General features: G+C 40.2%; 8 protein-coding genes across 14 annotated transcripts in view; 2 read left to right on the top strand and 6 right to left on the bottom strand.

The window, feature by feature from the left end:
• The window catches only part of piezo1 (piezo type mechanosensitive ion channel component 1 (Er blood group)), a 65204-nt gene extending 20693 nt beyond the window's left edge, over window positions 1–44511 (bottom strand). The window contains exons 1-30 of one of the 2 annotated variants that reach the window (XM_084561922.1): window positions 43773–44511; window positions 31322–31417; window positions 24767–24932; window positions 22787–22928; window positions 22131–22362; window positions 20480–20693; window positions 18448–18619; window positions 17489–17596; window positions 15961–16033; window positions 14611–14714; window positions 14360–14439; window positions 13943–14123; window positions 13531–13636; window positions 12845–13023; window positions 12549–12697; window positions 10751–10909; window positions 9901–10007; window positions 9089–9255; window positions 8708–8884; window positions 7534–7659; window positions 7017–7217; window positions 6558–6762; window positions 5552–5656; window positions 4769–4925; window positions 4028–4271; window positions 2648–2744; window positions 2175–2340; window positions 1655–1744; window positions 1179–1261; window positions 272–340 (exon numbers count right to left, since the gene is read on the bottom strand). In XM_084561922.1, the coding sequence (XP_084418048.1) occupies window positions 272–340; window positions 1179–1261; window positions 1655–1744; window positions 2175–2340; window positions 2648–2744; window positions 4028–4271; window positions 4769–4925; window positions 5552–5656; window positions 6558–6762; window positions 7017–7217; window positions 7534–7659; window positions 8708–8884; window positions 9089–9255; window positions 9901–10007; window positions 10751–10909; window positions 12549–12697; window positions 12845–13023; window positions 13531–13636; window positions 13943–14123; window positions 14360–14439; window positions 14611–14714; window positions 15961–16033; window positions 17489–17596; window positions 18448–18619; window positions 20480–20693; window positions 22131–22362; window positions 22787–22928; window positions 24767–24932; window positions 31322–31417; window positions 43773–43836 (4219 nt within the window). In that variant the 5' untranslated portion in view covers window positions 43837–44511. The remainder of the gene's footprint in view (window positions 1–271; window positions 341–1178; window positions 1262–1654; window positions 1745–2174; window positions 2341–2647; window positions 2745–4027; window positions 4272–4768; window positions 4926–5551; window positions 5657–6557; window positions 6763–7016; window positions 7218–7533; window positions 7660–8707; window positions 8885–9088; window positions 9256–9900; window positions 10008–10750; window positions 10910–12548; window positions 12698–12844; window positions 13024–13530; window positions 13637–13942; window positions 14124–14359; window positions 14440–14610; window positions 14715–15960; window positions 16034–17488; window positions 17597–18447; window positions 18620–20479; window positions 20694–22130; window positions 22363–22786; window positions 22929–24766; window positions 24933–31321; window positions 31418–43772) is intronic. The other variant, XM_084561923.1, reaches the window with a different exon arrangement.
• An 877-nt stretch (window positions 44512–45388) lies between these two features.
• cdt1 (chromatin licensing and DNA replication factor 1) lies at window positions 45389–52181 on the top strand. Its single transcript, XM_084562308.1, has 9 exons — window positions 45389–45974; window positions 46382–46641; window positions 46739–46933; window positions 47489–47634; window positions 47804–47904; window positions 48965–49153; window positions 49266–49439; window positions 49717–49918; window positions 51277–52181. Exons 1-9 carry the CDS (start codon window positions 45516–45518, stop codon window positions 51438–51440), a joined length of 1890 nt encoding a protein of 629 aa, XP_084418434.1. The 5' UTR covers window positions 45389–45515; the 3' UTR covers window positions 51441–52181.
• A 1812-nt stretch (window positions 52182–53993) lies between these two features.
• On the bottom strand, window positions 53994–61696 carry aprt (adenine phosphoribosyltransferase). The gene is made up of 5 exons (XM_084562042.1): window positions 61317–61696; window positions 57950–58053; window positions 57614–57747; window positions 57415–57493; window positions 53994–55532 (listed from the first exon to the last, which is right to left on the bottom strand). The coding sequence occupies exons 1-5, from the start codon at window positions 61631–61633 to the stop codon at window positions 55393–55395; spliced, it is 774 nt and encodes a 257-aa protein (XP_084418168.1). The 5' UTR covers window positions 61634–61696; the 3' UTR covers window positions 53994–55392.
• Window positions 61697–62210: 514 nt separating this feature from the next.
• pcca (propionyl-CoA carboxylase subunit alpha) lies at window positions 62211–78314 on the bottom strand. The gene is made up of 23 exons (XM_084562041.1): window positions 78231–78314; window positions 76184–76261; window positions 75948–75995; window positions 75393–75461; window positions 73881–73994; window positions 73574–73627; window positions 72546–72677; window positions 72029–72065; window positions 70849–70927; window positions 70157–70259; window positions 69544–69638; window positions 69228–69378; window positions 67607–67750; window positions 67050–67124; window positions 66833–66901; window positions 66610–66685; window positions 66292–66505; window positions 64607–64709; window positions 64260–64358; window positions 64120–64173; window positions 63408–63548; window positions 62611–62688; window positions 62211–62350 (listed from the first exon to the last, which is right to left on the bottom strand). Exons 1-23 carry the CDS (start codon window positions 78282–78284, stop codon window positions 62282–62284), a joined length of 2136 nt encoding a protein of 711 aa, XP_084418167.1. The 5' UTR covers window positions 78285–78314; the 3' UTR covers window positions 62211–62281.
• Window positions 78315–83177: 4863 nt separating this feature from the next.
• Window positions 83178–90581, bottom strand: LOC311500120 (uncharacterized protein). Its single transcript, XM_084561327.1, has 2 exons — window positions 89768–90581; window positions 83178–87259 (listed from the first exon to the last, which is right to left on the bottom strand). Exons 1-2 carry the CDS (start codon window positions 90288–90290, stop codon window positions 86628–86630), a joined length of 1155 nt encoding a protein of 384 aa, XP_084417453.1. The 5' UTR covers window positions 90291–90581; the 3' UTR covers window positions 83178–86627.
• Window positions 90582–99491: 8910 nt separating this feature from the next.
• On the top strand, window positions 99492–149636 carry vps8 (VPS8 subunit of CORVET complex). 3 transcript variants are annotated; one of them, XM_084561853.1, is made up of 46 exons: window positions 99492–100975; window positions 103235–103303; window positions 105347–105477; window positions 105653–105749; window positions 106748–106780; window positions 107241–107295; window positions 115113–115237; window positions 116496–116582; window positions 117977–118044; window positions 119808–119961; window positions 120051–120110; window positions 121261–121368; window positions 121475–121555; window positions 122445–122615; window positions 123240–123314; window positions 124088–124123; window positions 124422–124512; window positions 125446–125492; window positions 125602–125691; window positions 128342–128388; window positions 129230–129452; window positions 129625–129714; window positions 132958–133009; window positions 133105–133147; window positions 133303–133375; window positions 134441–134560; window positions 134998–135069; window positions 135650–135769; window positions 136326–136382; window positions 137219–137301; window positions 137415–137499; window positions 137621–137719; window positions 139905–139994; window positions 140536–140582; window positions 140683–140827; window positions 141750–141839; window positions 141932–142117; window positions 142195–142276; window positions 142679–142761; window positions 143334–143414; window positions 144778–144947; window positions 145386–145554; window positions 146585–146638; window positions 146999–147079; window positions 148114–148172; window positions 149144–149636. In XM_084561853.1, the coding sequence occupies exons 1-46, from the start codon at window positions 100697–100699 to the stop codon at window positions 149172–149174; spliced, it is 4389 nt and encodes a 1462-aa protein (XP_084417979.1). In that variant the 5' UTR covers window positions 99492–100696; the 3' UTR covers window positions 149175–149636. The 3 variants fall into 3 exon arrangements, with proteins under 3 accessions (XP_084417979.1, XP_084417980.1, XP_084417978.1); XM_084561854.1 differs by having other exon boundaries at window positions 122445–122546; window positions 148114–149636; XM_084561852.1 differs by having other exon boundaries at window positions 148114–149636.
• Window positions 149637–150315: 679 nt separating this feature from the next.
• Window positions 150316–178679, bottom strand: prkg2l (protein kinase cGMP-dependent 2, like; the record flags this gene model as incomplete). Its single annotated transcript, XM_084561616.1, has 19 exons — window positions 178070–178679; window positions 176834–177199; window positions 175322–175488; window positions 174354–174467; window positions 171918–172023; window positions 170992–171055; window positions 169301–169378; window positions 168704–168798; window positions 168479–168547; window positions 167323–167421; window positions 167063–167210; window positions 165119–165255; window positions 164270–164359; window positions 162194–162335; window positions 161943–162106; window positions 161299–161421; window positions 160997–161059; window positions 160613–160679; window positions 150316–150411 (listed from the first exon to the last, which is right to left on the bottom strand). The coding sequence occupies exons 1-19, from the start codon at window positions 178189–178191 to the stop codon at window positions 150316–150318; spliced, it is 2310 nt and encodes a 769-aa protein (XP_084417742.1). The 5' UTR covers window positions 178192–178679.
• Window positions 178680–183032: 4353 nt separating this feature from the next.
• On the bottom strand, window positions 183033–229027 carry col13a1 (collagen, type XIII, alpha 1). Of its 4 annotated transcripts, XM_084562306.1 has the most exons (37): window positions 228986–229006; window positions 225525–225560; window positions 223683–223709; window positions 219148–219198; window positions 217857–217892; window positions 216723–216749; window positions 216384–216410; window positions 215406–215432; window positions 215268–215294; window positions 214952–214978; window positions 212873–212914; window positions 212316–212378; window positions 210508–210600; window positions 209707–209748; window positions 209592–209609; window positions 208997–209023; window positions 208524–208568; window positions 200739–200825; window positions 200587–200613; window positions 200444–200470; window positions 200276–200332; window positions 200165–200188; window positions 200029–200082; window positions 199200–199244; window positions 198888–199022; window positions 197563–197634; window positions 197330–197371; window positions 197148–197198; window positions 196577–196603; window positions 196343–196429; window positions 195396–195431; window positions 193663–193716; window positions 193511–193564; window positions 192161–192196; window positions 189102–189188; window positions 186141–186179; window positions 183033–186017 (listed from the first exon to the last, which is right to left on the bottom strand). In XM_084562306.1, the coding sequence occupies exons 2-37, from the start codon at window positions 225543–225545 to the stop codon at window positions 186015–186017; spliced, it is 1644 nt and encodes a 547-aa protein (XP_084418432.1). In that variant the 5' UTR covers window positions 225546–225560; window positions 228986–229006; the 3' UTR covers window positions 183033–186014. The 4 variants fall into 4 exon arrangements, with proteins under 4 accessions (XP_084418432.1, XP_084418433.1, XP_084418431.1 ...); XM_084562307.1 differs by having other exon boundaries at window positions 183033–186179; window positions 228986–229027; XM_084562305.1 differs by lacking the exon at window positions 197563–197634 and having other exon boundaries at window positions 183033–186179.
• Window positions 229028–288358: the final 59331 nt, after the last annotated feature.

Raw genomic sequence — 288358 nt, 5'->3', positions numbered from 1 at the left:
CAGATCAAAGGCAGGCTTTGATGACCATTGCTCTTTGATGACATCAAAGAATCTGACTCTGTGATGTCACCTTCTCTGATGACATCACATTCCATCAAAGAATCTGACTTGGTGATGTCAGATTGGATGGAAGGCAACATTCCATCAGCTCAGTGTGGACATGTGAGAGGTGATCTCAATCAACCAACCAACCAACCAACCAACCAATCAATAATCAATCAACCAATACACTGGTGATATGTCAGTGATATGTCATAACAGTGTGTCATACCTGTAGCATGGTCCAACCATGGCTGGTACCACTTCTTCTTTTTGGATCTCTTCTTCTCTTTCTGGGTTTCTGGAAGGAAACAAAAAAAAGGTTTAGAAGAAGTGCTGTGCAGCATATTTTAGTATCAATGGTCATAAAAATCTAGACAGTGGATTGTACAAGAGTAAAGGTCACAGATTCAGTGAAATTGAACTGGGATATTCAATTTCAATTCAATTCAATATTGTTTATATAGCGCCAATGACATTTTGTTTCAAGACGCTTTACAGGACCTAGATCCTGTAATCCCCAGAGCAAGCACTAAGATGTGGCAAAGGAAAAACTCCCAATTAACAAGAAGAATCCTTGAGTACAGCCCAGCTCATATGGAGGGAACCATCTGTTTGGGGCCGGCCAAGTAGAGACAGAAAAGAGAGAGAAGAGAACAGCAGGAGGAACATGATAAACATCCATCTGTCATAGATACCTACATCTGACTAAAGCGCACATGTAAAATCTGATGGTGATACAAACAAGAATACAAGATATAGCGGATGATGTTACATTACCAGGATATCCTATAGTTGATGGAATAACAAAGACAGTAGAGAAGGAACCAATGAAAAAAGAAAGAGGAAGAATGGGCACAAAGAAAATACATTAGTTATTTTATGAGCTCATGTATATTATATTATTATACTATTATTCTGTTTATTAATTGTGATAAACAGATTAATTAAAGCTGTAAATAGACCAAAGGACAGATATCACCATTTTACATCTCAATGGCTCAACAAAGAAGACACACAAACAGATGAAACCTGACAAAAGATGATCTCCACAGTTGGAATTCAGTGTGTACAGTGTTTACAGTGTTGGTTTCTGACTGCAGTTATATTGACCAGTAAATGAGTATTATCCGTCCTACCAGCAGTCTGGCTTTTGTTGGGACTTTCACTTGTTTTGTATCCATCTCTGTACTTCTGCTGCTTGGAGCGAATTCTCTGCATCCTGACAGAAGAGGACAAGATTAATAAGGAGGAGAACGGGTACAAATGTTTTATAATTGTATAAAGTGTCCACACTCCTACTGACAATATACTACTTTTACTACTACTACTTTTACTACTTGAAAAGTAAAAAAATCTAAAGAGCCAGGAAGCCGCACAAAGAGTCCTAATGACTTCAAGTTTGCTTGTGCATTACGTAACAATCTTGTGCATAATAAATGGCACCATCAAGGATTTTTAGTTAATTTAAAATGTGAAATACAGAGGAGAATTTCAAATGTATACCACTTGTTATACAACATTGCTACATTGAGCTACACAGTTTTACTACAAATGGGCAAAGATCAGTCCAAACAAAGGCTTCCATCACACTTGCTGTACGATGAACACTTACGATCTCTTAAGTTGTGACAGAGATTTCTTCTCGGCTTGTTGGTGGAACTTAATGTTTTTCACGATACTGGCTCGGAACAGCTCAAACCCTCTGGAACAAAGAACCAGGTGTCATTACATTCAAAAATCACAGGAAGTGTGTCAGTTTAATTATAGGTGACTGATCTACTGATATCTACTAACACATCTCTATCAAAGGGGCCACTATGTTATTTTTGAAATGTTAAGAGCATTTTCAATTAATTTTCACCATGTACCTGATATGACTATGGCAAAAATCTTTTCTTTACTTATCCTGAAATATTAAACATCCCCAGAGTGACAGAATAAGCTCATATACTACATCCTATTGTAAATATTGAAGGTTAAGTAAAGTAAAGTGCTTTATTTGTCATTATACAACGAAATTACATGTTCGATAGAGGGTTAGTCCTGAGCTGCTGCGACCGAGCACACTGCCACTGTGGGCCAACCTGACCTGACTAAGCTGTCAGTCATCTAAACATCTGTGGGTGGTGTACCTGGAGGCCTGTTTGGCAGACGCCTGCAGCTCTGCTGTCACATGCAGGAAGTAAAAACTGAGGAAGACCCTCCTCTGCAGCAACAGGCAGAGAAAACAGATACTGTCCCAGATGATCCCGGCCTCTTCTACTGGGAGGCTGCATGTTTTGTCACTCACAGCTTTCGCTGTTAGAAAAAAAATAGCAATCAAAAAAGTAAATCAGCAGAGCATAAACGTATGACACTGCTTATGTCAGGAGGTAAAGTAACATCACTCACTCAGCACACAGACAACCATTTACACTCACATGCACACCTACAGCCAATTTAGAATCACCAATGAACCTTACGAGCATGTCTTTGGACAGTGGGAGAAAGCCGGAGTATGGCCGGAGAGAACCCATGCAGACACAGCAAAGCTCAAGCTAATCCAAATAATTAACAATGGCATTATTATTATTAATATATTATCTATATTATAACTGGCACTTACGATCATAGTATCCTTTGACTGTGCAAACCAAGCTGAAGAGTTGAATTACCCAGCAGAAGCCTTTCTGCATCTCAAACACAAACACACATGCTAGGATCTGCAACACAAAGAAAGAGAGAGAGAGAGAGAGAGAAAATACAAGAAGTCAAGGTAAATTGACAATTCACAGATATTCTACCAGCTTTGAATGGTTGTATTGTTACTGTTTATATGTAATCAGTCTTCAATGAGAGATTATAAGCAACATCAGTGTGTGCTCACTTACGAAGCACATAGCAGGAATAGAGGAGCAAACAGGAGGGAGGTTAATTCAAAAGAGGAAGCACAAAGTCAGCTGTTGGTTTTTTGATAGGAACGATCACAATCATATCTGTTTCTGATACAATGTCAGTCTGCCCTCAGCAAATACACGGCAATGATGGAATAATTATTAAAAATTAAAATTAAATTAAATTACAGATACATTAACCAAAACAGCAGGTGTGCTTACGTACCTAACGCACTGAGCCTTTTGTTGTGCTTGCCCATATTACAAAGAACACTAGAATCCATTACCTCCCAGTATCTAAGATGGAAGAACCAGTGCTTGAAGAGGAAGTTCAAATGTGCCAGGACTCACCTTATACACATGTTGGTGTGTATAAGGTTAATTATTAAGAATCATATCCTGAATTTCTACTGTGAATGAAATCTATTAGAAGATATTACTAATGTTCACAACATAAACTGATTTTTAGAGAGACAGCCATGTTTGTTAGTAAAAGTATAAGTAAAGAATAATTGACTTTGTACATTAGCCTGTGTGTATTAGTGTGTCCAATGAAATTATAAGGGTGGGAAGTTCTTTGAATTCCCAGAAAAACCCCTTGGAGCATTCTCTATTTTAAGTGTATCACAGAAACAAAGCAGCTCTGCACCATGCTGTACTGTTTGTGCAAGTATCCCTCAGGCTACCTACGCCAGATTTGATGAGTGGTGTGTTGAAGGTTCAAAGCTCTGTTGAGTCTTTGGCTGTCTTATCTGTCTGTGTTTATGTTCTCATTTTGCCCAGATACTTCTATTACTGAGACTAGGCAGTAGGCACCAACGGAGGAATAAATGGCAGACGTGAATGGTAATGCCCTGTTCTCTGGGTAATGCTATTTATTTAGGGTTAGTCTGAATGACTCAGACAACGTGATATGGAAAGGCCATATGAAAAAGTGCCAATACTGCATTCCATTGCATCCCAGGTTGCTCTAGTTCTCGGTAGCTATCACCATACAGTATGTAAAATGCATTTTTAACAACAACTTTTACTGATTGTGAATGCAGAAAGCAGAAGAACCACAAAGGTACAAAAGGATCAAGCTAGGTCCAGATGATGAGCTCTATACTCACTGATAACAGATTTTTAGATATAATGACTGCCACGGTATAGATGATGAGACAGTCCCACAAGGTGAGGCGGATCTTGGATGGTTTGACCAATAGCTGGGTTCCAAACAACAGAAAAAAGAAACAGGCAAGCAAGTATCCCAGTCCAAACACAGAGATCCTAGTGGCTCCTGTGACGAAGACCACTGACAGGACGAACCAGAAGAAGTAACGAAACACCATAACTTTAGCCATATCCAGGTAAGTCCTGGAAAAGGACAGAGAGAATAACAAGAATTAGATAACTCATGTCTAGATTTAAACAACAAAAGCGTTGCTAGAGACGTGAGAAGGGAGAGTGAGACAAACTGTGAGGTACAATCGCTTCTGTTTCAATTTTATATCTAGATCTGAACATAACACCACAAGTACAGCAATACAATATGACACTGAGTACACAGTTTATCTAGGATCACTAAGACATTCAAATTGAGTTTCTTGATGAGTATCATACTTCATGTAAATAATCCTGTATTTTCAGTTCTCATCAAAAATATTACAACATTCTCTATTGTTTGCTTCTCTTCTATTCTCTGGTTTCACAAATAGTGTATTTTAAGTCTAGAGAATTCACATATTTTTCTGTTTTTGTCAGAGCTTATAAAGCTTATAGCTTAGTCCACACCTCAGAAAAAAAAAAACAGAAAGACTACAAAGGCCAGGAAGCAGTTTTGTCAGTGGCTAGCTGACAGTTGCTGCGCTTACCTGCAGTTGATAAAGTTAGATACAGGATTAAACAGTCGGCCTTCCATTGGATCAGGTTCATCTCTATTCTCTCCCGCCAGAACCATCCACTCCTCCACTTGTTCACACTCAAACACCCTCCACTGCTGGGACACGCACATCAACAGCACAAAGTCCGCTGTGGACACGCAACAACACAATGCACCATCACGATCATCATCATCATCGCTGATATGACCAGGGAATATTTGTTTTTGTCTCATAGTATCCACATTGGTCATGAGACAGAATGATGAATTAAACTCATCAGACACTGGAATAACTAGGGAATTAATAACTGTGCTGAAGTTTCAGAAGGTCCTGATAATTAAACAGAAGGGATTGGTTAAGCTGATTTACACATATCTGCGTAACACGTTTCTGAAACATGTTTTCTTATGTCTTATATAGGTATATTACAACACAGGAAGAATCCTGTCACTTGAAAGTTTTAATCTGATGTAACTGGGTTTTACTGAAAGTACCAAAGTATCATTGAGTCAAACTGGCAAAATGGAAATACACACTGTTATAATGACCGTATACTATGCAGATGATATTAAGACAACAGTCAGAGCAGAAGCAGAAGGGTACCCATACCCAGTAATAAGGCTAGAGCTATTTTTTCTAAAAATATAAATGAATGCATAAATGAATATATAGATGACTGAATATATCAATGAATGAATGAATGAATGAATGTCATTTAGTGACACAGCGTGTATATATATACAAAGACACAGACATGTACACACAAAAACTGACCTATAAGGTTTTTTGAGTTTGGTATTGTGTGGAAGTCAGGCAGATAGATCCATTTAATGAGAGATGAGTTCATCAGCAATGGAGTGTTCCAACGCCACGGGTAGTCTACAGTACGAGAGACACACAGATATACAGAAAGGGTTAAGTAGACAGGTAGAAATGGGTTAATCATTTACAGACTGGCACCATGACCACTGCAGACTACTCAGCTTTTTCAAATATGTCTAATCCTTAAGTCTACAAAGAATAGATAAGTGGACAGGACATGGTGAGGTGTTTCTGCTACTCTGTACACACCATGCCTGTATTGGGTTGGACATTTGTCAATACTATACCGTCCAATAAAACATCTACATTGTGACATTGTGACACGCTGCTCCTATTTTTACAAAGCAAAAGTACGATGTGACTGGATTTTTACTAGTCTTCATTCGTTGTGAATTAAGGTAAATTACAAATCAGTTCAATCACATTTTATGTATACCTCATCAGTAACAGTTCAAATTGTTACTGGTTTACAGAACCCAAAGCCTAGGGGAACCTATCAGCTTGCTCTGGTCTAGTTTTTTAAATATTTATAATATATAAATATGTAAAAATACAGGCTTATTTATGTGGTCATTGTGAGAACTTGGTATCCAAGTCGAGTAATTTGGTTCTGATATGCTGTAGGTGCAGTGTTGTTTTCAAAGGTGACAACACAAGCTCATTTATTTAGCAACAGCTGTAGTGAGGCCGTTGTAGGAAACACAAGGGCTACCCAGAACAATCTGGAATGTGTATATGCGTCATATGGCCAGGAAATGCTTTGGGATTCCAGAGGAAAAACAAGGGAGACGGAAATCTGGACTACCTCTCTTAATCTGCTGCTATTGTGACCCAAATCAGGATAAGCAGCAATAAATGGATTGACAAGAAGGAACATGTTCTTCTACTTATCCTAAGTAGCATTCCCCGGTGGGTTACAAGTGCTCTCCATGCATTTGAACTTTTTATCAGAACTCACCTATGCAGAGACTTGGTGGTATGCCAACACAAAGAACATACTGGTAGATCATGAAGATGGACAGGAAGAGACAATATCTGGGCCAAATCCTGGCAATAGCTGCCCGCCGCCGCCTCACCAAGACTGCGACCAACCAACAGCCATGGATTATAACTAAAAAATTCATCCGTTGGCCGATCACATTCACAGTCATCAGGAAGCAAATCTTTTTTAAAACAGAAAAGGTTTTTTTAAAATGAAAAATGAACACAAATGGGAAAGGATTAAGTGCAGTCAAAACACTGATGTTCTGGAATGTCTACTAGATGATATCACATTTGAATAACAAAAGACATTTTAAATCGAAAACTGTTCTTGTTAAAGATCTCTTGTTAAATGTTTTATTATTATTATTTTTTTTTTTTTAACTTTATTTCTGGCTTTGGACGTTCATGCAAGGATGGGATCTCTTTCAGCTACCTCTAATCCAAACTTGTAGAAGGTGTAGTTGAGCAGGTACTTGAAGCAGGGTATGAGGCCCTGGTCTAAAGTGTCCCTCGTGGCGTCGGGAAAGAGAGCAGGGACGGAGGGAGGGGATCGCTGGAGCTGACGGTAATGGTGAGCCTGGTGACGATACACTGTTGCCTCAAACACCAACAACATCAGCACCATTAAATGGTTCTGCAAAAAAGCATCCAGGACATGAATTAAATAATGGATTAATTGTCCCTAATTATATGGAGCCAAAGCAATTTACTGGATCAGTTTTGCAAATGTATTATTAAATATTATGCTCAGCAATTTCATTTAATCTGATTGCGTAAGTCTCAAGCTTTGCAGCTTAGTTTTATACCCTTGATGTGATCCACTGTCATGTGAAAACTACTTTAAATCATTTTTAAAGAATGGCCAAGCTACAGAGCTAAGGCAACTTCTATAATCTCTCTTTAGAACAGCTGCATTTTGGCATCAACTAGGAATTGTGAACTGACTATACCTTGCTGTATCCCAGTGCTGTGGCATCTTTCCTGATGCCAAACCATTTGGCTGGATCCACTGGCTCCTTATACAGAGTTGAATTCATAATTTCCTCAGGCGACAAGTTGGTTGCATTTGCTAGAGGCTGTAAAGGTAAGAGGAAATTTAGAAATCAGTAAGTTGAACAGATATTTATTGTTCCCATTACTGTTCCATAGCATAGGAGACTGCTAATGTCTAGATCTGTTGCCTTGTAATTTATGGAGGAGATTAATGCAATCTGGTTGTGCGACTGCAGAAAAAAGAGTTATGAGATACAAATGTTTGCTGTATACCGCTGAAATAAGCTAACCAACTTCTGCAACTGTGTTATTTGAGTACAAAGAGCTCATTGGCAACAATCTTCCAGTCTTCTGTTGTCCAATTTTGGTGAGACCTTGAAAAATGTAGCCTCATTTTCTTGTTCTTAACTGATAAGAGTGGCACTCTGCTTCAAGATCTGACGTGTTGTCCATTCAAAGATTCTATTCTGCATACCTCAGTTGTAACAAGTGCTCAGTCTAGTTACTGCTGCCTCTCTGTCATCTCAAATCAGTCTGGACATTCTCCTCTGATATCTGGCAATAATAATGCATTTTTGCCTGGAAAACTGCTGCTCACTGGTGGTTTTCTCTTTTTCAGACAATTCTATGAAAACCCTAGAGATGGTTGCGCGTAAAAACCCCAGCAGATAAGCAGATACCCAGACGAGTTTGTCTGGAACCAACACCCATGACACGTTCAAAGTCATTTAAATGATCTTTCTTCTCCATTCTGATGCACGACTTCATCAGATTGTGTTTACATCCCTAAATGCAAGTAGTTGCTGCCATGTGATTGGCTTATTAAATATTTGTGCTGATGAGCATGTCAACAGATATACCTACTAAGGTGGTCTATGATTTGTGTATATCATCAAACTGTATATTACACTATATAATACAATATATAAAATACGGTAAAAATAACTAAATACCCAACTGAATAGCCAACAACTATACATTGCTACAACCTAGTTGGTGATGTTGTGGTTTGTTATCCTAGTCTTTCTTTTCACCTTCATCTTCAGCACTGAAGGTTGATATTAATAACAAAATGAACATTGTATCAGGCCTGCGTTAATGCAGCAGATACTGAATGTGTAAGTGTCTTACCATGGTACAGTTACGGGAGTACTCATCAGGGTTGACAACACTGAGCTGGTACAGCATCTTGCACACAATGATGACACACACCCAGACTGTAGACAGACAAGATGCCATGGGCCTGAATCGACCATAGGGCATCGCCAGAGACCACAATATCACCAAGACCAGATTCATCACAGATGGCTAGAGACAAACCCAGAAAGAGGACAAGATTTAATGTATGCACAAATATGAACGATGACATTATGACAAATAACAAATATGTGCAGCTCATTCATCTCATAGGTATAAAAAGCCGTACTTAATATGGCTGTATTATTGGATACAGTGGTCCAAATGTCCAAAATCCAAAAATATGCATAAAACCCTCATTCCCCCTGCCCTTACCTCTTGAAGTGCAACCCATATAGAGAAGAAGGCCACCATCTTGAGAATGTGAAGCTCCATAAGCCTCCAGAGAAATTCTTGAACTGTGGTGAGAATGTCTGAGAACTTTGTGGACAGAACCAGCAACCTGTCCATTACCAGACCCCATTTACTGGGCACCAACTCGGCTGCACAAGGGAAGAACAAGGACGAATGAATGAAAAGAGCAAGAGAATGAGGGATAGACGAGGGAAACAGACTAGCCAACTGAGAAGAAATAGGTCTAAAAGGCTCAGGTTCCCTCCATGTCCATTGCTGAGGTGACTTGGGCAATCACCTGAACCCCCAAATTGCTCCCCTGATGCTACACAAGTAGCAGCCTACTGCTCTGAGTGTACACGCTACCATGTGAACGAATGGATGGGTCAAATGCAACAGAAAGAATTTGCACATATGGAATCAGTCCATATACATTTATTATTATTTATTTATTTATCAATTTATTACATTATATGGCAATAAGGCATTGTTTTCTTTCATAATGTCAATGCGGCTAGATTTTTTAACATTATTCTCTGTATGGAGTGATCCATACAGTGAGGCAGTATTTGCTTTATAAAGGTGATGATTATAAAGGTAAAATGATTACTTAGATACTTTAGATAAGTTACACAGTGTGAGTACAAGATTAAAGCTGATGAATATTCTGATGACCAGGTGAATGCATTGCACACAGAAAATATTTTTCCCATTTACAGAGGGTAATTTGAAATAACACACCATAGCACAATATAATTACTAAATTATATGAATGTATAGTGTCTTTTCTTTACCTTCATCTTCAGATTCCTCATCAGTGTTTGCCACCAGGTCTTCCTCTCCAGTGCTCAACCCCTCGTTACCAGGGCCAGTTGGCTCAGTCCTCGCACTGTTCTTCTTTCTGAAGGCAGATTTTGGTATTAATTCTTGCAAATGCAAAAATAAAGAATGTCTGCAAGATATGTGATGATGGGAAACACCACCGCAAAATAATACATCCACTATCCTGTGACCCACATTCCCGAAATGTTTTCCCCTGTGTGTATGTAATGTAGTGTGGTTTTAATTATGGAATTTCAAGTTCCTGTTCTGAAAAATAACTTCAAACTAATTTCTAGGAAGACTGTGTCCAATTTGCAGCATAATCGGCTATTCTTTTTTCTGCATATTTGCCTAGATGCCAAAAACATCTTGGAAAAAGTATTTATTTGCCAAGATCCCACTCTTTTCTCTTCCTGTAAAACAAATATGATGACAAATATGGACTCAGGAGCATGTACATAAATGTGTCCTGTCCAATGTATGGCAGGGCCCGTAGCTAACCCCACACATGATGTCGGACCATTTATTACTAAAACAGCTTGTGGGTTGCAGTAGCTAGAAAAGTGATCATATAGGAGAGGGAGTGTGTTTGGTATGTAGATGGTAAAAAATGTGTTCTAATGTGAACATGTGGCGTGTGGACTTCTAAGTTATTATTAGAATTAGAATTATTATTATTTCTCATTTGTTTTTCCGATTTACCAACACAAACAGAGATGTACTTCACTCGGATATACAGTACGTGGTAAAATGAAAAAACTAACAAATGAAGAAATAAAAATGTATAAAACGTTTTTTGTGACATGAATGGGTTTATATTACCTGTGTATAGGTGTAACTTGCTCCAGGTCAGTGATTCTCATGAAGGGCTTGTGGAAGTAGTGCAACTGCAAAATGCAGGCCAGTAGGAAGAAGCCGGGGATCAGAATACTGGTAAAGAGTTCAGACAGGGCAAACGTCTCCAGACCAATCGCTGACAACCTGAGGACAACATTCAATTTGTTAAATTCAGTTTTATTTATTGCAAAATAATAACATATGAAAAATTGTTTCTTGCATTATCTATCTATCTATCTATCTATCTATCTATCTATCTATCTATCTATCTATCTATCTATCTATCTATCTACCAGTCTCCGACAACTTTTCAAAGTGCAGACTGGCAGGATAGGACCTACACCTGGATCAGTAGAATAATTAATCTCATTCCTGAATTCTCAAGATCCTGTTCTGCAGACTGTGTTTCACCATCACAATACGGCCAACATAAAAATCACCCAGGAAACTCTGGACACTATAAAATAAAAAAGACATTAAATAAGATAATCAGAGTTATCTTATCATGCACATTTTCTTATTGTCTATTATTTAATATTCAGAGTAAGTAGTCTGGTTTTGTTATCTTTTAAATTAATTGACCTGTATTGTTACCTTTTGCTGCAATCACATGAAATGCTTTAATTGCCTGAACACACAAGACCCTGACGCCAGTGCACCGCTCTGACCCACTCGTCTAGCCATCAAACATTGGCCCACTATTTCCACTCTGACGAAATAATGTTGACTTGCTGCCAAATATGTCATGATAATGAGATTATGATCAGTGCTATTGTCTACTGCCTGTCAGTGGTACGGTTATGGCTGATCTGTGGGTAACTGTGTCATAGCTTGATGATTATGGATAACTTTAAATCTGCATGAATGTACGCAAAACCGCAAAGGGAGAAAATACATTCTAAAGTGATTTCTTCTTTATCCAATAATGGATCGTGCCACTGTGCACTGCCAAACCGTAAAGCAAACTACTGGTTAAAGCCTGATTAAACAAATCTACTGGCTTCTTTTCTGCTTGTTGTCTGGTGAAGCTTGAAAATATGCTTGGGTGCTTGCCTGTTGGGACATGTACTGTAGACCATGTTATAACTACTTGTAAATCTTATCTTTGCTTTTCCCTTATGCTTTTTCTATTACTCTTTCTTTGTCCCTTACAGAAAACACAAATATAATTTTAAAACTATAATATATATATATATATATATATATATCACATTTGGTATTAATTCTGCTGTGGCTCAGTAGGTAGAGCGGGTTGTCCACGAACCAGAGGGTTAGCGGTTCGATCCCCAGAATGTGCCACGTGCCGAAGTGTCCTTGAGCAAGACACTGAACCCCCAGTTGCTCCCAGTGCAGTGGCACTGGTGTGTGAATGTGTGTGTGCTTGTGTGAACGAATGGGTAGATGCGTCCATGACTGTAAAGCGCTTTGAGTGCCAACTGGTAGAAAAGCGCTATATAAAAGCAAGGCCATTTACCATTTACATTAATAAATGTAAAAATACAAATACATATAAATGATTCTTTCATACTTTGGTATATGTCTTTTTCATATTTATTAATTTATTTTATATAACTTTATAATTGCCCATTTTTGTTTTATTCCTTTATTTATTCCTCTTTATACGTCCACATTAAAAAAAATTGTATACTTTCAGATTGTTTTTCCCACTCCCATACAATACTTTAGGTGTATTCCCAATTATTTCCCATTCCTTAATTAACCTGATGATTTAATCCTGAATAATAATCAGCAAAGTTAGTAGCAAGCTTTAAAAACTACATACTGTTCTTCTGTGAAGCCAGTGAAGTTTCTCCAGTATCCAGGAAAGTCTTCAAATTGGTAAGTGTAGATGGAGATCAGCACCAGCATGGTGTAGGCCACAACAAGCCACCAGAAGAGCTTTAACAGACGCCTCCATAGAGAATAGTAGACCTGAGAAATAATAACAAGACATGATTGGAAAAAGCCTAAAAAGACTCCACTAAACCAGTAAATATTACGGTAGACATGAACCTCAACCCATCTTTAAAAAAGACTGACTGACAGAAACTGAATCAGGAGTCTGACGTCTGTTCTTACCTGATAGAGACATAGGCAGAGCAGGAACAGCAGCATATAGATGATCTTATAAGCAACAAGTTTTCCAGCAAAGGAGACCATGATGAACATCCCTCCACAAACGTAAATCCAGTATTTGGCGTAGCAGCTCATGACCATGCCTCCCAGAACCTTCAGCACTGATTCATTATCTGTCTCTTCTTTTGACAAAAGATAAGAGGGAGGGAAGGATGTCAGTGTTAACATGGCAGGAATATAAGGCACAAAATTAGTCTGTAAAACAGGGATAGACAAATATGTGTAATTTAATGGACATCACTCATGTGGAAGATGTGACTGTGTACATAGTTTGGCAATTCAACCCAAATGTAGCAGTAGATGGAGCTGTAACAAGGACAACAGGACTTTTTGGGTTTCTGTAAGACATTTCACCACTCATCCAAGTAGCTACTACAGTTCTAAATGACTGGTGGGGAGTTGGGGGTTTTGCTGCGGAGATGATGTTCAGTTTTTAAACAATAACAAAGAATCTGGCAAGTGCCATTTTTACAAAACATAATAATATAATATTTTCATGTTTTTTTCATGGTTAGGGTAAGGGGCTAGGGAATGCATTATGTCAGTAAATGTTCTCACAACGATAGTCATACAAATGATGTGTGTGTGTGCATGTGTGTGGTTGGGTGGGTGGATGAGTGTGTTCTGACCCCCTGTAGTAACTTCCTGCAGTGGTGTGGTCATTTTCCTCTTCCTGCTGAAGTTTTCCTTCACGGAATGACGTACCAACAACCAGAAGGTTAAGGTAAATAAAAGCTGGAGAGACAGAGATAAAAAAAGAGAGAGAGGATTTAATAATAATAGCAATAGTAACCTTCTTCTTTTATGTTAACTATAACAATATCAGTCCTAACAGTGGACTCTTAAACACATATTTTGTGCATGTCTGAGGAGGAATAAAGTGTAAATAAAGTGTTTTCTGCTAATGAACTTTTCATATTGTTAACTTTTGAGGGTATGAAGGGTTATTATTATAAGCACCATGTACAATATCACAGTAGGTCTTACATTTAAGTTATAAATCATTAACAAGCTGCCTGAGTATCTATGCTCTCGTCTTACCATAGCCCCCAGTCTTAGACAGGGGTACTGTGCTCTGTCTAGTCCCAGTTGTCTGAGGCTCATGCTTCCCACAGTGGTGGGCAGTTCAGGCTGGAGCTCCATGGCCCAGATGTACTGCAGACAGCACAGAGCCAGGCCATAGAGCAGGATGAATGGAGAGCACAATGAGGCTGCATGTCGTCTGAAAAAAGGGACAACTAACTGAAAGCAGGACCGTGTCGTTGAACAACTGGTTAGTATGGGTTGCTAACCGTTAATCAATCAATTAACTGTTCTTATTGTGATGTTTTATTCCGAATGTGTTAACAATTTCAAAACTGGCACAAACTGTCTCGATCAGAATTAGATTCAACAAGCATCAGTTTAAACATTTGTTTGTCTGACTTGTTCCATCACAGCTACAGGTGGTAACTGTACCTGGCACGCAGCATCCAGATGAGACAAGCCCACAGCAGAAGCACAAACGTTAGCCAGCTGTGGTATGTGATGCTCCAGACCTGAACAAGATAGAAACATGATGTAAGAAAAGGAAAGAATACTGTAGACAATACATAACAATACACAACTAATTTAATGTCACATGTTCATTGAATGGATGAATTAAGAAAAGTATACACTATTGGTCTTGGCATGTTATTGTATAAATGTATAAAATTAGTCATGGTTACCATCATTGCTATCAGAGCACAGACGTAACTCTGCTGCATGACCACCTTTCCCAGGAGGAAAAATGGACTTTCAGTCTGTTGGCCTTTAGGGGCCCCACTTAAACCTGAAAAAAATATATATATTAGTATTTAAGCACGCCCCACTGGTGTAATTTTTCACAAAGGAAACTGTGTTTTCAGCTTTTGTACAAATGGTTTCAAATTATCTTCTAGCACTCTTCCATATGGTGCAGAATTCATAGTTGAATCCATGTCTCCAAGCGGCCCAATCCTTCAGTCCTTAAACCAGAACTAATGTGAGGCTCTTGTCCTGAAAAGCTGTGTCTATCTGCACCAAACACGTCTACTTTCACTCTAGCCAAACACTGCTGTCTTTGAGTCATCCTTGAGTCATTTGTTCAGACTAAATTATTCCAATAGGACTGGTTCTGGGTTATGTGTCCATTGGCAGACTGCAGTTTTAACTACTCACTATTTTTGGACAGTGAATGCTTTTTCTCTTTTTCACCATATCTCCCATTCAGGTCAAATCTGTGCAATGTCTTTCTGATTAACGGACATAAGTTTTTTTGCCAAATTTACTGGCGCAGACAAATTGGAAATCCACACTATTTTCCTTATGATGGAATGATCACATTCTAAGTAATTTGGGGATCTTTAGAAATTCCCAGCAAGAACCACAGGCATCCACAACTACTACTTCTTTTGAAAAACTCGAATCATCTCCAAGTTCTGAAGACCCTAACATTCTGACACCAAACATGTAGATAGACTCAAGTCTTTCAGAATAAGAGTTTGTTAACACACTTGGATTTCATTATGGGCCGTGTTTCAATCAATCCAGAGGAAAAAAACTACTCTACACCCAGTCAGATACAACCAATCAGAGCCATTTTGTTGTAAACTCAATTAACACAATGGCACTCAGATGAACTGTATGACTATGTCACTCTTATTCATCACCACATAAAGCATATCCAAAAGATGTGATTGGCCCAATCAGTTCCCAGCAGAGCAGATTCTTTCCCTTTCCCACAAACGTTTAGTGGGTTGGGGAAGTTCAGACTGTCTTCCTGGCTACCCTTTATCTGTTGACTCTGTTTCAAAGGTGATCAACTAGTTGTTTGTCTAAATAGTAAAATCCATTAGACGCACTTGTTTGTTTTTTACATATAACATGTACGTCACAAATGATATTCAGTCATGATTGTCTGATTGTACTTTTATGTGAATCTCCAAATATCTAAATAGATTTTCCATTGCACAAGAGTTGATTCCTTTCAATATTTTTTGATATCACCAGTCTATACACTTTTTTTTGTTCCATAAGAAAAGGTTAGCATTTAGTACCCAGATCTGGAGGACTCTCTTCAGCCACAGTTGTTTCCCTGCTACTTTCTGTTGTCTCAGACAGGGGCATGAGCTGAAAAAAACAGCAAACATAAACACATATTGAGATACAGACATTAAATTGTAGCTGTGGTTATAGTGAAGTTATAAAAGTTCATGTTTTCCAACGCAGCATTAAGATCAAGCAGGACCCATACTGAACATTCACCTGAATTAGTTTTCACATTTAAAATGGCAGTATCCAGCTGAGGACAAGCTAAGTCAGCCATAGCGGTGCCAGATTAATCTTCTATATAATATCCTTGATCTCATTAATTAAAAATGGTAAAAAAAACTTTTACTGTCTTTATTACAGAAAATAGCAACAACAGGAGAACAAGTGTTGACTTAACAATCTATAGTATTGATTGAGAATCTAGTTTGGCTTGAGGGCTACTTTTATATACCCTAAGTCATATTAATTGTTGCAGAGCACCTTTAGAGAAATGTCAGATGTGGGCTGCTGAACTAAGAGCATGTTGCAATAAAAAGTAAAGAAGATGAAAGTTTGTCTTGCTGTTCGTTCTGGAGGTGCAACAGATAAAGGACAGACCAGCATCTAAAACATTTTTTCAATGGCGATCTACATGCGACACGTTGTCCATATTTATACAGTCTATGGTCGATCACACTCAACCCCTGATCTACTGTAGGGAAATTAGCTCAATCTAGGGAAAAATAGAGTTAGTCAGAATTATTAAGCAAAATTATAATATTGATCAATGTTATGATCTTAGAGTCAGTTTAACAATCCCAATAAATGTTCCTGAACATTTCTCAGTCAGGAGAAAAGAAAGTTTCTATAAAACACACATTAACAGATAAGGAATTAGACTTAGAGCAAGTAATGATCAGATAAAAACTGATCTGTAAACCTTAATGTTTTTCCTTTTTTATTCCGTGGATTTTTATATGTGAGCTTTACTACCATTATGTCCTAGTGGGACTGTTTTTTGTTGATATTCTGGTTTTATAATCATAAAGCTACACACTTCCCTGTCATGAACTATCAGCCCTGTACCCAAGCACCATGGACCACACTGGTACAAGCAGCATGTAAGAATGGGCTGCCTCATCCACTGTAATCACAACCCCACACCAAGCAACCCAATAACATGTATCCATGCCTGTATATAACATTTTAAGCTACAAAAATAGGTATGGAATTGGGTGGATACAACAGGAAGCAATTGATCAGTGCTGTTAATATTGTCTGACCAGTCGGGCAGAGACCATTTGTCTGACTGACTTCTGGCACAATGGCCATCCAAGATTGCCACACAGACAAGAGTGTGCTAAGGTTTGCCCTACATAACAAAACCAGTCAATTATATTGTGGGTCAGGCTTTTATTGAACACAATGAAAACACTGGTTTGAGGACGAGGAGAGAAAGAATTCATATCTCCATCTCAGTCTTGTGCACTGGGCTATGGAAGTGTAGATAAAGTGAGCCCTAATGAATAGCTGAGATAACATGTGAATATCTACCTGTGTGTCATCTTCATAGTTATTTTGCTGTTGATTCCTTGATCTTAACTCCACCAACTCTTCCTGCAAATCTTCCCCTCTCTCCTGCTGCTGCTCTCTCTCAGCCTTCTGAAAAAGAAGCAAATATCAAAGAAGAAATCATTCAGCAATGGTGATGATACATTCATTCATTCATTCATTCATCTTCTGTAACTGCTTAGTCCCGTTAAGGGTCGCGGGGTCTGCTGGAGCCTATTACAGCTGTTGGTGATGATACAATAAATATTATTTTTTGCATATATTAAACTTGTATTATTATTATTTGCTATTAAATACAGATTACCTGTGTTCCATTCTAAATCCTTGCTTTGCCACTGACCAATTGTGATAAGCCAGACGTTTGCATAATTATTTAATACTTGTTCAGACGTAGCTCCTACACTGACCTGAACACCTGTGAGCCACACTGGACAGAATCAGCTTAATGCTCATGTTTCATCCGCATAAGGAGGTTGATTTGAAGTGACAAAGTATTTTTTATTTGCTTATTATTTGTTCTATATTAAGGCCACCATGAAGTGTGAGCTATGATTCCAGGGCCAAAACAGAATCATTTTCCATTACCTTACTTTACCTTGTCAATAATTTGATAACTGCTGAGTGGGCTAGTGTTCTATCAGAGTTGCCCAGTTGCTCAGCAGGTTGAATTCAGGCCAGGCCATATCATGATCATAATATATTAAAATTGCTCAAAAGATATCATTCATTTATTTATATTTTGGCCTTGATTTGTAGTAATGTTCTACCTGTTCTTTGCCTAGTTAGTAGTCTACATTGTGATATACTGTAGTCCCACTTAGAGCAATGTTAATCTTGAAAAGCATCTGGATCAGGTAGATTCAATCCAGTATTGGATTCTTCTTCAATGCTCTCTGCTGGACACATTCAGTCCCAAAAAAATCAAAAGAACTAGTAAATACCTGGTTAGCCGTTCCATGACGTCCTGTTTTGAGAACAGTTGCGATGGTAATATAGAGAAGGAACAATATTCCTGGGTTGACATAAACTGGCCAATCGTGACTGGTATTTAGGCCGAGGACATAGGGCTGGGAGCAGTTTCCTGGTATGATGATGTCCTTCAGCCCAAAGAGTCTAAACAGAGAAAAAACATAGGGAGAGAATTTGGTGAATACAACTGGAGGCTATCGATCAATGCATTAAAATTGTCAGAACAGTCGTATCTGGGGCATGTGGGTCGAAGTTGGAAGAAATGGACAGCCGTCCAAGATTGCCACATTGTGTCTGCAGGGGTTTACCATACACAGCCAGTAATGAAAATTATATGGTGGGTCAGGTTTTCATTAAGACACAGCGAAAACATTGCTTTGACATAGAACTCGAAGTGAACATCTGCCTGAGGAAGCTGAGGTAAAATTGTGTCTGATGGAAAGTTGACCAGATTAAGTGATCAAGGCATCCAAAACATCCTTGGGAACTTTAAAAAAGACATGAAAGTAGTAAACACAGAAAAGTCCCTGAATGGGACATGAGAAACTAAATCCCAGAAACAGATATTTCCAAACTGGAGGATGTTGGATGGGTTTTTATGGTACCAGGATGTTTGCATTGCAGGTCTGAAACAAAGGTTAGAGATCGAGAATTTGGGTGGTTTAATTAAAACTTTGCTTAGTGAAGAGGGTCTGGACATTAACACTTATGATTAGTAGCCACCAAAAGTGCAGAGTGGGAGTTAAATATGCAACTATATAAACAACTGTGCAAAGCAAGCACGGCAACAGTGAAAACCCCCCACTGGCAGTAGGTGATAGTCAGACAAAGGTCAAGCAAGGCAGGGGTGAGGCTGGTTCTATCAAGTGTTGTCTTGTAGAAGTTGTTTCCTTAGCTCTTAGTAACACCATAGGATATTATAATTTGTTGGGGACCAATTTCTGACCTTGTTAACAAGTCCTGAGAGTTCAGGTTGGGGTGTGGATTGTTACCAAAAAAAAATGTAGGTTGGTGATCAGGTGTTTTGCAACTTGCTGATGATGAAACTTGGTTTATAGTCACATTGTTCATTGACATTTAATGATGCACAAGTATAAATGCAAGACTTTATGCTGTGATGGACAGAAAAGTAACACCAATGTAGTCATGCACACCATCTGGGTGCTACAATATTAAATTTGTGTTTGCAAAATTGCTCTGATTAGTTATAGGACTACCCAATAGGATGCAGAGGTATTTTTTTCTCTGTATCAGTTGAAACACCCCCAAAATTAAGTTATGCTCATATTTGGAAGTGATTCTGGCTACAGGTGGTTACAATGTTGATAGACACACTCAGTTTGCTGACATTATGAGATCCTCCTGTTATAAACTTCAGGCATGGTAACTGATAAACAGATGGTTAAATGATACTGACACAGATACTTTTCAGAAGCCTGCAATGACGTAACAGATGAGAGAGAGAAACTAGCATAAGTCTCAGTGTAATGCTCCACACATACCTCCACACATTCCACACATACCTGTCCAGAGAACGCACGCTCTGCACACTTCTCTGCTCTGATTCACATCTGCCTCTTTTTTTTATTGGTCTCCAAACTCACATATTGCTTAATATTAATGGTTACCACAGAGATCAAATTACATGTTGGCTATAGTATAGTATAGTATAGTATAATAGCAACTGCAGGGTTCCTGAGAGAAAATAAAATGTTGTGAAGTAAATAAGTAGTGATTTCAAGCTCCTCAAATTAGATCGGCTTGGGATTTGACACAGTAAAGAGTGCTTTTTTCAGATTTTTAAATCTTTTTTGAAGTGTCTTCCAGTAGTGTTACTTGTGTCATTGAGACACTGTTTCACACATTTCTGTTTCGTCATTACCACATGTGAAGAGCAGTGAATTAATATGAAGCAATCACTTTGATTTTTTCAGGCTCAACCAGTGGTGACTCATTTGAACTGAAATAATTCATGGCTTCATGTAATGTGCACTGCAGTCTTACCTGGCCCACAGATAATGTGGGGGGAAGATGGTCTGAGCCAGGATACTCTGGTACAAGTAAAGACATATCATGTGACCAGCAGTGAAGAAGCCCACCATCACACATAACGCATTGAAACCCAGGTGGCTGAGGGGAAGATGGCACGCCCACCATGTGCACACTCCAATGAAGAGCAGGAAGTAGATGGCTGAGAAAGCAGAGGGCAGTATGATGCCTGGGGAGAAATGATCAGAGACATATATTCAATACTAACAGACAGACATTCAGAAAAACAACCTGAACTTAAATGCTTGCATCATAATCTTTAGAATTACAACTCTTAAACCTAGCTAAGAAATGAGACTGTAAGCTTGGAAATATTTCCTCTTACAGTTGAAACCAGATGTTTACATACACTGTGTTAAAAGACACATAAACCTTTTTTCCTCACTGTCTGAAGTTAAATCAGACTAAACCTCTCCTGTTTTAGGTCAGTTATGATTACCAAAAACCACCACAATAATGAGAGAGAGAATTTCTCAGAGAATTTTTTATTACTTTCTTCAAAGTCAGAAGTTTACATACACAAAGATTACTATGTCTTTAAACAATGAAGGAAAGTCCTGATGATGATGTCATGTCTTTGGAAGCTTCTGATAACAACAACATCTGAGTTAATTGGAGGCACACCTGTGGATGTATTTTAAGGCTACACCTCAAACACACTGCCTCCTTGTTTGACATCATGGGAAAATCAAAAGAAATCAGCCAAGATATCAGGAAGAGAATTGTGGAGCTCCACAAGACTGGTTCATCCTTGGATACAATTTCCAGATGCTTGAAGGTGCCACGTTCATCTGTTCAAACAATTATACGCAAGTATAGACACCATGGGAATGTCCAGCCATCATACCGCTCAGGAAGGAGACGGGTTCTATGTCCCAGAGGTGAATGTGTTTTGGTCTGAAACGTGCGAATCAACCCCAGAACAGAAGCTAAAGACCTTGTCAAGATGATGGCTGAAGCTGGTAAGAGACTGTCATTCTCCACAGTGAAACCAGTCCTGTACCGACATGGACTGAAAGGCCACTCAGCGAGGAAGAAGCCATTACTCCAAAAGCAACATAAAAAAGCCAGATTACAGTTTGCAAATGCACACAGGGACAAAGACCTTTATTTTTGGAGACATATCCTGTGATCTGATGAAACTAAAGTGGAACCGTTTGGCCATAGACGGCATCATGAGGAAAGAACATTATGTGGAAATATTGAAGCAACATCTCAAGACATCAGCCAGGAAGTTAAAGCTTGGGCGCAAATGGGTCTTCCAAATGGAAGCATACTGCCAAAGTAGTTAGAAAGTGGCTTAAGGACAACAAAATCAATGTTTTGGAGTGGCCATCACAAAGCCCTGATCTCAATCCCATAGAAAATTTGTGGGCAGATTTGAAAAGGCGTGTGCGAGCGAGGCAGCGGACAGTGGGAGGAAGATGGCGTACCAGGGGAGAACCCACGCAGACACAGGGAGAACATGCAAACGCCACACAGAAAGGCCCAGTCGGCCTGGATTCGAACCCGGGACCTTCTTGCTGTGAGGCATCAGTGCTTTTAAATAGTGTATAGCCTCAGCAATATGACATAGAAATACTAAATGTTGTTACACAGAACTTACCTGCCAAAGCCAGCAGGCTGATGGCCAACACCCTCCCCAGGTCCTGTAGAACCTTCCGGGCTGAGGCCTTCAGACGCTCAGCCAGCTGCTTGGCTCTGGTTGCTGTGGAAACCGTCTCATCGAGGTCACCAGGTAACGACATCTCTTCTTCTTCATCTTCATCTACCGATGCCTCTTCCGCTTCATCTTCATCTTCCAATACCTGCTCTTCGTCATCTTCATCATCATCTAACTAGAGTGGGCAAGGAAAAAAATAATTTTGCAGTTACTAAATTGGCACTGAGTGGGTTCCTCTTCAGGCAGTGCAGCTGCAGTGACTGCAGAAGAATTTCCATGTGATCATGATCACATCTTAGAACTATTAGGAGCTCCAAACTGGTAGAACTAGTTTTCACCCTTTTAACGGTAAACGGGTAAGGGGTTACGACCTTCAGTGGTATTGTAATAGAAAGATGAACAGTGAACTACACTTGGACAGGAAAGGAAGGTGGGGAGGGAGGAGATAAATCAGACAAACGTGAGTTAAAAAACTCTGCTAAGCATTACACTGGAGCGAAATAAAGAAACTAAAAGTAAATCCAGTTTTTGGACAACTACTGCCCAGCAACACAAATATACCTCCTCTCACCCACACAGACGCACACATAGCAACTCACAGATGTAATGTTGGCAGCAGCAACCATTTCTCTGTTCCTGACCAATTTGCTACAGAGGACGACCGTCACCAAGGAAACCACACATACACCTAGGTCAGGACACAGAAGGCGTAACACATTCCAAGGATCATCCAAGGGAAGCCTACGACACAGAAGCAAGTATGGTCAAGTAAGGTTATGGCATATATAAAGTATGCATATACAGAGGCATTTAAAAGTGTTTGAACCCATCATCAGTGGATATTCACACTCCTGACAGTAGACAAAAAGAACCAAGTCAAACAAATGAAAAAGAAATATTATGCTTTGGCATTAGTTTATTCCAGAAAACGAGCCAGTATTACATATCTGGGAGGTGCAAAAGTAAGAGCATCTCCAGGATTATGAGTTAGTCTCAAGGTCAAATTAGAGTCCATTTGTTCAGAAGTGTTTCCAATCAATGTAATGAGAGTCAGGTGTCATTCAGTTCCCTGTCTTGTTTTAAAAAATGGGGATTTGTCACAGTCCAATCTTTGCAACACGTATTTGTGGATGTGTATTTGTGCTTTCTGAGGAGCTCAGAAAAAGAGTTGTTGTTTGTCCATCATGCTGAAAAAGGTCACAAAACCATCTCTAAAGAGTTTGGAATCCACAGATCAATAATAAGGCAACTGTTACCCTTCACATGAGTGGTCAACCAGCTAAGATTTCTAGAAAAGCAAGACACATAATAGTCTGAGAGGTCGCAAAGGAACCCAGGTGAACTTCTAAGCAGGTAAAGGCCTCTCTCACATTGGCTTATGCTAATGTTGATGAAATTCACCATCAGGAGAACACTGAACAACCATGGTGAGATGGCAGAGTGGCAAGACAAAAGCACTGCTCTTGAAAAAGAACATGTCTGCCCATCTGCAGTTAGCTAAACATCATGTGAACAAGTCAGAAGACTACTGGGAAAATGTTTTGTGGACAGATGAGACCAAAGTTCAATTGTCTGGTTCAAATGAGAGGCGGGTGTCTGGAGATGAAACAACACTGCATTCCAGCATCAGAACCTCACCCCGTCAATGAAACCTGGGAGGGGTAATGTCCTTGTTTGGACCTGTTTTTCTTAGAATCCCTCCTAGTCGCTGTAGACGAATGATCAGAAGTTACAGGAAACTTTTAGCTGCTGTTATTCCTGCATAAGGACGTCACACCTGATACTAAAAAGAAGGGTACACTTAGTTTGGCAACTCACAGGTGTGTACTAATGATTAATTTTCAAGTGGAATATTTCTGTTTCATTTGTTAGATTGTCTACTTTCAAGACGTGAAAATGTTTGGTATCATTTTTTGCAGATATACAGTTAAAAGTATTTGCTCTCAGAATTTTCTACATGCATAAAAACGACTCCAAACATCAGTTTTCAACACTTCCCCACACTACAGGGGTTCACTGGCTTGGGTTTTGGACAGCTACTGATATTTCTTTCATTGAAAAAGTTACCACTGGCTACATAAGGAGAAGTGGCAAGGAGGAGATAGCGTTATTGCCTGTGTGACCACATTTACTCAATGAACTAAGATTGTTAGAGCTAATCTGGGGCAGCACTTATGCAAATGCAATGTGAGATTAGGTCATAACTCGTGAACACAAAGAAGCACTGAGTCATTCATCATGCAACCATTCAGGAGAAATTTATTATGCAGCATGACAATGACAACAGACTGACAATACCTCTTCTTGCACTTACAGAACCCTGACCTCAACCTCAAGTCAAATAAACTGAGATTACACAAAAAGACAGAAGACAATGAGATAGTCTGAATTCACGGAAGAACTGTGGCAAGTTCCAAATTTGGTCTGAAACAAGCTCCTTCATAGTATGTTAAACAGTATTCAACAAATTTGCCTGGCTAAACAAACAGATATTTTTTATTTAAATCTTCTCCTCAGTTCTCCTACCATCAACGACAGTGATAGAAATAACAAGTACAACACAAAGACTAGTTACATACCTGGACAGTCCAGTATATATGGTGACGTTGTCCCATTTTGAACAGTTATCGCCTATGGCGATGTCAAGAGGAGGGTATGTGTATAGTACCGTCTGGAAAGTGATATGAGCCAGTACAAACAGTAGACTGGTGCAGAATACCGTTTTGATAAACCAACCTGTGCGACCTGGAAGACAAACAAACAAGAAAGAGAGAACAATGTTAAATTTAAATATATACAACATCTTAAATAAAACACACATTAATTACATAAATCCTCATTTATTCATCTTCTGTAACCGCTTGTCCTGTAAAGGGTCGCGGGGGGCCGGAGCCTATCCCAGCTTTCATCGGGCGAGAGGCGGGGGTACACCCTGGACAGGTCCCCAGTCTATCACAGGGCTAACACTGAGAGACAGACAAACATTCACATGTACACCTACGGCCAATTTAGAATCTCCAATTAACCTAACCAGCATGTCTTTGGACAGTGGGAGGAAGCCGGAGTACCCAGAGATAACCCACGCAGACACAGGGAGAACATGCAAACTCCACACAGAAAGGCCCCATTCGGCCTGGATTCGAACCCGGAACCTTCTTGCTGTGAGGCATCAGTGCTAACCACCACTCCACTGTGCCGCCTATTAGATAAATACAAAGAAAAAACATCCTCATGCTTATGTCTCTGTGAAAAATACTGAATAGACTGACAACTGCCATCTGAAGCAGCCAAAGGATGTGATGTAAATGAAATCGGAGGTGGGGGCAGTTTCAAATTACCACCCAATACCCTACAGCTCCCTTCAGAGTTCTCACAGAAGAATATGTGGTGACACGAATGAGGTAGGCCATGCAATACAGAGACTCCAAGGGCACAAAAATTACTGAAGCCGGAATCGAGGTCTGCACTGGCAGGAAGTGGAGTGCTTCCAGAGACCTGCATGTGGCAGAGTCATGGTTATAAGACAAAGGAATCTTTTTGGAACCGTTGCAACAGGAAGAGCAGTCCTAGACCACATTCCAACAGCAAAGGAGAGGCAACATCTTCAGGAAGAGGTCCGTGCAGAAGCTGCACGTGCCAGCAGGATGGCTGGAACTGGATAAGGTGAGAGAACTTGGACAACATGAGATAACCTGGTCAGACTTTTGGCAGTCTGACGTCCATTGTATGAGATTCCTGGTCCAGGCAGTTTATGACACCTTGCCAAGCCCCATTAATATGGTCCAAGGCTGAATCTCCCTCCTGGCCCAAGTGTAATGGGAGAGGAACCCAGGAGCACCTTCACAACAGCTGTCTTAAAGCCCTGCTACCGTTGGCACCACAACCAGGTGATCAAAGCATATGTGGAAGTGGTCAACAAAGCCATCAGATCCAGCAAACTGCACCAAATCCCCCACCACTAAAGGCAAGTCCGTGGCTGCTTTCTATAGGCCCAGGCTGGCAGCTGATCACATCACTCTCACCTCACCTGATACAGTTATCTATTTAGACTCCACCAATATGTGATCATGTCAGAACTCACGGTGCCTTGGGAAGAAAATATGAAGGAAGCCGAGGAGAGGAAACCGAGCAAATATTAGAACTCATGAAGGAGTGCAGAAGCCAAGGCTCGCTGTAATGCTGTCGGGGTAGGCTACAGCTGCAAGGTTCGCCTCTGATGGTGCTGGGAGTGATGGCAACAGAAAAAAATCGGGGCCATATGTTTCATCACTGAAAACCATTGATGGATCCTAAATAAGTACATGGCCCACGCCAACCATAATGTGAAATACATAACCATAATAGAGGCTCGATACAATTCAATGCAGTGTTATTTACAGGCCAGTTTTTCTCCATAACAATGACTTTAAACATCAGTGGAATTTCTGATGTCTTAAAAGTAGATGAAGAGGATCCAATCAAATGGATTTACTTATGCAAGAAAATGAATCATTTGTACGTATCTGTGAGTTACCTTGTTTTCAGTACAGCTACAGCTAAACATTGAGATGTTGGTTGGTTTCCTCACGTGAACTGCTTAGTTCAGGTGCTTCCAAAAAATTTCTATTGGATTAAGGCCAGGACTTTGCCAGCCTAAAACATTATATCACTATTATTTTATTTTTTTTGTTCCTTTTTTGTAGAACGACTTGTGTGCTTGGGCTTGTTGTCTTGCTGCATGACCCAGTTTCTCTTAAGATTCAGCTCTCATACAGATGTCGTAACATTTCCTTTAGAAGTTACCCTGGGTTCTTCTCTGTGACCTCTCGGACTATTATGTGTCTTGTTTTGGAGGGACATTTGTGCTGATTTGTGTTGAATCCACAAATCCACGTGATTTTGTGTCCTTTTCTAGAAGTGACGGCTAACTATTCTTTTTCAGAAGTCCCCTGAAAGCTCCTTTTCACATGTCATCACAGACTTCCATAAACATGTGGACACTAAACAGCACCTGACTCTTATTATCTTGATTGGAAGCACTTCTGAAGAGATACTCTTCAGAAGTGAGAGACTCTAATTGGCTGTGAAATTAATTTAGTAACTGCTGCAGCTAACATATATGTACTATAATAAACAAATACACAAGTATAATATTTCTGTTTCATTCATTTGATTGGGTTCTCTTTGTCTACTTTCAGGACTTGTGTGAAAATCCAATGATGTTTTGAATAGTTTTTATGCAGGAATGTAGAAAATTCTGAGGGTTGCAAAATCATTTAAGCAGCACTGTCATCAACGGCAATCAGGATTGTCTCGTGATTTCTTTACAGAACCCAGAGCTTGAAATCCCCAGAGCAAGCACTTAGGTGACAGTGGCAAGACAAAGCTCCCTATTAACAAGGAGAAACCCTGAGCAGAATCCCACTCATGTGAGGGGGAGGAGGGCATCTGCTTGAGCCTGGCCAGATAGAGACAGAAAAAGAGAGAGGAGAGGAGAGAGAAGAAGAGAAGAGAGCAGCAGACAAAAGCAGATTCATATATGCATCTGGATAAAGCACACATGTACCGTATAACATGATACAAACCAGAGTACTTGCCACTACAGTAGCTGATACATATAAGACGGGAGATTTATAATGAATAGTTTGTTCATTTGATATTTCACTGAGAATACAAACTTAAAAAATAGAAATGTATAATTCTTTTATGCATGATACAGAAAAACACTGTGGAAACTTTTGAGTTACTCTTCATATTTTTTTCTTATTTTTTTTTTCAGAAGATCTTTAAAGACAAAGGGAGTAGGGAAAATTTAGTTGTTTTACATTTAAATCTGTGGTAGATTTTTATGAGTTCAGCTTTTGGGACCCAGATACCCTATAGGCCAGCTCCGAAGTTGCAGCATGGACTTAATGCATCTGGACTAGCACGATGGCGCTGTTCATGGATATCCTGAACAATATATACTATTTATTCAGCTGAATTTGATGTCACTGATGTGAATTGTTAACATTTACCAGAATAAAATGTTTCTCTAACATCTGAGTTGTTTGGCTAGGTGCGCATTGTGTTTGAGAAATTTTAAATTAATTTTATTGTTTGATACAGAGCGTGACAACTTTTTACAAGCCAGTTGGCTGGCATAATGTACGAATATATGAAGTATGACACAGCTTGGAGAATAAAGCATAACGTTCTGGTAGGAATAATGTATCTCAAGCTTGAGCTCTGATCTTAGTTGTGTGCTAAGTATTCAGATAAACTCTGACATCATTTGAGGTGCAGTAGAGTATTGAGCAAACAGTTGCTTTATCAACACAATAGATCTCCACCTACCGCTGTTTCAGAACCATGAGCAACAGTTTGCTGGGTGTACATCCCGACATGGGGACATGATACACATTCTGTAACATAGTGAGCTGTGGAGTTTCTCACTCACTGAAAGCACACAGTTATGTTATGAATTTATATATTATCTGCGGACTGAGGTTAGTTATGTTAAGTGTCCACTTACACTCCCCCAGCCTGTGGGGGCTGAGAGAGTTGTCAATGCAGTGCCCATTCAGCGCAGGCAAAAGGAATATAAACACTAATGGTGTTTGGGCGATGAGGCGTTAGTGAATGCACCTTACAAAAATAGGGCATTCACAACCAATTCACAAAAATACGGAATTTTTCTGTAATTCTTTTGACCTTTTTGAACTTTATAAAATTTGCGAAATGCTGCTTATCACAAATTCGGTATCCCCACTAGCATATTATGCATACTGTATATATAAAGTTATTCTTTTCTTTGAATACAAACCACACAGTCACATGAATAACATGCTCTAAATCAGTATGGATTCGAACAAATGAATGTTGGAAATGTTTGGTCAACTTTTGTTGCGTTGGTGTTTATGCTTGAAAGTGATTGTGTGTTGTAGCCAGAAACCACTTTAAACCACTTCTCTAATCACTGCTCCTCTTCATGGCTAGATAAAGCACTGTAACACACACTGTATAAGAGGCGTTACCAGTCAGGGCTGTATTTTACTACATCCTGTGAAGGAAATCTTTCCAGGCAATAATTTAATAATAATTTTACTTTGTATTGATCCCTCATGGGTAAATTATTTCTCTGCATTTAACCATCTCAAAGCTGCTTCTCTAGCCACTGTCACAGACCAGCCTGCAATTAAGTAGTACTTAGACTGAACAACTTAGCTGTAATTCACCATGTTACGTTTACTTTTTTGTTTTTGAGGCAATGAGTTAGCATACTTTTTTAAGTAAGTCAATTTATTAGATTCTACAGTGTAGCATATCTCTGTATGCTGAGTATCAAGCTCAAGAAAGTAAATAATACATATGATTAGGCTTCAGCAAAGAGTAACTAAGAGGTTAAGATCAAATGGGCCTGCCTTTAAGACAGTTTTTTTTTTGTTTAAGTTTCAAAGCAGAGCAGTTAAAATGTGAAAAACGAGATCAAATGCTGCTAATGGCGAAAACATTACACAACCTTCAGATATGGTTTTAGTCTTGCAACATGCAGCTTTCAAACACAGAGTTTCAAATTGAACACATACAACATAAGCTCTGCAATATGTGCATATTGTGTGTACTATTAGTGTCTACTGTGTCTACAAAGGCTTGGCTGTACAGTAATCAGGAAAGAAATGTTTGGGGAAAAAATAAGAATAAGAACAAAAAGGCTGCAGCTCTCTAACTAGAGGATTCTGGCCACAGCACTTCAATAGCACCATAGGTAATATCTTCCTGGCTAAACATCAGGGGAGGAAGTGCCTGGAGCGTCATATCCACGCCTGGATATGACACACAACAATATCATCACGCACCTTTTCCATTGCCTACAGGAAAAGGATCAGAAAAGAGCCAATGACGAGGCAAACACGTCTAGGTGAAAAAGCATTACAGATTTTTAGACTAAAACAGGGTGAGCAGGATTTCCTAAATTCTAAATATAGGGTTGCTAAAATGCCAGAATTGTGTCAACGCTAGGGATAAATATCACCAAACTTATCATGCCAAAACATATCAGTGTGGATGGGATGTAGCCTGTGTTTATAAGCTCACTGTATACACTGAAGCCATTAGAGCAAACTTAGGGAAAAGATTCTGTGTGATTAACTCCACAGTGGACAACAAACCGGTTGTAGACAAAAGCTGGTCTATGGTGAGAACAATATGAGGTTGGCATGGGAGTGAAGAACTGATGTTGGGAGCTGCAGTTATTGTGCAGTTAGTTATCCATTCCTACCTGAATGCATAGTTCTCCAACCTGCTTATGAAACCTCTTATAGTCATACATTATAGCAGCTAACTCACCTGTAATGGAACTACTATTGTCACCAACAGTTTTATGCCCCAGTGCTCTTGTTTATCTTTATAACAGTAACTTTATAAGCACTCTGTATACCAGCTAAACCTTTCCACAATGAATATTTTGAAGGCTAGCCGAATCTACTCTTTGGTATTCATTATCATGTAACATGCATCAGGTATATCCTGTACTCTTCTTTGTATCATGTTAAGATGCTGCATGCATGCTTTAGTCAGATGACATGTATGCATCATCTTGTTCCTCCTGCCGCTCCTTTCTCCACTTTGCCCTCTCTCCTCTTCTCAAGAGAGGCCTCAAGCAGATGCCCCCCCGCCCATATGAGCTCAGTTTATTTGGTTGAGGGGGTTTTTCCACTATCACTGTCCCTTTAGTGCTTGCTCTGGGAGTTTCAAGTTCTGGGTCCTATAAAGCGTCTTGAAAGATACTGAATTGTTATTGTTGCTCTATAAATAAATTGAATTGAATTGAATGGCCTCCATGTGTGTCATAATGACTGAGTGAGTGCCTTTCTACACTATTGCTCGGAAATGACGACTCCTCATTTGAGGAAATCATCCAGATCAGTTCATTCGCCTAAAAGTTTTGTACTTTTCATTGGAGGCTCAGGTGGTAGAGTGAGCTGTCTACTAATTGTTGAATTAGCGGTTCAAACACTGGCCAACATAAGATTGATTGAAATGTCCTGAACCAAGGGTAGGCGATCTTAGTGCATGGCAGCGTGTGTGTGCGTGTGGTCTGATGTTACACTGATGAAAACATATGAGGAAAAATGTACAACAGGGATTGGACCCACAAAAATAGATGGCCTTACCTCTGATTGTGTGTTTGTTGGGACTCAGGAACCATGGCAGCAACAGCAGGTAGAGGAAGTAGACCAGTGACAGGAGGTTGTAGCGAAAAAGGCAAGCTACAAAGACAGAAACACTGCATTCAGAAAACAGCCACGCATTTTGAGTTGCAAGTTAAACTGTACAATTTTACAAAAATATAAAACGAATTAGTCATTAGCATTTGTCCTCGGTCTATGTCTACAGTTTGTCAATTCCCACTCGGGTAACACATATACCTGCATGTACAGCTTCTTCTTTTTACCTGAGTTACACTGATCTTTGAACCACTAGATTTTAAGTAACTTGTTGGGAATGTCTTACCGCACACTGTCAGCACTGTGAACTCACTATGAGCAACAACAAAAAAATAATACAAAGGGAGGCTTAATAAAGAGACTCTGTCAACAGTTTAATGTTTTTGTTTGTTTTTGCCACACCCAGGAGATTTTCTGTGACAGAAGACTTGTATGACTAATGGGAATAACTACCGACAGCATTTTATTGCACTGCATGTAGAATTTGATGCACTACACTGTGCAGAACATTTTGGCACTGTGAACATTCAGTGTCTTGTCTCTTACGCAGTACCATCATGAACAATAGTATCATCCCAAACACATTCGACAGCAGGAGAATTAGTCCAAACATTCAGCCAGATTCATAAAGGACTACGTTCAGCCAGAAGGAGATAAAGGTTTGGTCGGCACTGAGCCCTTATCTCTTTGTCATAGTCTGGGACTGATGAAGAGGCAGATGACTTTGAGACAGCCTAAATCCACAGTACAACACTAAATGCTTGGAACAACCTGCCAACCAAGGTCTTGGTTTTGACCACCCCCTCTGTCCTCCTTACAAGCAGTAAGTACAGTGAGTTGGTCAGTATCTGATCTGTATGCATCTGGGATAAAAACTAAAGCATTTATCTGTGTCTCTGTGATGTGACTTTTAGTGTGTTCAGTGGCTGCAGTGGCATTACGTCTGGCGTGGATGTAAACCAGGATAAAAAAGGAACTGTAGGAACTGCCAGGGCAAATAACAGGGGTGTTCAGAAGAACCAGAAGTTCAATAGGAGTGCTGAACAGCTTCTCCCTAATGACAACGGTGGAGCTATAGCATTTGTTTGCAAACAAGCAACAAGCATTGCCATGTTGCTCGTGAGATGTGTATCTGACTAGTGTGAGGCGGGTCCCGAAGCCGTCTGTGTGAGGAGTGTTGTCACTGTCATTCCCATTCAGCCACGTTTCAGTAAATGCCAGGATGGATGCAGTCCTGTATTCACATGTGATTGACGTTGGCTTGGAGTTCATCTGTTTTGTTGTGCAGTGAGTGCACATTAGCCAGTGGGATAGAAAGGAGCACTCTTTGTATAGTCTGCTTCTGATTTCCCCCTTTTTCTTTCCTCTTCGAGTCACTTTCTTAATGTTGAGGAACCTGCATGCATCACAGAATGCTTGTGTAATAACCTCTCTGTAGCACGGGGTTGACACATGAAAAGTTGTTGTTGCTGCAGGAAGTCTCTGGAGCAGAGGTGGCAAAAGTATTCCCATTCTGTACTTAAGTAAAAGTACGGATACTTGTGTAAAAAAAATACTCTGGTAAAAGTAAAAGTACTGATTCAACTCCTTTACTCAAGTAAAAGTAAGAAAGTACAGGCTCTGAAATGTACTTAGGTAAAAAGTAAAAATGATTTTGCCATTAATGAAACAAGTCATCCGTGGAAAAGGTTCTAGCAGAATAATCTAGACTGAACTGACCAGAGGTCCTGCATGGGCATCTGGATCATTTTTAATAATAAACTGAGGGTTACTGGGTTGTTGTTTTTAAACCAAGAGCTAACAAGCGTTAGCTATAATATCAAAACGATGTGTTCCTAGCATTGCTAACGTTGTAAACTGACTTCCAAAAAAATCCTCAAAAAGCTAATGATAGCAATTAGCAACAGAAACCACACCATACATGAATTTGTTTTTTGTTTTTGTTTTTTTCAGATTATACCAGTACTTCTCAAAGAGTGGTGTCAGGGGGGCGTGAGCGGCAGCGGGGACTTCAAGTATTAGTGTCTTTATTGACGCTTGAACGATAAACAAGCCTCCAGTCACTAGGTGGCAGCAGAGCTCAAACTAATCAACAGCCTGCCTGTTCAACCCAGTAGAAGAAGTACACAGGAACACCAGTGTGTATAGTGCCTACTCCATAGGCCTAGTCAATGTATAGCGCTGACAGAGGGTATTTTTCTTTATAACTGTAGGCATGTGCATAGATCGCCTTTTTACTAAATATGACGCGACTGGTCTAATTCTAGCCTCAGTTTGTCACGCCCTTATGAATTTGATAACAGGCACCTTCAACATCAGGTCAACAGGTATCACCAGCAGGCCGGTCATTTTATGAGCGCATCATCGACTTTCCCGCTCTAGTCCGTTGCTCTAGTCATGTCCAATCATGTCACGTCTTTTACGTCTTGTCATCCATGGAGGTTAGAAAAGTAACAAGCCTGTTTTTACAATGTTAAGGAGTAGAAAGTACAGATATCTGTGTACAAATGTAGGGAGTAAAAGTAAAAAGTCGTCAGAAAATGAAATACTCAAGAAAAAAAAATTAAGTACAGATACATGAAAAATCTACTTAAGTACAGTAACAAAGTATTTGTACTTTGTTACTTCCCACCTCTGCTCTGGAGTATGTGACCCGCTGTATTTTGGGATTATTTTGTTCATTAGTTAAGAAGACAGATGCATACCAGAAAGTGCAAAAACTGCAAAAGTGCGAGTTAAAAGATCCAGCTGCGTATGCCTGCCGGCAGCAAACAGAGAGACAGAGATTAAGCACGTAAAATTCCTCCAAAAAGAGAGCTACGACTTACACAAACCACCCACATCAAATCCAATATCCAAATAAATATAATACAGTGATGATGATTTACACAGTATACTGCATAACAGCTTGAAACACAAATTACTCAACCAGCGAACTGATAAATCACTCTAATACCAGACAGGTGAATCACATGAGCGTGGCCTACCTGTCCTTTCTGTCTGTCTTACAATGCTAACCCCATCGCAGGGAAAGGCATGGGGTAGACAGGCCTATTTCTCAATATCCCTAGTCTCCCACTGACAGGATACCACAGAGTGGGTGTGCCTTTTGCAGCCGCCTTCCCTACTTGGCTAGACAAGATGCAGGGAGGGGATTTATCATTATTGTGACCAGTTGAACACTGCACTTTCCCCAAATATGTGAAGACAGTGGCGAGTCTGCTCAGACAGAGAGAAAAGTGAGAGAAGTGAAGATCTTGACCTACATAAAGATCAAGAGTCTTATTATGGCAGATGGAAAGTTCTCAGTGTTGCCTTGTGCATTTGTTAAGCTGCCCAGAATATGACTGACACACTAACCGGCACACACGTCCCAACCTCTACCCTAAACCTCCACCCACCTTATGACCCATTAATTTGACTCTTCATCTTCGCAGGTCCACTCACAAGGTAGAGAACCCCCTCTTTGAAACATCGCCCGTAATCTAATCAGGTTCTATGGGTACCTGGGTTCTTTCTCATGATTAATGGCTTGTAAAGGGTGGAAGGAGACCACAAGTGGAATGAAATATGCAATCTGGGTATTTCTATAGATTTGATATAGAACTAAAAAATAAGGATAATAAACAAATTGGAGCAATGTAACTTTTTGTAAACCAGGGTGAATTGTGTTACTTGTGTTACTAGAAATACATTAAAAAGAAATCACTGCAGGACCACAATTCAGCCAGTTTGGATAAGTTGCATGAGGAGTGCACATATGGTGAAATTTGGAAATGGATCTATTTTTAAACCGTGCATTTAGACCAATTTATATATGAAATCACTGACGGATCCCTGATGTGTTATTCCACAAAAGACATTCCCCTATATCCCTTATTTTAGTAGCCCCATAGTTTACATGTTTTGTCTAAAATGGTGAAGTCTCCTCTTCACCATTTTAGACTTTATCTTCAAAGAAACTTTCACCTTTGCACTGCCTGCATAGTCTTCCAATGAAAACATTATGTTGTGAAGCCTAATTAACATCCAAAGAATAAAGTAGGGTTCCAGTACTGCTGGTGCTTGAACTTCTAACACATATTTCCAACCTGTTTGTAGGTGTTTGGATACCTAAAATTAAAAAGTACAAATAAACAATTAATTTCTAACACTATTAGTGCTTGGGACTCTTATATGAAGAGCAAGTGAAGGACTGGAATAGGAATGCTTTTTGTATAACACATTCTGCCATCAAGAATGTCTGGATCAATCCGAATACTTATTCAGCAGATGAATGATTCTCAGAAAAGAACATAACTAGAATCAGTTTCCATATACAAAGAAAGTGCAGACGAGTTCCTCCCTGCTGTCCAGTTAATCATCAAACACACCCAAAAAGATGTCTATGGACGGACGTGATAACAAGCCACAGGACCTATCTCCTACCAGCACTCTGTCCTCTGTGCCTGTTATGTTTTCTTTGAATGTTTATATTCCTTCCTTTTTGTGTAGTTCCCAATGGAACAGCAGTTATGGCTTGATGTGTCTCTCGTTATTGGAGAGTTTATGGTGCTGAAACTCGTCGTTCCAGTTCTCGGGTCATGTTCTCTGAGCACACTAACTTTGTTTTGAGGAAAAAAAATTAAAAAGAAATAATAGTCCGGAGGTGATTGATGCAATCTCCTGAGTTGTAAGTGTCGCGTATTTTTGTCCTGACAAAATGACTAACATAGCACTTACAGAGGTTTATCTGTTATTTGTTTCAGAGTCTCCTTTTCTAACTAACAAGAACAATGCTACTATGATAATTGGTCTGGTGCTAAATGGAACATTAAAATGAGCAACAAACAGTTTCAGATAAAAGAAAACCGTCAGTAAAATGTATCTTTTGTGCGTGTGTCTTCTATGTGTTGCTGATGTTTCCGAGTCTCACGTTGCGGTATTATACCCGCACTTAAATACAGGTCTTAAAAACTCTTAAATTTTGGTTCCTGAATAGAGCAGAGAAGATTAGAGAGAGGTGAAGCCAGGATATGCTGTGAAGCTGCTGGAAAGTGTGGGTTTCACATTCTTCTTCTCCTTTCTTTCCTTTTATGATGATCTTCAGGGCAGTGCCCAGGCATGTCGAAATCTACTTTGAACCAATTTCTCCATGGCTGGCAAAATGACAATAATCATATCAGAGACTCTATCATATCCAACAAGTGCTAACAGCAGCTATTTTACATTACAGTCAGTTCTTTTCGTGTATTCACGTAAAAAGAGGGGAAACCAAATAGCCTGCTGCGGAACTCATCAAAACTGAGGGCAGCAAAGCTATATATGATGAAGGGAAGGTGTTGCCCAATGCCTTTTTGGAACATTCTCTCTCTCTCTCTGTCTCTCTCTCTCTCTCTTTCTGTGTGTGTGTGTGTAGCTGAATCCTGGCTGACCAACTTTCCTGTTTTTGTGGAAAGAACACAGACACACACACACACATACAATTGGACGCTATGTTTTAGTGGTGCTTAAGGTAAATAATGGACAGATGGTGTTAAATTTTTTTGGCCCTGTGCGTAGCTATGCTCCACAGCATGTACATGTTAACAGGGTTCCTATTATGACTTACTTGACATTAACATAGTGGATATACCACATAACAGAAGCATTAGCCTATTGGCAGCGATCAGACAGAAACCTGACACCAAGAAAGCAAACTCTCAGTGCATAAAGGAAAAAGTTAGCTTTGCAGCAAGCTGTCACCATAGGACTGAATATATACATTTGGTGTTCTTATTTGTCTTATTTATGTGGTTGTTTATTTGTAAGGGACAACTACAGAAAAACACTGTTGCAGAAGCAGTGTCTGATTCCTGTACATGAGTGTATAGATGTAGTCATTTTCCAACACATGCCTATTTCAATTTGACATATACATTGAAGTCACGGAAACATTTACCAGAAACTTCAATTGGTTTGTTAATACCTAAACCTACTGTAAGAATCATAATTGCTGATAAAAAGGACTACAAGACAGATAAGTCCCTTCTCTATCTAGTGGAACAGATTGCCTGGTTCAGCAAACTAATTCTGAATTCCCTACACACAGGCATGATCCCATACCTCTGTGACTGAGTAAGGTAAATGTTTTATAGTTTTTGAATATATTTTTATTACACAGGTGTTTTTGACTTATCAGTGAATACTGCAGCCTGGGACCACTCAATGGACCAGTAGTGTTTGATGACCTAGACTGTAGAGCAATGGATCCTGAGGGTTTTGTTTTTTTCTTGGAGCACTTCTTACATATTTGTATCTAACAAAGGTTGAGCCCCACTCAGACCACCCACCTGTACACACACATAAACACAATAAGAAGCAATCAGAGGCTTAAAGGAAATGCTGCCCACAGAGTGTATAGAAAGGTGGAGAGGACTGTTACGAACGAAGTAACAAAAAACAGCATTCAGGAATTTCTGACTCGGTTCTACAAAGTCAATGAAAAGCTACTAACAGATTCATTCAGTCATCTTCTGTAACTGCTTGTCCTGTGAAGGGTCGCGGGGGGTGCTGGAGCCTATCCCAGCTGCTTGCTGTGAGGCATCAGTACTAACCACCACACCACCATGCCGCCCCGCTATTAACAGATTAGTAAATAAAATACTTGGTGTAGACAAATGAAGTTCAGCACATGTTCACTCAGACTATCTTTATCCTCATTCATTTAGGACTCTCGCTCTCTTCTCTCTTCACCCGTCTTCTTATCAGCTGACTATAGAAGTTGCCAGCCTGCTATCAGCTGTCATTTCAGTTTGTGTTGTTTTATACATGTGCATCCACTGTGTGTTTTCTTTGGTCCATTATCCTTGGGATTTTATCTGTACAAAAAACCTCTACTCTGTAACCTGGCATGCTTGATCTTGATCTGTTTTGGAGTAAACACTAAGAGTCAGTGTTTTTTTATGAACATATAAATCAATTTCCTTTAAAGTCTGGGTTATTAAAACGTCACGCCGGGTGGGTTTTAGAAACACGGAAACTTGTCAAAACTGGAATTAGACTGTTTTAAATTTTAGAGGAGCCTCCGCTCAAATTTCCTGACGGTTTCCAGATAAAAGCCAAACTTCAGACTGATGATGAGGTCTCTGTTTTCATTCCTCCTCTCTCTCCCTCTCTCTCTCCCTCCCTCCCTCCTTCCTACACACCCCACAGCTCACACACCTTCTGAGTATTTCTCACTGAGTCATGAAGATTGTCCAGTAAACATATGACTCCCTTGTTTTGGAACACTCCTGCACAACGCCACACAGGTTTGTATTTGGGCTCAGTTTGTGTGAAGTGAGAGACGGAGATCTTTTCAAAGTCTGACGCAAACCTACAAAACCCAGGTTATATGCCAGCAGTATTGCTTATATTTGATTGAGATCATTTTACAGGAAATATCAGGTATACGGTCAACTGAAGACGTACAATAACTACACTTCTTAACTACCAGCAGAGATGTTCACATTCTAACAGTCTCCTAAAGCTTGTGTAATCTGGGTGTGTTTTAATTAGGTTCTTCTACACACCTCATTTAAGTACTAAACAAAGACTAAATGTTAATGAAAGGCAGCAGGATTTGCTTGACCTCTCATCTGAGAGCCCAATGAAGCATTTATAATCTAGTGGTGACATTAGCATGTGGAGAGCTGTTGAGGTTCAGTCGGCTCTCCTCTCCTATGCCGTGTGCTTGTGAAGGAGGTGCTGTGTTTCTTCAGTGTTTCGGTCTCTGCATTGAACTGTACGGTTTTGCTTATGTCTGGATGTTTTGTCCTCAGGGTGAACCAACTTCTGCTCAGTGGATTACTGAGTTTCAAGGGTCGGTTGACAATATTCCTGAGTTCGTACAATATACAGCAATGTACAAAATATCAATGTTGCTTTTTCCCCTCCCTGTTCAAATTGCAAATATTGTTGCATGTGTGGGGGTTATCTCTATGCCTGAATGTTGCCACCACTGTAATGATGTTTTCGGTGAAGGCCTCTCTGCTTTCTTTGTCATTCACACACCTAGACCAGTGGGTGGAAGCAGTTACTGCAAAGTAGATCAGGGCTCTGCTCTCTACACCTGTTATATGGGGATTTGCTACTATCAGTGACACTGATGAGCCAGTGGCCTAGCCGTTCTGTAGAAACCATCACCATAATGGGAACTGGTAGTTAGACAGAGCTTTGGATCCTTATAGTCCTTGCTACTTCTGTTGAAATATACCATACATTCATGTGAGAATGAGAAGAATTTGGCAGCGCTAGGCAGCTACAAATATTCCACCTGCACGGACCAGTGTTATTTTCTTTTTGGCGGTGTGCTACAGAAGAGGCAACGCAACTTGTGCTACCAACACACAGAACAAACTGGAGAGGAAGACCCACTTTGTCGCTTTGTAGCGGTAATGCAACTGCAGTGTGGAGGCAGTGACAGGGTAGAGGACTAGAGGGAAGCTGAAAGCTATCACAAACAACCCCTCTGATCCTCTCCATGTGGTGCTGATACAGCTCAGGAGCATGTCCAGCCACAAACACGTCCAGCCGTGAGCCTCAGAGTCGGCCTTTTCTTGCCGGCAGCCATCAGAATGTATGATGCCACATCATCTAGCAATTCCAGCCTCAATTAAGGGAGACAAACTGGCAGGTGTTGTCAAGAAAGCAGCTCTCTTTCTCGCTGTGTCTCTGGCCCTGTTCAGGCCTCGCTTTACACGTGGCCTGTGCAAACATATCGCAAGTGGCCAGCTTTTAGTACTTGTGTTCGCAACTGGCATCCAACCAGCTCTCCAGATCCGATCTCATTTTAATGCTCTGTATGTAAATAAACACAGACATCATCTGGGGCACAGTGGAATATTCTCTGTCTCTAATGCATATATACCGCCGTTTCAGAACAGCGCTGTTTTTTTTGTGTGTGCATCACGACTTAGACAAACACGCTATGTTATTATTTATTGATCTCCGCCCTGAGGTTAGTTAGACCTGCACAAAACTAGGACTAGAACTCCAAGCCTGGAAGCTTCAACAAGCATCGTAATCTCTGGTAATAAAAGTAAAGAAAGTTACTTTACACCCCGCGTACACCACAGACTCATATTAAATACTTTCTATGTTACTTTTACTTTTATATTTATTCATTATTTAGTTACCTATAACAGCTACAAGGACCGTAAATTTCAAAAAAGCTCTTATGAGTAATGAACAGACATCACTTGCGGTGCTTTTCCCTTTTCCCTTTTTTTTTTTTTTTTTTTTTTTTACGAATGAGGCAAAACTGACCCGAGAGCACTCCTGCTGTGTAGTCATTGTGTGTTCACGTGTTCACACTACCACACAAAGGATGTAGTGATGACGAATCCGACCCAAACCAACTCCAAATGTGGTCAGAGATCGTATCTCTCAAATTCATTCTCACTGCGTCGTCACTTGTGATCGGATTCGCCAGGACGGCTGTTACTGTAAGGTCTGAACGTGTCCTCTCTTTCTATAACCACCCCTAATATGCTCCCTACTGTAAGATTGTGCGTGTATGTGTGTAATTATCCACTCCTGTCTCCAACCTGCCTGTGATACTGCTTATTTTTAGTCATTACAGCAGCTAACCCACCTGTGACAGAACAACAGCTGTCCCTAACAGTTTTACTTTGATTCATTATCAGTTTCTCATGCAACATCATCAGCTATATCTTGTACTTGTACTTGATTCTACATGTACACTTCAGTCAGATGTATGTGTGATGTATATTCCTCCTGTTGCTCTCTCCTTTCTCTTTCCTGTCTCTACTCGGGCCACCTTAGGCTGATGGGTCCCTCCATGTGAGCCGGGTTCTGCTCAAGGTTTCTTCCTGATGAAAGGGGGTTTTCACCGTCACTTTAGTGCTTACTCATCTAGAGCTAACCAGTCAAATCGCTAGAAGACAAAATAATCCTAATCTCTACAGAGAATCCTGAGGTGTGAGGTATTTTACAGTCATAAAGGTAGTAGTCTTACAAAACTGTTTGTTCACAAAGTCACGCTATGTTACTGTAAAGGTACACCGATCAGCCTCAACATTAAAACCACTGACAGGAGAAGTAAATAACATTGACCATCTTGTGACTATTCAATGTTCTGCTGGGAAACTTTTGGACCTGGCATTCATGTGGATGTTACTTAGACATGTACCACCCACCTAGACCAGACCAGGCACCCCCACCCCATAGCAATGACACTCCTTGATGGCAGCAGCAGGAAGCAGCCTGGCACAGGCACACACACAAAAACTGTTTAGGAACAACTCAGAAAACATGAAGATGGCATACTGATCAAGTATCTGTGGGATGATCCACAGAGGCCCCGCCCCTCAACCCATAGGACCCAAAGGCCCCCACTAACAACATTCTGTTGCCAGACACCACAGGACACCCTCAGAAGATGTCCATTCTCTAATGAGTCACAACTGTTTTGGAGACACAAGGGAGACCTACACAATATTAGGAAGGTGGTCATAATGTTATGCCTGATCGTTGTAGAAGATCTGTATGTCATGTCACAGATGGGTTTCCTGAAGAGCGGTTTCCAAGCTCGTCTCAGTAGTGTCTAACTCCACTTAACTTCTTGCTAATTTAGAAATTGGCAACGAGATGGAGTGTGAATGAAGCTGAAGGGCAGGTGACACCCGGGCAGACGGACAGCATCATATGGCGGCACCCTGCTGTCACTCAAACTTAATTGCCACTGCCTTAATTATGCACAACTCTGAACCTCGATATCATTTCATTTATTATTCACCTCCCCCTACAATGTTCACAAAAGGGGATGTAGTTATAGAAACTAAAACTGTTTTAGTACTAGTCTGTAAGAGTGTTTATTTCTGCTGTTAAGCTGCCATTTAAACATGGGGATCTGTGGGGACTTTAGAAGTCAGCCTCAAGTGGCCATTTGAGAAACAGCTGTTTTAATGTGCTGCTATCATTTTTCAGCCTTGAGTAGCGCCTGACTCCACCTGAGGTCATTTGCTTTTAACATCTGAAGGAATGCCAAACACAGTTCTAATGATTTATATGTACTGCTAGATATTAAATCACTTTGATGTACTACTCTTATTTCCAAATAATTCACAGAACAGTTATTTTTATCACTAAAACTGAGCAGCTATGGCAGCGCCAACCAGCGTAGCTTCCACAGTGAGAATACCATATACAGTAGTTAGTGGACGTGAAAGGAAAAGCTCAGAACAATCTCAGCGACTTCTGTGCTGGGTGTGTCAACACCACAACCACAGCGATCACTGCTTTATGGCAAAGGGTGTAAATAAACAGCCCACTACCTCCTTTTTGTTGATCTGTATAATGATAGAGAGAAAAGAAATACAGAGGAAATCCCAAAAGTGGTAAATATAACCTTATCACGGACAAAAACACGTCCACAAATGGTGAAGTGAAAATTTCCTTGGCTACTTCTTCTTTGTTGGCTTGTGACAAATCACTGCCAACTTCATGCATGACATTTTTTTTTTTTTTTTTTTTTTTTAACTTTTGAGTTCCCCTTTTCCACAGGCACTTTTCCATGCTCCTTGAGAAAGTATTATTTTACGTGACTTGGACACCTCCTCGCACTGCATCTCAGCAAGTGAATCTAAAAAAGTATTGAAGGTCAAGTAGAGCAAAGTTTTAGGTTTTTAGGCTGTGGTAACTGAAGGAAGGATGGGAAATGGCAATCACACCGTATTATGTGTCCTAGGTCTGCAACTAGTTGCTATTTCTCACTGGACGTCCATATGTCAACTGACTCCAGCTGTCAGTTATGAATTAACACTTCAACACTATCATGGGACAAAGGAGACACAGAGGGCTATTTCTAAATTCTAAAACATATATATCTCAACGGTGAGACATGATTATTATTTTAATTTTTTTTTTATTTTTTGCGGTATAAAAGTATGTTTTTTTCAATTCTGAAAAAAAAAAAAAATATATAGGCTATATATATCATCATGAGGTATAATATTTTGCTGATGGACCACCATACAAATATGCAGACTACACATCAAACACGAAACAAGGTAACATGTCTTTGCCCTTACGCTATCAAATGAATAGGGACCAAATCTCAGTGTGTCTGCAATCATTAAAACTGAGAACACTCAGCTAGAAATAAAAAAAAAAAAATCAGATACTGACACGCGCAAATGAAATCACAAGTGTGACTTTCACTCATCGCTGCCTTAGTGTCACTCCAGCAAAGAGCCATATAAACCATGCTGGAAAACTGTACACGTAATTCCATTTCTTTCTCCAGCTGCTTCAGAAGTTACCACCCAGTAAGTTCCAGACGCCGACGCAGATGAAGGATGGTGAGTTTAGCGAAGCTTTGTGGCACAATTAATCATAAGTGCGCCCTTTGTTTGAAAGGAAATAAGTTAATTACCTGTTAACAATGCGCAGGGCAGCAGAAAGCAGTAGAACAGCCACACGATCACCTGAAGATCCATGCCAACCCGCGACAGCGCTCCCCGATAATCAACAGCCTAGACAACTACCAGAGAATGGTCCAGAAACACATCTTAAACAGCTCCACAGGCGTTTGATTAAATCTGACAGAGGAATGAAAGGCCATCATTCCGAGATGAGCTCACTGTCTCCTGTTAAAGCAGCCGAAAAAAAAAAAAAACTTCAGAGAGTTTCCCCAGCTCGAACAAAAGTTTTCGATTAACCGAATTGATCGTCTGTGTGCGCTGAGGGCGCAGCAGCAGCAGCAGATTGGGGCGACAGTTTCAGTGAGGTGAAACTATCCGCGAAGAAAAGAGCTACTGCTGCGAGTGTTCCTCGGAACGGGCCCAGTCTGAACTAGCACTTCTCTAGGTGGAAAATGTGATTCACAAGCAAGTCAGTCTGAGGGGCGTTTACAGAGGAGCTTTTCTCCACTGCCGCTTGCTCGGGTCACCTCCCTGCTGTAAATATGACTCAAACTCCCAGCTCAGCCAACACTGCACAGTCTGTGACTCCGCTGCAGTAGGATACGCTCGCTTTGTGTTTGACTACAAAGTTTCGGCAGGGTTAGAAACGCGCAGAGGATAGTCGCAAAAGTTGTTCGAGCACGTGTTCCAACGTGTGTACTTCTCACATGACCGTGTCAATTAACACTGGCGCTCGAAATAGCTATGCATGTATGTACCCCACCTGATGTCAAAATCACTGGTTAAAATAAAGGGCGCTATGTGTATGTGTGTAAATAGCGCCCCCTGGTGTCCAAATACATAACGTGAAACAAACGTGCTTTTAAGACTTAAAACACTTCAATCCCGTTACTGTTGATGTGTTTTGAACAGAATATGAAACGCATGACTTAAAATGCCCTCTTTATGATTACACGTTTGCTTCAATGGGCTACATTTATAGACCTACACTTATAGACCGGAAACCGTTATAGACAGGGAACTTTTGAAGTGGTGGTGGAGAGGACACTAAACAAATTGTTATCAATCATGGACTGACCACCCTGACCCCCTCTCCACAGTGTAATAGACAAACAACGGAGCACCTTCTCCAAGAGACTCGGACAGCTTCGTTGTCTAGAGGAATGCAGGAAATCTGTAGCGGTGAATTCATTAATTTTGCAATCTTCCTTCTTAATATTCAATTTTTATATTATTCTTGTAAATTTGTGTATATAGATTTTTGTTTTCCTATTTCATTCTTGTGCCAGAGGATGCAAACCGAGCATAATAGTCAACAACACAACACAAATACAATACAATACAATACACTTTTATAAAAAGTAAGAATTACATTAGCACAATATATACATTTAATTATAAAGCCAAAATGTTATAATCAACCAAAACTCGTTTTAATTTAATTTGTTTTTAAAGTACTGTTACTATAACTGTTCCATTGTTTTATGTCGCAACGACTCAACCACTGGGTCTCAACACGCCCGAATACGCCCCGCCTTCATGTGACGTAGCCCGGATGAGGCGTGGCTTTGTTGCTTTCGCGCGAAAATTCGCCCCTGCTTCCTGTGATGTGTGTGGACGTTTCCGGAGATCTTGTTGATCGCGAGTACTTATGCAGCCTTCCACTTCTGCAGACCTCGGATGAAAGAATATTTCTGCAGTATTTCACCTCGCGGTCTTCTGTCCACGCACTAACAACAGGAAAGCGCAGCGAGATGTCTCAGGCCAGGGTTACTGACTTCTTTTCCCAGAGGAAGAAATGCGCCGCCGGTCCAGCGAAAACAGCCAAGCAGCGCACCGGCGCTGCTGTAGGCCACCGCTCTTCTAGGACAAGCACGAGGTCAGTGCGCTCTAAAAACACAGACGATCTCCACTGCTCGTCCTCCGTCCGTGAGGAATTTGTCAGAGTTATCGACGAGGCGGTGGGGCTTAACGACGGCGAGCCCGGCGTCTGCGGCTCCTCGGGAGACAAGCTCTCCAGCCCGCGGACACCGAAGCGGAGCTCGGCCGACGCACAGTTTGACCTCGGGGCAGCGGTGTTTTCAGCCACCGCCGACCACAGCACGGCCAAGAAGAAACGACAAGCGGAGACCGTGAAGGCAGCTGACGTTCCAGTCAAACCAACGAAGAAGACTGCCAGGAAGAAACTGGTCCTCCAAGACGAGACACAACAGGTAAGGGTGGTTCAGTTCTGCTCTGGAAGTCGGCGTCTGATCGATCGAAGTGACTTCAGAATGTGTACTTAAACTTGAGTTCGTGGTGCATGCTACAATTCTTTTATAAGGGGTTTGTTTATCACTGCTTACACTTTTTGGCAAGAGTCTCGAACCTTTTTTAGTTCAGGGGCCACATCCAGCCCAATTTGGCCCCCGCCCCCCAATGGGGTCGGACCAGTGACTCAATAGCATAATAACCTGACCTAAAGTTGACAGTTTAAACTCACTAATCTAATTTGATGTAGCGTTTTAAGTGCTCGACTGCTTTAAAAGTTTGAGATCGATGGGGAGTATGTTTCCTCTATGAACATGAAATAAGGTCTGAAATGCTGATGCTCACCCACTGTACTTAATCCACATCCCAGGCTCCGTGTGAAGAAGATGCTGCTTCTCTCCAACCACGACTACAGGGGACGGAGAGGCGGGCAGAGGAAAGCACCGGTGCATCCTCCACGGCTCCCGCATCCTGCTCTCCAGCTCCTCGAGCCGCGCCCCACACCTCTCATCCTAAGGCTTTAGTGTTCAGCATCTCACGGGCCAAAGAGCTAGCAGCTAAAGCTCAGAAGAGGAAGGAAGAGAGAGAAGCAGAGGAGAGAAAGCAAACAGAGACGCAAACTCAGGACAGGTGAGGACAGGTGCATGTACATGGATCCACACACACTTTTTTGTTTGCTGTGCAGTTTCCCTAATATTATGTTCTGTTTCCCTCCTCTGTTGTCCAGTACTGAGCAGCCAGCATATCAGCGGTACCACACCCTCGCCCAGGCAACCCCCCCGGGGCTTTCGCTGCCATACGGCTACAAGGTGCTGGCTGAGATGTTCAGGAGCATGGACACCGTGGTAGCTATGCTGTACAACCGATGCGAGACGGCGACCTTCGCCAAGATCAAACGGGGAGTTCAGGACATGATGCACAAGTAAGTGGCAGGATGGAGAGACTTTTCAGGTTCGATGTGGAAGTTTAGCTCATGGCCGGGTCACGTGGAATCGGCCGACAACATCGGGGCATGCTCCTAATGAGACGGCGGGTGGTGTCATGGAGTATCCCCTCCCAGATCATTGTCCATGTATTTCATTCTGATATCTAATGGCAGTCTGGATGCCGTTGTCTAGCTTGTAGAGGTCTGTTTGTCCCCCCGTGGATATGCCTCTTCAGACCCAACAACAAACCGGCAGCATAATGTCCTCCACGAATTCTGTTTTCTTCTGGAAAACGGTTAGAAAAAATACGGAAGGAAAAAGTGTCGGTGGCCTTCACTCGTGGAAGTGAATGATGCACAGATAAAGGAGCTCAGAAAAAGAGGAGTTGTTGCTCATCAGGCTGGAAAAGGTTTCAAAACCATCTCTAAAGCATTTGGAGTCCACAGTCAGTCGGGTTGTGAAGGAGACTTAAGACGACTGTTACCCTCCACAGGAGTTTGGGCTGTTGGCTGCAGGAACCAACTGTCTTTTTCCTTTATTCTCTTTTTCAGGCAGTTTGAGGAGAAGTCCGTGGGTCAGATAAAGACGGTGTTTCCTGAGGCGTACATATTCAGACAGGAGAAGAACATCCCGACGTTCAACTCCAGCATTAAGAAGGGCAGCTATCAGCTCACCGTGGACCCCGTCATTCCCTCCGGTAAGAACACACTTCTCACAGCAGACACGGTTTCTTCTGTTCAAACTTCGCTTTAGCTCGTTTTAACGGCAATTTGTACCTGAGACTGTGGGAATAGCATGTCCCTGTTTAAATGCTTTTGAAATGTGTCCACTACCGTAGTGTTCATTCGTGTGCTTGTCGTCCTCAGACCAGAATGAAGCCCGGCCTGTGCTGTCGGCCTCTCGTCTCCTGGAGAGAAGACACACCTTCCACTCAAATCTTGTTTCCATTGTCAAACAGCACCATAAGGTTAGTATATGCTTGAGTATTTGCTGTGAATTCCCCGTATTGAAATCCTTCCTCTGTTTACTTTTGACTTTATTTCTTCCGTACGTGAGCTCTGATTGAAAGGGCTGGCTAACCTTTTCCTCATCTTCCCAGTTGTTCAACTTACAAGGTTCTCTTTTGCATTTGAAATGTGGAAACGGAAAATATATTATGGTGGCCGAGTCGAGTGCTAACTCGCAAAACTGACATGTCAGGTGGCAAACTGTTGTCGGAATGTAAACACAATCTTACTTCAACAAAAGCTTATGTTTAGTAGCTGGTGTGTCTGCCTTTGGTCCTGTTTAGATTGCATTATGTGAAAGAATATATTGACAAGTCCCGTTGCTTGTGGGAAGAAACTGGTGTTTGAGGATTTGGTTCTGGTTGACTCAGTGAGTTCATGTCCAGAGGGAGACGGGTCAGCTGCAATCTCTCCTGCCCCCTGGACAGTAGTTCTCACCACACACAGATGTTAATAAAAATCTGGGCTCCAGTAGTTGGTCAGAATTTAAAAAAGTCAAGCAGATGAGTGGTACAGTGTCTTCAAGAAACCTCAAAGTCCAGTTGCTATGATGTCTTTGTACACTTTATTATCATCAGAAGGTAGACTATCTCACCAGCTGTAAAGGCTGCAGGAGTGAAACTTGGTGGACAATGGACCCAGGGTGAAATTCTTATGACGGGGCCACAGCGTGACCAGTTAGTAAAGCCTTCATGCTCTTGCCTGCATGCTTTTAGCTACAAATAAGCTTTATATTCCCGACAATTCAAATCTCCTGGCCGCTGCTGGCTCCAGGAGCTGTGCAAACCTTAAGCACCTACAGCGCGTTTTGTAAGTGTGTGCATTTTCCATTTGGTTTTATTTAATAATGGCTCTTAAACAGTACTAAATGCTGAGATTTAAAAGTGGCACACTTCCAAGTAAACCCCATGAGCTGAGGTATGAGCTGAGACTGTAGTCTACTAGAGTGGAAAGTATTTGGGTGACTGTTAGGGAAAAAAAAAAAAAAAAAAAAAAAAAAATCTCTCTGTCTGTCTGCAGGTCTTCCTGTCCTCGTTGGATCTTCCTGTATCTGTTCCCGAAGACAAACTGACCCGCTGGCACCCTCGCTTTAACGTAGACACCGTGCCGGCTGTCGAGCCAAGCTCACTGCCTCAGGTTCCTCGTAGTGACAAACTGGCCACGGCTCAGGAGGTGCTAGACAAGGCTCGTTCGCTCATCACGCCCAAGGTATGCTGTCACTTTCTAAAGTGGTGATTTTTATGAAACGTTTTCCAGAAAACCTCATTTATTCAGTGTCTTAGTTCTTTTCTTAATCAAATTGAATTTCTCCTGTGTTCAGATGGAGAAGGCTCTCGTTTCTCTGGCTCAGAAAACAGAAGCCAAAGCTCCAGAGAGTGAAGGAACAACATCTCCACAGAACCCAGCTGTCCCCCAAACATCAACTCCACCAGCTGCCCTTGTAACTCAGGTCCCAACTGCCCTAAAAGGGGTGCCCCAGTCCCTGCTGGATAGGGTAGGTACACTAGAGAGGTGGTTCTTGTACAGCAACGACGTCAAACTCATTTTAGTTCAGGGGCCACATACGGCCTGGGGTCCGATGCAGTAACATAACAGCATCATAACCTATAAATAACGACAACTTTTCCTTGTTTTAGTGCAAAGAAGTACAAGTACATGCATACTGTCCTTTTACAAAGCATTTTATAAACTACCTGAAATGTAGTTACCCATAGGAAAATCATTTTTGATGTCATTGTTTTAAATTGTTGTGTTGGATGCCCCTCACCCAGATTCGGTCAAAGGAAACGCAGAAGCTCCAGGCCGCCATGACTCGAAACCCCGCCCAGGATGAGCGCCTGTTGATGATGTCACGGCTCGGAGAGCTGGCGAGGATTCTCCGCAGTGTGTTTGTTGCAGAGAAAAAGCCCGCTCTGATAATGGAAGTGGCCTGTAACCGGATGGTGGCGAGCTACAGATCTGCTCTCAGCACAGGTTGGTTCAAATCAGCCGAGCTGCACGGGAGCTTTGTTTGAATTACTGAGAATCATCCATACAGTCTTTCTGCCTAGATTTGTACATGGTGATGTAGGAAATGACTATTACAAGCTAGTTTAGTAAGAGGCAAATGAAACTGATAGAACTAGAATAATTGTGAACACTATAAAGGAATGCACATGGGATTATATAGTACACAAAGCAATAAAAAAAAAACATGAAGAATATTTTAGATTCTTCATAGTAGCTGCTTTTTGCTTTCATGACAGCTTTGCACACTCTTGGCATTCTCTCCATCAGCTTCATGAGGTAGTCACCTTGAGTATACATTCAAACGCCACGATGAAACGGTCTCATGTGGTCTGCCCCAGGAAAGGTAGACCAAGAGTTACCTCTGCTGCAACGGAGCAGTTACCAGCCTCAGAAAGACCCCACTTAAATGTTTCACAGTCCAAGTGGCAGACACATCTCGGCATCAGCGGTTCAGAGGAGACTGAACTGGCCGTGGTTGAACTGCTGTAAAAGAAGCCACTACTGAGGAAGAAGACGAAGAGAAAGCCATGGAATTCACATTAGACCAGTGGAAATCTGGACATTGTGAGCAGATGGTTTCTACAGGTTTGGTTCCCACCGTGAATGGGAACTAATGAAAATTCAAGGCACACTGAACCAGCATGGCTACCACAGCATTCTGCAGCGACGGATGGGATGGTGTGATCCCAGAAAAACGTCCAGGCTATGCAAGGTCTGTTTGACCAAAAAGGAAAGCGATGGAGCGCTGCGTCAGCTGACCCGGCCTCGACAACCACCCGACCTAAACTCGGTTGAGACGGTTTGAGATCAGATGGACCACAGAGTGAAGGCAAACCAGACAACAAATGTCCCAACACCTCTGGAAACTCTGGAAAGACTGTTGGAAAACCATTCCATGCGTCTACCTCGTAAAGCTGAGAGAATGCCCAAAATGTGCAACACTCATCAAGTTGAGAAGAATCTAGAATCTAAAATACAGTCTTGCTTGTTTGAATGAGGAGATGTGTTCTAATCTCTGACTGTTGCGTATGTCCAACTTAAAGGGGGTCACTGATCACTGATAGATTTTAAACATTGGAATAGGTTATTGGCCAGCTGTGCATATCAACATGAAGTATTTTAAAGTGAGTGACTGGAGCATATGTACATGGGTCAGGTCCCAGCATCCATAGAGATGACTGCATGTAACGGGGCCGTTCTGGTATTGAGCTTTGGTGGCCGGTGACATGTGTTGGCGCAGGACCCTGGCATTAATCAGTTATTTAATGTAGGGTGTGATTTTTGGAAAAGAACTGATCAGCTGTTTGTCTTTTCTGAAACAGGTGAAATGGAGAAACACGTCAGACTGCTGGCAGAAGTGGCGTCTGATTGGCTGACTATTCATCCAATCAGGAAGGACATGTACCTGAAGTTAAACAAGAACATGGAGCTCAGCACGGTTCTCAGCAAACTGAGCCACAGGCTCTGTGAAGAGGAAAGACTCTGAGTAACTACACCTTCAGACTGAAAGGACCGAACGACGACTACACTGTGAACTGGACTCCATGCCGTATGAACTGCTAGCTCAGTGAAGGTTACTTGTTGGAGGACATATTTTTTGTGAATTTTACTACTTTGTTACTATTGTATTATTTTGCGGCGTGTTTCTTGTGGGGGGGAAAAAAGGCCAGACTGAAAGGAACAGCTGACTGGTGTTCCCCTAAATCCCCACAGGACCGACCAGTCCTAGCCTTTTTATTCCTTTTCCTGTGTTGTAAACAGGTTGTTAAGCCGTACTCACGGACTTCCAGTCTTTAGTCATCATTCTACAATGTAGAAGTGACGCATGTTTACATTTTATTGGTCACGTATGATAATGTTTAACAAATACAGCGTTTGCCAGAGCCTCACTGCCTCCGTTTTTGTTTGTGAATTGTGAAAAAAGGGTTCACTTTGATTTCCCCAAGGGTTTGAGGTCTTCAGTATGTTTAAATGAATGTTTTTATGTTTCGATTTGAATTTTCCACCTCTTGTATGCTGTCACACCAAGATGAGACTAAAATAAATGTAGCGTTGGGGAAAAAAACATGGAGTACATTTTCTAACAAATGTTTTAACAAACATTTCAAATAAGCAGGGTACTCAGGTTACACATACCATGTGATTCAATCCAGTCTGATTTGCAGTATATTGTTCATTCAGGTGGTTCTACTCCAACATCCTATATCTTCACGGGTCTTTTGTGAAAAGATTAAATTTTTTTCCATCCATATTCTCTCCATGATTAGGAGAACTTGCTCTATCAACACAGCAGAAGCATCTTTCCCCCACTCTTGCATATCCTGTATCTTCTCATTTTAAGCCTTTCACCTCTGTGAACTGTAAACATTCAACCTGAATCGTGACTCGTATTACCTCATCTCTATCCCTTCAAAGCTCTGTCAAGAAGTCCCAGCTGTTTAATCCATAATGGTATGTTCATTCCTTATACTGTGTAGGTCTCCCTTGTGCCTCCAAAACAGTTGTGACACATCAAAGAATGGACATGGGCCTTCTGAGGGTGTACCGTGGTGTCTGGGAACAGAACGTTGTTAGTGGGGTTGAGGGGAGGGGCCTCTGTGGATCATCCCACAGACACTTGATCAGTTTAGGATCTAGTGGCTGATCTTCATGGTTTTTTTTGAGTTGTTGTTTTTGTGTGTGTGTCTGTGTCAGGCTGCATCCTGCTGGGGATGGCTGCTATCATCAAGGAGTGTCATTGCCAGTGTTGGGAAGGTTACTTCCCAAATGTATCCAATTTGTCCTGCAACTGATACAATTTAAAGAAAAATGGCATCCAAGAGTCAATAGTCTTCAACTTCCACAGCTCAGAAATGAGGGAAATTAGTGCAACAGGCTGCTTTAACAAGCAGGCGTATAACAAAGCAAAAACACACTTTGAATGCACATAAAATAAAAATTGCATTGAGAACAATACAGGGTGCAATCATGCACTTCGTGAACTCACAGCAAACACATTATGCATGCTCAAAGGTGACACTTTGTCAATGCACGGCATCAGAGTCTTCCTGCACATTGGCGTTTTCCCACCACTGATTCCTTCTATCAGTTTACAGAAGTATGGTTGTGCACTGCCAATTACAATGTCAAAAATCAGCGCATTAACTTTGCTCTGCATAGCAGTGGCAGGTGCTGCCATGAGCTTTGCTTGTTTCTGATGAGGCCCAAAAGTTGCTGATCAGGTACATTTTAAGAACTACAATAATGTTGAGAACTACAATAATGTTACATAATTAGCCCAGTGCTGATGAACATAATATCTTCATCAGCCATACCATATTATGGCAAGAACCAACCTAGTGGTGCCAATACATTTATGGACTAAATGGTGGGCTGCTGGCATGTACAAACGCCCAGCAATATTTAAATGATTTAAAAAAATTCGCTAAGCACATAAAATTAACAGAGCAGCTTTCTCTGCTCTGCATGTCCAAACTACAGGCCCTGAGCCGCTAACATTTATGCAAAACGTCCTTGTAAAACAATAATGTAAACACAATTTACCAAGTTACCAGGTTTGATGCCTTTCGCCCTTGCAGTTTGTCCCGGGCAGACACTTTTAGCTAAGCAGAAAATTAAGGCTAAGGCAAATAATAAAAATCGCAACAAAAATCAATAGGGATCCTGCAACTTCGTTTGCATGGACCCCTAATTACAGATGAATCAAACTATTTGTTGCATTTGAAGACATTTAAAATGTATTGGTTGATTATTGATTGGTTGGTTGGTTGATTGACTGAGATCACCTCTCATGTGTCCACACTGAGCTGATGGAATGTTGCCTTCCATCCAATCTGACATCACCAAGTCAGATTCTTTGATGGAATGTGATGTCATCAGAGAAGCTGACATCACAGAGTCAGATTCTTTGATGGAATGTGATGTCATCAAAGAGCAATGGTCATCAAAGCCTGCCTTTGATCTGTAGAATGTTGCCGAGAGTTTAAATAGGGCTCAACTCCTGACAGCCATAACTTAGTTTTTGATCGGTACCTACCACAAGACTCACAGCGAACCAACAAGATTACTTGATATTCCACAAAGCGACAGCCAGAGAATCAAACAGTAAACACTACTCGATTTCAAATGGAGACTACAGCTACAAACCTAACCGCAACAAGGCTCACAGAGGTAAATATAAAGTCATCCTGCGTAACTCCGTTACATGTAATTCGTTACTCCCCAACCCTGGTCATTGCATTGGACAGTCTCAGTAGAAAAACATATTTTAGCCACCATCGTCAGCTTTTTTTTGGGTAACAGTTTTGCTGCTGACCCTGTCCAAAGATCATTACTCCACTTTGTGCTATGGCACTTCTCTCTGCTTCTCCAAACTACGGGTGTGCCAATGACCGTTTACTGACTATGGATCTGTGCCTCCTACAAACCCTGTTCAAAGAAACCAAACTTGTTATGTTGAGACAATTTAAAACACTCTGAAAAGGACCCAGGCACAAAACAGGAGTTTAATTAACAAAGGTTTACAAGAGCTGGAGCTTAGTTCCAAAAGGAATCTGCAGAAGCTGGCTGGTGAATACTAGAGCTTGGGCTGTACCTGCAGCAAAGAGGAAATACAGGTGCATTAAGAACTGCACTTCCCAGGTTGACAAACGGTTGATGGCTAGTTCAGAGGCAACTATGACAGAGGTAAAGTGAATAACAAGTGATGAGCAGGAGAGTTCAAGGTCCTCGAGTACAGTTCCAGCCTTGACTGAATGATGAGACATAGGTGAGTTAGCAGCTTAGCCCCAGTGGAATGCCCAGCAGCAGCTATAATCTGCACACATGAGGCAGAGAAGAAACCCAGACAGACAGAAAGTCAGAAAGCAGAGTATGCAAGTAAACAATGTCAGGATATGGTAAATGCTAAATTGTAGAAGAATATGCAAGATAAGTACAGAGGTTGTATAACATAAATTGCATTACACCATTAGCCTCTAGTCATACCAGATAATAGATCGTTCTATATTTTCTTAAATATTGAATCGGTAGGGTAGTTATATCATTAAGTCTTTGTTTATTTTATATCAAGGTGCAAAAGTAATTTTCCGCATTGATTCATGTTTGAGGTTCAGTCACGATAGCAGAACAACATAAGCCTTAAACCCTTAAGACACAGAAGTAGTATTGACACATTCGGTCCATCTGCCACAGATTTAATGTTCCCGTCGACAACGAAGCTCCCTCCCTGTCATAATCACAAAACCTCTGGGGGTGGGCTTCAGCCCTGCAGTTCAAGCTTTAACACATTATTTTAACACATTTGATTTTAAATGAAACAATAAGACAAAAAACAACATATATGGCTTTTCTTGGAAGAGTTCATCGGTGTAGCAGCTGATCTTTAAAATCAATGTTTGACTTGTTCCCAGTGTCTGGCGTTTTGGCTGCAGTGGTCCTCAGTACTGAACCAGGGAGAACACACTGTGTGGTTTCAGTCTGTCGATGCCGTTCAGCTCTTTGAGCTCAATGACCACCAAGCATCCCAGGATTGTGGCCTGCTGCTTCTTCATCAGCTCACAAGCTGCAGACAGCGTGCCTGTAACACACACAACACACATGTCACATAATAATCCAATATAGGTAAGGCATAACCTTTACAGTTTACCTTAGCATTACCATGTCACACTAACAAGGGACACTGCATGCCATACACTGTCCTTGAGCAAGACATTGTGCTTGTGTGTTACACCTATATGTAGAAAAGCACCATATAAAAACAAGACCAGTCTATGAATCTACAGTATAATGGGTTGATAACCACATAAGTTAAACAAGCAGACCAGTATTCATTTATTTTTTATTCCCTCTGCTTTATAATTGGTCACATGTAAGTACAAAGCCTCGTTTTGAACTAACCATGTTTCTACCGTTTGGGATGAGTTTCAGCTCCAGACAAAAGCCCCCTATTTATCCAAACTATTCTACTTTTGGTTCCCCCACTTACAAAGAATGGAGAGGTCAGTAATTTTCATCATAGGTACACTTCAACTGTGAGAGACAGAATCTAAAATAAAAATCCAGAAATTGTACGATTTTTAAATAATTAATTTGTATTTTATTGCATGAAATAAGTATTTGATCACCTACCAACCAGCAAGGATTCTGGCTCTCACAGACCTGTTAGTTTGTCTTTAAGAAGCCCTCCTATCCTCCACTCATTACCTGTATTCATTGCACCAGTCTGAACTTGTTATCTGTATAAAAGACACCTGTCCACACACACAATCAATCACACTCCAACCTCTCCACCATGGCCCAGACCATAGAGCTGTCTAAGGACACCAGAGACAAAATTGAAGACCTGCACAAGGCTGGGATAGGCTACAGGACAATAGGCAAGCAGCTTGGTGAGAAGGCAACAACTGTTGGTGCAATTATTAGAAAATGGAAGGGACTCAAGATGACTGTCAGTCTCCTTCGGACTGGGGCTCAATGCAAAATCTCGCCTTGTGGAGTGTCAATGATCATGAGAAAGGTAAGGGATCAGCCCAGAACTACAAAGGAGGACCTGGTCTATGACCTGAAGAGAGCTGGGACCACAGTCTCAATGGTTACCATTAGTAACACACTACGCTGCCATGGATTAAAATGCTCAAGCCAGCACATGTCCAGGCCTGTCTGGAGTTTGCCAATGACCATCTGGATGATCCAGAGGAGGCATGGGAGAAGGTCATGTGGTCGGATGAGACCAAAAGTGAACTTTTTGGTATAAACTCCACTCGTCGTGTTTGGAGGAAGAAGAAGGATGAGTACAATCCCAAGAACACCATCCCAACTGTGAAGCATGGGGGTAGAAACATAATGCTGTGGGGGTACTTTTCTGCAGAGGGACCAGGACGAGTGCACCATATTGAGGAGAGGATGGATGGGAAACTTGCAAAATCGGCGGTGTATCAAATACTTATTTTCCCCACTGTATGTGTCATTTACACATGAATATATGGTCCAAATAATAAGCTGCTGCTAGAGGATGGACTGTCTGAAGAGAATATGTCTCTAAACCAATTTTATTTGCTAATAATGCAAACTAACACTTTGTCATGATCTTCATGACTATGCTATGGATGGATGACGGCATCACAGCTACATTTGATAGTTCAGTGTGCTGTTAAATTCTTTCACTGGTAAATGTGATACCTATTAACTTTAACTTAACTAGTAACCAAGCAGAAACCATTGTAGTTTTATGGTTAATAGTATTTTTTAATTTCATGAAATTACAGTGGTCTGATTTATGATGTCTTTTATAGTATGTAGTGTAAAAAAGCGACTCTGTATATCCTGGATCCTGCTCATTTACCCATTTAGACTGACTGTTGTGTTTACTGTCAGCCAGGAAAGAATATTCAACAGTCAGTCAGACTCTGACCAGTGAACATGGTGGTTACAAAGCACGTCTGACTAGAGCAGTTCCTCACCTCCAGTAGCAAGGAGGTCATCAATGAGAAGAACCTTCTGCCCCGGAGCCACGGCATCCTCCTGGATCTCTACTTCTGCCTGGAGGAACAAATGAAAGAAAAGAAAGAAAAAGGAAGTCATGCACTGTAAAAAGAACGTTCTGCAAAGCACAAAGCTTCTAAACAGAACCCTTCCACTGTGTTTGTTTGTGTTCTTCACCTTGCCATACTCCAGATCATAAGCCACGGACACCGTGGCTCCAGGCAGCTTCCCTATTTTTCGCACCAAGACAAAGCCAATACCAAGCCTCTGGGCAAGAAGAGGCCCGAACAGGAAGCCCCGAGCATCTAAACCTGCACGCACACAACAATATTCAGTAGGTAACAGCAAAATAATTAGATACAGACTGTCGAACAATGTATCACTGCAACTAGGGATGTCTTGATCGTTATCGGGGCAGATCCAGGCGTTTTTAAAATGATCAGTTCAGATCGGTATCGGGCTTCAGCCAAGCCAGATCCATTGTAGTTATTTATTTATTTTTTCTTTTCTTACCTACGATCAGCTCAACCTGCTTGTAATTGTTCCTCACATGGTCTTCAAACAGGTCGATAACTGCCGTGAGAGCAGCTGCATCCTTCAGGATTGGACAGATATCTCTGCAGGATTCACACACATTCCATTAGTAGTATACGGTCCCTTCAAATGTATGTAAAAATGAAATGGATTTACTATAGTGAGTATACTGTATAATTATACTGAGTCTCCAACTAAATACAGTATACACTGATCAGCCACAACATTAAAACCACTGACAGGAGGAGTAAATAACACTGGCATTCATGTGGATGTTACTTAGACATGTAGCACCCACCTAGACCAGACCAGACCCCCACCCCATAGCAATGACACTCCTCGATGGCAGCAGCCATCCTCAGCAGGATGCAGCCTGACACAGGCCCACACACAAAAACGCGTTAGGAACTGTACTGTACATACTGATCAAGTATCTGTGGGATGACCCACAGAGACCCCTCCCCTCAACCCTTAGGACCCAAAGACCCTCCACTAACAACATTCTGTTGCCAGACGCTATAGGCACCCTCTGATGAGTCACAACTGTTTTGGAGGCACAATACCTACACAACACACTATATTGCCAAAAGCATTCGCTCATCTGCCTTTACACACATATGAACTTAAGTGACATCCGATTCTTAATCCATAGGGTTTAACATGACGTCGGCCTTCCACAAGGTTAAGGAGTGTGTTTATGGGGATTTTTGACCATTCTTCCAAAAGCACATTTGTGAGGTCAGACACTGATGTTGGACTGGCATCAGTGGCTCTCAGTTTTCACTCTAATTCATCCCAAAGGTGTTCTATCAGGTTGAGGTCAGGACTCTGTGCAGACCAGTCAAGTTCTTCCACACCAAACGCGCTCATCCATGTCTTTATGGACCTTACTTTGTGCACTGGTGCGCAGTCATGTTGGAACAGGAAGGACATCCCCAAACTGTTCCCACAAAGTTGGGAGCATGGAATTGTCCAAAATCTCCTGGTATGCTGAAGCATTCAGAGTTCCTTTCACTGGAACTAAGGGGCCAAGCCCAGTTCCTGAAAAACAACCGCACACCATAATCCCCCCTCCACTAACTTCACACTTGGCACAATGCAGTCAGACAAGTACCGTTCTCCTGGTAACCACCAAACCCAGATTCATCCATCAGATTGCCGGATGGAGAAGCGCGATTTGTCACTCCAGAGAATACGTCTCCACTGCTCTGAGTCCAGTGGCGGCGTGCTTTACACCAATGCATCTGACGCTTTGCATTGCACTTGGATGCAACTGCTCGGCCATGGAAACCCATTCCATGAAGCGCTCTACACACTGTTCTTGAGCACGGATGCACGGATGCACTTGTTCTGAGAGAAACCTTACGAAACACTCCACGCTGCTCACAAATGTTAGGGATTTGGGACAGGATTTGTAACTTTTGGCAGATATCTCTCGAAGCTTGGGTTTGAAGACTGAAGGTCTAAAAAAACGCAGAAAACAGACATTGAATGTTGCAAGAGGTTATGCAGCAGAAATTATATCTAGGACCTTCAAGGATCACAACCTGGGAGGACAACCCGGTCAACTAGCTACTGGAAAGCTAAAGGGGGCCAAAACCCCTCTTTTTGGGACATGTTCCTGGCGAAATTATGTATATGCAAATATCCAGGTACTACAATATCATAAATAGTCATACAACTATAAAATTTGGCAGAGAGTATCCTGACACATAGGGGGAAGCACCCAATCACCCTCAACATCCCAAAAAAAACAAAAAAGTACTGTTCGCCTGACAAATTCTCATGAAAATTAATATTTTCAGCACTTTATGGTGAATATCTATCTAATTTGAGTCCAGATAGCCTTTCTAGCTCAAAGATTGAACTTGCTTTTAACAACATATTTATGTTTGTTGATGTTATTGCTGTCTGTAGTGAACATGAAAACTGAATACTGGATAGGATGGATGGATAGGCAGGTATGCATTCTGGGCTGTTCTCACCCACAGCTCTGCTAGATCACTAAGGTACGTTGCACCATAGTACAGACACATGCCAACGATGTCAGTGTCACTGGCATGTACGACAACTCTGTCAACTCCTTCATTCTGGACACTATAGAGGGTGTGGAGTATGATCCTGGTGTCTGCCTCCTGCTGTGTAGACTCCAGAGCAGGAACACACATTACAGAGCCTTCTGTCAGCACCACACTCTTGGTCTCTTCTTTGAAAGAGATGAGTTGGGCCGAGAACAGGCTCTAGTTGTTCATTCTCACACCATTTGTCACAGAGGAAGCTCAGAAAGTTTGCTTTGTTAGCTGAGACTGCAAAAATTTAAGGCTGGGTCCACTGTAGCCTGCACTGGACGTGTATGAACTGACTGCCAGCAGGCACATTATTCAGCAGCAGGCTTTTTATATTGCTCAGCAATGGTGCCAAATTCTTTACCTTTTTGAAAAGACCCATATCGTATGGCACACATGGCATTAACTACTGCTGCTGTCTTTTTGCCATCTTGAAGCAGATTAGGGACAGAAGGCTCTGTAATGTATGTTCCCGACTGGAAATTCAGTCTCCTCGATTTGGGATATAGAGATATAGATATAGAGAAGACTTTTGGCCACAGCACTCTTATGGTGTAATAACACCAGTCTGTGCAATATGTCCATTATCTATTCTATCTCTGTCATTTCTGCATGCTGTTGCAAACTGCAATTTCCCCATTGTGGGACAATTAAAGGTTTTCTTATTCTTAAAGTCTATCTTGGACTCACCTTAGTTTTTTTTAATTGTGTCAGGATACTCTCTGCCAAATTTTATAGTTATACGACTATTTATGATAATGTAGTACCTGAATATTTGCATTTACATAATTTTGCCAGGAACATGTCCCAGAAAGAGGGGCTCTGGCCTCCTGTAGCTAGCTGACCTGGTTGTCCAGTCCTCCCAGGTTGTGATCCTTGAAGGTCCTAGATATCAGTTCTGCTGCATAACCTCTTACAACATTCCGTATCTGTTTTTTAACTTTGCCCCCTGTCCCTGGGTAACATGGGACATTAACCTGATTAGGTAGGACAGACAGACTGCTCTCTGACAACGATAACAGACAGCATGCTCGTTTTCTATTTCGTCTCGGTGTATCTAAAGCTGATACACCAGAGCATTTGATCATATTTTATCATTCTATCTTTATGTGCCTCCCTTCATCTTTATCGACCTTAGCTTCTCATGCCATCGTCATGTTACATTCAGCTTTAGTCTCTGTATCTACTGTAAAGCCACAGCGGCTGAACTTATTTCTAGTCTATCAAGCTTTAAATGGGACCTTTGAAATCCAGACATGGTCAGTATAAATGAATGTTACCTGAACACGATGCCTTTCTTTGGAAAGTCCGGAAAAGCTCTTATGTGCCGCTGAACCAGCTGGAGTTTGGATTCTAAGCTCTCTGCCATCTGAAACGCTGAGTTGCTCATGTGTCGCTCACATTGACTGTACGCGCTCATCCCACTGCTTCCTCCTCTTCTTCGGTTTTTAAAGGCGGCTGGCAAATAAGGTTGAAGGTGCATTAGCGCCACCCACTGGTCTGGACTTCTGTCATGCCTCAGAAAGAAGACGTTTTCTACCAGAGTCTCTCTGGGGCAGGCTGAGGAAAGGTTCATTATGACCGTGTTGGTAGTCATCCTGGTATTTCACCGCAACTTAATTCTTATGTAGCCAGACAGAAGTTCACTTAGAGTTATTGTATGTGGAAAAGTAGTGCTTTAATGGTTGAATACAGTATACTTTAAAGTAGGAGTAGTTCAGACGTGTGTCCTTTTTACTTACTTTCTTATGATGGACATTTCTGCCTCCACTCAAATACAATGCATCCAAATTGTTCTTTTGGTCACTCAAATCACAGATCAAATCATAACATATGCTCAGCTTGTGAAATTTTAAAATTTAACAGCAGATTACAAACATATAGTGCATGTTATCCCATTGTATTAGAGTTGCAAAGGACCTTTCCTATATATCCTCAAAATCTTGGCACATGTATCAAAACTATGCCTTTCACAAAAACTAACAACCAGATTTACAGCAGTCAGCTATATTTACCAAGTGAGAAGGATTCACACGGAGGAGTCTTGACATGTGGAGAAGACAGTAACTACTACTACAGCAGAAACAAAACTCTACTGGTGGGCCACTGCAGCAACTGACCACTGGCAAGACAACTCAGGCATCTGTTATTGTCCAGTTTGTTGGTCAATGTGAATCTTCCTCAGTGGATATCAGGCTCACTGAGGTGCTGAGGACACAGCACATAAAAGGGCACAAACGGTGTTTTACTCCAGTTCAACAAGAAGATCTCCCTCTCCAACCGTCTCCCCTGGTTTACAGTGGACGCTTTTGACCTGAAAGGCAAGAACACCCGCAAACACACATGTAAACCTGGGTCCATATAGTGTATTAATATACACTTTATTAAAGACCACATGCTGAAAGATTATAGATTAAAGATTAATATTATATGTTTCAGTAACATACATGTGTCTAATCTAGCTCTGTGATTCACCTGCCAAAGTCTTGAGGACTAGGTGCTGCTTCATGTGCATCCCTGTCAGCTTGCATTTGCTTTTTTAGAAAGCCAACCAGTAATATTTCATATTGTTACCTTTGCCTGCCTGGCAGCAGTCAAACTGTTCTGCATCTTCATGGCTTCAATCACACATATCTCCTGACCCTCTGCAACCTGCAACAACACACATGTATAAAAACAATCTCTTAGTGTTCATGTTCACCTTAAATGTTTGTAACTCAACTCAGTGCAAAAGTAAAAGAGGAGACGGAGTAGCAGTAGAGCTTTAAAGCCTTGACTAGTCTAGATATGGATCATTTGTTGCAAACTCACTGTGCCACCTGCTTCAACTGACCAAGAAGGGTATAGTAGATGCCAAAGTCATGTATTGCAGCACATGCTTTGCTGTCTAACACTGATGCTAGATGGTAAGGTCTGGCGTAGTCAGCATTTCAGTTCCTTTTAAATAAAGATGTGCATGTGATCCAGAATCTTCAACACCACACTTGATAAAGGACTTTTTTTTTCCTATAGCTAGCTCTGTGCATGGGACAATGCCATGAATTCTATCCTGTAGCAGTGTTCAGTGATTGCAGACAACAATGACTGCACTGACATCCATGGGCTACAGAAACTAAAGAAACAGAGCAGCTGTAGTGTGTGCCTGCCACAAATTGTCGCTAGCTCTCTTTCACATAATGGCACAGCACATATACTCACTCCTAGAAATAATGGTTACTAATAATAATAGAGGAAAATAGGTGATAATGTAATAGAAACGTACTGCTAATGATTACTGGCTTCTGATTATCACTTTCTACTTACAGTCCCTTGGAATCAAGTGAGAATTGCTACAAGTATGTTGTAAACCCCTCCATACTGGAATTCGTTACCTTATCTCCTGGTTTGACGGACACAGCCACAACAGTCCCTGGCATCGGTGAACGCAGGATGCTGCTGGTGTCTTCTGGAACCTTTTCTGGCATGTAGGAGTTCAACTCTGAAGCCAACTTGGATAGGATGCGAACCTTAAACTGTATAAATATACACAGTATTATCTTGACTAGGTGTGTAGAGTATACAATTTGTGGATGCTGAATATAAAAATAGTCTTAACGCTTCCTTCAGGAGTGCATTTTTAGCAACAGTGTAGACACTCACACACACGCGCCTGCTGTTAAGTTTGAAACACTGTTACAGTACTGTTGGCCCAAACACTGGGAACATGTCAGTCTGTTCAACCTGCACAGTGCATTGCTATATACTCAACATTTTCTCACAGGTGTCCAGTTGTGGTCGGTGCCCACTAAAACATTACATGCCATCCTAACCAGCTAGATATGGAATAAAAATCAATCAGTATTGCTTAGTATTATACACAAACGTTTAGTAGGTGGGGAAGGCCAGGCTGGCTTCCAGAGTACTCCTCTATTCTACTGACTGGCTGAGCTAAACTTTACCACAGTGCTTTTCCTTTGTGTGGCAGAGTTTGGGAGCTGACTCATTCCAACTTGCTTACACCACATGATCATTAGAGGTGCTCATCTGTGTTATAATGTGTATGTGCCTGAATAAATGAACTATTGTGCAAACATGGAGTCTTACCGTTGTGCCCATGTACTGCAGGACTATCATTCCTGAAGCATCTCTGGACAGACACTAAAATGAAAGGCAAAATATCATCAGCTCTTTATCTACTTCTATTTTTTATTATTCAACAGTCTGAACGCCTGTGTGTGTCGCACCTGCAGCATTCTCTCTGTGCCATTGATGGTGAGCGGCAGGAGAGGCGAGGCCAGATTCCATTGTCCCACAACTTCCACCTTTTCTCCATCCACATCCACCTGCAGACACAAACAGATTCTATTCTTTGGTGTCCTGATGACTCACACGCTCAAGACACAGTAACATCCTGTTGTGAGTCTACACAGAAACTGCACCCGCCCTATCGCCTGCTGACTGCTTTATCTCATTTATCTTTCAATTGACTGGCTTCATATTACACGAGCTAGCATCACAGCTTTAATGATTTTTCTGTAACCTTTCCAGAACAGTAGGAAATAATCCTCATGGATGCACATTAAATACTCACAGTATAAATATTCCCCGATTTAGTAATCTCCATAGCATGACGTCCCTCCCCAAGCTGTGCACACAGCTCCCACTGGCAACAGTCCACAGTAGAGGATGACACCCTGTAATACAGGCAAGATTAAAAATACATCAGTACTAATACATTTAGGTTTTAAAACAACATCTTTGTCCAGATGAGTGTTTGTGCTATTTCAGAAATAATCCCTCTCTGTACTAACACACGTCACACAACCACTGGCATACAGCGGGCATGGATGTACATATAAATACATATATGTAAAGAAAAAGCAGTAAAAAATAAAGCAGCAATAGGGTTTATTGGGAATTTCTATATCAGGTATTTGAAAGATCTGGAGTGAATGATCAAAAACCAGCTGCAGGGATCAAAATAAATGGCACTCTGACTGAGAGCATACAATTAGAACAGTCTGCTAGACAGGGTTGCTGTCTCGCAACAACTCTGTTTGCAGTCTTCATAGAACCCCTGGAACATGCAATCAGACAAGGTCTTAAAGGGATAAAGGTTGGGAATGAAGAACATACAGTAGGGGCTATTTGCTGACAGTATAATTTGCTCTTTAGAGCCAGACTCATGTCTTATATGGATTAGTCAGCCTGAGCTGTTTGGGTTTTATTCTGGATATAGGTTGAATTTGACTGAAACACAGACTCTATGACGCCAAATGCACTAAATTGGATGAGGACAGGTGGGCTCTCCTTGGGATCCAGTGGATTTTAGCTCACAAACAGAGGCCATAAAAATTAGTACTCTTTCAAGACTGCTCCACCTATGCCAGTCTCTACCCACCCACATAGCTGAGAAGCAGTTTGGAACACGGGATAAAGTTGTCTCAAGGTTTATATGGAACGGCCAAACAACCAAGAAACAAATTCAGAGGTATAGCATTGCCATAACACAACAATCTACAACATCATCACGTCACAGAAGAGGCAGTCTTGACCCAGTTATCCATTACCTAACCTGAGACACTGGGCGTTTCTCCAGAGGCTACGGAAAGTCATCAGACAACAGCTTAACGACAGCAGACCAAACGTTACCTACCTGTCAAGGAGACACAGAGCAACGTCGTCCGCCTTCATGCCTTTCAACTCTGAGGCCTCTACAACATTGTTGAGCCTCACTGATGTTGCCCTTTTTCAGCGTTTTGTTTTTCAGTCATATGTCAGACATACCTGTCCCTGCTGCGCCCACTGCTCAATTCACACTTCAACTCCTCCGTTTGTTTTCCATGCATACGTGCAGGGCTGCGTATAAACCCCAGACTTTTTCATTCCCTAAACTGAATGGACAGCATACTGAATTTGACAAGATTTAGAATCGCTAAATCCATCTTTAATGCAGCCTCAGGATATTCAGGGGAGGATTTATATGAATGAACTTTCCTAGTGATTTCTGAATCAAGACCTTCAATATTTGGTGGAAATGGCCTGTGAAAACAGGGTGCTCCACTCTAAAAGCTATTCTTAGTTCAATGAACCAGATACAGTGATTTTAATATGTATTCCTAGTATTTATGGCATGCCTTTCACAATAAAATTAGTTCATTCTTATTTAACTTTCAAGTTGTAGTTGCAGGTTGTGAACATTAACAAACTCAAACCCTGTGACCCCCCACCCCACCCCCCCACCCCCCAACAACATCAAGCTTGCTAGGTCTTTACCTCAGGTTGTCCAGGACCTTCTGTGAACGGAGCTGAACGCTGACGTAGAGTGCAGCTGCCGAGGCCAACAACTCCCTGCGACTGTGCGCATCCAACTGATGACCCTTGAAGCCATCAGGGTAAACCTCTGGCAGGAAGTTGGTGCTGATGTCACCGGAGATGAAGCGAGGATGGGTGATGATTTCACGCAGGAGGGGAATGTTGTGGGTCACTCCTTGAAAGAAGATGACCAAACTTCTTTACAAAAAGAAAACCAAGCCGCTCTCCTTTAAAATGGACTTAGCTTCCTTATTCAAACATGAATTTCATAATGTGTACCTCTGATTACATAGTTATCCAAAGCGTCCTCCATCCTGGCAAGGGCTTCAGCTCGTGTTGCTCCATAGGTAACCAACTAAAATTGGATGCCATGAAAAATGATTGCAGAGACACAACCCCTTGTAGAATGATGGCATTTGTAATCTTTTATGTTGTTACCATATGTTTTCCAAACAGAAGAAACCACAATTACAAATCATTCTATAATAAATATATCACTGACCTTAGAGATCATGGGATCATAGTAGATGCTGATGTCACTTCCTTCCTGGATGCCACTGTCCACACGAACCTGACAGTGTGAAGAGCAGGTAAGAAAAGGCTCATCTTGGCAAGATAATAGCCCATCACAGGATTGTATGTGAGGAAAAAATCATTTGGGGGGGAAAAAAGTCTCTAACTCGCCAAGTGAAGAAGCTTTGAGATATACAGACACTTACGTTGTTGAGGTTGACTGGCTCCTGATATTGAGACAGCCGTCCAATGGAGGGGAGACCAAAGGACTTGTAAGGATCCTAAAAGAAAAAAGGACAGAGAAACTTACAACACTAACAACTGTAGTTTAAGCTGAATTTATTATTTATACGAACAAATGTTTAACATACTTTCATTTCATTCAACTTGTTGTTATGACATACTATGATTTCCATATATGGATGGTAACAGTGACTGGCTGATCACACTGTGTTGACTTCTGTGTTGACCACTGTGTTGGCTTTTAAGCGGGAAACAGTAGGGCCAAAACCACTTGTTCTATGTTCTTTCAGAATATATTTATGTGAAATGTGATCTGCATTTGATTTCATTTGGATCTTCCACCAACATTACAGGCAGATATTCTTTTTTAAAATAATTGTAGCTCGCTTTTCAGGAAGGTTCTGGATGCCCTTCACTCAGCCATCATGCCTTTTCAACAGGAGCTTTGTCTTGTGTTTGTGAATCCTGAAGACAAACACACTTGTATACCATGATGAACATCACACAAATACACACAAACCTCAGCATAGACGCGACTCTCAATGGCCCAGCCATTTATTGGGATATCTTCTTGTTTGTGCTGCAGCTTGTAGCCCTTGGCTACCCTAATCATCTGTTCCACTAGGTCCAAGCCAGTAATGCACTCTGTAATTGGATGCTCCACCTGGACTCAGAATTTAAAAACAGAACAAATGTTAATGCAAGTGATGTACAAAAATAGTTCTGGGCTTTTTGGGCATGAATCTCAATCGCATCTGAGGCTCGTCATCAGCATTGGTTTTGCTGACAGTTGTGGCTGAATTCCATACTTTCAGTTAAAGCATGCATGCTTTACACAGAGGCATTCATTTATGTAACTGCTTGCTCCTGGCTACCTCTCCCCCTCCTCCCCTCCTCTCCTCCTCTGTGTTTTGTCCCATATCTCTTTTTTCTGTCTCTCTTCTTCCTTACAGACAGATGGATGCCACCATTGCCCAAGTGCTTTCTCTGAGGGTTTCTCTGAATTCTGTGAAATTAGTTATTTTTGTCTTGGGGTACCCTGTCCACTGCAAAATGTAATCTACACATTCAAGGGTTTATTTTTATTTGATCATTTTCTGCAGCATGTGAGGATACTGGAGACCACAAAGCATCGCAGTAACATATGACTTATGTAAAAATATAATATTCACTGTTTCTCTTGATGACAGCTTATGAGTCACTATTTCAAGTTGTTTACAGGAATGACTTTCAGTAAGCAGCTGAGTTCTATCAACCTTTGTGTTGTTAGTGCACTTGAGACCTGTTAGTTCTGTTAGCACTGCTAAACTAAACAGAGAACAAAGTCAATCCATTAGTGGAGAAAAATGTAATAACTTGAGGATACTTAAAAGTTTATGTAAGTCCTAATGGAGAAACCATCAATCACTGTGATGACGAGTTCAAGGTTAGGTCCGCATGCTCGAAGTACTTTTGATGTAGAAAGAAAGTGATGAAATGCTGCATCAAATGCCCTGGCCTCAACAATCACCTCAACCTAAATTGAGAAGTGTCTGGGATAAATTAAAGTGCAGAAGAAAGAAAAGGCAGCCACCAAGTGATGGGATGTGGACGGCCAAATGTAGCTGACTGAGAGAATGCCATGAGTGTTATAAAGTGCCACAAGTGCCCTGCACATGCCTTCCTGTCTCTCCTCTGTGATTTCAGATTCTGCAGCAAGTGTATGAGTGCAACCCATGTCACTTGAAGACAGCATAAAGAATGGGACAGAAGACAACCTGCACCACCGGCCCATTCACCGATTAGGACTACTTGTGTCAGTTTGTTGCTGAGCTCAGTACCCTTAATCTCACCGTGTAAAGTAGGCTGTCATTTTGTTTATTCTTTAGGATTATTCTTTGATTGGATTATTGCATCAGTTGTTATTTGGCATTTGAGCATTTAAAATTTAAACCATGTATACTCCTTTTGCTTACCTTGATAAGGTAGGTGCACTCAAACATTTGACTGGTCCTCTACATAAAAAGATTACTGAATGATTCATTAATAAAGTGAATGACAGGGTGTAGGAATAAGGGGATCAGCCAAAAACACTCTCTACCATGGTCCAAAACTCAGACCAGTCACCACAAATAGGTGAATGCACACACACACACACACACCTGTAGCCGCGTGTTCATCTCAAGGAAATAAAAGTTCTTCTTAGAGTCCACCAGGAACTCCACAGTGCCAGCAGAGGAGTACTCCACAGCTTTGGCCAGCTGCACTGCCTGCTCACCCATCGCCCGACGTGTGACAGAGTCCAGGAAAGTACTGCAGAGATCACAACCCAGACACTCAAGACTAATATAGGGGTTTGACCTACTTATTGCTAGAAGACAGACTTTTATAACATATTTTTGACCTTCTTGTGTAAAACACAAGTTTGTTGCCTGTTTTTTTTATTTAAAACAAATAGTTTTACTCCGTTTCACTGACCTGGGAGCCTCCTCCACCACCTTCTGGTTCCTCCTCTGGATAGAGCACTCCCTTTCATTAAGCCACAGAGCATTTCCATGTTTATCAGCCAAGACCTACAACAGGCACATCAGCCAGATCATGGATCATGTATTATGTGCCAACTTTGTATTACAAAAACACAACCTCCACATGACTTTGTGGAGGAGAGAAAGCCTCTTCTGTAAACATGTTCAGAGGGGCCTAATAGTGTAAGACCACACTGGAAACACATCATGAGACCAGCCTACCTTGTCCGGTCTTTATCTGTGTAGTTTTGGTAATCCTGTGCCCTTTACGGCCTCAAACTTGTGTTCTTGGCTGAAAGGAGTGGTACCCGAGAAGGTCTCCCCTCAAGCTGGAAGGGTTGTGCGTTCTAAAATACTTTTCTAGTGTTATCTGACTGGCCTAGACACACTCCTCAGACCTATCTCATTAACAAGACAATTCCATGAAGTGCTGCTCACATAATTCATTTTTTTTTCGCCATTCTGACCAAATGAGCAGAAACATTCAATCTAGCCATGGTCAAAATACTTCACAGCTCTAGGAACATAATTCAGTATTACATCAGACCTGTGTGCATGGGTTATACCTGAATCTCTATATGTCTGGGGTTGTCTATGTACTTCTCAATGAGCAGCCTGTCATCTCCAAAGCTGGATGCTGCCTCCTGAGAGGAGAACCGGAAGCCTTCTCTGTTAGAGCACAAAGATACACACACGGATTACAGCATGTTTAAACATAGCAAACACTACCATCAGTCTTTCCAGTGGACTGTAAGTAGCGGGAAAAGCAGCTGGTGTCTGGGAACTAGAAGTAAACAGTGAAGCAACAGTTCAGAGTAGCAAGGGTTGAATTAAAAGCTGATTTGTAAATCTCAAGTATCATTGTGTTTGCCCTACACATTTTGTGTAGACAAAGCTCTAATCACATTTTATAATCAATAATGCTTCTTCTTGCCACTGTAGCTTTACAGTTGGTAGCTGCTTCAGTGGTATGCACAGCCATAGTGGAAGTTCTAATATTAGTCCAAGCATGAGGTTTGCTTAAGCAACTAGGTGATAACTATTCAGTAGTAGTGATTGTCCTTATATTTGCACTAGAAGGCTTTACAGTAGTACAGTTTACATGATTTAGGTAGTGCAAGCAGTAAAAGTAAAATCAGTCTCCTTTTCTACATTTTGTTTAACCTGTGATTTAATATGATTTGTTTTGTTTCCCTAGATTAAAGAACAGATGATGGGATAAAGTACATTTGGTAGGTAACACAGAGGAAAGCAATACCTAGTCTCCTCGTCATTCCAGGCAATCCTCATTCCTTTCCCTCCTCCCCCAGCAGATGCTTTGATCATGACAGGGTAGCCTTGTAACACAATGGTAAAGGTGATTTTGTAAGAGGTGCAGGTCTCACAAACAGAGTTACGCAAGAAAATCCAAAAAAAAAGGGGAATATGCATGCCATGACAGAAAGTTGCTGAAAGTGCTGGAGATAGAGAAGAGACGAGAGTTCTACAATGCCATAGTACAGTTGGTAACTTCTCCAACTGCAGAAATATAGCTTGTTTGATTTCACATTAGAATGAGGCAGAAATATCAAAGAGCTCAGTACAGATGTGAGAAAAAATTTACACAACTCAAGAATATCACTCAGGCCAATCTTAAAACTACTTAAAGGGCACTGGTAATTGTCCAGATTGTCAAATGTAAACCCTGCAATATTAAGAAGCTTCTAGAACACAATTGTCTTCAGTTAAATGAGACACATCACTTCTTACATCACTTGCAGCCACTTTCAAACATAGCACGAGTTGGTTCAATAAGGACAATGGCAAACATGGAAAGAGACAAACAAAGAGAAAAACCTTGTTTGTGGTCAGTGAAACACAGCATTTGGCTACAAAAGCAGCAGGTATGTTTGTAGGAGACAAGGTGAGGCGTTGCCAAAAACAATGGAACCTGACACACATGATGGTGGTAATATCAAGCTCTATCCATATCCACTTGTAGAAAGTGAGTAATGAAGCATTAAGAAATTACATTTTTGATAGAACTGCATATTCCAACAGGAGAATTTCCTTAAAACAAAATCAAGGCTAATTCAGCTTGTGGTTGTCCTTTTGTTCCATTTGTTCTAACATTTGTTAGAAATAACTAGTTGTCCATAGAAGACAAACCCACCAATTTTGGTGACAAAAAGTAAATTTCCGTATAAGAGCAACAATTATAGAAATTATTAAAAATCTCAATCGGCCTCAACATAAATATCCCTTTAGTGTATGTAACCTTTTGTTGTCAGATGTGTGTCAAATATATTAAACAAATTAGAAATCTTTATAATGACCTTATTTGGGTCAGAAACAGAGGAGTGATTGGGTCAAATGGAAAACGGATTCATTTGATAGTAACAGAACTGAGAGAAAATGTATACTGGACATTTTCAGTGTTTAGAAAAGCAATAACTCACCAATTTCTTGTGCAATCTTCACAGCGTCTTCAACAGTCTGACACAGAGGAGTTACAGTTACCAATGATGAATCAAAACAAAGCCTTAACTGATGGAGTGGACTACCTGTCTCAATGCATCTCTAAAAAAAAGATCTCGCTTAGGAGACCATTTCAGATACTTTTCTTAGATAGGCTTAATGCAGCTTTTCTTCGCTTGAGCAAAAGATAAATATGCACTCGCCAAAGTTAGTTCTCATCCTCCTGTTCACTTATTTTCTTGTAAAACCAAAACATAGGGTTTTAGGAAAATATGATCAAGTATAACTATATCACGCAAACATGTCTTCCCCAGTTCAGCGTTTATGTTTGAAATTTGTAAAATCAGTGTCTCCTGTGATCTGGTCTCATGGTGATGAGTTCTGAACTGGACTAAAGATGTTCAGACTTCCTGGCGGCAAATACAGAATAGTCAACCTGCCCCCCTCACATTTAGCTGTTAGCTATACACATCTATTGCTGTGTATGTGGGCTCATACCTTAACAACTCCATCAAATCCTGGGATAGTGTTCACCTTAGCAGCCTTAGCAATTAGCTTGCTCTCTATTTTATCCCCCATTGCCTGGATGGCATGGGTGTCTGGGCCAATGAATGCCACACCGTCTGCTGCCTAGGAACAAAATAATACCATGAGACAACCCAGTGTGTTATAATAATATCACAGAAAGAACAAATAGCATATGCTCTATCCCATCACAGAGGTAGTTCCTCTGAACTTACAACACACAATGTGTTTGCATTTAGTATTTCTATTACACGCTTTAATAAGAGCAGAAACAATACAGTGGTTTATTGTTTAGTAATTGATATTGCAATTGTCAGTTAAAACTGTATGATGCAGACCTCGCTGTGATTTGTTCGTTTGTTTAATTCCAATAAAAATATTAAGCTGAATTTTAGAATTCATCTCTGCAGAAAGCCTGGGAATAAGGGACTACCAGGGTCTGGCAAGATGACCACTTCCCACCATAAAGGACTCTTGCGTGTGAGTCCCCAGTTAAATAATTCCCCACAGTAGAGATATTTCACATCGCTCTAAATCAAAGAATGGGAGCAGGACCCCAGTCTGGGGTGAAAGGCCTGGTTTCCTCCACCCACAATAACTCCAAGGACCTCAAGTAATAAAAGGGACTTCCTTCATTTGTCCACTGCTCTGAGGTGGTGATTTTTTGCCACAGTGGCTTTTGCCACTTTTAATTTTTCTATCATTTTCTATTTATCAAGAATGTTTCCTGACCACTCACCAAGTTGTTTTTATACATATTTTTCTTCTTTCATACAGTAGTTTTAATCTTTATGCTGAAAGCAGACAGATTATAGCCAACCAGTAATAAGATCTAGAATCCAAGGTTTCATTCCCATTTTTGATAGTTCTACTTCACCAAGTCTCGTGGGAATAGTAGAAGTTGAGGTTTCTTGTCCAGTCAACAAGATTGTTTTCACGCCTATTCAACAAGCCTAGTCGAACAAAACATAAATTCATTCCTCAGCACTTGTCATACTCACCAGTCGCTTTGCAAATTCTTTATTTTCAGAGAGAAAGCCATAACCAGGATGAACCTATGAAGAGAAAGAAGATCAAGCATTTATTTCTATGTATTGTTTTTGTATCGTTAATTAATTAATAGATTAATGGTACTTTAACTACAGTTTACTCATGTATACTTCTCTGTGTATTTAAACACAGTCCCGTGACTCACTGTTTAGAGGAACCAAATGTTATCTTGATGAGCAAGTGTAACTAAAACACAGAGTGACGTGCGTGCTCTCTGCCACAGTTACATCAAGTAATAACAGCTGCCTGAACCCTTACTGCTTGTGCTCCAGTAGCTCTGATGGCATCCATGATGGCGTCCATATTCAGATAGCTCTTATTGGTGGGGGCGGGGCCAACACAGATGGCCTCATCAGCCATCTTTACATGAACCTAGATACACACATAAACACGGACATTAAGGTCACCATCACAGTAGAAAGTGAGATACAGACTCACACAGTCACTACCCAATCCAACTGTCTGTGTGTCTTATGTTTACACATTATATAATTCAGTTTTTGTTTCATAAAGTCTATAACAATATCAAGCAAAAACATTCTGTTGCTTCTGTATCTTTCAGACCAGGGTTGCCAACATTCATTTAAGATATTTTTCTCTGTGTGTTCTTGGCCTTTCAACATTTGATTGTTACATGCTCTCAGATTTTGGGGTGAAAGGGGAGGATACTAGTTTAACTTCAGACAAAATGAAGTGTATAGTCTTTAACCTTTGATTCATTTTGCATTTAGAGGCAAAGTGTTCAAAAATAAATATTTAAAAATACATAATGAAACGGATTTGCTCCCATAGATTTCTCTCTAATATCCAGCAGAGTTTAGGCATCGAGGACAGCACAGATCTGTAGCAAACACAGCAGTGCAGTGTCCTTTACTATGAGGATGTAGTTGAAATGAATGATGCACATGTTTGGTGTTTGGAAAGAGCAAAGCAAAATGAAAAAAAAAAAAAAAAAGACAGAGAGAGAACGTGCACATTAAAAACACACTATTCGTTTAAAATGATTTTTAAAGCTCTGTAACCTTCATTAATGGCAGCCAACACATTTTCTTGTTTTTTTAGAAACATATATAATGGTACTTGCCTCTGCACTGGATGTGCAATCACACATAGCTACTGGTAGTTTAGATGTATCAATAGCGCTGATCTTTTCAGCTGCTCTGGGGTTTGCTGGGAATATGTTCCCCTCTCTGAGGAGCACTTCATGGAGATCACGGTCACTTTGTGTTTGTTCATTTCTGTCTGATAGTGTGTCAACAGGGCATTAAGGAGCCCTGCTCCCACAACTCTATCTTTGTGCACTTAGTGTATCTAGCACATCGTTTATTTCCTTGGAAATAAAGAAATATTTTAGAAAAGTGAGACAATGTGAATGTAATGTGCTATCAAGCATTGCAGTGATCTTCATAAAAGTAACTTTTCTTCAACATGTATTACTAAAACTCCAACATAATCTGCTCAGTTCTAATCGACACTGTGTGAAATACTCAACCCAGCTGACTAGAGTCCTCCTAGTGTTGTAGTGGCGTAATTACATAACCATGCCAACAGCAGACAAGAACAAATGCTTCCAACTACATAGCCTGCTATGGCATAGGCTTTGCACAGACTGTGGGAGTATAAACCAAGCTGTGGCCTGAGCTCAACCACAATTACAGTTCCATAATAGACCTGCATAGGACACACTTGTATTTTTTCCTGAGAACAAGAATTTGAACACTCTCCTGTAAGCAAGATCAGTTGCCTGTATGATTATAGAGGATGACTCACAGCACTGGAGTCCACATCACTGTGAACAGCTACGGTCTGGATGCCCATCTTCTTACAAGTCTTCATCACCTGATGGAAAAGCATACACGTTTAACAGGGATGCAATCCTTTTTTGCTCTGCAGTCAGTTTCAAACACAGTGATAGGTACAGGGTGCTATGTGCAACAAAGTTTGTGGCCCAGCTGCAGGAGTGGTAACAAATCTCTCCTAGTGCGTTTTTTTTTTTTTTTTTTTTTAATAAGCTCCTCTATATATTATTGACAGACTGAAAAGTAATGACAGGACGACTCATCATATTTGCTGAGCAACATAGCCCAAGTAAGGTAATGCTGACCTTTGTAAATGCTGTACAATAGATGCATCTATCACAAACATCTATGCAGCGAAAGACAAGTACTGTCACATTTTTAATTTTTTTTTTACATAGACTTGGTATAAAAGGCCATTGTTACATTCCTAGTCTGAGGTCAAACTCCAGTTAGTTAATGTGTTCAACCGTGCCCAACAACAGTTTCAGGTGAATTGGCATTGCAGTGCATAATCAGCCAATCTTACCCGGCAAGCAATCTCTCCTCTGTTGGCAATGAGAATCTTATCGAAGGTCTGTGCATGGAAAAATAAACACAATTAGCACTGGGTATCATGGAAACAGCAAGGACTTTAAATCTCTTTGCATGACTTTCTTTATCCTCACTCACTTGAGCAAGGCATTTAGCTTCAGACATCACACCCTCCTTACAGTCAACATTTTCGCTGGTTAAACAGTGAAGGAGAAGAGAGCTATGCATTACCTTTTCACTGGGATTGTAAACGGTGGAATAGTGAACCCTGCAATGCTCTGTACAGCATCTGGAATGAAGTGAGGCATTCTGCAAAATACACACAGACACACATACACATGAGGCTACTACAACTTCATTTGATTCACAAAAACTAAATATGCAGCACAAACTGCCTTTATTAACAATAAAATCATCAATTTTATGAGCAGCAGCTTTAAACATCAAGTTGCTTTTACATGTTTTGTGGTATGTTTGCAAATTTACAGCTTTTTTTCAAGTTATTTCAGCTTGGATTTCTCCATCTCCAGCCCTGGGAATGCAGGCGAGGTTCTCTAAACTCTCCTCATAATGTGCAGTGTTTATTATAGTCGATCCTGACAGACATGGTGACAATATACAGTACACGTACGAGCATCTCAAGATGGCCAACCTCAAAACAATGAGACATTAACCTAAGACAGAAATGGTTTGTCCATTTACAGTCAGCTTGTAATTTATCTGCAAAAGTTTGCTTACAACAATTTAAAGGGTACTCTTGACTCAAGTCTACATTGTTTTGAGTTATCTGTCTGTATGCACATAGACTGCTCACACCTGCAGGGGTGGCATGCTGTCTATCTACCATCCTAAGTTCTTGTCTGAAACGCAAGAAAAGGTGACAGGATGCATCTTAGGCAGGAATCAGATAAAATTCACTGTAACAGTCCAAATTCAATGACTGATGTCTCTGCGTTTTGAGGTCTGCCCTCTTGAGATGCATAGCTGTTGTGTTTTTGTCCGTAACCCTGAAGGTTTTACTCCACACTTGTGAGGAGGTGGACGAGGCAGGGTGGGAGGAAGCTGGAGTACAGAGAAAACTCACGCAGACACAGGGAGAACATGCGAACTCCACACAGAAAGGCCCAGTCGGCGCAAGGATTCGAACCCGGACCCTTCTTGCTGTGATGCATCAGCGCTAACCACCATTCCACTTTGCCATCTGAGAACTTCTTCAAGTAAACAGCCTCCAAACACCACCTCCCTCCCACCTGGCCACACCCAGTAGATTATAAAACTGCATCTCCTGCAGCCTGCACAGCCGTTCCCTCAAAAGAACAAAGAACCTGTAACCTATCTCTGCATGATGCAAAGAACGTTATGAGGACTTGAAAGCAAATGGATGGACTGGTGATAAAAAAAAAAAAAAATCAAAAAAATAAAATAAATAAATAATTATCCAATTATCCACCTCCTAAACACCCAGCACTTCCCATCATTATTCTTTTCATTCAACTGTTAAAACTGTCCAGCAATACTTCCACGGCTTCCTGTTACCCAGATGTGGTGGACGCCTTTACTTTGAGCACAGGAGTTTTTATAGACGGCCACCTCCATGAGCTTGGCAGGTCACTCGCGCGCAGTGCATCATGGTATATGTAGGCAGTGCAATAACGGCTGTGCAGCTGGGACAACTCCAAAAACTCCGCTTTCTCTATCAATACACCTCACACGGAGGAGTTTCTGGCGCCATTCTAATTAACCGATGCCACCATCACCTGCTGCATCGACACTGATTGGACAGCAGCACAAGAATTTGGGAATTTTGACTTTAACTGTTAAGCCCTGCAGGGCTGGATGCCTGGAATGGTGTTATTGATTAATGTTGCTACGATTCCACGTGCATTTTACTCTTCAAATTTTCAACTACAAAATACTTTTCCAATGGTTTGTTTAATCATTTAACGGTATAACAGATGTACTATGCACTTGTTTGGAGGACAGACTGTCGTTCTTAGATAACGTCAAAGTTGCACTTGGCACACTCTGACTAAAGACAAGCCACACGGCGTCGTTTACAGCTTGACATTTTTAACTACGTTGTTACATTTTGTTTCACATATAATGAGAAACCCATGTTTAACCTATCTTTCGTTTTGTCCTGTGAAAAACTTTCAATACCGTCCTACTTCTACACAGCAGCAGTAACCGTCACGGCTTTCGAGTGACGTTAGTAAATGGACAATGCACAGCAGTTGTGTTGTTTAACGAGCTCGCCTTCACTCTGTGGTCAGCTCACCTTTACTGCCAACAGCAGCCTTCTCAGGGCTGGAGCGAGACTGTGCGCCGCCATGTTGCTGAACGGTCATCCACTATTACGTCATGACGTGCTCTGGTGGAAAATATAGGCGTCAACTATGACGTCAATTTTTTTTTTTTTTTTTTTTTTTTTTTTGCTTTATTGACCAAGTAGTAACATAAATTTAGAAAATACTGCGCTAGTTTAAAGAAAAACATTATATGATACACATTTCAAAAGTTCCAAACATGATAAGACATAACAAAAAAAAAAAAAAAAACTATACGTTCAAAATTAAAAAGAAGATTTCAAGGCCTTGTAGATCCCATTTAATGTTTAAAAATATTCAAATTTTATTCTTAATCTAGTGGATATCTTAATCTAGTGGCTTTCTTCAGCTCATTTCGATTCATATAAAACGTTCCATATAAAATATTTATTTAGTAATAAAGTAAAGTAAAACATAACCTCTCCTTTCTATTGGTTAATCTTAACCCCACAAAAGGCATTTAAGGTATGTTATCTACATTTTTCTTCTCTATTGACACTGAAAGCGTCGTCAGCACAGCTCTAAAAGTTTTATTTGTATTTCTTTGGAACAGGGCAGCACGCCATATATCACAATTCATTTTTGTCACAACCTAGATTCCTTAAATTCGAGTAGAAAACGCTAGTAACTCAAAATGTTTGTGTAATAAAACACAGGCTTTATATTTGCGGTACATAAATGGGTATGTATAAATTTAGGTTCTTAAGTATAATTATACTCATAATGTCCATGTACAATGCAACTGTTTTATTTGCTGTTTTTCTCCTGTCCATTAGCTTGGAAAAACCCACATTCCTTGTTCTGTGCATTATTCCTTGTTCTGTGCATTTGACTTTCTTTCCTTGTGCAGTGGGGTACAATTCTGTGAAAAGTCAGAATTGTTGGAGAGCTCGGAAATAGGAGAATGTTCTGAGAGTGGGACAGAGATGACGGTGCTCTTTGGCAGGATAGCATTTGTAAAGTTTTCGGATAAGGGCATGCTGCTACTACATTAAGTCTACACGTGTAATGCATCCTTGTCTTGGAACTAGGAATGTTTCTATGTGTTATTTTGAACAATTCCTGTACACAAGTCTACGAGGAGGGGCAGACAGCCATTTTACATTGCAATATTGCATCCTGTACACTTAATTGTGTGTTGAAATAAATCATATGAACTATGATGAAACACATAAGTTATAAATGGTCTTGATTTGAAATAGCACTTTTCTACCTATTGACACTCGAAGCTCTTTACAGTTACAGTGACACATCTACCCATTCACTCAAACAAGCACGCACACATTCCCACACCTGTGCCGTGCACTGGGAGCCAATGGGGGTTCAGTGAATTGCCCAAGGACACTTTAAAACTTTCAACATGCCACTGATTGTTTGAAAAATTCCTGAACCTTGCATCTGGCATGACATCTGTATCTTGGGTATGATGATTGTGATGGATTGTGATGATGTCATGGTTGTAAAACGTACAGAGTAGCAGGTTGGAAATGCCTAGGGGGTTCAGTGTCTTGCTCAATGACACTTCGGCATGTGGCACATTCCGGGGATCGAACCGCTAATCCTCTGGTTCGTGGACAACCCGCCACAGTCGCCCCGATGATTGGTGGTTGGTAGCTAGTTAGTTTGGATCCAGGTTAATGGGTTTAAACACCAAAGTCACCCAGCGACTGAACAAGGTGTGAGGAACAGATCTTTGAAATGACAGAAGTATCTCAGCAATCAAGATCAAGTCTTATGACACCTTTCTTTCTCTTGTGAGTATAGTTTTAGTTACGGTTACAAATAGTTTTAGTGTGCGCTACTGATACGCATGCACAAGATTTTACTAAATTGCAGAGATCAACATTGTTTGCATCAGCTGCTGGCTGAATGAGACGGACTGACAGGCGAGATACCAGCAGTTCCTGACTGACCAAGATTGAACTGGAAGTGGAGACCAAGCTGGAAAAAGGATGGACGTAAAGATGTCAAGAATTCAGTTTTATTATTATTACACACGGATAAGTATTGTCTATATTGATAATTGATTGATAATCTTGTCTATGTCATACTGCAGGGCTACATAGAAGACTACTTCCAACTGCAGCAATACGTTACTAAAATGAGAAGTGTTCATGAATTAATAATAAATGAATAGACTATCTGCTCTGATTATTTCTCTCCATGTTGGTGAGTTACGTTCTTTGAAATGGGGAGCAGTGATTAGAGAAGCTCCTTGGGACAGAAGGGTCACAGGTTTGCATCCCTCCCCATCCATGTCTGAGGTGCCTTGAGCAAGCATATAACCTCTGGTTGATACCCGAGTGGCAGCCCACTGCTCCGAGTGTATATACCACTGGGAACGAATGGATTGGTCAAATGCAAAGAAAGAATTTTTCCCATGAGGGGTCAATAAAGGAATAATTTTATTCTATTCTATATTAAAATACATAAACCCTCTGATGTTATAGGGACCCTCCGTATTTGGAACTGACTGATTAGGGAGATGGGGAGAACCATGAGACCAAAAGGGGATTCTCTGTACAGAAAATTTTGAACAATGACAGAATTGTGGCTGATTTATTGTGAAGTATCTGCAGGAAGCTTTTGTTCCAGTGACAGCAGTTTCATTGCAACTCATCTTAAAGCAGTTGCCAAACTGGTATTCTGAGAAAAAAAAAAAGAACACTGAAGACATCCAGACTCAACATCCAGAGATGATCGCTTGATCCTTTCAAAGTGCATTCCTTGGACAGATGAAACTAAGAACAACCTTTACCAGAATGATGGAAGGGAAAATGTGAAGAACAATGAATAAAAAACAACTATAATAAAATAAAATGAAATAAATCCAAATTTAACCGAAGATGTTTTTCAAGGAAAATACTGTTTTAATTTGAATACAGAAAGGTATTTGTTCAGGTCATTTGTCACAGACATATTTAGCAACCAACCATACAGAGGAGGTGAGTATGGTAACAACATGTCATCCATACACAGCAATGAAAACAGTGTATGACCAGTTTACTAAATATAATAAAACCAAATGGACACTTGGTTGTTTCAGTTTGCTGCTTTGAGCATGATTGGTTCATCTCACTGGCATTCAGAAAAACGGCTCTCACTGCTTAAATTTGAAAAAACATAGTGTGTTGCTGTTGAACATCCACTGCTATCACTTGTAGCATTTTATATCTGTCTGCCAAATATTTACTCTGGGTGAATTTGAGGTGCAGGATGTCCAATTAGAAGAAAAACCGTAGCATGGACAGTATGAGTATGACATAAGGGTCAGAAAGGATGTGTTTGACAAGCTATGTAAATATATACATTTGTAAACAAATAGACTCAGTAATGTTAGGTATATAAAAAGCATTTAATTCAAATTCTTTTTCTTTTTTTTTTATTCAAATTCTTTGTTCAGAATGAATTAAACAATGCTCAGAAGATGCTTGAAATGCAAATTGTCTGGTTACTGTACACTTTAGAGTAGCTTGCTTAACAACCTGATCCCAGGGCATGAGGATGGAGTTTTGATTCTACAGCTCCTATGAAAACCTCCGTGGATGTTTTCCCCTTTTATTGTTTCGGTAAACTGAGTCATCGTCAATATAAGTGACATCTGGGACAAAAATGCACAACAAAACAAACTCTTTACTACAAAGTAATGTCAATTAATTGAAAATATATAATGTAAAATAGTGTTTGCACTTGTCTTCCAAAATCAAACATATTTCTTATTTGATTGTAATAACTGAATATATTTGTCGACATTTTCGTTTTACGTTGTTTGTTTGGAACACGTAGAGAAGAAAAATGAATAGCTTATGAGCACCACACCACCTTTTCTGTCAAACTTCCGCTATGGCTTGAGACTGATCCACTGGCATTTATTGATGATTTCACTCCTGATGGAAGCAACGACATTAATACACAGGAACACGGGAGAACGCTGCGTGCTCACATTCAGCCAAATGCTTTCAAACTCATTGGACAGCATTTCATCATTCAGCAAGATAGCTACTCTAAATAAATATCCTTGAGTGGTCGATGACCTGATCCTAATCTGACTGAGCTGCATTCCATTTGGTGAAGACCAGAATAATTTATAGAACTTATACTACATGAAAGTATGGAAAAGTTTGCGGTATGAAAGATGTTTCAATTTTTATCGATTACACAATGCCATCCGTGGGGACATCTGCCCTAAATTCATTATGTATCACAACAACCGTACACCCAATGTCAAAAGACTGTCTTCAGCTACAAGATGAGTCCTGTAACAGATGCACAGAGACCTTTCTCAGCATCATGGGGTCTGGTATTACATGCAGGATGATGCAGAAAAAAACTATGTGTACACAGGAGAAGCGGTGGCATTTTAAAGACAACGGTGCTTGCACCAAATATTGACCTGATTTAGTTTTTCTCTATTCCAAAATTTGTTGTCTGATATTTATTAATGAAAACAATTCATGACGTTGTTCCTGAAAACATCCTCACGTTACCTTCACTGATACTTCACAGTACTGTAAGTGTGCATCCATTGCAACAGTTGTTAACCTAAATTCATGTAATTTTACTTACACTGACAATTGTGTAACTGCAGCAACTCAAACTCAATTCCCAAGTTTTGCTTGAGAAGTTAAAGAAAGCTTAAATGGCAACACAAATATGTTCTGCTCCATGCTATGTGCCTAAACAAAATGCACTTGTCAAATCTGGATGTACTCAAACACATAAACAAAATGATGTTTAAACAGAATTAAAGCCAGATACCCTATATATCCTTGTTATTTCTAACTTCATGATGAGTATGTCAGTTTTGTCTGGATCTATGTGTATCTGTCACTTTACTAAAACGATGATGCAAGTTGTGTGACTGACATGGGTCAGTCCTGTGTTGGAAAACTCAAGACTAAAGTCGGATTGTTAGCGAAATGTGTATATCCAAATATATGCAGGTCAGCCTAATAGGTCAGAGTGAGTGAGCATTTAAATTAACTGTATTTTTGTCAGATCTCTAGACCTCTCACTTGTCTCTAGTCCCTTTTTCTTGTGTGCGTCCTAGAGCTTGCTAAGTCTTGTTAATCATCACGATAAAAGAACAGAGCAGGGTTGTGAGAATGTCCACAGTCATTTAGAAAAGCCTGAATACAATATTCAAAGTACAGTTGACATAAATGGTTCATAAAAACATTTTTGAAACATCATGGTGAAGTCGAATTATTAGTTTTAATACCATTTTTTAAAAATTGTGATTTAGTGTTGGTTAATCAGAAGGTTTGTGTTTTGTATGGCAGACCATGAAGGCATACAGGTTGATCAGGAGTTACAGCGTGTGAGCCACAGTAATTGTATCTTGCCGTGAGTTAATAAACATTTTATAAAGACAGAGAGAATGAATGGTGTCTGAACTGAAACACTAGAACAACTTGAGATCTGGCGACACGGCGTTAAAAAGACATTTTCCTTGAAACAGTAAAGAACTCCTTCTTAAAAAGAGCACAAACATGCCACAGTGATCACTCACTCTGCGACCATCTGACTGGGACGTGGCAGTGCTGACCACTGTTCCAACATTTCAACCGTGTAAAACTGCATTCTCACAAAACATCGATACTCCAATTCTGTCTCTGCCTGATACTTTTCTAATGCCTATGAAGGTCCTGGTGCCCTCTCTGCTCTTGACTTCTTATATCATTTATGAGATGATTCAACTTTCATTTCTATCAGAAATAATAATAATGTATTGACAAAGTTAATACCTTTGGAACTTGGTCACTCCAGAGGTAAATATAATTTGGCTTTTGTAACTAAATATTGTCAAAGTAGTCAACAGATTTCTATAGACTAATGTCAAATAATAAAAACTGAAGTATGAAGTAAAATAAGTGGCTACATAAGTATTCACCACTTGAAGTCAGTACTTGGCAGCAACCAGTCTGTGAGGCTAGGTCTCAATCAGTCTTACGTATCTGAACACATTTTCTATTGTACTGAGGTCTGGGTTTTGACTCGGCCACTTAAGAACATTCCCCTTGTTGTCTTTAAACCATGTCTGGTCAGATTTCGCTGTATGCTTCGGATCACTGTCACACTTGAATTTCTCATGCAGACTGAGTCAGAGTGTCCTCCAGGCTTCCCCTACATTTTGCTGCATTCATTTTACCCACTAGCTTCAAAAACTGTCCACGGCCAGCTGCAGAGAACTATTCCTACCTACAGAATGACGCTGCCACCATCATGTGTCGGTGTGGGAATGTTGGGTTTGTGGTCATGTGCAATGTCTGAAGGCCAAAAAGACCATTTAGGTCACGTAAGACCGAAGAACCTTCTTCCCATGCAGAGTCTCTCTTTCTCCAGAGCTGAGTAGTCATAGGTGTCATGGTGGCCCACCCCTCTCTAGGCTCCTTCCCACACCATTACTCAGTTAGCAGCAGTAGTCGGGTCTAGGCAGATTTACCCACCAGCCACGTTCCTTCATTTCTTAATCATGGATTTAACTGAATCCCAGGGTATGTACAAAGACGTGGCCATTTTTTTTAATATAACTTTAAAGGACCTTTTCTCTGAGTTCCGTGCAGTGTTCTTTTGTCTTCATGGTGTAACTGTAGCCAAGCATAGTGATAAACCAGTGCCTGGACCTTCCAGACACAAATGTCTTCATGCTAACGTGAGACACATTCACTGCTCTCAGGTGATCTCCACTCCACTAACTGTAGTCACTTTAGAGGGGTGAATACTTATGCAATAACTTATGTTACACTATACTGTACATGTTTAATTAGTTGACATTACTTTGTAGAAATAATAGTTTTCATTTTCACAGTAGAAGTTTGTATTTTTTGTAAGAAAAAAAAGAAAAAGCCAAAGTATATTGCTCATAATTCCATTTATAAAAACGATAAAAGGGGGAAGCATTGAAGGGGGATTAATACTTTTTATAGGCACTGTAAACCCTCTCCAAAGCCAAACATCTATAGAAAAGAAAACAAAGCTCCGCCCATTAGCTAGACCTGCTCATAAGTTTGAGGAGGCAGGGAACTGGAGACAATACCAGCTGACGTTGGACGAGGGGCGAGGAACAACGTGGACACGTCACCAGTCAATCACAAACACCTGACACTTAGAAACAGACAACCGTTTGTCTTCACAATTTTGAGATGCCAGCCGACCTAACCTGCATGTGTTCAGACAGTGAGAAGAAGCGGAATCCCTTAACGCCCCTGGTTCAAATCCTGCTTGAAATGACTTACTGCACTCGTGGATGGACAGTATGGGTATCACTTCAAACATTAAAACACTTTTCCAAACTGTACAACAATCACAACTGTGTACATCTGTACACAACTCTTGATTCACTGATGCAGGATGATTGAACTCGGTCAATATTCAGATCCCCTTTTCACTGGTACACCATTTGATCAGAAGTAAAAGAACAGAGGTCTTGACTATTATTTTGGACACATTTCCATGTCAAAGCAATGTGCGTATGATGTGTAGCAATTCTGAAAACCTCGCCTGGACTAAATTGCAACTGGAGACTAAACAGATGCAGACAAGAAAACACTGATAGTAGAAACATGATCAGCATAAAGAAGGATGTGTTTCATTACACTGATCACATACAAAAGCTTTCAGATACTTACTGTCAATTGTTTGTTATTCAAGGCATCACTTTGCAGTCCTTGTCTTATAATCCCATAGCAGTATGCTGTATACAACCTTCTAACAAAGTATAAACTCATTTGTTTAAAGCATACAGAGATCTTAACTGGTCCATACCCCGCGCTGCGTGCTGGCTGCTTTGGACCTGCTGTGTTACCATGTGTACAGTGATACAGTGAGCTTAGGTTGACATTAAATTCTTTCCATCAGTATCAATTTAGCCCTTGAAATTGCTTCACCTAGATGGAGCCCTTAAACTGGTCAAGAATCTCTAGAGTCTCCTGCTAGAGAGGTCATCATGTACGCACACACTATTAGTATTTTTATCATCAAGCAAAGCAGTTACCAACATCATCTGGTCCACGTGTATAAACTCCTCTGTTGGTACAGGTTGGCTATCTAAAATTGACAACTTTAGTTTTTTTTTTTTTCATTTTGCTTCATGTCCATAATGATGGAATTCTTCTTGTCCTTTCTGACATCATTTCAGACGTTACTTTTTACTTTTGGTCCACGCATAGTGACAATCTCTGAGCTGAGTTTTTTTTTTTAATGTGAGATGCGGAAAAAGTCCTCCATGATCGCAGCCTTTGCCGAGGGTTACTGATGTTGAACCATACAACTGCTTGTTCTGGCCTGATCTGGGTCCGACAGTTCAAGGTTTCATCCTCATGTCCAGATTCACAAGTTCCTCAATATTACGTGACATATTCCTCCTCATCACTAGGTTCTGATTTGATGTGTTCAGGTTGAAGTAGAGGAAAGTGTGGAGCTGTAGTCCTGGTACAGACATACCACTCCTTAATATTAGACAACTGAGGTAAGGCTGGGTTGACAGAGCGCTGACTCCTCCGCGGGGTCCGAACACTCTGCTGCTTCTGAGTCAGCTGACTCTTCAGGCCTGATAGAGAGAGATCCAGAGGCATTGCTAGTGGAGATGAACTCCGCAGCAGCAGCTTATGGTCCACTTCACTGGCTGAGCTAATATCCAATTCATGGTTGGACAGAAGAGGAAAAGTTGAGTTTTTGTTGGCGAGCGATGGAGAGAGGCGGTTTATTTTAAGGTCAAGGGGCTCGAAGACAACCTGATGATGTTGCTGGAGTTGATGAGGGATGGAGTCGTACAGGTCCTGGGTTTCAGATGTAGGTGACAGCTTGATGTGAACCTTCATGTGTTTGCGCAAGGAGCTGGGGTGGGTGTAGGACTTGGTGCATCCCAGCGCCTTGCAGTCGTAGGGCTTTGAGGCTGTGTGGACTTGTGAGTGCTTCTTCCGGTCGCTGCTGTTGGCGAAGCGCCGCTCGCAAAACTCACACTGGAATGGCTTCTCACCTGTAAAACAAACATCATCCTCAGCATTATCATATTTAAACAGAATGATATTCCAACATTTTTTTTTTTTTTTTTTAAGTATACTGTTTGTGATTAGGAAAGATTATCCCATTTGTCGCAACACTAGGTAAACTAGATATCTGGGTTGACAAGATGGTAGACTGTATTTTATAAAACCTTAAGTATATATTTGTATTTAATCCAAAAAAGCTAAAGAAAGGAAACTGGACTTTCTTGAAAGGGTTTCTCAAAGGTAGAAATTTGATTGTGTTGCCTGCATGTTAGGTTGAAACGTAGGTGGTTCCTGTAATCTGCAAGTTTCACACTAAAGCAAGGCAACTGTCTGAGAACCTTCATAGGTATATTTGTATTTAATTTATTCATATCAATGCTGACAATTTCGTAAATTGGTAGAATGTCAAAAATGGCAATGGGATTGTTTCCACAATTTTCTGTTCATGTTCATATTGAACATAGAGTGCTCTAAAAGTCAGAGAACACATCTGCCATATATCCAAGTAAACCTTAAAGGTTTAAGGTATATAACGGCAAGTATTTCAATTTTGAGGTGCATGTTAATTGACTTGTGGGGGCATTTCAGATGAAATTATGATCTGGAAATACTGTGAGTTCAACTTTCCAGTTCAAATGGATTGCACCATGAGCCCAAACGCACCCTAACGTTTTGATGAACTACTTGCACTCTGAAAAGGATCAAGGAATGCTTACTGTCATGGACTTTCCTCCCCAGTCACCTGACCTCAACCACACAGGGTCACTTGGAGACTGACAAAGAAAAGCACTGACATCACAAGAAGCTCTTTGTAACATTGTCGAACCATACTGGGATATCATGGGTTGCCAGGTTTTACATGAACTTATGAAGCCCATGCTGTCATTAAAGCAAAAAGCCAACACTAAGATGTGCTGAGATTCATTTTTAGAGAACAACCTTCACTTAAATAGACATTTGTTATATGTCTTTGTATCTTAGTCCGCATTTGGGACTCAATACATAATTACAGTATATGTTTAAAAATAATAAACGCAATTTTTGTCAACCAGAGACATGCGTTTAGCTATACACGGTTTCCTGAAAGTCTTCACTGCTATCATTTGGAGCTCTCCCTCGTGGTTAACACAGGGTAGTAATTACTAGATGAATAACAATTATGATGATTATATCGTCTTTGTTTGAAAGTATCTACAGAGAAAAGGTTACAAAGCAACATTTTCAAACTCAACACAAGTCAGTTTCAAACCATTTTAGAATTTTGGAGCTATAAAAAGAGGAGTTGTGTCTTAAAATCAACAAACGATTAAGTAGTTACGTCCCGATCCAGTTTTTTCCCCCCCTGAGCCGATACCGATCTCTTACATTCATTATCAGTCAATCCGAGTCCAAATCTGATTTTAAATAAACCAAATGTCCTCCCCTGGAGATTCATCAAGGCTTTTCTTATCTTCCTTGTATTCTCCTAGATCACATGTGCACCGTGCGACTGTGGCAAGTCCAGTAAATAGGACTGTGAAAGCTAACGTGGTGAGGAGAGGAGAGGAGAGGACAGCAGCTTGTACCATGGCTCCAGAAAACCTGCTCTGCTACACAAATGTTCTGATCATCCAACTCCATTAACTCTGCAAGCCTCTCTGGAATATTCTTTCACCTTGACGCTGTCTCCAAGAGACTTTCCGCTTCTTTTAAACATTCAGTGTTTGTTGTTGTTGTTGTTTCGGTGCAGCCTTTGCCTGAGTCTACTCCATGTATTTATTTATTTATTTTATTTTTTTGTGGTATTGAATGATCTCCTACCACCACCTTGTGTTAAATCCATATTGCATCTACAAATTCCTGTCGAATTGACTTCATTTTCCAGAGTAAAGTACTTCCACACAGCAGACATGTTTTGTCACGTGATTTTTCTTACATTTTTGGCAGCTTTGACGCTAGCCAACCATGATTAAGACAAAGTTTTGACGCTACAGGGTCAAATAAATAATGTGAAATAAATAACTACAATAGATCTGGCCTGGCTGAAGCCTGATACCAATCTGACATCCCTACTATGAAGTATAACCACTGAGCTTCATCCAAGCCAGTCTATGATAATACTTAAGTAACAAGAGATAGGGTTTAATTTAATATAAGTAGTGAGCCCCAGCTAGGATAGGACACTGAACTGCTAGTAGATGACCCCCAGCCTGAACTTATGGTCCCCCTTCCTCATAAACCAGTTGAATCCTGTCACCTTGCATGACTCCTGAGCTGCGGCTCAGATTCGTGGCTCCCCTAGGAAACAAGGGAGCACCGAGGATGAGAATCGGAACTGAGCCTATGTAAACACTGGGGAGGGGGGGATGCCTAGCAGACTGAGAGCTATCCCTATTATCCTCTACATTGTCAGCCTCTGTCAGAAAGCAGCTGTCTTTACTGGGTGACACTGGTTTGAAGACCATAACGACAGTAGCTCGCGCCCTGCGTGTAGTCACAGAATCACGAAACCCTACCAGTGTGCGTGCGCGTGTGGATCTTGAGGTTCTCGGAGCGTGCGAACATCTTGCCGCAGTTGGGGAATGCGCATGAAAAAGGCTTCTCCCCGGTGTGCACGCGAATGTGGTTGATGAGTTTGTATTTGGCTTTGAACGCCTTCCCGCCGCGCATACACTCGTCCCACATGCAGACATGACTGAGGGTCTCCAGCCCCGCTGCTACATGCTCGGTGGTGACGTGGTCCACCAGCTCGTGCATGGAGCTGAAAGTTTGGTCGCAGACGGATGTCGCCGTCCGCCCCAGCCTCTGTCTCGAAGAAGTTCGGTCAGTCCATTTGCACACCAGCTCGGTTTTAACAACGGGGCCTTTGGAGAAATCCAGCAGGCCGTCCATCCCGCCGCCAGAACCAGTGTCGGCAACAGCGTAGATGTTAGTGGCTCTCGGCTGGGGTGGCGAGACGATGCTCGAAGCCCCGGAGTTGTTGTTCCGCAACGGAGAGACGAGGCCATTATGCCTGGCCACCACAGCCGTCCGCTTCATGCTCGGCTCAGCGGGTTGACCCGCTCCTACCGCCGACTACAATCCCCGCTACCACGTAAAATGAGTTAAATCAAACTGGCAACGTGTTCACCGCTGTCCTGCTTCCTTCCTGTGTGTTTTGGCGAAAGCGAGAGCGCATGCGGCGGTGTCTTTACCCCCCGCTGTTCGATGTTAGATCCCGAGAGTCAGAGCCTCCATGCTTTTATTTACTGTGAATGGAGGTGAATGGAGTCGAAGGAATACAACGGGCCGCGACCCAACACGGTCTAGTGGCCTCCTTGTCTCCTTCACTTCCTTCCTCCTCACTCCAGTCTCCCCTCTAATATTTTCAACTGGAGAGCATAGATTAGCCCTTAGTGATTATTTGTCACGTTTACATGGACAATATTACAGCAGCCACACTGAAATCATTCTGATTCCAAGAGATTCCAACTATTTGTTTACATGGATGCTAAATAAAAGGACAGATCAGATAAATGTTTTTAGATGCCTCAAAACACCAAAACTGAACATAACTTGCTCTGAAAGCCTGCTGTTGAGCAGAAAATATAGGCTACCTGATATACTATATACTAACCCTTTTTATACAATGTTTTCAAAAGCTGTTGACAATATTTAATAGCCATGACAGATACTCACAATGTTCACAATGTTTTGCGGCTTGTTCATCTTTTCAAACACTAGCACCCTGCAGCTGGTTCATACTTGCCCATTGTTGGTATCATTTTTGGCATTATACAGTTGAATTGTTTGTTTTTTAACACCCTTCCTTTTATGCACTACACTGTACGTCCAGCACTCTGTAACTGCTGATGTTTTCCTGAACACAACAACGTGAATAGCTACAATAAATAGCTACAATATTTTATACAGTATATAATATTATCTAGTTTCAGTCATACACTCATATACTGTCTTTTGGCTTTAGATTATTACATATCTTTATTTATATATATATTTTTTCTAGTATACTGCATATGTGTGTGTATATCTTTTATATACTTGTATATTCCATATACTATGTGGGTGTTATTTATACTTCGTCTTTATTTAAATATATATTTTAAATATAATTTATATATTGTAATATAAAAATATTTGTATATTTTATATATACCTTTATGTATTCTAGCTCACTATACTTTTAGTGTTACTGTTTTTGCTGACTAATTCCTTCTGTGTAATGATGCATTAGTATATGCAAAGGGTTAAGCATCTATCTATCTATCTATCTATCTATCTATCTATCTATCTATCTATCATGAAGTATCTATTTGTACAACTCAAACACATAAGCCTTTTTAGAGTCCTGCATCTGTTCATCTTTATAAAATTACACATACAATCAGTTGTCTTTTCTTTTCTTTGATGTGTATCCTAAAATGCCTATCCGCACTAGAATAAGTCTGCATTTTCCTTCTAAGAGAGACAATTCCATCAGCATTCCTGCTGAATATGCGTCAGTTTCTCCTCTGTCAAGACTGGCTACTGCTCTGGTCCCCGGGCCAGCAGGGCACCCCCGAAGTCTGATAAACCTTAAACTACAACAGTGGCAATGTGCTAAGCTTTCATTGACAGTGGGAGACCTCCTCAAGGGGCCAACTCTGCACACTCAAGCCTGTTTCTTACAGTAGTCTTGTACAGGGGCATCCTATTCATTATGAAAAGAAGTTGTCGCTAAAAAAAATAAATAGGAAGAGCAGAAAAGAAAGAAAGACAGTAGTAAATGCAAATGATGATTAATAATAACACTAAATAGCTAGCTGGACGCTGCTAGTCTAGCTAGCAGCATTTACTATGGGGAAGTGAGATTTGAATAAAATAACTTGCACTAGCATCACATTACTTCATTTGTTCTTTCTCTGGCAGTTAATGTCAGTTAATTCAGCCAGCAGAGCAGTGTGTCCAGCTCTCCTGACCCTGACCAAGTCTAGTGTATGTGCTGTCAGTGGGAGGTGAGGCTTGTTAGCTTAACTAAGAGACTGACCCAGTGTGACTGAGCTAGAAGTTAGTTAGAAGTATTAACACTTAATAATAATTTACTTTTTTTATTAACATGTTACTATAATAACAATCACAGTGTCCTTCCTCAGGACTATTACTTGACACCAACTGAAGAGGATAAAGTTCAATTCAGTGAGGGGAGGGAGAGGGTCACACAGCAGTTAACATGCTATACAGTAGTAGCACAGAACTGCATGACTAGTAATAGAAAAGAAATTAGATAAGAAATTAGAGGACAGGAGCTCAGTGCTCAGAGCTTGATGCGAGAGAAAAGAAGAAGACGTGTACTTGTAGAAGTAGAAGACGTGTAGTTTCATCAAAAAGGAAAGTCTTAAGCCTGACCTTGAAAATAGAGAGGGTGTCTGCCTCCCAAACCCAAATTGGGAGCTGGTTCCAAAATGTAACCTGTAAGTTAATTTTTCCACTTTAAATATATAATGCTGTATACACATTGCACTCTAAGAATTCCTTATGACACTCTATGCTATATTTCTTCATATCATCATTTCAGCTCAGAGCCCGACCTGCAGCAGGCAGTCAGAGTTAATCTGCTGCAGTGGGCAGTCAGATCCATCTGAGAGGGAGGGATGACCCTGGAAATCTTTGCCTAGGGCCCATATAGACTCTGAAACTGCTTCTGCTGGGGCACTCAGACAATGCCCAGCCAAAGGGCATATAAAGTTTATTTTAATTTATTTATTTACTTACCTTATTCAACCACGATGTTTGGCTAGTTGTCAGTGAATGTCAGAGTTCTAAACTGTTTCTGTGTCTCTGAATATTGTCTAATCAGCATAGAGCTGCGTTCCATGGAGTACTGCTGGTCCACCCCTTTGGGCAATTTCAATTTGGCTGCAAATTACCCAGATTGTGCTTATACACTGCAGTACGATCTGTCTTCTAGAAGGGCTTTTCCTAACCGTTACATAAGCAGTTGATTTCTTTTCCTCCAGGTGCTGCAACAGCCAGCTAGCTTGTTATAAAGACAATCCTGTGAAACACAGGAGCACTGGCCATGTTTTCCTTGGAGAGGCAACTACTCAACAAAATGCCTGATTTCAGTGATCATTTGGCTGCATTTTAAAGTACAATATTGTAATTTAAATATAAAGTTACTGCATTTTTCTTTCATATTATGTGCAATGGTTTAATTGTAAATGTTTTAATTCACTACACATCACTAACCCTCACATTATCAGCTCTTCACTCTTTTTATGCTGCACCTAAAATGAAACGGGATGCACTGAATCAGATGGTTGTTTATTTTTCATGAATACTAAAGTAGTTTGCTTTACATCCCCCTCACCCAGTCATTTATGTAGTTGGACAAAGGTCTGTTTGGCCATTACCAGAATCCCTGTTAGTTTCAAAAGACACTTAGGAAACATGTGTAAGAGCCACTCAGATTTACCCACTAATGAAGTCTCAGCTTAAACGTACTGAAGGCATAAAAGCATGTCTCCCATTTCAATAAGCAGTGTTTATTTCACTGGGGATGTGAAGTTCTGAAAGCGCTGCAGCAGAGTATCAATTTTGCAGCACAGTCATAGACAGAGCCTCCAGACAGTACAGATTTAATCATTGCTTGATACATTAAATGCACATAGTCTCTGTCTCTGGCCCCTTGTCACAGCCAATCAGACTCTGCACAGCAATTTGTACTTTGCTGTCCAAACTACCACTATTTCTTTTTTAATAAAATACTTTTTATATATCTATATATCTATCTTAAAGCAGGATATTCAACTAATATCATAAATCTTTTTCTGTATGCTCTTCAGGAAATACACCAAATATCCTTCTAAATTCCCCTTTAACATCTTTCTAATGATACCCAATTTATATGTGTCCCAAAATATATGGGTGAAATCTCCCACCGTCGCAGTCGCTCCATCACAACCTATATTTGTTACTGTATTTTAAGATGATAAGAGGATGCACATCTTTCCATTCGTTTCCTCCACAATGTCCTGCTAGATGACCCAAATGTTCAAACTTGATATATCCTCTCACTCAATACCCGAATACATCCAGCAAGACTTTGTTTGGTATTATGTTAGGAAGTGGAAGGATTTGCATTTCATCACCATTCTTCTCACAGAAATACCCATTGGCTCCAGCAGCTTTAACTCATGTCTCTTTTTAAGTACTTACCCAGCTTCTTGGGTGGATATCAACAGTGGAACACAGTCCTCATTTTGGCAACTGCGCATTGAGTGCATGACTTAGTTTTTTCTCCTCTAATCATCAGTGTTTACAGTGTCATCACTTTCAGACATTAAATTATGGTGAAGAAGAGCTGGAGCAAGACCAATGCTCAGAAAATGGAAGGCCATTTGTCAAAACCCAGCAGACCACTAGCAAGAAAAAAATGTTACGTTTACAGCTTATGTGACAAAGGTGAGGAAACAAGTAAAATGAACTGTAAATAATAGGTTATGAACAGTGTTAGCTGTTTGATTTGGAACATTACTAAACATTCCTTCAGTTATATCTAAAGACCAAATAGGCATTGTAATTCAACATGATTAGATTAGATTAGATTAGACAGATTAGATAAATACATAATTTATCCTGTGGGAAATTCGGTACGAGATGACTTCTTAATATTGTTTACTCTCCGTCGGTGTGAATTGTCTCTGGATGTCACAACGACGCTTTGCGCTGACAAGGACGTACCTGGACAGGCAACACGCCCGCTAGCCCTCAAATTGCTCCCCGGGCACGGCCCCTCAAACGCAGCAGCCCACTGCTCACATTACTGTGTGAACAGATGGATGGATCAGTACAGTATATATATTATTTTTATTAATTATTATCATTGATTATTATTGTTATGTCTCATTTTCCATCTTTTGCAGTTTCTCTCTTATCGAACTGTATCATTGTCCACTAATCTGTTGCTCCTTAGCCAGTTCAGCAAACGTTCAAGTTACAAATGATCTCTTTTATATTTAACAAAGCACAAGCTTTAGACCTCACCAACCTGCCTTTGAAAATTTAAAACAACTTTTTCTGCTTGAGTGTTATAGTCACAAGGAGGTACAATCTCTTATTCATAGAGAACTTAGGCACACTGCTAAACCAGACTAAACAAATACTGACTCTAGTAGTCTGTGTTAACTCAATCAGAATGAGTAAATTTTGTATATGTTCCAAGCTCAACCACTTTTCATTCCTGCTGCCTTTTTTCCCACAACTTATTTCTTCGGACCGATGGTGGAATAAAAAAGGCTTCTAATCAAGTCCCACCTTCAGAAGACCAAAGCTGATGGAGGCTTTGCTCTCCTCAGTTTTATTTTCTATTGTTGGGTTGCCAACCTGCAACCTGCTTAGATTCTTAGATCCTCTGTACCCATCTCCTCAATCATACTTTTTAAAAGCTCCAGTGGTGAAACATTCCTTAAAGAAATGGGCTCAGTTAGGGTTTAACTATTGCAGTTTTATACATATATAAAATGTTATTTTTTTTTTCAGCTGCACAGCCACCTTAATACAGTCACAGCCATTGTTGATACAGCTCTTTCTTTGAATCCATTAAAGAAAAAAATAAACCTCTTCCCTGTGAGCTATGGTGCTGGAAGGAGTCGCTCCATGAATAGATTTAGAACAGCATGGGAAGGAGATATGGCTTTCCCCTTGACAAAAAACACTTACAGCGGTTCACTGAAATTGTCTAACTTGACCTCCCCCTGTGCCCGCCACGGTTTGAATCAAATTAAAATGGTACATAGGGCCCATATTTTGAAAGCGGAGTTTTCCTCCCTTATTCACATCTGCTGCACCCCCAGCCTCAAAAAGTTATGGGACTGAATGAAATGAAATTGCAGATTCAACAGTAAAGTTAGTGGAGGGAAAAATATTAACGTGTGCATTGGTTGAGCAGAACTCAGAGGGAAAATAAAGGAAGGCAATGGCAGGGATTTGTGGAGAGAATAGAGGGAGGCAATATCTTTATCTTCAGTCTCAGGTTAAGGAGACTACTTATTTGCTTTTGGATATAACCGTTTCCTGTCTGAGTTGAGGGCTTGTCACAGGTTCCATGGTGTAACGGTTAGCACTCTGGACTCTGAATCCAGCAATCCGAGTTCAAATCTCGGTGGAACCTGACTTTAACGGTTATGTTGCTTGCCATAGGTAAAAACTAATTTCCACAAACAGACATTCAGAAAATAACTTGATACATGTTTCTGCAAAGTTTCTTTAGCTCACATACTGTAGATTCACGTATAGACCGGTCAGGCGTAACATAACAAGAAGGTGGCCTGTTCTGTTTAATCAGGGTTTTTTTTACATCACGTGGATGGCAGGTGCGTGTGTGTTGTTTACCTGGGGAACATATGGCACCAAGATGCACTATGGGAAGAAGGCCAGCCAGTGGAGGCAGTGTGATGCTTTGGGCAATGTTCTCCTGGGAAACCTTGGGTCCTGCCATCTGTGACACCCCTTGGGCCTCAAGGCCTATTTCCTGTTGAGGGTGGCTGCTAGGATCTGGGGAGGGGCTTGTTTTCCCCTGTGACTGCCCACTTATAAATACTGGGGCAGGCAGTCTCAATCACTCTCTCCTCCCTGGGTTGTGGTTGTTGTGGGCACATACAGGCTTACATATTCTCACACCTTGCATGGTATTGAGGTTTTTGGCTACAGTTTCATATAAGTTTAATCAATAAATTTGATTTTGACTTTAAAGAAACACGTGTGGTCTCCACATTTTGTCCCTCCCCAGGGCCAGCTCATGACACATCCCTGTGGATGTTACTTTGACACGTACCACCTACGTAAGCATTGTTACACACCATGTACACCCTTTCATGGAAACTGTATTCTCTGATGGCCACAAAGCAAAAATGGTTCAGGAACGGTTTGAGGAGCACAGCAACGAGTTTGAGGTGTTGACCTGGCCTCCAAAGGTGCTGGACAAACAATCCGATCTATGGAGGCCCCACCTCACAATTTACAGGACTTAAAGGATCTGCTGCTGACATCTTGGTGCCAGATACCACAGCACACCTTCAGGGGTCTAGTGGAGTCCATGAATCAAACTTTATTTGTGCAGTTTCCTTCATACAGGTTAGTGCAATTCAAAGTGCTTTACACATCACCGATAAGTCAATGCTGAAGTTGAAAATCCAACAAGCAACCTGCAATGTCCCTAAGTGGAACACAAATTGCATCTACTCAAGAGGTGATTTCCAAAATAAAAGCCTGAATAGGAAGCAAACAGATATTTAATATTAACCTGATTTTTTTTCTTAAATTCCTATTGTCTTGTGATCTGATGCGTCATTACACAGAGTTTACCCACATCACTGTTTAACTATACATATTCTAGAGTGAACGGTCAGTGTTTCACATTGAAATATTTCTAGCACTGTGGACTCTGAATCCAGCAAAGTGAACCTGACTTGAAGAAAATGTTTCTGATTATTGAGCCTGCTTAGCTGTCCTGACATTATGAAGGCCCATCCACACGGGTTTCCATCACTTGCACTTGGAGAGGAGTTCTCAGTTCCTGGGAACAGCTGACAGACCACTGAGATCACATTAAGCAAATGTCCACTGAGATCACATTAAACAATGCACTGCGGTCTGATGTGAAAATGTGCTTTGCAGTCTAATAAAACTTAATTCTCTCAAGGACAAGATGATCTGGTTCCTTCTGCTTTTCGGTTCACCGCAGCTAAGCAAAGAAAAAGTGTAGAAAGCAGGGTCTCTGTGGCCATTTGGTCAGCACATTTGGCTGTTACCTGAAAGGTTGGTGGTTTGAGCTCACCCAGGGATGGTGTTTGGCATACAGCACCAATTCTCTGCAGTGGATTAGTAGATATATTAGTGGACTTGGGTCTGTAGGAACAGGTTAGGTTCCTTTTACTTTGACGGCTGAAGTGCTGATTAGAAAAGTACAAGAACAGGAGTACAAGAAGAACAACTTAGTTTTATGGTGCGAAACAAATCACCTTCAGTCAATATAGCTAAAACCAAGGAGATGGTAGTGGATGTCTGGAGGTCCAGGCCCCATCTGCAGCCTGTAACCATCAACAGGGAGTGTGTGGAGGTGGTTCAGACCTATAAGTACCAGGGTCTACAGCTGGATCACAAACTGGACTGGTCGGCTAACCTAGACTCGGTATACAAAAAAGGTCAGAGCCTATTTCCTCAGGAGGCTAAGATGTACACCACTCTCTACACAAGACCATAGTCAGGCAGGGAAGCTTGTTCAGTGACAGGCTGCTGTCTCTGTCCTGCTCCATGGACAGGCTGAGGATGTCATTTGTTCCTCAGGCCATACGGCTATACAACGCCTCTCTGTGAGGAAACAACTGGACTTTGGTCATTACTGCCAATACTGTATATTTTTTACACAGCAGTATATATATTCATATTTATTATATAACTTAAATATCTTTATATCCCTTTCTATGCGATGATGAAGCTACTGGACACTGAATTTCCCATGGGATAAATAAAGTGTCTATCTAATCTAATCTAATTTAATCTAATCTGTCAAACTATTTCTAGAAGAAGATGAGAATATCAGCCGGTCTCCACTTAAAAAGTGCCTCAGAGTGTGATGAGAAGCATGTTTTCATGCACTAAGGAGGACTTCTGGCTTTTTTTGTGGCAGACTGTCAAAGCCATTGCCTCCTGCTCACAGACATCGTATTGTGTATTTGAATATAGTGTTTTTACAGATCAGTGTTTTTTGGTGTGGCCTGCACATTTCTTTATTTATTGGCGCTGGCCTGTGCATCAAGAGTGTCAAAGTCCTTGCGTCCATCACACAGACAGGAGAGAAACTGACCATCAGGACCAGCAAGAAATTGTAATTTTAAGTTAGAGACACTGGTAAGCATTTCCACTCCTAATTTATAAAGTTAAAAGTATTTGCACTTCTCAGAATTTTTTACATTTCTGCATAAAAAATGACTAACATCATGAATCTTGATGGTAGACAAAGAGCACCAAATCATTCAAAGGAAAAAATACGCTTTTGTGTATCATTTGTTTACTTGGGGTCTATTTGTCTATTTATTCAAGAAAATCATTTGTACATATCTGTGAGGTCCAAGAGTAAGTGAACCCATGTGTCCACTGATACATTCTCTGCTAGAGGTTTAAAAACAACTTGAATTCAGTGTTTTCATATATATATATATATATATATATATATATATTATTGAGCAATGACTCATCTAAGACCTAGTCTGTGTTTTCAGATGAAATCCTCAGCTGCTTTTCAACAGAAAATGAAATGGAAATGGAATTCGAACCCCCGCCTCCAGAAGACACTGTGACCAGACTGCTCGGCCATTCTGATGATCTCAGGGATTAACCGCAAGGGTGTATAAGAAGATCAAACAACAAGCAATGAATTCAATGAGAAGAAGATGTCGGTCACTGCCAGAGGAACTGATGTTGGGTTTATCTCGAGAAGATAAACTACTGATTGTTTTTCAGGAAAATAGCAAACATTATAGGTCGGTTTCAGTTCCTTTTTGGCTAGTCCAAGATCCAGACATTGACTTTACATAAGAGATTCTAGAGTTAACTTACACATAGAGGAATATCATAACAGAACAATTGCGTCTTATCTAAAATATTTACAGATGGTGCCAGTGATCCAGAGAGTGACAGAGCAGGATTTGGTTTATATGCGCTACAGCCTGGAATAAAGATCAGTCAGCAGATCACAGATGGATGCTCTGTATTCTCCACAGAGCTACCAGCTATTCTTTGGGCACTGTGGTGAAGAGAAGATGTAAGACTGGGCCAAGTCCTTATTTGCTCTGACCCAGCAGCTGCTCTGCTAGCTTTGAAAGAAGGTCAGTCGAAAGCTCAACCTGATATAATTAAAGAGATTTTGTTAGTTTTGTTTAAATTAGGGAGAGTGGTTATGGGCATAAAGCTCTGCTGGGTCCCTGGATATTGAGGGAAATTAGTAGATTAAGTTGCAAAGTCATCCTTAAAAAGATGAAATACAATAAATGTAAACCCAGAGTAGAAATGAGAGGGAAAAAATCAAGGAATCTGTTGAAAGGGAATACTACTGTGGGAAAGAGATAGCAGAGGAACACATTATTTTGCTATTCAGTCCCAGGTGAAGACGACCACTCACTATTTAGGAAATAGACAGGACTCCTCAGATTGAGTATTGGATACTATGGATTAAATCAGAACTTGTACACTGCGGGGAAACATCCTACAGGGTTATGTGCGAGCGGACGACCTGACACAATGTAGCCTGTTTTCCTGCAATGCACCAATCATAAAGAAGAAAGAAAAGCCTTGTTTAAGAGAATGTCCGATCTAGGTGTTATGTCTTTTTCTTTTAAATCATCTTTGTCCATAATGATGACCGCTATTTGATTGTGGAAACAGTTTTACAGTTTATACATGATTGTATGAGCTTTGACGTGTTTGTACACAATCGCGACCTGCAGGGGGCAGTAATACGCCCAGTAGCGGCAAAACTGGCAAAAAACCCAGAAGAAGAAGGAGAAGGCAAAGAAGAAGAAGAAGAAGAAGCAGGAAGTGGTGCTGGGGAGGCGGTCCCCTGTCTTCTCTTTAATACTTCTAATACTCTGTGTTGTGTCCATGTAAACATTGAAATGTCTCAGTCTCCAGACGCCCGCAGCCTAGTCTCTGCCTCTTCCCAGCTGAACCTGATGGAGGTGGACTCGGTAAGATACTCTATTCTTGTTCTACTGTCATGGCGAAGAAAGGCGTGAAGGAAAACTGAATTCTGTGCTTACACAGCAGTCTGTTTTTGTGCTACACAATCAAATGCAGGCTACCAGTAGCTTGCTACACTGCTACACTCTGTGGACATAGGAAGGACACGTTTGAATTAACATTAGGCTATCTAGTGACAAGTTTCAAATGAAACCCAGCTGCCCGTGCTGGATTTTACACTAAAATTCCCTTGCAATATTATTTAGGAGTAATTATATTGACCGAAAAGGCATAAAGAGGCCGACTTTAGCTGAAACCACTTACAGAGACTTCTAGTCACTTGATGAAATGCAGATGCGAGCTACAGAGTGACAAAACAGATGAACGCTACCTGCTACAATGACACAGCTTTAGACTGAATTCTGTCACCTGCATCTGCATCTGTCATAGACTCCAGGGGAGCTGACAGTAAGTAGAAAGGGCAGCAGATAAGTACGTTGGGAGGACTAGCAGGAGAGGGATACACAAGAGAAGCCAAATACAGTACATTTGTAGCTATTATTTTTAGACTTTGCACTTTTAATAATTGCATTAGGCATTAAGTGTTTACTACACATGGGGTGTGTGATCCATCTTGCCACTGGGTGGCGCTGTAGTCTGAATCATTTAGCATCTTCTAAAAATGATACAATTAAATAATGAATAATCATCAAAAACTGAAGCATATGCCTCAAATCTGAAGTATGCTCTGTCTTGACAGCCTTCTGGATCTTAAGTTCTTTGGTACAAGAGATTAAACTGTGAAGCAACTTTATATACTGATAATTTATTTTTTATTTTTTAAAAAAGAGCTATGTACAGGAAAAAAAAGCACTTGCCACTACAGTTTAATTCCTGTTTAACTGGCCTCACATGGCCCAGCAAGTCTGATGCTTTAACACAAATAAAATGACAGCAATTAAAAAATATTATGTTTATTTGTTTATTGCAGCATCCTTCTGTGGATACTGTTAAAAGCAGTGAATGATGAATGATGAATGAATGATGAGATAGGACATAGATTGTAACTAAAGGTGATTTCATGCCTGTATTTCATTCCAATTCAAGTTCGGATTAAGATACAAAATGTTGCGATATTGCATTTAACCGTCGCTTAGCTGGGGGAACAAACGGCATCAGGATGTAAGGAACACCCCCTTGCCGCTGTCATGGCATATGCTTTGTCTGCAATGTGGTACGTGTAAAAGTAACACCCACGTAAATGCCAGGGCCCAGGGTTCCCACAGGAGCATTACATTGAAAGGAGATCATCATTGTTTGTTCAGTGTTGTGGCTGATCAGTGTATATAAAGATGGACAAAATTAGGCCAAAGCACGTTAGAATTACTGATTTAATGACCTCTCTCTAAGAATATGGAGGTTCTCCACATTCTCCATTAAGGAAATCAGTGATTCCCCGAGTGATTAGTAGCACTTGGAAACGTATCCATCCATGCCTAGAGGTTTATCAGCCTTCAGTTTTGCAATTGGTGAACAGATTGATTTGGCGTGGTTATCCCTTATTTTGTACATTCTGTTGCCTGCTGCTTTTTATATGCCAGCAACTTTGTTTTAACTTCATGCCTATTTAGATTACTTCATCACACTATTTTGTTTTGCCATTTATTGCTTACCCCCTTTCTTATTTCTTTCTCCTGGCCTCCCATGGACACCTGTAGTGGAAAATGAGTGCACATTCAAACTGTAATAGGATCTTGATTGGTTTAAATAGATCTTTGTACGAGGGCTGGGTATCACCGCCACACACCCAATTATAAAAGGTAACACTTAGTTACGTTATTCTAAGTTGTTGATTTTTTAGCTTTTTCTCCCTGAACTATCCTACCTTGGCTTTCAGTGGGATTCCATAGGTGGAAATCTATTAAATGAAAGAATTATAAAGGTAAATTTTCTTTGTCAGATTGTTTTTTACATCCCTCAGCTCCTGAGCTGCCTTAAAGCAGCAATGTGAGCAATCTGCAGTCTGTTGAAAGCAAGGAGTAGGAAGAGATCAGTTGTTTCTTGCTTAGAAAGCAGTAGCACTGTGCAAGTGAAGCGTGGTTTTTGGTGTTAATTTGTGGTGAACCACATGAAAGACGTGTTGCCAGTTAGACTGAGATTAGATATGCACACAACAAAGAAAGCATAGAGAAACAAATGCTGCATTGTAACCTTCTGCTTCTTCTTTTTTTTTTCTTTTTCTTTTTCTTTTTTGCTTCTGTTCCCAGATCGACGATAAGGAATTTGACATTCCCCAAGTGGATACACCTCCCACACTGGAGAGCATCCTTAATGAGGTCAAATACATGTAACACATGAGTACTGTGACAAGTTTTTAATGTTCTTTTATTCAACTGCTCCATGTCCCGTCGGCAAGCAGTTACTGAAAATGTATTGCTTTAAGACTGTTGCTATGTGGTTGTGTCAAATAAATGAAAGCAAAATAACAAAATCTAGACCTGGCTAACAAACTTATCCAAGTTGAAAGCAACAAGCAAAAGGCCTAAATATCTTATCTACAAAAGAAGGTATAATCCAAAGTACATCAACAGCACCAACCAATAATCCTAGATTGTATAGACAAAAGGTTAGCTACCCGAGGAGGTGTATAACGGTACCCCAATCTCACCTGTAGTCCGCACCTTCCACCTCAACTAACATAAATTCAGCTCCTAGGTCCACACGTCTCAATAACAAGGCAGGTAACAGAAATCAAAGCAGCATCAAACCTTGTCATGTAGGACCTGAATTGTAATTGGACGATCTAGGGCCAAACCAACCAATCAGCAGATACCACCAGACTTCCCAGTTGAAATCCAGTTGCTGAATTACCTAAAAGACCAGATGGGACGGGAGAGAGAGAGAATAACACAGAAAATACGTTGGCCCCTGCCTGGCACGTATTCAGATCTGTCATTCAACCTTTCTTCTACTGTTTCAACATGAACTCAACATTATGACTGTCAAGAAGGGGGATTTAGTGCATGACTTTTGTATTAGATTAGATTTGTTTTCACTAGTATATCTAATGTTTCTGAAAGTGAATGTATATTTCCAAAGAACAGCACATAACTTCTTCACAGTCTGGTCTGTTTCTAACTCAGGCTAAAATGCATTAAATTAACAGCCAGGAATAAACACAATATTTTACACAAGGATGATAGCACACTGTGTCAGAGTCAAAAAGACATACACTCGCAATACCTAGTATTCAAATACTGAATTGAAACATTTACAATTAGTAGGTTCAACAGCAATAGTAAGTTCTTAGTGTAAGGCTTCAAAGTTATAGTTTTCAGTAACCAATTTTTGAAATTGTTCTAGATAGATTTGATGAATAAATCAGTTCTCACCATTGTGCACTTGTTTGAAAGTACAGCTGGATGTCTGTTCTTCTGGTAAACGAGTGGTGTTGAATATTAAATTCTTTTTCCAGTCTAAGCATGGATTCAGGACGCCGTGATTGAGGAAGGTCCTCGGTGGTCTTTGTCATGCTGTCACTCATGATTCCACCCTCTTCTCAGTTTAAATAAAGGCCAGAAGAGGGAAACTGAAAAAATACGATTTGAAAGTGAAAAAATAAGAATGAAATCTGTACAAGAATGAGGCGTGGATCTGAAAACACAAAATCTGCAACTGAAAAAATAAGAAGTCAAGTATCCCAGATGAAAAATTGAAAAAATAAGTAATTTATTCAAAAACATTCCAGAACTGAATCAAAATGATCTTTAAACTGAAATAATCTTTCCCTACACTTACTTTTAGTTTGAGTACCATGCTGTGTGTCAAGTTAACCTTTGACACTTGAATGAAAAGTTTGTCCCAGAATTGGACCCATCCATGTCAGACTGCGGCAAAGAAGTATAACTCTAGCTTGAGACAGCCTATATGTACTGTACTGTGGCAAGGTCTCCAAGATACTTGCGACAACACACTAGATTTCATTTAGGCTTATTTCGTTACACAAGGAAGAAGACACATGTCTCAACATGCATTCAGTCCACATTTTCACTCAAGGTCAGATAAGTTAAACCTCTTCATCACACCCTACACTTTTATATGTTAACACTTGCATCGAACACATTTTTAAAAAAAGAATATTATGAGCCTTTCCCTTGGGGTCTTTGTAAACATATTTCCTCACAAACATTATGTAACTGGTCTATCTGATATAAATATAATGATAGACTCGCAATGTGAAACAAGAGCCAGTAATACCAGCCAGATACATACACAGGGTGATATAGCAAACACACTTCTAGCTGAAGTGTGTTTGCTATATCACCCTCTGTTTGCCCTTTAGCTGAGGTGTCTTTATTTTGTGGGTTCATGTGTTGCAGTTGGAGGATGAGGAGGAGCCATTTGTGTTGGAGGACACTTCCGTGCTAAACACAGACAACATGGATGCTCACTCCTGTGACACCTCTTCTCTAGCCAGCTCTGATAGTGGAGATCCTGCATATCTCAAAAGGCAAGATCTCTCACACACACACACATAAAACTTCCTGCTTTTTAGGTGCTATTACATAATTATACTTGCTTACACGTCATGTACATTGGTTCTTGTTTTTGTTGATAAAATGATTTAATTTTCTTTGTGTGTCTTACCTGTGTTTTAAGAGTGTCTGTGTGTGGACATGTTTCAGAAAGAAGAGGACAGTGGATCTGAATGCCACAGTTCATGGGTCTGTCCTTCGACACAGCCTGCTGAAGGGTATCTCTGCACAGATCGTCTCTGCTGCTGTAAGGCTGTCACCATACATACCGTACATCTCGGAGAGATGATGCATTCCCCTGCCCCGTACCCCAATCTTAACCATCACAACTAAATGCATAACGCCAATCCTTAACCTAACATAAATCTAATTCAAACCTAAACCTTAACTTGAAATGAATCAGTGCATGTATCAGCCATAACAGGTGAAGTGAATAACGCTGCCTAATGTGCCCAACCCACTGATGACCAAATAATTCAGAAATGTTTGAGAACACGAGTTCAAGGTGTTGACTTGGCCTCCAAATCTCAATCCACTTGAGTGGGATGTGCTAGACAAACAAGTCAGATCATTGGAAGCCCCACTTTTCAACTTGCAGGCCTTAAGAGGATCTGCTGCTTATGTCTTAGTGCCAGATACCGCAGCACACCTCAGGAGGTCTAGTGGAGTCCATTAATCATCTGGCTCAGGCTATTTTGGCACCAACACTATATAAGACATAGTGCTATGGCTGATTGGTGGATGCACACACACAGTAACACAAACATAAATACATGTTTTCATTACTTCAGAATTTTTGACGTCATTCATTTTGGAGGCCAAGTGCAACCCATAACCAGACGAGTGCAGGATTCCATATGTATAAACCATATGAATCTCCACTTCCTTGCATGCACAGTACTGTCTGAGACTGGAGCCACGTTATCGATTATATTAACAACCTAAAATGACAGAAACCACTCTTGGAAAAAAATGTATTTGATGTTTACGTTTTATTTTGGCCCAAGTCCCATCCACTAACATAGAGGGAGTGGAGCTTATGACCTATACTGTGACCAGCCACTAGGGGGAGCTCCATATGCTTTGGCTTCACTGAGGAGCCGTCATGGCGTCCATTATTCTACAGTCTATGGCGTTAACAGATTTGTTTCAATTAAGTGACGGATACAAGAAAACTACAGAAATGCACCTAAAGGTAAGGCCAGTGTATTCAGTCATAATAAAAACATTTCTGTCTTTACTCAGGACAAAGTGGATGCTGGACTGCCAACTGCTATAGTGAGTATTCATCTATTCAACTAACAATTCAGTGAAACATAAAGCAATGATAATAGTTAAAAGGATTTGTAAACATGGTCTTTTAATTGCTTTTCATGCTTCCATGATTAATTTTACTGCTTCAACATTTTAAACTGTATTTTACATGCAGAATACATGGGAAATACATTTAGAAATAGATGTAATCAAATAAATTTGGAGTCAAAGATTTTACTTTTGGTTTACAAAACACAGCCAACCAGCTACAACATTTACACAAAATGACAATGGCTTAACAATAAGAGAATGTGAAGATGTATACACTTTGGGAATCAATAATTTAGTTATCAATAATATAATTCATAAAAATCTCTGACAGCGCAAGTCTTGACAGCAGGAAGTGTCTTGTCCTATTTTGTATATGTTCTACCTCGTTCTGACTTCTTTTAATGATTTCTAACCTATATGTTTTTGCTTTTAGACTGTGTCGGGTCTAATTGCTGTGGGAACGTCTCATGGTCTGGCTCTGGTCTTCGGTGAGTTACCTTCACTATATGCTTGCTGTGATGTGGAGAGTGTTTACACATTTCAAGCCTTTTACAATGGAAGTAGAACACAGTTTAGACAGAGTTTTTATTTATTGCAACCTTACATATGTCCCATCATTGTAAACATTGTGGCTCTGTGGATCACGGTAACCTCTGTATTTTTCAGTACATCTGGGTGAACAGCACAAGCTCATTGCACATTATATTAATATTAAGTATAATGCAGTTTTGTTCTCAGCCTAGTTTTGCAAAAATTGTGCTTTATTAAAAAAAAAAAAAAAACAAGATATGTGTAATAGAGACAAAACTAAAAGGAAATGTAAAATGAGGAGAAAAAGCACATATATGTAATATTTTAAACAAGATTACTTTCAAAGCAGATATCAATTTGTCTCTGGATGAAAAGAAAAAGATTTTTATAAAAAAAGACCTAATTCTTCCTCCTAATGACAAGGGTAAGAAGAGCCAACGCTTTGTTATGACCTAGCTCTGCTAGGGGCCAGCTAAGGCTGGGCAACAGGGTTTTGACAAATTAAAGAAATTCTTAAAACTAAATGCAACTAAATTACCTTTATACCCCCATCTCTTGCCAAAGTCTTGTGTATATATATAAGTAGGGAGGTTGGCAGTAAATACCAAAAGGGCATCCACATAGAGAGAAGCACGGAGACACGCATGTGAAGTTGGTCGTGTCGCAAGGCCTGTGGTTATTTAATATGTTTTTATATTAATTTAATACGTTATTATTTTCCCAAAGCTACATTTCTCTAAAGTTAAGATAAAACAAATGAATGAATAACTTGAGGCTAAAAAAGGTTTGGTCTCTGAGAATACAACAGATGGGAAGATGTTTTCCAACCGTTGGACCAGTAGTTTTGAAAGTAATTTAAGGTCTACATTTAACAAACTTGTGGGGCAATATGACCTACATAGTAAGGAGTCCTTACTCTTTTTAAAGAGAATGTCTGAGGAAGCGAGGCAGAATTAAACACTTTAGTAAACCTATTTGCCAACAGTGGTGGGCTGTTACCAAAAAGTTTTATAGAAGGAATGTTAGGAAAACAATCGGGTCCAGGACATTTACCACCAAATTTAACTCTATATCAGTCACTCCAATCCCTCTGCCACATTTTGGTCAATAGTAAGGATGTTCATTTTATTAAATACTGCCTTAAATAATGAATACATTTAAGGCATTGAAAAATACTGTATATAAATGAGCACATTCCCCAGGAGCCCACCCAAAACTTGTCCAACATGTCCCCAATTACTTAGAGACAAGTTGGACACACTTGTCTCTGCAGAGCAAGAGCCCATCTTTCAAATTTATATATTTTACATATTTTATAAATGTAACCATTTATTTCCTCATGTCTTTTTTTCTGAGGCCCTTGCGCTGGGAATAGCCATTGCCAGAAGTTCTATGTTTTTGTGTTTTCATTTCTCCACACCATTCTCATGAACACAGTGTCCAATGTTCACCCAGACTGAAGGATGAACAGATCAGAGCCAGTGTCTAAGGTCAACTTCACTATGACATCTTAACATAGTGCAAAGGCACTGTTGTTAATTTCGTTCAATGTCTGTCACATAATATATCAGTCTAATTGGTAATTCAAGTTTGTGAATCAAGTTTATTAATAACAGACTCTGTGGGGGTTCAAATGTAAATAATTTAATATAAGCCTATCATTTGTATTAGGCTTCAAGCACATAATGAACTTAAATCTGTGAACATGAGAATAATAGATGGAATTCCAATACAGTTGAATTTTATAGACAAATGCAAAGACAACATGATTTTGATGGGCACATAAAAATCTTCTTTATTTGAAACTAGCCATCAAATGTTGAAAAACACTCCAAAGACGGCCTATATAATAAGTGTATCATCAATACTGATTCATCTGCACCTCTTCAGCAAGTGTCAAATTGAGTGAGTGGATTTAGCATCACAGGTGTGTTTTTGAATTACCGTTTTTCTTCATTTGCCTTAATACATGCCAGTATCACTGACATCCACCCTTAGGACTGCTTCACCTGAATCTGACATGGAGGCACTGACAATAGCATAGTCACCCTCATAAGAAATGCAGGAGCCATCAGCCTTTCCTCTTGCAAAGTTAATTTCACTTCCATTGTACATAATATCATAAAGATTATAGTCGCAGTTGTTTCCTCTGTCAAAGATCCCCACCGCAAACCAGTTGTCGTAAAGGTTTCGGTCGAAGGGCACAGAGTACATGACAGCCATGATGTGGCTGTAGTCATTCAAATCTGGGTTAAAAAGGTCATAGGTGAAGACGCCAACGGAGCCGGTGGCCGCTCCGGTGGTCTTGTTGAAAAAGGCGTTGGCAGAAGAACAGGGACCCACCATGGGTGGTAAAGGCACTTCACAGCAGCCACTCTCAATGAACACCCTGAATGATGTAGAGACACAGTGTATCAGATGGGCATCACAGTAGGGTTTAGGGTACCATGAATTCTGCATCAGGGTTGTGTCCTCCTACTGCTCTGAATAATGAAATGTTAATTATGGAATGAGTAAATTAACTAGTGTTGATGTCTATCTTGATGATTGATAGAGAAATGTGTGTAGGTCTATGCTGTTAAGTACTTAAGTGAATTTGAACAAAATTAACGCCTGTGTTGATGGCACCTGCAACACATTACCTTGGGTTGGCCAGAATGTAACTGCCAGAGGTGTTGTTAATTTCAACAGAGCAGTGGCGATGAGGCATTATGGTGAGATGTGGAGTGGTGTCTGGAGGAGATGCTGTGAATTTAAAGCATGACAGCATCAGTCCAGTCAGTTCAGCAAGGCAGTATTCAGTGAGCTATGCTCTGTGTCAACACAGTGACTGAGGGCCTTTTATAGGAAATGCAAAGCTGATGTTACATGTTACAACATATGTGCCATTATAAAGTCAAATAGGACTATTTATTAAACCACTACATTCTAATAAAGCCTATAAAACATTATGGTTGGGGCAGTTATTATTTATTTACTTAATTTACAATCTTTTTAAGTTTTGAATTTTGCAATTCAGTAATTGTTTTATTGCTTAGACATATTTCATTTTAGTGTTCATTATTTATTTTTATAATTTGGGTTACTTATCAGGGACGACGCTTAAGAATTACAATCACGAACACATACATCTAATCTGAAGCACAGCCATCAGTGCTGGTGTTGACAGATTAGACCAAACTGACAAAGACACTTGCTTTATACTCTCATTTTGTTATATTTTTTTTGTTCATACATATCATTTATTTTTCTCATTTCCTCCAGTCAAGTTTTTACTTTCATTTCATTAAACTAAATGTTTTGGACTCCTCCTTCAACCTTTGATTGGGGCAGAGGCTGAAAATACGTTACGCAAGGTCACATGGCGCGTAAATGCCGTAATGAAACTGAGATGTAGTGCAAAACAGTTTACAACACTATGGTTTGGAGTTTGACATTGTGGAGTAGTTAGATTAGTCCTAGAAAAAAAAAACCCTTATCAACATTCAAGGAAGTAGGTCGAGCATTATCAGTGGGCATATCAAAAAAACTGAAAGCATAGATGCCTAAAAGCCTAGGACCTTTTTCCACCTGTGGTTCTGAGAATACTTCTGGGTGGGGGAACTGGCCCGTTGCACAGTTTGTAGTTCCAGTACCTTTTTTCTTTGTTTTATTCTGGTGAACAGTTTAATTTGGGATTTTATAGCGGAGTCAGCCGCTGTCTGACACCATGACTCAGTAAAACGGCGTAGCAACGTGAATTAGATGAGAGATAGTAAGAACGATAATTGGATGTTAGATGATTACTATTAAACTATTAACTATTAACTACTAAAACATGGGTTTAGATAGCAGTATAACCTTAAAATATAAAGCAGTATTCACAAGGTATCATCAGAACAAGACACATGGAAGAAAAACCAATTGTTCCTAACCTATCAACGCATGAATAGCAATTACAATTTTAACAGTTTCACTTCACAATGTATCGTGATCCTGTATGCTAGAAAAATAGTTTAGTTTAGTTTATAGGAATGGTTTGTGGGTGGTTGTCTCTCTTCATATATAAGAATGTTAACAGGGTGCCATGATGTCTTCTGCAAATGATAGCTTAGTTTAGATTTTTTATTTATATATTATATTGGGTAATTAGAATTGTTACTCTTAGTTCTGGGTTTGATCTAGTTGTGTATTATTAACATCAGTGCCTTTGTCTTTTTTTAAACTTTGTCTTCATGAATAACCCCAAAGAGCAGTCCAATAAATCCAATAAGCTAAAACATTAAACTGTTGATGGTTTTCTTTGACTAACTGTCCAGTGTATAAACTGCCTCTAAAAATAAAGGATAAAGGACTAGAGACACACTAAACTTTTCAGGGCGAAGGACTCGACAACAAAATCAAAAGATGGATAAATGTCATAAAGCAGAATCAGCATTACCAGTAATTACCATTAGTAAAATAAGTTTCAAGCTTTACTTTGTCAAATTTCATGTCGGCATATTATTACTTACCTTTTAACGATCTTCACAATCAAAAAGCCAAAACTAGTTGTTCAATTTGCCAGGTTGTGGCTCCAGGTTTCATACAGAATGTGGTAAGGCAGTGACATTGCCCATGAGCTGCTCAAACACCACATTTTATTGACTCAGGTAATCAGGACTTCCCTTATCTCCAGTACCAGCTACCTGCACCTCACTGTTCCCGGATGTGACTGCACCCTTATCACTGTGACACGATTGAATCAGACTAATTACATCACCATATACTTTTGTTACAGACTTTCTTTGTTCGTGCCTTTTCAAATAGGCTCCAAGTATTTGTATAGGGAGGGATATCAGGAGGGCAAGGACTTACAGGTCTGCGACTTCTACAGAAATGCCGCCTCAACACAAACACACACAGACATGCTGTTTTTTAGCAGATTTATCAAAAATTAAATAAAAAAAATAAAAAAGAATCCCTTCTCACCCCTGGGGTGACCTTTTTCTCAGGTCAGGACCCCTGCTTTATTCGACATGTTAAATATTTGTTTTCTTTGCGTAAGCAGCTTTGTCAACCTTCCTGCAGTGAGATAGTTAGATGAATTATCTTCAGACAAAGACAGATTTCTGTGGAAGTAAAACCACAGACAGCAGATTCCAGCTGATAATTATTATGGTATGGGATAGTTGTACACTCCCCGGCCACTTCAGTAGGTACACAAACAAATACAACAAGCCACAGCCTCCAAAATGAAAACACAGTTGAGTCTAGAACTAACTGATGCTTCTGCTATCAGGTTGCTATACATAGACAGTCGTACTTTTAAATCAAGATTTTAATGACTGTACCTTTACATGGAAACCTTGTTATTCTTCCTGTTGTAACATGCTTGTTGTAGAACATATTCATTGCTGGATTGTACATGTGTCATTACCGTGCCATTGGCTCTAGTTTTCCAACTCTCTCATCTTACTCATGCAAGTAAGATAGAAGATTGATTGAAAGATCAATTGATCTTTATTTAATTGTGCAGGCTATGTAAACTGTCCTTGTCTGGTTTTAGGTTAAAGTATAAGCTAGCTAAAAGAGCATTGATCATTTCAACTGTAGACATAAAACCTTTGATTTATATTATGATTATAATCTGCAGGGGAAAATGCTAAAATATGCTAAGAGCCGTTGCCCCTATAGATACAAAATTAATTTGTTTCAACAGTTGATTTGAACTATGATGTTATATGGGTTTTGACTGATAAGGATTTCAATTTCACCGTGCCTGACCTATGTTTCTTTACATTGCTGAAATAATGATGCCGAGGCAGGAAAAGGTATGACCATCCTTGTCAGATCAAAATTAATGTTACTCATTTTATGTACCATAACTGGCAATAAGACGTCACCGTTCATGTACAGTCTGGTTTGGATGAACGACTTTGATGCATGCTTTGAGTTTGTTTTTTCCATTCCATTATCATCCGCCTATCCAAGGTCGGGTACCCATGGCAACAGGCAAAGTCTGGAATTTCAGATCCCTATTCCTGGCTATGCATTCTTCCTGGGGGATCCCAAGGCATTCCAAAGGCCAGTTGAGATACATCCCTGGGGATATACCTGGGGTCTCTTTCCAGCTGGCCGTGCCTTGTAAACCTCTAAAGGAAGGTGCAAAGGAGGCATCCTCACTGGATGGCCAAACCACCTCAGCTAGTCCCTTTCGCAAAGAAGGAGCAGTTCTACTCCAAGCTCCCACTGGAACTGGAACTCAGATCTACTGGCCCAGCTTAATCTTAACCATGATGTTTCAATACATAGCTCGCATTACTGCAACTGCCATCCAGATGTCCGTCTTTCATTCTATTTTACCATCACTCGTGAACTCCCTAAGATACTTGAACTCTTTTGTTTGGGGCAGGAACTCTGCCTCAACCTGACGAGAACAATTCACAGAGCACCATGGCGTTGGACTTGGAGGTGCTGACTCTCATCCCGGCCGCTTCCCACTTGGCTGTAATCCGGCCCATTGTGTTCTTAAGGTCTCTGCCTGATAAAGCTAAGAGTAACATATTTTGCCAAACTCAGAGATGCATTTCTGAGGTTCCCATACTGGACACCCTTGTCACCTTGGTTGCACCTTGAGATCCTGTTCATGAATACCATGTTTGGCTGTTTTACCCCAGCAGAGTGCAACACCCAAACATGCTTGACTTAATGGCCAGGATACAGACAAAGCTCTCACTTTGGTTGTACAGCGACCAGACGACTAGTTGTGTTTACTGAAAATGAGAACCACCACAATGGTCTGCCTCTCAACAAGTACTGTCCCCGACCTCAATGCTACATGAACAGGCAAGGCAGTCTGAATAGTCCAACAATATCCAGAGCCTTCAGGATCTCAAGGCAAATCTCGACCACCTCTTAACAGTGCCTTGCTTCTTAGGAGCTCATTAGCTATTTCAGCAGCCTCTGGCCAGGATATAGACAAGGCTTTGCCCAAGTCCTCACACGCACGAACATGAAACCACAGTATATGGTTTGCTGAAACCTGCTTGAGGCCAACCGAAAATACTTCTCCATGGACTCTCCATACTTTTTCCACACCCAAGTTTTTGCGTCTCACTACTGAAGCTGCAGCCCTTCTGGCATCAAGTTACTTACCTGCTGCTTTCAGAAACCCCTGGACCCACCAAGCCCCAGGGTCTTTTATCTGGGACGCACAAACCACTAAAGCACTTTTAGGTGACGATTCTTCGGGAGAATGCTTTGTGTTTTGATTTGGTTATTTGCAGTTAGCAGTTTTATTGCTTTACCAGCTCATTTATTGTCGGTGTTCATTTATATTGATGTGCTCTTAGTTTCCACTGTTGGGCCCAGTGCGTAGGATTTAGCAGCATCTAATGGTGAGCTTGATGGTTGCCACAAAGCGAACACCCCTCCCTCACTCCTCGCTTTCTAATCATGTAGGAGAACCTATGGTTGCTTCCATTTTAACATAAAAACATCAGTGAAGACTGTCTTTAGAGCTAGAATTTTTAATCTGTTCTGGGATACTGCAGAAACTTGGCAGGTGAACATGGCGGGTTCAACTGAAGACAACCCAAAATCTAAACATAAATACCTTTTACATTTACATGTGATTGAGCAAATTGAATAATACAAATAAATATTATATTCTTCATCTAGATTCCCTTAAATTCTACACACTGGTCCCTTTAAAGTTGAGGACTGGGAAAATCTTGTTTATTTGACCATACACAGCTGTTTAAAATTGTACTCCTGTTTCAGAAGTTAATAACTTCCTCATCTCTCTCTTTAGATACCAGTCAAGCTCTGCGGCTTTGTTTGGGTAACAAGACATCAGGAGCAGAATTTGGAGCTGTCTCCGCCCTTAGCATCAACCATGATTGCTCACGACTTCTCTGCGGTTTTGCTAAGGGACAGGTGAATAATACACATACAAATATATAATGTTTTATATACGTTTTTTTGTATTGCATTTCATACAAATGAAAATATTGTTGTTTTGTATTAACTCATGACCTATGCCAGTGGTGTCAAACTCAATCAGTGAGGGGCCAAAATTAAGAGCCGACGCCAAATCATGGGCCAACCAGAATGGAATTTTATTTAAAATGAGATACAATTTGTCTTTTCAGATGTATCATCACAAATCATTCATTAGATATATGAACTTTTTCCAAGCCATAATAAAGAAAAAACTGTTTTACTAACGGGACTGTTTTACCAACTGGGGCCAATACAATGCTATTTTTCACAAGACATTGAGAGATTAATAGTCCACAGTATTGTTTCCTAATGTTATCTGTATGTTGAATGAATTCACTGTTATCGACTCTTTGAAATGGTGCCAGAATAAAACGAGATAAACAGGGCTAATGTGGTAGTTACTATAAGGTAGAGAGCAGAGCTAACCACTAGGCTAAGCTAGCATGCTAATGCCGTGTTAAACATGCTGCTGTTATTTAGCTGACGGGTACTTTCTGTGTGTCTGTATGTTAGTATGTATGTTAACCAACTGGTGTTTAGCTGTAGTGGTGTTGTCATTTATATTTTACTAAGTTTTCTGTTTGCCGTGTGTGCTACCCATACTTTATATCTTCATATCTTTACATCTTTTTACTGTCTATGGTGCTACCATATTTAGTGCTCTAATGCTTGTAGTTTGAGCTTTTATGGGTCAGCCGTACGGACTGATGTAGCTTCAGAGCGCCGTGCTGCCGTAGTCTGCCGATACGCTAAACGGTTGCAGAGGCAACCATGAGACACCGATGAGTTTGTCAATAAAGTTGGGAGGGGCAGCTGATTGACGTACCTGCCTGATGCCAAAAGTTCAGTGATTGCGATGCAGTCTGGGATTTGTAGTATCATACAGATACTGTGGATACACTTGTCCCGCGGGCTTTGAGTTTGACATGTCCGACCTATGCGGTGGATAGTCTACACACCAATATAAAAATCATGTATTGATTTTCAATAAATTAACTTGTTTTTATGACAGTGCAAATAGTTATCCTACTAGTAAAATGTAAGGTTATATTTGTATAAATGTCTGAAATGTGTTGCTTACAATATATATAGTTTAGCTTGTACAGTAATATACAGTAGATGATGTGTTTACCTCTTACACTTGAGATCCTTAACAATCTTTTTAACTTTATCTGTTTGTGTGCATTATTAGATTACAATGTGGGATCTAGCACATGGGAAGCTTCTGAGGACTATCACTGATGCCCACCCTCCAGGAACCGCTATACTGCATGTGAAGGTACACGGACACCATGGACATGAAGAATGAACCCCTTGTCCATATGTTTGTATGATTATTCCCACGTATGTGCTTGCAAGTGCTCCTGTGATTAGTATAACACAACCATGCAGACACGCATGAACTCAGTTTAATTAAGACCTGCCAATAAGGAGTAATGGACCATGTTCAAAACTAAATATTGAGAGGACTTGTTTGGTTGGTTGGTTGTAAGACTTTCCTCTGAGTTTGTATCATACATTAGCAGGATCCATGATGATTGTCCTCAAAGCATGCATTTGTGCATGTTGACACAGCAATGGCAACATCATCAATTCTATTATTATTTAACCCACAAAAGCGCTTTGTTTCTTGAGTGTCACATTCCTTGAAGCACAAAGCGAGGACGAGGAGGAGTGCTAGCAATCATCCACTGTATTTAAATAGTGAATCCTAAACCTAAACTAAGCTACAACTTAATTGAAAGCCAGAATCTTTGACTGAATTCTTCACTATTAGACTCAATTGGCTTCTCTTGGGATGTAAACAAACAACAAATTGTTTTATGTAAAATGCATCAGCTATATCTGTTACTCCTGATTATATCATTTTTAGATGTTGCATGAATGAATGAATGCATGAATGCATGAATCAGATGTATGTATTATTTTATTCCTCCTGTTGCTGTCTTCTCCTCTCCTCTTTTCTCTTCTCCCTCTTACCATGTCTCTACCTAGCTGATGGTTCCTTCACATGAGCTAGGTTCTGCTCAAGATTACTTCCTGTTAAAATGTTTTCCTCACCACTGTGACCTTAGTGCTTGCTCTGGAAAGTGCCTTGAGACAACTGGAACTGTTACTGAACCTATATACATAAAATTGAAATTAAAATTTTAATCACACCCTTGATCTTGTTCTGACATGGCATAGAAACTGAACATTTGATGGTATTTCCTCGTAGCTCTTTTATGTCCATTGACCATTTTCTAATTATTTTTAAATTTACAATTATGGACTATACAGCCATTGGAAAGAAATGTCATTATTACAATACTGTAATTCATTATTTTCAGATTGCTGGATAGCTCTCTAAAAAGTCTCCAACTGATTCAAAGTACTGCAGTGAGAGTATCGATGGGAATTAGCGAGAGAAGTCACATTTCTCTTTGTAAACAATCACATGATTTTACACATGTTCAGTTCATATTCCATGTCCCTTCTAACCAGCCATACACAAATGCATCTGCTCAACCACCTACTTTCTTTAGAGTAGCATTGCTTTGCTTTTTTAGCTGCTGCAGTTAACACACAAAAACAAACAAACTGACTGTGTCTCACACACTCACAAATAGGCTTATTGTGATATGAGCTGGATACTTGATAATTTAACAAAGTCTGTCCTTTTCCTGTCTGTAGTTCACCGATGACCCCACTCTTGCGGTGTGCAATGACAGTGGAGGATCTGTTTTTGAGCTGGCTTTCAGGTAAATCATTCTCATTTAAATAATATAAGTAAGTAAGATTGCTTTATGTATTTAGTTTTTTTACAACAGGCTCATTCACAGGGTCATTGACTTATGTTACGCAGCCATTCTGTATCTCCCTGTTCAGATTTTTCCTTGCCCCTGAATGAAGCACATTCAGCATTACTTTCACATCAATCTCTCTAACTTGAAAAAGTGGATGGGTGCTCTGGCCTGGGAAAAAGCAATCTGTAAAACCTTTAGCTCACACAAGCCAGAGGACATGGGAATTTTGTAAAGAGTTTTTTAGCTCCCATTCAGTGAGTAATCTTTATCGGTTTTGTCCTCAGTTCACTGTTGAGTGAAGGGGATCTCTTCTTAGAGGGTGGACAACATTCTCACCTGTCTTTCAGGTTGACTCCAACCCTCACCAAAGTAGAATAGTGATGGTCTCAAGGCAGTGTCTTCAATCCCAAACAGCCATGAAGAATTCAGGCTTATGTGTGCCACAGTGTGTTCTTTGTCTCACTTCTCTCCCACTGGAAGACAATGGTAACATATTTCATCACTCTGAGGCCGGGTGACACCCAGCAGAGGCTCCAACTATCGAGATGTGTGCAGTACACTTAGTCATAAGACATTTTCTTCTCTCAAATGTGAAATATGTCAGTCCCTGAAGTAAGCACATGGTTGGATTGTACTGCAAGGGACCTACACAGAGTAGGCTGGGACGCTGTAGTGGGCTGTTGTGTCACATCATTCTGTTATTACGCTCATAAGTGCTGGTTGGTGGCTAGTCAGCTATGCTGTGTTTCTCTGTCTACTTCAGACAATGAAGACTGGAACTGAGCAGCTCAACACACAAATGAGAGATTGTGTCTGAGTAGATGGACAGAAGGAAGGAGAATTTTGCGTGCTTGTCCAGCTATTGATAGATGTGAACAAGGAAATACATTGTGGACCAATCACAACTGTAGATTACAACCGGTGTGATTGGTCCAAAATGTTTTTCCATCAGACTATGATGTGACAGTAAAGTGCACACAGGGATACATGCATTGATGTCTCCCTCCAAGTTAGGATCTTCAGTCACAGTTTCAGGGTTCATTTGGCATCCTTAGTTGCATTTTTGTCTCCTCGAGGCCCATTATGGTGCTGGAGACCATAGTTAATGTTCCAGCATGATCAGTTAGGATGCTGTATTCGGGCATGTGGAAAACTTATTCAGCTGTTGGGGAATGAGAAGCTTTACAGACATATTATAGAGAAAACTGTTTTCCTGTCAAATAGGAACTGTGCTCTGTTCCTGTGCAGATGTACAAATATTGTACATTGTACAAATATTTGCAAATTTTCTACCTATTCCTCCGTGAGTCGTCCGGCTGCTCTGGCTTCCTCCCACAGTCCAAACACATGCCCGTTAGGTTCATTAGTGATTCTAAATTGACTATAGGTGTGAGTGTGATAGACTGGCGACCTGTCCAGGGTGTACCCTGCCTCTTGCCCAATAACAGCTGGGGTATGCTCCAGGCCCTGCAACCAGGCCCTGCAACCATCTAGAGGGCAAGCGGTTACTGATAATAGATGAATGGATTTAACATATGTAACAAACTAATTGTGTGGGACAGTTAACCTAAAATATGTTTAACAGATGCCCTGGTAAACATAATTGTGACCATTGACAAGGGAGGGATTCTGATGTGCACCTTCTTACTTTTCCTCTAATTTCTGTGACCTGCTTATTGTCTTTATTTTTGTTTCATCTTCTTTCTTTTTTTCTCCAGGAGGGTCATGGGTATGCGGTCTTGTGACTCTCGATGTCTCTTCAGTGGTTCTAAAGGGGAGGTCTGTTGTATTGAACCTTTGCGTGCTCCTCCAGACTTCAAAGACCATCCCGTAACACACTACTGTCTGCTGGCTATGGCCTCTCTCACTAAGGTATTCACAGTGCATTGTCCAACCTTCGTTTATCTACACACTATGTGCGAAGTTTGAGATGTTTTTGCCTTTTGGTTTCCTTTCAACAGATTCTGGTCATTGGACTAAAGCCCACCTTGAAAGTCTGGATGACTTTTCCTTACAGCAAGGTCTGAATTTCTGTTTTTGTCTATCCTGTTGTCAATGAATGCATGATGGCTTATATTTACTGAAACTAAGACTTTTAATCCGTCATCCCAGCTATACACCAACCACGTACATTAGAATGAAATTACATTTCACTGAATCAGCAGTCAACAATGACTATACACAGATGCTTAAGAAAAACAGTGATCAGGAGTCTGGGGGCCTGTGGGATGAAGTTGTAACAGAACCTGGTTATTCTGGTGCAGGGAAAAGTCCAAACAGTGTTGGTATTAATTCTGTGTTAGCTTCTGATTCTGTGCTGAGGTTGCAAGTTAGTTAGTTACGTACTATTTTTGGTACTTTAGTAGTCCCCACTAATGAGTTAATAAGTTACGAAAAGTATGAAAAGTCCCAAAGAAACTTCTAGTTTTCTTGCACCTACACAGATCACCCTTCATGCTCAGTACTTTCCAGTATGATCCAGTAAACCAATAGTTAAATACAGTATACTACTTACTGTGGAGGATAATAAAGTTCCTGCAGTGATCGTGCTATCATTATAATCGGAATGAGTGCAACAACATTGATATACCTCAACATTACTGAAACCACAGAGTAAGACAGATAGCTGGTAATAACTATGTCAATGATGAAATCAGCAATATATGTAATAAGGAGTGGTCTTATCTACACTTCATGTAGGGCTATCAGCAGGTGTGCAGGAAGTATTCAGATCGTTCACATGTCATTATTACTCTTGCATTCATAAACTGGAAAAAATGATTTAAGTGTTTTAATTGGTTAATATAGAAGTTGTGTTTTTACACAGTTGCAGCTTATTATTTTTCTTAATCAGTCAATAATTTTGTCCATTCATTCATTGATTGTTTGGTTTGTAAAAGTCAAAAAATGACGAGAATCACGGTTACCAACATTATCCAAAGTGACACCTTCACAATGCTTGAGTTTTTTAAAAACGTTTTGAAAGCTGGACCAATTAAATGTTTTTACAAGAAAATAACATAAATGTTTAGTGTTGGCATTACATTTGGTTAATAAGCAATATTTTGTGCCCAGAAAAAGAACGTGACATCAACTCCATAACCATAAAAGTGCTATACAGTTGCAGAGACCCAAGATATTCATTTTATGTTATGCATCCTCTTTCATTAGTCGGATCCATCCAGTGTTCCCCAGCTTGCCTGGCAGTTTGTTCCTGCTCAGAAGACTGTCAATCCCCTTCTGGCTTTTTGCAAAGGAGATACAGTCCACTTCCTTCTGGTATCTGCCCAACCTCCCTTTTAACTTCAACAGTGTCTGTGTCTGCTTACTGGATCATGTTTTCTTACTGAAATGATAATGACTGGGAACACTGCTGTTTGCCCAGGTAAAGAAGGAGGACACGGGGACCATTCATGTCATCAAGCAACGACAACTCCATCTCAGCTGTGACATCATTAGTTTGAGTGTAAGTACCTAAAACAGGCAAGTGGGCCAGTTGTAGCGCAGTTTATTTATTTATCCCTCGATATCTGACTTTCACTCCCCTATGACTCATGGGAGCTGCCCCATTGTATAATCTGTACGTTCTTTGGTTAATTATTATTGAGTGATTTACACTGATCACCCACAACATTAAAACAACTGACAGGTGAAGTCAATAACATTGACCATCTTGTGACAATTCAATGTTCTGCTGGGAAACCTTTGGACCTGGCATTCATGTGGATGTTACTTAGACATGTACCACCCACCTAGACCAGACCAGACACCCCCACCCCATAGCAATGACACTCCTTAATGACAGGAGCCATCCCCAGCAGGATGCAGCCTGACACAGACACACACACAAAAACGGCTTAGGAACAACTCAAAAAACATGGCCACACCTTTCATCAAGTATCTGTAGGATGATCAACAGATGCCCGTCCCCTCAACCCACAGGACCCGAAGGTCCCCACTGACAACATTCTGTTACCAGACACAGCAGGACACCGTCCTGAGCTGTTCAGGAAGGTGGTCATAATGTTATGTCTGATCAGTGTATATACAGTTTCTGTAATTGTGCCTCTTCATTAAACAAATAAGTGGCAGAATTAAAACACGGTGGAAAATGGATTAATAAAGTTTATCTATTTATATACCAGAGTGTGCAAGAGCAGTTAATAGACAGTGATTAAATGTGCCCCTGGGTAGAGTAGTGATTCAGAATGATCTCTGGGGCCTTGTAGCAGTTGAAGCAGCGCCCTTTCTAGTTTTCCAGTTAATAATGGGTCAGGTTTTTATGGCTATATAACTTTGTTTATTGTCACGGAAAAAGCATGACCTTTTGTACTGTCGCCTCTGTGTCTCCGCAGTGGATTAACAGCCATACACTGGTTCTTGTGGACAGCCATGAAAAGCTTCAGGTTGTGGACCGACCCTCTCAGGAGGTTTTGGAGACTCTGGACTTGGAGCAGGTGCAACTGGTCTATAACAGCCGACATTTCAAATCGCTGGCCACTGGAGGAAATGTCTCCCAGGCGTTGGTGAGAGATTAGTTGAAGACAGGATCAGAGGTTAAACTTTATGTTGTTTAGATCAAGAATGAGGTGAAGTGTAAGATGCAGTAAAAGTGTATGGTGTAAGGTTAATTGGCCTTGAATGACAAGACGTTATTGCTGTTTAAGGGCTGACATTTAGAACTAATGTGAACATGGCATAGCAGAGTTGAGCAGCTCTTTCTATGCCGACTTGGAGCTTCTGTCTGTTTTAGTTTTGTTGTCATATAAAAAGTACTCCAAAAAGTACAGTGATGTGACATTTTACTACTTAATAAACTTAAATAGCTAAGAACATATTAGTAGAACATTCAGATGTTTATTTTTACACATATTACTGTGAACCCACAAAATATTTATACACGACAACCCGCACATTTTCCATATTTCTCTTGATTTTGAATGAATCCTCATAATCATCATAAAATGTGCTGCTCTAAAATTAGAAGAGTCTTCCCTGTTAGATTAGAATGGCTAGATCAACACACACACAAAAACCTAACAAACTAAAATCCTGCCATATTTGATAAAATGAATTCTGAAGTTCAGCTGAAGGTAATGTCAGTTTTGACTGGACCTATGTGTGTATCTAACAGTGTGCCTATGTTCCAGGCTTTAGTGGGAGAAAAGGCTTGTTACCAATCAGTCTCAAGCTACGCAGGACAGATTGTCTATTTGGGCACCAAGGTATTGTATTATATTCATATTCAACTCTTATGTTGTCCATGTCTGCATGTACATTTTGTGAAGTTATCTTTCCACGCAAATTGTCCATGTGGGAGCTGTTGAATGAATATATTCTCATGGCAAAAGCAGGCTGACACCAAAAACTGTTTCACTTGTGCTGTATGTTAAAGAGACTCTAATATGATGGGAGAGTAAATATGCTGCCTTTAGCAGCATGTCCTTGGTTTGACAGTCCTGTACTCCTTCAAGAAAGGAAATACAGCAAAACCAAAACATTATGGAATATATGACTGGTTCCCATTTGCTATTGTCAAATTACTGGCATATGACTCAGCTTTCTATAGAGTACAGTAGGAGTGGCTTTGTTACATATTCCAGGTTACACATTGTTGTACACAGTATAAACGCCTAACAAGCACATATACTGCAAAACACTTGATTGGATCTTGATTGACTGATTGACTAGTTGCAGTATGTGTGAAGTTCTAAAACATTTCCATTTAAATTAACAGTATGAATAATTAGCAAATACGACCGATTACGATCAGTTAGGTTAAGTTAACAAAGTCCTTTTATGATGCTACATGCAGGTCATTGCATAAATCATTTATATAGCATGTTGGTAGAATGTTTTGTTTTTAGAGGTTTTGGTATTTCAAACAGGTTTCAATTATACTGAGCCCTAGAACAAACAGCCCTTAAGATCTGGTAATTAACTTCACAACCTGGATATATTTGTCACATTTTTAACAGTGTTTTATCTTGTCTTGCAGTCAGCTCACATTATGACACTGAGGAACTGGAGAGAGGTATGTTTGATATTGCCTTCAGTAAACATGACTAAAATCTTGAGTCTGTTTGTGGAGTCTATCTGCAGCAAATTACAGTAGCCAATAACCTTAGTACTATAGTAGCCACAAATATATGGACTGTGTTTTCAGCATCATTTTTTTATTCTTAATTTTTTTTTTTTTAAATTGTGTGGGTGGAAGGAGGCAGTCCTAGAGACTTGTTTTATGTGTCAGTTCTAATTTCTGCTGTAAAATAGACAAACTGGACACTCCAAGCATGATCCCAGTTACACCTTGTCAATGTCTCTGTGTCCAGCGTATAGATTGTTTGCTGAAGCAGGAACACTTCATTGAGGCTCTCTCTTTGGCCTGGTCCTTCCACGAGGGAACTGCTAAAGCTGTGGTTGGTGAGTATACTGCACGGCACACATCCAGCAGCCTTAAATCAGCCTATCGATCCCAGTCACAACATACACGTTTCTAGTATGCTTAGTGTATATGGGTTTATGGCCCTTTGATTAGGGAAGGTGTAATATGATTTGTACAGTCTACTTCAATATTTTTGCTGCAATCACATCACACAGCAAAATCGTGTTTGCAGTGTAAAGAGATGCTGACATAATCTGATGTATATCAGGTTAAGTTAACAGATATCACAAACGGTGATTATTGTCTCAGTCTTGATAATCAGACCATGGAGCTGAACTGATTCTTTGTGACCTCAGCCATATTAGAATGTGCTCTTGCACCAGTTGTCTTGCTGTACATGTGTTGCTGCAGCATATACTTACAGGTATACACTGATCAGGCATAACCTTACATGTCCAAGTACCATCCACATGAATCCCAGGTCCATAAGTTTCCCAGCAGAACATTGAATTGTCACAAGATGATCAATGTTATTTACTTCTCCTGTTAGTGGTTGTAATGTTGTGGCCGATCAGTGTATGGGCTCTCCGCCCTAAATGAAAGTAATAGAAGTGCATGCTTTTTAAAGCAACCATGCAACTTTTCACACATATTTAAACTGCTTTTAACTACACTAAAGCTAAAGTTTTTCAGATTGTATTGAATAATTATTAAGCCTCTCCCTTGACAGAATCCTGTTGGACAACCAATTGGAAAAGACTGCACATTTAAGATTTGCGTGTACTCAGAAGAGCCATTTTGCACTCAGTTTACGTTTAACTTGACTGTTGTGGAGTTTCACAATTGCTATGAAAGTACATTATTTGTTGTTTATAGTTAATCCAAGATAGTTTAAATAGAAACTTGTTAATGTACAAATCAGTTGTTTAATAGATAGACAATGTAACATTAATGTGTGATGTTTGTTAAAGGCTTGTTTGGTGATCCACTGAAAAGGAAGGCCGTGGTCAGTGACAAGGTACGTGAATAAAGCCTTGCTTTCTATATTAAATCTGTCTACCCTGGACAATGTGCTTTGACAGTGCTATGCTTGTTTTTGAACTTACTATAGCACTGTCTGTGCACAGATGGTGGAGATACTTTTACAGTTTGCAGAGCATGCATTGAAGAAGTGTCCAGAACACGGCAAGATCCAAGTGATGGAACAGCATTTCCAGGTAAATTAACATGCCTACAACGTGCCAGTTTACATGGTTTAGTCTGCCACAAAGTCAGCACGATAGCAAAGTACCATCAGTTCTACTGTACAGTAGGGTAGAAGAAAAACCATTCAAATCCATATTTACTGAAAGAGCTGTATTCTGAATGCAAACACACAATTTTACATCTTATAAAGCTGACATGTGTCAGAACAGTTTAGTGGATTTGAAAATAGGTGGTTGGGGTTTGAACGTTGCCAGCATCTGCATTTGATTATATTAGACACAATGTTGGCCAAATTGTTAGAGTGGTGGAGGGTGTCACAAAGACTACTGTTGAGCCTCAGGTTCATAAGCAGTATGTCAGTCTCATAAAATATTACTAAATATCAATTTTAAATGAATAACTACATTAAACGGACCGGGTTATATATTCAAAAGCAATTGTTCAGAAATAGTAAAACTAAAACCGAGTAAACAACGTTGTGCTGTAGGTGTTGGCATGTTTATCCTCAATAGTTAGTAGTGTGTTTATGATACGGCTTGTGGTCAGTAAGCAGTTGGAACAGCTGGAAGTATATGATGAGAAAGAAGAGAGAACAATGCTGTTGCACCTCATTTACTAATAGGAAGAGCATTATCATTTTTAACCCTTTCTATTCCAAACTTCTGAAATGGTGGTATCATTGTTTTGGGGACGGAGCACAATATTCTGCTGTTCCCTAAATTATATAACCTACACATCAGTTAATAGTAGAGGAATGGAGTCCTGCTGGTGCAGTGTGTAGTCTGGCAGAGCTCAGAAAATACGCAGTAGCTTTGCCAATCAACCGTTATCCAGGTATAGCATATACCTATGCCTATATAGTATAGGTATAGTATATCTAAGTTAAAACAAACAGAACTGGACTTGTTTGAGTTCTCTCAAGACATTTCACCACTATCCAAGTGACGTTGTCAGTTGAAGCTTTGTTACCTACCCTGGCACCACTCCCGGGGACCATTTTTTAGGAGGAGTTTCAGAAGTGGGCAGAGGCAACTTTTGCTATGGTCTCAGTACAAAGGCTCGGAGGAATCAGAGCCAGGCACCATCACCATGGCAGCCTTGACTGGAGCTGGCCTCTGGCCATTGTTCTGTTTACATACACGTAAATGATATTTCAATCACACCTGTTGATACTGCACAAGACAGATGGCTTTTAACTGACTGCACACACACATGCTGTACTTTCAAAAGAGCAGTTTTCATTAGCTACATAGAAGCTTAGGCTTTCAACATAATACAGAGAGATTAACAGGAGAGACACTTTGCATGTCATATTTTCAAAATAAAAGCTCAAAGCTCCTTACAGAAGGTACCAGGATACTTTTCTGTATGCTGGACTCTCAAAATGAAAGCTCAGTTATGTTTAAGATTTGTAATAAATGTCTGTACCAGGCAAAAGGAGCTTAGGAAGAAGCTCTATAGTATCCTGAACTTTCCAAAAAGCTCAAAGTCCCTATCAGGGGCCAGCAGAAGGGATCTATGTCAGATTTTCAAAATAAAACACCCTGCTACTAGTTACTAGGGTGCGAAGTACTGCACTGGCAAAATATATGCTCACAAATGTACAAACAAACTTGCCAGGAACTCTGTAATATGTTGACTTTTCAAAGTGTATCACATTTGATGGAAACAATAGCTTTCTATTGTAAAGTATTTCTTAAAGATAAAAGCTTCTGGCTGATAACAAGACCTTATCTGCAGCCTTTGATTTAGTTATTAAATAACATATAGCAAAAGCACTGGTACTTTTAATAGTACTTAAAATCTAAATGTTTTAAACAGTAAATCACTTGTAGTGGCCCTCATCACAAATGGCACCAGGTCCCTTGTCCTCTTTCTCTATTTCCTTACTTACGTTTTGTGTCATCTTGAACTTCAGCCCTTCACACCGTTTAACATATTACACTTTAGTAGACATTTAATTGCATTCCCTGAGGTGCCTTTGTCCTCTCAAATTCTTGAGCTGATGGAGTTTAGCCACTCAAGTTTTATATATTAGCTTCCAGATTCCTTTTTAGCATTTAGTGTTTCTGCTAATTCGGGTTAGAAATCAGCATTTTCCAAGATATCAGCTTTTATCTATATTACATGCAGTATTACAGTTTACCTTCATTTGGGCAGTGTGATTTATTTGGATTTCCAGCACATTCTGTTTAGATTTGAGTTTTTTGTGCATCTGTCGGTACTGACATAAGCCTCCAAATCAACATTTAAATTGTAGAATTTATATTGAAGCAGAAAGATTGTGATGATGGTTTCAGGCCGGGTTTTTGTAAAGCGTCTTGAGACGATTTGTATTGTTATTGACGCTATATAAATAAAATTGAATTGAATTGAATTGAATGATGATGATGTTTTGTGCCTGGGTTCCTGTATGGAATCTTTTAGATACAGGTAACCTTCCATTCATTGTCCTGATAATTACTTAGTTGTGCACATGTGTGACAGTACACAGACTTAAATGCTCTGAATGCCCCACAGATGTGTGAAGTGTAGTAGTGGTATTCCAGGTTTGACATGATTAGACCAGATTTAAGTGAGCACGACCACTATCATCAGCTGACTTGAGCATTTGAAATGAATATTCCTCCTACCTCACCTATCTCTCTCTGATTTGTTCAGGATGTGGTTCCAGTCCTGGTAGATTACTGCCTGCTGCTTCAGAGGGCGTAAGTAAATATATAACAAAGCATTCAGGTGATATGAATAAAATGTAATGGAAACTTATCACCGTTTTCATTTCATTCATATCACTTGAATATACATATCACATTAAACAGTTAAAGTGATTTTTGGGAATATAATGTTGAGCTTACTAAAACTGCTAGGAATAAACTCTTTACAGAATTCACACAGTTCAGCAATGTCTTCCATGTTGAAACAGTCATCGTTTCATCATCACTGCAGTCAACTGGCCATATGGGTCACAGAGGGAGAAGAAAATGGAGCCGTGTTTCATATTATTCAAAATCTAAAACTCTATATATTGATTGAATTCAGTATACCACCCAGCTCTAGTCAACCTTTATGAAACATTCTACAAGTTATTATTTAAAACTCATCAGAGTGACACATATTAACATTTCCTGGGAACTCTAAAGGATTGGTTGACTATTGATTATAGGTAAGAATGTTGTAAAAGGGCAAAACAGAAATGAAAGTAGTTTTGTCTGCTAAACAAATCCATGACAGTTGCTCAATAAGAGGTAGTTCTTCAGAGGAGGAGGAACTGAACTGTCCTGCATGCTGATGACACAATCAAGCTGACACATGGATTTGATAGTTGATCTGCTTCTGAGAAAAGAAGTAATACAAACATCATTATTTCTGAACTGCCACTTAGATTTATCACTTTTGATAAGTTTCCCTACATCCCCCGCTTTGGTTGAGGTTGAAATAACTAAATTTTGTGTCTTTTTGTGGCTGATTGCGGTGATCTAGTGAGATAACTCTATTGCCACCATCAGGTTATCAATGCTGGGTTCTGTGTCTGTGTGCTCTCATGTACAGAGACCTGCTCTTTGACCAGATATATGCCCGACTGTGTGAAAACACGGTTGCTAAGGGTGTCTTCTTGGAGTCACTGGAGTCGTACATTATTGCCGACCGCCTTGGTCACCTCACCCCACCCATTATGAAGGACCTCCTGGCCCATTATCATGGCAGCGGTATGATGCACAGCTTGGAGAGATGCATTGTCCATCTAGATGTCACCAGCTTGGATATACAGCAGGTTTGTATATGTGTGTAGAAACAGTTCAGATCTTATTTACATGTAATCTATTTAGATTTACAAATTTAAAAAAGCTCAGTGGAAAAATATCCTTGTATTTTCTGATCCCTGAGCTACACACTTCCACTTATTTCATGTTCTCTTCTGTTTGTATGTATTTGTGTGTATACAGGTGGTTCAGTTGTGTTGGGAGAACCAGCTCTTTGATGCAATGATCTATGTATTCAACAGTGGCATGAATGACTTCATTACTCCAATGGAGGTAAATTCTCTGCTAAAATGTTGTTTTTCAATATTAATATCAATATGTAAGAATTACACACTATTACGCACCACCACCCTTTTTGGGCTAACTTGCTGAGATAAGCCATTCCACGCACGTATGTAAAGGTATATAACTTCTTACAAGAAAACCTGGAAACAAAAATGACATTGTCAGGATAATGTGGTTTAAGATGAGTATACAACAAAATTATCAGCAGCAACTCAAGTGGTGTATTAGTTCACCATAAAACACACTGCACAGCATTCTAATAAAATAGTGTAATGGCACTGAAGGCCAGTAATTTATAAATATAACTAAAAGTGCAGATTAAACCAGTAATTTATTGTTTATTCAATGTGACAATGGCTGAAGGAAAAATCGGTTTCTGAGTACCACTGAAGTATCGTGACATGACAAGGTTTTTCAGTGGGGGCAGCTGGCAGCCAGTGATCTATTCTTCAGTTTTTATTACTCTCTGCACTCATCCCCCCAAGAGTTGCACACAACCAAAGTTTTGTCGTTAGGAACCTTGGTGATGTTATTGGACAAGTGAGCTGTTTTGCAATAATGTGTGTAGAGAAAGTAGAGAACTGTACTCTGCACATAACCCTGTGGGACCCCAGTGCTGAGAGGGATCTAGGAAGAGATCTGGGAGCCAGTTGTGACTCTCTGTGAGGGATACTTTCTTCCAGGAGCAGCATGTTTGAATTAACTGACTTTGTAGAAATCTGTTTTCCCATTTGACGGTAAAGATTTGAGCTGAAGTGTAATTTTTATGTTAAAATAGCCTAATTATAATGACCACCATTGCATTAATAACAGCAATAAACACAAGTTAATATGTTGATATTGCTTCTAATGTCACAATTTTTTCTAACGCAGCTGCCAGTTGCTGATGGTTGATATCATTTAACTTTTCATACCAGCTTGCAGGGACACATAGATAGCTGTTAAGACTAGAGGCAACTCTTATTAAATCACTCTGAAGCTGTAACAGTCATAGCTATGTTGACCCCGTTCAATGGGTAAATTAACTGCTAGGCTAAATGGACACTGTCACACTGCATTGAACAGTGTATATATAAATAAATAGCATTACTGAATACCAGAAGACAAGAAGGGCATAGACAAATCGTAAAGAACAGATTAAAATGACATGAACAGAGTAAGTCATAGACTCACTTAGGAACATTTACAGCAGTCTTTTTTGTGAGTTCCCCCTGAAGTCAGCTTTAGTCCATCCGTCCAAGGGGTAGTTCCTCTTTAAAGGCCATGCAAATCCACTCCCATTGATGCTCGTCGGCCAGGGCTCTTGTGCACTCACAGTTAACGGAGTGTTGTTAGTAGGTGCACACCGCCATGCACATCTGTCTAGTCATACTTGCATATACCTTTACTCACACATTCACGTGTCCATATACACATATTTAAGTTTGTGTGTGGTAGCGTGGCTGAGCGTTCCAAGGCGCTGGATTAAGGCTCCAGTCTCTTCGGGGGCGTGGGTTCGAATCCCACCGCTGCCAAAGATTTTTCAGTGAAATCTCAAAACAGAAGATTTGATGTGTTGCAAAGGTTTGAGGTTTGACAGGCTGAGACAAGGGTACACAAACTGTTAAAGATGGAGATAAATGGCCATCTACAAACAATTTCCTTGAAGGATTAATAAAGTATTTTGATTCTGATTCTGATATGTACATACACGTACACTGGTGTGTGTTGGCCCCCTTCCTGATTTCTTATTTTTTTGCATGTTTAATTGCCCTCTAAACCTAATAGCTGGTTGGGCCACCCTTAGCAGCAACAACTGCAATCAAGCATTTGCGATAACTTGCAATGAGTCTTTTACAGCGTTGTGGAGGAGTTTTGGCTCTCATCTTTGCAGAATTGTTGTAATTCAGCCACATTGGAGGGTTTTCGAGCATGAACCACCTTTTTAAGGTCATGCCACAGCATCTCAGTAGGATTCAGGTCAGGACTTTGACTGGGCCACTCCAAAGTCTTCATTTTGTTTTTCTTCAGCCATTCAGAGGTGGACTTGCCGGTGTGTTTTGGATCAACGTCCTGCTGCAGAACCAAATTTCGCTTCAGTTTGAGGTCACGAGCAGATAGCCGCACATTCTCCGTCAGGATTTTTGGTAGATGGTTCCATTTATCACAGCAAGTCTTCCAGGTCCTGAAGCAGCAAAGTAGCCCCAGACCATCACACTACTACCACCATATTTAACTGTTGTATAATGTTCTTTTTCTGAAATGCTGTGTTACTTTATCGCCAGATGTAATGGGACACACAGCTCCCAAGAAGTTCAACTTTTCAGTCCACAGAGTATTTTCTCAAAAGTCTTGGCGATCATCAAGATGTTTTCTGGCAAAACTGAGACAAGACTTTGTTCTTTTAGCTCAGCAGCGTTTTTTGTCTTGAAACTTTGCCATCAGTCTCTTTCTTATGGTAGAGTCATGAACACTGACCTTAACTGAGGCAAGTGAGGCCTGCAGTTCTTTGGATGTTGTTGTGGGGTCTTTTGTGAGCTCTTGGATGAGTCATCACTGTGCTCTTGGGGTAATTTTGGTCGGCTGGCCACTTCTGGGAAGGTTCACCACTGTTCCATGTTTTAGCCATTTGTGGATAATGGAGTCCCAAAGCTTTAGAAATGGCTTCAGAACCTTTTCCAGACTCTTAGATATCAGTTACTTTCTTTCTCATTTGTTCCTGCATTTCTTTGGATCTCGGCATGATGTCTAGCTTTTGAGGATCTTCTGGTCTACTTCACTTTGTCAGGCAGGTCCTGTTGAACGATTTCTTGATTGAGAACATGTGTGGCAGTAATCAGGCCTGGGTGTGGCTAGAGAAATTGAACTCTGCAATAAAACACAGTTAAGTTATGTTTTAACACTGGGGGCAAACACTTTTTCACACAGGGCCATGTAGGTTTGGATCTTTTTTTTCCCCTTAATAATAAAAACCCATCGATCCCATAGATTCTTGATCAGTTCAGAGTATGGGGAGTTCGGAAGCTGAGTCAAAAGCTTGGACTAATTTTCATGTTTTCTGAGTTGTTCCTAAGCAGTTTTATGATGTGGCAGGCCACATTGTCCTGCTGGGGATGGCTGGTATCTTTGCTATGGGGTAGGGGTGCCTGGTCAGCAACAATGTTTGGGTCGACGTTACATGTCTAAATAACATTAATACCAGGACGGACCATTCATAATTTTTTGTGTGTGTACTTTGTGTTTATATTTTAGAAACTGTTTGCAGTCATTGGTCCAACACTGAAGGGTGGGAGGAGCCTGTCAGGTAAGGCTGGATACCAGATATAGTGGATGAAATACCTATTTTTAGCATCTTAATAGCATGTTTCAAAGTAACTATATCCTCTTCTTCTTGGTCAGATGAGGATGTGGTCATGGGAAACAAACTTCTGGTGTACATAAGGTAAATCACAAAGATATCAGTTGACTCTTTAGTGTATTGGACCATGCAGCTGCCGTACATTATGGCCAAACGTTTGGTCTCCACCTATAGATACATGCTACTGCACTTTTACTGTTAAAGATGAATCACATATGTAATGGCATTTGTGTATACAGCTGCTGTCTTGCAGGGAGAGCATATCCACGAGGAGACATCCCTGAAGATCTTGTGGTGCAAGTCAAGAACCAAGTATGTAGACGACAAACCCCATGGAAGAGGATGTCTGTATACTTACTTATATTGAATATATGATATGCACAAGAGTTTGGATTTGTGGTAAATGGTTAAAGCCTCAAAAGGAAAGAATGCAGGAATGTGGTGAAACCAAAGGCAGTGGTGAATTTTTCACGATCAACAACAAATGGTACAACCCCAGCAATGTCTCCATCTTGTTGCTCTCCTGCTCACCTAATCTCAACCACCTAGCGATTGACTGCTGTCCATTTGTACCTGTCCTAGGAGTTTGAAGTCATCCAGTCATCCAGTGCCATGGACTTGAATTTGTTTACAGCAGAATGACTCTAATTGGTTGTAGGACTATCAAGTTGTGTTCAGAGGTTGTTGTTTTTCCTCTGTATTGGTTGGAACACACTCCACAAAGTCTCAATGCTGTGTTACCAGATACATATTCTCATTATCATATCCAAATATACTTTTTACCAAACATCTGATATTAACAGGATGTGACTGGACTATAAGTAAATTCTGTTACTTTAGTTGTTACAAAGTTTTAACACATTTTTATACAAAGTCTTTAAAAATCCAGAAACAGGAGTTATTTATTAGGTGGTCTAAACCCTGTTGTTTTGACTCAAATTTAGTACTAGGGTCCTAACCCTGAAGAGGAACAGGAAACATACCTGCAAGTTGGGATGGTTTTCTAATTATAGGTTCTGTGAAATTTATATAATAATGAATTATGACAGACTTCTGCACTTTAGAAAACTGATGTATTTGACATGAAAGACGGTGTAAGGGTTTTGACATCTCCACGATCAAGCTGTATCTTTTCTTGTGGTACAACCCATTACATCTTTACATGAAGAGAAGCTGGTCTATAATTGGGTTGGTACTCAGTATCGTTTATACACTAAAAGTGTCTGGGGTTGTCTGTGCTGAGGCATGTGTTCAGCTATGTGCAAGAGGATGTTGATCAGGATAGTAGCACTTAGGTGTCACCTGAAGAAATGTAGCTGTATTAACTGCAAGTAAACTTACTAGTAAGCTAATGTTGTGTGTGTTTGTCTGTGTCAGGTGTTTGAGTTCCTGATCCGTCTTCATTCAGCCGACTCATCAGAGGAGGAGGAAGTTTTCCCATATATTCATACTCTGCTCCACTTTGACACCCGGGAATTTCTCAATGTCCTTGCCATGGTGAGATGTCTTCATATCGTTTCTTTATATCACATAATTGTTACCCACGAACCAGCAGAGAGGTTGTAAGGGACAGTCAAAGTACTTAAAGCCATGAATCCTAAACCCAGATCTAGGGAAAATTATGCCAGCACTGATGCCGGTTGTATGACACACATCCTTACCATACCACCCAAAGCTAATCATCTGATGTTTAACAGCCAACTGGGAAACATCAGGCCATCATGTTGTCTCACTGACATAAGAGCATAGTGGAGTTTCACAGCTTCAGCTGTGCTGTGGCAGAAACAGTTCCATATGCAGGTTTTAGGACCCAATGACTACTGAAATGACAGTTCAGTCATTTGGATACTGACCTCGGCTTGTTTTGCCAAAATAAATTCATAATCTTCATATTGTTCTCTGTAATATAACATTTGGTTCTTACTTCATTCTAGACATTTGAAGACTTTAAGAATGACAAGCAGGCCCTCGAGTACCAGCAGAGGATAGTGGACATCTTACTTAAGGTAATATCATTTGATGCTGTTGTGTTTGATGTCATATTTATTTTATTGTATTATTTGTCTCACTCATCTATTTATATGGGACAGCACATGTCCATTTACAAAAATGTTAGAACAAAAATGCCAAGTCTTATTAATACATGAGCATTGAGCATGACGAGAGGCTTGTTGATATTAGCCTTCTCTGAAAACACATGACTCCGCAAAACTATTTCCAAGACAACATTTTTCTTGGGTGTTGAACTCAGTCACAGTAATTCAGAGTAGCACTCAACAAAAATCCAGTGAACATTCTTCATGCATAATAGTGTATAGTGCATCTTTAGTAATTCAAATTTTTAAATTACACAAAATCCTAGGACTTTTAAAACCTTGCACACTTCTCACCGCATTCTGTCATTCTGACACCCAAGCAAGAGCTGCATATAAAAGCAGTGGCAGATCTGATCTCTTTTACCTTAGACAGAGAGAGACAACTCATGGGGAGAAGTTTAGCTAATTTCATAAATGGCTATTGTAGTTCTTGTGTTGTCTTCATCCTTTTCATTGGTTTGAACATTAGCATGTGTTTATTTTTACTTAGGTGATGGTGGACAACCCAGACTTTACTCCTTCCCAGGTGGGCGGGCTCTTCACCTTTTTAGCTCGCCAGATGGCCAAGCCAGACAACACACTGTTTGTGAACAGGAAGCTCTTTGATCAGGTAACCTGCACCCCAAAGATTTTATTAAAGATATTATCCTGATATGTTCACTCAAAGATGACTCACAAGATGAAGCACAGTGTATAGGCACACAAAGGCCATGAGAATATTTCAACACAAAAATATATCTTAAACTTTTTTTTTCCTTCTCTGCAATTGTTACAAACCCAGTTAAAATACTTGCTACCCAAAGAGATGTACCATATCCTTAACTTTAATTTTCCTCAACAAAAAGTAACTACACAACCAAAACAACATCTAAAATGGTTTGTTTGACCAAAAATGACAAAAGAAAGGGATGCCAGGGATATCACTTGAAGTGATCTGGTGTAGACTGATTAAGAAGCCTGGGTTTATGTACTATAGGTAGGTTTATGCCAACATAAACTTAGACAGACAGAACGAGAGGACATACGTGTTATTAAAGCAAGCTTTACGTGAATAGATACAGAAGTGATTTGAACTTTTAACTCTTTTACTCTGCAAATGTTTTTTTTTTTTTTTTTTTTGGTCTTTCTCCATTGTAAAGTGGTCTTAATTCTTACTATCTTTCCAGGTTCTGGAGTTCCTGTGTTGCCCAGATGATGACTCCAGGCACACTGAAAGACAGCAGGTTGGAGTACAAACTGAAAATTAGTGATCTTAACCATAGTAGTGTAGTCATCTGGAATAACAAGTTTGATATTTTTATTATTTTCTGCAGAAGCTCTTAAGTTTTTTTTTTCCTTAAAAAACAGGACCTTATCTGCAGCCTTCAAATGAGATGAACTAACTAAAAATGATTTAAAAATAATACCTGCAGCAGAACACTGGATTGAATCCCGTGTCCTACACATCTCTTCTCTCTTCTTCTTTTTACTGGGGTTATAGTTTTGTTAAATTTGAACTGAAGCCTTTAAAGTACACCATTACAGTTCACCCATTAGTAGAAACTCATTTTGTGTCTTGTTCTAGTTTTCAAAATGCTAGTGCATTCTACACGTGTTAAGGCATTTCATTCTGAGCTTCTGTGTTTGCCTTCCAGTTTTTATAGTGCTGTGTTTCCGTTCTCAGCTGCTTTAGTTAATGAAGCAGTTAATGATTAATATTTGTGCTTCCATGTTATTTTAAGCAAACCATTACAATATATTTCAGATTTTCTATCAATTCAGTCAAGATGTAAGCATATCAGAGTCTCAAGTCCATGGACAACCTTTTGTAGCTCTGTTATATGCCAGTGTTACAGTTCACCTTCATTTGTACAGTGACTTTCAGCAATTTCTGTTTTCAGATTTCAGCATTTTTCCGCAACATAAGTTTTCAAATTCATCCCTACTGTGGGATCTGAGCAGATCTGATCTGACTTGCTAGTGTTGCTTATTTTAAATTAAATGTTCTGAAATAGAACCTAAAAGAACAAAAAAATGGTTAAATGTCATGTGACTAGTCTTTATTGTTCCCGGTTTGTAGGTTCTGCTGGAGCTGTTGCAGGCTGGAGGTGCAGTCCAGTTTAATGAAGAAAGACTGTTGACTTTGGCGGAGAAGGCCAAGTTGTGAGTAGCTGACATAATACTGGAACCAAAGGCATTTTAATTTAATAACTGTACTTTGTTACCTTTGTTAATGAAGAATATCTGGAACCTTTTGTCCTTGTCTTTCCCTACAGCTACCAAATCTGTGAATTTCTTTATGAGAAGAAACATCTGTATGACAGAATCATTGACTGCTACCTTAACGACCCCCTCAGAAAGGTATCATGCGTTCCAGATTTATTGGAGCAAATGGTTGATAGATGTTCATTTTAATATGAGCGTTTGCAAGAGTGATGAATTGTGTCTTTTAAATGATGTGTGTGTGTTTTTGTTTATTCAGTGGGAGATCTTCAGCTACATTCACAATCTGCTTTCCATGCCTGGCTACAGCCCTGACGAGAAACAAACAGTCAAGAACAAAGCACTGCAGCTTATGCAGGTCAGTACATGTTCAGATAGACTTGTTGTGCTTACAGTGGCCAGGTCACGATGGTGGAAGCTGGCTAAACAAGGTCGGAAGAAGATTCTTCTCCTGAGCTGTGTTCTAAATTAGATATACAGTATGGTTGAATTTCATTTCATTCATTATCATTCGCTTATCTGAGGTCGGGTTGTGGTAGCAACAGGCTGAGTAAGGGATTCTAGATGTCACTCTCCCCAGCAACACAGTTCAGCTCCCAGGTCAGGCAGCTTATAATCCCTCCAGCGAGTTCTGGGTCTCCTCCCAGCAGGCTGTGCCTTGCAAACCTCCAAAGCGAGGCACCCAAGAGGCATCCCCATCAGATGCCTGAACCAACTCAGCTGGCCATTTTTGATACGAAGGAGCAGTGACTACACCTATCTCTAAGCCCAACCCCAGCCAACCTTCGAAGGAACCTTATTTCAGCTGCTTGGAACCATGATGCATCAGCTAATTAATTAAATCCACAAGGCACAACCGATGATGTACTTCCTGTGGCAGCAGAAGGAGTTCAACCTAACAAGACAGCGAAGGTGCACTTCTACATCTCTGTCATTGAGTGCATCCTCACCTCCTCCATCGCCATCTGGTACGCTGCTGCCACTAATAAGGACAAAGGCTGGCTGCCACATAGCATTTGCTCTGCTAAAACCGTGATTAGCTGCAATCTGCCAGGTTACAGGACCTGTTGGCCTCCCAGACATGCAGGAAAGATTGCAGTCAACCCTTTTCACACCTAGCAAAATTTCTTGTGAGTCAATCCCGTCTGGAGGGAGGCTGTGGTCCATTTGTTTTTTTATGCATATGTTTTCTATACCGTTTGTATGCAAGTGCAATTTTCTTCATATAGCGACATACCATTGTCACAGATAAAACTGACGTCAATAAGTGACGATGTTTCACTTTTCATGGTTGTCAGGGATTTATGCATTTTTCAGATTTCTCAAATTCACGATTGTCTCATTTCTCAGATGGCGTTATCAAGGTATAAGAAATGTATTTAAAAAAAAATATCAATTATTCCTAAAAGTATAAGTTCAAACGTATTCCTTTTATTTTACTATATTTGTTTGTTTGAATATAGTATGCATGTACTGTAAACACACCTTTTCATAATACTAATTCATATTTACTTACTTGCGTATTTAGTAATTAATCTTGGTTAATTTTTATATTAATTATTGCAACACCATAATCTTCCTATGGGGATTAATACAGTACTGTACCTGTTAGATCAATCTATTTTGCAAACAACATGTAGGAAGTGTCTGCTGTTGAGTGGGAGGAGTTCAGGAAGGTGGGTACTTTTTCAGTTCAAGTCTTTTCAGTGACTTGCAACAAATAGCAAGCTATTTTATTTCTTACAGTTTACACAACAGGCTTCTTAACCCTGTTATTCAACAGAGGTTACTTCTGGAACATGCAAATGAGCAGAAAGCAGTTTCTTTTCTATTAAATTAAACAAGACAGGACTTCTTAGAGTAGACTCAAGTAGACTGGGACACTCGCTTGAATTTAACCCACACTGTGGGTGCAGCGGACAGCTTCTGAAACATCCAGTAGCTGCAATTCAGAACGCCAGCACCGAGACTTTTCTTATTATATCAGGGATTTTCAACATGGAAGTCTGTACCCTACCCTCTCCTGTAGATTCATAGTAGCACCACATTGTAAAGGGGTGCAATACATGTTGTTTGCCTCTCTCTGTTCTCCCTGGCATTATGTGAAGCTCACTTGTTGTTCTCTCTCAAGTATACCACCACACACTAACCCGCCATAGAGTTCTCCATTGCAGGCCTGATGCCTTGACTGCACCACACACCAAAGCCAGTTTAAATGGTTCATGAAGTTTACATGGCGTTAGGGAAAACTGGACATTGTGTTATACATTTCATAATTCATTCACTGTAGTATTTTGGAATATGATGTAATTATTTGCTGATACAAACCACCTAATACTTACACAAGCGAATGAGGGGAGTACTGCCACTTTTCTTTTTATTGTTCACTTAAAACACTGGCCAGCACCACCAATAATTTTAGCAAAACACATTTTTGACTCTTTTCCTCCCAGCAGATAGGAGCAGTTTACCTGATTTGGTGATGGTGACAAAGAGTAGATTTTATGATTTTCTATGAATAAAACACAGCCATATGTTTACAGGAGCTGGTGACCCTTGACCCCAGCAAATCAGCCGACCTTGTGGTGTTTCACTTTACGGAAGAGGTGCAGCAAATCATCTCTGAGCTTCAGGTAAGGTCAACATAAATGTGATGATTCTATTGCTAAAGCACTTAAACTGATCAGGGAAAGGTGAAGGAATGTGTAACTGTAAGCTGATGAAAAGGACCAAGCTTTAAATGTATTGCAGCCACTTAAGCTTACTTTGGTTTATTTATTTATTCTCTTTTAATGGCTGTCTTGTATACACAAACTCACTATGACTGTCATTCATGTTGCTCTGCTAATTTCTTTACTTTGCATTCTTTTGAGTTCTTTAATTAATCACATACATTTTCAACCACATATACCAGTGCATTTCTAAAGATTCCCAAAAGCATGAGCTATGTGAGTGGATCTTTTTATTTTTTGGCATGCCAGAAAAAGTTTTGGGAACCACCAAGTTGTATATTCTATATCAAAACAGGCATTCTTACTGGACCGTGATAATGAGTATACTAATAGACATTATAGATTATAAAAAACTATGGATGTTATAACAGTATCACCGAAATATGAAAAAGACAATGAACAAGAATATACAAGTATACAATCTCTCTCTCTCTCTGTCTAGGATGACCAGCTACGTTTCAAATTCCTCAGCTGTCTCTTGGAGCCCCGGTACTGTCTGCATCCTTCTACCTCCCACCTGTATTTCTTGGACACTGGACCGCTGTTGCCCCGTTCTTATTTTTCCTATCCCATCTGCTCTGTTATTCAGGGAAGGCCTACAAATGGAGTTCACCCTGCCTTTGGAACGTGACCTCCATGAGCTTCTTCTGGACTTACTGTGCCGCTTTGACCGCAGCCAGCTCCTGAGCTTCCTCAAAACCTCCCAGCACTACAGACTGGAGGAGGCCATACAAGTAATATCTGTTATACTCTATTTTATACTGATACAGAATCCTCTAATGTAAACCCATGCTGGGTACTGGATTTTTAGTCATGAGCAGAAGGAATGTATTTTCCAACAATTTACAAATTGTTACAAATTAGAAAGAACAGGAACAGCACAGGAACAGGATGCTATGGTCTTTCATCAGCAGTGGAAACTTTACAGATGTTATGTATCCTATCCCGGCACAGGTGTATTTGGAAGCATTTGATCTGGGATTGTCACCTAGCACACCTAGTTACTCACTGATATAATAAAATGTTACAGATATCTCAGATCCCATGAATCATTAACTTTTGACAGTAAGATATTAACAATAATATTGGCAACACATATGTATTCTTTACAAACGGTGTGTGTATATATATGTACTGTATAAAGGATAATCTGAGAGGTTAAAGAGCAGTCCAATAAATGTTTCAAATTACCAAATAGTCGAGGCCAAAGCTCTGTACAGAGCAAGGTTTGAACCAGATTTCTCCAGGGAGGATTGAATCCGGGGCCGACAACCTGTGTGTCAGCCCATATTCCTTATTATTTACAAGCTTTGTCATTACCATTTTTGAAATGGAATATGGTGAAAAGGAACGTGAGCTCATGTGCCGATGATATATATTTAATGATGATTAGTAACTGTCTTATTTTGTTACTACCATTGGAGAAAAATAGTCTGATACATGGAGAGGATAAAGCAGTCAGCATTAGAGTTTTCTTTCTTTCTTTCCTTCTTTCCTTCTTTCTTTCTTCTATTCTCACCTGACAACCTAACTCAATTGTTAAAAGGCTGGCAGTTCCTTCTTACCTTTAAGAGGTAAACAACATGCCCACCCTCTTCACCAAGCCAGATCTCATGTGAGACTTTCTAATGTTCCACGTTTGTTTGTTTTTTCTAGATAATGAAGCACTACCACTGTAACGAGGCTACAGCGTATCTGCTTGAGAAGAAGGGTGACGTGCAAGGGGCGTTTGCTGTCTTGTTGGAGGTAGTTGAAAAACACAAGGAGTAGATTGAATAGATTGATTGATGCACTAATTGTTCTTCATTTACCTATTTTGTCTTTTATTCCCTTTGAAGACACTGAAGGAAAAACTGTGTCTCCTCACTGCTGAGAGTGACAAAGGAGTTGAAGGACAAGCTGGGACACGGGATGATGACGAGACAGACAACGAATCAACGCTGATGAGAGTAAAGGAATCGCTGAATGACATCATTGCCTTCTGCCAACGAAGCTGTCAGAACCTTGATAGCCAACAGAGAGAGGTAGGTTCAGCGTGTGTGTGTTTAGTGGAGGGAGACTGTCATCATCACAACTCATTTATGGCTTCCTTGTGTCACAGGTTTTATGGTTTCCACTTTTGGACACCATGATGGCTTCTCAGAAACAAGTGAAGGGGCTTAATGCCAAACATACCTCTGAGGGTAAACACAGACACACACACAGACACACACAGACAGTTGTTTGTATCATTACACATGAAGTCCCTTGTTTTTTTGCTCAAATGTGGACCTTAATCCTCCATCTTTTTTACGTTGGTCTTTGCTGGACTCCTTGGAATGCAAAATATGGTTGTTTATCTCTCTGGAGCAAAAGCCTCTCTACCCACATATTTTGAAAGTAGCTATTTTTCATTTTTCATACATATTAAATAAAAATCAGTTTTGAATGACTAGTCTTCACTTAATGGAATGCAACTTATTTAAAAAAGTCTTGAGCCTTAGTGGGGAAATTATCTTTTTTTTCTGCCATGACAAGGATTTGTTCTGTTGAGAATGGTGATATTGTATATGTATATATATTAATGATGTTTGTGAATGTCTTAGTGCTAAAGCAGCTGACAATGAAGGTTCTCAACTGTATGAGCAGCTTTATTTCTCTACCTGCCATCATTCAACAAATACTGCAGGTGTGTATGTTTGGTTTTCTCCGCTCTTTTATCTTCTTGGTTATAATGCTCTCCTAGATAGGAAACCAGCTTAAACTTCCCCACGCATACATTTTTTGTTTTGGGAAGTTGGTCAGAAGACGCTTCATTAGAAACTGATTATGCCCCTAGCTGTGTAATATTGTGTCAAGATTTAAAACTAGCCAGAATATGTATCCAGTGTCTGCAGCAGTTTCGTTACCTATCCACAAGCATCTTATTTGCTCCAGTCACTGTTTTATTAAAGCTAAATTAAGTGGTTTTCCCTGTGTTGCTATGGTGTTTATGGCCATTACTTTTATGCTCTCCTACAAAGACAGACTTGGTAAAAAAACAAAACAAAGAAAACTGTAAATCTGTGTTTCCTTATAAATTCTGAACTGCTCTGATTTTCCAAACAAAAGCCTTAAGCCTTCAAGTTTGAAACAAGGATATACATTTCAGACAGAAGGACTACGAAATGTCTGAATTGATATTTATTATTTCAGTTTATACCTTGCACAGTATGCTGTACTCATGACATGTGATCCTATCTGCACTCTTGTGTCTGTCAGGACCCGGTCTATGGGAAAGGAAAGCTGTCAGAGGTTCAGTGCCTCATCCTGGGTATGCTGGACACGTTTAACTATGAACAGGTAAAGCAGCATGAGATATGCTACACATGTTCACATGTTGTCATGTTTGAAAGAACTGGCTCTGGAGGCAAAACTCAGAGTCACCAATGCTGAAATACAGTATAACTGTATGAATGGTGGTATACACCGATCAGGAATAACATTATGACCACGGACAGGTGAAGTAAATAACACTGATTATCTCTTCATCACAGCACCTGTAAGTGGGCGGGATATCATAGGCAGTAATTAAACTATTTGTCCTCAAAGGACAACAGCCAAATTGTGATGGCTAAACACCTGGGTCAGAGCATCTTCAAAACTGCAGCTCTTGTTGCGTGTTCATGGTCTGCAGTGGTCAACAGATAAGCTACTGTAGCTCAGATTGCTGAAGAAGTTAATGCTGGTTCTGATGGAAAGGTGTCAGAATACACAACTGTTTGTTGCGTATGGGGCTGCACAGCTGCAGACTATTCAGGGTGCCCATGCTGACCCCTGTCCACCGCAGAAAGCACTAACGATGGACACGTGAGCACCAGAACTGGACCACGGAGCAATGGAAGAAGGTGGCCTGGTCTCATGAATCACATTTCTTTTACATCACATGGATGTGTGCATCGTTTACCCGGGGAACATATGGCACCAAGATCCACTATGGGAAGAAGGCAAGCCAGCAGAGCCAGTGTGATGCTTTGGGCAATGTTCTCCTGGGAAACCTTGGGTTATGCCATCCATGTGGATGTTACTTTGACACGTGCCACCTACCTAAGCATTGTTGCAAACCATGTACACCCTTTCATGGAAACTGTATTCTCTGATGGCCGTGGCCTCTTCCAGCAGGATAATGTGCCCTGCCACAAAGCAAACATGGTTCAGGAATGGTTTGAGGAGCACAGCAACAAGTTTGAGGTGTTGACCTGGCCTCCAAAGGTGCTGGACAAACAATCTGATCTATGGAGGCCCCACCTCACAACTTACAGGACTTAAAGAATACACTGCTAACATCTTGGTGCCAGATACCACAGCACACCTTCAGGGGTCTAGTGTCCATGCCTCAACGGGTCAGGGCTGTTTTAGCGGCAAAAGGGGATTAACACAGTATTAGGAAGGAGGTCATAATGTTATGCCTGATTGGTGTACCAACCTACCATAAACTCTTTTTTTATTACTTTGCATAATTATGTAATTGCTTTGCATGCGTTACTTTAATAAAGAAACAAGTAATGGTCTATAGATAACTTTGTGAGTGACTTCAAGTCTGCTAATACAGATCTATATATTTAGCAGTGAAAAACACATCTGTTGTTCCTGTTGTACAATGTATACTCTTCTTTTGCGTTTGGCATTATATTTGTAAATATATATAAAAAAAAATCTCTCCTAGACTTTACTTGAAACAACAACAAGTCTGTTGAACCATGACCTCCACTGGTCCCTGGCTCACCTGCGTGCTGCTGTCACAAGGGGACTCCACCCACGTCAAGACTGCTGTAACATCTGCCTCCAGCACTACAAGGGGAAACAGGATTCAGCTGAAGAGATCATTGTGTTCAGGTAACAAACACTGGAGATGTACTACTGACTTCTGAGTGACAGTAAGGGACAATAAGCTATTGTTTTCAGATGGTATCATCTAACTCTAACATCTAATGATGTGAGAAACGGTGTTAGTTCAGTGCCTGATGTTGGCCATATCGTTTTGTGTAATGTGTTTTCAAAGGATTTCTTCTGCTAGGAAAATAGTGTGAGTTGTAAATTTGTTTTCTTAAATGAACCTAAAATGTCTTAATCTACATTTAGACTTTTGCTCCTCTATGTCTGTATTTCTACTATGTATTATTCAGTGATGTTTGTCATTTTCACAATGTGTTGCTTGGGTCGCTGCCATACCCCTTCATGTCCTCCACTCCCTAGTGTATTCTTGCTCAAATAGATGTTTTTATATTTATATTCCTACATATCTAATAAGTGATTCTGTGTATGTCCTGGCAGCTGTGGCCACCTTTACCACTTGCAGTGCCTGCAGCAAAAGGGCTGTGGGCTGGGCCTTGCTTCAGAGGTTCATCAGCGGTGGAGGTGCTACAAATGCTCGTCTAGCCATGGAGGAAGGGGCGGGCCTTTCTCAGAAGCAAAAAGAGGTCGTGTCATGTCTCTGGCACAGGTATGTGTGTTTGTGTTCACGCAGAAGGAATGCTTATAAAATGTTTGTCACTAAATCGCAGAATCCCAGAGACAATCCTTTCTGATCACTCCATTGTTATTAAAGGGGTGCAGATGTGGAGCTTAGAAGAACTGATCTGGGACTGTAAAGTAACTGGTTCTGTCCTCAGTCCCAATTCATAAATGACTGAACTAAATCATATTTAGTATACATAAATAGTATTAAGCAATGGCCATAAATATTGAAAAGTTCCCTTAACCTGTCTATTCTCCTACGTACACTGGCTACAGGATTTGAAACTAATAGCTCGACACTACATTACTCGGGTGAACATGTCAGATCAGGCAGCGTTGAATGCACCACCCCACGTTATCTCACATGAAAGTGAATGTGAACAAAACAGAGACTGCTGTGCAACAACTTCCACACTCTCACCCAGAAGATGGTAGTAATATACCTGCCAGCTGGTTGGCCAGCTGCCAATCAAACCAAGACACTGGTGAAGCAAGGCTTATTAGTGGGAAAAGCTACGGTCTTGGTTGGGATTACTGTTCCCTCACAGAAGTTGATGTTGTTTATGGTGCAGTCAGTAATGTTTAGTCTTCTTAACACTGGCTTTTGTCTTTGAGATTTGTTGGTAATAAGAGAAATGCAGAATACGACAAGGTAGGTCTTTTGATATGAGTAACGAGAGTTTAAGTATATCTTAACATCCTGTTGTAGCTTGAATTCCCTTCACAGGTTTTTAATCATGGAAATGACTACCAACTGTCAGTTGTATCATTTCTTTGAATATATGCCTTTATTAATAGTCAGTGTGGCAAAGAGGACAGTTTGTATTGTTATAGACGGTATATGAATAAGATTAAATTGAATTATTCTTAAAATTGTAAAGTCATGCCAGCAACATTCACCAGACCTGTTACAGCTGATGTAAAGGGCCTTTTTGTTCTGTTCTGTGTGACAGCAGTTATAACCCAAACATTTGTTTTAGTCCTGACCAAACCATTTCCTCCTCTCTGTGCTTCAGACTCATGTTACATCAGTACATCATGACACGGGAGCAGTGGCTCACAGGAAGAAGGTAAGGTTTTATTTAATCCCAACTAAAAATACCAGCACGGTGAAGACAGTTTGAGACAGCAAAGATGGTATGCTGTTTGTTTAAAGACGGTTTCTTTTTTTTTTTCTTTGTTGATAAGTGATAATAATTTGTAGCATCACATGTAAAGTCTGTGGGCTCTATTGTAATAGAACCTAACCAGATAACTGGGAGTCTAGTCCAGATTTTATCAGTGACAGAGCTTAATTAAACAGATTAGCACCAATTCTCACAATGAATTAGTTGCACTATACATATATACAGTATGTATAGAATTTTTCACATTTCAGCTTAAACTTCATGCTTTGACTACATCCTGTGTGGTTCTTTGTTGTGACCCAGATGTTTGTTGAAGCAACGTTGGACCTTCAGCAGGAACAGTCCTGGGATCAGATACGCTCTTTATACCGAGGACCATCAAGGGTATCATACTACATATATCACCTTTTAATCTAAAAATGTTTGTCAGTCTGGCTGCCTGCCTTCACCTTTCAATACTGAAAATGTCTTCACTACTTTTTTATCTCAAGTAGCTAGTAATAGTGTTATTCTTTTCACCTGTTATTTCTGCATAAAAATGACTCAAAACATCAGCAGACATTCTCCTGACAGTCCTGACTGTAAGACAACAAGAACCCAATCGAACTTATCAAACAAAAATGTTATACTGAAATGAGCCAATATTACATTATCTATGAGCCGTGATTCATATCATAGATATGAGTGCAAAAGTATGTGAACCCTTCTTTTCAGTATGTGCTGTGACCCCCTTGTTCAGCAATAACAGCAACTGAACATCTCCTGTAACTTCTGATCAGTGGTCTACAGCAGCTTGGAGGAATTGTAGCCCATTCCTCAGAACAGAACCACTTCAGTTCTGAGATGTTGGTGTGTTTCCTCCCATGTTTGTTTCACGTCCCTCTATAACATTTCTGTTGGACTAAGGTCAGGACTTGGACTTGGACATTCCTAAACATTCATCTTGTTCTTCTTTAACCATCTTTTGTATGACTTGTGTTCTTCGGCTTGTTGTCTTGCTGCGTTACCCGGTGCCTCTTCAGATTCAGCTCACTGACAGATGTCCTGACATTCTCTTAGGATTCACTGGTCCGTCAATGATGGCGAGCTGTCCTGGCCCAGATTCAGCAAAACAGGCCACAAAGTCATTACCTGCTGATGTTTTGAGTTGTTTTTTATGCAGAAATGTAGAAAAATGTATAAATTTGTGCATAAGTTTATGATAAAATAATAATAAGAGACATATTATCTGATGAATGACAATAATGCAAACTTTGGACAGCACTGAGTTGTCAGCCTTACAAAGACACATGTGTTTGTGTTGTATGACCATTACTGGACACAGACTACAAAAACAGATTTCTAACTTACTGTTCTTTTTGCTCAGTGTAGTAGTTCAGTGTTTTCATTTTTATTTGTTTTTTCTCTCTCTCTTACAGTTGTCCATGCTTACAGAACTGTCCCACTCCCATTGCAGTGAGAAGACGGGGTTTCTAATGTCAGTCCAACCAGAAACGGAGACTTTACAGCTTAAACTCGCTCCTCCACCTGTACTGGAAGAATAGAACAATAACTGGTTGAGGATATTATTTCCCATCATTTGTTCAGATTAAGGTCATGTGGGACAAAGACAGAAAATGTTTTCTTCCCCAAATTCTTCTTACCATCATCAAGCATTGTGTGAAATGTTGGTGTAACCTGTGATATTTATGTACAGAAAATGTTAAATATAGATAATACTACAGCTGGCTGAACCGTCATAACTAAACTACTACCAAACTGCAAACAATATAACTATTTTGATTTTTTTGTGTATCTTTTCTTTTTGGTTTTAAATGGACCTGTAATGCTTTTCCTTATTTTCCTCATTTGGGATTGCAGCTTTCTAGAGAACAGCTCATCCAGACAGCAGTCCACCTGCTAGATCACAGACGTGTGAAGCAATGCTACAGTTTATGCTTCAGAGCAAATCCAGTTCTATAATATAATGATGAATTCATGAGTGAGTGATTGAAGTCATTAACTGATTTATCTGAAGTCATTGCAGGGCTCAGTTGTCAACATTAAGCAATGATCCAACAACATCGCTCCTGGACTGTTAGCTGCCGTATCCAGATTATATCCACAGGCTTGTTTCGCGGTTCTTGCTATAATAAATAAAATAAAACCAGTTTGTAAAGAGTACAGCTCTAAGGATACACTCACTGAACAGAGCAAGCATGTGTAATTATCCAGTATCCACTGAATGAGCTGCAGACTATAAAGATATGACTGAAACCTACTGTCAGCAACCACTGAGGCAACCTTAAAGGATAACAGATATTTGCTGTGGGATTCCAAGGAGCTCTCAGTTGTCAGCATCTTCCTAAAAGGGTTACGGAGCAATGAGGGGGGAATGTTCATATTCAGGCTCAGGAGGTCACGTCCCTGTGTAAACTTTTGAAGTCTATTGCCTCGTCTCCTCAGCAGGGGGCGCCAGCTGACCGCCAAGCACTACTGAAGACATTCCTCAGAGGACATCTGCCACATCTGGCCTCTTTTTCTACCCGACTCTCCTGTTCTTCATTCTATTGTGCTGCTTATACTTCATACTTCCGCCTCTTGGTGGCTGGTGTCAGGGATAACGGTACAGATAATGATGTGAAAATAACTTACGTGCATAAGTTTGGGAGAGGAAATGCTACTTAAATGTGATATGAGTCCTGTAGGCCTGTAGGCTAATTAAATCGGCTCTTCCTTCAACAACCGTTAAAGCTGTGTGTCAGCCTTTCCTTTAACTGGAACTTAATACTAATTCAATTCCAAAGAAAATCTGATCAGTCTGAACCCCTGCTTAACTAACAGTGACAATTCATGTTTTTCTTATAGCTATCTCACTGTTCCATTTTTCTGTATAGACCTTTGTAAATAAATCTCCTCATTTGTTACAGAGCCTTGTTTCTGTTTCCTTTGATGCATAGAGCAGAGAACACTGAAACTGCCCAGTGCATGTGGTATTGACAAGTGTTTTTTGGTTTTTTTATGGAGTTTTTTTTTTTGGAGTTTATGAAATTCTTACGTGGCCTGACTGATCCTCAGCAACATACTTCTAGGAGAGATAGCAGTACTTTCATAGGTTGCTTGTGTTGTCTGGTTCATCAGATTAGAGAATATAACAAGTACATGCAACAGCAGTAATCATAATTTTATTACTGTATCACAACCAAAACTTTTTTTAAAAAAAAAAGAGGAGAGAATACGATGGGAATAACTCAAAGAACAAACCAAAATGTTCTTTGGTAACAGGACAGTGTGCTATGAAAGGAGTCATCTCTGTAGAGGTTTGTAATCAAACTGTAGAACAGGAGATTTGGCAGTAATAGATACAGCTAAATGGTGCAGGAGAAAATCTAAAAAGATAAACCGGAGCAAGAAATGAGGTGGTTCCTGTAACGAGGCATGACAGAGGAAGCAAAGAAGGGCATGGAGAGGACATTGTCTCTGTTCAAACTGAGATGAACAGAGACAGAGGAACACGCCTTTAGACGTAATCATGAGGTGTCCATGTTACAAATACTGTTTGACAGCATATCTGCCGCTTCTTTGTCATTTTGTAGAGATTTTAATGAAAAAGTCTGTAAATCTGGCAGCATGATCAGTCCTCAGAAGTCTTTATCCCAGCCAGACAGCTCATCAGGAGGCTCCTCTGTCTCCGGTGGAAATATGTCAAAGTGACTGTGATCCATCGGCCCGTTCAGCTGCAGAGAGAGCAGTAATCATATCAATCATGGCTCAGATTTGTATGCAAATGTTCAGGTACGACCTAGATAATCCAGATAATTTCGTTTATTAAAAAACAAAAAAAAAAAAAACAACTCATGAGTATTATAGCACATATAGCGACACTGACAATCAAAATTCACAGAACTCAGAGGCTGAACTCTCCATCAGTAGCAAGAACTATTCCATGTTAACAAGAAAACACCTTGAACCCATGTAAATGCAGTATACTCATATATACATGATACAGACAGGATAACGGATGGATAAATTAGGGATGTGCTTCATTTATTCATTTGATATTCCACTGAAAATACAAAGTCAAAGAAAGGGACATTAACTGTACCAATGTAGAGAAAAACAAATGATTTCTGATTATTGGTGTCATGCTCAGAGGAAAAAAGTGGTCTCTAAAGTGGTTAAAAAAATAGATTTAAATAAAAAAAAAAGAAAAGAAAGAAAGTAGACTGTGTAACCTGTGGTCTCAGAGTCCCGATCTATCATTTCAGACGGGTAGTTTTAGGTTCTGCACTTCTGGCTAAATTGTTTACTTGTCATTATTTTATCCTCTGCTGGACAACTTGTGTTAATAGCTGTCACTGTGCACTTCAACTAACCTCCTCCATTGCCTTTATTCTGAGGTACTGAAGCAACCCTGTTGGTAACTGGTAAATTGCATTAAGCTACAGATCTTCCAAAGTGAAAATGGAAAGAGGCAGGACTGTGTTCCGCATTCTCTATCCATGACGAACTCAAGGTGTGTTGTCATCAAGTACGCTGCTTCTCCTGTTACAAAATGACAATTCTGCATCTTCCCATCCTCCAGAGCATGTACTTCAGAGATGAACTCGCCGAGTCCATCTGCCTTGCTGAGGTCACAATGTACATCTGTGTAATTTCAACAAGTGAGTACAGTACATTATAGACATACACTGCCTGGCCAAATAAAAAGTCACCCCCTGGACTTAACGAAGCAAATAGGTACGAGCCTCCTATTGGATAATCACTGCATGGGCAATTATCTTTCAGCTGGCAACAAGTTATTTAACACCAACTGATGCAATGAGTAGCTTCTCATTTCTTAAGAAAACCACTAATACTACTACTTTTTTTATGCAAGGGAGCATAAAGATTGGACTCTGGAGCAATGGGGGCATCAGGGTAAGAAGAGAGGCAGATGAAGTGATGCACCCATCCTGCCTAGTGCCTACTGTACAAGCCTGTGGGGGCAGTGCTATGATCTGGGGTTGCTGCAGTTGCTCAGGTCTAGGTTCAGCAACATTATGTGTCCAAAGAATGAGGTCAGCTGACTACCTGAATATACTGAATGACCAGGTTATTCCATCAATGGATTTTTTCTTCCCTGATGACACGGGCATATCCCAAGATGACAATACCAGGATTCATCGGGCTCAAATTGAGAAAGAGTGGTTCAGGGAGCATGAGACATCATTTTCACACATGGATCTTGTGACATTGCAGAAATTTATTGAAACAATGCCACAGCAAATGCGTGCTGTAATCAAAGCTAAAGGCGATCCAATGAAATATTAGAGTGTGTGACCTTTTTTTTTTGGCCAGACAGTGTATCTAGTATTTTCTGCCCTTCCACGTTTATGTCCTCTGTACAAGATGACACTCTCCATGACCCCCCAGGTATTGAAGGCACAAAGACTACTGATAGACTTCCAGACTTTAAAAACTGGAAATGCTAGATGAATGAATAAGACACAGACCAAAAAGGACGCATAAAGCCAGCATTCAAAGGATTATTCCCCATTCATCCAATTCTCACCAAACTTGGCATATATCATATATGGACAAGCACCCCAACTTTTGTGACCCTTGGTCTCTAGGGGGCGCTACAAAAGCAACATTTCAATATCTCAAAAACTGCAATAGCTAACGTCATGAAATTTGGCATACACAACCTTTAACATATTGTGTAGACGCCCATCAAGTTGTGTGACATTACGTCTACAGGGGGCGCTACAGGTGACACGGAAACATTTCATATAACTTTAAGGCCTATAACTTTTGAAGTATTCACCCAATGAAACTTAACAACCGTCATTATAATATGCTTGTGTACAATCATGCCAAGTTTCGTGAAATTCGGCCTGTAGGCACTTTTTCCTGGTCCCACTGTCATCTTTCGTTTTCCAGGTCCTCCTGCATCTTGATGGCTGCAGCCGTCATAGTTGACGTTGTCACTATGTTCTCAGAAAGGTAGTGGAGCTTTTCCTCTTCCCACTGACATTGTTGCTCGTCCATCTGAGTCTCCATGCGAGTCAGTGCAGCTTTAACTTTAGCGGTCTCCTCTGCTTGTTGTTGAAGACAGGCCTCTGCTTCCTTCCTTTTGTTTTCTTCTGCTTGGAGAGCTTCTTCTAGCTGTTTACTGTGCAGGGAAACATTTTCATGCATCTTCCCCTTCTTGTTGAGCTCCTGATGAAGAACAGCCATCTCTTCTTGTGCCTCTTTTCCTTGGGATGTGAGCTGTTCTTTCAATTGCTCTAACTCTTTTCTTAGAGCAGCATTTTCTCGCTCCAGTCAAGAGATCTTATCTGTCCCTTCACCCAGAATTCTGTTAAACTCCTGCTCTGAGATCTGAAGTAGAGCGTCGTTCTTGATCCCAGCGCTGGTGGGTTCAGGCTGGGCTGCAGGCTGTGGTTTCTCAGCTGTGTTTCCACGCAGCATTTGGAGTATTGGATGTAGCTGCTGCCGGCTGCTGTGTGGGCTCTGTAATAGCCTGCAGTTTTTGCAGGGTATAATTCGTGGGAGGCAGTTTGGGATTGACAGGTATTATTAGAGCTGCAGTTTGAGGCCTGCTGGACAACAGCACTTTAGGTGTCAACTCCGTCAGTTTTGGCAATGCTGAAGGTTGCACTTTAATCCTTATGGTCGTCTGTGCAGAGTTTGGTGCAGCTGGTACGTTGAGAGCAGCGACGGGAATTTTTGGAGCTGCCCCAAGTACACAGGTAGCTGTGGCAGGCACCTTTGGAGCTGCCCCAAGTACACAGGTAGCTGTGGCGGGCACCTTTGGAGCTGCACATTGGAGTATGGCAGTAGGCTCTACTTTAGGTGTTGTCTCAGCCTGTTGTTTTGGTGTGGATTGCCGTAATTTAGGTGTCCAATCCATGGGTTTTGGTCCTGGTTGGACTTTAGGTCTCATGTCCATCCTATATGGCCCTATCAAAGGCCTCATGGTAGCTCATGCAGGGGTTTCTCCAGCATGGGCTGGCAACTTCAGAAGTTGCCGGAGATCCTTTGGGACCTGCTTCAGGAATCTCTGGAGATGCACCACGTACAGCAGTAGCTGCAGCAGGCATTTCTGGAGATGCGGCAGGCACTTCTGAAGATGCGGCAGGCACTTCTGGAGAGCCGGCAAGCATGTCTGGAGATGCGGCAGGCACATCTGGAGATAGGGAAGGCATATCTGGAGACACGGCATTCACTTCTGGAGATGAGGTAGGCAGTTCTGGAGATGAGGCAGACACTTCAGTAGCTGACTCACGTACTGTGGGAGCTGTGACAGGAATCCCTGGAGCTGCATCAGGTACTGTGAGAGCTGTTTCAGGTACTTCAGCTTCTGTTGCTGGTATCTCGGCAGCTGTGGGGGACAGTTTAGGCCATGTGGCAAGGGATGCAGGTTTGGTTGCCTGTGTGTTTGTCGTTATCAAACCGAAGCTGATTTTAACAGTTGCCATCTTGTCCTTCTGTTTTCTGATTCCTCTTTTCAGGTCAGCGGCCTTGGTGTTCTTCTGTGCCTCCTGTGCGGGGGGTTGAGTCTGCTCTGTCTGTAGTGCTGGAAAGTCTTCATCGTAAGCTGCATGCTGACGTTTTGCTTCGTTGGCTGAGACATCTCTTTCCTCTGCAGACGTCGTGGCAGACTTCATGGCAGACTTTGTTGGAATGAAGACTTGGTGTTTAAAGTCACGCAGGATGACTTTAAATTTACCTCTGTGAACCTTGTTGCAGTTATGGTTTGTAGCTGTAGTCTCCATTTGAAATCGAGTAGTGTTTACTGTTCGATTCTCTGGCTGTCGCTTTGTGGAATATGAAGTAATCTTGTTTGTTCGCCGTGTGTCTTGTGGTAGGTACCGATCAAAAACTAAGTTATGGCTTTTTTTTCTTTTTTTTTTGCGGCGCCGGTTGAAGCCAGCAGCTGCTTTTTTCGAATTTAATTCACTTTTTGCTTCCCTTTTTGTGGAGATTACTTTTATACTTTTTCAGACAGCATTGCACTTTTTTAGTTTAGTTTTTTATTGGGAGTCTCGCCATAGCCAAATATTTTTAACAACATCCAGACCGGCCGGTGTAACTATGCAAGAAACAGCCAGCGTGCACATTGTTTACAGGAGGGAACAGCTGATCGCCCTGCGTAGCGCTGTAGTGTTCCCTAGGGAGAGACATGAGATCCCCCTGGAGATACTTCGTAAGACCTGCTGTGGATGCCGAGTAGGAAAACAACATCAAGAAAAGAAGAGACGCTTCACTTCTCAGCGCTGTTCTCCCCTCTGTTACCATGGGCAACGTGAGATCGCTGCCACATAAGACGTTCGAACTGGCCGCACTCTGCAGGAGGGGACAGAGCGGGCTCTGCCTTCTGAGGAGACTGAGGTCTTTTGGAGTGAAAGGGGCACTCCTGAAGACCTTCTTTGGCTCTGTAGTGGCGTCTGCCATCCTGTGTGGAGTGGTCTGCTGGAGCAGTGGCATCGCAGAGAGGGAAAGGAAGAAGCTGGATAAGATCATCAGGAAGTCCAGCTCTGTCCTGGGCTGCCCCTTGGACTCGGTGGGGGAGGTGGGTGACAGGAGAGTCCTGGCTAAATTGTCCTCGATGCTGGACGATGAGTCCCACCCCCTGCACGGTGGCCTGCCGGAGTTGAGGAGCAGCTTCAGTGACAGACTGCTTCACCCTCGATGTGTGAAGGAAAGATACAGAAGGTCTTTCCTTCCTGCTGCTGTTAGACTCCACAACGAGCACTCCTAATATGTGCAATATTATTCCACCTTATGGTGTAATAACACCAGTCTGTGCAATATATCTATCATCTGTTCTATCTCTGTCACTTCTGCATGCTGTTGCAAACTGCAATTTCCCCATTGTGGGACAAATAAAGGTTTTCTTATTCTTATTCTATTTAAACTCTTGTTAAAATTCTCCAGATCAAAGGCAGACTTTGATGACCATTGCTCTTTGATGACATCACATTCCATCAAAGAATCTGACTTGGTGATGTCAGCTTCTCTGATGACATCACATTCCATCAAAGAATCATCACTCCATCACCAAGTCAGAGTCTTTGATGGAATGTGATGTCATCAGCGAAGCTGTCATCACAGTCAGATTCTTTGATGGAATGTGATGTCATCAGAGAAGCTGACATCACAGTCAGATTCTTTGATGTAATGTGATGTCATCAGAGAATCTGACATCACCAAGTCAGATTCTTTGATGGAATGTGATGTCATCATAGAAGCTGACATCACCAAGTCAGATTCTTTGATGGAATGTGATGTCATCAGAGAAGCTGTCATCACAGTCAGATTCTTTGATGGCATGTGATGTCATCAGCGAAGCTGACATTACAGTCAGATTCTTTGATGGAATGTGATGTCATCAGAGAAGCTGACATCACAGTCAGATTCTTTGATGTAATGTGATGTCATCAGAGAATCTGACATCACCAAGTCAGATTCTTTGATGGAATGTGATGTCATCATAGAAGCTGACATCACCAAGTCAGATTCTTTGATGGAATGTGATGTCATCAGAGAAGCTGACATCACAGTCAGATTCTTTGATGGAATGTGATGTCATCAGAGAAGCTGACATCACCAAGTCAGATTCTTTGATGGAATGTGATATCATCAGAGAAGCTGACATCACCAAGTCAGATTCTTTGATGGAATGTGATGTCATCAGAGAAGCTGACATCACAGGCAGATTCTTTGATGGAATGTGATGTCATCAGAGAAGCTGACATCACAGTCAGATTCTTCGATGGCATGTGATGTCATCAGAGAAGCTGACATCACCAAGTCAGATTCTTCGATGTAATGTGACGTCATCAGAGAAGCTGACATCACAGTCAGATTCTTTGATGGCATGTGATGTCTTCAGCGAAGCTGACATCACAGTCAGATTATTTGATGGAATGTGATGTCATCAGAGAATCTGACATCACCAAGTCAGATTCTTTGATGGAATGTGATGTCTTCAACGAAGCTGACATCACAGTCAGATTCTTTGATGGAATGTGATGTCATCAGAGAAGCTGACATCACAGTCAGATTCTTTGATGGAATGTTATTTCATCAGAGAAGCTGACATCACCAAGTCAGATTCTTTGATGGCATGTGATGTCTTCAGCGAAGCTGACATCACAGTCAGATTCTTTGATGGCATGTGATGTCATCAGAGAAGCTGACATCACAGTCAGATTCTTTGATGGAATGTGATGTCATCAGAGAAGCTGACATCACCAAGTCAGAGTCTTTGATGGAATGTGATGTCATCAGAGAAGCTGACATCACCAAGTCAGATTCTTTGATGTAATGTGATGTCATCAGAGAAGCTGACATCACAGTCAGATTCTTTGATGTAATGTGATGTCATCAGAGAATCTGACATCACCAAGTCAGATTCTTTGATGGAATGTGATGTCATCAGAGAAGCTCACATCACAGCCAGATTCTTTGATGGCATGTGATGTCTTCAGAGAAGCTGACATCACAGTCAGATTCTTTGATGGAAGGTGATGTCATCAGACAAGCTGACATCACAGTCAGATTCTTTGATGGAATGTGATGATATCAGAGAAGCTGACATCACCAAGTCAGATTCTTTGATGGAATGTGATGTCATCAAAGAGCAATGGTCATCAAAGCCTGCCTTTGATCTGGAGAATTTTAACAAGAGTTTAAATAGAATAAGAATAAGAAAACCTTTATTTGTCCCACAATGGGGAAATTGCAGTTTGCAACAGCATGCAGAAGTGACAGAGATAGAACAGATGATAGATATATTGCACAGACTGGTGTTATTACACCATAAGGTGGAATAATATTGCACATATTAGGAGTGCTCGTTGTGGAGTCTAACAGCAGCAGGAAGGAAAGACCTTCTGTATCTTTCCTTCACACATCGAGGGTGAAGCAGTCTGTCACTGAAGCTGCTCCTCAACTCCGGCAGGCCACCGTGCAGGGGGTGGGACTCATCGTCCAGCATCGAGGACAATTTAGCCAGGACTCTCCTGTCACCCACCTCCCCCACCGAGTCCAAGGGGCAGCCCAGGACAGAGCTGGACTTCCTGATGATCTTATCCAGCTTCTTCCTTTCCCTCTCTGCGATGCCACTGTTCCAGCAGACCACTCCACACAGGATGGCAGACGCCACTACAGAGCCAAAGAAGGTCTTCAGGAGTGCCCCTTTCACTCCAAAAGACCTCAGTCTCCTCAGAAGGCAGAGCCCGCTCTGTCCCCTCCTGCAGAGTGCGGCCAGTTCGAACGTCTTATGTGGCAGCGATCTCACGTTGCCCATGGTAACAGAGGGGAGAACAGCGCTGAGAAGTGAAGCGTCTCTTCTTTTCTTGATGTTGTTTTCCTACTCGGCATCCACAGCAGGTCTTACGAAGTATCTCCAGGGGGATCTCATGTCTCTCCCTAGGGAACACTACAGCGCTACGCAGGGCGATCAGCTGTTCCCTCCTGTAAACAATGTGCACGCTGGCTGTTTCTTGCATAGTTACACCGGCCGGTCTGGATGTTGTTAAAAATATTTGGCTATGGCGAGACTCCCAATAAAAAACTAAACTAAAAAAGTGCAATGCTGTCTGAAAAAGTATAAAAGTAATCTCCACAAAAAGGGAAGCAAAAAGTGAATTAAATTCGAAAAAAAAAAAAGATCGAGTAAGAGCTGTTACAAGCAGCTGCTGGCTTCAACCGGCGCCGCAAAAAAAAAAAAAAAAAGCCATAACTTAGTTTTTGATCGGTACCTACCACAAGACACACGGCGAACAAACAAGATTACTTCATATTGGTGATGTCAGCTTCTCTGATGACATCACATTCCATCAAATAATCTGACTGTGATGTCAGCTTCTCTGATGACATCACATTCCATCAAAGACTCTGACTTGGTGATGTCAGCTTCTCTGATGACATCACATTCCATCAAAGAATCTGACTGTGATGTCAGCTTCTCTGATGACATCACATTCCATCAAAGAATCTGACTTGGTGATGTCAGCTTCTCTGATGACATCACATTCCATCAAAGACTCTGACTTGGTGATGTCAGATTCTCTGATGACATCACATTACATCAAAGACTCTGACTTGGTGATCTCAGCTTCTCTGATGACATCACATTCCATCAAAGAATCTGACTGTGATGTCAGCTTCTCTGATGACATCACATTCCAACAGAGAATCTGACTTGGTGATGTCAGCTTCTCTGATGACATCACATTCCATCAAAGACTCTGACTTGGTGATGTCAGATTCTCTGATGACATCACATTCCATCAAAGAATGTGACTGTGATGTCAGCTTCTCTAATGACATCACATTCCATCAAAGAATCTGACTTGGTGATGTCAGATTGGATGGAAGGCAACATTCCATCAGCTCAGTGTGGACACGTAAGATGTGATCTCAACCAACCAACCAATCAATAATCAATCAACCAATACATTTTAAATGTCTTCAAAAGCAACAAATAGCTTGATTCATCTGTAATTAGGGGTCCATGCAAACAAAGTTGCAGGATGGATCGGAGTTAGTACAGTTTTACCCTGAAAGCCTGACAATTATCCAGGTCATGTTATATCTAAGATACTGGCGATAGAGAGGCTGCTGTGAACAAAGGATGGGGTATGGATTAATATGTAAATGGCAACATCTTGTAGAGTTTCCACAGTGACGGAAGGTCTGTCATACAGGTGGTGATGGCAAAACGTAACAAGATCGAAGGGCTAAAGCTCTAGGGGGTAGAGCTCTTTCTTCTGTCTGTACCCGGCTGGCCTTAGGCAGATGGGTCCCTCCATATGAGCTGGGTTCTGCTCGAGGTTTCTTCCTGTTAAAAGGGAGTTTTTCCTTGCCACCGTTGCCTTCAGGCTTGCTCTGGGGGTTTCAGGCCGGGTTTTTGTAAAGCGTCTTGAGACGATTTGTATTGTTATTGACGCTATATAAATAAAATTGAATTGAATTGAATTGACACAGCCCAGACATTAAGTTATCTTATTTACTGGAGTCCCATGTAGATGTGACCCTCTGGATACTAGCAATAATGTAAGGAAGCATGTGAGGATGGAGTTGGTCCTAAAGCGTTTTTGTGTGTGTGCCTGTGTCAGGCTGCATCCTGCTGGGGACTGGTGCTGCCATCAAGGAGTGTCATTGCTATGGGGTGGGGGTGTCTGGTCTGGTCTAGGTGGGTGGTACATGTCTAAGTAACATCCACATGAATGCCAGATCCAAAAGTTTCCCAGCAGAACATTGAATTGGTCAATGTTATTTACTTCTCCTGTCAGTGATCATAATGTTGTGGCTGTTCAATGTAGGCAGGGAACATTCTTTCCATCCAACGGTAGACTGTTTTTGACAGCTGAAGGAGCTGCTTCAGCTGTATGTTTTTGAGTGGAATTCTGTTTGGGTTTCATGCATAGTGAGGTGTAATGCAGATTGTGTTTGTCTTGGACTGTGGTTTATCTGTCAAGGTAACTGGCTGGTCGATTAGAGTTGCAGAGTGGTAGTACGTTAAAAACTTAAGTTAAAGACTGTGTTGCGTTTCTTTTTACTACAGTGACGATGGGAGGCCAGACAAAGCAGCCTGTTTGGACTGGAAGACTGTCATGTCAACACTCTTTCGCAGCCGCAAATTCAGTGGCCAGGCTGGATGTGTAACGTTCTATGGTTGTCCCAAAAACACTTTCTTTATTGGATTTCAGTTCAAAGTGACGCAAATACTACTACATACATATAATTTAACTGTACATGTCTAAAGACTCCACCAGAGTCAAATATCAACAGTTGTCAGCTTTGTCAGATTTCTTGATCAACAAGGAGATAAAAGCACATGACCACAATAACCTCGTAAATTCAATTAAACTGAGATGCTTTCTCTATAGGTGTGTTACGGTGCTGTATTTTTGTGCTTGGAATCTGTTATTCTCTCACCTGTCTCTTAAGAGGTGACAGCAGCTTACGACATCTCAAACCCTCCCAGTTGAAGCCCTGGAACCACCTACAGAACAAAGAAAAGCTCACAGTTACAAAATATGATTCCGGTTTACTTTTTAAAAGAATGAAGCTTCAAAGACATCACTGTCAGGTGAAGACTGTAAGTACAGAAACGACAAATGACCCCTACTAGCTGTATTTTGGCACAAATACACCATTGTTACTAATCGGCTAATTAATAACTGTATTACACCAAATTTAAATATGCAAAACAACAAAACATATCCAGTCCTATCTAGCATGCTAACAGCATGTTAAGCTATCCTCCTCAGTGAATACAGGCTGGCTAGAACTAAAAGGTGATGTGTACAATAAACGTACTTGTGTTTCTTGATGTCAATGATGCCATTCTTTTTGATTCCCAGCCTCTCCACTGGGTTTATCCTAAGAGGAAAACACCGCCATGACTCATATGGTTTATTTTGTCTCAGACATGGCTTTAGAGAAATAAACGCAATGAACATGATGAATGTGAATGTGTTTCTAGATCTTGTTATTCCACACGACCACTTAGAGAACGATTTACTGATTATCTGTGTGTATATGACTGTATGCACATCTCATATGATGTGCAGTATCTGACTGTACCCTGATCTGATATGATGGGATGTGATTCACCATACTTGCAGAGTTTCCTGATGAGGTCGTCTGGACGCTTGCCTATTTTCTTGGGAAAATCCACCTTCTCAATGCCGTGGAGGACCATGGTGTAAATCTTTATAGGGTCGGAGCCAGCAAACGGTGGACTGTAAGGAAAATAAATGGCATTTTCTGGATAGCATTAGGCAAGGATTTTCACGGGTATCTTCTTTGTGCCATTCTCACCTGCTTCCACAGTTTAGACTAAACTTGGCTAAATTTGACGCGACTATCCGCTCATCTCGCTATCAGAAAGAAAGCAAACAATTATATTTGCCACAATGTTCACATCTGAACATAGCTTTATTTATTCTTCTGCTCTCTCTAGGCGAGAAAAACACTATAAAGCCAAGAGTTTATGCTTTGTACTCCTACATTTTTGAACCATTAACCATGGACTTTGCAGTAACAAGGTATTGATTTCTACTGTTTCTTGATGGAGTTAACAGGTTGATGGTAAAAAGCTGAGTTATTAAAAGTATCCTTGGACTGAAATCAAACTTTGTCTTTCACTGAGCATACATGAACTTTCTTCATCAGGCCTTAACTGCTGTGCTGGTGCTTTCACGTCTTTCTTTCACTTTGAAATACCAACAGCAGACTTAGATATATTATCTTACTGACTTACTTGCCAGTAAGAAGTTCAAATATGAGGATTCCCAAGGACCAACAATCAGCTCCAAAATCATGGCCTTTGTTCATGATGACCTCTGGGGCCACATACTCTGGAGTCCCACAAAATGTCCAGGTCTTTTTTCCTCGGCCAATCTTCTTAGCAAAGCCAAAGTCTGCCTAGGAAAATATAGATGATGTTCACATAGAATGCACAGTACTCTTTAGAAAGATGTCAAACTAATATTTTGAAGATAAGTGTCTCACCAGTTTGACATAACCCTCTGCATCCAGTAGAAGGTTTTCAGGTTTCAGATCTCTGTAGACAATGCCTATAGAGTGGAGATAATCAAAGGCCTCCAAGACACAACCGGTACAGAACCTGGCAGTGGGCTCATCAAAATAACTCCTGGTAGGTTACAAAATGATCACTTAATTAATGGCATAAGACAATGTATCCTCTAAATGTACATATTGCAGATAAATGGAAAGTGTCAGGAAAGTACATCAGTTGGGCGAACCATTAATCTTTAAACTTTAAAATGATCAGTCAAAGCAGAAGAGATTCTGCCTTTATGAAACATTGATATTCAATCTGGGCTCATTGCAGGCCGTGCTCCCTGTCCTTAACTCCTGGAAAAATACCATCTTTTGATGATATAAATTTATGGGAGGTGACCTACCTCTCCTTAATACATGAAACAAACAGAACTGAGCTATTTCTATCAGGACTGTTTTATGGGTTTCCATACTTTCACTGAATGTTTTGACCAGAGGTCTTTAACTGAATTTTATAGCCGTGTCTTCTAAACGCTGATCTGGCCCTCAGACTTTTGTGCATGTTGGGGCATGCTACATATGGGCCTGCAGATGTCTTCTTACCTGACTCTTATAGAAAGAAACTCCTGCTAATTATATGTTTTGTGTAGAACACCCCATAGATTTTCATGTAAATCCGGTTATGTTTGCCAGTGTGCTGTCTGAGTATTGTCAGGTTAATGTCTTTATGCCTTATCAAGCATAAACAATGTGGGGCAGACTGGATAATAAGCATTACATATACAACTTTCAATTTAATAAAAACTGCATCACAAACATATTTGTTTGTGGCTCTGGTTAATCTTCTAGGATAATTTATTACAGTGCAATGATATAGAATGGTGACAACACAAAAAATTCACACACAGTAAATTCAAGAAGCCTTCCTTCTTGGGGGCTTAGAGTGTGAGGAATTACATGTGATACCAACTTTAGATTAAACCTATTGCGAAGTCTGTCAGTTTGAAAGTAGCCTTTTTAAGCCACATCTCCTACTGCAGTAACATGAAACCATATTTGACTATACACTGTGTCAGTGTACTGCAGCAAGTGGAAACTCATGGGATTAATTGTCATAATTCAAAACTATAAAAAGATGCTTTGAGTTGAAATTCAAGTTATACCATATGTCAGTCATGCAACGTGTGACTGGACTGTACTTCATCAAAAAGTAACCAATGGCTTAAGCGTTAATTGGTCTGCCTCCATAATCCTGGCTTTTTTTTTTTCCAATCAAAACTGAAAGAACACTGCCAAAAAGCAGTTGTCTCCAGCAGTGGTGTGGTCAACTCTCTGATTATTTTTTGAAATAGTAATCTCTGAAAGGACAGTGCAAAATGAGTGTGAATCTGTCAAAATATCAAAATGAAGTTCAGAGGTTTCAGAACATTTTACACACATACGGGCAGCAGTTTAAAGTTAAGCGTTTAGTTTTGTGTTTCCTGTTTTATTTTGTTAAGTTCTCGATTTCCTGTTATGTGTTACTTCCTTCTGATTAGGTCATTGCTTTCTCCTTGTGTTAGTTCTTGATTTGTTTCACCTGTGTCTCTCGTCACCCCTCTGTCCCCTGTGTGTATATAGCCCTGCCTTCCCCTTTGTTTCTTGTTGTGTCATACTGTTTCATTGCCACGTTCATGTCTTTCCTGGTCATAGTTTTTCATGTCTTGTTCATGTCTTCATAGTGTTTTGATTTTTGTTTTTAGATATCCTGCCTCGTCTGCAGCACCTTTGGTTTTCTCAGCTTTGTCTTTTTTTCATTAAATGCCTTTTTGCCTACTCCTGCCTCATCCCTGTAAGTCCTGCATCTGGGTCCCATTCACCATTACCTGCCGTCCATCTTGACACTTTTATACTTTTTCATTGGATTTCAACACTGTCTTTCAGCTGTTCAAAACATTGTTTTGCAGCTTCAATTATGAAAAAGTCCAGTGGAACACTGCTCTTAGTGCAGCTCTCTAACTATCAGTTTCTTGATGTTTTCATTTGTTGCTGGAGAAGAAATGTAGCAAAATGACCTACACTCACATGTCCCGCAGTACAGTCCACAGCTCTCCACCAAGACAAACCTCCAGCAGCAGGTAGACAAACTTATTGTCCCGAAATGTTCGGAATAACCTGAAATACATGCACAGCCAACTCAGCTAGTATTCTACCTGCTGGCATAGAAAGAATAACAAAACATAAATAAAAGGTCACATCTGAATCTAGAAAATGCATAAAACAGTAAAAATAATAATAATACAAAAAACAATGATAAATCTTGTCAATGTGCTCTACATTGGTAGTCTAGTATTCATGTCTTATGAGTACACTATAGATATATTAAAGTATAGTAATAAGCCATCATGCCCAGTTGTGTGTACAGTACAGATTACAACTGCTGATGCTGCACTCTGTATTTTACAGCCCATGAACACTGACACCTTGTGTATTCTCAGATTTCATTTAACAATGCGAATGACATAAGGAAGAAGTGAGTCATAGGAGGACTGTGGTATTAGTGAAACACAGGGGGACAGTGAAGATCACATTTCGGGTGAACTTTTCTTTTTGAATGACAGTCAACAGACTGTGTACACAGGGCCCTTGTTCTTTAAAGTCAAAGTCAAGATAAATCTTTGCGTAGTGGCAGGACCTGGGTCAGCAGCATTCTCTGAGCAGGGTCCTTAGCAACTCCATTCAGAAACCAACATACTTACCAGCCTAGTTTTATCTTCAACTTAAGGAATGCCTAGAGAGCTATACGGGCTTACTTTCCTCTGCTCAACATCTAAAAGATGTTTTTTATAATCTTATAAAAACCAACCTAATATCTCTAATCTTGAGTCGACTTATATAAAAACCTTAATGCGTGATACGTCATGAGGCTCACACCTGATGATAAACGCTGAGTTTGTTTGCTGGAGGATATTTTTCTCTGAATAGATGTGCTCCTGCTGTCTGGTGTCCACGATGTGCTTCTTCTTAATGCATTTCAAAGCAAACGTGGAGTCCTCATCCTTCAACTTTACCTGAGAAACAGCAGAAAAGAGAGCACTGGGCAAAGCAAGACGCAAACAACTGGGGCTGGGTTAAATAACTGACAAGAAATGGTAAATATTACAGGTCAGCACTAGTTAAATGTGTGTAAATGAAATCATTCTCCAACCAGCAGTGGTGGTTTGCATGAGAAGTGTTTGAGAAGTGACATCTGATGTGATACAGCTCACCCTCTGCTTTCTTTAGCAACAAAACAATCTGCATTTCTTTACATAAGCCTGTGTTTGCTCAAGGCCAGTTCTACACAGCCTTCTCCAAGTCATCTACCTCTGTTTTTAGTAAATTGAGAGGGGGATAACTGGACAACCCGCTCTACCTACTGAGCCAGAGCCGCTCAGAGAGCTACTATAATTGCTTGTCAGTAGCGGCCATTTGTACAAGGTGTATAGCAAGCTACTATAATTGTGTGTACGTTGCTGTATTTTCACAACCCACCCCACAGTATAGAGCTCTGGTCACCCTGCACCAGCAATCACAACACCGCCATATTGGCAGCATGCTTTTCAAATTACTATTCAGTTGACAACTGCAAGCAACTAACTAACTTGTCCTTGTACCAATTACATCCAAAAATGGTAGACAGCTGTTGTGCCCCAGGATGCCAGAATAGTCGGGGACAAGCAAAGGAGAAATTCCCAAAGATCCTGCAAGACGGCAGATGTGGATTACTGCAATAAAACGTGCAAGAAGCAGGCACGAGAAAACGGAGCGGTGGGATCTCTCAATGGCACCATTCATTTTGCCAACAGAGCTCCGGGCGTCACGTGATTTTTTTTGTTGGTATCGCCATATTGGCAGGAAACTCTGAGGATAAACAAGACATTACACTTGGAAAACGCTGGATTCTGTACCTGATATAAAGTGATCGCTACACTAGCCAAATACATTTCTTGAGGGATCCCACCGCTGAATGGCAGTGTCAACAAAAAAAGTCACTTGAAGCCCAGAGCTCTATAATGTATATTTTAAGGGCTGGGATCTGAGGGTCAAGTGTGATCAGGGGAGGGCAGCCGTGAGAGCAGAGGAGATTGATGGTTTACATAGGACTAAAATGTCAGGGGTTTAGAGGGGGGTCAAGAGAAGCAATTCCTAGACCCAAATGGTACTTTGTTGGAGTAATAACTGATAAGGGTTCCACCCAATGCATAACGATGGATGAGCAGCTCCTCAAAAGTGAAGCCAAAGCAAGTAGAGCTCCCCCTGGTGGCTGGCTGCAGTATAGGTCATAAGCTCCACCCCCTCCATGTTAGTGGATGGGGGTGGGGGTCCGCGTGACCACACAGTGCAGACTTTGGCTTCAAACTTGCAAGATGATGCTGCCTATATTCCCGGGAAAATAGCGTCGGGCACATTGTCCATATTTACAGTCAATCAAGCCTTTACGGTGACTGTCCGTTAGGTTGTTTATAAACCAACACAAATGTAATAGGTTTCTACTGCTTCAAGTTTTGAATCACAAATAACCAACATGCTCTAGAAAAACAACCAAAAATCAAAAATATAATAAAATAAATGTTTCTAGAATGATTCAAAGGCTATGCATAACTTTGTACTTGTCGTGAGGAGTACTGCATAGCCTTTGAAAACAGCTCTACAATGTATTGTGTGACTCTTGGGGGAGCTTTTATACTAGAATACTAGAACCTTCATAACCTAAGTGTGTGTAATGTCTGGTACAGCTTCACCTGTTTTCTACCTTGAGTCAGTGGGAAACAAAATGTTATTTCGAAGGGACTTGATCAGTGCTTGCTGGGGTCTTATAGTGTTGCTGCAGCTCACCAGCTCCACACGTCCAAATCCTCCCATGCCCAGTGTCGCTATGACCTCGAGCTCTTGGAAAGGCTTGTGTGCAGGAATGAGGGCAATCCTCTCTCTCAGCCTCCTCAGCTCCTGGGCCTCTGCAGAGTCAGTCTGAGGTGAATGGGGCCTGTGAGATGAATAACACAAGGAATCTGGTTATGTCCCGGCCCTTGTTTCTAGGCCTAAACTAACTCATCTGAATAATCAGTTTGTTCTATTCTGTCATTCTGTTCACTCACAGGGCATTTCTCCGCTCATCACTCCTGGAGAGTTCTTCCACGTATTCCTTCAGGTAAGCCTGAAGTTCCTCATAGGTTCCCACCATTTGGTTGAAATTGCTGGAGACAAGGGACAGAGGGCAAAGACAAGACCAATTTCATTTGTTTTTACAGATTTTACTGAAGGTGTCACTCACTATAGTAGTCTTTATGGTCAAATTTGTATGCTATTCAAAAAAGCCTTCACTTTAAGGAAGCGCAATGACTGCACAAAGATAACGATTACATACATTACATTACAAAGGATTACAGCAGATTACAACTGAACCCTGGAAACCTCTGTATGCGCTATGATTTCACTTCTGCACTGTTTGTAATAAAGGTAAATAAAGACTCTGCTGAGAAATTAGGCAACTTCAAAACTTTACGTACACTTACGGTCTTTAATGTGACCAAGGATGCACTGTTTGTTAACCCTTTATGGGGTGAGGAACCATATTTGGTAACTTCCCTACACCACCTCTCAGTGAGGTTTAGAAGCATGTTGTTTTCATCCAGCCAATAAGCAAAGATCAAGACAACATCCTCAGGTCTAATGTGGTCTGTAAGGTCCACCTCTGCATGAACGCTGAGCTTAACTGCTTTATTAGGTACCACAAAGAAGTAGCCTAATTTTGTCTGATGTGATAATGTGTATAACACAGGTAGAGCAATGCTATCAAATGCGGAGTTGGGATCTGAGTTGGGATCACTCAAATTATTTTTCAGATAACTAGGTCTGAACAGGACTTCCCACCAATCTTGAGATGGGTGCCAGGACAGCTGATGTTTACTCTGAGTTAAGAGTGCGTGTCATGAATAACAAAATACCTTATCATTAGAGGAGCATTAGCAGGATCCATCATGGCAACAGGTATGTGAAACGCAGGTCTATTGATTATGAGTCAAATACATGTGGGTGCTAGGTGGTTTTGATGTGATAACGGTGGAATCTACACAAAATATTTCTTTAGTTGTAACCTGACAGGAACAAAACACAGGGAGGAAAGACGATATTACAAAAATATATAGATCAAAATGACATTGTACTCATAGACGAATACTTTCAACTTCTGGGAATGAATACAATTTTAGATATTTATTTTACAACAACAACATGCCCTATGCAGATACTTACTCTCTGTCCACCACCAGGCAGTGTGTGTCATTCTCATTGCAGATTATGTTGGCTGAGCGAACATCCTCACTGTAAAAACACATGCAGTAAACAACAGGAAAAAAATCTAAGTCTGATAAAGCCTGCCAAAACAATGTGATTGGCCTGGACCATAATCAGTTCCCAGTGCTCCAATGGAGCAACTCCCGAACGATTCTCTGCAGCAAAACCTTTTTTTACATATACCTGATCAGAGCTTTTTCTCCAAAGTAGTTCCCGACTCCCAAAGTCTTGATTTTCTGAGGTTCAGCAAAGTCTTCTGTGCTCTGAGTGACTATGACCTACAGATGGAAAACATTACAATGTAGTACAATATTTGTTGTTCACTTTAATTATGGAATTGACTTCAGTTTGAAGACTCATTTGTTCATTTAGATTTGTTATCTTCAATAAGCCGGTATGCTTCTAACTTTTCAGGGCAGTCCACTTTTTCAGTGAGACTCAACAATTTGAAGAGGACATTCCAAAGCGCAGTGTGAGTGGTTATATTTCAACACAGCTGTACAGAACTACACTATTTGCCTCAAATGTACTAATTAGGGTTGTCTGAGACTTCAGTGACATGCCTCTAACATTCACTGTTTATGGCAAAAAAATATATGAATAGGTGTATGTGTATGTGACATAGTACCAGCTGCTGCCTAAGTATAAGAACTAGAGAAGCAACTAGCTTTGCTAGCTCCAGTTTGTTCTTCTCAAGCTAACTAAATAACTAATTTATTTTAGAGGGAGCTTTCTGACCTTTAAGAGGGCATGTTTCTCAAGACTGGACAAATATCTCACCTCTCCTTTTGAGATAATAAAGAAAGTGTTCCCTTCTTCGCCTTCTCGAATAATATACTCCCCCTTTTCAAAATATTCCTGAAAAGACAAAAACTCAGTTATTCACTTATGCATTTGTCAACTATTGTTCTTTAATGTCTAAGACCTAGACATCATCATCAGGGCCAGGAAAGCCTTCTCTGCTGGCCCAAACTTTATCAAAATCAATGACTTACATTTCAATATTTTTCCATTAATCTTATTAAATTATGCCCAGTAGCCTAATTTTTTTATTTCATGGCTTGTCTGTCTCTCAGCTTTGGTGCTTCTGGCAGCGTAACTTTGCATTAGAGCCTTTATCCAATCATATTTCAGCCATCACTTGTTGCTGGAGTCAAAGGAATCTGCCTGGGCCTTCACAATTAAATCTGCAGGCGGCTGAAGCTTGAAATTTATTGTAATGACGCTGTCCCTTTAAGCAATCACATTTCAAGTTTGTATTGTTAGGCCTTCTCTGTGGTCTAAGGTAGCTTCAGCGTTTTCGCGTCCTCTGTTTGGAGGGTCAGTGAGACACTCAGTTTAAGCCTTTGAAGGAAAAGATGGATATTGTAAGGAAAGGCTACTCAACTTCAGAGCTAGCTAGCCTGACCCAACCGGGTAAAGGGTGTGTCCACCATTTTCAGGGCAGCAACTATGAGAACTCTAAATTGTTTCTTAAGTTCTGGTGAGTAAAATGAATTATATTTACATCTTTTATGTACGTTTTTACCATTTTATATTGTCATACATTGATGCTTCTGTCGGATATGAAGTATGTGGCGCTGGTGTGCAGCTGCAGCGCTGGCTGCATTGAGTGAGAGGAGACTTTTTTAATTGTTCTAAGAGAGTTTATTGCTTTAGTAATGGCAATCATCTCGCTATATGAGATCTACGATACAACATCCTGTTTTGTTGCACATCTGTATGATTTCCATATGGTTTCTACAGCAGTGGGATCATAACTATCATATTAAGAGCTGTTCTGAATAAGGTTGGAGGGCACTGAAGGCCTAGGTGCAAAATGCACGGCCCGCCACTGACTGTAATGTATCATCAAAACATGTATGGACAGCTATAAACTGTGTATGTTGAGGTAAATACCAATGGTTGCAGTCAGCTAAAGATAAGCTGTAACTTGTGGCCAGTCATGAAACAGGCTGAGGGAAGCTCACTGGAAATGAAAATTGTACTCTGCCACAAGTACAAAGCTGATGTTGTGGGACGCCATGGAGCTCCCACGGGTGCCCACTTGGATGGTGCAGCCAGTAATGACCCGGCAGAAGATTCCCTAGTCACAGAAGTCACAGAACACAGTCCATAACAATGGCTCTGTGAGAGGACACTTGGAAAGTGAATGCTGTAAGCCCCTTGGTCTGATACAAATCCACTGGATTGTGGACACATTCAGCAATGGCTGTGAAGGAGGATGCTCAATCCAGGATTAGCAGCAGGTGCACAACATCCAACTCTACATCTGTGAACTCCTCATCACCAACACACTGACTACCACGTCTTAAAACAGCTGTACTGTACATAATAACAAACCTGTGCTGCCAACTGCTGTAAACTGCTAGGTCATGGCATCCACAACAGCTACGGTTCATACGTAAAATGTACATAAATGGGATTATATATAGGATTAACAGCAAAAAGGATAAGTGGGAAATACTCACCACCTCAAGGCAGTCAACAATCCTGGCTAGTTTTTCCTCAGGCAGTTCTTGGAGTAGAGACACACTTGTAAAGAAGCAAAGACATTCACCACAAATATTGACGTGACTGTTCACAAACATTTATGACTGTGGAACTGGTACAGCATGCAGTAATTGTTGAAGTTATTGTACTTATATTTATTCAGAATGATAAAACTCAGGTTATATACTGTATACTATACATGCATATACAGTTATATATGTTTGGACAAAAACACAATACACAAATTGCGATGTGAGAGGGGGTCCAAAACATCTTAGAGTTACAATGGTATAATGACTAAAGGCTTCATGTGCCTCAGTGACTCAGCTTTAATCTGAGGGGCCATCCAAACTGGAAAATGGAAAGGAACCTTTTTCTATACACACATTCCCATATTTTAAGGGTGCCCTAAAGTGATCTGACTCAAAAGCTGTTTCATGTACAGACTGGGATATTCCGTTAGTATTCTTCATCAGTTAAGAATGTAAAAGGTCTAAAGTTGCTTCAAAGTGCGGCGTTTGGATCTGGAAACATGTGTTTAATGGAGCTCACAGTGCAAGTGAACCGAGAAATTGTTAAGCTGCAAAACAGACTGCAGGAAGTTTGAATCAGTGGTCACATCAACAACGTGGTGAATTTTGAGGAAAAAAATAACATATTGGTGGATGTACACTTAAACCCTATTCATTACTGTAACTCAAATATGTTTAGATAAATAGCAAGAATAAAAATAGGTCTGTGTCCAAACATGTACAGACTGTTTGCATTTAAGGATATATTGTATATATTTACATAATGATGCTGCCACTGCCATTGTTATCATATATGTGACATGTTGCCTTATACAGTACAGTATTGTTAAAGAGACATACTTTAACATATCTTTACATGAGTAATTTTGTACCTGCGCAGAAAACTGAAGTACTCCTTGTGTCTAGCCTGTGTGGTCTGCATCATGATAGTCTGGAAGGTGTGACGGTCCAGTGCCCAGATATGAGACTGGGCCACAGCTGGATGAGAGTGGAACAATAAACCCTTCATTACTTTGTCACTGCGAAGGACACATAAGGGTCCTGAGAAAAAGTGTTCTACCGGGATTCTGAGGTAGCCATACTGGACCCTCTCCTCATGCCCACAGCTTGAGATTCTGTCCATGTGTACCATCAATGCATACCATAGAATAGGGACAAGGGACAGCCCTGGTGGAGTCCAACACCCACTGGAAACATGCTTGATGTATTGCCAAGGAGACAGATACAGCTCTCACTTTGGTTATACAAGGACCAGATGCCTCATAATAACGGCCCCCTGCACCCCGTACTTACTCAGTACCCCCCACAAAATTCCCAAGGGAACACAGTCATAGACCTTCACAAGTTCACAAAACACATAGACTCGATTGTCAAACTCCCATGATCCCATGAAGCAACTCCACAAGGGTAAAGAGCTGGTCTATATTGCTCCCTATCTCTGCCAGTCTGCAGGTACTATCTCAGACCTCCATGTGGCTTTGGCTGCCAGGGAGCTTCATAACTACCACATCTACCTCTGCCACTTTGTCTGAGTTTTTAAACTCTGCTTTATTTCTCAAGGACATGGTAGCAGGGTTCAGGAGATCCTCAAAGTGCTCTTTCCACACTATGCTACTTCCATACTATGCAAAAGATACAATCATGCAGTATATGGAAGAGTAGATTTATTTTAAAAATCATACAGGCAGCAGACACACTGTACGACCAAACAGTAACAATTCATTCATCTTCTGTGAATGGGTCACGGGGGTGTTGGAGCCTATCCTACCCCGGCTGTCATCGGGCGAGAGGCGGGTTACACCCTGGACAGGTCTCCAGTCTATTACAGGGCTAACACAGAGAGACCATTTACACTCACATTCACACCTACAGCCAATTTATAATCACCAATGAACCTAGTGAGCATGTCTTTGGATGGTGGGAGGAAGCTGGAGTACCAGGAGAGAACCCACGCAGAAACAGGGAGAACATGAACTTTAAGGACTCCTCTTCAGAGAAAAATAGTTTTGGGTGGGTTTGTATGATGGGATCAGACAGGGAGCACAACATACACCGATCAGCCCCAACATTAAAACCACTGACAGAAGAAATAAATAACATTGACCATCTTGTGACAATACAATGTTCTGCTAGGAAGCTTTTGGACCTGGCATTCATGTGGATGTTACTTAGACATGTAGCACCCCAAAAACTTGAAGAGGTTTCTTTCTAGTACTAAGGCTTTCTTCCACTGCCCAAAGACATGCTCATTAGGTTCATTGGTGATTCTAAATTGGCCGTAGGTGTGCATGGTTGTCTTTCTCTCTGTGTTTGCCCTGTGATAGACTGGAGACCTGTCCAGGGTGTACCCTGCGTCTTGCCCGATGACAGCTGGGATAAGTTCCAGCCCCCCCGCGACCCTTAACAGGACAAGCGGTTACAGAAGATGAATAAATGAATATGTAGTGTCGCAAAACATAGTGTCAGAGAACTGTGCCTAGTGTGATCTACCTCAAGATGTGTCATCATGGGTATGATAAGTCCAGCCTTAACCCCATGTAGTTCCATGTCTGCATTGTACACAATTTGAAGACACAACCAGGGATAGCTTCCATGTTCAATGCAATGCCACCTCTATATTGGAGATGCTCGGGTGGTGGCTCTAGCCTGCAAACTAACCTTTCTAGCTGGCTTGCTAGATCAGCTAAATCACAAGAGCACTGAACTGACTATGAAGGAGAATGTGGAGGTCCAGGGGCTGCTGCTTACGAATGTCATATACATCGGAGCAGTTGAGCTTTCATCTCCCCCCTCAGCAACAGCACCAGCAGCAGGAGGCCAGGTAGAGATGTCCATATGAGGGCCCTGGATTCTGTGCCCCAGTCCCAGCCCCAGTGTCTTCCATCTCAGCGTCACCTCCACAGGCATCCCACGCTCTGACCAGCCATGCTAAAGAGGTGGGCCAGTATTGAGCATTTGGCAGACGCTGCTCTCATGGTATAAATGTTTCTGTGTTTGGCATAAATAGTTATTATATTCACAGTTGGCACTACACAAGCCCACCATGTTGCTTCTGTGAAGGAGGTGGGGCTTTCAGAGGGTGTCACCCTCACATAGGGGCATGCATGGTCACAAGTCACACACCTGCATGACAATGAGCGTATTCTTTGTGTCAAGTCCCATCTATACAGTATATATCCTCCAAGCTATGAGCCGGCCTTACACTTTATGTGTTAAGACGCATTGATGTAATCAAAAGGTGAGAAATACAGTATTAAGAACCATGACTGGTTTGGCATTGTTTAGGGGGAAACGCTGCAGTTACTCACCTTTAACCGTGGCTGTTCTCTTGCAGTTGTACAGTATGGCCAGTTCTCCAAATGCTGTTCCAGGACACATCTCCCCCAGCAGCTTCCCGTTCTGAATGACCTGCAGCAAGCCCTCTGTGAAGAAAAGAAAGTTCAATTCAATTCAATTCAATTTTATTTATATAGTGTCAATAACAATACAAATCGTCTCAAGACGCTTTACAAAAACCCGGCCTGAAACCCCCAGAGCAAGCCTGAAGGCAACGGTGGCAAGGAAAAACTCCCTTTTAACAGGAACACATTATAAATTAATTGTATTGCTTTTTATCATGTAATCTATGGGAGATCATTGGCATCACAAGAGAGGTAAGACTGTTTTCTAATTTGCTTTATTACCAGTCTTTGCTTTTTCTATCCATTCATACATTCATAGTCCTGACATCCTTCTGCTCAGCCATGTTCTCCAGCAGATCCTGGTCAATCACTGGTACTTGCATTTGATTTTTATCTCAGCTCGAACATTTCATTGCAAATTTCTGGTGATTCCATTACAAGCTCCATATAGATGTTGGAACTTACACACCTATTTGAGGATGAACCCACTAGTCTTATATCACTGGCCTATTTTCTTTTCAGTTTGAATGCAAAACCCACGGCCAAAAGTGCGATTTGAAATGTAAATCTTCGTCTGGTCATCCTCTTGAAAGACGCAAACATACAAAACACAGAGGCTGGTTGGTGCTTCTGGAAAGGTTAAAAGGCTTTTGGGTTCTGTCTCAAGAAGAAGAAAACAACTTTGTTTTGCCAATGACATTTTAAGTACAGTGATGGAAAAAAAAATAGAATTTTGATTTTGCTTTTTTTTTTTTAAATATAGTCAGATAAATTGTTGGTGCTGACTTCTGCAAATAAAGAAAGCTTTTTTTTCTAACATTCAAAGGCCTTGAGGTCCCATCAGCGCTATACACATCTTGACATTCTGAACTGACCTGCCAGTACATAAAGGTAGTTTCCAGCTTCCCCCTCCTGGATGACCAGCTGTCCCTCGGTGTAAACCTTCTCATACATACAGTCCACCATTTCCCTCATGTGCTGGGGCTCCAGCTTCTTCAGAAAGTCATTGTTCATGATGGCATCGTTGATAAACTTCTTGGTGCTTGGACAAAAAGACGCAAAAGCAAACCAGTTAAGCCATATTATTTAGCTCATTGATTATCACTCTTCTAGCTTGGTCTGGAGTCTTAGACTCTGGGTTTTGCAAAGCATCTTGACACAAATGTGACAATCAATGTATTTATTTCAAATAAAATTAAATTAGAAAAAAAGTAATCCATGGAGTTATACATAAAAAAAAAAAAAAAAAAGTTGTACAATCCAGCATGTTTTCCATATTCAGATTCCATAAACCAGCTGTCAGCCTCGTGGTGACTACATCTCCAAGTTATTTTTTTTCTTCTTTTTTTTTTTTTTATTGGAAAGTACAGAATGCAGGAAAAAAATGTAGAGACTCATCCAAGCGTAATCACTCTAACTTCCTACTTATAACCTACAGGCAGTGTGTGGCGGTGTCTTTGGCTATACAACCTTGATTTATCTGCTCTCATCTGATTCTCACCTGATTCTGCACCTATGAATGGCGTAATTTACAAACATCAACTGGCAGGTTGTGAATGCTGTACAATATTTCTATTTTACTGGATAATAAAGTACTCTATAAATACAATTTGATAATTCCAACAGAACCTTGTGTTTATGGCTGCTTGGTCCAAGTCACTGCAGTTTCAATTAATGCAGCAGATTCCCCTAAGCGGGTTTGTGTGCGTCCATGATTACCACATCACAGAGATGATGCACTTGTCTATTCAGTGAAAAGGAGCATGATTGGGTCTAAGAGTACTGGGTAAGCATAGGTTGTGTAATTGAAGCCCATAATGACCCAGTCCCTCCATTTAGATCCTGTGGTCTTTTGTTTCTCTCCATATCTTTCTATTATCCTGCCATGCTAATAAAGCCTTTCAGATGTGGGGGTAATACAAAAAGCTTGCCAGAGCTCTCACCTCCTCCTGCCAATAATATTCTGTTTGTGTTGATCACAGCTAATCATACTGTATGAATGACAATGGAATAGTCAGTCTTGAGTAACTAAAGAACTGGTTGATTTCTTCTGATGTAATAGTTTTATTAGGCGGATCATTGTGGAACTCTACACCTCTGAATGAATGAATAATCAATCAATGTTCTTATAGTTCAATGTTATTATGAGGTGGATATGTTGAAAGACGTATATAAAGCAATAGTATAATGCATGTTATCATAGAGACTATGTATTGCACTAATATTCAAAAGATATAAAAAAAAAAACAAACGTACAGGCACAGAAAGTTCCTGCATCATACAAAGTCAATCACCTTTGAATCTAAATACAAATAATGTGCAAACCACCACTAACCTTAAACGTGATGTGTTCATGTGTGAGAAAAAAGTGGTCTTCACATACTTACTGGGAATTTTTGCGAATGGCCTTTGCGATTGATTTTTCCAATGATTTGAATCCGCTACAGAAGTTCTCTGAGGTGGGTTCTGCAGAAACCCCTTCTTTTGCCTTGAGCCGGCGGTGGACCTCCACAGCCACCCTGTGGAAGCGACTCGGACCCTGGTTGATGGCGCTGAAGTGCCGGCACCTATGGCACCGCAGCGCCTGAGGGGAGAGGCTCAGAGAGTTGTTGTAGCCAATGGCGTCCTGGAGCTTGTCAATCTGCGAGATCTTGGCCTCCAGTTCCTTCTGTAGATGCTGTAGCTGAACCTCCTGTGTTCTTAACTCGTGGTCCCGACGTGCTAGCTCTGCCTCTAAGTGGATGATCTGCAATCTGATGATCAGAACTGGTTCATTCACTAAATAAACATAAAACCAACTCCGCAAAACTTGACTACAGTACACAAACTCATTTAATTTGTACAGCCCAGTACTACATTAACCAATAAATGCATGGGGTTTTCAGCCAATTGTGCACAAACTGACTTTATACTTTATACTTTGTAATATTACAGTTGCATAGTACTTCTATATTTTGTATTTATATTTTTAGTTGTATAGTGATTTCTATATTTATACTTCTTTTTTTTTTTTTTTAACTAAACTGTTGACTCTGTGAGAGCCCTGCACAAGAATTCCAATGTGCCTGGACTGTTGGTTTATGCACAAATGGCCTAATAAAGAACTTTTATGAGCATCTACCAGCTTTTTCAAAATTGCCAGGGTAGGATCTGTGAAATTCTCTGGCTTCCCAAGATACAAAATTGTCCTGGAAAAACTCCTTGGGCTTTTTGTAGCTGCAGGGTTGAGGCAGCTGAGTTAACACTTGTATATGAGGTTCCCTTATCTGTCCTAACTTGTCTTGGTGCTGCTATTTGGACATTCAAAATGTATTTGTCTTATATTCACGGCCCAGAAACTAATTCACCATCATTAACAAAATCAAACACATCACCATCATGCCAAACAGGAATTTTCAACAATGCCCCCTATAATCTTCTACCTAAATTAAAAAACAAAAAACAAAAACACAATTCTACTGAGTCCTCAGGTGACACTATTGTCACCTATATGCAGTTTAGCATACTGTATGTATTCACTAAACCGGAAGGTAGTATTTAGCATACTACATTGTATCTGTAGCTCTGTCTGACACACACACACACAGATGTACATACATATATTCATAAGGTTTGATTCTAACCTGACAATCTCTGTGTCCAGGGCAGGAGGGTCTGTGTGGATGGAGGCCAGGCAGCTGTTCCCCTCAGCCCGTGGGGCTTTTATCGAACCGTTGCCCATGGCCAGGCACTGGCTGCCCACCATATGAATGAAGCTCTGGTCAAACTCACGACAATGACCGCCTGAGAGGAGGCTCTAGACTCAGGCAAGGTGCTTTTCTAAAACCTTTCGCGGAAATAAAAAATGAAAGCACTTTACCCATCTGCCAGTTATGATTCTTAATATAATGGAAACCTGTACGTTCACTCGCACAAATACCTGCCAGTTTCACAGTGCTCATATCTGCCAAATGTCACACATTAAAGCATGTCTAATCAAAATGTTAAAAATGTACAACAAAATATACACCTGTATCTATCAGTTATCCTGAAAAGTCTCAAATTAGACACTCTGTGAAGTCTACATACAGACACAAAGTACATTTTCCATTATTTACTCACAGAATGGTTGAGGAATGTGTCAAAAAATGATCCCAAAGCTCTGAGACTATACACAACTGCTTCATACTGCCTTCAGACACAGAAATGTCTCGTTTAGCTTCTGTCTACGAGCACAATGATACTTATCCATGCTAGGAGGGAGGGATCTCTTATGATTCCTGAGTCACAAACAAATTGGTGTTCTTATCAGTTGCAGGTGTCTGGCAGCCCCTGGTGGCCATGTGGGATGTGGACTCAAATAAAGAGAGAGAAGACTTTTTAAGGTTAATTTTAACTGCACAAAAATCTGACCACTTTAGTCCCTATCAAACAACTAAGGGTCTTCACAACCTGCGTTTGTTTGTTTTTACCTGCTCATCATTGCAGCACCTTGTGTTCTTCACTGTTAAAAGTCTTCCTTACATTGACTTTGAGTTGTTCATCCTGCCTTTCCTGACTGCGTCTTAAATTTGGGTCCTCCCTTCCCCTGCTACACCGTGACATTCCAGACCTTCATTACCTTCAGAGAACATGAAAAGGTTTTTATTATTCGCTTCATTCTGTTGTTTGACCCTTATGTACGAAGAGGGGTTACAGTGTTGAATGCCCTGCTATAATGTGTGCAGAATCTCTTCAAATAATGTGCAACCTAAACTGCAGTTTGAAGTTGAGTTGAGGTTAGTTTCAAACAAACTCACACAAAATCTTATGTTTTTTTTTATTATTATTCAGGGTCAGTGACAAATTTCCAATTTTCAAATTGTTTCAACATGTACTTAGCACAGAAATTTGACAGATTTCTTTTGACTTTGCAGAAATAAAATCCAAAATCGGTTCACAATATAGGAAAGAAATTCCACAAGTGTAAATAGTGCTTCATACAGGCTTAAACGACAGCATGCAAATTATGTATAATGCCCACTCATCCATTCTCAGAAGTTATTCTAATCTGACAAGTACAGAATTTCAAACCAAACAAATGATACATCAAGAAGTCTACCTGACAAAAAAAGAATTAAGTTAATTGGACTTGCAAGCTTTATTTATTTTTTTTTACATCTCATCTTTATCTTACTTTCCAAACTTCAATTCAAACGGTGTGACCTAAAGAAACAATTGTGCAACTTGTAGACTGTGTTCATTTCACCTGAAGAGCTCTGTGAAGCATGAGAACACCGTCAACGCCTTCAGTCTAAATTCAGTGTTGCCAGATACAGCTGATGGTTTCCAGCCCAAAAGTTGTTCAAAAACCACCAAAAAGCAGAACCACCAGGAATATTAGATCGATATTTGTTTAGTACTTTAACCCAGATTCCTTTCACTGGTGTAGCCTATATCATTAAAAAAATGCAGTCACATTCGGTCTCACACACAGGAACACGCAGGCACACACGCACACACACCCACACTGTCTTGGGAAGAGTAAACACACTTTGGTTTTGTTTCAAATCAGCATTAAAAAATAATTAGAAAAAACTGCCAAAATGATCCCAGACCTTCCCAAATTTTGTTCACCTGCCCAACTCTATTTTTACCTGCAAGATAAATGTCAAAACAGCTCAACTGGGCGTGAAACCACCCAATCTGGCAACACTGTCAGAATTACTCGGCCTCAACATGTTGCAGTGATTCACCTGTAGGATGTCCTTTAATTTCTTAAACATTCACGTTTGTCTGTAATCAAATGGTTGGCTTATGCCCCTGATAAAAATATAGACACTATATATAGTGTTGTGGAGCATATCTTATCTTATCTTATCTTATCTTATCTTATGTAGATCTATTTTATGGCAACCATTTTAATCATTATAACAACATTTATGAGAAATCCTGTTTTGCCTGTCAGTTGGACATGGTGGATGGTTTGAAGTGATACATGACCCATAAATATCTGTTACTGAGAAAGAAGCCGCCAGTCAAAGGCATGAATCAGGGCTGGTGAGGCTACCTGAAGTAACTGACCACAAGGTGAAGATGTCACTCACTACCAGTCAGGGTGTCAAGAGTAAATAACACATCCAAAGAGAATTAAAAGAAAAAAGGTCAGAAAAGCAGGTTAATGAACTCACCAAGGGAAGTAATAATTAAACATATGCACAAACTGCATTATCAGGTATGTGATACTATCAACATGTTCCAAGGTTTTGCAGTATATTACTATATCTCAGTTCCTTGCCAAAAAACGTTTTTCTGGATGAAGTTGCTGACAACAAAAAAATATATATTCTTGTATATTTACATTAACCCTCACATTCTTTTCCATAACCCAAATTCATGCAGTAAAATGTGTGATTCGTCCTTTACATAAAGAGTACTCTGCAACTACTACTTAAATGTACAGAAAAGTTCTGACAAAACAAACCAAGTAAATAAAGTTTCATAGTTTTGTGCAAAAATGGAAATTTGAAGGCTAAAGCAGAAAACTTCCAGATGCAAATGTGTTACTGACGCAAGTTTGTCTTAGCGCCCAACTGTAACTATTCTGAAATTCTGTCCTTACAGTGAGCTGACGGCTGCACAAGAAAAGTTGTTGAAGTCTGTGACAAAAATAAACTGCAAAATAAAATATCTAGATAATGCCATGTCAGGCAGAAAGGAGGCTATTGAAATAATCATTTTAAATGACAAATTAGGTCAGGCTAGGGCTACATGGTGGTACAGTTGTTAGCACTGCTGCCTCAGCAAGAAGGTCCTGGTTTCGAACCTACAATGGGGCCTTTCAGCTCCGAGCTTTCCTTTTCTCCCTGTGCCAATATGGGATTTTTCTGGGTGCTCTGGTTTCCTCCCACATTCCAAAAATATGCTCAATTGGTAATTCTAAATTCTCAGTAGGTGTGCATGTCAGTGTGGATGTCTGTTTGTCTTTGTGCGTTAGTCCTGTGATAGATTGGTGACCTGTTCAGGCTGTTCACCCCCCTCACTTCTGATGAAGATGGGATAGGTTTCGGCCCCCCTGACCTTCTAGAGGACAAGGGGTAATAGATAACGGATGGATGGATGGAAATGAAATCTAACAAAATCTAGTGTTATCAGTTGTGAATGAGTTTATCAGCCCTTCCGTATGATGACTGAGAGCTCAAGGCACTGCAACTTGAGCAACTTATCATTTTCAGACTACTGAACTCAAAGACTCAAGTTTCAACAAACAAATAATAAAGTACAAGGAATGCTTCTCTAAATCTGATTTTCAATCAAACCTGGAAAGTTATTATTATTTATTTCATATAAAACACTGACTAAGGAGATTAGTTTAATCTGTATGTACAGAGAGATTACATATTTTGTCATTGCGGTGTTTTTGTCTATAAATGAATTCCATTTTGGAGATAAGAGAAATAAATAATATGAAATACACCAACTTTCGATTCAAAAAATAAAAACACCTTTTTAGTTACACTATATCCTATTGCATACAATAAAGACAGTATACGTAGAGAATGCAAATGTGAAAATGGTAAAATCTTGGTAACAAGAGGCCCCAAAAATTCACAAATTGCAAATGCATCAAGAAACAGTTCATCTTCAAGTAATCTGTGTATAATCAGCATACTGAGTACTGCTTTTGATGCTTATTCAATACTTAACAATTGTTTCATGAAAGCACTCTTTTTAGAAACGCGGAGTACTTTTACACATACAATTCTGTGTCTTACTTTGTACAATAATTACAAATACAGCACTGAACCTTGGTGTCCTATTACACCTCAATAAAAAAAAGTGAAAAATATCAAATACGCATATTGTGTTTTGCTGTATTCTCTATACAGCACAATCATTCAAACAAAATGTCATAGCTGCAGGTAAAAGGATTTTGAAAAGGCAGTGAGTTAGATAATATCAATAAGGAATCATCAAGAGGGTCTCCCTTTGTTCTTTTGGTTTTTCATGGAAACACATGGCATCTCTCTGCTCTGTGAGCTGCTCTGAAATCTTTGTTGTCACAGTTATAATATTGTTTCACACTGAACACAAGAAATAGCTAGTGTCCATGCCCCATTTTCACTAGGAGTAAAATAGACTAGGTTGTTGTGTCCAGAAAGGCTTCGGTGACTGCGTACAGGATGGTGCAAGGTCTCTGCTATCCAGTCTTATTGCAGTTATTGTGCTTACCACTGCAACCGGAGCCTCCAACACTACTGGCCCTAGGTCCAGCCTTCTGGAAAAATGTTGAAATGCCAACTCCAGGTTTGGGTAAAAACTTAAAGATTCCTCCAAATGTCTTCAAGTTTCCTTTCTGTCACTTCAGGAGACGGTTTCCGTGTAGCCCTACTTCTTAGCCAGTTGGAAAGGATGTTGACCCTTCAAACATATGCATGATTTCAGTAAAATCAGTTCAGAAACATGAGCAAAACCATTTAGGTGTATTAAAAATGTGTAGTGCATAAAATGATTTGATGACCAGTGCATTGTCCAGAGTTGTTTGAACTCCCCCTTAACAAGCCTCGTCCAAGCTTAAGTTCCTGATTTACCTTTCCTGGGCAGGTGACTGAATTGTAAAAGTATATATATATATATATATATTGCAGTTTTAAACAAAAACTTTTTTCAGCCCTCTGGTGGTACCACCTGTACTTGGATGCTTTGGAGATAAATGTCTTGATATTGAGACTCTTTCAGACCAAACTGCTCCGTAGAAGCCCTGAGGGTAACAAGCTCCACTGGGTAGCTACTCAGGTAGTTTTTGTATGTTAAGTCAGTAAGACATCCTCCATCAGGTGCACGGTATCTTCAACACAACATGGCTACCTGCAATTTATTGTTTGACACTGGACTTACTCAACTTTAGAGCCAACCAGAGAGTTATTCTAAGGAGGGCAATTGAGGTTGTATGACATTTTATGCCATGCTCTTGCAATCATGCCGTTTTTCAGCCAGTGTGTACTGTGAAACTGTGGGATGCTTTGTATTGTTTGTGACACTATATAAATGAATACAACATAATTGAAATGAATGGTTTTATTGTGTTCTGCTTCAGCTAGACCTAATGGCTGCTGCCATTAGAACATTGTTGAACGTCAATGCAAATTGCTGTGTCTGGTTTCTTAAAGCAGGTCAATAGTTTTTGAATAATATGGACTGGGTGTGGAAAATAGTGTGAAAAGAGTGACATTTTATTTAGTATGTTGCCATGGAAACGCCTGCCTGCCATCCTTTCAAATGCTTGGGTTTTTACATTTATTTAATGTTAAAGCAATGCTCTCAGTGGTCAAACTGTTAAAATGGAATCCACTTTGTATTCCCATAGCTGTGCTGGGTTAACTCAATAGCATGTCATTCCCAGAATGAAAAACACAACTTAACTCTGGATTGCACTGGAAAGGCTGTTTATAAAAGTGTGTGTGGAGGGTTGTTTATTTTAGATTAAAAAAAATATGTTGGTACTTGTGAAACAACGTAATAATTACAAATACAACTATTCCATAAATCAGTCCGTGCAGTGATTAATATGTAAACCAAACTGGGTTAGTGTCCTTCAGAGACAATTAGCAAACTGGTATTAGTGTCCAAAGTGCAGTTTAACCTCGGGCTTCTGAGGACAGGAACTGAGTTTAAGATAGACTTGGTATGTTCCAGAGAGCACAGGTTAAATCCCATTCCATACCTTGGAACCTTACAATTTGGAATAATGAATTTCCATAATGGTTTTGTGGTTAATTTATTTATTTAGTTTTCTAAAAGGCTGGGTTTTGTCCACATGGCACAAGATTACACAATCATTTATTCCAGTAAGGGACTGTAATTAACCTTGTGACACTCTCTAACCTCCATAGGTGAGGTTTGATGTTTGTGAATTTTTCAGAACAAATGGTAAATCTTTTTGAGTGTATATTTAATTAGGATTTTCACTTTGAACACAATGAACAAATGCATACATTGTTATGATCAATATTACAGCAAAATGAAGGTCAGCTGGTGACTATGGCATGAGTTAATATGAAGTAGTGTAAAGCAACACAACACTAATATTTTATTGCTGGTAAGGATCCAACAATAATCTCTTGATGGCAACATCAAATCCAGGCAAAACACACAAAAAAAGCTTCGTCAAACAGCAGCAGAATATAAAGGATCAAGCTCCACTCCAGTCAGTTCCTCCATTTCTTCAACATTGTCAATGTTGAATGAAGTTAGCTTGCAGGTAAAACAACGTTGATCTTTAAAAAAAGAGGTTACAGTTTCCTTCTTACATGCCTTAAGGGTGAGCAGCAATATGTCCATCCAACAATATGGGTCGTATACAGTGCGTCAGATTAAAAGACAGGCAAGCAATCTACAAACACAACAGTTAATAAACAGAATCTTGCAGTTATAAAGCAGGGCCTGGCTGCTCATAAAACATGGCTAAACTATTTACAATCAAATTAAACCAGAAGAAATACACCAAAGGTTCTTTCTTGTGGTACAGCTAAACATTTGGTTTTCAGACTATTACATGCCTGAACTTTAAAGCTTCAAATGGTTAAGAGGTCTTGGTTGATACCCTCCTCTGTGACACAAGTGTTAATGGCAAACTATGATTGATTTCTCATTAACAATGAAATACCGAACCTCAGAGACTGGATCTTAAGGTGTCCCTTAAAGGCAACTTGGCAGGATGTGTTCTTTATATCATGCAACGTCAATAACTTTGTTGCACAAGCATTAACGCGAACATTACAAAATAACCTCAAAATAAATTAATAAGAACCAACTAACAGCTAATCAACAGATTCCCCACTTCACTTGGTGCTCACTTTCATATCAAAAAGCAGGATGGCAACAGAAGATGTTGATCTAAATGATTCTAGGAACAATAAGTATGTTTACGTCCCATAAACCTGGCAGCTTATTTTATTTGACTTTATTTCATTTTATGTCTGTCTTTGCTGGTCCTGTCCTTTCCACCAGTACATGCCTGGCAAACCAAGAACACGCAGCCTGTGATGCATGTTCCAGTTATGCTTGGTAAGCCCCAAAGAGAAAACAAGGCTAGCACAGCCCAAAACCTGACGTATTAACTTTGCATGCTTCTCAGTACAATATGAGCACATGTCCAAAATCACGATGTGCAGAGTTAAGACTGTGTGAACATTAGCTAAATTGAAACTTAACCCTTTATCACAAAGAGGAGAGTTCAACTAAATCTTTCCAAACACATAATCTTTCCAGCCCCACAACTCAGTGCAGCATGGTCTGTTAAAACAGAACAAAATAATGTAATACAATAAGTTATTAAGCATTATCCACTTCACATTATGCACAAATATCATGCATATGTAGTGTAGCCACATGATAAATTTTACGTATCTAATCATATTAAAATAATGCAAAGATATAAAACTCCATTACATAAACATCATATGTATTAAAAATAACAATCTGTACATATTTTTTTGTTGCAATATATTCTACGGAGATTTTTTTTTTTTTCTGTGTATAACAGAATAAGAAAAGATAAAAAAAATAAATATCCTATGTACAATCACACAAGCCAATCCAAAGTTATCGTCACTGCAAGGAGAAAGCAAAAGGCACAATATCAAACGTTAGTTCAAACAATGTTCCCGGTGAAGTTAGCATATGCTGTGAGCAGCTAAAGCAATCAGCAACAACACGGCACACCACTAAACTTACTTTATTCCAACACCCCGGTACAGGTAAACCATCATCTCCCTGTGGAGAAAAACAAAACGTGAAGTATTACTGTAGACCGCAGATATTAGACGTTTTTAATAGTTAAACCATCAACCCACGACATAAAAAAATAAATAAATGTGCATGTCAACTGTGTTTTACAAAGAAACACAGTTGAAATTCTTATTTTCTCTTTGGAGTAATAAAGATTTATTTTGGCCACCCAAAGTTGTGGAAGTAAGGAAGTTATGTAGCATTTCTGCATATGCATCATTCATCGGTGCCAGAATCAGAAATCAAGATTCATTTCTCCAAGAACAGATATTATTAGAATGCATTACTAACACTACTTGATTCTTCTTAATAACCCTTATGCTACAAACATTCATTCCAATCACCTTATAATATTTTAAGAGATAGAGCTAGTTGTTTTAGAACTCAAGCGCTAGTCTTTGTTTCTTTAGTATTTGTTAATAAAATAAGCATTGTGTCAGATGCTCTGATAATGGATTAATATACTTTATAGAAGCTATATCACACATACCATTTTATTTGCATTTCAAAATCGATGGTGCTTTTTGTTCCCAGTTGCAACAACAGAGAGCATTAGCTACAGCTCTAATTTTAGACACTTACAAACATACTCACCATATCAAGTCATATACTGCAGATACTTTGCACAGATACAGCATTTTGCCACAACACACTGATTTCAAGCTTATCCATGAGAGTACCATGTTTCCGTATTAGAAACATGATAGATGTTATTTAAAAAACCTGCAGCAGTGGTTACAATCGCTTCTAGGACCAGAGGATTCGTAACATTAGCACAATATACTCTATTTTAAGAATAAGAATTCACAATTTTAAGTATAGACACAATAAACAAATGAGACAATAACCAAGAAGATTGGAAGCCTCTATCCGTTTACTCAGTGGCAGTGAATTAAACTGGAGAGTAAATTTTGCGAGATATTACTTTGTGACACCAGGATAGTACGGTTGTTCCAGTTGAAGCTTTACAGGTTCTAGGAAAAGACTCTGACTGAGTCTGTGAAATGAGAATAGACCATTGGGAAAATCATATTTAACGTGGTTATATTTGCCACTGAAGGCAAACAATATTTTTAGGTTCACATAATGCCAGTTAGGCATTATTGTAAAAGAGGCTACCAACATTTTCCAAGATGGTCTCATTTATTTAAGTCATTGTTTTGAAGTTTTACTTTTTTAACATTTACAAATTTACAAAGACACGTTGTAAAGAAAATCCTAAGCTAATTCCTTACCTGTGAAGAGTGAAGAGACATTTCAGGCATTAAAGGGACCTAGTGTATATACAGATCTCTAAATCATACTACTAACCACCTAGAGTCCAGGCAGTCTACATCTCCTCGTCTTGAGAAGTGACTATGCATGGTGAGATACGTTTTAGACCAGTTAGCAAATAAGAGAAAATGCTTTTCTCTCTGCAAACTTACAACCAGTAAACAAGTGTTTCAGAACAAACACAGTGTTTGTTCTACTGTCCTTGTGATGACATGTTAACTCAACAATCAGAGAAGTGCTAATACCAAGACTCTGGTTTGATCCTACTGTTTTCACAGCCTGTGGTATTCTGTATGGTAAAAGAATTGTGCTCCATGCAAGAGATGGTGCAGGAAATCAGGAATAATGAAGAAAGGGTCTAGTATACGTGACAACGTTAATGTTTTAAATGTTAGATTAACTGACTAACAATCATAGACCTGAATCATGCATCTGAATTAAACATCAAAGGTTCTAGAGGTGATGATAATGGTTTAGTTAAAAGAGCATCTGTTGTCAGAGGGAATAGTGTGTTTATTTTTTAGTTCAACAGGATTTTAGGAGTTCTGTCCTAGCACTAAGAAGGTGGTGAGTCCCTTAATAGTAGATTGAAACTTCCATGCAAACATGCATGTTTTTGCCTACAGTGCAAAATCTTAGTGCCCACAGTGAGGGGTGTAGTTAGAGCTAGCTAAAGGCATGCTGGGAAAAGTGAAGGGAAAGAAAGAACACCATACCACAGGGCAAGGGGCATCCAGCCCGTCCAGGCCTGGCAAGCCCGGTTCACCTTTCTCCCCTTTAAAGCCTCGGAAACCCTGTTTGTGAAATCAGCCTTTTAAAAACCAGTTTTGCAGCTTGTGTGCAGCGTGGGGAGTGTTTGTACTCCGCTGCTTGGCGGCAGGAGGATCTCCACTTCTGTCCACTGGCTGACTCGTTGCAGGTTTCCTAAACATGCAGGCAACCTGGGACTGACAGGAACTGGACTCACTGAGACGAACGCTTAGGATTCATAAACTTTCGTGTATTTGATGTGTATGATGACAAGTTCTTTCTTTGATAATAATGTGGAGTTTAGATCAGGGGGAATTTTGCTGCCAAACTCTGGGCTTAGACAGATTTAGTTTGGGGCCATTCCTCCCTTGGGCCAAAAGGAGCAAGCGGAGGTGGTGCAGATGTGAGACAGGGTCGGATCTCAGTTTCCTGCAGAATCGGAACTCTACAACATTTGTAAGCACTGATATTCATCAGCAGTTGCTGTCTGGTTCCTGTCCGTCTCATCCCTGGAAGAGATTCCTCAGGCAGAGTTGTAGTCTGTAGTCCTTTTTCACATGATAAATGTGTTTTCATCTGTATGCTGTAACCTTCGATTTGCTTTAACCAAGCTTTTTGGATAGATCATCAAATCTATCATCAAATTTATGATATTATCAATTCAATCACGTACTGAACCATCCCCAAATCTCTGACAAACTATAGCAGACTTGACCGAACTCTCCCTGAGGTGCATTAGAGCCACTAAATACCAGAGGCAAAAGGAAGCTGACTACTGAATACAAGCTGTCAGAGAAACTGGAGCACTATGTGATTATGTTGTATTCTAACATAGTGGTCCTTCCCTTTGCCTCTTGGTTGCACATTTAACTACTGACATACCAATGGACAGGGGGCATCTAATCCAGGTGCTCCTTGGTCTCCCTTATCCCCTTTGGCCCCCCTGTTGCCTTTCTTGCCCCTCTCTCCCTGCAAACGACAGCGTATTAAAAAAAGACAAAATTTAATCCTCCTCATTAAGCGACACAAGCGAAGCACGTGTTGTTGTTGTTGTTTTTTTCGGATGATTTCATCTGTCAGGTGTTTTTACATATGTAATCTAGACAATATGAGAGTTATTTTAATACACAAATTTATCTGATGTGTGTTTTGCTATTAAAAATACAACTTTGCAGTGTAAAATTAGTGGGAAGGTAGAGGGAGTTAGAAAAGACACATTAAAGCCAGTGCACTTAGTGGGTCGGTTACAAAACCAATACCTAATACCCAACACCTAAAAGTAGGTCCTTAGGAAGCTAAGTAAGAATCTGGCTGTTAAATGTCCTTTGACAGTTTTGTTTATACTGCTTGTCCAAAAACTATTGTGAATAATGAGGCTCATCCTTGAATGTACCATTGCAGCAGACATTTAAAATATCAGAGTGGGTAGATAAGTTGATGAAGTGTTAGATTTTGACGAACTGCTGCAGAACTGAAGAACTGCTGTTAATTTTCTACCACCTACTGACACTAGTTGCTTTTTTAATCCTTTTGCTAATCCTATAGTGCTTGGAGTCACAGGGTCAGCTTGCTGTCAGAGACAATAAGTAATGTGTATGTTACCATTCAGTATTTAATGAAAAACACTTAAATTACCATGTAAGGGAAAATCCAGAGATTTTACACATTAAAGTGGTTCACTGGTATAAACAAAACCCTGGTTTTTGGTGTATATATCTGCTCATATCCTATTTTTTATGTGTACAAATTCAGATTTATTTTATTTTATTTTATTTATTTTTCTTTCACTTATTTAAGTTGTTGCTGTGCTAGAGAGCAAAGTTGCCGGAGTCAAATTCCTTGTATGTGTACATACTTGGCCATGAAAGCTGATTCTGATTCTAATTCTAAAAGATAATGTCAAAGTGATACAGAAACATTTGTGCCATCAAATTACAGGCTACTGTCTTCAGGCTTCATAGGTCATGACCAGCATAACACAGGTCAACATTTAGCTTTAGTTTTTTTTTTTGGTAAGTCTAGACTATTGCTTGATCATATGATTATCAGAACACTTGCCCCCCAGAAATTACATCATGATTTATAGGGTAGAACAGTAATTAACTGTCTCACTACAATTGCCTCCCAGCATCACTTGCACAACAAGAATTTCAGATTTTTGAATTTCCACAGGTTTAAGGCTCACATGGCTCAAATGCTTTCGGCTCAAATGCAGAACCTAGCTGTGTTAGTTGTAGTAGAAGCTCACATTCTGAGATGAGATAGCTTCATGCAATTACTGGAAGTGACATTAATCGTCACTTATGGTCTTGCTGTTCTTTGAGGGTTTGTTGTGTTGGGTTTGTTGTTTGAAATTATGAAGCCCACTACATTTTAGTAGTTTGCTACAAATATGATAAATGAATCATTAGCACTTGCTGTAAAGCACTGGTTGCATACTAATAGGTTCAGACTGACATTCCTGTCTAACGAGATAAACGTAACAAATTTTACAAATCATTAGCTCTGAAACATGCAAAATCATCGGCGTGCTGGCAGCTAAAAAACCCATACGTTTTGACTGTGATAGTAGAGTGCCGCTGGCCAATTTAGGGAATAGGTTAGGGGCTCAGGACTTGGGAAGAGGGGAGGGGGTACTTAATGAAGGCTAGCAGTGAAGAGGTACAGTTAAGTAGGAGTAGGAGTAGTAAAGAGGAGGTGTAAGAGGAGGAAGATTAAACCAGGACTACATTAGAATGCAGGAGGAGCAGGAGGCCAAGGTTTGTGAGAGGGAGAGAGGACAACCCCGGCAATAAAAAGAGCCACAGGCCACAGAGCAAGGTGGAGGGAAGAAAAAGGGGATAAGAAGACCTGCGGAAACAAAGGAAGACAGGACAAAGAGTAAAAAGACAATCTCACAGCTTTGTCTTCAACACATTCAAGTGGACAGTCATATTCAGGTGTGTTTATCAGAAGTTGACTTTTTCTAGTTTCTTCGTGTACACCTTGAAATGATGACCAGTTGAATGTGCTAAGAGAGCTCATGAAATGTGAAGACTTAAAAGATGGGAGTGGAAATATTAAAAGTGTCACAGGTTAATGGGAAGGAAACAGAAACATTCTCTTATGGGAAGGGTATGTGGACAATACAAAGATATTCTCTGATTTACTGAAACCTGAAAATGAAATACAGTTAGAAGCAGTACACACATTGCAGAGTTACTTTGATATTTAGTGTGCTCTTACTTTAATTGTGAGTATTATAAATTACGTCAGTCTCATTTTTGTGACTTAAGACCTGAACTGGTTTCAGCATATGGTTAGCAAAGCTAAATATGCTTTTAGCTGTTTGAACACACGGACCTGTGAATAATATCTGTCTCTTAATTTGAATGTCTAACATATTTTGTTACGTAAAAGCCAATATACAAAAATGCTCAAGGTAAAGCTATCACGAAGGTCATTTATCATTAACATTTCCCCTTCGTGTAAATAAACATGCATGGAATTATTCATTCCTTTTCATCTGAAGCTCATCAGTGACCTAACAAGTAATTTGCCTGAGAATGGCAAAATACATCTTGACGTTAATTATTCATAATCATTTAAAAAAATAAAAAAATCAAAGCAAACATTCTGAGTCATTTGGCTTTGATATTTGGTTCTGTAACTCAGATCTCCTTCAGAGTGTCTTTGAAGTTGTCACAATTCCACACAGGGAATGTACTAAAGCCCCACAAGGCAGTTGCAACAATAATGGCAAGGTTGTTCTGGATGCAAATACTTAAGTGGCCTGTTATAATAACAAGTGTTTAGTTTAGCCACTGAATTTTCACAAATCAAAGCTCTGAAGCTACCTAGTCTACGTGTATACCACAGATTAAATCTGCTGTGCATTCATTAGCCAGAATCATGGTTCAACTTCTGCTATTTTTATGAGAACCCTACAGTTTGTATCTTACCCGATTTCCTTTGAGTCCTTGTGGTCCAACTAAACCCTGCAAAGAGAAATGACAATAACGTCAGGGATTGGGCCTATCTGACTCTTTCTGGGGTCTATGCATATTTGCATATTTATGAGCAGAATCTTAGAACATTCAACAGAATTTGCAGAAGTTCTTTGGGTTGATGGAACAGTATCCAGGTAAAAATGTGGAGTATTCGGCGCGCTATTGTTCAGACAAATATGTTCTATAATCTTAGTGGACCACATTTCATCCATCTGATGAGGACTGGACTAAAGGCTCCCAGAAAAGCAAAAGCAGAAGGTGTCAGCAGTGAAAATTGTCTGGCCCTTTGCCACATCTTTCTCGTCACCATGTTGTGCACAAAAGAGATCTCTGTGCTCCTACTGGTCAACATCACAGAACTTGTCATAAATCTTAATGACAAGTGTCCAAGATGGGCATTGGTAACAACTTTTCCTATATGAATGGAAACAATCATCATACCCAATGCATATCTTTCAGCTTCATCTGCCATGCATATATACAGACACATAGAAGGAATTTGTTCTCTGCATTTCTCTGCAACATAGAGCAGTGGGTAGCCATGCTATTATGTGTCTTGCATTTGGAGGTGGACCACTCTTGTGGAGCATAGCAGTTGTCTTAAATCTCCTTTATTTGGTCACAATCTGACTGTGTATTTGTATGGACTGAAACTTTCCAACCTGATGACCAACAGTAACTCTTTTTCTGAGCTCCTCAGAAAGCTCCTTTGTCCGTACCATTACACACTTCCACTGTTGTGAATATCAGACTGTGACAAGTCCCTGGTTTAAGAAAATCAAGTCCCTGCTGAACGACACCTACCTCTCATCACGTTGATTGGAAACACTTCTGAACAGAATAATCTAATTTTACCTTGAAACTGACTTGTAATCCTAGAGGTGCACTTACTTTTGCAAGTCACAGATATGCAATACAAACACATAAACATATACCGAAGTACAATATTTCTGTTTTCTTTTTTGATTGAGTTCTCCTTGTCTACTGTTTGGACTTCTGTGAAAATCTGTTGGTGTTTTGAGTAATTTTTATGCAGAGATGTAGAAAAGTCTGATACTTTTATGCACTATATGTTGATTCAGTTATATCTGATAATAAATATGATAACTTTATTTATCAAACAAGAGTTTTACCACATTTTTGTCTTGGAGATTAAAGGAAAAAGTGATTGGATTTTGACAAAGTCAGCTCTGGTTTGAGTATTTCATCATGTCAGACTGTCTTAGTTTGGTGAATTTTTTTATAAAAACTCTGCTTTCTAATAGCTGATGATTAATATGTAAAATAGAATTTCAGACTTACAGGGATGCCTTGTGGCCCAATTGGTCCCAGTAACCCAGCATCTCCCTTTTCGCCCTGTAATAATAAGAGAAAATCAATGAGTAAATTAATTCTCTTATTTATTTTACAATAAAGACAGAAAAAGAAAAAAAGAAAGACTCAGAGATACTCACTCTCTCTCCCTTTGGTCCAGCTGGCCCTGGCAAACCAGCTGGTCCTATTAGACCCTTTAAAACAGAAAAGGTTAAATAAACATCTAATAGCAAATAAGATCAGAAGAGTAGAGAAAATATCAATGAATGCCTCAAATCAGTAAATCAACAAGCTTTCTGTTGTGAACAGGACAGGTTGACAGGATGATGTGGACCAAATGGACCAAATTGTCACTAATCTAACAAACATGCCAAGCTTGTTGAACTACTGTCCACATGGTTAAAAAGGAGGAAAATTTGGAAAAGTCAACAGCTGCAGTTATCTGTCTGAGTAGCAATCAGGAATGGAGAGGAGGACCTTGTATTTCAGGCATATCCAGTATGTGCAGTGAGGTATGGAATGCAGCTGTCCAGCTGTGCTGTACTGTATGACATGTGAACATACAGCACAGGCGTTTCTGCATGCTCCTTTTGGATAATTCTTAGCAATGGGAGCTTTACAGCCTGCTGCCGGTAAAGAATCAAGAGGCAGGAACATACTGAAGCAGGATGGAGGACTGAGGATTGACACTATGTGTGTCTGATATCTGAATGACAGGGCAACATTCTACTTTAAGGGAGTAGCTGTTGATAGGGATAAGAATTTAGGAGAAACTAAGAGATGATTCGTTTGAAGAATCACAACCAATTGATTTTTAACCAACAGTAACAGCTACTGTAGCTGGCTTGTGTGTAACACACAAGCATTGAGAGGGCTGAATTCATTTACAAACTAAAATAGTGCATTCACTGATGTAATTAAAATAGTCAGGTTCACTGCCTTGGTGCTGTGGGATTTAAAAAAAAAAAGAAATTAATGTTTTGAATAATTGTGCATTTTTTTCATTCATTTTTCATTTCATTTGTGTGCTGATTTGTATTTTTCTTAAATTGACAGGGCTGAATTCATTTACAAATGCACCCTTGGAACGTGCAATAAGAAATTTCCTATATGTTATAAAAGAGAATAGTGGACCAATATTCAAAATGTTTTTGGCAATATTATCAACACATAAAATATTTCAATGTTTCACAATATTTCATATGAGAGATTCAGGTGAAACAAGAGAAACTGATCAAAGAATAGAGTTTGTGAGCTTTTATTTAGAGGCTGTCATCCCTTCTAAAGATTGTTCTAGTCCTAAAAAACAACAACAAAGCAGCTCTGGTGAGAGAGTGTGGTGCATTTGTCTCTCCTATCATATATTACCCATGTCCCCAAAAACTGCCTCAGTTACTACTCAGTTCCAATGAATCAGTTCTGGACCTTACACTGCTCTGAAACAATACCATTGTTGAAAAACTGAAAAAAAAGAAAAAGAAAAAAAAAAGGCCACTATAAGAATAATTCCAAATCAGGTTGTGTCATCTATTGGTGACTATTGGCTGACAGATCTAGACAGAATATGTGGGCTGTGGAGTATCATAAAGTATATAATCCCAAGTTTTCCTTGAAGGTAGATTATTTTTTTTTCATTTGTTAAATTTATTTTTCAATGCGTGTATCCTCAGAACCCTACCCTTGACAGTTCTGTCCTCACATAGCTTCATTTGGAAGGAAAAGAGACAGTACAAGCATGGCAAGCAAAAAGCAAGAGGACATGACAAGCATACATAGCAGACATCAAGCAAGCAGTAGCAGGGTGGGAGTTGGGGATGGAAGGGGTACAGAAGGAATAGCCTGAGGGGACCGGAACAGGACTTGCACCACTCACCACTGGACCCGGTCTGCCGTCTAACCCATGAGCCCCCTGTATAGCGTTGTACACAGTTAGAGAGCAGAGATGATGGGACGAAGGTGGGGTGGGGGGGATTGGGATGAGGAGGTGGGGGGTTGGGGTGAGTGAAGCTGTGACTCAAGTGACTTCAACAACACATTCAGATGATGACTAATGAAAGGTAATGGAAGTGGTGGAGGTAAAGTGAGTGACATTAATTGGTCATGGTGGATGGTGACAGACAGGTTGTTGTGCACAGTGATGTTCTGTACATTGACTGTTCTTACATTCATTGTCATAGAAGGTCCCTGTACATCTACATAGATGTAGATGTACATTGCATACTGTACCGGTTGCAAGGTGGATGAATTGAACAACACAATGTAGGATTTACTACTACTACTACTACTTCTACTACTACTACTACTATGTGACACCAAATAACCAGCATATATAATCTCATTATACATTCTGATATTGCGTCTTTTTTGAAGGATGAGTCTACACTTATTCTGTATTATATTCTATTTTAGCTATACTTCTTACTTTACTTTATTAGAATAATGCTGAAAAGCAAAAGTTAACATTATTGCCCAATTCTCTGCATTTTACAGCTTTGGAGTCCCTGGAAAAAGTGCTTTGTTTTCTATACTACCAAAATCATATATTAACATTTGCCTTTTTTTGCCAAATAAAAATGTTACTGTAATACTTTACAGTAGTTAAAGTCCAATTTATGAAGCAAGACATAAGGCTATTACGTAAACTCTGCTATATTTGTGTATATGGCCATAGAAGATGCAAGGTTTTAAGTTAAGAGTGACTGAATATGATGAATATAAACACATATCAATCATTTGAACAGAAATAGTACAGTATAACGCTAATCAGTCCGTACTGAACTAGAAATGGGAATAAACAAACAAGAAGTCCTGTGTACTTACAGGGAGTCCAAGATGTCCTCTGTCTCCCTTGTCTCCCTTCTGACCTGTCGCTCCCTTTTCTCCTCTGACACCCATTCCTGGCTCTCCCTGATAGACAAGGCAAGATAGGATCCCATGCTTACATTTTCATGTATAGACTTGCTATGATGTAGCCAACATGTACTTTGAGGAGGATTTAATGAAATGAGATGATGGAGATGGAGATGACTGTACTTTATCAAAATAATATTTCACCTTAGGCCCTGAAGGTCCTTGAGATCCCTGGATGGAACAGAAACAAAGGAATTATTCTTTTTATTATAGCTGCTGCTGATGATGTTGGAAACATTAAATAAACTAAATAAAGTCTTATGCAACGTTTTTACAGGAAGAACAGAGGGAACTCCATTTGGGCCCCCAAGTGAGCAAATGGCATCTAGGAGGTGAGCCAGTGACACTGGGATGGACTGAACGTGTTGTTGGTCAATTAGCAAAGAGAACTGATAAATGACAGCCATCTACTGATTACTGGTGGTCTTGCTACCTAAGTGGAACAGCAAAAAACATACAATGGTTCAGTGTCTAGTTAGCCTGCACTTAATTTACCTATAGAATGAGTCACCTTGCAACATTGTCAAACACTGCCTGTACCGCCCTCCCTGAGACATTTGGCATGAGCTAGCACTGTGAGCCAGCACAGTGTCTGGAGAGACTGGGCTTCATTTGTAGTTCTTTCACTCTCCTATTGTGTACCAGTTATCACGTTTGTGATTGTGCAAGGCCTTATGGCTTTAGATTTTGGAGTTAAATGACATATCTGACTCACTGCTGGGCCAACTGGTCCGGGAGGTCCTGGGGGCCCTGGGGGACCATAGATCTAAAAACAGAAATACACAAACACAAGCAACAGTTCTCAGTTTAGAAATTACTGCTCACAAAAGTTGTTCTGTGGTCTGTTTTAGCAAGAAGTACACTGATCAAACCTGTGGGTTTATCACGGACCCTTACCATTTCTGACCTTCCTCCATCCCCAGGCTCACCTTTAGAACCCTGTGACGATGACAAGTGGACAAGACACAGAGAGACAAAGCTGATGATGTATTTCTTTGTCAGACAAACTATGTGGATGAAAGACAACACTTGGGGTGATTGCTAAAGATATTATATATATACACTTTTCCCCCATTTGCCTGGTCAGACACTGCAACCAGAAAGATGCAGTCAGGGGCACCATTGCATACCATTGCGCCAGGTAATCCAATGGGGCCAGGTGACCCTGTAGCCCCCTTTTCACCAGTAGGGCCATCTAAACCCTACAGAACAAGGAAGTGGAGATAAACATCATGATAATAGAAGAACGTTTAAGTCTAGGGACTGATTAGTTGATTTTTACTGAATCAAAGTAATGAATTATGAACAAGGTTACACCAATTAGCAACAGTATGCAGTATACTTCCTTCAACTTTTTTTCTTTTTTAAAAAAAGTAAAAAACTTTTTTCTGTTGAAGCAGTACATTGAGTTCAATTCGATTTCATTTCTATAACACCAGTAACAGTTACAATAGTTTCAAGACACTTTACAGAACCCATAGCATTAAACATGTTAACATTTTAATCACGTCTTCTGGCCATATGGTTTACAATGTCTCATTTATTGAATGATCTACAGTTTTTTTCACAAGCCTGTATGGTATCTTCATGCACTTGCCCATTTTGTCCACTTTGTTTGCTACGCTGTCTCATTATTAGCCGTTTGGTGCTTGTTCTAATGGTCAAGGTTTTGGTTTTACATTGATGATTGGTGGCGACAACTGGCATTGTTGTGCAATAGCTCTCGATTTCAGTGAGACCTTCACAATTACATATGGCACCACCACTAAAGACTTATTGTGGAAATCACTTCACCTGCTAAGTCATTCACTTCTATTCATTTTAGGTCATTTATTTTGAACTACTTTCAAAAATGTATACTCCCCTGCTGGTTTGCTGTTAACCATTCTCTATATTTATTTCAGTAAACCTTTACGTATAGTATTTTCATTTTGACACCACATTTGTTGGAGAAAAGTATATCAAATGACCACAAAGACACAAAACCATCACAAATATGCATAAAGATCATAAAGTGATGCTTACAAAATGATTATCATGATTAAAAAGAGACTAAATGATCAAATATATAATTTTTAGTTATATGGAAATTATATGGTCAGGGATGCAATGTTGCCCAGTCTTCCTCAAATACAAACAAACAAAAAAGATGTATGTTCAAGAGGCAGTGTCTTCTTTAAGCAGTCAGAACTCATTTTCTTCAAGGATTTACTGAAGGCTTTCAAAGAAACACTGAGCTAATAATAGAAATAGGGGCACATTGGGATCCATGCCACAGTGAATTAAAAGTTATACTCAGTGTCATTCCAAGTCTTTTCCAAGTTGTGAGTCTCTAATTAGATAATAAGAGGGCTGCTGGAGAAACCAGGCCTTCCCTCTGGGTAATGATAGATGTGTGTTTTGGCCTTTGGCCTGGTCTGATGTGGTCTGTTGTGTAGTTAACATGGTTACTCACAGGTGATCCAGATGGACCCATGTCTCCCTTGTCTCCCTTAGGTCCTGGGGAACCCATGACACCACCCAGTCCTCTAGGCCCTTCAGGGCCGACTGGACCTGCAGGACCAGGCTCTCCTGGCTTCCCTCTGGGTCCCTGAAAAAATGCAAGGTCAATGTTGCCTCCATTAATTGAACATGAATAATGAGAATCTTCATATGGGGAACTTTATTATTCACTCACACTCTCAATAGACATCAGTTACAATAAAGTGACATTCATGTAAGAACTCAGCCTCCTGGCCAATAATTTGGACTGCTGATTAAATGTTACCTTCTCTCCGTCCAGACCTGGGGGACCCGGTAGACCAACTTCACCCTGAGTACACATAAAGTTTGGATTACCAGCTAGGTAAAGGTCCACTATGACACCCTCAGGGACACGCTTTTCAATGTACGTCACTTGGCTCATGGTAATTTCAATAATAGCCTATTTGGTACTAGGTGTTTAAAACAAAGACAATCATATGACGTTGATTTGATGGGGTGTACCAGTGGCACAAAAATATGACACAAGAAGCCCAGTTAAAGTAACTGATCTGTGAATTTGGACGGCTGTGGCTCAGTTAGTAGAGTGGGTTGTCCAATGGGTAGATGTATCATTGAGACTGTAAAGTGTTTTGAGTGGGCTTATATAAATACATAACTAAGGTCAGTGCGTAGCTGTTTGTAATTCTTTGAGTGGTGATTATTTTATCTTTCAGCACAACAATATAAATTAGGAACAGTAGAAATGCAGCCTTTTCATTACAAAGTAGCCTTATTGGTTAATATTGCATAGTGTTCAGGCTCAAGGTGGTTCTATTCAGGCCTTAGGGAATCTAATCCACCCAAACTGCAATATGAACAGAGATACTTTACATAAGCCACAGCTTGTAGCTTTTACACAAACAACAAAAAGCAACTGCTGTGAAATGACCTAGGGCCAGTTAATCCAACAATGGGAACAGAAGCTCAACAACCTGTTTTGTCTCTAACCCACCCTAAGAAATAAATCTGGCAGCACGAAACTAGGGGGACTTGTAAATTGTATTTGTTGAATTCAAGGGTATAGTAAAATTGAGTGAGACGTTCATGTGTTATCATTCCACCATGTGTCTTACCTTGGTACCAGGGACTCCAGGGGTGCCTGGAGGTCCAGGTAATCCAGGGGGACCCTAGGAGGAGAAGAGGATACATCATTCAGTAGAATTAATACTGTAGTGTATTGTGTTGTGAGAAACCTTAGAAACTACTTACCATCAGGGGTATGTTGCGGATATCCTGTGAGAAAATATTGAATGTTAATAATATTTTACTCGATTCATTTCATGCATCTAAGAAAAGCACAACACATTAAGAGTGACATACGTTTTCATTGTTCTGGATTTCAGCCTTTCCTGGCTCTCCATTTAGCCCTGGAGGACCCTGTAATCAGCAAAAGACCATTTAAACTTCATAGTGTTTTAAATTTGCCTTCTTTGCTATTTATGTCAATACTTGCTACATGATGTTATTAGTCTGCCTGTGAAGACTTACTCTTGGTCCAGCTGGGCCTTCTACCCCCTAGGTTAAAGGAAAAGGAAAAAGGTTGTCCACATCATTTAGAACTTGTGATCTGGAAAGCACACTTCTCATTAAATACCAGTTTTATTTCCTTTCATAATGCAGTCTTATTGTACCTTGAGTCCTTGGTCGCCTTTGTCACCCTGTAGGAGGGATGTTACACCGAGACGTCAGTGAATATTAGCCATGCTTAATCATTGTTGCTGTACAGGCAATGCTGTATCAGAAGGGACAGTATGTGTCCACTAATCAAACTATTTTCCTTTACCTTGGGTCCCGCTAGGCCTGGCAGTCCTGGTGAACCTGGCTCTCCTTTGATTACCTTGGCTGCAATGCTTGGCTCTCCCTTCTCCCCCTGCCATACATGCAGAAAGAAGTTTTAACTGACGGCATACAATTTATTACTGTTAATCAAACACTAATTGCTTTGATTGTTAAATACTGGGGCCCAGTATAATATACTGAAGCTTGTGCTGAATCCTTATGTTCTCAAAATTGCTAGTGCCAGTGTGATATTTTTGGCACATACATATCATCATATATATCTAAATGTTTACAGAAACAAAGACATAGGTCGAGAGGTGCAATAAAACTCAGATCAAGGCACTAGGTTCATACCTATGTAATAAAATCAGTAAAACCCTACATTTATGTGTAATATATTTTAGATGGTTTACAACTTATTGAATAAACAGTGATGCACATGCTTTAAGGCAAACATTAATAAGACTTCTTTTACCTTTGTAAAGCTTTTGACACCGGTTAATTAACTCTAACAGCTGAGGTGCTGCTTCATTTATTTTGTTTATTGCAGTTCTGATCACAGCAACACAAGAACAGCATCCAATAATGCATATGAGATCCATTATAAAGCACTCTCATAAGAAAGGAGTGAAGGTGAGATAACAGCACAGACAGCAAAAACAAAACACACTCTGACTTCACTTCACTTCACTTTGGACACACTGAGTTAGGAATGGAATAACAATAACTGAGACAAAACCAGTTAGGATGTTCATTCCATTCCATTCCATTCCAGGCCTACCCTATAGCCCCTCTTGCCAGGGATGCCAGGGGTGCCAGGGATGCCAGCCTGACCCTTTGCATTGGAAGAAAGACAGTCATGACACCACAGATCTCACTGGGAATGTATTAACCGGCTCACACAATGCTCAAAAAGAACTTTACCTTTAACCCAGGAGGACCTGGGATACCTGGTTCTCCCTACAATGGCCGAGATGGCATAAAGGCAAAAGGCAGAAAATTATAACAGTTGATAGTCAACATGCAGAATATAATAGAAAGCAAATATACTACATTTCATGGATACTCAACCATTCATGTCAGGGCTAGAATATGTGATTAGATCGAAATTGCAAAGAAGTTTTTTTAAATGTTGAAACTCAATGTTAGAAAACTTGAAACCTTCATGGTATTTAATTCTGGACTATATTTTCTAGTATTTCTTGTTTCCTGTATCCTATTGCTATCATCTTACATTGACTTTTGTTAGTAAGCTCATCTAAGCTACCTCATCACTCTATCAGCCCATGTGTGGATATACTGTCCCATCTTTACCTTTGTTTGTTGTCCTTTCCTAGATGTACTCATGTTTCCTCTGGAAGTTGTTGCCCTTTTGCTGAATATATGTGTTTGGATTTCACCTGCTTTTCAATTGCATCAGTTCTTTGTTATCCTCAAGTACAGTATAGTTTATTCATTGAATTGATTGACTGATTCATTCTGCCTTTCTTCTTTTATTGCAGTTGGGTCTTCTTTTTTTCCTGCTCCACGTGACAGAAACGTAGTCTGAAACAGCATTTCAGTCTTGCAGCTTTGGCCTTTGCATGTGTTTGTTCTTTGCAAATCTTTATTCCTTACATATGTCCTGAAACCTTGACTGCTTATTTGGAAAATCTGAAGGATATACATTTGCATGCATCTCATATGAAACTATATCAGAAATAATCTACTGGTCAATTACAGTCCAGTCACTTTTTACTGGGTGGGGGTGACAGACTTCTCCACCAGTGCTGGAGTTGTAGAGATGTGCACATTTTCAAAACTAACTTTAAATTCAAGCTTTCAGTAACCTTAGTTTCAACGTTTCAAAATACTGTTTTGCAGTTTCTAATTATGTAATGTGACATGTCTAACCAATGGACCAATGATCAGGGAGCCCTAGCCTAGCAAAACCACCACAAAGGGACACATGCTGATCATAAAGGGACACATGTCAAATAAAAAGGTCAACTGTGATTGCAAATGCACTGAAAATAACCACTGATTAAATGCAAAGTTAAACAGAAAATGCCAACAAGGAGACAAAACAACTACAAAGAGATGCAATTCAGATGAGATAGACTTAGTATAAAGGGAAATTGTTCACATACAAACTATAAAACCTGTTCTTTTCACCCTGAAAGTGATTTTGTGTGTGGGGGGCTATTGCATCATACTCTATCTATGTAATAGTACAAATTGACATGAAAAAATCGTGAATGATTAGCATCTGTCAAGTGCTATAAGAATGGAAAGGAAAACATTCTTGAATCGTTTGGGTTATATGTGCTCTAGTCTATATGATGGTTTACACACATCTACGACCATGGAAACACAGACATTTCTGGCAGGTCCTTCAACCCAGTGGCCAGATGTTAAAGATATGCTATCAGCTGTGTTTGATTGTGCTTTACTATAACTGCCCATAGCTGTAAACAGGTTGACAAGGTAATTGCAAGTGCTGCAACAAAAAAAGGGAATTATATAACAACAAGCTCCTTCAAATGAGCATTTATATAAGAAAGCTAAAAGAGCATTCTTGTATGCTGGGTGTGGCCACTAGAGGGAGGGCAACACTGTTTAAGGTCATAGCAGTTAGTGCAGTGACACAAAATGGCCAAGATGTCATGAAGGACAAAGTGGCTGCTAATTGGAAGCAAAATGATTCTGTGAATAGTAATTATCCTCGTTATCATACAACATGCTTTCTGGGTATAACATTTCAGTTTCTCTTGTCATCCACATGCCTGTATGCACCCACAGACAGAACAAAGAAGTAAGATAGCACAAACCAACAAGTATATCTGCCATTAATTACCAAATATTATCAACAACACATTCATTAGTCCAAACATTTAAACAAGAGCAACAGGGCCGATACTAAATAGATAATCTGCTTATTGTTCCATTCACCCATTGGATCCACTAAACTGAACCAGACCCAGCAGTCTTAATGACTAACCAGCACCAGAATAATGTTACCACTGAAGTAGGATTTTTAGGTCAAAAGAATCAATCTATTCAAATGTGAATATACATGGACAACAGTCTATTTGCTAGCTATACACTATCTGAGTGAATCCCGTTGTTCAACTAGAAAGAAATATATCCCAAGAGAAAGAATCCATTGGTCTCTGTAACACAAGCCTGGTTGGGTAGACCTGAGCAAACCTCAGGTCTGCTAATGCTATTGTAACAACGGCTAGTACAGGCAAAAATGAACACGTCAGAGATATTGATTTTAATGTAGTGTGTGCTTACATGCATCTATCACACTGGTATATCATGATATAGGAATATTTTATCTTCACTGAAACCATGCATCCCCCTAAGGGTTTAGGGTTTCTGCTTCAGAGGAAAAGCACAGTAAGCCGTTTTGTCCATGCTGCAGGATTGCTTGTTTTCATTCTCTTTGTACTGCAACAAAATCCTCCTGTCGCACTTCCAGAAAAAGGACATAAAGAATTAGCAACTTTCTGCCAAGAGTTTTGTATGACTCACAAGTACACCTTCCCTGTGTAGTGTAGGCTACATGATAAACTAGTATGCTTGAAAACAGATGGAAAGGGTTAGGCTTAAGCCACTGCACTATTTCAGGATGGTGACACAAAGCTCTTGATTAAGAAAGATTAAGACAATTTAAAAGGTCAACCTCAATTATAACTGAGAAAAAAATATAATAATAGTGAAAGGATAAATGGTTATAGATAATGGATGAATGAATACTGAAAATTTAGATTCTGATTGTAAAATATGTTTAATGATACATAGAGGTTCCCAACGACATGTGTGGTGGCTCATTATTTCTCAGAATTAACAAGTAAATACACAAGTAGCTGTGTACATGAATAGCTGGGCATACTAGGTATGATTCCTGATGAAACAAACCACAATAACAGGCTACTGCCATGCCGCTGGAAAGCTGCTATAAATCCATGTCAGCTTGGACCTGGGAAGTACGGTGGAGTTTTTGTTGCAGACATACTGACAGACAAGACTTGTGAAAAAAAAATAAAAAATATAATAATAATGAAGCCTGGTATGTAAACATCTACATATCAGCTTATCAGTCAGATCTGGCATTCATTGATAGGCCATTGTTAGCTGAATGTTAAATTGCGTACACTTTTCTTCCATTATGTATTTGGAATTTGGTATTGAAACAAAAGAGAAATGGATGTTAATACTTGCAGAATGTGATCCAAAAATGTTTTTTTTCAGAGGTAGAACTAGTTTTATCCGAGCATAGTCCAGGGTCCATTAGGCCATATCAATAAATATTCAGAAAATAAGAGGCCTAAGAGAGACTCTGCACAAAATATGAGACTTCAAGTTCTCAGTAATCCCATGCAAAATATCCCAGGCAATATATTCTGGATTATATTACCAAACCACTACAGTGTTACTCACAGAGAATCCAAAGGAGACGGAGCCGAATAAAGTTATGTGTGTTTAAAGACAGACACTCATTATGCGAAAAGAAATCTTGGCATGCTACACAAACAGCTCTTGTTCTTGGTTTTCACTCTACCTTCTGTCCACTCTCTCCTGGGAAACCCCTCTTTCCTTCATTTCCCTACAGAATTGATGGAAACATTAGCTGAGAGCAGGGTAGCAAAAGCAGACATGTCCTTCGACTAGGGGAAAAAGCACAGGGAGAATGGGAGTTCCCCTTTTTGACAGGGACGTGAGAGGAATAGATTTAAATCTGACATCTGGGACCTTTTATCATGTGGCTCCCTGGACAGTAGTTGCAAGTGGTTACCTCGGAAAATAATTAGAGGTACGGTAGAGGTCTCATCCAGACCAAGCAAGTGACTCAAAATAAGCCTGCAAACTTTAAAGTTTAAAAACAGACCATGATTGAGTTAAGATTTAATATTTTGTGACACTTTTATTAATTTAAATGCTTAACATTTTTTTTATCTATATGTGTGACGCAAAGGAAAAACAAGTCAAAAAACTCACAACAGCAACTGTGGTCCACTAGATGGAGCACAAGATCTTCTATGGACATTATGAAGCACTGATCATCATAGCAAGGTTCATCCAGTGCTTCAGTAAAGTTGCAGTATAAACTTCAGCAGGGCACTAAATCTTCTCAGTGACCTTTACAGTTCAGCTTGTATGTGACTTTCCATTTCTGGCTTCAGGCAAAATCACCTTTACACATTGTGTAATAAAAAATAAATCACACTTGTTTATAACAAAACCACAGAGGAAAACCATCCGAAGAAGTGCAGTATGACCTTACTGCAATACATGAGCAAGAATAGAGAGCAGTATTACTATGACTGATGGAACACAGGTTTCTTTGAGTTGATCATTTTAAATCCAGCACAATATCTGTGCTATTATCACACTCCTTCACAACGCTCGGTTTGTCCAGCCATCAGTCTAAACCTTAAACTTGTTCAAAATAATTTATTAATACCTTAATTACTAAAACAATTAGCATAATAGTTGCCAATTAAAAGCTTTACGTCTGGTGAAAAGCGTAGTAGAAAGAGTGGAAACTTCTATAGTGATTATTCTCGTATGTAAAGATGGATGAACCCTCTGTGACATCATCCACAGTTGTTATGAATGGTGACGTAAGCTTTGGACACTGAAGTATGAAACTTGATGGGGATTGAGTGGCTTTTGGAGACAGTCTCATGTGGCCATTTAAGAAACTGTATTATTGCAACTTCTGTGTTGGCTTCATCTCTCACCCCCGCGGGTCACAGCTTGGGCGAAGACCAACACAGGAGTGGACCGAATGGAAACGAGTGGGTTAGAGGCTTTGCTATATATAAACGGGAGTGGATGAGATTTTGGGAAAGTTTGAAGTTTTTAAATACGTTCCCAAAGAGTCAAGGTCTAGATGGCTGAATAAAGCCAGATTTCCTGTTTTAATTTGAGGCTATTCACATTTAAATGAAGGGAACAACCTTTATAACCTTTTATGGCTGTTCTTTTTGTATATTTTCATTAATTCTTCATCAATTAAGAAGGTTTAGAGTTAATTCATAATAATAATTTTCCCTTTATTGATCCCTCATGGAGAAATTCTTTTTCTACATTTGACCCATCCATTCGTTCAAACTGTATTGTAGTATGTACACTTGGAGCAGCGGCTGCCACTTGTGCCACTTCGGTCCCAAAGCTGCTTCTCTAACCACTAATCCACAGCCATCCATCGTCTGCAATAGCAAAAATCCATCAGATAGATGTAGGGACATCAAGAGCGGCAAAACTGTTTGGAACATTCACTAGTGTTTATTGATGATGTGAGCTCAGGTTCAGTCAAATTAAGTCAAGGATTTTGGAAGTTTGGATGGTGCTTCACTGTACAGATGGACAATAACCTAAAGCATACTGTGAAAGCAACACAGGAGTTTAAGAAGGTAAAAAGGTGGAATAAAATGAAATGGCCCTTTGTGTCAATCACTTGATCTCATGACCGGGCTGGGATTTTACTTCCTGAAGACAAAGCTAAAGGCAGAAAGACCCACAAACAACAAACAACTACTGAGAGCTCAAGTAAAGCTTTGCAAGGCATCTCAAAGGAAGAAGCCCATTCTTTCGTGATGTTCATTGATTCCAGACTTTATATTTACGACTAGGTTAATATATCCACTTACATATGAGCCCCCTGAAATAATGGGCTCTGTATACTGTTTGAATACCCTCAAATTAAAGATGAGAGATTCAATTTAAATTAAGAGAGACTTTAAACTTGTATTTATTATATGGGAAGTGGGCCATAACTGTTAGCCTGTTAACATATCACATTGTAGGGACCTGCATGTTGAGGAGACAAACAGTGCCCATAAAGTAAATCATTACACTTTAGACGGAAGAACTGGTTGAAGATCAGGATGATGTCAGAGTAGAGTAAGGGTTATAGCCAGGCTTAGACTCTATGAAATAAATGTAAGTGATGGAAACACAACTTAGTGTGTGTGTGTTGTGTTCATCACCTTAGGTTCAATTCTAAAAGGTCTATCATGTAATAACCCAGCAAACCCTTCCCATGGAATATGTCTAAACCATAAATGTGGCACCAGATGCTACCTGCACAATTTTGTAAGGTCAGGGTTGCAGTATTTACATCAGTTCTCAACAACTTAGTTTACAAGCTTAGTTTAATACATTTTAAGATGAAGGTTACTGAAATAACCTCTGTGTGTTTCCATGGACTGTCTTTCTTGGTGACTCTGGTAGTAGGTTTTTCCAGGGACCTAATGCAGACTGCATGTCATTACCAAGCTGATAAGCTGATAATAACAATTTGATTGGACTAGATGTCAAAGTATACTCCTGCATAGCAGCAAGGACCCATGTGGTAGCATTTTCCTTAATTTCCCATTTTTGTCTTTGCAGACAACAGTAGCCAAGAAGGCTGTATTAATCAGCTGGAAAGACACAACCCATATATCCATCAACCACTGGCTTAATCTGCTCACTGAACAGTCCATTCCTTAGATCAACTCACAGCGACAATATCTCAAAAACTAAATGAATAGATACAAATGTGTGGCAATGACATCCCACCACACAAAAGAAATAATATTTCTTCATTCATCTGTCCGTTTTCTTAATGTTTGTTCTTGTTTGGAGATGCTGTAGTTTTTTCTGGCTGCTTATCATTCTATCAACACTGATATTTGCTTTTCAAATAGAAATATTAGAGTTTAATATTAATATTCTCTCCTGAACTTTTGTGCTTAAAACCCCTAAAATTAAACATGAACATGACATATGAAAATTCAAGAAAGTGAAATACCTTTGGACCTTCAGGACCCGAAGGGCCGACATCTCCCCGATCACCCTGTGGAGAGATAAAAAGACAAATTAAATTTTAAAAAATTTATTTCACACTAGTTCCGGAAAGGCTGATAAGCAGCAAACACATGGTGAACCGGCACAACACAAGCAAAGAGACAAATGATATGTTCAAACAATCTTTCTTAAATACCAGCTAACACAGTGGTAAATGATTTTACTTCTTAAAACAACAAGCTGTGTGTTTTTGTGAAAAAGAAAAGCAACAAGAAATATGTTCAAGTACTTGAGAGCATGTGATATGTCAAAGTGAAAAGTGGGGAAAATAGATTCATTCACAATGAAAAATCAGTTTCTCAGTGGACAATGTGTAGTACAGCACAACACATATTTTCTAGCCAATATAACCGCACCCTGTATTCTGATACACGATGATAAAAATGTGTGAGAAGTGAAATGCAGGAGGGAGCTCACCTTTTGTCCTGGCACACCTGGCTCACCCTGGAGAGATATAACAATATAAAGTATACTGTATATAAAGCACTACTAATAGTCTGAAAAATCCTTACAAAAAAGTACAAAAAAGCTTGGTAGGGGCTTGACTTCAAAGTCATGCTTCCACTGTGATATTTCTCTGATTGTGATACTGATACTCCTCATCCTACAAGCCATTACAGTATGAATAACTTCCTGCTGTGACTCTCATTTCGTTTTCCACAGTGAGAGGCGTTTACAGCACTCTGCATGCTCTCGTGACCTCGAAATGTGCATTCCTCCTTTTAAATAATCTGTGACAATTAATGCATCATGTGGAGATCTGCTTCAAAGGGAACACTGAGATGTGCAGCATTTTTGTTATGTAGGTGGGGTTGATCTGAACGTCACAGCAGCTGCACAGAGGCCGGGTGGAAAGATCTTGACGTGATCCCTTTTCCATGTGGTTTGTTTTATTTGGGCCTGAGAGTGTTTGTCTGAGATGGCCCTACAGTCAGCATGAGAGGCCACAGTGATGCAAATCAATATTTTTCGGGCTTGCAAATTTGCTGGCCAAGAAAGGAACTTTATTCACCTTCAGTCCTGGCAAAAGCTGCAAAAAGAATGCAGAAATCACAAGAAGGTTATGGTCACACCATCAAAAATGAGAAGTTTCTAGAAAGGTGAAGAATCACTGAACTATTGCTTACCCTTGGGTCTTTCCCTGGCTTGCCTGGCTCCCCAGGCTTACCCTGTTTGAAAAAAAATAAAAACTCACTAACTCTACAAACTTAATTAGAATACCACTTTTCCAATGCCATTTAAATCTGCAAACTATAAATTTTACTGATATAACAAGGTCATAACAACAAAGTTTAAAGACAACATTCCCCACACTAAAGTAATTTAGTGGTTGCTGGGTGGACTGGCAGTTTCAGTCTCAGGTCGCAATGTGGAATTGGTGTCAGCTTTGAAACCACTGAAACACAGAGAGCAGCATGGACCAATAGGATTCCTGAGTAGCTCTAAAGGTAAAAGTATACAGTCGCTACACTTTGTCTCTGTATCCTTGCATTCTGGCATTGCGTTCCTGGCATCCTTTAGTACCTAGGTCTAACCAGTTTTATGATCCGTCCATAATGCCAGATTGTTGATGCCAGATCTACACAATTCTTCCATCCCATCATTAACTTTACTTTTGTGATCCAACTCACAACTACTTTACACATTGACTGGCCAGAGGAGTTGAGACACCAGTGAGAGAATGATAGAATGAAAACTTGAAATCATATTCAGCATTTAGAATCAATGACCTTGGATTCAACATGTTGAATAGACATACAATTTGGAGACATGGAAACACATGATGTACCACTGACGAAAACAAAGTTCTGGTAAAAAGGAGGTTAATGTCAGTGTTTGGTGTTTGGGTGTCTGTCCAACCACCTCTACATACAATGACAAACTAACAGACACAAATAAATTCAAAGCAAACTCAGACTGGGACTCACCGGTGAGCCACTGGCTCCATCTAGACCTGGGTTCCCCGGAAGTCCAGGGGGTCCTGGAGGTCCTGGGGGTCCCTGCGCTCCAGGCTCGCCCTGCTAAGAGATCATCCGTTATAACCTGTCATTCTGGGGTGAGCTTTGCCACACTGGTCATGCCGACACAACATTACACTGCAACAAATGCAACAGGGAGTGGTGGGCGGGGGGAGAGGAAGGTTAGCCAGGGAGCAAGACAGGTGGTTTTAATGCCTGAGCACAAAGATTCATTCTTGACCTTAGGAAAATACATCTGTTATAAAACACTCTAAACTCAAGGTTATCTTACTGGCTTTTCTGGGCATTTGAACATATCCAATATCCACCAGGGAATGGAACTTGCAGGTGTGATATGATCAAGGGTCCTTGTGACAAGGTCAATGAATATGAGCCCAAAACTGGTAGAAGCATCAACTAGAAATGACCTGCATAACTTTCACTCACTCCTGGTTGATGACTCTGACCCCTTCCTTGTCGCTATTGACACCTGACCAAGTTCCATTTGCTGAAGAAGGCTAGCGAAGTTCCAGAGAAAGCTAGGAAGTGCACCTTCAGTTTAGAACATTTTCAAATAGATGTGGTTATAATGCTGTGTCTTCTCAGTGGTTATATTTGCTTAAGGAGAAGGCAGTGGGTGAGAAATGACACTGGTGTATATTTTATCTTTCATTTTTGATGAGCCATACTGAATGAAGGCTAGAAGTCCTGGATTTCTCACTAATACAGATGCTTGTTGCTGACAGTATGATACTGATCCCTCTTGAGGCCCCTTTTAAATAAACATATCTTCGTGTGGTTATGCTGAGCACTGCCCACTGACTGACAGGGGGCTGAGGAAGATTACAAACCAAAGCCAAGACTAAACAAAATCGAAGAAAGGAAATTTACAAGAACAGGATATGAAGAGGAATCTATGTGCCTGGTTACTACAAGCCACTACAGGTCGATTTTTCCTGAAGACATCTAAATACAGAAATGTATATTGTCATAGAGGACAATGTACTGGTATAAATAAATATTATGGTGCAGTTAAATAATTAATTTGCACATGTGGTCTGACTGTCAGTGTCATTCAGCAATCACTGCTAAAATTGGCTTATTCAAAACTTTTATTTTAACATCTCTTAACAATTTGAATATCGTAGCACATTTCTAGACATTTTCAGCTATTTTAGTTTATTACTATTATCACCACCTAGTGCAAAATGTCTGCATTGTTATTTGCTACATGAGCAACACCTTTGCATACAAATCAGTAATGCATAGTGATGCAACTGAGTGTAACATGTAGGAATGATGGCTGCACAAAGATGCTATAACTGTAAAGAACTGTTGTTTTTAAATTATTTATACTGCAGTGTGTAGTGGAAGTTGAATACGTCGTATTTGGTGAATCTACTTTACATACTTTACATGTATTTGTGTTTGTTTCCTTTTTTCATTTACTCCCTCCATCTAAAACTACAAGAAATAGTTTCATTGTCATTTAATATTGATGCTTTATCTAAAGCTTTAGATCAAATACAATGGGGACTGCAGGGAAGCAGAAAACCTTTTGTTTTGCATTTTGTCGTTTTTATTTCTTGTTGCATGGACAGAAAAAGACCTTTAGCTTTCAATCTGACAAAACATTCGGAAGCAGTAGCAGCCAAAAGTCGGTTAATTACAGCATGATGGCCAAGAAGAGTGGGGAGGTTTTGGCAACGGATGACGGCGGCTGGAAGACACAGCAGGCAGAAAGGTGGGGGCAATATAGGGGGCAGAGAGAATTGTACCTTCAGGCGTTTTAAGATTAGAGGGCTTATTGAGGGCATGTTGCGCACAGTGATGGGCAACATCTGCCAGGGGGTGTCACAAAGCACAGGTGGCCAGCGGTGAAAAAAGGTCACAGGGCAAAGGTCACCAGGATGCCAAACAGGGTAGAACCAGGAAAATTGTGGTAGAAGGGGGGAGGGGAATGGAGGAAAAAGAGAAACAGTACATGACAGTGAAAAGCAAGGAAATGGGAAGTCAAACAAGAGAAAAAAGAAAACAAGGTTGAAGAAAGGAAAGACAAAAAGAGGCATCAGCACAGCAAACTATGGACCTGGAGTGGCAAAACGGTTGATGTACTGTGATACATCTTGTCTTCAATATTCAATTCCTGTTATTCTAATGCAGAGTTTATTGCAAAATATTAAGCATCCTCTGTTCAGGATTTCTGTGCATTAATGCGTCCATTAACAGTAAACCAGGCCCCTAGATTGCAGAAACTTTGCAGGAGCAGAGGAAGGTGCCAGTCTTGCCACAAAGAGAGTACAGCAGAGTAATTACAGCGCACATCCAGACTTACTGTGGCCAACTGTCCAACACAGGGCTGTACAATACGCCGCTTCTGTTGAGATGACCAGCATGGTCAGATACAAGTTTAAGAGAGGCCAGTACAGGTAAATTCCCACCGTTAGCTAGGTTATGTTCTTCAGACCCCCAGAACTTCTTGAATGCAACTTGCCTGCTTTTTCATTTCGTACATATCTCCAAAACAACAGTTTAATGCAAAGATTGCCTTCACCCTGTACATTAAACACAAAAAGTATCCATATCATTACTAATCCCATATTACTTATTTCAGGTTTGTTTCAGATCTTTTTTTTTTTTTTTTTTTTAAATCATATCAATCCCACTAGATCGCTTGAAGGTCAAAAATAGCAATAGTGCTGTTTCTATGGAAATATATACAGTTTGTTAAGAGTAAAATATAAGTAGGGGTACAAATCTTGTAAAAGTAGGCAAGTCGGCTGTTTTGTCCCTTACTCATTTCCAGCGACCCACCACAACTAGAAACAGGTTTACATGTATAGAAATCAAGGGCTGCCAATATCAAAGTGAAATAATACAATCTGATTAGTGAAAACATTAAATCGATTATCTGAATATATTATCTAAACATAAAAAGTCAAAGGGATGAAAAGGGATGTGGAGTAGGATTGCAGATGTGTCATTTTTATTTATGTATATCATTTTTTTACTACCATTTTACTTTACTTTCAGCATTGTCACATGTACTTTTTACCAACGTTAGATAACGCGCAACTGATTAAAAAAAAAAAAGTTTTTGAGAGTAGATTTTTTTTCAGTTCAGTTACTTCATTTTAATATTGGCCTCCCGGTGCTTCTGTAGAATGTATAGTTAATCTTAATTTCAATAAGAGAAATTGCAGGTACATTACTGTCACCTATGTTAATTGTCTTTTCTGAAAGAGTCACTTGGAAATCAGTGTGCAACCAAATCAGTAAACCTCTTTTGCTACAAAATGTTTTTTTCTTTGGGTGGAAAGCAGAGGGTTGAGGAGTGCCTTTGTTGAACAGCATTGGCTCTCTTTGCGGCACGACTTGATGACACCCCCACTGATCTGTATCAGGGTGTTTGGAGGCACCCACAAACCTTCAACGCCAGAGCCTGACTGGAGCGCATGGCAGCCAGGGTTTTCAGAGGAAGATCCTGCACAAAGAGGCCCTACACACCAGGGAAGTGGTCATTTCAGTGCTGGTAATGATATGATGGCAGTACAGAACTAGAGTCAGGATGTGATTAGCCCAGGTTGGCTAAAAGCCTGGAAACGGCTAGCTAAGCTAGGTTAACCACATCCTGACTCTAACTCTGTATGAACTGCACAGATATTAGCGATGGGGCCCCTGCTTGCTTACACAATAAGTATTTGTTGTCCTTGCTGGCTTTGTCCTGAAAGGCTTCGAAACTTTTTACCTCACATATAGTAACCCTCTACCCCCATAGGTCTCGCTATAGGACTGAGGCTTGGAATGTGAGCATACATTCTGAAGGGGCCTGAGGCTGATGGCTACGCCGGCAAAAAACATCAAACTCAACTGATTTCATCTCAAGTCAGCTTATCTCTTGGTTCCTCTTTCTCTAAATGTCTTAATCTCAATTGTAGTTAATCAAAGCATTTACTATCCAGAGATGTATATCGCAACAGTAAAAATAAAAACCTGTAGCAAATGTTTATCATGAAAAACTAACTTAATGAAAAGGAGATTAGTCACTCTTATTCTTGGCACCCCTGCACGAAGGCTCTTATCACATCTGACTGTATGCTCCAGCAAGTTGCCCTGTTATCCCAGACAAAGTACTGCAGCACTCTCCGCGTGACACCAATTACTGTGCTACCTGCCATGTGTCAAACTTCCGCAGGAATTTCTCATTACCAACTTACCAACCCTTTTTATTCTGTTGTGATATTAAAAAACTGTGAGAGGTCATGTTAAACATTTTAGCATGGAGAACAATACAGATTCAGTTTGTGAAATATTAACACTATAGATTTGCTCAAATCATTGTTGAATTTTAGAATAAACATGGATCTCAGTGAAACAGTAATGAGAAAGAATTACTACAATAATGTTTTCTTACCCGATGTGTGTAGTCACCACATACACCCTGGAGGGAACAGAAAAAATAAGAAATAAGAATACTACGATGAGTAGATGTATTCTCGTGTTTTCACACTCATTTGTCCAGCTTCAAATGGATTGCACGCATGAACAACATGTCATTGGGAGTGCAGTTCAGTTAAAACTCTTCATTGGCCAAGTCTGGGAGAGCACCCAAATGATGTCATAGTAATCTCATCAGGGTTCCTGTTTTTCACATTGGCTTGGGAAACTAAGAATTTATATCATTTATATTTGTACATTTAAATTGTCAAATTACTGCCACCATTTCTCACCTTCTCCCCTTTGGGTCCTGGTTCCCCCTATAAAGCAAAACAACACCGGTGAAGAAGAGAAGCAAGTGGATGTTTAGTTGGTCTAAAATAACAGTAGTGTTATTATCTCAGGATTTATATGTGACTTTAGAGACTTACTGGGAATCCTTTAGGACCTCGCTGACCCTGAAAGACACAACAACAAATTCTGTCGTTAGTGTGATTTTAGGCATTGATTTGTAGCTTAAAGGAATATTCAACATGACTGAAAAAAATCCCTACAGGCTCAACAGCCTGCCTCTGTGAAAGCAACACCATGAATATAGATTTACAAGAAAACCCCTCCTAGTCCTTTACAATGCTCCCAGGCATTTGTCAGGAAGAAGACTATCAAACACGAGCCCTTAATGAGGCCAATAATCAACATCCAGCTTTACTTTCACAGTATCCAACTCCACTTGGACTCCTGGAGATTTTGTCAGGAGCTCAACAGAGTTTGCACATAGGCCTCTCGTCCACCCCTTCAGACCAAGAGCTAAATTCAAGTGGGTGTGATAAAAGCCAGAGAAACACTGGAATGACACACCCTGCTACATCATTCGTGAAAAAAAGAGCATTTTATCCTGCAAATCTGTACTGAAGGTAAAAGTATAAGCTACGCTATACACCACATCAGTGGTATTTGTTTACTGTATGCTCTGTGAAATAGTTTTTTATATCTTTAACTGATTTTTACCCACAGGAGAATCAATATTCTTCAGATGATTAATTTAGATTTAATTTAGTCCTTCATTACCTGCACTGCAATGTGTACTGTATACACATTGTAAAATAATCTTATTATACAAAATATCAATTTCACTGCTTGTCATTGTCAAGCCTAAAAAACAGCCAGTCTAACATACCTTATTGTCCCTTTCATTTAATCAGAACTCTCCTTACTTACCCTGACTGAAAACCAGCGTGTGGCTAACAGCTGTCCTCTGTCCCAACCTTTTCCCCTGCAGTATAAAACCTACTGCCATCTGTCTACTGTGTTACATAAATCACACCACCACAATGTTTTTTCTTACTAAAACATTATAGGTAGCTAATGTGATCTTAACAGCATAATGGGAAAATTAAAGGAATGCTTACCATGTCTCCCTTCAGTCCATTCTGCCCCTGTGTGAACATTAAATGGTGAGGGCAGGCCATAAAATAACTTAATGATACATAAAAGATAACCTCCACTTAAGGTCCCTGGAAATAACTTCTTAGAAATATCCACAGCTTTCTTTCTTTCTATCTGTCTTTCTATCTTTAACCTTACCTTATTATAACAGTAATTCAGCCGTTTTCTTCTTATACTAATGGCTAAAAATATGCTTAGTTTATCTATGCTTTTTATCATCACAGGACGCTGACATATGAGCAGTGAAGGAACACTCAATTATTCTGTTATTTCACTCTTTGACAGAAACTGGAGAAACTCACAGGCTTGCCATCCAACCCAATTGGACCCTAGAATAAAAAAAAGAGAGGAAGCTGTTTGAGTTCATAAGGAGATCAGCAGCTGCATCACAAACAGCTGGAAAACAGAACAATAATTAAGGTCAATATGCAAAAGTCGTGTCATGCACATTAATTACATTATGCTAATGGTTGTGAACAGACCTGACCTTCACACTATGTATCATGTAGGACCAAACGAACAAAAAAACAACTATGTAATCAGTGACAAATAAAGTAAAAACAACAACAAAAAATTCTTCTTCACCCTAGAGTGCTTAAAATGTCAAGACAAGACTAACCTGTGAAATTGTTTTGTTATTCTATAAAGACAATGAGCCTCAGTGACTAAAATATTCCTGATCTTTGATTTTTGGGTATGACACTACTTGATCAGGGCTTCTCTAGAGCGTTGTGGCTCCTTAAAAGAAGATATGGTATTAAAGTGTCTATTTGTAAGGATCTCTGTCAGTTAGCTATTGATAATTTGTTTTAGTCTTCTACCAAAAATAACTTGTGTAATGTGTAATGTACAGGACAATGTCATCAGTACAATCTATGCAATATAACACAGCACTGAACTGGCTATAGTCATGATGAAATGACGAACAGGAATTCTCAACACAATTCACCACTGCGCTTGAAAATACAAATACCTCAGAACTTACTTTGTTGTACATTTATATATACTAATATGCTAATTTGTACATTTTGCTTATACTATTTTATTTTATTTTGCTAGTTTTTATTTACTTATTTTTATTTTATTTTATTTTATTTAATCTTTCTTTTATCCGTGGTTCTTAAGAGTGTTACTGCTATACTGTGACCAAGCAATTTCCCTTGTGGATGAATAAAGTTTATAAAAGTCTAAGTCTAAGTCTAAGTTTACCATAAACCAGTAGAATCCACCTCTCAGTCCACTACTTTGCCAATTAATTGTTAATTATTTTAAAGTTAGAATGATTCATGCCATGATTCATAACTAGTACTTATTTGATGTGCTATAATAATGCTTTATTTTGCTATTCAACTAAAATCTTGTATCTCCAGCTGTTATATGAATCCTCAAATGATCATCTATAGCCACGGTCTGAAAGTGAAGGTGTCATTACTTACTGGAAAGCCTGGAAATCCTCTTGTACCAGGTTGTCCCTAAAGACAGACAGAAAGAAAAAACAACAACTCAGTAATGAGATCCAAGATGGTAGACACAGCTCGGTCCCTCAGTCCCTCTGTTGCACTCTATGTAGTAAGTGCTGAAAGTGATTTTAATGCAATGAGGGAAAACTTTCAATATGTGTTGGAAGAAATCAAGTGCTGTAATGGAGTACTGAAAATAGAAAAAAGACAGAACCCTGATATAATAAAGATGAACAACAATGGAGACAAGGTGAATGAGCTTAATTAGCATTTATCTCAGATGCTGGTCTACAAAAGTGACGTAAGACATTTAATGACCTCAGGAAAATGAGTAAAGGAAACCTAAAGATGTAGGGGTCAAAGACAGCGAAGGAAGAAGTGAAAGTGACCAAATAAATATCACTTGGCCTGCCTAAACTGTAATCTCCTAAAGTTCCCTGCACCTCTCTTTTGAATTAACTTAGTTAAGTTCCATCTAAGGTCGTAACTTGTCAAATTACAGTAGCTTTTAAGTGTTTGTGACTGATTCTGCCACTTTACGACTTGGCTCCTACTGTGCAAAGCTTCCCCTGTCATCTGCTATTCATTAGAAATGCATATTACTATCCAGGAAGAGTGGGCACATACAAGCACAGACTGGAGGAACCAAGAATTAGAAAAACAGATGTGTGCTCCACTTAAGATGGTGTGACTATTGTTATTTTTAAAAGGAATATTATGAAATATATAAAGCCACATTGTACTCCTGAAAACTAAAAAGGAAAAAAAAAAAAACATTTCCTGTTCTTGGGATTGGGCAATAAAAAGAGAAACCATCAAGGCCTCTGTTTGACTAACACTGAGCCCAGCTGGGTCAGAAGTCAATTTTTCACTTTGTTCCTGATAAAACATACATGACTAATGAACACATTTAGAGCCAAATCTCAGTTCCTGTCTTTTTGAACAATACTGCTGTTTCCATACAGTCGGTAATTATATAGCATTATTCTACCATTTGAAGTCCATTGAAGTCCTTTATTCAGTCGTGAATAAAGACAGTTTGGCTCGGCTTATACAAACTTGAGCCAGCACCCCAAGCCCTTGGAAAAACAGCTCTTTCCAATTGTCTAGTAGTAACAGAACTGAAATGTCTGTTGGTGTCTACAAAGCTGCTGTGTGAAGCAGCCATCGACTAAAGTGCTAGTCATTAAAAGCGCCTGGCATGTTGGCAAGCAGCCGTGATTTGATATGAGGTTTATGAGGTGTAGGGAGAGATGGACACACTTACAGGAGGTCCTCTCGGTCCAATGATGGACAGGCCTGGTTCGCCTGGTGCTCCCTAGGGACAGATAGAGAGACAAAACATAACACAAAGAAGGTGACGAGGTGATGCCTTGCTTTTTCTGTTTCCTCTACAGCAGGGGGGTCAAACTCATTTTAGTTCAGGGGCCACGTACAGCCCAATTTAATCTCAAGGGGGCTGGACCAGTAACATATTGATAATAATCTTCCCTTTGTTTTAGTGCAAAGAAGTGTATTATGAAAATGTTTACCATTAATGAACTATTCTTTTGCAAATCATTTTATGAACAATCTGAAATGTCTTAAGAAATAACGAGCGCCGTTTTGGCACATTGCTGACACCTGCTGTTTAGTTCTGCGACTCAGTGTTGTTGTTATGTCCACCACTCTTACTAACTCTAAAACAGCGAGACCCCTAGTGGAGAAATTAAGATTAGCAGTTACTTCTACAGCTTAAGCTAAAATTGCTGTTCTGTGATAGACTGGCATCCAGGTGTCCAGGGTGTACCCTGCCTCTCGCCCAATGACATCTGACGAAGCTCACGAGGAGAGCTTGTAAACCAGCCCACCAGATTGGACCCTCCGGTGGGCTGGTATTGGCCTACGGGCCATGTGTTTGAAACCCCTGCTCAAGAGATACTCTCTGAGAAATTCAGTGCATTGATGAAAACCTCAGCGGTAAAAAGCCACACCAGGAACAAACATTTCATACAAACATAGAATGTCTCAGTGCACACAGACACGCCAAGTCGGTGTCCAAGCGTTCTAGACTGAGGATTGGTGGAGAAATTACAATTTCTATGGTTAGTAGGCAAAGAGCTGTAGCTAGTGAGCTAGCTGCTAACATGGTAGCCAGCTGGGAATCCATGCCATTCTGTCACAATGGATTTCAAACTAGCTGACATGTTTCTGTCAGCGAACAAGTAAGACAGTATGGCTGCTTACGAAACATTATGCGAAAATATCCGACTATTTTACCCACAAGGAGTGCTACTCAAGATATGAAACTGTTGTACAATGTTTTGAGGTTCCATAGTCTAAGAACAATAACTAAAAATCCTACAGGGATCATATTAGACCATCAGAGTTCTACAATTTTGCCTGTGTGCACTGCCAGGTACAGGTAGTCCAAGGAATCACTAATGCTGTTAGTCTTTTCTTAGAGTTGCATTATGGGAAATGTAGAAGATTATACTGTGTAACGGACTAAAAGAGTCATTCTTGTATTTGTCTTATTTCTGTGAGTTTATACCTCTATATTAAGGGACATAGTTAATAGATTCATTTGTTTTGAATACTCAAGACAAATGGCCATTTTTCTTTTGTTAACCAAGGTTTAGCTCAGACAGATTATCACAGATTTGAAACAAACGTCTTATAAATGTTCACATTTCTTTTTTATTTCTTCCTTTTTTGTTGTACTTTCAAGGGGATAGCAATAAAAATGGTTTTGGAATGTACATGTAACACATGAAAGGAAACCTCAATTACTCCATTTAGAGTTCAGAATGGAGCACTTGATTTGTATGTTTACATGGAACAGGATGATCTTCTGTTTGTCAAAATGATCAATCTTTAAAGTTTAAACATTAGACTAAACCACATTCAGAAACTAATCTCTGGCTGAAGGAGAAGAAAATCTCTGGAGTTAAGCATTTTCTGCTGTAAAACGTGAAATTGCAGTGCAGTGGAAACGTGACTTGGGCAAACTGACTCCCCATTTGCTTTTCCCTTGTGGGCAACTTTGGGTTTTCCACATTTAATTTGTGGTTTCAATGGAACTTTTGCTGTCAAATTTCAAGATGAGATACCATCTACCATAAGGATAAGGATGGTCCGAGTGATCCTCCCATGACCACGGTGATTTTAAGTTTTTCACGTCTATTTTTGGAGTCAGGTATTTGCTTGTGCACACTTAGTTTTTGGCAGACGCATCACTCAGGTCAGAGGTTTCAGTTACTCCCTTGGATTTCTACAGCTTTAGTAGATCAGACAGGTGAAGCTCTACAGATACACTCATGCATAGATTGGATTACTTTGGTTGTGAGAGGTCAAGGTAACAAGGTATAGCTATAATCTCAAATAAAACCAGGACCCACAGAGAAAACACAAAACCAAATGCTGTGGACTAACAAGCAGTCAAAAATATGCATATCGAGTTTCCCTCGTAAATGAAATTTCTGAATTCCACAAAGAACAATGTCATGTTGTTTTTTTGTTGTTTTTTTGCAAAACCAATCCATCATTTTACAGTATTTCTGTTCTTTCTCTCAGCCTGGCTCAGTGTGCCAGTCGCTGGCCCCACACACCCTCCCACAAAACCACGGAAGCCATTTGTTTGAAGAGTGCAGTGATCTGGAAAAGGTCCTCTTTTATTCTCCATGTGCCTTCCCCACTATTCCATTCCCGGGGATGATGCTTCCCTCTAAGGGACAGCCAAGTCTGCTGTGTATAATTACTGTATTCCTTCATCCTGTCTTTCTGGCAGCTACTGTAAGAGACTAGCCACAGATCCTGATCACATCCTATTACGACATATTCCCTGCGTAGAAACAAGGAAGAAGCCAATAGAATATATCTTATACAGATCTGTTGAGCAATCCAAAAAGCAAATCCAGTGGAGCAAACTCCATTGTCTGCTTCTCTGCTTTACACTCTTGGTGGTCAATTTTCTGTTCTTTCGCAAGTCTGTCCGAAAAAGAATGTGTTGTGATGATTGCTTTTGCAAATGTGGACAGCCACTTTTTAAGAGGATTCAGATTCAGCAGGCTATATTTACAACACGTTGAGCCAAACATGTTGTTGATATTATTTCGACGATACTCTTTGAATGAATTAATGACTTGAGAGCTTTTTATGAGACTCTGCTCTCCCTGTACATATTATGTTACTGACGCAAGATTTACAGTAATCTTGTTAAACCAATTTGTTCATGCCGTGCCCTTCATTTCAAGGCAAAAGACATTCATCATTGTCTTCAAACGATCTCCCGTCATGACAGCCCACCACATGACGTTATGTCCATACAATGAAACAGAACAAAAAGTTCATGTCAAGAAGAAATGTGTGTCCTGCTGTGGACACTGGAAGTGATAAGACACTTTAAGTGTCATAGTATTGAGTTTTGGAAATTTTCTGTTTTCTTTATGACATTGAGTGCTGGACATTTTCGGTTATATTCTGTTCTATTTTCCTCGTACTACCTGTTTTTCTATAAGTTATCCCTTACTTTTTGTCTTTGTTAGTTTACTTTCTGTCCTTGCGTCTTTCCTACCCTTTTGATTGAACTCACCTCTGTTTTGTCCTGTGTCTGTGTGCTCCTTTATTAGTTTGTTTGTCTGTTCCTGGTCACGTTCTCCTCTACTTATGCCTGTACGTTCCTGCCTATTACTCCCTGTCTGTATAGACTGTTCTCTTTTAGATTACATTTTTTTTAATGAACTTGCTGACCATTGCAGAGCCCTTTTGTTATCTCTGTGAGTAAGTTTCATGAAATTTGCTTTTTACAATTTACCCTGCCTTGTTCCCCCGAGTGCGTCTTGCATTTGGGTCGTCCTCTTCTCGTACCACCCTGACTCATTTTATGCCTTTAGCTTTGCCCTGTATAATTGCCCAGTTGTATTGCTTGGAACACAGTGAGACACAATGCAAAAGAACATACAATACAGGGAACTCTTAAATAGATGTCAACAACTCCTCAGAACAGCTTTAGGTTTTTTGACTGGTGGGTTTAATGTAATCCCTACATTTTCATTGAACTTGCAATCAACTTTAAGCAAACTAAAGAAGAAATCATATATGTTTGCATTATACTGATGTGATCATTTTCAATTTGGATTTTATTGTTCCTTTACAGCAGACACTGCTAACTTCACTGCATTTTTACTATCTTTGACACACTCTTGTAATTCTTGAAGCCAAGTGAGAGGTATTGGAGCCTCCAATAAAATTAGCCTTTCAAACCTTAAGGCCAGTATCACTGGTTGTTTTTTCTCTCTCAGATGACATCTCATATTTATGATACTGTCATTTCAGTGTGGCAGAAAACCATATGTAACCAAGCAACCACCCAGTAACATGTATTTAGCACAATGTATAAGTCTACAGCCATAAATGTACTCTGTTGTGACCTCTATGTATGAGTCCACTTTCTTTGGGGAGTCTTAAATTAGAACTTTCAGACGCTTATGTGACAAATTGTTACTATTGTATTTCACAGTGTAAAGAGTTGAGGTAATCCAACCCAGGTGGGAAACCATTTACAGAATGTGACCCTTATGGTGTTTAAAAATACAGATCCAAGCCCTACCTATAAATCACACGCTACAAGTGCACACAATACAGTACACAGCTCTGCACTTCTGTTGACTAAAACCACACTGCTTGTGCTGATGGTAGAAGATCACCACTGATGGCTTAAGTAACAAAAGACACTTGAACAGTACCAGTTCGCCTTCAACTGGCACGGAATAACTACATATTTATGTGTTTCTGCTAAATGGCACATGTTCCTAAACTTACCTTCTCCCCTGCGTGTCCCTTTAAGCCCTGGGATCAGTCACAGCAGACACAGTGACATGCAAATAGGTGTGAAGGGAGGGGAGAGACACAAGAGAGAGAGGAACCAGAGTTAGAGATCAGGAGAGGGTTTGGGGCATGCAGCATCCTCAGGACTAGTGATGGTGATGATGGTGAAAGAGCTAAGCACCAGGAAGGAAGTTATAACACTTGCATTTAACACTTCTAACACTATTTGTTATTGTATTGTCTTGTATTATTATGTAATGTATTATATATTATTGTATTGTAGCTAACTGGAAAGACAAGAGAACTGGTCATGGCTTTTTAATTAAGTTTGACATTTTTCACACTAATGGTGGTGAAAATACTAACACTAAATTTCCATTAGAGTAATTACCAAATGGATGCAGAAACAGTCAAACCTTATGCACAACAGAGGATATCTATAGTGCCTGTATCACTGTATATGTTCTATACATATCAACTATCATCTCTGTAATATCTCAGTCAACATTATTAAACAACAGGTGGATGATAAATGATTAATGTCATGCTCATATTGGAGCAGAGTGTCAATTCAGGGTCAAATGAAGTATTAATGAAGTAATAGCTCAAGTGTAAATAACCATCGTTCACAATCAAGAATCAAATTTCTAATATTCTGTAATGCCACTTTATAAATGTTACATTAAAATCATCAATCATCACTTTAAAAAAATATGTCAGTTTAAAAGTGAAAAGTGACTTTTGTCCCTAGACAAGTGAAAGGCATATAGGCAGCTTATTGTTCACACATCACTTTCCATGTGTGCATCAAGTGCAATGCCAGAGATTAGAAGAGAGACTGTCTAAATCGAATGCTCAGGTGCAAACATCATCATGATACGACAAAGGCATGCAAAACAAGAATTATTTTGATTTTAGACATGGTATAATAAATTTTGTACAACCAGGTCACCATCAAAGCCTACTGAGACCTTAGGGATTGTAGTGTGGAGAAGAATTAAGCGTTAATAGATACAGTACCTGAATAGAAGTACAGTAAGTGCACCATCGAGACAAAAGCAACAAATCCTACTTAGACTAAAATTGCTTACCGATAAAGGCATTTCAGTTAAAGTCAGATGCAAAGAATTAAGTACTGAAGACCTTTGAAATATTAGACATTAGATTCACTCTATATCAGCGATCCCAGCCTTTTAACAATCTGATATCAATTTATATCAAAAATGATATCCACCGTTAAATATTACCTGCATTTAGCAGAGCTGAAATCACTTGGAATGTGGCCTCTCAAAATTAAAAGCTAAAATATTGTTGACTGCAATACACTGTCCTTTTTTTGTTTTGTTTTAACCCTTGAGCTCAATATATCCAAAGTAGATATTGATGCTCAGTAATAATAATGTGTCTCTTGTGAGATGAGAGACTTTTCAAGAATGCTGGACCTTCCTGGTTGCTGTTGCAGCTGCTGTTATGGTAAAGTCACATGATTTGTAGTTGCTACTAACACTATAACTGGTAATTAAACATCATTGTACGATAAATGCCTGTTCTTCAAAATGACGGCAACAGTAACTGACATTGAGGAAGCCTTGGTTTGCTGACTTTGCTGTCTGTGTAATCTGTCCTCTCTGATAAACACTGAGGTGTAGTAAGGCCATATGTGCTGCCAGACACACAAATGAAGCTGTGTATAAAGAAACACTTTTAATAATACTACTGTATCCCAGTATACATAACATTGCATACTGTGAAGAGCATCTGTAGTACAGCCCACAGTTGAAATGGCACTTGAAAGAAAGCACCAAGGCACTTGACACACAAACCCAAGTCACTCACCATTCTCCCAGGAATTCCCATACTTCCTTTGTCACCCTATTGACCAATGCAAATTCAGAAGGGACAGAGGTCAATAAGACAGTCATGCTGATTATTAAGATTTCAGAGCTCTACACCAATCTAATCTTGTCTAATTAAACTGGATGTTGTTATTATAACATGTTTATGAGTAGTTGTTACGTATGAGTTGTTAGCACTGTTAGAATCCATCATTCAACCTAATAGGTGTTACAACTGGGGAAAGAACGATGCAAAGACAGGGTATACAGAGTTTATAAATGTCTTAATGACATGGTGTCCCTTTAAGTACTCTAATCATTTGGATTGTTAGTCGATTAGTTAGTTCATCGTGCCATGCCTAAAAGTGAGACCAGAGAGAAGCATGTTGTGGTATTGTGATAGAAAACAGCTTTGAGGCGGCCATGCTCAACCTCCTCCAGCCTCCAAGAATACTGATAGATTTGAGGAATTTGGAATAAGGTGGAAAATATTACATTTGAGGCAAGTGGTTAGTGACCCCTATGCCATAGTTTTATGAACACTTCTCCACACTGCATCTCCTTTCACACTATTTCGGATAACTATAAACTTTGCGTCATGTCAGAAAAGACTTTATTTCTAAAGTCTATCACTGCACCACCTGTTGCCCTTAGTCTCATTGTCTGGAGAGCAGGTGTCTTGTGAAGACAGCTGGTAAAAACCTCCTGGTTCAGGAGGCCATGAAAACAAAGGGAGTAACAGGGTGTTGGGTGGTTAGATGGTAAGGACAGTTGTAACTGTGGATCAGGTCTCTTCACAAAAAGTCAAAATGCATATCTGTGCTTTGAATCTCTGATCTATGAGGAAGGGTTTTTGCATACACACTGCATAACTGAGTGAACTATTAACCTGCCTGAAACAATACACAAACAAGATTTAATGACTGAAAATCAAAAGATATCAGAAATCAAAATGAACATGTATCACATATTATTAGTGTAAATGTTTCCTGGAAATGCTTCTACTTGTTTAGTGACACGTTGTTATATGTGGTCAAATGTCCGTAAGCGTGTGAATGCATGGGTCGAAACAGATGTCAGCTTATAATTCTTCATCAGCAGCAAAAAACTGTCTCAGCTGTCAAGTTAGATACTGGAATGGTTCAAGGTGATGTCTGGGGGAAATGTGAACGTTCTGGTGTTACTCAGTGAATGTCATTGAATGTGTCTCCTGCATCCGTGTGACTGAAGATAGAGTTCCTGTCTTTCTCATTTTAATCAAGCTTCCTCTCTTCTGTGTGGACTGTCTGGAAGTAGATTCAGCTATTTTCAGTCCTTGTACATCAGATGGTGTGGTATCTCTATCATTAGTTTGTCTTGAAATATTATCAGGACATAGCTGGGCTATTTTAAAGGCCTGCCCAAGGTCCTGATTTATACCAAGCCCACAGAATCTGGTCCCACCAAAACTGGGGCCTTTACAAAGTGCTGTAACCACAACATGCAACCTTTTCTATCTTAGGGTTAAAAAACCATGATATGAGTGTTTCATAAAATTCAATTCTAGTCCTTCTTTTCTCTACATTCCACAAGCAGCAACCATATCACTGCAGCAACATTCTTCCTGCTATATGACTCCTTTCTTCTAATTCTTGTTACCTGAAAAAAAAAAGAGTCAACCAGGTTCTCCTGCCTGTACACAAACTGTTTGGATTGACATGATGCATCCCCTAGCCCCTTAACCTATCCCTAACCCTCTCACCTAACCCTGCCTAACCCTAATGTTTACCTCAACCCTACACATAACCTAATTGTAACCTTTACTGCAAAGTCTTCAAAGACCCGAAAAAAGTTGTGAGGTCCAGAAAAAAATGCCCCACAAGGACAATGTGGCCCACCAATGTAAGTATTCCATGAGAACGCATGTGCACCCATACACACACATTCTTATCACTAACAGGATGGGTGCTATTTTTGAGCACTCATTCGACCACATTTGATAGTTTCGCAGTAGAGCAAATGAATGCCGATAGTTTTTTGATCCAACCATCGCTTCAGTGGTTTTACACTATAAAGTCACATTATGAAACTACTATATTCTACGGAAAACACTACACCATTATTTTCCATTATTAAATATTCTCTTTCCAAAATTCACATCCTATCACTCTCATGCAGTCATGGTTTAATTTCATATGTTTAATCAATCAATCAGTCTCAATAAATCCCATATTTTCTTTTTGTCTTAACCAAATTGGGGTTTTCCAGGATTTTGGGTGTATCGCCACTTGTCATCGTGATAGGAACTGTACAAGTTTGACACATATTGGTGTCATATTGGTGGGTCAGCACAGGTGGCAGCAGAGGGTCAGAAGAAAAAATAGTAATGGAGATGAAAGAGAAGCAGATTTGGTCAGAGCGCCTACAAAAGCATTGCAACCAAGCGGCCATAGCACAATCCATTGGACAGCTCATGGTATTATGAATGGGCACTGTTAAGCACTCAGTTTCACTGCAGTACTGACATCCCTGATGTATCTGATGAAATAATCAAAGAAAATCTCAACGAATTTCAGTTCCATGTTAAATGTATCTTTAGGTTTGATGGTAAATTGCAGAGAGTTCAAGTTCGATTAAACTTTGTTTTCTTACAATCATATCCCTACATAGTTCAGACAACGCCATACCAAATTTACATTAGCTAATATGTTTTGTAGTTTTTCAGTAGTCTAAACCTTGTGTCTGGCAAGGTTGTGTTACATGCTGACACAAGTGCCAATTGCTGTAAAGACACTTAGTTTGTGATGGTATAGTAAGAGTAATTTGAAGGTGTCATGCAAAAATGAGCTTCATAACCCCCAACAACCCCCCATTCTTTCTGCCATAGTCTTTTCTTTTGTGGTAGTTAATTTATTTTGTTAAACACACATTCTGGGGCATGTACCCTTTCAAAAACGGGTAATACAAACCTTTAATGGCCTTTCATGCCCTGTCACTTTAGAGTTAAATTACCAAACAAATTTTAAGTGAACCTGCTACAAACCAGTGGGCTCACAGAATGCGTGAAGCTTCCGGAGCTCTTGAAGTTTGGGGGTCTGGGGGAAGTCAAATGGTTTGTAATCCAACTCTGGGGAATCTAATATCTATTTTCACTGGAAATAACTAAGCTTGGAATGAAGAAAGTTATACCACAAGCTTCAAAGGCCACAAAGTACAGCACTTTTGTGTCATGAAACAGCTTTTGATCATTGAATGTTGCATAGCCTCACTTTGATCAATGCAGCAATATGCAAGAAATAAATAAATGTCTGGTTGGAGACTGAGTTGCTTTAAGTCCAAGATATGGGTATGGCTATCACTGGATCCAAAGACTGCCACTTATTTGAGTGCAGGCAGAGAGATCAATACTGCAGTGTTCACCATGTACACATGCAAATACTGTGGGTATCGACACACAAGGGCACAAGTTAAAAAGAAAGTTACCGGAAAGCCCGCTCGTCCAGGAGGACCCTGAAAAGGGGGTGAGAGAAAATTGGTACAAAAAGGAAAGAGTAAATTTTACAGATAAAGTCCACATAATGAAAGATACCTACATAGAACCAGGCCAGAATAAAACAAACTGGAGATACCTAAGGTGGTTACAACCTTTTTCAGCATACAGAAAGTTCCCTGCTAATGCAGTGACATGCCTTTTAAAAAACAGACATTCAGTAAATCCTTAAAAAAAAACAGCTTTTAACTCAAAGACTCGTGCAAAGGTTGGTTTTTCATGCCGAAGGTCTTTGTGTCTATGCACAACTAAAGCTTCCTAACTGACTTAACTGACCTCACCCTCCTTGTATATCTTAATGCGGATATGACAACATATCGTCGTGGTGGCTTCCATCAAAAACAAATCCCAAGGAGTTACAATACAATGGCTTTCACTAATGAGAAGGTTCTAAGAACAAGAAGGAGTGCATTGCCAAAAGTCTAGTGTGTTTTGTTTTCATAGAGAGCGGAACTCTTCGGAACTCTCCTCTTATGTGAGCACTAAAGGGCACAATGCTAATTGTCAAAAGTCAAAACAGGAACTCTTAACGTTTTCCCAGAACCTGCTGAGGCACCGACACTTCAACAAAGCCTTCTTCTTGAATTCTGGTATGTCACCAATATTCTCCATGAGGACTTCCTCTCAGATCTGTAATCCTGAATAGAAGAAACTCAGACATTCATCTGAGTTTACAGGACAGCAGCTGTAATCTGATTAATAGCACATCAAAACATCCATCAAAGCATCTCAAATCACACTTTGAGATGCTCTGATCAATTTTGATCATGCATTTTGTCCACAGTTCTACACTGGCACTAACAGTAGGCAAAAAAGAACAGGGCATGAGCTACTTATTAAGAAAGCTTTTTAACAAGAACTATGCTTCCAAGATTCGCTGAAACTATTCTGCAACATACATTGTATATTGCACATAGTTTTTAAAGAGTTGTCTTGTATTGATTTTACTTCCTGAATCCTTCCATAAATCCTTATTTGAGGCAGGCTTACTATACACTAGAAAAGGTCAAGACTCATGCAACACTTGAATCTTGACCTTTTAAATAAGGTATGAAGTTATGAAACACACATTTCTATGCATTTTTAAAGGCTGTTTGTGTTTCTTCATGACCCCTATGAAAGGCCATGGGCCAAAACGCATTGGTCTAATAAAGCTGTTTCATATACTCCAAGTGTTGCTGGAGTCTTAACCTTTTTGTAATCCTTTCCTCCTCCAGGCACGTTGGTAGTAGGTGAAGTTGCGCCAGAAATAGTCTTTCTAATTTCCCCTGTTGTCCAATTATTGCAAACTCAGCACACACACCTGCTATCTTGACGAATTCAGTTTAATGTCAGCAAGATTGGAAAAAGAAGAGTTGTTTCAGACACTGCACTACGCTAATGAGTTAAACACTTCCAGTTGAATTTTGAGTTTGATAATGGCTCAGACTTCCCTTTATTGATAGGATTTAATGTGACAAGAAACAGAATTAGTACTGTAAAACATAACTGTGTTAAAATGAGTCCTGAGTATGCTTTATCCACAATTATTTGTTCCCAGCTTTTATGATAATTTCACTCAACATCATTTAATAGTTTTGAAACTAGACCTTCCCTTATGAACAAATAATAAAAAAAACAGATGGAATCAATGTGTGAATTGTTTACCACTTTCTAATGCAGTAGGGGCTATATCAAATGTCACAATATATGTGCAACTTTGTCTTTTGCAATGTCTAATTTGTGTAATTTATACATGTGATAGAAACTAACTTGCTCTTTGTGGGTCATGAAGGGGCAAAGCTAAGTACTGAGCATGAACAAGCTGCACGTAGGTGCCTACCCATCAGGCGCTGGATCTCCAGGGTCACACTGCAAGGGGAAAAGGTCGCAAAATGCCGGAAGGAACCCTTCACCTAAATTACACAGTAACCCTCCACATGTGGCTCCCATTTGGTAATGTGAATGAATAGGAAGGCAGGGAGGGGGTAGTGAAAGAAGGTATGTTTTGGCCTTTGTACATGGGATGTATGGTCTAATAAGAAGTCATTTGGGATGTAAGGGGGGGAAGATTGTTTTACTCCATTCTTACTTGTAAAATTTTAGCTAGACACTGACTAGTGTTGCCCTACAACTGAACTTGGACACACACAAAAAAATAACAATTAATCACCAGTGAATGAACTAGTGTATTTCGTTTAGAGCTAGCTTGAATATCAGCAAATTCTCAAATGATATTCATTAATAGTGTATCTGTGTTTTGAGCTTTTAACTGACAGCTTGAGAGAGACTCCTTCTTGTATCCTGTTCAGTGTCGTCAGAGTGTGACACTAATCAACTTTTAAGTGTGTGTTACATGTACAAGGTCTGTGCAAGGGTCAAGCACTTATGACATGAACTGTGAACAGCAATGATCTGTTGCATTTTCTAAAGGATGGCAGCAAGCCAGTTACAATAGAAAAGAGAGAACTTTCATATCACCTAGCAGTTTTGTGGGTTTTCTTTTTTAATGAAATAAACCCTTAGAGAAAGTGTTAACCCTGTGATGGACATGCCACCTGGCTATATTGTGTGTACCGTTTGTGGTGTGCGAGCTGAGAAAGGAACCGGTCTCCTGTGAGCCTTAGCAGGACTACACAGTAAATAGAAAATGATATATACTTATTGTGCTGCTATGTGCAAACTTCTTTTCAGAGAGAATGGATGTGTTCTTGGCAAAATTGTTTTTGTAGTCCAAATGTGGAAGGGTGATACATACATTTCTCAAAATGAAATGTCAACTTGAGAACCCATGCTTGTTGACCTGTTGCAAACTCTCTATACAGTGTTGACCTTTGGAGGAATAGTACTGTATATTGCAAGTATGTTTTATTGGAGTGTTGTTGGGCCACAGCATTATTCAGGTCAGTCTCATTAATCAGGCTCTTGACATATATTAAACTCAACTTTGGCTGAATGCTTTTGGAGTTCTAAGTAGAAAGCTGGAAACATTCACCCTCGTTAAATTTAAACCAACCATCCCATATATTCAAAACAATTAATTATTCACAAGTAGTTTATGTAAAAGACACAATTTACAATCTAATTTTACAAAAGACTAGAATGGTGTATGAATGAGATTATCTACAGGTGAAGTAGAGAAAGTATATATGTGTGTGTGTGTGTGTGTGTGTGTAGAATGTGTCTCACTTTGTTCTGCCTCTGTGTGCATGTACATGTAGTGTAGGGTAACCTGGTAGCAGGTTGACAACATGGTTAGTTAGCTTGAAAGAGCTACCAGTGTGAAAGATAACATCATCTCAGCCGTGTACTACCCAACAACCAAACTATGACAAGTCACAACAATACTATCGACAAACAAACCACATCAATACATGGACATGAACAATATTAATCTATGTTCGCCCAATTATTTATCCGTGAGAAGAAATAAGTGATTCGGTGTGCTACTTATTTAGCTGCTGATCTAGTCTGGGAAAAGACTGGGAAAAGTTGCAGGTTGAAGGAAACTGTCCTCTTTTGCAGTGAGATGATGACTTTTTATGTTGATCCTCTTGTTAAATCAAACAGGCTGACTTTCTGTCGTATTTGCTGGAAGAATAGCTAATGAGGAATCAGCAGGCTCTCATGTCGCTGCTGAGGTAGTTCCAGAATGTCTGGAGAGGGCCACCCATGTTGTAAAGCGAGTCATCAGAGCAGTGGGAGATGTAATCAGGATAAGAGAGATGAGAGTTAAGAGAGCAAACTGTGGGTGAGCTCTGGTTTTCTTTGACCATGTTGGCCTGCAGTGCAGGTGATATCAGGTACAGTTGCAAGAAGTGACTGGAAGGGAGATGTCACTGTACGTAATGTAAAGGTTTACATTTGCCTAAAGGTCACCAAAGCTTTAGGCACGGCCCATGAAATAGCCCAAGTGATGTCTTCTGGGAGCTTCAGATTCAAACCTAGCCAGTTCACCTGTGGTCTGTCCATCTGTCTGGACAGAGTCAGTCCATTTCTGAAATCACCATGGCTGCAGCTAGACCCCAACCATTTATTAAGACCCAGCAGTCTAATTTGTGCCTATATCTACCATAGCACTTTGAGTGCACTGTACTCCCTTTACTCTGTCCACCTTTTGTCATTATTAAATAGCAACTGGGTGAATTGTACTATTACACAATTTTCACAGTCACCAAAAAACAAAACAAAACATGTGGTTCCTGAAAGAAAATGGGAGACGTATATGTATAATAGAGTCATGTAAACTTTACCACTGCATCCACATAAAGCAATATGTTGTCATCGGATATGGGGTCAATATGAGACCGGAGCATTTAAAAAAAAAAAAAAAAAATGAAATAAATCACTTTCCCTCTTTACGACATGCAGGTCACCCAAGACGTCTGGTACTTACTGGAGGTCCTGCAAGACAGAGAGAGAAGAAAAAGACATTTAGTTTCAGAGTTTATTACAACATATTCAAAGTCTAGCTTGTAATTGCCTCTCAGGGTTTCAAAATACTGTGAACAGGCTAAAGATGGGATGTGGGCCCAGAATTTCCCCTGGACAGTGAAAGAGCCTGGAAAAATGGTGTGGTCAGTAATTCAGCTATGATGCGCAGACTAACTGTACTGCTCTTCTGTGTCAAATAAAAAAATAAAAAGAATACATTGCATGCCGTTTCAAAGCCAAGCTGCGACTGATGTGTTTAATGTAGTTCAGCAACCAAACAGAGGATGCATGCTTTGAGGCACTTCCCTAACTGATCTTGATTGTTATCTGATTAAAAGTATTGTAATTTATTGCTTTTATAAATGGTGTCATAAATGGTGTCATGGTCAATATAATTTGGCTTTTTTGACAATAATTTGCAAAAGGATTTACTGTCAAATTAAAAACAGAGTGCAATGTAATGTCACTTAATTAAGGATATATATAAAGTACAAAATACAAAATTACTGACTCTGCATAAGTATTCGAACTTCAGGCAAGTCAGAGAAAAGGTCAAGTCACTGCAGAAATCCTGGAGTTCCATTAAATCTATAATTAAGAAATGAAAAGGAACATGGCATATGTAAATCTGCCTAGACTAGATCCTCCTTGCAACCGTGCAGTAAGGAGACTACTGAGGGAGGCCATCATGACACCTATGACTACTGTGAAAGAGTTAAAAGCTTCAGCGGCTGAGAGGAGAGAGACTTTGCATAACACAAATGTTGCGCGGGTTCCTAACCAGTAAAAGACGCAAACAGAAAGCCACTTCTGAAGAAAGTATTAAAGTTCAACTTAAGATCACCCACATGCACGAGGGAGTCTCCAAGGTTTACTGGAAGATTCTTTGGTGTGATAACAACAAATTGCGCACAAAGACTGCTGTCATCATGCTGTGGGCGTGATTTGCGGCAGCAGGTGCAAGATGGGTAAAATGAATGCAGCAAAATACAGTGAAATCCTGGACGACAATCTGACTCAGAGAACCATGACTTGGGAGAAGATTTATTTTCCAGCATGACCTGGAGAATACAACGGAAACTACGCAGACATAGTTTAAAGACAATAAGGTGAATGTTCTGGAGTTAAAGCCCAGGCCTCAACCCAACAGAGAGTCTGTAGCTGGACACACCCCATCCCCACGCAACCTCATAGATCTTACGCAGTTTTGCTGAGAAAAATGGAATAAATCACAATCTACACAGACTCAGTGTTATGACTGCAGCCGAAGGTGAAATACTGACTTGAAGAGGATCAATACTTATGTGATCACTTATTTTACATTATATAGTTTTAATTAATTGATATTCCTTTGTAGAACTCTGTTTTTGCTAACAGTAAAGAGTTGTGGACATAACAACACCGAGACCCTGAACTAACCAGCAGATGGCAGCAATGTGCCAAAACTGCACCTATTTCTTTTAAGAAATTTTAAGTTGTTTCTTGTAAAAGGATAGTTCATTAACTGTAAATAATTCACAATGTTCTTGTTCTTCTTTGCACCAGAACAAGGGAAAATAAGAAGTTGTCTTATTTATAGTTTATTATGCTATAATGTTACTGGTCCGGCCCCCTTGAGATCAAATTGGTGTATGTGGCCCCTGCAATAAAATGAATCTGACACTCTTGTTTTATAAGCTTTATAGATGTCGGTTTTGTCATGACAGTCACGAAGGTAACCATAATAATACGCCAGATTTATGCATTTGTACGCATTGGTTTGGCTAAAACAGTGCTCTGTCAGATTGTTGAGTTGCTTTAGGATCTTTCTGGGGTCAAGACGGAATTTAATGCTATGAGACTTTTTCCAAGTCCTAGCTCTCTTAGAGCTGGCCAGTTGTAATCAGATCACCCAGGATGCATTGAACAACTAGGTCTGGATAGAGTCTCAGTTGTAGCATGGCAGTTTCAGGGTAAATGGTCTTGTATTAATAAAGTGCTTTTGGTACTCAAAGCCCTCTACCCATCCACAAGCACACACACATTCCCAAATGGGGATCTGTCTTGCTCAAGGACACTTCGGCATGTGGCATGTTCCGGGGATCAACCGCTTACCCCATCCAAGACTGTGGAAAGCAAACATGGAAGCAAGATTCCTGCAGCATTCTGGGCCTGCCATCACATTCTGTTGGCTGGACCCACTCACACAAGGGATATACTGTAGAGCACCTTGATCCAAAGGCACTTTGGCAGGCCTGGGAGAAGCAGGTTCAAATATAGCACATGAAGTGGCGCCTGACGAGGGGCCTCTGAGGCAACAGGTTTATGTGCAATGGGCCCAACATGAAACAAACTTTACACACGTAAACACGCACACACTAAATGGGACTTTGCACACCCGCATTGATATCATGTATTCCAACACTCTTCCTCTGCTGGGCTTAATGCTGTCTAACTATTGCTAACACCTGTTGTTTATGCTTATGCAAGGGTACTGCTCAGCTATGGCCGGAAATGGAGATCTAATATTGCATGCCAACCAGTAAAGTCATTGGAATTCCATCTTCCCTGCTCATGTTAGAATCAGTCATTCTTGCATGTATTTAAAGCACTGATGCAGCCCAACATGTAGAACACTTAATGGCAAATAATATGTAGCAAAAAGACTATGCCAACAGAGTTGCAACAAAATAACTTTCACCTCATAAAACCTTATAGTGAGCCATAGTAATGTCCCCTTTATTCTCAGTTTACTTGGCCTTTATCGCACAGAGAGGAAACTGGGGTGGTGAGTGGTTGGCTTGCGTTCTTCAGACTATCTCTGTCCTAGTGTATGGATCCAGGAATGACATGAGGAATTTCAGTTATCTAAATATGCAGATCCAAAAACCCACAGCTTCCCAACTGTGCATGGCATTCTCAGATTCCCTGCTACACACAGTGAATACACTTCTCCCCACTCTTGTAAACACACAGCAGTGGCTGGGACAAACGTTTCGGCTTTTAGGTAACTGCCACTGAGAGATTTGAGGATTTGGCAGATTACACCAAAAGATGATTTAAAGCTAGGATATTTGAACACAGACAAAGCAAAAATGTATCAAATCAGTTTTAGACATTGGCGATATACACGGTGGCGCAATAGAGGGTTGAGGCTAATGCAGACAATACACTACCTGTACACAACAGGATATTTAGTCCTCACTCCTAATAAATAAAATGCGTATTAACTGTAAGTATTGAGTGTGTGACTTGCAGTGACAACTTGTTAAAGGCTTGGGGTAGATCATGTACATGGTCCAAAGGTACGTTCTCCAGGTCTCCCTTGAAGATACCAAGGCCAGGTAGGATAGTCTGCATAACGGCCAGCATATGTTGGGTCAGCTGTAAATTGTTTAATGTATTTGCTTGCTGGCTGATGGGGTATGACAGGGTATTCTGCCTCTTTTGTGTTCCACTCAGGCTGTTTTCTTACATGCATTACCAAAACACTATTGATTAATACTAATTGGACTACATGGTATGAAGAGAGATCGAAAACCAGTAAGTGTCCAGTATCAACATCTTGTTTAAATATTCTATATATACTACACACATCTGTTTATAGAGATTAGAGCGCCACCATCTGGTCTTTTCCTGGGAAGCATTGGCAAATAATGTACAGTAACTGGGAATATTTTAATTTTTCTGCCTCATTCTCATGGCTATTTGCATAAGGCGACAAGTAATAATATTAATAAACCAGCAGAATCTCGCAATTACAAGGCAAGATTCTCCATGCAAATAAACAGTAGTACAGGAGTACCATTCCCTTTTTAGTCATCAGCTTAAACACTACACACACTGCACAGCTGTAGTGATTCATCACATTTGTCACTTGGTAGCAGCAGAACAATCTGAGAAGATGTGGCATATTATCACCTTATCACCTTATTGTTGAAAAGCAACTACAAAGATAAAAAATAATAATCCAAAAGACACACAATTAAACTCATTAACAGTCATGTTTCTGTCTCGTTTGGTTTTGAGAATGGTACTAGAGTCCCCATAAGTAAGGAGTTTTAAAAATGAACTCATTCTGCATTTATACAAGATTGTTAAACCCTATCTGTCCTTATAAATGATCAAGGTAAAGACAGATTTATCATTAAGACCAAGACATTCCCATGTGACTTTCTTACATTGTTGATTCATTTATTTAACCTCACCTTCAAGCAGAAAAGAAAACAATATGCATTTCTGATGAATAAGTCAGATGAAAATGAGTCTGTGAGAAAACTAGGGAAACCAAGACATTGGAAAAATGTGAAGAATATTGAACCACCAAAAAAAAAAGGACAAAAAATGTCTTTGGCTTGGATTTCTCCGCCTCTGACACTGTAAACCAAAAGGGGCCCCTTTGCTGTTAAATAACGTCCAAAAGTCTACAAGCCTCAATCATGAAAACCAATATATCAGCAAGCTTGCACCTCCTTTGCTTGAAGGCCCCAACTAAAGGAAGAGCAATGAGCCATAGGAAGCTGGGAAGTCAGGCAGAGGTAGAGGACTGTGAGGAAACAGAGAGCAAGCAGTTGCCATTTATCTGCTCTGGTGTTTTAAAATCATCAAGACTGATTCAGAGGTATTTGGAGTTGAAGCTGCGAGTGGGGTGGGTGGATGGGATCTGAAGTGAAAGCTTGAGGGGTTGAGAGACTTAATGGGCAGAAGCCAAAGAAGGGGCAGAAATCTGATTCATAGGTGAAGCCTATAAATAGACTTGAGATAGAAAACAATGGATGTCAGTTTTAATGTTCTACTGTCTTCTATGATTACTATGGTAGGATTATTTGAAATACATCATTTTCTAAATGCATAATGCAGCCTTCAAACAAATGTCTGCATTAAGCACAGACCCAGAGCCAGTTCTAGCACTTCAATTTCATTGATACCACATATTTTTGTCTGTGTATAGGTCAAACAAAAAAGATGCAACATGTAAATTGGTGAGCTTTAAAGGTATAGCTTAGCTTTAAACTTTGGCTAGAGCAAGCCTAGCTGTTCTCCCTGCATTCCATCCCGAGGCTATTAAATTCAATTAAATGTTAGTTTCCTAACAAGCATTATTATAGCATGACTGGTCCTCATCATAGTCAACTTGTTGTCCACACATTGATTTCCTTCTATATTCCTTTCTGTGCCCTGCCCTTGAAACTCATCAGTCTGTCTTAAGCATGTGATAACATTATTTTGAATCATCTACGGTACAGAACGCAGTTTCTAATAATAGGCTGAGCACACAGCAGTTCAAATGTGAGCAGTATGCAGGCGCCACTCTCTTCCTTTCAGCCTCACATTAGCAGCAGACAGTGGGCGTCACGTCAGGGATACCCCGCCTCTGCCTGACCCTCGGGCACATTACTTAGCCCAGACAAATGACATCTAAGCAAAGGTTAAGACAACAAATTCACAATGTAAACGTATGGAGCAGTTCTTTTGAACAAACAAAGACACCATTCAGTTAGTTAGAAATGTGATATTTCTGAAGAAAGACAAGTAACATTCAAATACATACATACTATTCTATTTCTTATTCCAAAGAAGTTTAGAAGAGTGATTCCAAATGAGAGTTACAGTGCTTGATGTTGCAGTTGCTGGGAGAATCAAGGTACAAATCATAACCTCTTTGACCATTTAGAAGTTACTTTTTTTTTAAAAAAAAGTTAAGCATATGTGTTTGTGATACAGAGACTTTAATCGACTAAAGTAATAGATGCATAGCTAAAATAGCTGTAGGTTATCAAGGAAAAAGTGCCAGTAGTTAGATCTAAGTAATTCTAACACCCACCATTATCAGTGGTGGCTGCTTTACTGTGGCGATGGGGCAACAGACTGCCAAAAGGAGAAAGCAAAGGATTTTATTCTACCACATTCAGCCACAGTGTTTAGCCAGCTGTCAGTGAATGTCAGAGCTGTAGACTGTTCCTGTGCCTCTGAGTATTGTCCAATCAGTGTCAAGCTGTGCTACTTGTCTGCGCCCTTGGGGCAATTTAACTCTAGATGCAAATTGCCCAGATTGTTCCCATAGACTCTTAGGGTCATTTTTTTCAACCTTCAGACTCTGCAATTCAATGTGCATGATGTCAGGGAGAGCTTTCCAGTTAGCTACTGTAAGATATATTCCTGTGAAACACAGAAGCACTGGTCATGATTTAGGTGAAGGGCAATCTAGTCAGTAACATGTCTGATTTCAGTGAGAAGGTAATTAATCATTTAGTTAACAAGCAAAGAGAGATTTCATTTCATTTCTAAATAAGCGTATTTCTTGCTCTTTCATTCAAGTGTGCTGAACATAGACTGTATAAAAATGGACAACGGAACTGCTCCTTAAAAGCGAAGCCAAACCATGTAGCGCTCTCCCTGGTGACTGGCTTCAGTGTCGGTCATAAGCTCCACCTCCTCCATGTTATTGGATGGGACTTGGGCCAAACTAAAACACTAAAGTACATGTCAAATAAAATTTTTTAAAGGATGGCTTCTGTCATTTTAGGTAGTTTATATAATGCTGGTGCATACTCAAGTGTCCATTATTCTGATAAGTTTCGTTTCAGTTAGTTATTTCACACTATAGAGACAGGATGTGACATCACGATGACTGCGAGTTGCCATGCCAACCATTCCATGAAGCTTTTCTGCAGGATGGTGAGAGTTGGAAAAAATAAAAAAATAAAAATAAGTACAGTGTATAATCCAACATTTCTTTGTAACTGGTGGAAGTACAGCAAAATGCAGTATTAATTAAACAAAAACGCGAGTGAGTCTGGCGGAAGTATCAGCGAGCCATCGATAAAGCGGCTCCATCAGGCCCTACTCTCGGACTCTACTGCACACCCTCTGGCTCCAAACTCACAAGATGGCGCCTCTTGTATTCACAGGAAACTGCCGTCAGTTTCGCCAATGCAAGGAAGTGGGGACCCATTGTCCATATTTATATACAGTATATTGTGCTGAACTGATAAAGGGCTGCCATCTAGTGGTTTTGGGTGGTATTGCTGACATTGACATCAGTTAAACAATTAAAAACCAATCGTTCAATGTAATGTGCCAATATCTAGTTCCCAAGTATTTTAAATTGTTTGATCGTGATTTCTGGATTGGGGCAGGCAATGCAGGGCCAAGGGGGGAAGAAAGAGATTTTTTCTGTTGGACATTCAACCCACTATATTTGGCTCGTTGTCAGTGACTGTTACAGTTGCAGAGATTTGTCCTAATGACTCTGAACAGAGTCTTTATGGGTAATTCTTGGGGTCTGGAGTATAACTGGAGTATAATAAAAACAGGTAACCAGATCTTTTTTGTTCAGGTCTTTAACAGATTTTATCACACCTCCAACAAATTTGTAGTGTACATATGATGTGCAGGAATTTTTATGAGCAGGTCCTCTGACACTGATCATTTTCTGTGGAATGTAATCGCATCATGCTTTTACATGGCAGTTAGTCATTTATCTGTCACGCTACAGTCTTAAAACAACCAAAACACTCTGGTTTGGTACTTTGTACTGTCATCTTGCCACTGAGAGTGATGCACATGATTTGTCACACTGGTAACGTGAAGTATCCCAGGTGTCAGGCCAGTAGGGCTGGAACCTCAGTCTCCCAGGCAACTTTATAAGTCAAGCCTTCTGCCAAGTTTAAGAATGAGGTGCTGCAATGTTTTAAAAATGCAATTCATTCTTAAATTGAGATACCAGGCCGTAGAAATGGTAGCCGACACATTACACTATTAAAACAGAAGCTCAGGCAGGGAGAGAGAGAAAGAGGGAGTAGAAGGATTGCCAAAATAAAAGTAAGTAAAGCCAATGCTTTTACCATGTGTGCTCTGGGATTTTGGCATCTGTTCAGCTTCTCACTCTACTCTGGTGTAAAAACAAAGGCTTTCACTTCTTTTTTTTTCGTTTTTGTTCCCCTCTCCTCCTGCTCTAATCAAAGATTGTTAAAACAAAACTACACTTTAAAGAAGGAAAGTAAAAGAAAGTGCAGGAGAAATTAACTCCAACACCCCAACATATTTTCCATTTCTACTCCCACCATTTCATACAAATTCTAGATGGTATCACAAGTTCCTTTGATGAAAATTATAAGACTTGGGCCAAAGCTTATAAACCGTAGGAACCAGCACCACTTCAAGCTACCCCCCTGTAGTGCATGAGTATTTGGCCACCAGTTCACCAAAGTCCTTTAATGGTTTCTTGTGCTATTTCTATGCACTCAAATGAAACACAGCAGAGTTTGTTGAGTGTAGGTCAAATTCTCAGACAACTACAGCAAAAATAAAACAATTTTTTATCAGATAAACCAAAATAAAATCAGACAGAAAAACAATTAATTTTATTTTTACCATTCCTTTCGCAACCTTCCTCTCTCTTGCAGCCTAGTTACATCCCATTAAGACATAGCTTTGTTGAAATAATGATATAATGTAAATTATCAAAGTGCCCTGATGCTGCTTTTTAATTAAGCAGCTAATGAATGCATAAGGATTATTAAACCTCACATAATGTCTATAACTTGTTGTTTGTTTTCAGTAGGATCTAAACCTGAGCCTACCTAAATACTAGTGCTTTGCTTAATTTGCCAAGCGACTACAACCCTGACGAAGCGTAACATCACACCCGCCGTGTCTGTGTAGCAGAGAAATGTTTGTCGTTTGCAGGGACATTTGAATGTCACAAGACCAAGCTCAGAATGGGAGCTGTCATCACAGCTATGAGTCAGCTGGACTCCTGTCCAAAACAAATGAATCAAACGAGACATGTTGGGTGTAAATAATTACGTCAAAATAGCACACGGTCACTCGCTGCATTCATCTTCAGGTGAAAAGTGAAACACATATTTCCGATGGCAGCTTAAATCAGACATACCTTTCCTATTAGAAATTTGAAGGAGCCACACAACACATCACAGAATTATTAACCAAGCTAATAGTTGTAACACTATCACAACACAGTAGTACCTGCTGACAGAGCTGTCCTGATCATACTGCTACATCGACAGTGCCACCATGTATGTCTGGAGCTCAGAGGAACCACTTATTAAAAAAACTAAAATTACCTTCAGACTGATGAATAATTAGGTCTAGACTATATGATGTAACCATTATCTTCTTGTAGACGACACACAATTAGTTTGTTGTTATTTTACACGATAGACTGTCTCACCATAACAAACACAGTAAATGGGAATATAACCCACATGGGGGGGCATTGTAATTCCTGCGGTATGCCTTAGGGTCAGTGCTCAGTATATTGTCTCGCTCTCCTCCTCAAACCGCCAGTCAAAATAAATAGTAAAGGCTGATGAGGGATAGCACGTCGACAGCAAAGACATACAAAATGAAAAGCTCAATCACACGATGGGATCAGGTTTCGTACGGAGCAGTGCCAAATGAGGAAAACAGGCCTGACCGCAAACACAGCAGTTTACCTCCAGCTTGGCAGAGTTATGACTGACAAGACATTCTCCTATTCCTTCCCCTCAACACCAGTGTGGCCCCTTCGGCGCTTTGTTGCTTCCTACCCCCTCTACCATCCACAAAGGAACCAACCCCAAGTACAAAATTGAGGTTGAAAAGCTGAGCAGTGATATTTGACGCTCCATGCTGTGCAGTTTGGGACACCACAAACATTTTCACCCACTCTGACCAGAATGCATGTTGATGCTAGATATACCATGCATGGATACCTCAGCGTACTAGAAGAAAAGTTGGGAGAGGTCCCAAAATACACAACCAATCATCCTCCTTGACACACACAGGCCCTGTTCAGACATTGCATTAACATCAGTAACCAGTGTAATGTAGTGCAAACACACAATGAGTCCTGAGTCACATTAAAGACTACACAGCAGTGTGCTCTTGGTATTGGTGCTTTACGTCATTCATTCAGGAAAAAACACTCAACCACTATTATAAATCAATGCCAGAAAAAGAAAAAGCACCATATGTGTGTTCATTAGTAATGAGAGACTTTAAAATTTACTGTTCTTATAGCTGTTAACTAACTGAATAATACATAAATCTGAACAATAGTTATCTAATAAAAGTATTTAATAAGAGTACAGTGTTACTGATGCGATGAAGCCGATGTGTAAGGAGCCCCATGGAGTTAAGTTACTATTTCTCATTGAGGGACAGGGTGGAGATCAATACACAAAACAGCACTGTTCGTGGTTCTGAAACATCGGTAGATATCCATTAGAGACAACTGCTGTTAAAAAATTCTACTGCTGCCCAAATGATGTTGGTGTTTATTTGCATTGAGAGCAGGAACCTTGGATCGGATCTGGAGAGCTGGCTGGAGACGCGTGTGGAGACACGTGTTAATGCTAAGTGTGACCACAGATGAAAAAAACAAAGCTGGCCACTTGCGATTGAAGAGCCCAGGATGGATGTTAATGCAAGGTCTGAACAGGGCCTTAGAGGCACATGTTTGTGTGTGCGCTCATATGTGGCTATGTGTATTGAAACAAGGGATTGAGACTTAAAGGTGGTCACTGCTTTATGCAAAAATAATTTCAGACTTCAGAGCTTTCAGAACATGGACCTCAGTGCTACCACAAAATCAAAACGATCTCCATTTGCTGCCAACTACTTGAGGTCAGTGTAAAAAATAACCACAGGGTTTCCAGATGGGAAGTTATGAAATATAAACACTGGGCATCTGCTCAGTTAGTCCAGATCAACTATCTGCTAATATCGCTACCTGAAGAACAAAAACTAGAGGCCGTTGTTTTACTGTGTCACAGATCAGCAGAGTAGAAACTCTGCAAACACACCTCTAACCACACAGTGGGACACCAACACAGTGTTGAAGGCAGGGGAGCTGTGGCATCCATTTAGGCTCACTGGAGCGAAAGTGAGTCGCTGCGATAACACACGAGTTGTCTGAACCCACTTTAGTGGCATCAGGCCTCTTGATTTATGATATCCTTGTCATCACACACAGACACAAAAGGTTCAGCTGTGAAAGTTCAAATGAGAAGACCATCTTTTAGCTCCTTCAAGCACTTAGAGGAGCAGTGGAAGTCAAAAGCATGCAGTTAGAGTCTGCTTTCACAGGACAGAAGATTGGTTAGAGGGGAAAACTATTATATTACAACGTTACCCACCTGAAATCTGACAAGGATGTTAGCATTTCAGAGTCACCAGAGCAAAGCATTTCAAAAACAAGATTGCCCCCTGAACTTGTCAGATGAGTACTTGTTGACTTTTGGCATACTGGGTTTCCATTAGTGTCCACCAAGTTGTGAGCCCACTTTAAACCAGTCTTTTTCATTTAATGCCCCACATTATATTAACTGCATCCAATTATATGGTCAGCTTCCAGAACTTTAACTGTCCCTGCAAGTTTTTAAATGTTTCATTGTTTTGTGCACTTCATTATGCTACAATATGCAAACAAAGTTTCTTTAAGGTTCATCCCACAGTTGGGACTGACTTTCAATCTTCATAGTGTACATAGTAGATTTTTATATGTATATGGTATTTAGTTGACCACACGGTTTCAAAAGTTCACCCATCTACACACGTAAATCTTCCCTATTGACTAAAACCATTGCCACATCTCATGAAAAAAAGATTATGTGTGATTATTACTGGAGCACGCCCACCAAGCAAGACAGAAAACAACTGAGAAAAGCATTAGGTCACACACTAAATGAAACACACTGTCAGTTTTGTCGAAGCCCCACCCACATCACAGCTGCACCCCTGCACCCCCAACCCACAGCCGCTGCCTTACATTGGTTGCCTGCCCCGTGGTGTACCATGGGAGAGGAAGGATCATTTGGGTTCTCGCACTCAGCGTCTGTGATAAATCTTAGTCATTACCTCCCAGCTGAATGCATGTTGACACAAGCTAAACAGTAACAACACCCCCCCGATGACCTCTCTCTCTCAAACACTCACACAAGGGAAGAATCGATTAGAATATGTGAAGAGGGAGAATGACTAAACAACGCCATAAAGTGCTCTGACACACTCTCACCTACAAACATGTTTTCATACGTGCACTGGATTCCTGAATGCAAACGTTCAAACCACTCAGGGTGGATATTAAACAGCATGGTGCACATGCTGTTTAATAATTTTCCCTCAAAATAAAAAAAAAAAAAAAACACAGTGCCAAAACACTACAAAACATTTCCCTTACAAATCCCATCCAGAGAACCAGAGAACCAGAGAAGGAGGGGACGTCTACAGCGAGTGTCCCCTTCATCGCATCACTACCCCCTCCTGCACTATAAATAATTGTTTATGTTAGGAACGTAATTAACAATTGTACTGTCAACCCTCTTAGCACACCCCCACCCCTTTGGGGTAACCCACCCTTTTTTTTGTCACCCCTCCTCATCCTCATCCCCCTTCTCCCCTCCATTCTACTAGCACGCTCCCATTTCACAGCTGGAGAAGTCATTATGCACAGAGGCATGGTGTCATCATCTACCTTCACATACACAAACACTCTCAGACAGCAGCACAGTGGGGTGGGGCTGGGAGTCAGAGAGAGGTACAACTTAAATAAGAGGTCTGCTAAATACAGCTGCCCTACATAAGATCACTTCACCTCCAGCTAGGAAGGAAATAGGAATGAAACATTTTAAGATGGCATTCGTAATGCCACGAAGATAATTCCAAGTAGTTGGAGCTAATTTAGCAGTTTATTCTTCTCTGAATTTTACATAAAGAGATCCAGAAACGATGATTTGACACATGACTCTTCATCATATTTGCAAGTTTACAGTTTTGCAACATCACGAAAAAGTTATCAGCCGTGTCCATTATGTCATACAGTAAATAAATACATACTGTATTGTTGCCACAAATTGACGTTCTTGTCCCTGGTTTACCAAACGACAGTGTCTTTCTTTTTCCAGAGATAAGTTTTGCAGCTCCTCCATTCCCAACATAGCAATGTATTCTGGTCCAATATTATATTACACATGTGAAAATATTTAAATGTACAAAAATTAGGATCTTTGGAACAACAACCTTATGTGGTAAGTGAAATGTTACCTGCAGTATGAATTATAAGCGCATTTATCTAAACACAATGACCAGCATATTTGAATATGTACCAAATACCTGTTTATATGTTCATCACCCACTTACAGTAATCCCAGAGATCGCCATCAGGTTTGACAGATACAAGCTTAAGCATGCTAATACCATGGGAAAGTTAGTTTTAGTGAAACTGCTTAGTTATTGCCATTATTGTGAAGGATTGTTGTCATCCCTGGAGAAAAGCTTAAATTGATTAAGTGTAAATTGAGTTGTGGCTTGATTGTTGTTGATTGTGAAATGTTTCTGAAAGAAAGCTTTCTGGAAGATGGACAACAAAGATTTTCAAATGAGTTGCTTTGTACTTGTAACCATGAAAAGAGAGAGAGAGATGGACGAAGTGGAGCATGGAGAATCATTCTAGTGGTTGCATTTCCAAGGCCTTTGAATGGTAGATTGACAAGACTGTTTGCTATATAAGAGCCTGGCTGGACTTCAGTCATTATTGTTTCAAATCTGCTAAGTTGCAAGTGCGTCACATAACAATGCAACCAGAGCACTCTGATAGAGCCACATTCAGATCTCACGTCTTCACAATAAAATTCTCCAGTTAGGCTCAATTTCATAGCTTGGGTCTGCACTAGTTCACTTCTCTGGTAAAGCCATACAGCTCCTGCTGCATTCTTCAACTCACCTCAGAGACCTGACAAGCTAACGTTTTTACAAGACAACAAGGAGCCAAGAAGTAGCTTGTGTGTGGGAGTACGGCGCATTCTTGGGCTACTGAGAAGAATCTGAGGCACTGTGGGTCCATGTCTAAATACATACAACAATGAAAATTAGTCTGCAAATGACAGGATGAGATGACTGTGGAAGATGAGTGTTTTTCAAGTCAATTTGTGCAAACCCATAAGAGATGCGCCATCTGGAGAAACAGCTTTCTTGCTATTGAACTTGTTTTCTTAGCATTGTTTTTCCCTCCTCTCTCTAAAAAGGAACTTCCAGGTTATGCAGCTGAGTTATGGTTATTAAGACAAAATCGATTTTAGAAAAATGTGACACAGCAAATTAACTGCAATTCACAACCAAATCTCAAACAATATCTTGAAAACGAACAATAAAGTTGCCACCAGTGAGGGGCTTCACGGCCGGATGTCTGTGGTGTTGATTTACCTGTACTCTGCCAACATGGTAAAATCTGTATAATGTGCATTTCCGCAACACAGGTCAACAACACAACAAAAGACGGTCTTCAGTCAATAAACTGATTTAAATTGATTCCACTTTTTGTTTCGCATTATTCAAACACTGCCTGCAAATTTTTCACCTTAAATAATTACCAGGCTAGTGGAGGGGCTGGCACAAAGGGTCTATTTGTAAGATTGTTAAAAGTAATGTTTAAAAAATTACCTTAAATTATGAACAGAAATTGAACCTCTTGCATTGCAAAGGTTTCTTTCAAAGCTAACATGCTAACCAGCTAGCACTAGTCCATCATGTCCTATAGTACCACTTACAGCAATATAACAATGGCTGAAGCCCAAAGGAAAGCTACCTTTGATGGAAGGCAGAGCTGGCTGGTTATAGGGTTTGTTTTCAGCATAGCATGAACCCCCGCCCACTCTGCCATGCATCCTTGCACTCCGCTTACAGCGTCCCTTACCCCAGCCACTGGCATCAAACAGTGCTGCACCCTGGGAGCCTGGTCCCTGCAGGAAGCTGCTTATCCAGCAGATCATAATACCGGTTGGTTATTGGATGATTAAAAGTTGTCGCAACGGTTGCTCCAGTGATCAAGTGCTGTAAAAATAAAAGACACTTACATATGTAACACATAGTTACATATTCTTGTTAGTAGCTGATACATAACTGGCGTTTACTCTGCTTTTACTGGTTTAAGTACCGTTGTAATCAGTGTTTAACTTTCTTTTTATGACTTCAAGGAACACAGTGTGGACATGTCAGTGTATGCATAGCCATCATCACGTACCAGGCACACTTATTCAGCAGGATGTCATAATCTGGTTATTACTTGTCATTTTAGGACCAGAGTGGGTGGGTGGGCGGTTAAGGGTCAGGGATCAAAATGACCCCTCGCAGAGTCTCTGGAGCCTATAAAGGATCTCCCTCCCCTGAGCAGACATTTTCATCCTCACCTCCCACACTGCTCCATCAACGGCCAACCCAAATAGCTCTGAAGAAATTCCAAGTCCTCACAGACCTATACAAGGCTAGAGGCCTATTCTTGTATCGGTCCCCATCCTTGTGTAACACTTCCTGACTGTTATAGACCAGTCAAGAGGCTGATGGGGGTAGGAGACTCAAGACAAATGAAAGAACTGTGCATTGGAACGTAAATAAAAGAAATATATCACACTATCATATCTGAACTCATATCTGAGCTAGACAGCTGTATTTTGCACGAACAGGCAAATAAAAAATACTTTTTCATAGTGCTCCTTATGATGGGATCGCTGATTTGAACAGTTGAGGTCACTATTTTACAGTTTTTCACTTGTTGGCTTAGCATGAAGGATTTGGTTTCGCCTTGTCACTTGACGGTCTCAGCATTCAGTCCTATTTATGTGAGAAGATTATGTGAAGATTCACTCATAACGTTTGATAAAACTTATTTCCTGTGGATTTAATGGAGTCTATTACTACAACTTACAGAATTTACAGGCCAATATCAAGATGAATGGGCATCTGTCTCAAGGACATGCATCTGGATTATATCAAACACGACATTTCAAATCATAGTGAGTAAAGACATCTTATTTTTGTTTGTTACACATAACTTTAGAAGCCATTTTCGGAAATGTATATATTATAATATGGTTACTTGCTAAATGAGTGTGAGAGAGAATGTGAGAGAGAGTGTACAAGGACTACATACAGACACTGAATCACAGCCAGGAGAGACTGATATAAATCATACCTTCATGTCAATTAAAATATAGAAAAATGTAAAGATTGCAGAAGACAAATAAATATTAGTAATAAAAGTTTTATTGACCATGACAACTCCATGTTGAAGTCCAGTGTAAACGAGATTTAATTCCATGCCTTGAGCTGGATCAATTTACACGTGAGAACATAGCAGTAAAAGGACCATGAATTTTCAGTATTTTTGACAGTTAAATAAGGTTGCTCTGACCCTTGCTAGTTTGCATTTCTACCAGTCAATCTCAGGTCAAATCCCTGAACAGTGGCTATATGCATCACAAACTCTGTGGCTTACTGCTTCATATGAAAAATCCATTGAGCATGAGGGGAAATGGAATAAGCTCAGCCTCAACGCTGATTGGACAAATCAGAGCCGTATGTCCAACACACAACAAGGCAACCCTACCATGGGAGAGGCCTTTCTTACTGTGCACATCTGGGAAAGTTATTTTTGGGATAGAGACGGTATGAAAGCAGAGGTCTGATTCACAATGACTGATGAGTGCATTGATTTGGCCTTTGAAATATCAGACACAGGATTTCTCTGTGATGTTCCTAAACAAGATGACATCTTGGCACTCTATATTAAAACTGTACCTGTGGTACTGAAATACATATGAAAAAAAATTTGGAGGATGGATGTGTATTCTTCATGTTGAGGTCAGTATGTGTGATTAAATGAGCTTAACTCAAGGTCCCAGGAACTAAACTACATTGAACAATATTGCATCTGAGGTTTTATGTACAGGGCCTTTTAGCCAGGTTGAGAGTAAAGACTCATTTAAGGCACCACGAGGCATAGATGCAGCAACAAACGCATGTAGCCAATGCCAGTTCGAACCATTTATACTTGTGCACTCTTCAGTCTGGCTGCCTCTGTAAAAGTGCCACCCAAACGCTAGTCAGCACTGTCTTTTTTGCCAGATGGGTTCATTTTTGGTGCTACTTCCTGCTTCACTTTCCACTTCCTGCTTCACTTTCAACAAAGGCAACTGAGACTTTCGCCAAAATTTTGCCGAAGTTTTGCCGAAATTTCGCCAAACACACGTCATACAAATGTTTGCATCTCCGAACCCCGCCAGTTAACCTTTCCTCGATGTGTTCTATCTTCATCCAAACAGACCAATCACAGCTCTTGCGGTCTGTGTCTCCGCGACGCGTAGTTACATTTCTGGGGAGGTGCATGTCAGGCTACAGCGTTAGGGAAATAAACCTTCCTCCTAAGCCTCCTAAGTCCTGGACCCTAGTTTGTAGGCAGCCATTTTTACAGGCAGCCATAATATTATTCAAGGTTTCTTAAGCAGCACGGCGGTGGAGTGGTGAGCACTGTGCCTGCATGTATTTTCCCTGCCTCCTCCCAACCCTTAAGCGTGCACTAGGGTAATTTGTGATTCTAAATTGGCCGTAGGTGTAGATATGAGTGTGAAGGGTTGTTTGGCTCACTGTGCTAATCCTGTGATAAACTGGCGACCTGTCTAGGGTGTAACCTTCCTCCTCTTCTCAATAGGCTCCATCACCCCATGACCCCTACAGGATAAGCGGTAATAGATAATAGATGGGTTTCACTCTCTGCTGAATATTATTAAGGTACAGGGCATCTGCTTTGGATCATTGTCTGATTTCTTCAAACATTATTTTTATTTGCCTCATTCATCATTGACTCAACACTACAGAAAAGCAACTGCAGGCTATATATTTCATCCATTATTCTTCCACTACTTGGCAATTAAATTACTCATAACAATAAAAATAAATAAAACAGCAGTTGACTTAGCACATCATAGAAAGATTAAGTTATTAATATCAACATATAGGGAATCAATTATGATATTTTATAGTTGTAATAATAAAATGTCATAATTCAAATGAGTTGGAAACAAGATGATAAGTGAAATCAGGGAGGGTTTACTCGAAACTGACTCTGGGCTTACCGAAGGATCACAACCAATAAATAATGTAGCACAACTGTACTGAGAGTTCATTCTCAGGGAAGAAGGGTTTAGTAAAAAAAAATAATATATATATATATATATATATATATATATACAGTATATATACGTATATATATATTTTTTTTTTAATTTTACGGTCTTCTAATGAGCTTTGTCCAGGTCACAAATGACAGAGTACCTGAAAGCTAAAAACCAACCAAATATATTTATTTATTTATTGTTCTGTCAACTCATGCCATTACCTATGCTAACTTCATTTGTGTAGGTGAGTAGAATTTAGAGAACTCTTCACATTCTGACTTCAGGCAATCAAACCTGCATGTGTTCTTTACAATGTCACATGTTAAGGTGGCCTATAACCAGGTGTTATAGTTATTTTCTAAATGACTTTAGATAAATCAGTACATGTAAAAGTCTTAACTAAAGAATGAAGTTGTATTTACTTTTAATAAATATTTACAATAGCTTCTCTTGGAAAATCCGAGAATCTACATGCTACTGACTGACTGTAAGTCATTTATATCTCTGTCCAGCTGTCCCCTGGATTCAATTACTTAAATGACAAATTTACTAAATCCTGCAACCGCGACTGTTTGCTATATTTTTAGAGTTTCTATCAAACATGTCATGGAAATTGCTTAAAGATGTTGATTCCCTTTTTGGTCAGTTGCTCAACACCATATGTTGAAGAGGCCAATGTGTGTGCGTGCATGTGTGTGTGGTTGTCTGTGTGTCTGCGTGTGAGTGTGTGTGTTCCCTTCAGCCTACTCTTTCAAGTTGCCCTAATTACAAATGAACTCTGAAGTTGATACATGACCTTTGCCAAATGAGCTACTGCAATTTTAACTACTATTCCCTTTACCCTCCTGACAGAAAAAAATCTGATTCTCAAAGCCATTCCTAAAAATGCCTGTAAATCATGCTGTTGTTGGCAGGTAGCCCAGGTCTGTTAACATAGAAGTGTGCGCCCTCTGGGTTTACTAAATCGCTCTGATACCCACAGGATGTCTGGAGCAAAGCAAAACAGGCTTCACAGACTGTATGCCAAACTGGAAGCTTGCTCCAGGGCATTCTAAAAACTCTCTCTCTCTATCTCTCTCTCTCTCTCACACACACACACACACACAGATTAAGGTAATAACTCAGCCTTCCCAAAAATCTGGACGCTACAAACAGTAGAAAAGAGGAAGTGATTTTCAGATATTTATGTTGATCATTCAGATTGGACTGAACGGAAGAAATTCTCTTATCTGAGTACGCATATACAGATACATATCGTATATAGATACGTCTGTTTATTGTGATGAGAGGTGGGGTACACCCTGGACAGGTCTCCAGTCTATCACAGGGCTAACACAGAGAGACAGACAACCATTCACACTCACATGCACACCTACAGCCAATTTATAATCACCAATGAACCTAACGAGCATGTCCACAATTAATTAGATTGTCCACGATTAGTTTACTGAGGGCTGGGGTCAGACACTCAAGATTAGCCACCTGCAGGAAAACCAGGCACCTGATGCAGCTGGACGTGTCACATTTTAAAATCTTGAAACACTTTAGTGTCAAAGATTCACCTTGAACTCCATGGTAAGAGCTGTTCCCTTTGAAAAAGTTTTGCAACACACAACAAAAACAAAATAAAATAAAAAAAGCTAAGGGGAGCCACTAAAGAGGAGATGAAGAGTTGCATGCAGTTCCAGAGATGCGGGAGCCTTGCACACAATGAGCCAGATATGAAGTGAAAAACAATGGTTGTCTAGCAAGAACTGCACAGACAACTGGGTGGGAGCCTCTCTGAAGTTGAAAAATTCATGGTGGAACAGTCACATTATATTTCAGAAACAAAGTCCCTCCAAGTCCTTCAACAGAATACCCCAAATAATTTACTGTCTGTGTCTGTCTTGTTGTCAAAATCTAAAATGGGTTTTAGTTCTTACTAGGTTAGCTGCTGAGTTTTTGTAAGTTACTTTAATGATTACAGGTGACATCCTATATACATATAATTCATTCATTCATCCATCTTCTGTAACCGCTTGTCCTGTGAAGGGTAGCGTGGGGGATGAAGCCTATCCCAGCTGTCATCGGGCGACAGGCGGGGTACACCCTGGACAGGTCTCCAGTCTATCGCGGGGCTAACACAGAGAGACAGACCCTATATACATAAATATTTTTTTATTACTGACTATTATATTACCAAAACAACTGTGATAAGAGTTTACAGCTCAACATGAAGCTGCGGTGTAACTATGATTTAACTGAAAGCTGTGATGCTGTGTGGTGCTGCTCATTCGTCTGCAACATAGAAAATGACTGATTGTAATTTAGATACGGAGGACCCTGCCTTTGTGTCAAGTGTATTAAATTCATATAAATGACGCACATGGTGCACTTATCTTGTAAATAAACAGCACTGGAACATGTCAAGCCAAGTGTGACTTCAGCTCTCAACTAAAGGATCTGGTGCTAACGTCTTGATGCCAGACACAACAGGACACCTTCAGGCGTAAACTCCGCAGCGGGCATGGACCCAGCTAGTCAGGGGTGGTCGTAGGTCCCATTCAGGTCTTGCATTAACGTCCATGCAGGGGAATCTGATCGCTAGTGAAGAGCTTAAAGTACAGGTGTGAACACACCCAGGGCGCATTGAGATCGTATTTGAGAGATCTGATCTCTGACCATATTTGGAGGTGGTCTGGGTTGCATTTGTCTACATTCCTTTGATGGTGTGAACACACAATGCCTCATTCATTCAGAAATAACACACCACACATTTGCGCACGTGCAATCAGATGGCTCAGGTTTGGCTTTTCAACTACCAATACGTGTTTTTGGAGAAATGCTATGTTTAAAGGTATTCTTCAGTGTTTCAGATGGAATTGACCACAGTGTTCATGCGCTGAACTCCCCTCCCTAGTTAATCAAGAGCATCGAACCATGCAATACTACTTCATTTACTGTTATACAATGACTCCTGCAGGCTGTTGTTACAGTAGTAACAGGGTGAACTCACAGAAGTGATCTTGTATTCACGCAAGGACTAATTAACACTGCAAAGGCCTGAAATATATGAACATGAACCAGGTGTGAGTGAAGTGTGAATGCAGCACGCTTCGCATTCTTTACATTCTAAGTTCTAAGTTCTAAAGTGTGGTTCATTGTCCTGCAACTGGTCTACACAGAGCCTAGACCATTGAGTTATGCCGTCAAAAGCATTTCTACCTGTGTGCTGGTGTCTCTACTGTGTTTTACTGGTGTAATTACACCTGTAAAACACTAGGCGGTGACTAGTCAGCCTTGAGCTAAACCCTGTGAATGGCGAGTAGTACTGAGCGGCTCATGTTGAAGTAAATAAATGTGGCTCAGCAGTAACGTTCACTGAAATCACTGCAGCACAGAACATAGAAAGGACATCTGAAGGAAATGTATTTTAGATCAGTCACAGTCGTTACTGTCCTATCTTGGGAGGTGCACGTCAGGTTACGATGCAGGGTCTGGGCACAGGACTATAAATTAAGAAAGAAACTGTAGAATTAAAGAAACGATAATATAAAAGTTAGTAGTTGCTTCACAACCTGTACGCTGGGACACTGTCGTCCCTAATTAGGCCCACCACTGTTGTGTGATATGCATACCTCACAATGTGGCTGGAAGTAAAAATGTACTGCAGTCATGAGTCATCAGGGTGAACAGCAATGGACTTAAACCACAACCTGGAGGGAGCCAGTGCTCAGAGGGATGGTGTTGGAAATGTTTCCCACTCGCACCGACTGGGGCCTGTCAGCGAGGAAGCCAGGTAGCCAGTTACATATGGGCTGCTAAAGGACAGGGCGGGCAGTTTGCTCACGACATGCTGGGGAATGATTGTATTAAAGCCGGAAGGAAGTCAACTAATAGGGTTCGCACGTGAGTGGCATGTGATTGTTCTACTCCATGTGTGCCAGGCTCAGGTGTAACGCAGAGAAAACGGTGTCCTTTTTTTGGCCAGTAAGCAATTGATCATTTATAATAATAAAAAAAGACATTTTGTTATTTGTTTTTTTCCTGAATCAATGAACTGAAGCTCTGCTGACACAAGAGCACGCCTGCTGAGTAGGTGGTTTTTAATGTGACCCACGAAGCATTGTTGTTGCATTGTGTGCTCCCATTGTGTATTTGCACTTCTAGATTCAAACCAGATGAGACCTATAAAGACATGGGAAAGAGGAGACCAGATGACTGGATAGTCACTACAGCTTTTATCATGAGGAAAATAGATGGTCTTCCTCACTCATCTAGTGAAATCAACATTGCTCCGCTAATATTAGTATGGGGTTAACAATGCATAAACCATGTAACTCTTAAGACAGTGGTCATCTGTCATGTTTGTCTTCCTTTCATGAATTGTAATTAAAAGTGTTTACTGAACTCCGTGTCTGTGAGGGTTCTCAGCCATCCATCAGTACATCCAAAAAACAAAGCTGAAACAAGGGCAACTGGACTTGTTGGGTGTCTTGAGTCCATTTCGCCATTCATCCCTGTAGTTTCTTCAGTTCTAAATGACTGCTGGCCATTAATGGGTAGTTTGAGTACCGTTCATTGGAGAAGGACAGCAGGATCGAAACAGACTCCTCCAATTACAGGTAAGCAGCTGTTAACAGCCCCTAGTCCTGCTGTAGGGGTGACATATATATATATACATATATGAATAATCAATTAAAACACTGATACAGTTTCAATAAAGAAGATAAGATAAGGTAAATGGTCTTGTTTCTATATAGTGCCTTTCTACCTATTGGTACTCAAAGTGCTTTACAGTCACATCTTCCCATTCATTCACATAAGCACACACACAAATTCACACACCAGTGCCAAGCACTGGGAGCAACTGGAGGTTCAGTGTCTTGACCTGCAGTAACGCTCCTGCTGAAGGCGCTGCCCAGTGCTGTTACAGTACCATAGAGGGGGTGGGATTGGTTTTACATCAGGGATGACAGCTTTGCTTCCATCCTCCAATCGTCTAGCACCTCCACAGCTTCAAGAGGGCAGCCCAGATGATCATTGTTTTTATCAGTTTGTTTTAATGTAGGTTTTCCTAATTAGATGGCAAACAAAGTTAATAAGTACTGGTGCTGGACAGTAAAGAAACACAGGGATGAGATTTTCCACATGCCCATCCCTGGTAAAGTATCAAAACAGGACACATTTCACAAATCTGTCTGTATAATGACACACTGCTGTGTATTGCCCCTTCGTGTAACATCTTTACACCACAAACACCCAATCAGACCACACATTACAACATTTGTCAGTTGGACAAAAATATCATTTAAAAGTTTTGTCTGCACATCTTTAAATACGAATTTGATTTAAAACCATGTGAATTCTACATTTTTGAAGATGTGATGTCAACTTTTTAGTGAAACTGGCCACACTGTGGGCTTTTGGCAGGACTCTATCAGAATGCATTATACAAAGAGCTGGTAGCACTATTCTTCCCTTGTGTGTACACAGGAATTAATGATACAAAAGCAGAACATTGTAACCTTAAAAAAGATATTGCGGGGTGCCATGTGTGCCAAGGCCTTGTTAGGCACATGATAAATCTAATTCAAGCTAATTTACGCTAACATGCTAGAAAAAAATATCAAAAAATCTAAAACCAATTTCAAACAAATATCGTGTTTGCTCACCAAAACAAGTTCTTGTTGCAGCTCTGTTTTTATTTTAGTAACAGTCTCTACTGTACTGTCTAGGACGTGCTACAAATCGTGCCCAACTAAAGTCACAGCACGCTTAAAGCGTCTTCATTTTTTTTTTTTGTTCTACTGGTCTTTTATTCACTTCCTTCCTCCTCTCCTGTATATATAACTGTCAGTATCCTGTCTTTTCCCCGTCCCTCTGACTGCCACGATCCTCTAAGTATGGCCACACACTGGCAGGTGCGGTGTAAACTTATCACTGGCGAAGAAAGGGGATCTGCTGTGCTCTCTTCCTGTCAGCACAGATGTCAAGGTGAACTTGGGGGACTCTTTAAATAACCGGCTCCACGACCCTGGGACGATCCCAACAGCCACCCACCACCCCCACCCCCTACCTCCCCCACTTCACCCCCACCGTCAGCTGCACAAATTACCTCTTGTACAAGAACATTGTGAGGTTCAGAAAATACAATAATATACAAGATTTAAAAGCAGTAAGGTCTCTGGTTTAGCTGGATGATATAAGACTACCAATGAGTGAGTGTGTTCGAAAATGAGTACTTAGCAAATACTCATGTTTCCCTAGTCAGCATGGTTTCTCCACTGGATAGAGTTGGTGACACACCACCAAAGAGGAAAAGGAGTAGGTCTTTGTCTACTTCCTTCAATCAAATGTGATAAACGCAACGAGATGATTGTGAGAATTCTGCTTGTTATTCATTAATATTAGTATATGCCTTGACTAGTTACCTTGACATGTGAAGCTGCTAACCTGGTAAATGGCAACCTATCAGTTATAACACATTTATCTATTTTTTGGGTTGCCTTTCAAAGCACTGAAGGTCATCTTACAAAAAACAGCAATGAATAACACATCACAAGAACAAAATATACAGTGCAGTATAAGTATATAGAAATGAGATAAAGGAGAAAGCAGGTTAAATAGAGTAACTGTTTTAAAAAGATGAGTTTTGAGTCTGGGTTTGAAGATTGTCAGAGAGCCTATGTTTTGGATGTCAGGTGGGAGAGTGTTCTAAAGGCGTGCAGCTGAGAAACTGAATGAAACCCACGGTGGACAGTTGGACAGGTGATGCAATAACTTTGCTGAGTTGCGGGAGGATTTGAGATTACAGGAGGCTGAGTATAATTACAGAAGTTCAAACAGATATGATGGAGCTTGGTTGTGAAGGTCCTTGAACGTAAGTAACAGGATTTTGTACGGCAGCCAGTGGAGCTGCTGAAGAACTGGGGTGATGTGGTCTATGGAGAGAGTTGGGGTGGTGATATGAGCTGCAGCGATTTGGACTAGTTGAAGTTTACAAAAGCATCTGGAGGGTAATTAATCACTGTAGAACATTTATTCATTCATTGACAATGCACTCCTAGATGCTGCTGTCCAAAAATACTGTAGAGTTTATAGCTTATGGAGAAATCATTGTACTGTGTTGCCAACTAGTGGTTAGGAGTGATATTGCAGTCTGAGTCAAATACCAAAATCCAATTTTTCAGTGCAATGTGTGCGATTACCTCACCTTGAGAAGTCACCACAGTTTGTGAATCAAAAGATCAACATGTTCACAGCATCACAAGAGGTGTTATCCATCCACAACATCATACTAATTACACAATTTAATTTAATTGAATTAGCTGTAAATAATGTAAAGAAGCATGGGCGGAGACACACTGGTTAAGACTACATTTACGTTGGATGTCATAGTGGTTTAGGAGTTAGGGTTAGGGTTTAGCAGAGAATCTTTGACGCATATCATTCCCCAGTCTTTGCAATTTTGATTTCTGTCGTGATGTATCAATGCCTTGAATATGTTTTCAGTAAACAACCCTAGCAATCAGTTATGGAACATGTTTTAAGAACATGGGGTTCACTTTCTATGCTGCGACTCACCCATCACACACACAGGTACACACACAGACAGATTAGCTTGCAGCTCTCTTTGATCCCAGGCTGTGGGCAGCAGTGGTCAGAATACTTTGGGAATATTCTGAATGCCCAGAGATCCAGTTGCCCATCGTTACACCACCACTCCATGCCATGTAGGCACCGGAGACCTTCAGTGAAGGGTTTGTATTTTCAGGCAGTACTGTCTACACAGGTCGCCTTTTTGTCCTAACCACTGGGTTATTGACGTTATATAGAACTCCTCCAGTGTCATCAGGAAATGGTTGACCATTATACATCAGCATTTTTTTCCTGCCACAAGTTAGGTTTGGGCTACCTGTCATTAGACTGTAATGGAATTTTTAATAAATTCGCCAACGCAGTTCGTGGCACAGTCTGGTACACGGTTGAAAAAAGCTAAAAAAAAAACATGTAATATTCCATTTCTTTCATGTTTGATTTGTTTTTGCCAACTGCTTCAGAGAGCTGTCAATTAAGTTGTCAAGCAGCAGCAAAAGGGATTTTGCATTGTGTTTCAGTTTTGCCCAAACTGGACTTACTCCAGACATAACCCCATTGGACCCCTCTGATTTCCACAAGTAGCGTATCCTTCTTACAACTGCAAGATCTATTGCTATACCCAGCATGATAGTCAGTCAACCCAGTGAAACTGAAAAAAAGAACGCCTTCGAATCATCTATATGATCTTATAAATAGAATCATGTGTACTGATTAATAGACAGTGAACATCCTACAGGCACTGCAAAGTCCTACAGATGTCAGCCTCTGTTGGACAGCATCCCTACAACAACAGTTTTAGGTGTTGTAGATATTTTTCATCTGACCAATGGGCAAATATTAGAAAGCTGTGCTCAGAGGAACTGTATAAATGCAACATGTCTTTCTTCTTTGCTCCCTCTTCACCTAGCATTCCTGAGTACGTAAGCATGTCATATTCACCTGCATTTATTTTTATCTTCCTTTAGTCCTTTGTAATTATATTTTCAATTATAAATTAATCACAGCTCGATCCAGTTCTGTTTTTAGTAATTTGGTTATATATTGTTTCCACTGCCTGCTTTGGAGGGACAATAAAGGTGGAAATCCAACAACAATTGTCAGCATAAATCTGAGATTGTTAGCTTCTTTCACAGAATCCAGACGATGTTCATAATGTGTCACATGCGTGGAATTCTGTCTCATCACAACTTAGACCGTTTGGGCATGTGTGTTGGTCGGGTTTGAATGGGGTGAAGACTGAATTATGGCAACCATGCCAGGCTGCCAAGTTTTGTCAGTGGAGGGGTGGGGTTGAGTTGGAGTATGGGTGGAGGGGTCAGATAACATTCTTTTAGTGTCCTTAATGTTTCTACCTAACTACCAACAATAACAGCATCATTTAGATCAGTGCCATAAATCAATCCCATAAAATATCTTCAAATATCAGTTTGGAAGTCTGATTAATAATTACAACTTTAAGTGCACCTATGTGTATTCAAGGTTAGTCACCAGTCTGTCAGAAGAAAGGAGTTCATTGGTGTGTGTTGCTTTGATATCTTTTGTTGGTGAGCCAGACTGGGGAAAGTCGCTGTTCTGACTAGGATTGAAGTATTTTCACTGCCATGTTCTGATCATGCAGGTCTAAGGGACATGGTCACTCCTTTGTTCTCTTTGCAGCAGCTCTGTGCTATTTAGTTGTGTTGCTCCTGTTGCTTGTAAACTGAGCAGGCAGACTTTGTGTCGTAGCTAATGGTTAAATATAGAAACAACCACTTGGAATTACCACACCTAACTGGAAGCCTGCCGGCTGCTAGTTTTCAGCCCCTTCTCCTGGGGCGTTTGAAGACTTCACTTTGATCGTGCCGATTCATTCAATTACAGAGGGTCACTAAGAGATGGCGCTTTCTTCACACAGTGATGACAGTCGGTAGCTGGTAACAGTAGGGTTACATTTTTTCCCCCAGAATTTAGGCTAGAGTAGTTTCTGAAAATTCTATATTTTTTCCGCTCGATGAGTCGCTATTGATTGTGTTGACTAAGTAAATATGTGACAAAAGGTAGGGCTTTTGGATGAACCTGTGAACATTTTTAACCAATTGAACATCAAGAGACTACACAGTCCATCTTCAGAGTCCCCTGTACCGTCAAACCAGAGGGGAAGCGCATCTGTAACTGAAATATTTGCTCATTGCTTTGATTCTGTTATGGCGTCAACCTTTAAAAACAAAACAAAAAAAAATGCACCTTTGTCCTTGCCACGGACTGGTTCTCTCTGATAGTCTTCAAAATATTTCTTTTCCATGATTCCCTCCAAGATAACCATGCATGCCATCCTGTAGTGAAATCTAACATGGAATCGGACATTTGGCTGTGGCAACAAAGGCCCTCTTCAGACCTGGTTATTTGAGTCATCAGTTGCAAGTGGCCAGCTTAAAGTACAGTTGTGGACACACACAGGACACTTTGAGGACACATTTGAAGATTCGATCTCCGACCACATTTGGAGGTGGTATGGGACGCGTTTGACCACATTCCTTTGGTAGTGTAGTGTGAACACGCGTCATGGGTCACATTAAAGACAACCTACTCAACAGAAGTGGTGCTCTTGTGTCAGCAGTGTTTTACCTCACTCACTAAATAATAAACACACAACCATGATTAGAAATGGTCACCTGAAAAGGAAAAAACCCTTATCAGTGTGATCATATGGGCATATACAAAGCAGCCATGTGGAGTGAAGTTGTCTTCTTTTACCTTTCTACTGGCAATGTTCCTGTCCCTGCTTCAAACTGAAAGCTTCCGGAGTTCTGTTATATTATTATAGAGTTTTGTGTGAGAAATAAACAATAAATTAATGCAATTAAGTTGTCTATCTATCTATCTATCTATATCTATGTGTTCTTTTAGTGAGAGAGACTTCACAGCTTGTTCCAAGTGTGCAAGTGTTCATGGTTCTGATACAACAGTATGTAGAGATCTATAATAGACAGCGGCAAACTTCTACTGCATCCCAAATAATGTCGGTGTTTATTTACATACAGAGAGCTAAACTCTGATTGGATCTCAAGATGCACTTGGGGTATGCATTTGAAGTGTGAATTTAGTATTTTAGCCTGTTGCAGATAGCGGAGATCCGATTGCAAATAACCAAATCTGAATGGCCCAAAAGCGCTTCTTTCTGAGGAAACTATGCCTGTGTGGGCTGGAAGAGCTGTTAATTGTTCGCACATTCAGGGCAGTCAAATGCTAAGGATGTGTTTGGGCTCTCTGACCTGCTAACATAAGGAGAAAGTGTTCGTGATCGCTCTGTAGACTCCCTTAAATCAGTTTCGTGAAGTTGGGTAGCTGATTTGGTGCATTCAATACATAAAATGAATCAGTTCTTTATATAATGATCTCAGATTCAAATGCATAATCTGCTGTTATCCCTTAATGTGTAAGAATGAATGAATCTTCTAAATGTTAGTTAAAACTGAGCTGAGTGGTTGTTTATTCTGCTTATTTTTTAAATAAATGAATTACGTCAGTTTCATAATCTGAAGGTCGTGAGTTCAAGCCTCACATGGGGCAGATGTTTTGTGTATATATCTGCTCTTATTCTGTATATTTTATGTGTAGATTGAGATTTATTTTATTTTATTGTATTCTTATTTAAGTTTGTGTGTTTATGTACAGGAGAGTAAAGTTACTGGAGTCAAATTCTTGTAGCTTTCAAACAGACAAACCGTTATTCTCACATTAGTGCTCCATGTCTTAACTCTCATGGTCCTACGGGACCACTTCACCGACCTGCTGTGAATGGCTATTGTCATTCATCATGATGTCACATCAGCATCAAATAACTAACTCAAACTACAACGAAACTTCTCAGAAAAATTATAGAAACCATCTTTGAAATTATCTGACGTGTATTTTAGTTTGGCCCAAGTCCCATCAACTAACATGGAGGGAGAGGAACTCATGACTTATAATGCAACGAGACACCAGGGGGACTTTGACTTCACTTCTGAGGAGATGCGGTGGCGTCCACTTTTTTGACAGTCTATGACTCCTGGTCCTGGTGCATTTTACTAGGCAACCAGATAAGTCATGTGGGTCAGCATTTACATAGCGCTGGTGTGTCAGTGTCATTCTGTAATAATGATGCTTTTGAAATTGTAGTCATTGGCTTGTCAGCTGCATTTACTTTCTCAGTGGAACTTTTTCTTTAACTGAAATCACTGCAACAAAAGAGAGATAAAATATCTGAATAGATCGTTTGTTGGAGCCTGAACAAGGGATAAGGTTCCGTTCTTGTCTGGCCACTGAGAAGCACGAATGACAAAATGTACTTCGGACCAATCACAACTACTTTGCATCACTGCAGAGCTGGGGAGACGCATGTCAGGCTACGGAATACGATCTGGAGCTACACTTTACCAACACTATACCCACAACAAACCTATAGATCTGACGCAGAACCATAAATCTAGCTTAAGAGGGAGAAGGATATGCGAAAGAACAATGTACGTCTCATTGATAGCTTAAATTCACAGTAAAAACCACCACAATGGTCTAATTCATCCGTGGAGTTCACAGGGTCCCAACACATTTTTCTCACCAATGATAGAAATTATGTATATAGACTCAAGAGTAATTTCTAGAATGTGGAAATAATATTGAGACATTTGGAAGTCCGACATGGTATTTTTCTTTTACTTTACACAGAATCTATTTATATAACAAGTGTTGTAAATATTGTAAATTGTAAATATTAAGGTGGATTTTATAGTCACTGAGTGTGTTTATTAAGGGACTGGATGACTTTGGGAAAAAAATAACTGTTACTGTGGTGCAAGTTTTTATGGACCTGTATCGCCTCCCAGAGGGCAGGAGGTCAAACAGGTGGTGCCTGGGGGGGAAGAGCCCTTCACAGTGTTTTTTGCTCTTGAGAGGCAGCGCCAGTCTACGATATCATGGAGTGTTGACTGCAGTGTAATTATTACTTTTAGCAATGATGAATAAAACCAAGAAACCAGAAAAAAAATAGAAAAACAATTAATGTTTGAAGAGAATCAAACTTCAATGTCAAGCAAAACACAATCACATATTTGAAAACCTAAAATGATTCCTCATATAGAGTGGATGAATATAAAGAGTATGTGAGCCATTGCTTAATGCTGAGGGAGAAATTAGGCGGACAGTGGAGGAAGGAGTAGTGCTGGTATCTCACCACCTTTTCTCTCTATTTTCGTTCCTTTTTCAAGTCAGTTCCAGACTCTACTGCCAAGTCACTCATTTATTTACATAAACAAATATATACATGACCCGGGGCTTGTTTTCCTCAGAAATAATAGTTTGTGGGTTGTGTCATTTGGCATTCTATTGTGTGTGCTGAAATGTTTTGTTTGGATGAGGCTGATAAATTTTGCAGCGTATTTTGCAGTGTAATTGCACAATCACAAATCATTATTGTGTACACACTGCATCCTTTGTCCTGAAATACAACAATGACCTAATAACCACTGGTCTAAGTGGGGAATATAGAAACACGGTCATCAAGCTCTGTTTATGTGATGATGGCGACCACTTCCTCTGATAGTTACTGAACAAATCTTACAAAGGTTGTTTAAAGGTACAATAGGTATATTTACAGTCAAGTGCACAAAATGACCGAATATGCACCGTATGTATACATGCAATAGGTACTTCCCAATTTGTCCTGAAGGATATATCAAACAAAGCTGTAATATACACTCACTTGTCAGTTAATTAAGTACACTAGTGAAAATAAATGCATTCTAATATTAGCTCAGTTTATGTTAAAGCAGCTGCTGTTAAACTGTACTGAATTAAACAGAAAAGAGTTACAGCCGAGCCCACAGATTCCAAAGGCTTGCAATTATCAAAATAAAAGAAACACTTCACAGATTAATTCACTGTAACTAACAAACCTGACAAATCTCGTTTGGGCTGTTGATGAAAACAAAGGCTCTGTGATATAGGCTCCTCCTCAAAAGGGAAACTTTATCCTTGCCATCATGGCTGTTGAGATTGGACACTGAATGAGATGTGACATACAATATGTAGTTTTACACACAGATTTTTAGAAATGTCATTAAATGTCAGTAAAATAAGTAGATATACAGATGGATAGGAGATTATTCTGAGACGATGCATACAGCAACACTTGCTGGCAGAAATGCTAACCTGTATCAACCTACGAAATAAAAGTTGTCCCGTGCCCTGTTCATAATATAGCACAACAAGCACACAGGAATTAAAAAGTTGGCCATGAAGTATTGGAGTACGAAGTATTGGGGGAGGGGTTTCTAACAATATCTGATTATCCAACATGCAGTTCAGACAGAACATGAATCCTGATGATTGAGAGATCCAGTCAGTGAGATGAGCACTGTCAACTACAACATTACATCTTATAGTACAGAGTGTGACTGATATGTGAGGGAATATGATACATGTGGCCACTCCATCGGCCCACTCCAGTTGAACCATTCTAGTCAAACCCTAATAGGGCCATGGGGTGATTGGGCATACACAGCATACCCAGACTGTTGATATGAAGCCATGTCAGCCATAAACAACATGTCTGCTGTTTCATCTCCAGCACATACACATATTTTTAGGCCTATCACTCTGTTTCATGGTCATGATAAACATCTGACAGACAACAGACTGTGTGGCACCTTTGAGGCCTGAAGTGTCTCACATTCTGATGGTCTACTTATAGCAACTTACAAAGTTCATTTTTCAAAGGCTGCTCACAAACATGTCAAGCTCAGAATAATACTCTGTCCTTCAAGTGAAACACAGACCCCCATGACGCAATCACTGTCCCAGTTTCAACGCCATGTTATCTACACAGAAGTAACGTATTCACCTGAACCTACCTAGCAAAAAAAATGTTGTCTATTGTAATCTAAAAGATTATACTGTATTGTGCAGACACCATAGACCATTACATTTAAGTCCAATATTTATATACTAAGGTGTGCCATTTTTTTAAATTGTGTCAGTCAGAAGGACCCACAACAGTAGTGGGGCCAAAAAAACCATATGTAAGTCAGAGTTTTAATCATCTAACTCCTTTTCCTGATCTCACTGACTATCCATGGCCTTAAAGAAAATGTATTTGTCTGGGATTAAACAACATGAGCTCCATATATGTAGTGTTTCCATCTAGGCGCCAAAGTTCTGCCCTCTCAGTCACCTGTCCTTGTAAATAATCAAAACTATGGAAGCAATGTGGACATAGTCGGCGGACATGCGGCTGGTGCTGACTGGCAGGCACCAGGTGGGCATTGAGAGGGAGCTCTATAGTCATCTGTACATGAATACATCCCACAATTCAATGCAGCACAAGAACACAGGCGAGGACGGCTGAACTTACTGCTGGCTGAACAGCTACTATGTAAGTTAATCAAGAGGCAAATGTTTACCATGGAGTGAGTTTGTTACATGGATTCAGTTCAGCTAATACATGGAGCCAATGATCAACTACATTAAAAGCGGTCAGAGTTGAATCCTCAGTTATTATGTTATCATTAATAATAATGACCGACGGCTCATGGCGGGGACTGGTTAACTGACACGTTAATGCAAATTAAAACCACAATTTATTTTACCATGCAATTAGTGCATGCACGGGCTAAAACAAGTAAGGGTTGTATATGCAACACAGAGAAATAGGAAAAGGAACAAAACAAAAACAAAAGAAGAGTGTAAAATAGTGCTTTTTGGTGGTCTGTCAGATTCTGACTGACAAATAACTTGACAACACAAATGCCCACTTCTCCCACACTCCCATCCCACTAGTTGTACGGTACAGAAGCTGTAAAAATGCCAGTCCATCTGGCAGCTCAGAGTTGAAAGGCTTCCACACCTGCAATGGCTGGAGAATCTCCTCTGCAGCTGCGAGAAAACCACCTCCTTAGCATGCATTCAAGGGATGTCCCACAGACACTTACTGCCATGTTGAAACGTTAACATCCTATTGACAAGACCAATTAGCACTAATGTGTAGCTACAGGCACCTCCGCCTTTTTTCACAGAGTTTCTCACACAGCACAGACAAACAGAAAAATCCATATTAAGACCGCAAGCTGGAGTTTTGTGCCCAAAATCTAAGCTTTGCAAAATTAAACGGACTAATTATGGTCTATATGTTGAAATGACTGCTGCAGTAATGTATTGTAAGTTGTATCCCACTTATGTTACTAGTGACAATACTGTGAGGCCTTAAATTCAAACAATGGCAACGAAAAATCCAACCAATCTCAAAGTTTGACATGACAGAAAAATATATTTTCAATTTCCAGAGACTTAAAATTAACTGCCTGTGACGGTGCTCACGACTCAATCTGGGTGTTTCCTAAGTGGCAAGTGATTTGACTGCAGCTGATATTTTTTTTCTGTGCGACAGCTCGTCTGTATAAGAAAAGAAAGTAAAAATGCAATTTGCAGACAGTGCGTACAGGAACTACTTTAATTTAAATAAAACTGTTTCCATGCGCATGGAAGTTTGAGGCTTTCCTATGCATAAATGGCAAACCTAACAAAAGTTTCAAACTATTTATACTGTTTTGTCTGCCTACACTGAGATAAATGGAGCTGCCATAACATTAGAAACTCATTCAGTTCAGCGTAACATAAGAACTTCAATGTAAGTAGAACATGGAGGGACAGAATTAGTTTAGACAAGTTTATGAAAAAAAAAACAACAGGAAATTAAATACATTCTTGTATTAGCCAGAGTATGTCAAAAGTGGCAGCTAGTGCCCCTCCTAGCTTCAGACCAATGTGATTTTTATCACAGTCCAGTACAGTAATCTGAGAGCAGAGGGCCATGAGGATGCTATCCAGAGATGTCTTGGCGATGCCACACCAGTCTGAATAATTATTTAGTGTAATACCAATAGCCCCCAGCCTCCAGATGAGTTGCAAATACACGTCAGACACAAGTGCAGGGCAAGCAAACAGATGAATGAAGTGCAACATATAGTAGTACCATTGTGGTGTAATGAAGAGACCATATGGTAATAATCAAGTGAAAAAGCAGTCCTCTTATTTTCCGCACAACTATAATCAGTGTCACTGTCATCAGTATTACATCCATAAAGTAGAAAAATGAAACTTTGGAAACAGTGGACTTCAGTAAAAATTAAGTGAGAAACATGTGGGTGGATGAATGGATGAAGGGTGAGGAACTTACCTGGGGGGCACAGGCAGTTGTGGGAGGCGTCCCTTTGCTCCCGTGTCTTTGGTAGTCGTGCTGCGAGCTTCTGCACAAGAGAAGGAACATGAGAATGTTAGAATGGCCCAGCAAGAAGTCCAGCTGAAACTTCATGATCATCAGCAGCAACTTCATGGGCTGATGGAGATTCTATGATATGACTGAAAGCTCTACACCACATGACTCAGGGATTCAGATAACCTATACACATAGATGTGCCGTGGTTCTGATTACTGTGAAGCACAAGTAAAGTCACAGCAACCACGGGAAAGAAGCGTTGTTTGTCTTCAGGCAGTAAGTTCAGCCTGCTTCGAAAAGTTAAAAAAAACCCATGTTGGATCCATTTCCACAGACAGATTCACACACTGTTAAACAATCCAAAAAGTACTTTGTTTGATGAGTATGCTGAGGCTTTAAGAAGCATAAAGGCCCAAGAGAAACCAAATGTGTATAAAACTGTAAGGACGCCTAAAATAAATAGGTCTGTCTGGCTCTATTCCTTAGGTATGGGGTCAGCTAGGAAACACTCACAAAATCTAATACTGCCTCAAAATTACCAAGGACTTCCAAACTTAAGTGGTCTAGTCATTCAAAGCCCTCATGCGGAATCGATTGTAGGACTGCACTCACAGGCACAAAATTCCCTTAACCCACTTCATATAATTCATAAATACTTCCAGGAATTTATTTGGTTGATGCTGGCAGACCCTCCTCACAACTGGAGAAGTCTTTAGCCGGATTAATCCAGAGAATAGTGCAGCCTCTCTCCACCTCACTTGCCACAGACTAACGGGAAGAAACGGAACTGAGTGACACATTTTCCATACTAGATAATGAAGATAATGGATAACTGTAGCAGTCAGTTGTAACAATAAAAAGAGCTGCGACTGTAACCACATCAAAGCGTAAGGAGTCTGCCAGAGGGAGAGACATTTAATGACCACACTTCAAGGACTGTCATTAGCCTTCACGTATACATTATTCTACAGTCTAATGAATGTTCTACCTAAATGACATACACACTAATTTGCCTCAACAGTTATAATAATAATAATAATGAATAATCTCATAAACTGAGGTTAAAAACAACACAACAACAGCGTCTTAATCGTGGCCTTTAACAAAATGAACTGTCTTTTCTTTATTCTGTAAAACCTGGGTATTTTGCCTATATTGTCACTCCATTTGCTTGCATTTTGCTCGGTCACTTCAAGTCAAAACAAGTTATGCCATGGTTTGTTATTTTAACTTGGGCTCCTCGTAAATGCCAGAAAACTAATAATAATTGTTTGGAAATGTTGTGTGTTCGCTGCATCCAGGAGTTTAAATGTAGTGAGGTTGCCTCAAGGCGACCACTTCCCTATTAATAGCCCCCTTTAAAAAGTTAAAATACGCTGACAGAATGTGGGTTTTGAGTTTCAAATCAAATTATGGTTCCTTCTATGATGCCTGTAGAGTGCTGAATTTAACTTCTCTCAGTGTCTGTGTCTGCTTCCTGTATCCCATTCCAGAAGAAACAGCCTACTCTGCATCTGCTCTGCTCAGTGGATGGAGAGGAGCTGCATGAGGATGTGAGGCAGAAAAAGTAATGTTTCTTTCTGTTGCTTCATACTTACTTTTTGAGTAATGATTTTAAACAGCAGTTTACCATGGATGCCATGGAAATTACATTTACATAGTCTAATGGGTCTTAATAGTCTTATTGTAATCACCAATTCCTACTTTACTCACCAATTAACCGTCCAAATACATGCACATCTATGGAAAGATGAATAGAGAAAACACACAGGGAAAGGCTAACTACCCACAGAAAGGCCTGCAGCAGGTTTAAACCCATTACCTTCTTCTAATGAGGCATCAGAGCCAAGTACTACATCACCATGCCACTAGGCTGAAATGTGAATGGACAAATGAACCTTATCATAAATAAAATGTTCTTTTTCAATGCTTTGTTTAGAAAACCTTTGCAGGCAATGAAGTGTGGAACCGTGGACATCAAAGAATGGGTGTCCCGCTTTCCACTTACCTTCCAATCAACATTGCGTCATTTGTTTCATTCTGAGCAGCCATTATATCCTTAATCACTTCAGAATTCATCATCCTACTTCCATCTTTTCATCATCAATAAAAGCTAGTGGCCCACTATCGTTGGAAGCCATGCATGACAATATGGACTGTTACTTTCACCATATCAATAAAACTGAAATGAACTCAGCTGAAACTCCACTTTGTCTCACACATTATAGTGTATGCTTTGGATCTTGTGCCGTTCCAAGCCTTCACCATACTTTTTTTATCCTGTTTTTCTGGTATAAGTTGATCACAAGTGGGCTGCTCTGAGTATGTTCACCACTTGTGACCAAGTGACCACTTGTGATCTGATCGCAGCTCCACACTACATATGCAAACTAGGGTTGCAAGGACTTGTCGCCACCAATGACGTCGATTTGCACAGCCCGTACCCAAACGTCAAATGTGAGGAAAATTATTAAACAGAGACGCAGATGCTTAAGAGGTATTTGTCGTTGTAAATACGTTTATCCTGCAGAGGGATTAAAAATGCCAAAACCTCAACAGAAAGAAATGGATGCAAACTTACTGTCGTTGAAACTCCCCCCAACTGTAGCTGAGCCTCAAAGTATTTGGACTATTACAATTAACTTGTAACAGTTGATGGTTGGTTGGTGGCCAGAGCCTTGGAGCTGTCATTATGCCCTTATCAGTTGTTTTTGAGAAAGAGACTCAAGCGCTAATCGCTAGCATGACAGCGATGGTTTACAGTGCATTCACAAGTTGTGAGCAGATTATTTCTGCACATGAAACTAAAGATATGATGTTACGATCTTAATGCAAGGTCTGCTGTGTTTCCTCTCACATAGAGATGCATGTTAGGTTAATTGGAATATGAATGGCGACCCTCTACAGGATAATACAAATGTATCACCAGTTACAATCAGGACAAGTCATTGAAGTTCAGAAATAATATTCTGTGCACAACGTAGGCTAATTAATAACAGAATATACTAACAGTATCGTTCCTAATTACACTAAACAAATCTGAACTTTTGTTGAATGTATCATTTGGTAAAACTTCAAATGAAATGGGGTTTTCAGATATCATGTTCAAATATGCAATCATTATGTTTGAATGTCATGAGTTGTGGAGTCTCCCGTGCTCACTGAAAGCACACATGTATTAATTTGTTTATTACATGAAGCAGCAGTGTAGGAAAAAAATGCATGGTAACTTAACTCCACATGGCTACAACATGTACACATCAACATGAACACATGACTTATTCACCACATGGCCATACAGTTTTTATGACGGTTATTAATGATTTTTCTCTGCAGTAATGGTTTATGTGGTTTTCTCTGTTGTTGAGAATTTTTTTAGTTAACTACACCGAACAATTTTCAGTCTGAAATTATCATGAGATAAATGTCAACTCCTTGACATGTTGGATGAGGTTCTATTTCTGTTTCAATTTCAGTTTTATTTGTATAACATCAGAACTCAAATCCTGAAACCCCTCATGAGAAAGTGGCAAAGGAAAATTGGTTATATTTACTCTGGACCTCAGAATGCCATCCTCACAAAAGGTCAACTTTTTTAAGATATTACATTTACTCATCGTAAATCCTCACTGTGTTGTATATCTTTACAATGTCTATGACTGTCAGCGCGCCTGTTCAGTCTCAACCTGGGCTATAACGTATCATTCAGTCAAAGGTGAAAGTGGTGTGTATGTTTTAGCCATCACAAACTGTACTCTGACAAAGAGCAGAGGTGGTGTGGGCACTTCTGCTTGAGTGTCTCATTAGCACATGGGTCATTTATACTCCCAGAAACACACACACAACGACATGTATATGCATATAGTATTTGTGTTTGGGTTGTGCATGTATGTGTGCATTGGCCTCTCATTGTATTGGGTGACAGCTCTGTGGGGAGTACAGTGAGGAAAGCTGGGCAGAGGGAGACTATATTTTTCACATTTCTACACCTCACAATGTGGTCTGGAGTTCCCACCCTGCCTCTGCACTCACTACGTACACTAGGTTTATACCAGCTGTGCAGAGATCTCTTTGAGGGTCATTGTAAATGGCATGGCCGTGTTTGGGGCCATATAACAAGAGAGGAAATCAAGGACCTCACAATGCTTATTTTTAGAGATGCGACAACTCATCAGTGTCATCGATGACTGGGCTGCAGCTACACATCTCCGTAATCAGTGTTAGTGTTAGACTCTCTAGAGCAGATGCTAAAGGCTAGTGTGTCAACGCTGCTTTCCAGGACATTTACAAGTTGTAAGGCGTTTGTTTCTGCACAGCCCAGACTTTCATTTCCCTTTATGACAGTGTCAGCAACATTTAGCAGATAAATGATACAGGTGGATTTCCAGTTACAGTCTGTACAACCTATTGAAGAGAAATCATACCCATACCACAATGTATAATAATTGATGACAGAATAAAGGGCACAACATCTTTCCTAATTAGGTCTGTACTGAATCAATTTGAACTTTTATCATGAATAGTATAGGTGTCATGATAACATTTTGAAAAAAAATTATTTTTGAGAAAATTAATAGTAGAAATTATGGTTATTTATTTCTATAAGTTAACCAAAGAATTTAGCAATTAAAAAATATTCAGCAGATTAATTGAAAAAATAATTGATAGATTAATCAACTGAAGAAATCTAATGGCAGGCCTGCAGCCTACTGCACTTTACCAAATTTTGAAAAAATATGAGGATACGCCAACTTTTCTACAACCAAACATAAAAAGCTTTTTGTGATATATCGAAATCTTTCAATTCTTCAGGTTTCCTCTGTGTAAACTTTACAAAAGAGATGAATGGAAGCAGCTTTAATGTGTAAGCGTCCCACTCTGTTTCTCCCTCCCTTCTTCGTACTAAACTAGGAGAACCACGTCCTGATTCCAAGGCTGTATCTGATCATAAAACAGCCAGTCACATTACAGGAGGAAACAGGGCATTTGTTGGGGGCTATTTTCAGCGGCAAATAAATCCATATTCAGTGTTGTGAGTTTTGCTTCCCGTGGCGATACGCCCGTCGCAGCCCAGGCTCATTGTCTACATGCGCTACACAGTAGACAATGAGCTACTTCATCACACTTCAAGTGATTGAGGGCCTAAAACATGTTTACCTGCGGGACATGAAAGTATATCTTATTAGCTGCAGCAGGACAGTGTGTGCAGAGTGTGACTACGTTCATGGCAGTGAGGGAACATGTCAACCCAGTGCACCAGTGAGTCTGACTGTGCCCACAGATGTGTTTTATAGTTTATCATGAATTGCTAGTGTATGCCAGTAAACCTCTATACAGTCGTTCCTACACATGCACAATGACGGCAAGTGGAATTTTCAAAAGTATTCCTTAATACATTAATGGATTCTGCTGTGCTCCAGATTTGCTTGGATTAATATTAAAGAGGCCACATTTTCCATAACTGGGGAAACTGGTCATCACTGAAGGCGACAGGGTGGTAGATTCTGGATGGTGATGGGTGAAAGTACAACAAACGTCTCTTTCTCCCTCTCTAGGAAAGGTTACATCTGCGCTTGTGTCCCATTAATAATAACTATTTATACTCCCAGAGCTAAACAAAGAGGCAATCTGCAACACAGGCCCCTCTGAAGAGGGATCCTTGCCACCGGGCCCCCCTGGAGTAGCTCCAGAGCCAGGCACTCAAACAAGACTCCATCACCAGCGACTATGATTGGATATAACCGCGTCCTTCATCAACCAACCCCGCTCCACTTTGTTTGTTAACCCATACAGTGTACATTAGGGGGGAAGGTAACATCTTAATCTGCAACTTTTGTGTGATCTAATCTTTCATCATACTCAAAAAACAAAGAAATATCAAAGGCAATTGGGACTTTTTGGAGTTTTCTTGAAGACATTTCACTTCTCTCCCAAGTTGCTTCTTCAAATAACTGGTGGGGAGTTTTGGTTTTTTATTTGGGACATCTGCAGGTGGTGCCTAACCGAAACTCCTAAAGTCTGTTAAAGACCCAGCACCCACCTGTAACAAGGTTCAGATTAACCTTAACCGAGTTCACCTAGTTTAGTATAAAGACTGGAGAAAGGAAAACTAAAGCTCACCGATCAACATGTAAAGATTTTAGGGGGGTTTGCATGCTGGAACTGTTTCTTCATAGACAACGCCTGGCTCAGAGACTGTGTGGAGCTTCCAGGAGTCTTGTTCATGCCATTGTAACCCTACAGAGACCAAAACCTGTGCTCACCAACTATATCTGGAGACCACGGACAGAGACAACGCACAACATTGATAAATAGATGCAGCTTTTCACCCATGCTATGTACACTTCTGATTCAAGGGACTTGGACTTCTCCCCTCAGTGATTTGGAAATCCTGGCCTTAGCCTTTGACACATCCTGACATCAATTCTGAGACCGGTATCAATCTCCTCCTCTCACAAGAACGTTTCAAATAAATCACCAGCAAGCTCCCACTCTATACCAGTGTCCCAAACATACAGATTACACCTCTAGATTTTTTTTTTTTATAACTGCGCTAATAAAATTTCTACTCCACCATCAACCCGCTCTTTCTTCTCCTGGTAAGCGCATTATACCTGCTCTAGTGAAAGGCTTCAAGTCGGAGGGGGGGATGATAAAAGTGGGGCCAGAGCAAATGGAGGAAGGGAAAACAGGGCCTCTGTGGGACTTCAATCGCGAAGCAGCAGCTTGTTTGTTGTTGTTAGTGTAGCTGTGGACAATTGAAGGGCAGCACAGTGGGTGACTTTAGGAGCAACAGATGTGAAAGGGCAGGGAGAGCTCCTCACACGTTATATGAGTGAAGATGCACACATGATATGGGTAACACATGTGCAACTTAATTGGTGGGCCTAATGGACTACTTCAGAGATGAACACAAGCAGCAGTTGAATACGGGTTCTCTTTCCACAACTTGCTTTTTCTTTGGAATGGATTTATTGAGGGTATATATGGCATTCACTGAGAATTAGTTATTACCAGAATATTTTTGAATCGTGTCTAAAAACATTGGATTGTTATAAAATGTTGTAAACCTGAAATCCCTTCAACCTTAATTTAGCTACTGATAATGATTTTGAGGGATTGTAGTTTAACAAGCTAAGCTAGTGTTTTAATAGGAGAAATAACAAGAGTTTATGTTAATTGTAGGTGTTGAAGGGGTTCAGTTAAATTCAAGTGCATTTAGAATGCCTCAATTGCAATCAAAACTGTCTCCAGACGATTTACAAATCCCAGAGCCTGAAGCACTCAGAGCGAGCACTAAGGCGACGTTTCCACTTTAAATGAAAGTTTACCTATCAGTCACGGTGCAGCTTTCAAATCATGACACAACGTTTGACTTTATGAATGAAGCTCTCACCTCCTCAAGAATCTGGTCCAGTCGACCCAGGATAACGGGCTCCACCTGCTCCAGAGACAACATCCACGAGGAGAGCTGCGCGTCCCGCTGCTGCTGCTGCTCCAGACTCACTATCCTGGAGTGCAACTCCGAGGTCCGCACAAAAACCAAAATGCAACCTCCGAGACACAGCACAGCCACGGCAATGCAAATCATAAGGCCAGACAAATCTTTCCAGTTCCTCCACGGCGGCTGTTTTGAAGGGTGCCGTTGCTGCGCACCACGCGTCCTGCTCTCCTCTCCTGGTTTACCGGTGACTCCCCGCTGCAGACCCTCTTCCATTTCAGACGTCTAACTTTGGTTTTATCCACACGGAGGACTATATTTCAGCAGCGCGAAAGTAAAATAGATGGCTCTCTCTTCTTCAAACTATCTTCAAACTACGGTCCTGCACTCAGATGAGTCATTAAAGCAAAGTTATACATGCTGTAATTTGTCACCAGTCAGTGATGTCTGTGCTCCTCTTATTCCTCTGCGCTCCGCTCCGTCTGTGCCATTCGCTGCTTCTCCTCTGAGCGATCACACTCTTTGCTGCAGGTCAGCCGTCAGTGCGCTTCTCTGAAACCCGAGCCAACCTCCCTCTGCACGGCTCTGGATGCCGCGGGCCCTTTGCTCACACTGGACGCTCCTCCTCTGAGAGGCTTTAGGTTAAATGCCGGGGCGGGATTCGTGGCAGTGTTGCTGCCCCCTTTGATCTGTGCACTTGGTGACGGATATTTTTAGGGTCCGCAATACTGACGGCCTGCTGACAGCAGCCTAATGCTCAGCTCCGGACCACTCTGCTTTCTAAAGGCCGGTTCCGACAGGATGATCTGCTAGATTCTGTGAAGCTGTTATGCAGAAAGAATTTAACACCAACCTCAAACGCACCAGACAAGCTCTAGGCCTACAGGTTGACGTCTTGTTCTTGTCTAGGTTTCATACCAACAGGATGTGAACTATGTGCTTTTAATGTAGTAGTTTTAAATTGGGCTAAGTTATTTAGTACTTTAAAGTCACTGTTACTAACAAAGAAGGTGAACAATCAGGAAGGCTTGCTATCTCATCTAAATATGAGGCATATTCTTTCTATTGATTCAGGCATGACCTGTTGTAGTGACAGTGATGATAGTGAGGATACGAAGTACAGGCTATGGACACATGTATGCTAACTGTTACAGTGGCTTTTCAATTCACTTCAATTCAAATCTATTTATAGTGACAATAATAATAATGTCTCAAGATGCTTCAGAACCCAGAAACTGAAACCCCCAGAGCGAGAACTGCGGCAATGGTGGCAAGGGAAAAAAAAGAAGAGTCCTTTTTAACGGGACAAAACCTTGAGCAGAACTCCGCTCATATGGAGGGACCCATCCTATTGTGGGCCAGCTGGGTAGAGACAGTAAAAGAGGAGGAGAAGGAGAGCAGCAGGAAGAATGAGATAAACATATACACACATCTGATTAAAGCATCCATGCAGCATCTAAACATGATACAAACAAGATATTTTGTGCACTTTTTTGTAGGTCTGGTGGTGGGAATTTTGAGGCACTTGCACTTTATTTATATTATAAATACACAGATGAGGCATAACATTATGACCCCCTGCTCCCTTGTGCCTCCAAAACAGTTGTGACTCATCAGATAATGGACATGGGTCTTCTGAGGGTGTCCTGGGGTGTCTGGTAACAGAATGTTGTTAGTGAGGGCCTTTGGGTCCTCTGGGTTGATCCTAAACTGTTTGTGTGTGTGTGTGCCTGTATCAGGCTGCATCCTGCTGGGGATGGCTGCTGCCATCAAGGAGTGTCATTGCTATGGGGTGGGGGTGCCTGGTCTTGTCTACGTGGGTGGTACATGTCTAAGTAACATCCACATGAATGCCAGGTCTGAACATTTCCCAGCAGAACACTGTATTGTCACAATTAATATATTATTATAGACCTGTCCCTCAACACCAAGAAAGCTAAAGAAATGGTGCTGGGCTTCAGGAAAAACAGGACTGACCCTGGCCCACTCTTCACCGGCAGGGATGTGTCACAGTTTCAGGTGAAGTTAGACCCAAATGCATACCATCTCCCAAGACTGCTCCTGAACAGAGAACACCAGGGCAGCAGTGAAGAAGTCCCAGCAGTGATTACACTTCTTAAGACTGCTCTGCAGCAATAACCTGCGGGAAAATCTGCTGGTGAGATTCTACCGCGCCACCATTGAGAGTTTGTGCTGGCATGCACAAACTCAGTCTGTGTGGTATGCTGGCTGCTCTGCGGCAGACAAGAACGCACTTCAGAGGATAATAAGAACTGCTGAGAGAACTATCAGATGTCCTTTGCCTTCTCTGGAGGACATTGCCAGCACAGATGTCTCAGGAGAAAAAGGAACATTTTAAAGGACAGTATGTCCCCTGGACATGATCTGTTTGCCCAGATACAGGAGACTGAAAAGCAGGACCAACAGTCTTAAAAACAGCATTTGGACCATCCTGCACCCCCTGGACCATCTGAACTACGAATGCTGCTAATTCATAATTATGTGCAATATCTTGTCATTTATACAACATAGTTGTTATAATTGTTGAACCACAGACCATTTTTTTGGTCTCATGTTTATATGGCTGTGGATACTTTTTACACTATTCAGATGAGGCATATATAATTTTGTTGTACTGACAATAAAGCATTCAATAGTCAATTATTTTACTATTTTCATTTGTTAATTCATATGTTACTGTACACTTCCAGCCCACATTCACATACAGTAAATTCAAAACATTCTAAAAAAAACCCTGTATTAAGAAATGTTCCGTTTCCATATGCCATAAAACTTCCCTGAGTTAGGATTAGAGGTAACATAATCACCAGACGGATTCCATTCACATTTATGAACTGTATCTGAGTTGGCTGAGTGACCCAAGGACGACGGACTTGCAATAAATGTAAATGCAGGCCACAAGTGCTTGCAGTGCCTACACATAACATACCATAAACAACATAAAATGCTAAATAATGCTATAGTTACTACAAGTGGAAACTGTAAGCAAAGGACAGGAGCAGATATTAGGTGGAAGAGGTCACTCAGTCAATGTAAAATGAAGATCATGTAAAGTAGCTAACAATTGTAAAGTGGTTACAACTCGCTCCTCCTCATGTTCAACAGTAAAATTCTGTTTGCACAAGTAATACAATCTAATAATTTATTGTATTTTGCTTGTAGAGTAGTTTTAGTGCTGCCCTTACTTTAGTAAAAGATCTGAGTACTTTTTCCACCTGTGGTTGACCACTTTATTAAATCCCCTCTGTACTATCCCACCACCGAGTTGCAATCATGAACTCTGCCCTTGGGCTCTCATACCTTCCAGAAATCTTCTGCAAGAATAATACTTGGACCTTGTTGACATTGTGTTAGTTTGTTGGTAGGATGACCACCTCCTTGCTCAGACTCCTGCTGCATTGCTTTCTTTGATATAAACCATAGGTAAATCATGTTGGTGCTGTCGTAACTGTCAGAATCTTGATTCTGTATGACTTCCTCCTGCTTAACATCATCAGCCACATATTGACAAAATGTATTTTACAACCTTTTCTTTAAATATGACCATAATCTGCTTAACAGTGTCATTCTAGCAATTTAATACTGTACATTTGGAGTACCTTTGGACATGTTAAAAAGAAGTTCATAATCCAAGCACCAGAGGTCAAGCTATCATGATTTTTACTTCCTAATTTATTTCAAGCTTCCAAATAATGGACACCGCATTTTCCATAACCCTGGACATATTAACCTCTTATGTGGCCTTTTACATACCTTCCTCCCACTTCTGCCTGTGAACCATGCTACCTCAATGCTTTCATTAAGTGCTGTAGCCAAACCTCCAGGGGTGGAACAGTATGTTTTGGTCTGAGGTAAGTTTAATATTAAACACACTTTTATGTATATGTTTATTAATGGAAGCACAATATGAAATAATAAAGGTCTTGAAACTCTGAAAAGACAGTTTCAGATAATTAGCTTTTAGTACAGGGCTCACCTGGGCGACACAGCGGTGTAGTGGTTAGCACTGAGGCTTCACAGCAAGCACGTTCTGGGACGGAACCCAGCTGGCTGTGCACAGCGTGTTCTGCAGGTACTCTGCTTTCCTGGTGATTCTTAACTGGTGTGGATGTAAGTGTGAATGGATGTTTGTCTTTCTGTGTTAGCCTGTGACTAACACATCCAGCCAATTGGCTCCAGCCCGCCCACTGCAGCCCTCTAGAGGACAAGTGGTTACAGATAATGAATGAAAGAACACAATTTAATTGATGTGGTACTTTAATGGTGCAAATACATATGCAACTAATCAAGTGGTCAAAACCATTTTAGATGGATGAACCTGTGACTTTTGGGGACTGTCAGGGTCTGGGGCAGCTACACACTATTCCCTTTCTAACCTCCAGTTTATAACACAGGATTTTCAAACCAGTCTCCAAGTTGATACAATCCCAATTACATCACATCATATTTGTTGTTTTCTCAGACTTTAGCACAAGCTGTGTCAAAGAAGTACATGGTAACTTCTAGGTTTGAAAGGTTCCATACAAAATGCCTTAAATGTAGTGGTGGGCCATCAGGGCCAGCAAAGCCTTCTCTGCTGGCCTAAACTTTATTAAAATCACTTTTATATTTTCCTGTTAATCTTATTAAATCATTCCCAATAGCCTATTCTTTTCATTTTATGGCTTGTCTGTCTCTCAGCTCCGGTGCTTCTGGCAGTGTAACTTAGGCATTAGGCTTTTATCCAATCATATTTCAGCCGTAACAGAGTTGCCGGAATTTTTGAAGGCGAAGGAGGAGAGGCTATTGATTTGGTTGGAGATCTTCTTAGAATGTTACTAATGATGATAGAATGATGTTCATTTAGTAAATTATGGTCCAATTTAGAGTAAAACAGATGGTCAAGTCGCTATTAAATAGACGTGCATGTTCTTAGTTATCTGGCAGATCCACCTCTCACTCCTTTCCACTCCTCACTCCCCCTTTTTTTCCAAACAAGGTCACCTATGGCTCCATAAAAGACAAGAAGGTGAAAGCCAAATTGGCAAACTTGCAGCTTTAAAGCAGTTGCCCAAGAAGCAATGGGTGGTGCCACTGGGGTTACTGACTCATAGACAGGAGTTAAGAAATACACAATGACAAAATATGTCAAACTGAGCTGCTTAGTAAATGTGTGACAGAGATTGAGAAACATTCATGGGAAGAAAACCAAAGATGAGTCTGCGTGATTCATCTCGTGTTCACCTCTACACCTCGCCTGAGTCTGATTTGTGACACTTTTGTCCACACAGGTCAACTCATTTAAACCCTGTCATTAGCTGACACTATTTACAGAAACTAATTAGTAAGTGAAGCACCTTTGTTTTTACATGTCTGCACGGTGATACTACCAGAGTGAATGTTTTTTCATTTTTCCTGAAACTTCCTGGATTTGCAGGCGCTGGTGTTACTCTGTAGTTTAATTGCAGTAAAAATAGTAAAAGCATTATTGATGTAATATATGACCTGGATGACTGAGAACCTTCACAGACAGGTGTAATATATGCAATGTGAAAGTTGTCTTTCATAATGACAATTCAAGAGAGACATATTCTCAAATCTGCAGTTCAACTCACCTGCACCTCTTTAGCTGCTCATAGCTAATGGCTTTAAGGTTGTTTTGTCCATTGTCACATCCAACTCATGCCCCACAGTTGTTTCCAGAGACAAGCTGTGAAAAAAACTACCTGCAATGACCACAGAGAGCACTTGTGTCATGTTCTGGCTTTGGCACAGCTGTCACAGACAACTGGCTGTGATTCTAGCTCTGCCATCTATATCTATGCAGTCTATATTTGCCAGACCAATTCAACGTTCTGAAGGCTGAAGTAACCACTGAATACAAATATGCAATGCTTCATTTGCTGCAAACTTGTTTACTATGAGAAAAGAGAGAAGATGTGTGATCAACAATAATGTATTTTAATGCAGCCAATTTCACCAGAGAGCTGTTGTCATTTTCATTAGAGATGTGACGTTCACGAATGAACCGAATCTACTGACCGGCTCTTTAAAACAAACGATGGGTGTGTGCATGTGTTTCACATATGCACACACAAGAAGTGTTTATTTGTTTTGGTGGAATGTCTAAGTTTGAATGATTCTGATCCAGATCTCCAAATTTCCTGAGTAAAGTGTCTTACCAGCAGACAGGCATCTTGAAGATAAATAAATATCAAAATGAGACAGTCTTTTGAACGGCTCTTTGAAAGGAACACATCCACAAGACCTGGCTCGATTCAAAGAGCTGTAAATTCCACCTCTAATTTACAACAAATAAACAGCTTACTATGTGAACTATGCTGTAAATATGGTGCTGTGTAAGCAGATGAAGTCATTTTATTATCATTACACCATCTGACAAAGTGAACCAGTATACAATGGCAGCACCTGGACCATTAGATTGTTTGTACGTGACATTTGTAGAAGGAAGTGAGAGGCACAAGTGGCTGTCAGAGATTATTCAACTACACCCACAAAGAAACCAGTCCACAAACGTAAATTCCGCAGGCAGCAAATTATAGCTAGGAAAATTCTGAACTATGCCAGAAGTCTTGCCGATGAAGTCCTCAGAAGTCTTCCTGCTTCTGAGACATTTCCAGTGGGCACTGAAACACTGATGGTGCCAAACGTGAGCCAGAGCTCAGGCAGAATATGACACAGCTAGATCTTGCTTTACTATACCTGCTCAACGGCAAACAGCAAACACATAACAATTAGTAACATCTGGTGAACCTAGAGGAGCAATAAGCAGCTAAAGAGAAAGATACTGAGACCAAACCTGACCAGAGCAGATGAATACGTTCCAACAAATGTTGATCTTGTATTTGTATAAAAGGACAACTCTTTCGTCGTAATAACTTTATAAGGATGCAAATACATCATGTCAGTGGCATTAACAACATTTGAACTGGGCAGTCATTAAAAAGGTAAATGTTTATATATAACGCTGGTTCCGTTCATTATAAAAACCGCTTCTGAGACAAAGGTGAATTCCTTCTCCTCCTCATTGCCGGTCTTCTGAGGGTATGGGCAGGTCAGGAGGAGAAGACAAACTAATCAGTTTACCTACAGTTAAATAAATAACAGTGTTTAAGTGAGCTTTGCTGGCCTTTGAAGTCCTCGTCTCCCAGCCCATTAAAAAACTGGCTCCACCAGGCTGCTGTGCAGGACAGGACCTTTTAAATAAAATCATACCTGCTGCAGTCAGTGTCTCCTGCTTGCAAAATCTGATTCAGTTAGAAAGAGTGTTCTCATTACCATCATGAAAAGAAGCATTTGACATTATAGTGTAACTTCCGTATTATTTATTTAACTTTAAACACTCTCTATGCTCTGTATAGAAATATATGAGTAAACCCCTTCGTTATCAGTTGATTAAATGTTACATATGGCATAGAGAATCAGTCCCACGTTGTTATGTGAAACAGAAGAATATGCCCTGGATCCAAAAATCTACAGCAGATTGATCATTTCTGGTCTGGCGTGCTGATGCTAAAGCAAAATAAATGCACAACTCTTCTGGTTTAATGTTTTGGCTTCCTCATGGCACCGTGTTAATTAATCCCTGACACTGCAGGTGCACGACCATTATTAATTCCACAGTTTACTGCTGCGCTGCGGTTTGGCCATAAGATGACTTAGCGGCCAATCAAATCACAATGATTGCATTCATGAAAAAACACATGGGTGGTTTTTCGACATCGTCAGGCCACCACAGAAGGTTTTCAACACGATAATAAAGAATTTCCTGTCTTGTGTCTTTGCACTGTAATTGCAGTCAGATCAAGAGATGTCCCCCTGACTGTCAGCCGCATCTTAGGTCATCACGAGACTGCACAGATTTATGACGACAACTTGATGGACTAAAGTCGCTAGGTAATGACTGCGTGCGCCGCAAGTCCTTGTAATTACAACATGGCTTGGTGTGGCCAGCTGGCTTTGAGATTTTCCAAGCTGAAAAACACACTTTGAAAATGATCCACAAAATTAAAGGTACATTTATTGCAATCATGGGATTCTTTCAAATTAAACGTGACTCAAGCTGTTACAACAGCTGCGCTAGAGATCAGAGATGTAAAATGAATTAAGAATGAGTTTACCACTTGTTGTCATGCAGCCGCAGTCTCATGCATTCAACTGGTCTTCATCAATCTACTTTTCAGTCTACAGCAACCTACTGTTTTTACTAACAATGACTGTCACGGCTTCACTGAACTGAATGTTGAAATATATTAGAGCACATAATACAATATTGTACTTCAGAAACATGTTTTATTCATAGTTATTTGTCTAGTAGAGGTGGATGAGTGATGAACACTTCCTGCTCTGGTCAGTGATTTTATTCTTTCTAGAATGTTTGAGATTGTTTCCAAGTTGTCACCTTATCCATATTAAAAGCAGTTATCTCTCCCATGAACAAAGCTAATGCTGATTGCTGTAATGGTGAAGAAAACTTGTGAAGATTGTCAGGTAAGTTTTGCAGCTAATCTCCCCTGTGATGTGTATGCAGATTTATAGAAGTTTATAAGTCCTCTGTTGTTTGTTCTACTATCTTCATGTCCGTTACAGACCCAAGACTGCACCTCACCAGACTGTTTGTTAAGCATGCAGACAGCATATTTTGAGACTGTGACAAGTCTGCATACAGACAAGAATCTGAACAGCTGCTCCTCTGGTGTGACTACCTGGAGCAGAACACATTCAAGACTATGGAGATGACAGTGGACTTCAGTCTGAGCTAGTAGGAGGCCCCCTTCACCATCTTGTAGTGTTAATTCAATTTAAATCATTTTTCTGTTTCAGCTGATGTGAATGATGTGATCTGTTTTGAGTAGAAATACTGCACTTTTGAAGTAGAAATGCTCTTTTAACTTATTTTTAATAGTTATATTGAACACCAAGAGCCTTTTTTCTTCTTTCTTATATTCTTTTGGTTTTAGCACAGTGATTAGACATGTAATGGATGATGCTGTCCCTTGTGGTGGATGGATTAGGTGGTTTTCCTGCTGCAAATGCGCAACTGCTGTAATCTATCTTGAGCTTTTATAAATAAGGGAGGGCAGTTTTAAGGTCAGGGTGATGTTCACAGCCCTGAAGGCAAAATACCTCTAATCACCTGATGACCTTAGCCCTGCTAAAGTGGGCACATGTGTCCACAGTGAGAATTAGAAGAAACTAGAAGACCATTGGTATTTGTTTGGACCACCATGAACACTGCACAATAATATTAATTCCCCCTCTTTAATCTGTCACGGTTCAGATAATTATGCTGAAGTAGTATGAAGAGTGGCCTTTAGGCATGGTTGTAACTGGCTTCAAGTGAGACTTTTGATAGTGTAGATTTGATTGGAATCACTGCTGGTTTGGATAGTTTAGCACATTTACCAGCTGACACAGGTATGTGAAGTCAAACTCACTTGAACCAGTGTTTACATTACTCATTTATGAATGACAGTATAACTAATATCAATCTGATGTTGATGATCGATACTGTGAGAATTCCTATTTTTATTTTTTTGAGATTGAAAAGCAAGATGGAGTGAGTGCTCAGTACTTCTTATGTGTGCATCTGTGTGAAACACAGCAAAAAAAGAAGAATGGCTTGCAACTGCAGTCAAAAGATTCGGTTTGTTCGTGAATGTTACATCTCTAATGTAAATATCTAACATATATGGATATACCATGACCTGGATGACTGAGAACCTTCACAGACAACTGACAATGTTAAATGACAACTGCTCTCTGGAGAATTTGCCTGGATTAAAATACATTATAGCTGATCACACGGAGCAAAATGGACCACAATCATATTAACCTCATTGTCTCCCTTTTTTTCTTCTCTCTTTCCTCATAGTAAAAAGTGTGCAACAAATGAAGCATTCCAAATTTGTATTCAGTGGTTATTTCAGTCTTCAGAGTGTTGAATTGCTCTGGCAAATATAGACAACACAAAGACTGCAGAGCTAGAATCAAAGCCAGGGCTGGTGAAGCATTTGGCTGCTGCAGGTGCTGCCCAGTGCTGTTATTGCACCATGGAGGAGTTAGGACTGGTTTTCTATCAGCGATGACAGCTTTGCTTCCATCCTCTGATCACGCACCACCAGAACAGAGCCGGCCTTCCTCACCTGTCTGTTCAGATGCTGCTGCCCCAGCAGACCATTCCTTAGTATATAGCCGATGCCACCACAGAGTCATAGAAGGAACTTAGTATTGCTCCATGCACTCCGAAGGACCTAAGTGTCCTTAAAAGGGAGAGTCTACACTGGCCTTTCTTATAAATTGCCCTCATGTGGTCAGACCCATCCTGCTTTTTGTTCAGGTGAACACCCGGGTACTTATAAGAATCCACTATCTCAATGTCCAATCCCTGGATGTTCACCAGTGTGTGTGGTTGTGTGCTTGTGTGAATCCACCACCATCCCCTTGGTTTTACCTACATTCAGCTGGAGGTAGTTTTCCTGGCAACAGACTACTACTGGATGCCTAAAGCATTTGTTTGTGTCTAGTTTATGTCTTGGCTGAAGCCTTTGAGTTTGAGAAAGACAGTTTCTCACTTTGTTGTGATTGGAGACAGGGCTAGGTTGTATTGTTTGCTGCTTCTTTCGTACACCTACCCATATTTACACACACACACAGAAATGCTGGGTTTAGTCTTCCAATTCCCTCATGTTTTAAGTTTCATTCATTTGTTAAGCAAATGCAGTCTCATGCCTTACCTGGTGTTTTCGGGGGCTGCTGAGGCTCAGTAGGTAGAGCGGGTGGTCCACGAACCAGAGGGTTAGCGGTTCGATTCCTGAAATGTGCCACATGCCGAAGTGTCCTTGAGCAAGACACTGAACCCCCAGTTGCTCCCAGTGCGTGGCACTGGTGTGTCAATGTGTGAGTGCTTGTGTGAGTGAATGGGTAGATGTGTCTGTGACTGTAAAGCGCTTTGAGTACTAATAGGTAGAAAAGCGCTATATGAAAGCAAGGCCATTTACCATTTACCAACTAAGGATGTCAGACTTGTCTATACCCCAAACCACAGTAATTCATCTGTTATTTACCTGTATATAATACCTGCAAAATAATTATTTAATGGCCACTAATTATTTTCAGCCGTGTGAAAAGAGAACTGAGTAAAACTAATACTGTATTATATATTTCAGCTGAAAGTGTACAAACCATTATGGTAATAGAAGTAAATTGTGTGTGAGCCCTTCTGTATTTGACTCCATTGTTATGTTTTCAACAGAAATGAAATGGGCTGCACCAGAGTGAGCTCTATGTCATTCCAGCCTTGTAACCCAAGCACTGAATAGGCCACAAAAAGAACTAGCCCTTCTTCGATTTAGTCGTTTGCATTTAATCAGTTTCAGCGAAGTGCATGTTCATTAAAATGAACAGCATTTTAGACATCACTAATCATCAGTCGGGACTGTGTGGAGAGGGTGGCAGACTTCTGCTTCCTGGTAGTCCACATAGAGGAGAGCCTATCCTGGAGCGTGAACACCTCTGAGCTGCTGAAAAAGGCCCAGTAGAGATTGCACTTCCTGAGAATACTCAGGAGGAATAACATCACACAAAGACTGCTGGTGTCCTTCTATCTTGCCTCCATCGAGAGTAGACTGACATACAGCATGTGTATATGGTACACCAGCTGCACAGTGGCTCAGAGGAAAGCGCTCCAGTGGGTCATCAACACCGCCCAAAAGATCGTTGGCTGCCCTCTCCCCACACTGGAAGAACTACACAGTTCCCATTGTCTCAAAAAAGCCCAGAACATTATAAAGGACACCCACCATCCTGGTCACTCCCTGTTTGAACTGTTACCTTCAGGCAGACGTACCGATCAATAAACGCAAGGACAAATAGACTCAAACACAGTTTTTATCCAACAGCAATAACAACCCTCATAGTATGCACTTTTATACAATGACTGGGTGTTTTTATGCAATGACTGGGTGTGTTACTTATGCTGCTAAATGTTGTTATATGTTATATGTTTTATTCTTTTTATTATATCGAATGATGCACTGATAGGAGAGCACTTTTAATTTCGTTATATTTGTGACAATGACAATAAAGACCTATTCTATTCTTCTATTCTTTTACATAACACAATGCTCTTTAAAGAAAACTTAAAGTGTTTTTTTTTTTCCCTTCCTTGCCACAATATCTAGCAGCTGTGGCTTTAAATCTCAAAATTACAACTCTCTCTGTCAGTGCTGTGTCATTATACAGTGGAGTCACGGGCTGCTCTGGCTCAAAGCGTCGCACAGGCCCGCAGGGAGTCGAACGAGGCCATGCTGAGGTTCTTTTGCAAGTTTAGGGTTATTCTCTACCACCTCTTTCTTTTGGTGATCTCATCTCCACCATTAGACTACCCTTCACACATACTTGCAAGCATATCTATTTCTAAGCATGGTAGTTTGTTTCTTAAGAAAAAGAAAAATATATCCTCCGTCCCTTCATAATGCATTTGAGGCCAGTTATTCTATTAATTCTTGAAGAAATCATTCTCTTGTTCTCGCACACTTTCAGCTTCCCTCTATAAAGCTGAAAACACAGAAACACCCGTAACCATCTCCAGCAACACAGCTAAACACACTGCTCCTAAGTGGTCTGAGGCCTCATCCCAGGCCTCCTGTGGTTTGTGTGGTTTTGTCACTCTTCTATAATTAGT

The sequence above is a fragment of the Chelon labrosus genome, assembly GCF_963514085.1.
Source record: "Chelon labrosus genome assembly, chromosome: 15".
NCBI lineage: Eukaryota > Metazoa > Chordata > Actinopteri > Mugiliformes > Mugilidae > Chelon > Chelon labrosus.
This window is presented reverse-complemented; position numbering and strand designations above follow the sequence as displayed.

What these genes read in the sequence shown, in the direction of transcription:
- col13a1 (XM_084562307.1), bottom strand. Translation starts at nt 225,545, where the DNA reads ATGGGAATTCCTGGGAGAATG. An exon ending in ATGGACTGAAGGGAGACATG is followed by an intron (nt 215,433 to 216,383) that starts GTAAGCATTCCT and finishes TGTGTCTTTCAG; the next exon opens with GGTCAGCGAGGTCCTAAAGG. An exon ending in GAGGTCCTAAAGGATTCCCA is followed by an intron (nt 215,295 to 215,405) that starts GTAAGTCTCTAA and finishes TTTGCTTTATAG; the next exon opens with GGGGAACCAGGACCCAAAGG.
- pcca (XM_084562041.1), bottom strand. Translation starts at nt 78,284, where the DNA reads ATGGCGGCGCACAGTCTCGCTCCAGCCCTGAGAAGGCTGCTGTTGGCA. An exon ending in CCAGACATATAGAGATTCAG is followed by an intron (nt 69,639 to 70,156) that starts GTATAACCCATG and finishes TGCCTGTTGTAG; the next exon opens with GTCTTGGCTGATAAACATGG. An exon ending in AATCGGGGAATATTTATACT is followed by an intron (nt 64,359 to 64,606) that starts GTGAGTATTTAA and finishes TTGTGTCTGCAG; the next exon opens with GTGGATGTGGATGGAGAAAA.
- LOC311500120 (XM_084561327.1), bottom strand. Translation starts at nt 90,290, where the DNA reads ATGAAGCGGACGGCTGTGGTGGCCAGGCATAATGGCCTCGTCTCTCCG. An exon ending in CCACACGCGCACGCACACTG is followed by an intron (nt 87,260 to 89,767) that starts GTAGGGTTTCGT and finishes TTTGTTTTACAG; the next exon opens with GTGAGAAGCCATTCCAGTGT.
- aprt (XM_084562042.1), bottom strand. Translation starts at nt 61,633, where the DNA reads ATGACTACCAACACGGTCATAATGAACCTTTCCTCAGCCTGCCCCAGA. An exon ending in GCAGGTTGAGCTGATCGTAG is followed by an intron (nt 57,748 to 57,949) that starts GTAAGAAAAGAA and finishes GTGTGCGTGCAG; the next exon opens with GTTTAGATGCTCGGGGCTTC. An exon ending in TGACCTCCTTGCTACTGGAG is followed by an intron (nt 55,533 to 57,414) that starts GTGAGGAACTGC and finishes TGTGTGTTACAG; the next exon opens with GCACGCTGTCTGCAGCTTGT.
- cdt1 (XM_084562308.1), top strand. Translation starts at nt 45,516, where the DNA reads ATGTCTCAGGCCAGGGTTACTGACTTCTTTTCCCAGAGGAAGAAATGC. An exon ending in GTTCAGGACATGATGCACAA is followed by an intron (nt 46,934 to 47,488) that starts GTAAGTGGCAGG and finishes TCTCTTTTTCAG; the next exon opens with GCAGTTTGAGGAGAAGTCCG. An exon ending in GTTCGCTCATCACGCCCAAG is followed by an intron (nt 49,154 to 49,265) that starts GTATGCTGTCAC and finishes TCCTGTGTTCAG; the next exon opens with ATGGAGAAGGCTCTCGTTTC.
- vps8 (XM_084561852.1), top strand. Translation starts at nt 100,697, where the DNA reads ATGAGCTTTGACGTGTTTGTACACAATCGCGACCTGCAGGGGGCAGTA. An exon ending in GACTGGAGGAGGCCATACAA is followed by an intron (nt 140,828 to 141,749) that starts GTAATATCTGTT and finishes TGTTTTTTCTAG; the next exon opens with ATAATGAAGCACTACCACTG. An exon ending in GTGTCATGTCTCTGGCACAG is followed by an intron (nt 145,555 to 146,584) that starts GTATGTGTGTTT and finishes TCTGTGCTTCAG; the next exon opens with ACTCATGTTACATCAGTACA.